This window comes from Callospermophilus lateralis, chromosome 1 (assembly GCF_048772815.1).
Source record: "Callospermophilus lateralis isolate mCalLat2 chromosome 1, mCalLat2.hap1, whole genome shotgun sequence".
NCBI lineage: Eukaryota > Metazoa > Chordata > Mammalia > Rodentia > Sciuridae > Callospermophilus > Callospermophilus lateralis.
Genome location: NC_135305.1, coordinates 200,685,359 through 200,954,966, shown reverse-complemented (window position 1 = coordinate 200,954,966; position 269,608 = coordinate 200,685,359). Strand labels below are relative to the sequence as shown.

At 40.8% G+C, this 269,608-nt stretch overlaps 5 protein-coding genes and 1 pseudogene across 7 annotated transcripts; 3 read left to right on the top strand and 3 right to left on the bottom strand.

Annotated features, from left to right (window-relative positions):
* Positions 1 to 10,158: 10,158 nt before the first annotated feature.
* Positions 10,159 to 50,403, bottom strand: Xylb (xylulokinase). The gene is made up of 19 exons (XM_076869102.2): positions 50,300 to 50,403; positions 49,113 to 49,195; positions 47,216 to 47,285; positions 45,188 to 45,268; positions 42,607 to 42,693; positions 41,896 to 42,024; positions 40,150 to 40,215; positions 38,026 to 38,098; positions 36,673 to 36,791; positions 33,747 to 33,828; positions 32,325 to 32,365; positions 31,622 to 31,737; positions 30,737 to 30,852; positions 29,974 to 30,047; positions 27,672 to 27,768; positions 19,094 to 19,152; positions 16,797 to 16,884; positions 13,605 to 13,690; positions 10,159 to 11,783 (listed from the first exon to the last, which is right to left on the bottom strand). Exons 1-19 carry the CDS (start codon positions 50,354 to 50,356, stop codon positions 11,706 to 11,708), a joined length of 1,602 nt encoding a protein of 533 aa, XP_076725217.1. The 5' UTR covers positions 50,357 to 50,403; the 3' UTR covers positions 10,159 to 11,705.
* Positions 50,404 to 66,194: 15,791 nt separating this feature from the next.
* Positions 66,195 to 81,120, bottom strand: LOC143399648 (3-ketoacyl-CoA thiolase, peroxisomal-like; annotated as a pseudogene).
* A 14,406-nt stretch (positions 81,121 to 95,526) lies between these two features.
* LOC143409121 (3-ketoacyl-CoA thiolase B, peroxisomal) lies at positions 95,527 to 105,224 on the bottom strand. Of its 2 annotated transcripts, XM_076869099.2 has the most exons (12): positions 105,017 to 105,224; positions 104,752 to 104,845; positions 103,756 to 103,813; positions 101,797 to 101,876; positions 101,449 to 101,491; positions 99,122 to 99,220; positions 98,486 to 98,566; positions 97,149 to 97,339; positions 96,798 to 96,977; positions 96,459 to 96,514; positions 96,201 to 96,346; positions 95,527 to 95,852 (listed from the first exon to the last, which is right to left on the bottom strand). In XM_076869099.2, the coding sequence occupies exons 1-12, from the start codon at positions 105,185 to 105,187 to the stop codon at positions 95,777 to 95,779; spliced, it is 1,275 nt and encodes a 424-aa protein (XP_076725214.2). In that variant the 5' UTR covers positions 105,188 to 105,224; the 3' UTR covers positions 95,527 to 95,776. The 2 variants fall into 2 exon arrangements, with proteins under 2 accessions (XP_076725214.2, XP_076725216.2); XM_076869101.2 differs by lacking the exon at positions 96,798 to 96,977.
* A 1,662-nt stretch (positions 105,225 to 106,886) lies between these two features.
* On the top strand, positions 106,887 to 111,035 carry Myd88 (MYD88 innate immune signal transduction adaptor). Its single transcript, XM_076869098.2, has 5 exons — positions 106,887 to 107,301; positions 108,107 to 108,241; positions 108,636 to 108,816; positions 109,010 to 109,101; positions 109,274 to 111,035. Exons 1-5 carry the CDS (start codon positions 106,926 to 106,928, stop codon positions 109,426 to 109,428), a joined length of 939 nt encoding a protein of 312 aa, XP_076725213.1. The 5' UTR covers positions 106,887 to 106,925; the 3' UTR covers positions 109,429 to 111,035.
* A 14,002-nt stretch (positions 111,036 to 125,037) lies between these two features.
* Positions 125,038 to 226,145, top strand: Oxsr1 (oxidative stress responsive kinase 1). Of its 2 annotated transcripts, XM_076843720.2 has the most exons (18): positions 125,038 to 125,424; positions 146,743 to 146,855; positions 153,238 to 153,346; positions 163,357 to 163,498; positions 176,708 to 176,763; positions 181,853 to 181,962; positions 183,731 to 183,832; positions 193,579 to 193,712; positions 199,574 to 199,622; positions 200,209 to 200,274; positions 205,583 to 205,705; positions 213,040 to 213,075; positions 217,572 to 217,718; positions 219,037 to 219,101; positions 220,846 to 220,898; positions 222,361 to 222,429; positions 223,250 to 223,314; positions 223,721 to 226,145. In XM_076843720.2, exons 1-18 carry the CDS (start codon positions 125,355 to 125,357, stop codon positions 223,793 to 223,795), a joined length of 1,584 nt encoding a protein of 527 aa, XP_076699835.1. In that variant the 5' UTR covers positions 125,038 to 125,354; the 3' UTR covers positions 223,796 to 226,145. The 2 variants fall into 2 exon arrangements, with proteins under 2 accessions (XP_076699835.1, XP_076699843.1); XM_076843728.2 differs by lacking the exons at positions 125,038 to 125,424; positions 146,743 to 146,855; positions 153,238 to 153,346 and adding an exon at positions 155,522 to 155,608.
* Positions 226,146 to 251,711: 25,566 nt separating this feature from the next.
* On the top strand, positions 251,712 to 260,434 carry Slc22a13 (solute carrier family 22 member 13). The gene is made up of 10 exons (XM_076869097.2): positions 251,712 to 252,089; positions 257,249 to 257,352; positions 257,606 to 257,760; positions 257,945 to 258,113; positions 258,308 to 258,428; positions 258,519 to 258,613; positions 258,848 to 259,062; positions 259,262 to 259,370; positions 259,880 to 260,095; positions 260,341 to 260,434. Exons 1-10 carry the CDS (start codon positions 251,712 to 251,714, stop codon positions 260,432 to 260,434), a joined length of 1,656 nt encoding a protein of 551 aa, XP_076725212.2.
* Positions 260,435 to 269,608: the final 9,174 nt, after the last annotated feature.

The window sequence follows — 269,608 nt, the reverse complement described above, 5'->3', positions numbered from 1 at the left end:
AAAGTAGAGTAAATTAAGTAATTAAGCTTTGATATAAAGGGCTAAGAGATGAATCAGGCATGGTGGTATACATCTGTAATCCCAGCTACTCAGGAGGAGCAATATTTTGAGGACACACTCAACAACTGAGACACTGTCTGGAAATACAAACTAAAAAGGGCTGGGCAGGTTGCTCAGTGGTAGAGCGCCGCTGGGTTCAATCCCGGGTACCAAAAACAAACAAACAAATCTGAAATAAATAATAAAGAGTAGGAATCAATAAAGTAGAAAAAGAATATGATCAATAAAATTGATAAACCTCTAGTCTGAGTAAGGAAAAAAAGAAAAGATAGAACTTGCCAATGTCAGAAATGAAAAAAGAGAAGACATCAGTATAGATGATGTAGACATGTAAGGATAATGGAATATTACCATGTGAGATTTCTGTGACAAAATAGCCATGATGACTCAACTTTAAAGGAGCAACAGTTTATCTTGGTTCATGGTCTCAGTCTGGGGTCTCTGGGCCTCAATGCTTTGAGTGTGTGGTGGCACAGAGCATCTTAGGGGGATGCATAACAGAAAAGACTGCTCACCTCATAGCAGCCACAAAACAAAAAGACAGGCTATGTCCCAATATCCTCTTCGACAGCATACCCAGTCATTTAAGGACCTCTCACTAGGTCCCACTTCCCAATGGCTCCATTATTTCCCAATGGCACCATAGGTTAGTAACCAAGCCTCCTTTAATACAAGCTCCAAATCACAGCAATTATGAATAATTTATGCTAATAAACTATATAAGTTAAAAGGGGAGATTCTTGGGGCTGAGGTTGTGACTCAGTGGTAGAGCACTTGCCTGGCATGTGTAAGGCACTGGGTTGGATCCTCACACTACATAAAAATAATATAAAAAATAAAATAAAGGTATTGTGTCCATCTACAAATGAGAAAAAAAATTTATAAAGGGAGATTCTTTGAAAGATGCAAATTATTAAAATGGACACAAAAAAGAATACAGAATAGGAAGGGCCCTATAATTTTAATAAACAATTTGTAACTCTTAACTCCCACAAAGAAAGCATCTAGCTAAAATGGTTTCACTGTCCAATTCTAACAAGCATTTAAGTAATAAAAATAAATAAAAAAGCATTTAAGTAATAAATAAATTCTAACAAGCATTTAAGTAATAAATAAATAAATAAACATTTCAAACTTATTTTAAGGAACAAGTATTCTTTATCTTGTAACAAAACCAGATAAAGATATTTTTTTAAAAACCGTGAAGCCTGGCCCAGTGGCACATACCAGCTACTTGGAGGCTAAGGCAAGAGGATTGCAAATTGGAGTTCAGCCCAGGCAATTTAACAATAGTAAGATAACAAGATCCCTCAAAATATTTTTTTAAACGTTCTTTTTTTTTTTTTTTTTGGTACTGGGGATTGAATCCAGAGGTGCTTTACCACTGAGCTACATTCCCATCCTTTTTCTAAAATACCTTAATTTTATTTACTTATTTTTATGTGGTACTGAGGATCGAACCCAGTGCCTCCATGTGCTAGCCCCTCAAAATATAATTTTTAAAAAGTGCTGAAGACATAGCTCATGGTAAAGCACTTGTCCAGCATGCACAGTGCCCTGGCTTCAATCTTTAATATCACAAAATAACAATAATAACAAAAACCTTGGAAAAATCCTTGAGAACACAGATGAAAATTTCTTAACAAAATAGTATTAAAATAAACCCAGAAATATATAAAAAGTATGACAGCACATAACTAAGTGGAGTTTATTCCTGAAATACAAAGTTGTCTTTAACATCTGAAACCAAATAATGTAATCACCATTTTAACAGCATAAAGGAGAAAAACCATAATCGATGCATATAAAGCATTTGCCAAATGCATGACAAACACACACATTCTCTTCAATGACTCTATCTCTTTTTCTTTTTTCTCAGCAAATTATAAATAGAAGCAAAATTTCTTAATCTAATGAAAGGCATACACATGCATGTATTCACCCCTTGTCACACACACACCCAATATCTAACATGACCCTTAGTGGTTAAAAACAAAACAAAACTGTCCCCTAAGATCCAGAACAGGGCAGGAATTATTGCTTTCTCATTTTTATTCAACATTACACTGGGCATTCTAGCCACTGCAATAAAGCAAGAAAAAGAAAATTCTTACAGATCAGAAAAACAAACAAACAAACAGAAAGTCTGTTTTTTGGTTTGTTTGTTTTACCAAAAATATGTCATAATATGTAGAAATCCTACATTCACTAATACAAATTACTATGGAAGTAATAAGTGAATTTACTAAGGTTGCAAGATACATCAGATAAAAATAAATTTCTATATATTAACAATGAATAATTTTGTACACTGTAGAATATCTCAAGACAATCCTATAGATGACTGAAAATTAAAAAATGAGATATCTTTACAACAGCAGCAAAACAGCAAAATATATACAAATAGCCAATAATAAGCACATGAAAAAATGCTCAACATCAGTAGTCACTAGGGAAACACAAATCAAAACCACAATGAGATTCTACTCATACCTACTAGGATAATGATGATGATGATGATGATGATGTGTGTGTGTGTGTGTGTATAAATAATAAATATTGACAAGGATGTGGAGAATGGAGTCCCTTTTACATTACTGTTAGGAATGTAAGATGGATTTTGAGACATGTAAGGCTTTTCCTAGTCCCAAATTACAAATGAATTCTATCATGTTTTCTTCTAGGATTTGTATTGCTTCACATTTTATATTTAGATCTCTGATCCATTTGAAATTTATTCTGGTATATGACATGAGGCATGATTCTACTACTATATTTTTCCATATGGCTGTCCAATTTCCCTAACATTATGCATCAAAAAATTCCATATTTTCAGTGTTTTAAATCAGCATCTTTTTCATATAGTTCTTGTCCACATGTAATTATGTGTGTTTTTGGACTTACTATTTATTTTGTTCTCTTGAGCTATTTCTAAACCAGCACATTTTTTTTTATAGAAACTTTGTTTCATCATCTAACATGGCTGGTATACCCTCACTGAACTTCTTTTTCAGAATTTTCCTAGCTATTTCTGTTTGTGTGCTTTTCCAAATGAACTTATAATCTCATTGTCTAGATCCAGGCAAACATCCCCTGCCCTACAAAAATTGGTATTTTTATTTGGAACACATAAAATCTTCATGATTCTGAGTAATTCTTTTGCTCAAGTCTATTTTTATACCTTTAAGAAATGTTTGAATATTTTCTTCAAATGTTAGCTCTATTTCTAAGTATCTTAACATTTTGTTGCTATGCAATTGGGCTCTCATCCTTCACAGCATGTAATTTGTATTGACTATATATATCCTACCACTTCACTGAATTTTCTTATTGTTTGCATTAGTTTTAGCATTGATTCTCTTTCATTTTATATCTTCCTTTTCAATTTTTATGTCTTGGTTTTGTCTGCATGCAATGGTTGTTACATTCAAAAAATATTAAGTACTAGTGGAGTAGCTTGTTCCTGATTCTAGCAGGAATGACTCTAGTATTTCCTCCTTAAATACATGCTGACTTTTATTAGCTTTTAAAAATCAGGAATGAGCATTACGTTCTGTCAAAGACCTTTTTGGCAGCTACAATCAAATTGCTTTTCTTCTTAGACCTATTGAAATAAAGAATTACATTCATTGATTTTTCTGATACAGAACCATTTGGTAATAAATTACATTGGTTATGAAACATCATCTTTAATGCCCTAATGGTTTGTTGATATTTTTATTTGAGATTTTTTCACTGATATTAATTTGATAATATTTGACAAATATATCATTTATAAACATAGTTTATACTAATCGATAATTTGATAAAATTATTAATTTTGATATTAATAAGAGATTGATCTAGTTTTATTTTGTATACTATGTATGAGTTTAGGTATTGTCAGTTGTCTATTGTTATAATGCTAACATTCAACAACAAACTCTCAGAGGCCTACAGAGATAAAATATTTATTGTTTATGTGACTGACGATTTTGATATTGGCTGAACTTATATATATGGAATTCAGCTGACTGTTGGCTGGAAGGAACAGCTGGAATAACCAGGTTCTTCTCCACATTTGTCATCCTTCCTTGTCATGTTATCATAGAAATGGTGCTCCTGCAAGAAAGCAAGCTCAACAACACAAGTTGTTTTCAAGCCTCAGCTTGCGTGTTTGCTAACACCCCATTGACTAAACCAAATAGCACCACCAATCTTAAGAGTCGTAACGGAAGGGTACCACCAAGTTATGCAGCAAATTCTGTGGATAAGTTAGGTGTGGCTGTAGTCTGGATCTGGAATGTCCCCTAAAGGCCCATGATTAAAAGCTTGATCTTTAGCCCCTGTTGCTATTGAAAGGTAGTGGAATCCTTAGGAGGTGGGCCCTAGTGGAAGGAAATTAGATCATCAGGGCTATACCCTTGAAGGGGATATTGGAACCCTGGTCCCTCTGGTCTCTTTGCTTCCTGGCCACCATGAGGTGAGGCGTTTCCTCCATACAGGCTTCAGCTAATGAAATACTGCCTCACTGCAGACTCAAAAGCAACGAGGCCAGTCAACCACCAATTGAAACCACTCAAACTGTAAGCCAAAATAAAAGTTTTTCTCTTTTTAAGTTGTTTATCTCAGAGTTTGTTTGTTTGTTGGCTTATTTGTGGAGCTAGAGATTTAATAAGGGCCTCACACATGCTAGGAAAGTGTCCTACACCCCCAATCCTGTTTATCTCAAGTATTTTGCTACTGTAGTGAAAAACTGGCTAACCCAGGTATGAGGCATTTGGGGCCATTTTTGCCAACTGTTTGTCCTCATGACCATTCTTCACATCATTCCTACATATGATATGTGAGCATTCTCATCCCAGCAGCCTCCAAAAATCTCAACTATGACTCAAAATTCAAGATCTCATAATTCCTCCTGTAATGTCTGGAGGTTAATAATCATAATCCAAAGATACACGAATTAGAGGCTGGGGTTGTGGCTCACAGTAGAGCCCTCGCAAGCACATGCGAGGCACCAAATTCAATCCTCAGCACCAGGTTAAAAAAATAAATAAAATAAAATGAAGGTATTGTGTCCAACTACAACTAAAATATATATTTACACACACACACACACAAGATACATGAATTAAAATTAAAATTCAAATTAGGCCAGGCACGGTGGCACACGACTATAATCCCAGAGGATCGGGAGGCTGAAACAAGAGGATCTTGAGTTCAAAACCAGCCTCAGCAAAGCCAAGGTACTAAGCAACTCAGTGAGACCCTGTCTCTAAATAAAATACAAAATAGAACTGGGGATGTGGCTCTGTGGTTGAGTGCCCCTGAATTCAATCCCTGGTACCGCCCCCCCCCAAAAATGGTCAAATTAGTTACCCCCCCCTATGTACCTAACATAAGTCGGTAAAACAAGGACAGGGTAATTACGAAAGCACTTCCATCTGGAAAGCATGAGAATGGAAGGCATCATAACATTCACTTGCTCAAAGCAATTCCAAAATCCCAATGGGAAAGTGATAGCAGGTCTCTGTGCTCTGTAGATGGGCAATGTTTTGCAAATAAGCTCCAGTTCTGTATCCTACATGTATTAGGTATCTATTGCCTGCTAACCACATCAGCATAAAATTAGTGATTTAAAACCACACCCACTTGTAATCTGAGTTTCTGTGGGTCAAAAATTTGAGCATGGTCTAGCTGGGTCCTCTACTTCAGAATCTCTCACAAGACTCCAATTAAGGTGTTAGCCAGGTCTAGGGTCTCATTTGAGGCTTCACTGGGCAAGGATCCTCTTCCAAGCTCATGGGGTTGTTGGCAGGATGCAGCTTCTTGTGGATTACTGGATAAGGGCTGCAGTTATTTGATGGAAATTGGCAAGAAGCTGGCCCCAGTTCCTTGCCATGTGGGTCTCTCTGTAGGGCAGCTTGCTTCATCAAAGCCAGCATGGGAGTCATTACAGCCTGCTAGGAAGATGGAAGTTAAAACCTTACATAACATAATTACAAAAGTGACATTCCATCACCTTTCTCATATCCTAATAGAAGAATATCCCAGATCCCACTTATATTTAAGAGATGGGATTACACAAAGGCATAAATTCCAGGAGGCAAGGATCATTGCAGGCCACAATGGAGTTTGTCTACTCCAATCCATTGCTTTCTTTGGCTCTTGGCTTCACCCTCTTGTACCTTCCACGCTCTATTGTCCTCCTTGGACACTTACGAAGACAACAGTGTAAAATATGCCTTTTCAGCAACTTTCATAGCTTGCTTCCTACCCAGGGGCCCAGAGTCTTTCTATATGTAGTTCCTTTTAGTCTAGGTTAATACCACTTTCATCAGTGTAGCTCTCTAAAGTTTTCTGGGGAAAACTCTGATTGGAGTCCACTCTATGTGCAAAAGGCCACACCCACAATTTATTTGTGAGCTCCCCCCATCAATCTTAATCATTGATACTCTAGGTGTGTCCGATGGCTGTGGAACAATCTTAATCGTTTTTGAAAGCAGCTGGAAGGATCTATTAGATAGTGCCTTGATTCCTTCAGAGGGGTGTATGTAGCTTAATGGGAGGGTGTGTATTTAGCATGCATGAGGACCTGGGTTCAATTCCCAGGATTAAAACCAAAACCAAGCAAAAACCAAAAAAGTCATGGAAAAATATCTCAAAGCCCTTGGTTTAATTTTTTACTTAAAGCCAAGTTTTCATTTCATAATCTTATTCTGGTGTTAAGGGATGGAGATGAGAAAGTTTTTATTCCATTGTAGTACTTTGTAGTCCCTCTAAATTCTTTCTACTTAACATCTGGCTAATTCTTTGGAGTAACAGCAAGCTGACATTTCCAACATTTCACCTAGACATCTCTTTTCCAAGGCTAAATGTTCAGTGGGTACATTTGCTGGCTTCCAAGTCACCTTCAGGCGGTAACACAGGTCACCATTTTTTCTAGTCTCCTTGCATTTTGTTTTTTAGCTTCCTATAATGGTTTTCTCACCATTTTTCCAGTTTCCTTCCGCAGCCTAGTTCCAATGTTAAATATATTAGGTTTTTGTTTTGGCACTAATTTTCATCAGTTATTGCTGTGTAATAAATCAATTTAATCTCAATGCCTTAAAAAATAATTATTTGGCTGGGTAGTCCTGGTCTCCTCTAGGCTCCCTCAAATGTCTGAGATAGTCAACAACCCTAAGGTTGAAACTGAATGGCTTTGGTCAGGTCCATTTAGCTACAGAATTTTCACGACAAAGGCAGAGAGCACAAGTGGGAATAATCCCATTTTGCATCACATTTATAACAATCCCATTGCTAAAGCAAGTCACGTGTATGGCCCAGAATCACACAGGGATGGCACAACAGAATTCCATGGTAGGTTATGAGGTTACAGGGACATGTAAAGATTTGGGCTGTTTTCTGCAACCTACCATATGGGATCAAGTTATGTTTACTTCCTAAAATAATCAGGAGATTTTTTTTTTTTTCTTTTCTTTTCTAGTGTTTTGGTCAGTGAAGATTTGGCAGAATTCCCCATTTAACCTCTTTTTTACAGGGTAAGTTCTTTGATAATTGTTTCTATTTCCTTTATGAAAATGAGTCTATTTAAACTTCTTATCTATTGGAATCACTTTAGTATATTATATTTTTCCTAGATCATTATCCATTTAATTTTGGCGGTCATATTTAATTGTATCCAATTGTGAAAAATAATCTTTAAGATTAAATTTATTTTATTTTTCACTATTTTTTCCATGTATTTCTACATTCTCCCCTTACATAATGGTTTGTCCATGTTTATTATCAAATTTCTATTCATTTATCCTATTTTTTGTTCATTTTCCTAACCTGTGTGTTCTCTTTTTTTAAAAATTTTTATTATTAGTTGTTCAAAACATTACATAGTTCTTGACATACTAACCTGTGTGTCCTCATCCTTATTTTTCCTTTTTCACTTGGTTATTCTTCTTTTCCCTTTTGAGTTGGATATCAATTCATTTCACTTTTCATTTTTATCAGTGTTCCAATATTATAAGCTATATTTCATTTGCTGCTTTAATTACATAACATCAATTTCATTATTAATCATTTTTCTGAGAAGTTCTGAAATTTTGATTTAGCTTCTTCTTTTTCCCCCAAGAACAGTTTAACAGGAAGCTTTTCTCCAGGTAAGATTTTTTTTTAAAAAAAGTGTTCTATTAATTTCTCATTTCGTTGCATTGTAGTTAAAAGTTCTATTACTATTTTGTGCAAGCTACTGGGATTTTCTTTATAATATAATAAATTATCAATTTTGTGAGAATAGATAATATTACCAAGGTGTGAAACTCAATATATATATATTCAGATGATCTACTTTATAGAAACTGTTATTTAGGTCTCTAATATCTTTATGTAGTTCTTGTTGCCTCAACTTCAGTCTTGAATAAGAGTGCTATGTTAAATTTCTCTATTACTTCTAGCTATTTTTCTTTGCAGTTTGTTGTACAAATGTCATATGCTTTGACAAGCCAGAAGCAACACAACTAGAATAATGAAAAACGAAAGGGAAAGAAAAGTACAAAGAACTCTTTGTTACACAGGCAATAGGTGGGAGTTGAAGAATATCATTCAAAGTTCACAAGCCGAGCAGTTCAGACTATAACATTCATAATCAGTGTATCTTTATTTCACATTGATTATCATAATGCTCTTCTTTTCCTGAATTTTACCCTGTTAGAAATGAATTGTATGAGAAATTATATCCCATCTGATTCAAATGGACGATATGTCAAGATCATTGTACTGTCATGTGTACCTAATTAAAACAATTAAAAAAAAAGAAATAAATTGTAAACCTTGCCTTCTGTGGTTTGTTTGTCTGGTATGCTATTGCCTATTCCTTTACGTTTAAGACTTTCTGAATCACTTATTTTAGGTGTGCCTCTTGTAAATAACAGACATGCTGGTTTGTAAGTCAATCTGAAATTCTTTCCAATAGGTGGATGAAGTCCACATACATTTACTGATGGGATTCACATGCTTGGATTTATTATTTACTATGTGAATGATGCTACATTCACTACATTTTCCACTTAGTTATTGTCTCTTTGTATATTGAGGGAGATTTGCATTTTTTATTCTAGTGATGATATTGTTTATATTATACTATTGAAGGTAATAGTATAGTATACTTTAATGCTCTTAATTCCCCTTTTTCCTTACTTAAGCCTCAAACCTTTGGTTTGTCAATTTTAAAAATATGACTCCTACATATTGCTTATGCCATGAAGAACTCTTATACTTTCCTTTTTCCCTCTCCCTTCTTTTCCACTTTTCTAGTTGTCTACCTCTGGACAAAGCATGTATCATTTGAAATTATTCATCCACCCTTATCCCCGCTTGCATTTGGATATCAGATCTACAACTAAAGATGTACTTTTGCTCAAGTTTCCCCAATCATTTCCTACTTGGATGAAGCTTCTCTTTCCGTAGAAGTTATAATATTCTCTGAGCTCTTGCATAATTAAAACTTCCTTCTGTATCTTTGGATTTCAAAGGACAGCTAAACTGGATATAAAAATCCATAGTTCATACTTAAAAAAAAAACTTTTTGAAATTGTTGCTCCATTGCTATTTTGCTTTGTTCAGAAGTCTAACACCAACCTGATCTTCCTCTGTAAGGGACTAGATCTTTGGCCTGGAGAATTTTTCTTTTAGCTTCATAATGTAATAGTTTGCTGCAGTAGGTCTCAGAGTTGATCTTTTGGGGCCAATTTCCACAAGTGACAAGAGTGATTTTTCAAGATCTAGTTTCAGGGGTAGAGATGTAGCTCAGACATGGAGCACTTGCTCAGAGTGTTCAGGAGTTTCTTTGGGGGAATTCTAAATATTAACACCATTTCAATTTCTTTTTCTTTTCTTTTTTCCTTCAGGAGCTCCGATTTACCCATGCTGTCTCTTCTTTGCCTATCTTCTTCTCATTCCTGCCTTCTTTGAGCCTTACCTTACTACAGTGGTTATCTACTTTCATTTGGATGTGTTGGAATTTAGTCTCCATATTGTCATGACTTTATCTTTTTGTTAAAAAATTCTTTCCCACATTAGAAAAGCTTTTTCATTTTGTTTTTGAATTTGTGATCTGTGGTTTTCTTTCACATCCACTAATTTTTAATTGATTTAAAATTTTCTGTTGAAGAGCTGTGTTACAGTTCACTCTGTTTCACGGTCCAAGAGAGCCCTTTTCTATTGATTGATGTAAAATTTCTTTAACAAGCAATATCCAGATGGTGATGAGGGAGTTGTGTTTTCTTCTGTATCTTGGAGTTGCTGTTGTATCTGATAGGCTGTTATCTTTTGATTTTTGCTTCCTTTTCCCCTTTTCACCCACCAACCCCTGAGGGACACCACTCCCTTTCAGGATGGCTTCATCTCTTAACAGAAGTGACGCTCTGGTCCTAGTCCCAGTCTAAGCACCTCCCTTTTGAGCTTCCACCAGTCACTATTCATCCACCAGGCCTCAGACCTGCCTGCAGCATCTTGTCACTCTGGATGAGCCCACAAGTATTTTGGTTTAATTGGAATCAGCAAAGGCCTGTGACAGAAGAAAAATCTGGAGGATTTTAACAGGAGTAAGATCACAAAGGACTTTCTATGGAAGCTTTTGCAAATAACTGATCCAGAAATAGAGAGATATAATGTAAAACAGGAGCAGTGGAGAAGAAGGAAGAAGGAACCCAACATCCATAAAAATATAGGAAGATAACTGAAAGTGAGATCAGTTATTTACCTGATGAAAATACTCCAAATAAGAAAGAAATCAAGAATTTGCAAAATTCTCCCAGAAACATGATAAAATGTCTTCCAAAACTGAACTGCAATGAGAAAGAGAAGAGAGCCCTAAAATCCACCACCTGGGAGATGGCCCAACCAGACCCAGAGTCTAGCAGACTCTGGGCAGAACTGAGGGAAGGCACGGGAAGTGTGTCCACCAGGACTATTAGTTCTTTTCAGGTGGGAAATGGTGAATTATACCAGGTAGGTGTGGGGAGAAACTGGGTGACCCATAAGGGAGGGACAAGTGATGTATGCAGAGAAGGGTGAGCGCATGAAGGAAGGAAGGTGTGAGACAGGAGAGTCCTGGGAAGGCACCTGGGAGGGTGAAATGAACAAGGCAGAAACAGCTGGGAGGGCCAGGGTATAGGAGAGAAGTGTCTGTGGGCTCTGGGTGATGGGAGATGATGGACAGCAGGGTCAAGGTATGGGGTGGGGCATCTGTGCTTGGTGAGCGTAGTCAGGGCTGGGGTAGGTGAGGGAGAAGGCATTATTTCTCTCATTCTGCTGATTAAGGTCCCAAGATCAGCTTTCATTCTGCCTTTGAAAATAGAAAGGTCACAATTTTTAGTGGATATATTCCATAGTCGGTGTTATCCTGCATCCTTGAATGAAAGACAGGAAAGGAGAGATGCTCTCCCGACCTAGGGCGTAGGGCACAGGCAGCCCAAATATCTTCAGGAAGATGTGCTGAAGTCAGCTTCAGGATGATCCTGGATGGGCAGGAGCCCTCTGAGGAGTCAACATGAGCAGGAAGAGCGGCTCAGAACAGGGAAGACAGTCCCTGTTGTTCAGGGCTGTGTCTCCAAGTGGGATCAGTGAATCTGGGCAGGCAGGGGTGGCAGGGGTGCCTGGGCCTGCAGAATTCATTCCAGAGGCCTTTGGGTCCGGAACAAGACTCTCTGTTCAAGTTTAGCATACCGGGAGAGAAGGGCCTCGTAGACCTACAAGGGCAGAAAGAGCAATTTAGGACAGGAGGGGAGGGTGCTCTGACATCTGGTTGCAACTTGCAATTTAAAAATTTTAAATCCTATTAGCTTGCAATTTAGCTTTTTTCCTACACAAAGGAAAGGAAGCATCAATTCATAAAAGAGGAAATGCTAGTCAGTAGGAGCATGGTAGTATGCCTATAATCACAGTGTCTTGGGACCCAGAGTTAGGAGGACCACAAGTTTAAGGCCAGCCTAAGGCAACCTAGGGAGACCCTGTCTCCAAAAAAAAAAAAAAAAAAAAAAAAAAAAAAAAAAAATTTACAAAAAGGGATGGGGATATGGTTCAGAGGTAGAGCACTTTCCTATCATGTGCAAAGCCCTGGGTTCAATTTCCAATACTGAAGAAAATAAAAAGAACTGCTATTAGTTCTCAAACTTGTATTTTAAGACTTTTTAAAAACTGTACATTATGATAAGAAACCAATTTTTGTTATCAAATCTACAAAAGTTAAAAAATTTCTGGTGAAGGTAGTTGGGAATGATTGTCTCACTGTATATCTGGTGAAAATTGATGGGACAACCCTTATGGAAATCAACTTGACTTGATATCTGTATTAAGGGATCCATAGTCTGGGACCTGGTTGTTATACTTCTGTGAAACTCTAGTAAGGAAATAATTCTACATGTAGGGTCTTCAGCCCAGTAGAGGTCCTCTTAGATACCACTAAACATTCAGACTCATATGACTGCCATGGGCCACGTCTTGGCTCTCAGAAGGGTATAGACTAGAGATTCCTTGGCCAGCATTCCTCTTCAATGGGGACCACAATGTGGTCCATCCAGCATTTCCCACAGTGGTCCAGGAGAGGGTCTTTTTACCTGCCCACCTTTCTCCCTTTTGCCTTCCACATACAGTTCAGGTACATTCCAATACCTGCCTCTGAACACAGCTGCATGAGAGCATGATGTTTGAAGCAGCTCTGATATCCTGAGACCACATGGGGCACATCCAGAGCTGCACTATCCAGGAGAGCAGCCACAAGCCACGTGTGCCTTTGCATACCTGAAGCCTGCCTAGAACTTTAAGAGCAAAATACATATCAAATTTCAAAAGCTTCGTACACATACAAAAAAGAATAAAATATCATATTAGTAAATTTTTTCCTTTTTTTTTTTGGTATGGTACTGAGGATTGAACAACAAGGTGCTCTATCATCGAGCTACATTCCCTGTCCTTTTTATTGTATTATTTTGAGATTGGGTCTCACTAAGTTGTCCAGGCTAGTCTCGAATTTACGGTCCTCCTGCTTCAGCTTCCCAAAGAGCTGGGAATACAGCAACTTGTGTGCACAAGTTGGTTACATTAGTAATTCTTCTAACTGGTCACATGTTATTATATTAAATACATATAATATTTTGGATATATTGGATCAAATAAAATATATTATTGATATTAATTTTACTTATTTATTTTTAGTTTTGAAAAATGAGACTATTGGGAAATTTTAAATGACACAGGTGGCTCACATTAGGTTCCCTTTGTCTATTGCTGATCTGGGGAATTGCAAGAAACATTACTCAGGCCTCTGATGTTGAACCACCAAACCAAGACTATCTTCAGAATTCCCATCAGTGTCAGCAATATCTGTGCATTCTAGCTGACAATCTGGCTTCTTTTGTCCCATTTTCTTGATAATTTCAAAACAGGATTTCCTCTTCAGTTGAACACATTAAATTTAATGTATATGATAAAAAAAAAAACTAACCTTTTTGGGAAAAAAATTGGTCTGCTTTCACAGTGCAAATACATGACAAAGTATGATGGTGTCTCACCTGAGAAGCTCCTGGGCTTGGAGTAGCAGCTAGTCTTGGATTTGGGGCTAACTTCACAACCTCTGTAAAGGGCACATCTTTTCCACCTGTAGTTCAAGAAGGGAAAGACCATTTCCTGTTTGGGCATGTTGCAAAGGATCACATTGGGGTGACAAAATGTCCTAAAACTAGGGGTTTGGTTCTAAGTCAAGATCATGTTTAGCATGTTCAAGGCCCTGGGTTTGATCCCCAGCATCAAGACAAAATCAAAACATTCTAAAACTGGATTATGGTGATGGTTGCACAAATCAGCAAATTTACTAAAAATATCACTGAGTTGTACACTTAAAATAGGTAACTTTTGTGTCACATACTGTACCTCAATAAATTTGTTTCTTTTTAATATTTATTTTTTAGTTATAGGCAGACAAAATATCTTTATTTGATTTTTTTTATGTGGTGCTGAGGATTGAACCCAGTGCCTCACATAGGCTAGATGGGCACTCTACCTCTGAGCTACAACCTCAGCCCCTCAATAAATTTGTTTTTAAAAAAAGAAAAAAAATTTCAAGTCAGACTGCTCTTCAGCAGGGGCTTAGTCTGTCTTGCTTGCTGTAGAGTGGCCTTTCATGGCGTGGCCAAGCCAACCCTCAGATAAGACAGAAACAGACAACCTGCCTGTCTTCCCTTGTACTGCTTCACTCTCCCATTGCTCACCATGTTCTGACCACCCTGGTCTTCTTTCCACATGTTTTGCCTTAGAATGTTCTTTCCCTCTTCATGTACCCATTTCCTTCTTAGATAATTTGCTCCTAAGAAGCTCACTAGTTCAGGAGGCCTCCCCCAGCCTCCAGCCCTGAGCACCATCTACTTTTCCTCAGGGCACTTTTTGTAATTTGTTAGGTGATTCTTTGTTTTGTATGGCAATTGAACCCAGGGCCTTGCACTTGTCAGGAAGGCACACTACCAATAAGCCACATTGCCCTGGGTGATCCTTTGTTTAAAGTCCCTCCTTTGCCAAGCTACAATTCCAAGAGGCCAGAGACTGGATCTCTCTGAGTCACCACCGTACCCAAGGAGCCTAGCACATGGTCTGGCACATAGGAGGCACTCAATCATAGCTCATCAAGCAAATTCATAGCAGAGCTGGAAAGAAGGGAAGGCTGCTATGGGTGGGCAAGAAGCAGTATGGAAATCCTAGGCATTTTAAGCAGGGGTGTTAGATGGCCAGAGTAATGCATCAGCACCCTGAGCGAAGGAGGGTCCCCTGAAGATGTAAGAACCAGTTTTCCCAACTAGGTGCTAGAAAATCTCATGCCAGAGGGGTATGGATGAGGGAGTGGGATGGGTGGTGGGTGGCCAGCTGAGAAACAAATCAAAGACTCTGTTCCTGGCTCCACTCACATTCACAACCCTGCTGCAGGAGAGGTTCATTCCCAGACCAGCAAGGGAGAAGAAGGCTCCAAATAAAGCAGCTAACAGGCCTTGAGGTTGAGCTAGGATTCAGATCAGGCTTTGGTTTTGGAGGGCAGAGCAGGGCAACAGACCCAGTACCCTTCAGCAACTAAAGGAGCACAGAAAGGGAAAATAAAATCAAAACAGAGGATAACACAGCAGTGCAGTCCCTAAAGGGTAACTCCTTCCCATTTCTGCAGTAGGAGGAGTATCATATGGACTCTAGACTTCTCCCTGGCAATGCTGAAGGCCAGATTAGGCAACAGCATTATCAAGGTTCTTGGGAAGAGTATTCTGAACTCAGATTCCTTTACCCAGCATTCTTTGGGACAATGAAACCAAAACCTTGCTGGACATGTCAGGCCTCAAAATTATCATTGGCTGGATGCTATCTTAAAATATTCATTTAGAGGATTGGGTGTGTAACTCAGTAGCAGAGTACTTGTCTGGCATGCATGAGGCCTTGGGTTTGATCCCCAGTCAATCAATCAATCAATTCATTTCGTTTGTCAATAAAACTAGCATAGAAATAGAGATGGATATTGAACCTAGGACCTCACACATTCTAGGCAAGTGCCTCTACCAGTGGCTATACCCAGCCTTTAGCATGATTTTAACCCATTACATCCTATCATTCCATATATAGGACACCTATAAAAACACTTCAGTAGGGCAACAGTTATACCACCTATGATCACTTTGAACATTTTCCTAGCATGTTCAAATCCCTGGGTTTGATCCCCAGTGCCAAAACACACACACACACACACACACACACACACACACACACTATTAAACAAACAAACAAAATTAGTAGAGACAAAAGAAAATACAGAGAGTTGAAAGAAAGGAAGAAAGACTCATAGTTAAGTGCAAATAAGAGCTAATATGATGTAAAATATAATTAAAAATACAACAATCTGGAAATAAAACCCCCAGTGATCTTGATATAAGAGGTGGGTTGAGGAAGATGAGGCAAAGGGAGAGGAATAAAGAAGGTTAATTGTTGAGGAAATATCTGTGATTTATTCTCAACATTAAAAGAAAAGTATAAGTCTGAATAAGTATGTTGAAGAGTTGTGAGCAAGCATGCAAAAGACTGGAAGCACTAGAGAGGGAAGGGACAAAGCCCTGGAGGTACACGGCAGCCAGAAGTTCCCTCAGCAGGCAGGAAACAGGGCAAACTGGTCCAAATTGAGGAAGACTGCCCTTGCAGGCAAGAGCTGCTTCCTCCAGAACTTTCCTGGATGAGGATGCTAGCTGGAGGTTTTGCAAAGCCTCAATCAGAGCATACATGGAGCTGTCCAGGGTGCTGGAATGCTTGGTTCTGAAGCCTCCACTATTGTCTCAACATCCTGCTCTTGATGAACGTAGGGCTCAGCTTTATATACCTCTCCTGCCCACCATCTGTCCAGACCCAGGCCATGTCCACTCAAGCATGTCTTGTGCCCTATTCCAGTGTCCCTCTGCAGAGCCAGATTATTACAGAGGACTCATTCAGAGGTGTCCCAGAGCACCCCATGGGACAAAGCTAAAGCAGACTCCAGCCCAGATCTCTGCATCCCTGTCTCGATTTTAAGTAGAGAATAAAGGAATGAAGGGCACAGGTTGGTCCTTGTTTGCTGGGAGAGATAAAGATGAAGCTAAAGTCCCCCAGTTCCCCAAAGTGGGAACACCTTACTTTCCCTTCCCACCCTCCTCAGCCCAGACAGTGCCAGAATGCTTCCAGAGACACCTATCCCTCATTCATCAACCTACCATGAAAAGCTCGGTATGCAGAGCCCACACAGGCTGAGTTGGCAGTGTCTATGACATACACCGGGGCACCAAATACATCTGCAAGCACCTGGGAAGGACACAGAGTTTTTATGGTGGTGAGTCATTCCTCAGAGGACACAGGGACATTTTGGAATAAATTTCCAGACTCTCCTTCCTCATGTCCTCTGATCCCTTCCACTCCACCTCTGCTGCCCTTCAAAGAAGTACACTTGGGCCAAGTGTGGTGGTGCATGCCTGGGATCCCAGCTCCTGAGGCTGGGGCAGGAGGATTACAAGTTCAAGTCAACCTCAGCAACTTAGGGAGATCCTAAGCAACTTAGCAAGACCCTATCTCAAAATAAAAATATAAAAAGGGCTGGGGATGTGACTCAGTAGCTAAGCACCCCTGGGTTCAACCCCAAGTACCAAAAGAAGAAGAAATACACATAGCCACGCCGCCCCAGGGATAACAGAAGAAGGGTGACCTAGGGGAAGTCCCTAGTGGAGGGCAACAGCTCTCTAGGTTATCCCTATACTTTTATTTATTTATTTTTTAATATTTATTTATTTTTTTAGTTATCAGTAGACACAACATCTTTGTTGGTATGTGATTCTGAGGATCGAACCCGGGCCACACGTATGCCAGACAAGCGCGCTACCGCTTGAGCCACATCCCCAGCCCTATCCCTGTACTTTTTTTTTTTTAAAGAGTGAGAGAGAGTGAGGAAAGAGGGAGAGAGAGAGAGAATTTTAATATTTATTTTTTAGTATTTGGCGGACACAACATCTTTGTCTGTATGTGGTGCTGAGGATCGAACCCGGGCCGCACGCATGCCAGGCGAGCGCGCTACCGCTTGAGCCACATCCCCAGCCCTCCCTGTACTTTTAAACCATTTTAACAAGACAAGGCAGGAGATTTAGGAGGCATGATTACTAAATACCACTGTCAGCTGGGAAACAGACTAATGTTAACAAACACAAACTAACAAGGGAACTTTATTTATTTACTTATTTTTGGTACAGGGGATTGGACCCGGGAATACTTTACCACTAAGCTACATATTCAGTCCTTTTTATTTTTCATTTTGAGACAGTTTCTGAGGGTCTAAGTTGCCAAGGCTGGCCTCAAACTTGTGATCTTCCTACCTCAGTAGTACAAGGATTATACTGGGATTATAGGCATGCAGCCAAGGTCACATTTTATAGGGATCATGATGAACCTCTTCATTTAGGTACAAAAATTAAATTGCATAAATTTAGAATGGAGGAACTGTATTAAGACGATTTCACATGGAAAAGACTGGAGGAAGGTCTTATAATTGCCCAGAGGTATTGTAGTAGATGCCACTGGCACCCCATCAGGATTCATTCACTGGACCATGTGTATCCCCCACCCAGCTGCTGAGTATTGGAAGCTAATGGCTCACAGTACTTCCTCCTCATGAGAACAAATTACAGAGGCTACCTCTCAACTCAGCCCTCTCCAAGACAATTAGTTGGCCCCACTGCCCAAGGCAGAACTAGCTCAGGAGTTAATTCATGCTCCAGAGCACCCCAGAGGACAAAGCTAAAGCAGACTCCAGGTCATATCCTTGCTTATTCTTTTTCCCCAACCCTGTCCTGAGTTCTGTACTCCCTTCCTATTGGGAGTACTGTCCACAAACAACTTATAGAAGAAACCTCACTTCAGGCTCTGCTCCTAGATAATCTTACCTAAGACAGGTATGCCAGAGCGAAGCAGTTGAGGTCATTACTCAAATAGCTAAGGCAACCACAGGCTAAACCTCAAAATGTACAGTGTCCCCTTAAGAGGAGCTAATGGCTGTACAATGTGATAGCCTGAGTGTCAGACATGTGTAGATTGATTCTACTTTGGGTCATATATTTCTAGCATAATGGAGGACCAGAGGGATAGAGACAAAGCCTGGAAACTGTGTTACAAGAGGAATAGTTGAAAAGTCAGAGAGTTAAATTGGAAGGGAGAAACATTAAGGAACAAGAACACTGTCTTAGATGTCAGAAGGCTCACACAGGGGAAGGACAGGCACTTCCCATGGGCTTCCAGAGGCCACTGCTGCTATCAGAGAGTGGACTATAAAAGACCAAAGAATTCACCTGGATGTAAGATGGAACCCACTCACAGTGGGAGCTATAAGGCCAAAGAGCTAGCTCCTGAGAGTGTGAATATGGGCTCCCCATTCCTGCAGGTGTGGAAACAGAGGCAGCCCTTCCTGTTGGCTCTTAGACATAACAGACATGGAAGGGGCCATGGCATGGGGTCCACTACCAGCACCTACCTGTAAGATGTCTCTATTGTGAGATGCCCCTCCTGTGGCCAGAATCTTTGTCTTGGGCACTGCAAGGGAAAAAAAAAAAAGTGTAATGGCTGTGACAATTCCCCCACGGCAGAGAGGGCTGTTTTCCAGAGTTCTTCAGTCACTGAGTGATTGTGAGGGAGCAACGCCTCTTGTAATATCCATGACCAGGAAGAGAACCAAAGCTGACTCTGTCCACGTAGGCCTGTCACATGTAATTTGTTAGGGAGACTGCTGTCCATCCACCTTTATTGTCTTACATTTTCATTATTTTTTTAAATCTCTCAAAAAAAAAACAAGAATAGAAAGAAATTTCCTTAGATGATTAAAGGACTGTACAAGACAGAAGAATTCACCAAAATTTACAACAAACACCCTTCTTAATATAAAGGTTAAGAAGTATTATCTTTAAGACTGATATGCCAGCCAGACTCCAAAATGACCTCCAAATGATCCATGCCTCCCAATATCCATGTTCTCATGTAACCTCCTCACACGTTCAACAGGGCTAACTCATGTAACCAACAGGACTTGTGTGCGTGACAGGGTAGGTATGAACTCCAAGACTAGGTCATAAAAGATATTGCAGCTTCCATCTTGCTCTGATGTAGATCATTCTCTCTTAGATTACTCAATTCAAGAGAAGCTAACTGCCATGTCATGAAGATACTCAAGCAGCCCTATGGAGAAGTCTCCATGGTAAGAAACCAAGGTCTTCTGCCAACAGCCATGTGAATATACCATCTTAGAAGCAGATCCTCTAGCTTTCATGGAGTCCTCAGAAGACTTGAGCCCTGGAAGATGGCTCAACTGCAAACTCAAGACAAGACTCTCAGTAAGAACCACCAGGCAGAGCCTGGCTCAGTGGTATGCACCTGTAGTCCCAGCTACCTGGGATACTCTGTTGTGTGCCTAGAGTCCCAGCTACTTGGGATGCTGAAACAGGAGGATCCCTTGAGCCCAGGATTTAGAGGTTATCCTGAGCAACATAAGAAGACACCTTTACAAAAAATGCACAAAAAGAACCACTTGGTTATGCTGACTCAAATTCTTGAACCAAGGGAATTGTGTAAGATAATAAAGGCTGATTATGGTTTTAAGGGACTAAATTTTGAGTTAATTTGTTAAACAGCAATAGATAAATAACAGAATTCAGAAAAGAGCAAAGATACATAGTATGTAGTATTTAACATAGTAAGTGGCATACTCATCAATGCCATAAGATAAACAAAAAAGGTAAAAGGATCAAAGAAAACTATCACTATTTGCAGACAAATAGTGATCTATAGGTCATCTACTTAGAAAAATAAAACAAAAAAGTGAACTAATATTAATAAGGTTAGCAGATACGTTGCATATAACATAATAATCAGTGGCATTTTTAATAATAATAGATAACAAATGCAGTAGAAAATAAATTACCATTCACAAAGGCAACTAGTAATGTAATGTAGCCAGTTAGTTCCTTTGCAAAGAATTCAAAAGTTTCTATGAAGAAAAAATGAAATGCTATTAAAGGACAAAAAATAATATCTAGATAAAGTAAAAGATATTCCACAATCTTGGTTGGGCTTAATTAATATTATGAACATGCTATTTTTTCAAGTGAAAGTATAAATTCAGTGTAACCTAAATAAAAATTAATTTATAACCTAAATAAAAATTCCAATTGGATTTTTGTTTTAGGAACTGAGCCAAATTGTTATAAGATATTAATGGAAAAATAAAGTCCTATAAACAAGAAGAAAAACCAGGAGGAGAATTGATACATTAGGTTTTAAGACATGAGGAATGAGAAGTTATGCTCCATTTGTGTACAATGTATCAAAATGCATTCTACCTTCATGTATAACTAATCAGAACAAATAAAAAATAAACACAAGACATTATTATGGGCTAAATTGCATCTCCCTCCCGAATTCATATGGTAAAGTCCTAGCTGCCAGTATCTCAGAATATAATTATATTTGAAGACAAAGAGCAAGATAAATATCTCTTTTAAAAAGTAATTTAGAGGGCTGGGGTTGTGGCTCAGTGGTAGAGCACTCGCCTAGCACATGAGAGGCCCTGGGTTCGATCCTCAGCACCACATAAAAATAAAGAAAGATATTGTGTCCAACTAAAAAAATAAATATTAAAAAAAAAAGTAATTTAGACCTGGCACAGTGGTACACGCCTATAATCCCAAAGACTCAGGAAGGCAAAACAGAAGGATTATAAGCTTGAGGCCATCCTCAATACCCTTGCCTCTTTGCCTCAAAATACAAAATAAAACTGGTTGCAGTGACCATACCTATAATCCCAGTGTAGAGGGAGACTGAGGCAGGAAGATCACAAGTTCAAAGCTAGACTCAGCAACTTATCGAGACCCAAAATATGAAAAGGGTTAGGGATGTGGCTCAGTGGTTAAGAGCCCCTGGGTTCAATCCCTAGTACAAAAATAAATAAATTAATTAATTAAATACAAAATAAAAAGGTCTGGGGATATAGCTCAGTGGCAAACTGCCCCTGAGTTCAATCCCCTATACCTGCCAAAGGAAAAAAAAAAAAAAAAGAAGGTAATTTAGTTAAAAGAAGTCGTTAAGGTGAGCCCTAATCCAATATGACTGATGTCATTTAAGAAGAGGAAATTAAAATGTAGAGGCACACAGAAGGAGACAAAGAGAGAAGACGGTCATCTACAAGCCAAGGAGAGAGGCCTCAGAAGGAACCAACCCTGCCACCAAATTAATCTCAGATTTTCAGCCTCCAGAATTGTAAGAAAATAAATTTCTGTAGTTTGAGCCACCCAGTCTGATGTTATAGAAGCCCTAGAAGACTAATGCAGACATGCTACAAAGTCATAATAATACAGTTTGTCCCAAGAACAGTCAAACAAACCAATGGAGTAGAAAAGGAAAGGCTGAGAGAGGTCCATGTATATGTAGGAATTTAAAACATGATAAAGAGGCACTAAAAGTAATGGGGAAAAACAGACCAATTAATAGACAGTATTTGGAAAATTAGATCAACTTGTAGAAAAAATTAAATCAGATTCCAATTTATACCATACACAGACTCCTGATGGATAAAAGTTGAAAATAGGGAAGGTAAAATTATAACATTCACAGAATGCAAAACAGCATTTCTGGGACACTGGCATAGGGGAACCCTCTTAATATTGCAAACTCATAAAATATAAGATGAACATGTGATGGCTTTAGTTTGGTGAAAATTCTTTTCCAGTGCCGACACTATAAGATTAACAGAGGTTTGCAACACAAAAAAATGACAAGGACTTAATCTTCAACATATACCAAGAATTTCTGCAAATCAATTTTTAAAAAGTCAATTCAACAGAAAAATGGGAAAGGATAGAAATAAATCAGTTCACAGAGGAAGAAACTAAAGTTACTCAAAGCTGTTCAAACTCATTAATGAAAGAAACATTGATTATACTAACACTGAGATATCTGTTTAGACCCACCCATCAGATGGGCAGCAAATTTAAAGGTGGTTAATGCTAAGTGTTGGTGGTAATATATATATATATATATATATATATATATATATATATATATATATATATATAAAGAAGAAGAAGAAGAAGAAGAAGAAGAAGAAGAAGAAGAACCTTTAAGCACTGCTCCTGGAGTAAACTATCAACTTCCCCAAAGCAGGAATCTGAAAACCCTTGTCTCCATTCCCTGTCCCTGGTCTGACCTCAGGTGAAAAGTGAAGTCTTTAGGGTGCAGTGGACAGAGAAGTAGAACCTGAAGGAACACCAAACTCCTATGGCAGACGGACAGATAGACGTAGACAGATAGACGTGGCTGCACTTATTTACTAGAAAAAGAAGCTGAGCTCATCTTTTAACCAGAATAATATCCTGCTCATTTGAAGACATTGTAGGGAAGACTCCATCTTGACAGCATTTACAGGGATCAAAGGCATCAAGTTAAATCTATCTTTTCACTGTTGTGTGGAAATGAAATGTCCCCCAAGCTCTGGTGTTGAAGGCTCAGTTCCCAATGCAGGAGTGTTCAGAAGTGGGGCCTCTGGTGGGGTGATAGGATCACGAGGTTCTAACCTCATCAATGAACTAATCTACTGACAGATTCACAGCTTAATGGGCTACTGGGAGGTGGTGGGAACCTTAGGAGGTAGGGCCTATTGGAGGAAGTAGGTCACTGGGGTATCCCCTTCAAGGGTAGATTTTGTTCCCAGCCTCTTTCTTTATGATCTCAGCCACCATGAGGTGAATAGCTTTGCTCCACACGGACTCCTTGCTATGACGTTCTGCTTTATTACAGGCCCAGAAACAACAGAGCCAAGTGAACATGAACTGAATGAAATCTCTGAGACTGTGAACCAGTATAAACCTTTCTTCCTTTCAAATTGTTTCTGTCGGGTATTTTGCCACAGTGACAGAAAGTTAACACATTCACCCCAATACATAGCCTGTCTAGGCATCTCTTGTATTTGGGCAGGGAGGAAAGTCCACTAGGAGAAGAGACCTTGCTCCTGAAAAGGAAACCTAAGCTTGTTGTTTCCACTAAGAGATGTGATTCATTTAGTGCCAAGAACCCCCAGTCACTCTGTTCTTGAAAAAGAAAAAACAACCACAACAATAGCAAGAAAGAGAAGGATCGATGTGAACAAATAGAATACCCAAGAAATAAGGTGATAACTCAAGGAATTTAAAAAGCCAATTTGAAATAAATCCTAATATGAATCTTCAGAAATATTTGAAGGAATATAACGTTCCAAAAACAAGGATATAACACTATAAGAAAGAACCAGGAGACAAGAAAGAGTCCTAGAAATTAAAAAATAATGCATGGTTACAAAAATAAAAAACTAAATGGAAAGGCTAAATAGTAAACATGGCAAAGTCAAATTTAATAACCTGAAGGATACAAATCAGGGAATTTCTTAAAACTAGAGTGGTAAACAGAAAAAAATTAGAGAAGACATAGCGCAGAAAATGTGGCAGGTTCAACTTGTTTTATCCTTATATCAGCCCCTATAACCTTCATGAATCCAAGGATCCCTGGCTCCTTGGGTGGAGAAAGGTGTTTAAATTCGTTCTCTGGATGTTCTTTGCTACTGGGATTATGTTGCTCCCAGCCTCTTTCAGTGAGCTGAGCTAAGAAATATAGGGTGCAGACACACTTTCTCTCTCATCCTGCCCCTACAAACTAAAGAAATGGGGAATATATCAAGAGAACAAAGGGCTAGTTTAAAAGAACATTCATTAGAACAGAAAAAGATGAAAATTACTCTTTCTAGAAATGAAAAAAAAAAAGAAAAAAGAAATGCAAAACTGAACACACAACATATTATGGATTTTTTTTTTTTTTTTTTGTACCAGGAAGTGAACCTAGGGGCATTTAACCAGTGAGCCACATCCTTAGTCCTTTAAAAAAATATTTTATTTAGAGACAGGGTCTTGTTAAGTTGCTTAGGGCCTCACTAAGTTGCTGAGAATGGCTTTGACCTGGAACTCCTCCTGCCGCAACCTCCCAAGCCACTGGGATTACAGGCATGCCACCACCAGGCCCAGTGAACATCTAGCCTTTTGAAATGCATTAATCAAAAGACAATACAAAATAGGAATAAATATATTAAAATATAGAAAAGGAAAAGGACTCAAATGACATAGAAGGAAGGAATATAAAAAGATAAAAGTTGAAAAAAAAAAAAAAAGATAAAAGTTGGGCTGGGTCTCCCCAGTCAGAATGCCTATCATCCATCGAGAATACAAATAACATGTTGAGGTGGTGCACCCCTGTAATTCAAGGTACTCAGGAGGCTAAGCAGGAAGAAGGCAAGGTCAAAACAGCTCAAGGCCCTTGTCAAAATAGAAAATAAAAAGGGCTGGAGAGGTACATCAGCAGTAAAGCACCCTGGGTTCAATCCCCAATACTGGAGAAAAAAAAAAAGAATACAAGTAACAATAAATGCTGCAAGCACCTTTTAAACATTGTTGGTGGGAACATAAATTAGCATAGCCATCATGGGAATTGGCTTCTTAAAAAGTTAAAAATAGAACTACTACATATTCAGCTATACCACTCCTGGGTATATAGCTTAAGGAATTAAAGTCAATATACTAGCTGGGCACAGTAGCACACACCTGTAATCTGCTTAGGAGAGTAAGGCAAGAGGATTGCAAGTTTGAGGCCAGCCTCGGCAACTTAGTGAGATCCTGTGTCAAAGTTTTTTTTTTTTTTTTTTTTTTTAATTAAATTTTAAAAAGAGCTGTGGGGGCTAGAATTGTGGCTCAGTGGTAGAGCACTTGCCTAGCATGTGTGAGGCACTGGGTTTGAGCCTCAGCATCACATAAAAAAATAAACAAACAAAATAAAGATATTGTGTTCACTTACAACTAAAAAAGAAATCTTTAAAGAAAATTGTAGCTTAGTAGTAGAATGCCCCTGGTTCAGTCTCCAGTACCACACATAAACAAAAAAGTCAGTATGCTATAAAGATTCCCACATACCCATGTTTATTATAATTCACCATAGGCAAGTTATGGAATCAGCCTAGGTGTCCATTAACATATGAATGGATTTAAAAAATGTGATATATGTACATAATAGAGTATTATTAACCTATAAAGAATAAAATCCTGTCATTTTCAGGAAAGTAAATGAAGTTAGAGAATATGTTAAGTGAAATAAGTCAGACTTAGACAAGTATTTCATGTTTTCTCTCATATGTGAAATCTAGGGGGGAAAAGATGATATAAAATTAGAAGAAAGAATATTTAAAAAAGGAAAAGGATAGAGGAGATAAGGAGGGTTTGGTGATGGGGAGTGGAAATAATCAAAATGTTATACACATATTATACACATGTATAAATATGCCACAGTGAAACTCATTATTCTATGTATTTAATATGCTCTAATAAAAAAGAATTGAGCTGAGTGTAGCTCCATGGTAGAGTGCTTGCCTAGCATGTGCGAGGTCCTGGGCTTGATCAAAAAGATAAAAGAGTGACAGAGAGAGAGAGAGAGAGAGAGAGAGAGAGAGAGAGAGAGAGATATCTTATTTGAGACCCAGCTAAGCTGGAAAGAGGTCTGATTTTGAGTTTGCTAAGGGGATAAATTTCTCTATGCTGTTTTGTACAAGAAATGTCCTGTGTGTGTATGTGTGTGTGTGTGTGTGTGTGTGTGTGTGTGTGTGTGTTACTGGGGTTTGAACTCAGGAGTGCTCTACCACTGAACTACATCCCCAGCCCTTTTTATTTTATTTTGAGTCAGGGTCTTGCTAAGTTGCTGAGTCTGGCCTTGCACTTGTGATCCTCCTGCCTCAGCCTCCCCAGGTGCTGGGATCACAGATAGGTACCACCAAGCCTGGCTTCATTCTCTTTTCTGAAAGGTAACTACTAATTACCCTGACTTCCAACAACAGCAAATAGTTTTGTCAGTCTTGAGTCAGATGTACACAGAATGCTGCCATTTATACTCCAGTGTCTGGCGTCTTCTACTCAGTGCTATTTTTGTGAGATTTACCCATTTAGTTGCAGGTAGCTGAAGCTGGTTCATTTACATTTCTGCTTAGCATCCTGTTGCATGAATAGGCCATAATGCATTCATCCTGTCTACTGTGGATGGGCACTGGACTGCTTCTACCATGGGGCTATTAAGCACATCATGATAAAGGTTCTCATGAACCTCTAAAGAACATGTGTATACATTTCTATTGTGCATTTACATAGAAGTAAGATTGCTGGGAAAGTGGATATCCAGCTTTAGCAGATGCTGTCTAACGGGTTTTCCAAGAGGTTTATCCAGTGCTTATTTTTATAGCATCCTTTTACAGGGTTGGTTCAAAGACATAATAAAGCATATCCTACACAGAACATGAACTGCCCATAAAAGGCTCCTAAGGGAGCCCTCAAGCAAAGTGGCTTCAGAGGTTTTTGACCTTCTCCAGTGACAACAGTTGTTTCTCAGAGGGACAAATACATCTCAGAAACCTGAATTCTATGGTCATCAAGTCTCGTTTCCTCTCAGAACCTCAGGCCATTTCAATACCATCAGTTATGGGAACCCATTGATCTTCTGGAGTCACCTACCCCACAGTTCAAGTTCTCATGAATCCCTTTCTCTTCCTGGTTGCCTCCCTTTGAGCCCTGGGTCACGCCAGTCCTCTGAGTTTTGATGGTGGTACTGAATCCCCACTTGTCCTGGCCCAAGCAGAAAGTCCCAGTCATGGCCCAGAGTAGAGCCTGCCACTTGCACTGCCCATGTCCCTGGGATCCAGAGCTCAGGATGCCTGGTCTGTGGCTAGGCACTCGGGATCCTTTTTGAGTCCTGTGGTTCCTGGCTAAGAAAGCAGGCTCCTGGGGAAGCAGCTGAGAAGCAGGCTAACCGTCTCCTCTTCCACACCTGCCCACGGAGGCAGGCAGACTCATTTTATCACCACCCCCCACCAGGGTCAGGCTCCACCACCCTCCTGTGTGAGGCCCCCTGTAACAGACTTAGACACTGTCCTGCCTGCCCTGGGCCTGAGGTGTGACCTGGGCCCTGGGCCCCTACTCCAGCACACATCCTGCCAGCAGTTCACTTACTGACTCGGTAGCCCAGGCCTTCTGCATGAATCCTCTTGGCCATGAATTGTCCTTCGATCAGTGCTCGAATTTCCACATCTCTGGGGAATGCTGGGACCTGATTCCATGAGAAGGTAGGCACACAGTGAGGAACTCCCAACGCCTACTGGTGTGCAGGTGTGCGTGTGTGTGTATGTGTGTGTGAGAGAGAGAGAGATCTTTTTCAACAACACACCAGAATTAGAGTAGCTGGTCTCTTCAACCACTAATTTCACCTGTCACATGCACAAACAAAAAGAAACACAGAGAGAGAGAGAGAGAGAGAGAGAGAGAGAGAGACTCGCATCTCATGTGTGTAACACTTTAGGGAGTCAGAGGCCTCACAGAGCTCAGTGTCAGGCAGCCAAGGGTTAAAGTCTGACCCCACCAGTCAGTTCTGTGATCTTGATTTGTTTCCATCTTGCTGAGCGTCATTCTCTTTCTTAACAAGACTGAGGTAAGAGGGGCACCTGTTTCTTAGGCTTGTTATAATGATCGTATCAAATGACAGCCTGATAGATGTAGTTAATACTTGATAGGTGAGAGCCATGACTTATGGAGCTGAGGGGCATTGGGCAAGCTGACACTGATGGGTGTCTCCCCCAAGCTCTACCCTGTCTCCCTAGGACCTGAGACCAAGAATAGAACCTGCCGCCTCCCTCCCTCACCAACTACTATGCTCTAGCCTTCCCTCCCTGGAAGCTTACTCCAGCCCACAGTGAGAGCCTCCCCATCCTTCAGGTCTTAGCCTAAGGGCCCTTTTTCAGAGAGGGCCACTCGGATCACACCACATGGGCAAGCCCCAGCCCACCTCCTGCTCTCTCCTGCATCACCCCTGGAGTGGTGTATGTTTTCCTTTACCTGCTTACTGTCCATCTCCTTTCTAGACTGTGGACTCCACAGAGCCAGGACCACCTGTGTCTTGCCCTCCTTTGTGTCCCTGGTGCCTGACACCAATCAGACATGTCTGCTACCTTCTCCTTGCCAAAGCTGGGACTGACATGCCTAAGAGAGCAGACATATCTTCTGTCTCTCTCTCTCTCTTTCAGAGGATCAAGAGGAAGTCCCTTCATTTCATATAAAGTCACTATGGTTTGGGTCATAAAGGTCATGTGCTAGCTAACAGCTTGGTCCCCAGCTGACGGCACTGTTGGAAGGTGGTAGAAACTTTAGGAAATGAGGCCTAGTTAGTGGAAGTAGGTGGTGGTAGAGAAATGCCTTTGAAGGTTTTATTTTGTCCTCACCCCACCCCCTGCTTCTGGGTCACCACAAGGTAAGCAGCTTTACTATATCATGCCTTCCCTGCCAGGATGTTCTGCCTCATCACAGGCCACAGTCAACCAAGCCAAGTAACCATGCGCCAAAACCTCTGAAACAGTGAGCCAAAATAAATTTTTCCTTTTTTAAATAATTTTTCTCAGGTATTTTGTTATAGTGGTGGAAAGTTCATTAATTCGAAAGCTTTCCATTTAAACCAAATATGTTATGCCACTGTCAGCTATCCATTCCAACGCCAACCTGTTACAATGATTATAAATAGAGTGTCTTAAAGAGGTTCATCCACATTTAACGGGATCACAGCAACTCTTAGGTCCAACCCAAAAATGGGATGATGACTCTTGGGTAACTATCAGAAAAGTTAATTCCAAACCCACCGACTAAATCCCTCCTGGGAGAGGCCATGTGGTGAAGGAGAAAGAGAACAGTGGCTTCTGAGGCAGAGAGAATTGGGTCTGTCCCTCCTGCATTCACTGTCACTTTGTGACTTTGGGCAGGTTAAGCCTAAGCCTCAATTTCTCCATCTGTAAAGAGGAATGATCATGCCTACCTCCTGGGATTGCTTTTAAGAAGTAAATGAATGTTGCAGAAAACCACAAACACAGTGCCTGGAACCAAATAGTGCTCAATAAACGTAGTATCTCCCATCCCATAGGCTTTTCTTCTACAAGGAAGCAATTTTTGACTTTAAAATCTATGAGCCATTGGTAGGTGTAGGGTAAGGCTCAACAAAGAAACAAGCTCCGTGACACTCAGTGGCAGCAAGGGAGCGAGTGTTAGCTCAGAGAGCACTCAGGTTTCCCATGCTCCTCCTTGGGAGAAAGGGTGGTGTCTGTCTTAGACCCTGCTACCTCTCCGGCCTCTAGAAGGTGGGCTACACACGCAAAAATTTCTGTTTCACCAGTGGATGGGGGGAAATGAAGTCCCCAAAAGTAGCACAAATTGACAGGCAACTGTTCAATTTAACACTCAGAACTGGAATCAATGCAGCTAGTAACATACCTACCTCATGGTTTTCTGCATTAAACCTATGACGCCCAATAATTTCAGGGGTGATCTCCATTACATCAAAATAAAAACCTGAAACAAAACCAGGAAGAGATCAGCTGTCAGGCATCAAAAACAAAGATTATCTTCTCAACAGTCTTAGAAAAGGGCAAGGCGAAATGACCCATATCCATGTCCACAGATGAGCCTTGGGAATATTTTCAGTTCCTTCTTTCCATCAGAACAAAAGGAGACCCAGAAAGGCCCAAGATAGGTTTTCCTAGAAGTGACTTCCCCTGCCTCCTGGCAGCCCATTTAAAGAAATGTCTACCTAACCCTCCTGAAATACCAACACAGGTTTCACCAAGGGAGGCACATCCTCTCCCTGCTCAGAGGCCTGCCCAGGTGCTGGGTACCTTTCCTAACAGAACCTTGTGTCCACGCAGAAAGCTGTGTATAGGGAAGTACCAGGGTAGGGGAGATATTATGTATGACATTTCTGATGCTGTCACCAGAGGCTTCAAGGAGGTCAGAAGAGGCAGCTATGGCCTGACCTCCACCCAGTACACTGGGCAGTGGCCAACAGCTGTCTCAGGACTCTCACTAGAACATGAGATAACACAGCAGCTTTTGAGGTCTACGGACTAGAAGTATGGACAAACAGGACTCCCCTGGACTTCTCCATGGGCCTCCTCTCCCCCAACTCCTGGGGCTCCAGACCCTACCCCTCCAGCAAACAGCTACTGCCCATTTGTAGGCCCAGGCATCACTAAACAGCCTACCCAGGTTTCCGCCGTTCCCCATCTCTGTGGACTGCAGTGCCTTAGAGAACTCACTCCAGGAACAGGAAGCACATTCATTGCGGATCTTCTCTCTCATGAGGGAGCCATTTTTAAAGCTGCAGAAGTGTACACAACTCTGAGCACTGGACCCATGGGTTTTGGAAGAGTCTCAGGCAGAGAGGCTGTGGGTGAGGCTGGAGCACAGCCTACAGGCAGAACATAGCAGGGAACCAGAACCTCCAATGTCTGAGGCTTTGATCCAAGTTCCAGGATCCTGGCACATCCCTAAGAGGAGCTGGAATCACTTGTCTCAGGCTGTTTACACAGGAGGCTACCATAAAGGAGCCCAGGCAGAGTCAGGGAGCTGGAGTATCTATACAACAGGATGGGGTTGATAGGCTGACTAACCTACAAATCCTCCATAGATCTTGGGGCTTAGCTTCTTAAGGTTTCCAAAGGCTTATGGTCAGATCACAGAGCCCAGGCCTACTACTGTGAGAACGGTCAGGAAGCAGTATGTCCCTCTCACTATTTGATGAGGGTCTACCATGAGCTAGGCACACCACAACACTATCAAGTCAACAATCTTAGTCTCTCCATTTTATGAGGAAGGTATGGCTGAGATATGCCATGGGGTTTGCCCAGCACCACACAGGATATAGAAGTGGTAGGGTCAGAATTTGAACTTAGGTTTGGAGGATCCCAGGTTTTAGGCTCTTCCCCACCCAACTCAGATGTTGGCAAGAGCAGATAGGTCCCGGGGGTCTCAGTTGCCCATCTGAGCCTGCTTAGTGGAATGACTTGAGGTGCCCAAGATGTGCCAGATCTCCCCATCCCTCCTTGACCCCACCCCAGGGAATGGTAACAACCCACACCCAGGCTTACCACAAGAGTGCCATGTAGTGCTGAGGGTCAACTGGATTGCAGAAGATGTGGCCTTCTAGGGCAGGTGAGGGCTCCTGGAGCCAGAGAAAGAGGGTGTCGCTGGTGCCCAGACTGACCTGGGGCAAGAAGGGCAGAGGTGAGAGGGCTTGGGGCTTTGCTTGCAAATGCTTCTTTTCTGCCAGTGATGTACTCTGCACTTCTCCCATCTTGACTGCATCGCTTCACTCCTCATATTGCAGGCCTCACTTGAGATGAAATGCTACTTCCTCAGACACCTCGTCTGACCCTCCCATACCAGATGAGTCAAAAGTCAGCTCCCCAGATGCAGGCTCTGGTGGACCTCCTTTACTAACTTTCTAGAACTTACCATAGCTGCATCAAAATAATGGTGTAGGTGGTGACTTTTCCCAAATGACTTCTCTGCTAGATGCAGGAAGGCATGAGTTACGTCCTCCTCTTCACCTGGGGAGCTCTCAGCCCTCATGTCTGACCCTTGGCCACTTTGCCCACCAGACTGGTCACCACTGAGCAGGCAGGGTTTTGCCTACTCATGAAAGAGTGATGACCTTCTAAGGAAGGAGATGTAGGTCCCCCCATACCCTTTAGGGAACAGAAGACCCTCTGATAGATAGTAAAGATGCGAAGACCCAGCACCCTGGTCCCCAGGGCAGAAAGAGCCTGTGGGAATGAGAAGTCACCTTACCGCAATGTCACCTTCCTCCAGCCTCATGCCTGCCAGTGATGCTGAGAATAGGAGGGGAACCTCTGGTTAGCTGGAGGCCACACAGGAACCACGAAGCAAACCACAGTGCCCCCCCAGACAACAGCACAGACCCCTATCTCCCACTCCAACACAGGAGCAGGGCAAGCTGATGGCTCAGAGGCCCAAGAGAAGGTTGCTGGCGTCAAAGGGTAGAGTCTCTGTGGTCATGAACTCTGATCTGGGCTAGGAAGTCTCTTCCCTAAAGGGGTTCAAACTCCACACCACTGTCAGGCACTCTACAGAGTGCTGAGAAACAAAGGGGCCAGGACGAGACACCAAGAATACACATGGCAGAGAAAGATGAAAGCAAGGCAGAGTGTGGGCAGGAAGGGACCAAGGTTGTGCAGATTGGACCTTAGACGGGAGGACCACAATAACAATCCTCATCTGCATGTTTGCTGGTGTACCCCAGTACTAAAAGAAGACCTGATATATAAGCAGGTGCTCACTACATGCTCAGTGAAGGGACAAACAACTGAACAAGAAGTGGGGGGAAGAACAGGCACACTCAAGCTCTGCCGGTGAGATGCAGTCGGCAGTGGCTGCCAGAAGCCTTGGACCCAGGCCACCTCTGAGACCTGACTCTGTAGTGACAAAGGGACAGGGCAGAACGTGCATCTCAGGCTGTCTGCACTGCCTAAGCACTGGAAGAACACCAACTGCCCATCCACAGGGGATCAATGAAATAAATTCTGGGACAGCTGAACCTTGGACCACCAATAAAATGAGGTTGCCCAAGTTGATGAGAAAAAACAAAACAAAACAAAACAAAAAAAAAACACCGCTGCTTATTTATAAGCATAGGAAGAAACTGGAAGGAGAGGCATCATAATCTTAACCCTAATTTGGTATTTGGTGGCACTTCAGGAAGGGGCTGCTTTACCGAGGGTGGGGCTGAAGGCCAGTGGTCAGGGTGCTACTCAGTGTGGCTCACCTGGTCTTTATCCAGGAACCTCAGAAGCCCCTTTGAGGAAAAGTAGAGAGGCCATGGAAGGAGACAAAGTGTCCAGGTGAGGCAATGAGTCATTTAGAGATCGAATGACCTGGCAGAAACTCAAAACCTGGTCCTAGAGGAGGGGAAGGGGGAGCTGAGGCATTAGCTTGGAATGAAAAGAGGCTGGGGGTGAGGCGGGCACAATGACCTTCTTTCATCACCCCTCACCTGGACGGAGTAGACGGACTGGCAAAGCAGTTCTTGAGGGTAGTCAGGACGCAAATGGGGCAGGGACAAGGAGGCAGATTTTGAAAATCAAAAGGGACAGCACAGAAGGGCTTTTACCAAGAGACTGGACTGGAATTCTCAGAAGCCTAGCACGGACCCTACAGGTCCAGTTGGAGAGGGAAATCCTCCAAAGCACTCACCTGGATTGTCACCAGTGAAGGCCACTACTTTGCATCCTGGAGAAAATCCATAGCGCTGGACATAGTAGGAAGAAATGACTCCCTGAGGAGAAAAAGCACATGTGCTCTGTTGAGATAAATCCCGCCTACTCAGCACAGCTGTCCACACCTCAGGCCATGAGAGTGTTCCGGGGCTCTGGGTCGCTGGAGCTGAAGGAATCTTCTGCAAAGCCTGGGGGTGTATCACTCCCTGTCACAAACCAGGCATGTCCTTCCTATTCACAAATCACTGGAGGAGCCCAATGCAGGTTTGAAATCACAAGCATCAGGACCCACAGAAGACCATTTATTGGATTTTGAGACTCAGGGCAGTTAGAAAAAAAACAGTCCCCAACTTGTACTTGCTTTGTAAGCTCCAAAGTCTAGATACAGCATACAAAAAAAAGTAATACAGCACCAGTTAAAAAAAAAAAAAAAAAAACAACTCATGGAAGTTGATAGTACCTTACACACTTACTTATGATCCCAGCCACTGGATTAACAATAATCAGATATGCTAGTGCAGAGAACAATGTTCTAAAGAAAATAAACCAAAAAATGGCAGTGGTGGGGGAGGGGACCCATCCAGGAACCACAAGACACTATGGGATAAGAGCATAGGATAACCCCCAACAGACGAATATGCTAGAGAAGGCAGTTATAAAATACAGAATATGTTCTCCATTCTTTGACTATATTGTAGCTTCAAAAGTCTAAAATAAATGAAGATTTCCTGGTGTCTGGGAAGAAAATTTTGCTCCAGCCAGAAAAATTTTAGATGCCCATCAGAACAAGCTAATACCTGGGAAAACTGATATCTCTATTTAGACTGCCTCCGAAACCAGAGCCTGAGACAGGGGTTGCATGCAGGTGGTTTGTTTGGGGATGTGATCCCAGGAGGCAGGAGTGGGGACTAGGAAAGACAAACAGGGAAGGAGGGCAAGTTGGCCCAAGGATCATCACTGTGGGCAACTGAGGCTCAGACCACAGAGGAACCTCCAAGAGCTGGAAATGGACAGAGGAATGGCCTCCTGGGGACAGAGAGGGAGGAGTGGTTACCCATCCACAGGCTCCCTCACCTCACCGATGACAGGGGTCCTGTGGGGTGTTAACATCTTGCACCTCCAAGTTCCCAGAACACAAACACAATCAGAGAAGCCCCAGAATGGAAAGCGAGGAGATATAGATCAGCCAGGGGGCAGCAGGGGACACCTGTATGAAGCCACAGTGGCTTCCCCCATTGTGTGATATGTGACAAATGACAATGCACCTTTTCAGAATCAGTTCTCACTGCTTATCTCTGTACAGGCTCCTTCTTGGAGTCACTCATTCCTGGTACACAGCCAACAAAGCCTGTTTCCCTGGACAAAATGTTGCTCTCAATTTCACCTTAAACTTGAAGCCATGCATGGGATGGATGCCAACCCCGGGGATGAGGCTGCTTTGTCCTTCTGACATGCATGACCTGTCTAGCTGGGTCTTGCACCATTGGCTCCTCTGGGGTGAGCTGGTTCTTCCTTCAGTCCTGGGCACTGGCCTCCATGGCACACTTTGTGTTATAGGGGTTTAGCTGTGACATTCTGCCCCATAATGGTAAAGGTGATTTTCAGAATGTCAGTGAGAATCCTCCAAGAAAAGTGCTTCTGTGGTTGAAAGTCCCAGTGGAGAATACTTCCCCAAACTCCATCTTCCTGGTGGCCTGTCCCTCTAAGCTCCATGATTCTCTGCAGGCTTCAGGGCCACTTCTCCTCCCTTCACATCCAACACTCTCACATGGAGTTCTTCCTGCTCATTCTGGCCATGTGGCATGTGCACCCCATCACAGGAGCTCCATAAGAAAAACAGCATTCTTCCCATTGTTCCAGATGAGGGAACTAAGGCACAGATTAAACAGAAGCAGTTCGTGGTAGATCTAGAACTCAGTCCAAGCAGTCTATGCACATCCGGGTTCCCTGGTATATCTATTTCCCCCAAGCCTGCCTGCTTCAAGCCTCAATAGTAGTCCCTAGCCCTAGAATTCCAGCAGTCTGCATTTTTTCCTCAGGTATGCAATCACCCAGAAACTCACCCCTGCTATGAGCCAGCAATCTATACATGCCCCCGAGTCCTGCTATGTGCAAGGTGCTGATCCAGATACTTTACTTTGACGTACATCAAATTCTTGTCTTAGACTAAACTGAAAGCCCCATGTGTCCACGCCTGTGAGTAAAATGATGAATGAGTGTGCCTGCACAGATGTCAGTGCTTCCCTGTAGCTGCCAGCTCTTTCAGGAGCCCCGATGAATAGGTAGGTTAGTCAGATAGTAAGCTACAAGCAGTTATAGCAACAGGCCCCCAAAAGATTTCTCTAAGTAAATGCAAAGTGCGCACTACTGCGTATAAACGGATGGCTCTGTCAAAACATTCCAAGCCTTATTATCACCCCAAATCCTTTGACTCAAGAGAAGTAGGAAAGGGGAAGGTGGGACAGTTTGAAATAGATAATTTCAAACTCAAGGGTTAAAAGAGAACACATCATCAGAATGTCACAGGTCTGACCCATGAACAAGTCACCTTCCAGATACCTAATTATCATAAAAGGACCAATAGGTTTGGCATTCTTTTGGTACCTGATTAGCATAAATATCTGAGCAACATCCCTACCCAGCAGTTATATAAGCCCCTAGATTGGTACACTTTGGTGGCAATCCTCTATTAGGATCTGTCTCACTCAGCGAGAGCTGTCCCCTTGGTCCCTCCTTTGTCCGTGAATTTCATTCTTCCAAGTTTGTGAGAAAAGCACCTGAGAAGGAGTCGCTGATGGCTTGCTATTAACTATAACACTATAGAGCTAAAGAAAAAAGAACACAAATGGGGATTGTAATGGCAGAAAATCCAGTTTAACTGTAGTTAGAAAGGGGGCACCTACCACAACTGAGCATGATGGTACCGGTACGCCGAGCTTCTCCTCTAAATGAGGGGCACAGGCACCAAGGCAAATCTGGGACCAGACTTTGTCTTGGATTTGTAACAAATTCATTCCAGAACCTGAAAAAGGAAGGAAACAGACAAACAAACAACAACAACAACAAAATAGAAACCTGTGAGAAAAGAACCTTTGGTGAAAATTGGCGAAAAGCAGATAATTGTCTTACAGCCAATGGTACCTGGGCCTCTTAATTCATAGAACGTCTGCAACATACCACACTGTTCTTGAACCAGAGAACCAGAGGACAGCAGGATCCCTGGAGCACATGGGGCATCCCTTTCTCCAAATGTCCTCACAGATCAAACACCACAGGCAGCCTGCAAATCTGTTGCTCCACATATTTCTTGGGTTTCTTTTTATTTTAATATTTATTTTTTATTTGGACACAATATCATCTTTATTTTATTTATTGATTGATTTTATGTGGTGCTGAGGATTGAACCCAGGGCCTCGAACATGCCAGGTGAGTACTCTGCCACTGAGTCACAACCTCAGCCCTATTTCTTGGGTTTCAAGGTGCCCCCTCAAAGGCAGCCCCAGAGCTGATATGGATCTGCCCACATGGATTTCACAAGTTCATGAACTGTTTTTTTTTTTTTTGGTACTGGGGATTGAACTCAGGGGCACTCAACCACTGATCCACATCCCCAGCCCTATTTTGTATTTTATTTAGAGACAGGGTCTCACTGAGTTGCTCGATACCTTGCTTTTTGCTGGCTTTGAGGGGGCACCTCATTCTACTGGGATTGCTCAATGTGAACAGCAAAATGAGGCAAAAGCAATAGCTTGTTGCTTCCAAAATTTCCAAGTAAAAGACTATGCAGCTTCTGCCTGACCTCCTCTCTTGCTTCCTTTCTTTCTCTTCCTCTCTAATGTCACTAATAGTCCTACAGAGGAGACACATTGTGAGGAACTATGGCCCCCTGTCAACAGTCCTGTGCAGGATCCTGGAAGGCTCAATCCTGTAGTTAAGCTTTCAAATGACTACCTCCCTGGCTGCCAGTTTGCCTGACACCTTGAGAGAGATCCTGAGCCAGAACCATCCAGCTAAGCCACTCCCACATTCCTGACCCTCAGGCACCGTGTGAGAAAATAAATACTTAAGGTCTTCAGCTACTAAGTGTCAGGGTCCTTTGTTACACAGCAAAGAAAACTAATACACTCCCTTCTTGCCCAATGATGAGACCTGCAAGATTAGCATCCACCCAGGGTGGATGGGGCTCTTACTGCCTGCATACCCACATGCCCACATGCACCCGGAACAAGCACCCAGTCAGCACTCCAGAGGCTTACCATCACTATAGTCAATGGGGGAGTAAGAACCAAGGAATAGGGAGGCAGCAAAGCTACTGACCAAAGAAATTCTCTGAAAAAGAAACAGTAAAAGGTTACTCGCTTCCACATACCTTAAGTTACTGAATACTTCTGACACAACAAGAAGAGAGTTTTAAATTGGGGAGGGAAGTGGAAACTTTGAGCAAAATCCAAGCAAACAGTGGAGACTGAGTATCCCAGATAAGAGCAGCTGGAATTCCAAGAACTGACTCTTGGGGAGAACACTCACCCTCTGCAATTTCTGACAGGCCATGGAACTGTCAAGGTCAATGAAAATACAAACCAAAAGCCCGTGAAAAATCTGTGCATAGAGAAGCTGATTTTCCATATAGAATCCATGGGCTGGGAAACATGTGCCCTGACTTCCTCCTCCACGGGGAAGAGGATGCGACCCCAGGACTCAGAATGAACCAAGACACTCCTGGAGATCTGGGATATAAGCTGGTCCCTAAGAACCCAGACCTTAAAATCATGTGACAGATGGAATCACTGACTGAACTTAAAGTGTCAGCCTGAGGAATCCACACAAGCATCATGGGCTCCAGAACTAGTGGACAGAGTGCTGCCACCTCCTGTCCCCATCAGGCCACCTTTATTCCACACACAGAGCTTGGGGCGGCAATCCCCCATGGCTAATGCAACAGAGTAATCTGGACCTTCAAATCATTAAATAATAGACTGTGTGTGAATTTCCAAGATTAAAAGGGTACTTTGAGTTTATTGTGAGATGGTCATCTTCTTATTACAAGGTAAAAAAAAATCAACAGCCAGGGTGCGGAGCTGCTTCTTGGGTAGCATTAAGTGCTGGCTTTTGGCAACTGGGCTGCCAGGAAGAATCTGGGTTCCTGTGATCCAGGTTGAAGGACCACAGCTGGAGATACAAAGCTCCAGTCCCACCTGTCTACGGAGAAGACCCTGACCCATGCCAATCAAGTGCCCAGCAGCCATGCCATCCTGCATCAACCATACAGGAAAGTGAATGGACAGAGAGCTCCAAGGCACCCAGATCTCCTCCTCAGGTGGTCTCAGAAAGACCCACATTCCCACCACTTCTTCCCTGCCCCTGCTCCGGACTCCTTCTGGTCATGAGAGCCCCTGACTTCTCCTTCTCACAAGGCTGTTGTTTTGGGCAACAGTCTGACAATGAGGGGAAAAAAGCAAGTTGAATACAGTCATGCACTGCTTAATAACAGGGATATGGTTTAAGAAATACGTCATTAGGCAATTTTATCATTGTGCGAACACCATGCAGGATATTTACACAAACCAAGCATACTACATACCCAGGATAGATGGTGGAGCCTACTGCTTGCTTCTAGGCTACAAATCTATACAGCATGTCACCATACTGAATACTGTAGGCAATAGTAACACAATGGTAAATATTTGTGTATCTAAATGTATCTTCTTTTTTGGGTACTGGGGATTGGACCTAGAGGCACTTTATTACTGAGCCATATCCCAGCCCTTTTGACAGGGTCTTATTAAGTTGCTCAGGGCTTCACTAAGTTGTTGAGGCTGGCAATACTCCTAAGTTGAGATCCTCCTGCCTCAGCCTCCTTAGTTGTTGGGACTATAGGTATATGCTACCACATCTGACTTCTAAACATATCTTAACATAGAAAAGGTACAAATATATTTTTTTTGCCTTTATGTTTTTATATAAGCATAGTTTTGGTATCTTCAGAATAACCAATACCAGAAACTCAAAAAATAAAAATAAAAAAAAACACTTTTAAGAGACTGGAAGTATAGCAGTTTTATTTACAGCATCATTGTCACAAACACATGAGAATGCTCTGCAAAGTTAAGACAGCTATAATGTCACTAGACAATAGGAGGTGTTCAGCTCACTGTAATCTTTCTTTTTTTTTTTTTCCCCACAGTACTAGGGAATGAACCCAGGGCCTTGCACATGCTATGCAAGCACTCCACCACTGAACTAGATCCCCAGCCTTATTTATTTTTTACTTTGAGACAGAGTCTTGCTAAGTTGCCTCGGCTGGCCTCAAGTTTGCCACCCTCCTGCCTCAGCCTTCTGAGTATCTGTGACTTTCAATCAAACATGAACATTGAACCAACCTCTGTGCGTGAGTAGGCCTCAGGGTTCTGCTGGTATGTCTTTGCAATCTGGTTTCCTGTAAAACGCTGAAAAAAGAGTGCAAATTCTTAGAAACCAAAATCCTACACAGAATAAATAACTCCGTAAAGAGAGTTTAACATAGCATGCACTGAATATTTGGTGGTAAAATAAAAACTTCTAAAAGGCCCCTAATCTGGAAATGCTTAGTTTCTGCTGAACAATCACACTGTGTATTTTAGTCTTTGGATCCTTAAAATGTTCTAGGTAATCAAATACTCTGGCAATAAACAATCCCCCTGTACCCAAAGGACACAGAAGTAACTTCTGGGCCTTCTGGGAGGGCCTCTCATTTGTCAGGACTGGACAAGCCTTCATGAACTGAGGCACTTTTATGCAGATATTCTCTCCATCCGACTTCCTCTTGTTTCAGGTGGCCTAAGATGGATTGATCCCCTAAACCTTGATTCCAGTGAGGTCACATGATCTATGGTGGCCAATCACTTGATCCCTGGGGCTGGGGCTGAAGTCAGCCAGGCACTGCACGGTCTTATATTCTCTGACTCCTTTCAGCTACAAAAATACCTACAGTGGTGTGCTCAGGTTGTAGCTCAGTGGTAGAACATTTGCCTAGCGTGTGTGAGGCACTGGTTTTAATCCCCAGCACCACATAAAATAAATAAATAAAATAAAGATATTGTGTCCATCTACCACCAAAAAAAAAAAAAAACCATAAAAATAAAAAATACCAACCAACAATGGAAGTGCTATTGCTATGTCCAGGTTTCAGAGAATGAGACTGAGGTTGCCATGATCATACCCATGTACAGTAGTAGCTTGATGTGAGTGAAAAACCAGCCTCTACCTCAGAGCAAAGCCTGTCCAAGGAAGGGACATGACCTTTGTCCTTGGAAAAACCCACAGAGCACTCCTGGGCACATTCCCACCCTGCTAAGTTGTTTATCTACAGGAGAGATCTGCTGCGCCAGGTGTCCCTGACTCAGTCAGGCTAGGTGGGGATCCATAGCAGCCACCAATCAGCATGAGACAGGGAAATACCTAGGATGCCAGATGACCCTCCCAGTGGTTTATGGTGTTGGGAAACCATGTAGTTCAGCATGTACACCCCTCTTGGCTTAAACCAATCAGTTCAAATGAATACCCCTTTTGTACTGACCAATCACCCCTACCCAACTTGTTCCCGCCAGTGAATGTGCTAATCATGTTTTAGAGTTGTTATTTGATTTTCCCGCGGTGTGTGATGATTTGCTATGATGTATGTGAAGTCCCATGTGAAGTCCCTGCCCTCTCCAAAAAAATGTATAAAACTGCTGCAAACCCTGGGCTCGGGGCCTCTCAGGGTCACCAGTTGCTGTGTGTGTGTGCGCGGAGGACCGAGCTAGCTCGCAATCAACACCTTTTTGCTGCTTACATAGATCTTGGGTCTCTGGTGGTCTTTGGGGGTCCCGAATTCGAGCATAACAGTGAGTAGCTTAGCTCGGTTCACATCCCAGCCTGACCTGGGAACTCATGGGAAGAGGCTGCCCTGGCCTGGTACGTGCACAGGGAAGCAGGACAACCTGGATCAGGAGGCCGGGACACCATGTCCCATTCTGGCTCCCTTGGGTAGCACCAGGACCATTTCACATGACTCCCACAGAAGCTGGTTGCCCACTCCACCCTCCTAGACACCCATTTTTAGAGAAAAGATCTGCCCTACTCCCCAGCCCATTGTGGGTGCTGCCCACCTCATAGGCGCGGGACCCTGTGAGGCAGCTGAGAGACTGGGCCCCACCCACGGCGGCCTCCAGCTGGCGGCACTGGGCTGTGGTGCTGGAGTCCATCCACACTGGGCTGTCGCTGATGGAGAAGCAAGTCTGGAAGGAAGCACAAAGGTGTAGACTTGAGCTCCACGGTAGACTCAAAGAGCAGGTATAGCACTTCTTCCCAGGGTGCCCTTGGGAGACCCATCAATGGCAACCCTTTGGCCTGGCCCAGGGGGGTCTCTCCCTGAAGGCCTAAAGGCAAAGGCTCTTCCAGGGAGGGCACCTGAGCACAGCAGACAACACTAGAGACTAGCAGGGAAGAGCTACAGCTCTAGTCAGGTGCAGGTTTTTCAGGGACTTCTGGAACTCAGGAGAAAGGGGGAAGGCAGAGCCCCTGACTTCACAGCATGCACCAAGGGGAGATTCCCAAGGGGCATGCAGAGAATGGCTCAAAGTCATTTTGGGAGGAAGGAACTTATGTGATGCAGGTCATTAGCATCTGACCCCTTGCCCAGACAGTGGGGAAACTCCACCTGGGGAGGCAGGACAGACCACCCACAGAACTACTGCTGAAGCCCACTCCTTATACTCTCAACAATGCATAAAGCCCCAGACTTCCAGGCCCACAGGAGTTGGGGCCCTTCTGCCCTCTCTGTTGAAGTTTCTCAGACTCACAGACATGGTGACAGTTACCTTCAGCTGCTGGTGTAATGGGAGGTCTGGTGACAGTGCCGTCAGTGTCAAGCTGGCCCCAGTCTTCCAGTATATGCTTCCGTGTTGCTGTTGAAGGGAAACCCAAGCACATGCTCATGTGATCACACACTGGTATCACAGCCTCCTGGAGACACAGAAAGTCCCAGACCACACACCAAAGAACTGGGCTCCAAGCCTGTCTCTGCAAAGTCTTAGTTAAAGATCTCATCACCTTTATGAGATTTGGTTTTCATTTCAATAAAATGGGAAAGAACTCTGCCCTGTCACACAAAAACTTATAGTAAGGTTCTAAGAAAGAATTACTCTTCTGTATCTTGGTGCCTGTTGTAAAACTGTATTTAAATGTACTGATTGCAACATTACCTAAAATTCACTCATCCTACTCATTCAATCAATTGAGCCCCTAGATCACACTAGACATGGGACAGATGAAAAGGAGATTATTGACTGTATTTCTCAGGATATTGGAGTTAAGTCAGGGGAAAAGATACAAATGTATAATCACAAAACCCTGTGGAGCTGCAGCAACAGGGCTCTGAGAACACACAGAACCCAACCAGGTTGGAGTATAGATAAGTCAAGTGGGTGCTGAGTGTTAGGACAGAGTTAGGTACATGGGTGCTCCACAGAGAAAGCATGCACAGGTGAGAGCCAGCCTGGCAGGTCTGGTGAACGGTGGCATTCTAAGCAATGGGCCTTTTGCTAGAGCAGGACCTAGGCAATGGGATGGAAGGACAGGAGGCGGCCTGAGCACCCAGGATCTTGAAAACCAGGCTCAGGAGACTGGGATCATCTTGAAGGTGGTAGGAGCCATGGGTCTAGAGGGGAGTGCTGTGGCCAGGGCTGAGAGTATAAAAGGGATCATGGGAGTCAGGGAAAAGTAGGAAGGAGGCAGAGGAGCTGCAGCAGAGGCCTAGAGGGAAGTAATGGATACCTGGCCTGGGACAACAGAGACGGTGCTGGCAGAGACATGGTAGATTCAAGAGTTTCTTACAACTTGGATGTGGAGTGGGAAGATGGAGTAGTAAGGATGACACATGACTTGTACTTGGACAAGGAGTACAAGAGGACAATGAGAATTCCCTGAGAAAGGGAATCTGAAGAGAAGGAAGTATGGGGTGAAGACAGAGTACTCATTCTAGGACATTCTATTTGAGGCACTTGTAGGGTACCTAGTCATGGGGACTGGAGACATTATGGTTTAGAGACAATGCAAGAATTTCCAGAGGTGAAATGATTATGAGCAGTGTGACCTAACAGTGACTTAATCCACAGATAGGGATTAATTGGGCAGTAACTATAGGTAGGCAGGCTGTGGCTGGAGGAGGCAGGTCACTGAGGGTTTATATTTTGTCCCTGGAGAGCAGAGCTCTCTGCTTCCTGCCTGCCGTGTCCTGAACTGATTTCTTCTGTCATGCTCTTCCGCCATGATATTCTGCATCACTTGGGCCCAGAGCTAGGGGACTGAGACCCCTGAAACCGTGAGCCCCAAATAAACTTTCCCTTCTCTATGTTGTTCTTGTCAGGTCTTTTAATCACACTGATAAAAAAGTTGACTAAAACAGATGTCTAGGAAGGCAACAGGTGTCCAGGCCTGGGGTCCAGGTGAGAGGAAATGGATTACCAAGTAATCCTTTTAGTTTAATGAGAAGAAGAACAATAAATTCCTGTTAAGTCAGGTGTGGAGCAAAAGGCCTCTTTAGAAGTCCATCTAGTGAGAAGGTAAAAATCTAGTGACCCAGTGAGAAGTGAAGGGACTCCAGCACAGCACAGGGACTAGAGGATGAGACTGAAGGTGGTACTGACTTCTCTTTCTAACAGCTACATGAGCTTGGGCAGGTGACATCATTTCTGTGTGCCTCAATGTCCTTAGGTAAATGTCAATAATAATAAAAACCATAGATAACATTAAATAAGGTTTATTATGTCCCAGTATTCTCTATAAAATAATGTTCACATAACTCTATGACAGATGAGAATCTGGAGGCACTTAGAAGGCCTGTGACATTCTCCAGGTCACAGCTTGTAAATGACAAAGTTGGGCATGCCCAGAGCTCTTACACTGATCAACATAACCAGTACCCTCATAGAATTGCTACAGGGTCTAAGATAATAGACATGAACTCCTCAGTGCAATCCCTGGCCATACTAAAGGTTCAGTCAGCATTCTTTGATATTATTATGACTATGACTCCTACTACAAAAATTATTGCCATCATTAGTATCGTTTCTTATCTGGCTTTTACTTCCAGGAAACAGAAAAGCAATTTCAGTGCCCCCAAATAGTCATAATGAATTCATGTTGAAAGTTCCATCCTCTTTAGAGGACCTCTATTTGGTTCGCTCACCAAACTGTCCTATTTTACATGCTGCTTCATCATAAGAACTGTCCCAGATCCTTGTTCGATAAAGTAAGTCATACAGTCTCTAAGGTGAAATAGCTGGAGGCACTTTCACTAACGACAAAATGTGTGTCCCCAAAGGAGTCATCATCTTCTCACCCAGGCCATTGTCTCCAATAGCCACCCTCAGAGGACCGACATGACTATTGCACACAAACCTGGCCTGCCCCAGACAAGGCTAGGACTTGAGAGAAGTCAAAACCCGAAGCCTTCATCTTCTCCAAAATGATGTCCAGAGCCTGAGAAGAAGAACAGAATCCACCGTGACTACACTGAACTACTGAATCGGGTAAGCCACAGCCTCAAAATGGAAATGCAGTGCTTGCCATTACAGCAAGGGCTCTGGGCAGAGGAAGAAGGTCCTAAAGACAGGATCTGTAAGCACTAGAATATGTTAATTAAACAAGTAGGCATCAATCAAATAAAAAGGTCAACTATGCTAAAAACGTTTAAAATAAATGGAATCACAAACCACAAACCTTTAAGGTTTGTTCTTCAATTTGGGACTTCCAAGCACTCAGGAGAAGCAAAAACAAATCAGCTCAAATTTAGTTTTTTTTTTTAACCCACCATATTAATGATCTGACTTAACAGAGAAGTGATAAGCAAAGCAGGGGGAGAGCTCTTCCATTAAAGGAGGGCTCCAGGCCCAGACTCCTTGTGTCCAGGAGCCCAAAGTTGAGGATGTGGGTAGAGATGGTGGCCATTTGTCACAAGTCCCCGATCCACCCTCCAATATCTGGTTGCAATTATCTTTACAGCAAGACACCGAAGACATGGGTGGGGTAAATGGTGCGACCAACAGACCTTGACACTACCCCTAAGATTTCACAGCAGGAAGCACAGATTCACCTCAGCCTGTGTCTTCCCTGAGGACAGAGAAATCACTCCAGCTTTTGCTTGATCCTACTGTCCCTGCATCATGCTGGGAGGGCTCCCTCCAGCCCTGACTATGTTGCCAGCTGCGTCCCTGCTTGTCAAACCTTAGGCAGGGTCTAACAAATTAGGAACAGTTCCAGAAATCACCCTGACCCCCAACTGAAGCCTGGATCTTTCTTCTGTGCTTGCCTCCCCAATGAAGGCCTTTGTATATCAGATGCCCTTAATGTCATTTGTGCGACCTCTTAACAGTAAAGCTTGCCTCTAACTCCCTGAACCCCCACTTTGGCTCAGCTCTCTGAAGTACATTCCAGCTCTTCTATTAGATTAAAATCTATCCTTTATCCAATCCTCCAGTATATAAGTCATGGTCAGATGGATAAAAAAGAACTTATACTAGTTACTTTTATCAGGAAGAATTTAATACAGGAATTGGTTAACAGGTATCGGAGGACTCAAAAAAGCTTTTGGCAGATACATCAAATGCTGCCTGTTTGGCCTCTAGTTTCAGAGACTCTGGCCTCCCATGGGAAGTGAGGCAGTCCAAGCCCTATCATGCCTATCTGTGCTGTCTACATCCCTGGTCCTGGAGCCCCATGGGTCACTAGATCCAGCCACAGGCATCTTCCTTTCTTGTTAGTCCTAAGCAGGCAGGCTGATCTGAGCATGATTGGTCAGGCTCTAAGACACTAGTGTGAATGCCCACACCCTAAAGCTGAAGGGTCCAGAGAGAAAAGCATAACATTCCAAGGGCTGTTTGGAATTTAAGGTAGAAGACAGACCACAGCACCTGACTGATATTTCCAATTATCTTGGAAGGCTTTCTCTGTGGTATTTTAAAGATGGCACTGGTGAGCTCAGAGTGGTGGCATAAGCCTACTATTCCAGCTTCTCAGAAGGCTGAAGCAAGAAAAATCACAAGTTCCAGGGCGGCTTGGGAATAATGAGATCCTGTCTCAAATTAAATTTTGAAAAAAGTCTGGGGGTTTAACTCAGGATAGAGTTCTTGTCTAGCATGAATGAGGCCATGGGTTCTATCACCAGTACCAAAAGCAAAAACAAACAAATAAATATGGTACTAGCAGAACTTGGCAGCTGTGTGACTCTGGTACCTGGAAGTCCTTTGTGAGTCCTCTCACAAAGGCTAAGGCTGAACCTGCCCTAGGAACCAAACAGACTCCCTTAAACCATGAGGACCTGGTCTCAATAGATGCTCTCATGAGCTTCCACCTTGGGGCTTCCTAGTAAATCACTAAGACTGTCAGTGAGACAGGCTAGGGACAGAAGGAAAGGATGCCTGTGCTTACCTGGATCCACATCAGGACTGGAGAGGTGACTGTCAGCCTGTCCTTGTGCACATGAACACCACCCTGAGTCCTGCAGGGAGAACAGGAGAGAATGTTGGGGGAGCCTCAGAGCAGAATGACCAAAGTGAAGGGTGGCAGATGCTAGAAACTGGCTGATGAACAACACCCCCCCCCCCAGCTTTAAGTGGAACTCTGAGAGGGAAAGATGGAGAGAGAAGGCATGGAATCACCCAAGGTGGCCCAGAGGTGGCAATTCTTAGAAAGGATCTTCTAGGCATGAGGGTCTGGCCAGGGGAGGCATGGTGCAGAGGCCAGGAAGGAACTGGGAGAATGTGGGGATGAACTAAAAGCCCTCTGAAACCCCATGAGTTTGGAGAAGTCAGGGACAGCTTTACACAGAGATGCTACATATCTGCAGGAAGTTCTCACCTATCACAGCAGCCCCGGAGTGGTGGAGGGGTAGGTATGTGTGTGCACGCACAGTACTGGGGTTTGAACCTGAGGATGCTCTACTGCTGTGCTACATCTCTAGTCCTTTTTTATTTTTTGAGACAAGATCTTGCTAAATTGCTAAAGCTATCCTTGAACTTTGGATCCTCCTGTCTCAGCCTCCCAAATAGCTGGGATTACAGGTGAGTGCCACTGTGCTCCCTTACCAGGGATTCCTTGAACTGGAAGCCCTGGAAGTTTCCTGGAACCTTCTCCTCATCTTCACCCTTATCTCACCCCTAAAGGACCTTCCTGCAAAGAGCTGGTTTAATAAAATCCAACACTTACAATTATAAATTAATATTTTAAAATAGGTTCATAATCCACACCATCTATTAGACATCTTGTGATCTAACCATTCTATCCCTAATAGCTAAGAGAAAGGAAAGTATAAGTCCACAGAACTATTCACACAAGGCCAGGTGTGGTAATGCATGCCTATAATCCAAGCTCTGTCTTCTGGAGACAGGAAGAGTACAAGTTTGATGCCAAAAAAGGGAGAGAGGGAATGTAATGGCTTGAAAGCACTAAGCTCACTTAGCTTACAATTCTGTTGGTCAGACATTGGGCTGGGCTCAGCTGGGCTCACTGGTGCATCTGTGGTCAGCTAACAGTAGCTAGAGGGCTCTGCTGCTAGCTGGTTGGCTCTTGGCTGAGGAAGAGGGCAAGGAGGTGACATGTCTCTTATTCTCCAGCAGGCTAGCCTGATCTTGTTCAGGTGACACTGAGCAGGATTCTAAGAATAAAAGCAGAAGTTTGCAAGGCCTCTAGAAGCTTAGGCTGAGAACAGGGACAGTGTCACCAGCTGAGGAAGTAACTCCCTCTCTCAAGTACTTAGCATGTACAAGATCCTAAATTTGATCCTCAGCACCAAAAGGAAAAAAGAGAGAGAGAGAGAGAGAGGGAGAGAGAGGGAGAAAGTTCCAACACAAATACACAGGCATACTTTTTATCTCTCACATGATATTCTGTGCCACCTCAGGACTCTGAAAACAAGAAGGATGTCACCAGATGTGGCCCTTAGATTTCTGCCAGAACCATAAGCCAAAATAAACTTTTTATCTTTATAACTTACTCAGTCTGTGGCATTATGTCATCAGCAACAGAAAATGGACTGATAACAACCAGCACAGGGTCTGTTACAAAGCAGATTTCAAATGACACTTAAGACATGTAGGAATGAATGAGCAAATGGATGAATAGCATTGGGAAGAAATGGAGAAGAAAGTATTCCAGGTATAGAGAAAAAAGATACTCAGAGATCTGTCAAGATCACCATTCCTAAAATTTTATAAAACCATAACACCGTGGTTCATGAATGTAAATTTTGGAAGAAACCCAAAGCCACCGGCCCCCAACACACACACACACACACACACACACACGCACACACACACCAGGTACATACCCAAATTCTGGAAGGTCTTTGTCAAAATGCACACTGTCCTCATAAAAGACATTCAGCTCTGCATCAATAGCAACAACTTTCACCTGGAAGGCATTAAAAAAAAAAATAGCATAGAGTTTTCCTCAGCTTCTATACTGGCCCAGGAGTTACTAACATCACTAGGCAAGGTTCAGCCTAAACACCCCCTGGGAGGGTCGCTCCCCAAACAGCCAAAAGCCAAGACCCTCTAAAGGTAACCAGTACAGATGAGCTGGTTCCAGTGCCTGGCAAGGAATGGAGACAAAGGGGCAGGTGTCACTCATATCTGCAGAAGTCTGAGATACCAGGCAAGGCCCATGGGCTAGTCTCAACAACCATGATCACGATTTAGACACATTTAATGTCCTGATGACGCATATTTCCAAGCTCGGGAATTTAGTTCCTTTCCTGGACAGATGGGGAAACTGAAGCCTAGCAAGGCAACTGGAGTCCCCTGGACATTCCGCTTAGAGCTATTTGAGGCCTGTTCCCTTGGCCCATTTAAAGACGGGGGTTTTGACTGTATTTATCCCCCAGTACTTATAAAGAGGAGTCCCATGGCACATCCCATGCTCAGTTTGATGGCACATTTTAATTCTGCTCGCCTGTCTGCAGGACCTGAAAGTAGCACAGACCTCCTCTGGCCAGTAGTCCTGGGTCCACAGACCCAAGCACACTGGTGCACCCAAGGGCTGCCAAAGGAAGAAGCAAAGTCCATTTGTACATTGTGCCCATTTCGAAAAAGAAAAAAGAATGGGGGTAGGCGTTTGGAAGGGTGATCCATTTCAGGTCACGGGTTATACACGTAGCACGCACGTCTACCAGACTGTTGGCCTCACTGATTTGAATGTCTTCGAATCCCTACTACTCAGTGCCCAGGTCAGCAGGCGAACCGCCCCTCTCTGGACACGTCCCTGCTACGTGTCAGTTGGGTCCCGCCGGGGGGCGCCCGCCGTTTCCGGAAAGGCTGGAGTCTAGAGCGCACCTCTCAGGCAGGGCATCGCCCCGCAGCCACGCACCAGGAAGGGGCGCTTGAGCCCCGGGAAGCTCCAAAGTGCGGCGCACCCGCTGCTCGGCCCAGGGATCCCAGAGCTCGGTGCCAGCAAGCCCGCGCCGCGTAGCGGAGGCGATGGCCCCGCCCCGCAGGCAGTGGGGTCCTGCGACCGTACCTGCTGCGTGCTGAAGTCCCAGCCTAGGCAGCAGCTACGAGTGACGTGCTCCCCCATGTCCCTGAAAGGTCCGGCTGAGCGATCGTCCGTGAGTCCGTCTCGCGGCGTGACTGTGACCGCGCTCCAACGCCCAGGCTGCCGGGCCCGCCCCTCGCCCCGCCCGGCGGGACTGTGGACCGGAGTCACGAGGCGGGCTTGCGCTCTGGCGCCGCCTGCGGGGGCACAAGAGCTGGGACCGCGTCTGGCCTGGGCCTCTGGCTTCGCACCTGTGCAATAGACCGTCGTGTAGCCTGAGCAGCCCACTTCCCTCCCAGGTTCATGGGGATGCCATCCTCATCTGCTGTCAACACCAGCCTGCCCTAACGCGCCCGGCTTGCCCCGAGAACTCCTGACCCAGAGGTTTCACCTTTAACCTAATTTGTCCCTGCCTGGCCCTCTGGTGGCCCAGGTTCTGAGAATCCTCCAGAGCTGTCTCTTGGGTACTGGAGTAGCTGTTCAATCATGGTGGTGACTCAGGGGTCTCAAGGAAAAGTGCCCTGGAGTTGGAGGTTCTGTGTCCTGGAGGCTCTGTCCAGACTCAGCTCATCAGAGTGTTTCCCCATTGTGTCACATCTCATTCTCTATTTAAAATCAGAGCTGATGAGGCCACCACGGATGGGGCTCATTCATTCCTGTTGCTAGCTGGTATTGATGGTCCAATGTGTGCCTATGGAGAGAGACAAGAACCAAAATCAGACCCACTGCCTTCAGAGAGCTAAAGTACCTTCTTGTTCCAAGGACCAACTTCTTTCTAGAAGCCCTACAAAACACCCACCTGTTTGAAACCTTTCCCGGGCCTCCAGAGCAATGGTCTGTTCGCTGTCTCTCTTACTGGCTGAACTTGAACTGCTTAGCACCCAAATGGAATCCTCCTCCTTGAAGGAACAGGAAGGTACCAAAGTACCTGACCTCCAAGATGTTCACTGCTTGTTGGGGGCACAGGCCCTCCAGTGGTCACCACTTGCTATGACAATAGCCAAATACTGGATACTGGTCAGGAGCAATGATGTGACCTGCTAAGCACATTTCATCCTCACAGTGATGCTAGGAGTTAACTCCATTTTTTTTTTTAGTTTTTAAAAATTTAAATTTATTTTATTTATTTTATATTTATACATGACAGCAGAATGCATTACAATTCTTACTACACATATAGAACACAATTTTTCATGTCTCTAGTTGTATACAAAGTATATTCACACCAATTCATCTTTTCATACCTGTACTTTGGATAATAATGATCATCACATCCCACCATCATTAGTAACCCCAGGCTGCCTCCCTTCCCCTCGCACCCCTCTGCCTATCTAGAGTTCATCTATTCCTCCTATGTTGTCTCTCCCTATCCCACTATGAATCAGCCTCTTTATATATATATAAAAAAAAATCAGCATTTGGTTTTTTGGGATTGGCTAACTTCACTCAGCATTATATTATCTAACTCCATCTATTTACCTGCAAATGCCATGATTTTATTCTCTTTTATTGCTGAGAAATATTCCATTGTGTATATATGCCACATTTTTTTATCCATTCATCTACTAAAGGGTATCTAAATTGGTTCCACAATTTAGCTATTGTGATTTGTGCTGCTATAAACAATGATGTGGTTTTGTCCCTGTAGAATGCTGTTTTTAAGTCCTTTGGGTATAGATCGAGGAGAGGGATAGCTGGGTCAAGTGGTGGTTCCATTCCCAATTTTCCAAGAAATCTCCACACTGCTTTCCATATTGGCTGCACCAATTTGTAGTACCACAGCAGTGTATGGCATTAACTCCATTTTTTAAACTTTCTAATTAAAGTATAAAATAGAGTAAAGGCTATAAAGTACACTAATCTTGACTCTTAAAAATCTATTATAGGTAGATGCAGTGGCACATGCCTGTAGTCTCAACAACTCAAGAGGTTGAAGCAGGAGGGTCACTGAGTCCAGGATTTCAAGGCCACCTGGAAAACAAAGGGAGAACCTGTCTTAAAAAAATTAAATTAAATTAAAAATAGGGCTGGGGATAGAGCTCTGTGGTAGATCTTGCCTATGTGCAAGATCCCTGGGTTTGATCCACAGCACTGCAATCAATCAATCAATTGATAAAAATAAAATATGTATACACCCAAATAAATAGCACCAAGATCAAGGCATAGAAAATGTCCAGCATTCCAGAAGTTTCCTTCATGACCTTTCCCAATCAATAACCCTCAAGATAATTGCTATTCTGGTATCTACCAACACATATTCAGTGTGAACTCCAAATAAATTATGACCCTCATTTTATACAGAATGAGAAACTGAGGCATAGACAAGTTTATTGACTTGGCCCAGATCCCAAGATCAATGGCGGATCTGGGCCTGAAGCTGTGAAACCTGCCTCTAGAATCCCCGTTTGACAACTAAATAATAATTATGCTGCAGCCATTTAGTAGGCAGCCTTATGAGAAGACTCAGCAATCTATGAATGTTTCTGAAATGCCAAGGCTACTGGCTTTCCCCAGCTGCCTCACAGAAAGACCTTGTCTTGTTCAGGGGTGCTTTTCTCTATGGACTGTGGCACCTATCCGTTTCTGGTGACTCATCCCCTCTTTTGATAACAGCCCTTTTACTGTAGTCTTAGGGGAAATGAGGTCATAGAGCTTGTTTGCCAAATTAGGGAGAATGCTGATTTGATCCCTTATCAAGGAAGGAAGACAGATATCTTTGTTCCAAGTTGTCAATGCCTCTCAAGTTGTACTCCCTGTTGATCCATGAAAAGGCAACCTAGTAGGTGAGAAGTTTGGAAAACCCTCAGCATTCTGGCTGGAATCCCCACAGCCTGAGGCTGGTGTTTTGCTTACCATTCTTCAGGCCTAAACTTGGCTTATACCCTGAGCCGGAACCTACCTCCCTACCCAGGACCTGTTAAGAACCCCTGCACTAAATTAGTGACAAAGTAGATATTGGGTGGTATTGAGAAACTGATGTGACTTCATTTTTAAGAAACCAGCCTCTACCTCAGAGCAAAGCCTGTCCAAGGAAGGGGGCGTGACCCTTGTCCTTGGAAAAACCCACAGAGCACTCCTAGGCACATACGCACCCTGCTGAGTTGTTTGTCTGCTGCTGAGTTGTTTGTCTGCAAATAACAGGAGAGATCTGCAGCGCCAGGTATCCCTGACTCAACTAGGCTAGGTGAGGACTCATAGCAACCCCCTAGCAACCACCAATAAGCATGAGACAGGGAAAATACCTGGGATGCCAGATGACCCCCCAGTATTTTTTGGTGGTTGATAACATGTTGGGAAACCATGTAGTTTAGCATGTACCCCCCTCACGGATTAAACCAATCAGTTAAAATGAATCTCCCTCTTGTATTAACCAATCTCCTCTACCCAACTTGTTCCTGCCAGTGAATGTGCTAATCAATGTTAAGAGTTGTTGCTTGACTTTTCCGCGGTGTGAAATGATTTGCTGTGTGATGTAGTGACACATAGAGTATCCCCCAAAACCTATAAAATCTCACTGAACAAAGGACCGGGGCTCGCTCCTCGGGACCGCTGTGTCGGAAACAGTTGTGAGTGCAGGCTCAAGGTTGCAATAAAGACTCTTGTGTGATTGCATCGGATTCAGCTCCTGGAGGTCTACTGGGATCCCACGAATCTGGCATTACAGTATCAAAGTGACCAGGGTTGCCTACCTTCCCCAGCAAGGTGCCTTCTCTTATCTAGTCACTGCCTGACAACCTGAGGGTGAAGTAGATGCACATAATAGGATTCCTAGATCTGCACATTAGGAAGTTTGCTCAGGATGCTATGTGCAGAATGGGGGCAACGAGAAAGAAGAGGAAATCCTTAGAACATAATCACAGGAGGCCTCAACTGGAGCACAAGTGCGGAGGATGGAGAGAATTAAATGGATTTGGAAGATCCTTAGGAAGCTCTGAGGACGCTGTGAAGTAGGAAAGGGAGGGATCAAAGGTAATGCCCAGGTTTCTGGTTTAGGTAATCTATTGTGTTTCCAGAGTACTAGGTCAGAGGCCTGACTCTGGGGGTCCCAACAAATCAGGTCTGGCCACTCACCTCAAAACCAAACAGAAAAAGTAATGGTGAAAAGCAGGAAAGCAACTTTAATCAATATGGCCATGTTGGGAAGACAAGAGAGATCAAGTGGCTCATTCCCATCTTCGGAGGGACTGGTGTGAGCTTTAGGTTTAAACAGAGGAAGAAGTGGGTGAGAGGTATGCATATTTAAACAGTCTTGGTCAAACTGTGGTCTGGTTAATCATTCTCTCAGCTCCAGTCACACGGTTTTATGGGTCTCAGGGAAATTGCTGAAGCCTAGGGGGAAATCTCCACTTGCTTCTACAGGATGTTTTTCAGACTTGGATTGGAGGAATTCAGTTACCATGAGTGGATTGCTTCTGCTGCGGGGGGGGGTGGGGGGTGGGGGGTGGGGGGGGTGGGGGGGTGTAGGTGGGGGGTCCATTTCATCATGAGTGGTCTGCCTACAAGGCTTCACTGTTCCTAGAAAGTACCCAGCGATGACTGGAGGCTTCTTGGTACTGCTCCAGGGCATCTGGAATGGATGCTGTAAAAAGCTGGTAGGTGAATGTCCCTGCAAATCTCAAAAAATACTTTCATTACTCTATTGTGGTATTCTCATTCTTGAAGGGGGACAAGATAGGTTAGGTAGGTTTAGGGCTGGTCAGCCTTGTATTAGCATGACTGTGTGCAGAAACAAGCAGGAATCTGACTCAAAACTTTACGGTAATAAAGGAGTCAGATACAAAATGAAGGCAGAAGTTGGACACTTCAGTGCACACCTTTAATCCCAGAGGCTTAGGTGTCTGAGACAGGAAGATTGCAAGTTCAAAGCCAGCCTCAGCAATTTAACAAGGTCCTAAGCAACTTAGCAAGATCCTGTCTCAAAATAAAAAAATCAAAAGGGGATTCATGGTAACTGAATTCCTCCAATCAAGTCTGATAAACATCCTGTAGAAGCAAGTGGAGATTCCCCCCTAGGCTTCAGCAATTTCCATGAGACCCATAAGACTGTGTGATTGGAGCTGAGAGAATAATTAACCAGACCACAGTTTGACCAAGACTGGGGGATGTTGCTCAAGCAGTAGCGCTCGCTGGGGGCACTAGGTTCCATCCTCAGCACCATATAAAAATAAAATAAAGATGTTGTGTCCACTAAAAAATAAATATTAAAAAAAATTTTTTAAAAATCAAAAGGGCTAGACATGTGGCTTAGTGGTTGAGCCCCCCTGGGTTTAATCCCCAGTATAAAAAAAAAAAAAAAAAAAAAAGGCAAAGATGCCAAGTTTTATTCTGCTTTTAGTTACCCACTAGGCATCTGCAGACCTAAGTGAAGAGTTAGTGCTTTTTAGCAAAAGCAACCTAAGACCTTGGAACACCTGGTTAACTACTGACACATAACAAACATCCCTGAACTCAGTAGCCAAAAACAATAACTTTATATTTTTATATACACATACATATGCATATGTATATATATTAGACATGCACCACTATGCCTAACTAAAACAATTATCTTTTGTTTTCACTCATATGTCAGCAGGTCAGGGAGGTCAGCAGTCAGCACATCAAGGCAGGCTCAGTAGGGGGCATTCTGCTTCATGTGTCTATCATCCTCCTCCTAGAACCTGCAAGGTATCCTGGGCATGCTTGTCTCCTGAGAGCAAGAGAGCAGCATAGGACATGGGCAACCGTGTAAGGTTTGTGAAAGTTCGACTTAGAACTGGCGTACTGCACTTCTAACTCCACGGAGCTGGCCAAAGTAAGTCAAGTGGTGGGGTAAGGCCATACCAAGGGTGTGGATGCAAGGAAGGCTCAGGAATTGGAGTAAAAAATATAATCTACCACAGGCCACTACCAGGACAAGGTTCCATTCTCTTAAAAGGAGACATTGAAGGAGGTCTGAGAAAGGAAGGTAGATGGTGTTTAGTCAGGAGATGATAGGCTTGAGGCCTGTGGTGTGTCTGAGAGGAGATGTTGAGCAGGCCAGTCCATTGGATACAGTTCAGAAAAGAGGTCTGGGCTGAAAACAATTATTTGGGAGTTACCAGCTCACAATGGGCATAAGTTAGAAGTCAGAAAGGGCTCAGAGTAGGACAGATGGAGACTCCCAGGAAGAACAAGTCCAAAGCACAGGAAGATACCTTGAAAGGCATGTGGTAGAAGTCACTAGAAGAACTTCCTGGGAGGTAAAGATTTTGACAGGTTTACATACTACCTAGAAACCAGTCTCTCATGCTTAGCAATGAAGAGAGAGAGATCATCGAAACCTCAGTAAAAGCAGACTCAGCAGAGCCCACAGACCTTACTCAAGTGTCTTAGTCAGCGTGTGCTGCTATAACAAAATATCACGGGCTCCTGGCCTAAACAGCACATAACTATTTCTCAAGCCAGGAAAATCTAAGGCCAGAGTGCTGGCAGATTCAGCTCTTGGTAAGGGCTCTTTTCCTGGCTTGTTGACAGATACCTTCTCTCTGTGTGCTCTCATGGCCTTTCCTTCCTGTGTGTGTGCAGAAAGGGAAAACTCTCATATGCCTTCCACTTGAGAGGGCACTAATTCCATTCATGGGGGTTCCACTTCATCTCCCAAAGCCCCCACCTCCTAAGACCATAACAGTGGGAATTAGGGCTTTAATGAATTTTGCAAGGACAGGAACATCCAGCCCACAACAGTTTAAGAACCCACCCCCACATACATACACAGTGTGTGTACACACTGGAGATTGAACCTAGGGGTGTTTTACCTTTTTATTTTTGTTTTTATCTATTTTATTTTATTTATTTTGGTACTGGGGCTTGAACCCAGGGGCACTTTATCACTGAGCCACATCCCCAGCCCTTTTATTTTTATTTTGAGACAGGGTCTCCTTAAGTTGCTTGGGGCCTTATTAAATTACTTAGGCTGGCCTGGAACTTCTGCCTCAGTGTCTGGGATTATAAGCGATCACCATTGCACCTGGCTACAATGAGATTAAAATGACATGCTAAAGATCTAAAGCAATTCTCAGTCACTGTGGCCTGCACTGACCAGTCCTAATTGGAATTTGTTTTCAGATTTTATAGTCAGTGAGCTTTGCCTTTAATTATCCTGTTTCCCTGAGTCTTGGAATCATTGGTTTGTGTAAAGGTCACAAAGGTTCCCTTTTCATCCCTTTTGAACAAGGGTCAGGGTAACTTGTGTTCTTTTTATCAGTGGAAGAGTTTTTGGACATGCATTCCTCAGCCCTCAGAATAACCCTGAGGATAACAGGTTGTTTGTCAAGAAACGTAATATATCCTACTGACTTAAGCCAGAGTCAGAATGGCCTTGAGTAAATAGCTTCTTAAAAGAAAATGCGTAGAGCCCAAACATAGGTTCAGTCTATATAATTGTTCCCTTAACTCTCTGTCCTTGCCACTCATGTCTATCTACTGCATATCAATAGGGGAGACAGAAACAGAGGTGTTGTGTATGCAGATAAAACCTCCCTGGTAATTTCGAGAGCTGCTTCTAAGAGAAGAATCCACTCACTCCTGGTAAATTTTTCCTAGTTATTTGATATGTAGAAAATTAAAAATAAAATTTGAAATTCCTAGGGAGGGAGTTTAAGACAATTGCATTTCTTTTGGAAGAAGTTTTCTCAGTCAGATAAGGAAACTTCAAAAAGAGAGAGAGTCACTCTGAATCTGAGGGAGAAAAAAGGGAAGGTCAGAGAGACCTGGATTCTAAGACTGTTCCTTCAGCTCAGCATGCCAAATGCCACACTTTGGGTGATATTTTTTTTCTGAGACCCCCAAATACTTAACATGCCAGGTACCACGTGAGCAATTAACTTGAAATGTGGTTGAGTTCTAGGACTATCTATCTTCCTTTTCATAGTACATCTTTGAGAAGCTGTATTTTCAGCAATTACTTACCCACCCCCTGAAAACATGACTCTCTCTCACTCTTTGAAGTTCCCTTATCTGACTGAGAAAACTTCTTCCAAAAGAAATGCAATTGTCTCAAAATAAAAAGGGCTGGGGATGTAGTTCAGTGGTAGAGGACCCCTGAATTTAATCCCAGGTAACAAAACAAAAACAACAAATAAAAAACAACCAAAACTAATGACTAAGGCTAGGTGTTGCCAAAGTCACCAGAGGGAGTCTGGGCTCTGTAAACTTAAAGAAAGATTTAGCAGTTAACATCTTAACCATTTAGGGGGCCTCTCTAGAATTTAGAATGCTGGACAAATGGGAAGATACCTAAAAGTATTAGGGAGGGGGAAGCAAAGGACAACTCAAAAGGAGTGGCTTGTTATAGTATTGTTATTGGGACATAAAAATGTATTAAGCTCTTTGGACCTAACTACTTAGAAGAGAACACCAAGATTAACCAAAACTCTTACTTCTTTTGACCAAGGAGCACCTAAAAAAATTGTTGAGACTTTAAGGGTGCCATGCAGGGAAAACATGTGGGAACCCCTGATCTAGTTGATCATATTTGATAGCCAGCTGACCCCACATTTTGTTGCCCAGGACCAGTCCGCATGGGTGAACTCTAGTTCAATGCAAAGAGCACCGCAGGGGGCTGGGGATGTGGCTCAAGCGGTAGCATGCTCGCCTGGCATGCGTGCAGCCAGGGTTCGATCCTCAGCACCACATACAAAGATGTTGTGTCCGCCAAAAACTAAAAAATAAATATATAAAAAAAAATTCTCTCTCTCTCTCTCTTTAAAAAAAAAAAAAAAAAAAAAAAAAAAGAGCACCACAGGGAATGTGCTCCTCCATGGTTATGGACCTGTGTGAAAGAATGTGTCTAGGTTTTACATATGAGATTAGGGTTTATATAATGTTTGCATAACTGATATAACCAAGAGGTTCTGGATTGCCTTTTGAGGTTGGCTGTGCCATGCCAGCAGACACTCCCACCTGGAATGTACAAGGCCCACATCCTACACTTAATATTTAGTATTTCCAGCCTGATAATTTCTTAATATTGCTTTAATTTATAGTTCTCTCATTATTGATTCATTTGGAGATATATATATATATATATATATATATATATATATATATATATATTCCTTAGCCACTTGGGATTTCCCATTTAGTGAATTCCCTGCTTCTGTCCTTTGCCCACACTTTTTTTTTTTTTTTTCTTTTTTGGTACCAGAGGTTGAACTCAGGGGTACTTAAACTGAGCCACATTCTCCAGCCCCTTTTTAATTTTTTAATTTTGAGACAGGTTCTCACTAAATTGCTTAGGGCCTTGCTATGATGCTTAGGGCCTTGCTAAGTTGCAAGGCTGACTTTGAACTTGCCATCCACCTGCCTCAGCCTCCCAAGCAGCTAAAATTATAGGAGTGTGCCACTGCACCTGGTCCTTTGCCCACTTTTTAAATTGAGTATATTTTTCCTTGTGGATTTTCAAAAGTTTCTTAAATCTCAAGATGTAAATTTCCTGTAGGTGTTATATGTTGCAATTCTCTTCTCCCGATTTGCCATTTATCTGTTAGCTTTGTCCATTTTCTCTCTATTGACTAGAAATCTTTAATTTGAATACAATTAAAATCCATATTTTTTTGCCCTGTTTTCCAGGTTATTCCGTCTTGTTTATGAAGTGCTTTACCCACCCTAAGGCCACAAAGATTTGATATTACATATTCTACAAAGACATTAGCCTAAATTTTCTTCTCTTTGCAAAGTCTTTGATTTTGAATTATTGCATTTTCTTCGAATCTGTTGTTTTTCAGCTGAATAAATTACATCAGAACAGAAATCAGTGAGAACTAATTCATCTTGGAGTAAGCACTAGATATAAGCTTTTTGGAGACAGAAAAAGCTTTGTGTTATATATATAATACAAAACTCATTGTAAAATAAGAAAACAGAGATAAACATAAATTCAATTCTTGTTGTCTGGTCTCCAATGAAAACACTAGGATATTCTTCTTTCTTTGAAGATTTTGCAGTCGCATCCAATGGGTTTTACATAAAATGTTTTCTTTGCAAAATTCTTAGGAAAGTGTGCTTTTTTCATAAAGATGCATTTTATATATAATAATAATAAGCTCTGAAGAGAAAAGTGCTTATTTTCCTATTGTGAATATACCTGCAGTTTCTGTGTTTGTACTCACATTAGAGAAAAATTTGGTTTATGAAAATTAAATGTTGTGAATATGTTGAGTTTTTATTTTTCCCTGGGTTTGATCCCCTGGCCTCACTTTCCCCTTTAAATTCCTAATCTTGTATATATATTTATATATACATATATATGTTGTAAATTGACACAGTACCTTTATTTTATTTTATTTTTTTTTAATGTGGTGCCAGGGATCAAACCCAGTGCCTCATGCATACTATGCAAAGCACTCTACCACTGAGCCACAACCCCAGCCCAAGGATGCATTGTTTTATCATTTATTTACTTATTTATTTTTCAACCAGGTTTCTCCTACCTTGCCCAGGCTGGCCTTAAATTCCCAGGTCAAACAATCCTTCTGCCTCAGTCTCCTGACATGCCTTACTATTAATTTTACTATTAATAGAAAAATAGCAGACTAGTTGATGTTTTTACCCTACATATCCCTAAATCTGTGTTAGTATCCATAAATATTGAAACCATCCAGAGTTACATATTTTTTTAATGAATAAGTAGTTCTTAAAGTGAAAAGTTGGGCATATGTTAGTAGTTTTGGTTCCTATCCATTCTACTTCCAAGATAAAGTTACTGAATTAAAATAAGCAGAAATTAGGAAAAGAAATAGATAAATCACTTATAATTCAGATTCATTAATTTATTATATGTATCTGCAATTTTACAACATATGTATATACAGAGGACTTTATCCTGGGATATGTTAGCAATTAAATGTTTCTTCTGTCTGTTCTATCTTAAAGGCAGTAAAATTATCTTTAAAATCAATGGGAAGCTGTTATGAGTGAAAATAAATATTTTGGACTATAGCCCCCAGCAGGGCAAACATCACAGATTTGTTTGTTCAAGTTTGAGGATGGGGGTGTGCCTACCTCTAGTTAAATAAGTAACTCATGCAGCTGAGGATAAGATCTTTAAAAAGCTGATTTTGCATTTATATCTGGAGGAAAGTTGGGTGGACTTTGATGTTTAAACAAACACTCTAAAAGAGCTCTGAAGAGAAAAGTGCTTATTTTACCAGTGCGAATATACCTGCAGTTTGTGTGTTTGTACTCACATTAGAGGCAAATTTGGTTTATGAAAATTAAATGTTGTGAATATGTTGCAGTTTCATTTTTCCCTTAGGATCAACTCTTCCCCCACACCCCAGCACTTAAGGCAGCTAATTAAAGTCAGTAATTCTATATACAGGAAGGAAAGGTTCAAAAAGATAACAATTATCTGTTAGAGCAAGATTTAGAAACCAGTGTCTAGAGAATGTTTGCATTTTAAATTCACTCTGAATTGTTGAATTTTTAACTTTTGGACTAAAAATAAGGAAAAGAAGATAATCACTGAGGGGATGTTGAACTGCTTAGAACTTTTAAGTAACTCTCCTAAATAATGAGTGGGTTGGAGAAGGAAATAAAAATACAGCACACTATTTAGAAAGCAGGAAAATAGCTGGACACTATAGGATTCACCTGCAATCCCAGCTACTCAGGAGGCTGAGCCAGGAGGATCTCAAGGTCAAGGCCTACCTGGGCAATTTAGCAAGACCCTGTCTCAAAAGAAGAATTGAAAAGGGTTGGGGGAGGTTCAGGGCGGGGGGAAGTTGGGGTTGTGGCTCAGTGGTAGAGTGCTCTAACCCGGGTTCTATCCTCAGCACCACACAAAAAAAATACCAATAATAAAATAATAAAGGTATTAAAAAATACTTGAAAAAAGAAAGAAAAAAAGAAAGAAAAGGACTAAGGATGTTGCTCAGTAGTAGATTGCCTGTGGGTTCAATCCCTACTACAGAAAGCAAGAAAATGAAAACATCCTATTAGAACATTTAGAAAATACTACGAGGTAAATGTATATTTTCAATAAAGAGTGAAAGTAAAGGAACTATTGCCATGTAGTGGATAGAATTATGTACCCCCAAAAGATATGTTCGAGTTCTAACTCCTGGTACTATGACTGTCATCTTATTTGGAAATGGAGTCTTCACAGATGAGATCATACTGGATTAGGTTGGGCTCCAATCCAGTGACCAGTGTTCTCATAAGAAGAGAAACACCTGGGGGCTGGGAAGGTAGCCTAGTGGTAGAGCACTCCCCTAGAATGTTTGAGGACCTGGCCTCACTCTCCCTTTCTCATTCCTAATCTTGTTTACTTGTACCTTCACTTATTTTTCTTTAAAAGAACTGAAATTGGGGCTGGGGTGGTGGCTCAGTGGTAGAGTGCTCGCCTAGCATGCATGAGGCACTGGGTTCCATCCTCAGCACCACCTAAAAAAAAACCAAACAAACTAATGTATCCACCTAAAACTAAAAATACGTAAATAAATATTTTTTTTTAAAAAAAGAAATGAAATTGCTAGGTGCAGTGTTACACACACAGTCCCAGCTAGTAAGAGGACTGACGTGAGAGGAAGATCCCAAGAGTTCGAGACCAGCCTAGGCAACAAAATGAGACCCTATCTCATAAAACAAACAAATAAACAAACAAAAAAGAATTGGAATTAGCAGATGTTTTTGTACTTGCCCATATAATTAATCTTTTCAAATAACCAATTTTAGGTCTTTTTTATCTTTGTTTTTTATTTCACTAATCTCTCTCTCTTTGGGTGGGAGGTGGTGCTGGGGATTGAACCCATGGTAAGCACGCACTCTGCACCCCCAAACCCCTGCTCTTATCTACATTATTCCACTTTTGACGTGTTTGAGGAGCAAATTTAGTTATTCTACTCTAACTTCTTAAGTTGAAATCTAGTTGATCATATTTGATAGCGAGCTGATTAATTTTTGGCCTTTCTTCTTTATTAATAAAAGCAAAAAAGACTCTATTTCCTCTTACTATTGTTTTAGCTGTGATCCACAATCTTTTTTTGGTTATCATTTTTTGTTATCATTTATATAATTTCTGTAGTGTTTTATTTTTCTTAAACCTAGAATTGTTTAGAAAAGTTTAAAAATTCCAAATAAATAAAGGTGCTACAATTTATCTTTTTGTTACTGAACTCTAAATAACTTAGTGACTCTCAACCTTGAGCATTTATCAGAATCACCTTGTTAAAATACAGATTTCTGGGGCCCACTTCAGACACTAGTAACAAATGGCCACTTTAAATAAGTTTAAAAATGCAATTTCTCTGTCATATTGTCCGCATTTAAAGTCCTTATAGCCACATGCAGCTATTGGTCACTGAATTGGATAACACGGGTATAAAAACATTGCAGCAGCTTACATGAAATTGTATTGGTGTAGTTGAAAAGGCTTAGGAGATACAATCAAATATTTCCAACGTTTTGTTTTTATTTTTTATGGTTCTAGGGATAGAACCCAGGGCCTTGTGCATGTGAGTCAAGCACTCTACCAACTGAGCCATATCCCCAACCCTCTAAGGTCTTAATAAAGGGTCTTACTGACTTCCTGTTGACCCCTGGGGTCTAGGAATCTATATTGCCAATAGGTGCCTTGGGGAAATCTGTTGAGCTAGGTCCATAGACTTGTCTTTGGGAGCCAGGAGCTCATGCCTCATCCTGTAGGTCTATTTGATCTTGGCCACTTGATTGATTTCCTCAATTCTCTCATATTCCTTCTGCCCACCTCCCAATAGCAGCCAGACCTTATGGAAGGCAATGAAGACTTGGACACTTCAAACCCCTGCTTCAAACCCATCACAGGCCCCTCACTGGTCTCAGGATAAAAACAAAGTCTTTCCTCAGCCTACAGGTGGCCAGAACCCAGCCCCGGTCATTCTGGGCTGCAAAGGGTGGTTTGCTTATTGTCCCTTTCCTCTAGCCTTTGACTCCTGAGGGCAAGCAGTACTGTCTTTGCATCACAAAGGTTCTGGGCACAGACAAGAGGTGGGGCAGCATTGTAGAATGAATGTCCACGTGGTGGCGCTGCGGGGCTGATCATCAGTCAGCCTGGACTTGTCTGGGTCCCAGCAGGCTGAGCTGGTCCAGGGGCTGAGCCAGACTTTGCTGGGCCTACAGGGAGCAAAGAAGGGAAGCAGAACTCAGCTCCAAATGTGAAAGTATCACCTGCTTTTAACAACCTGAGAAGATGCCTTGGCTCTTTAGGAAGGAGGAGGGAGGAGAAAAAGAGAGGAGAAGGAAACCTTATGGCTGACTGATCTATCAACGTAGAGAAGAGCACAAAGTTCTCTGGCAGTGAAGTTGGAAGGGACAGCAGTGGGAGCATATGGTGCCATCCTGGCCTCTTCCCAAGCATAATCATAATTGCCCCTGGCTTTTGATGATGATGTGGACCCTCTGCTACTAGCTATGCTGCTGCCCCGTGCAAGTATGGGTACTTGCAAACAGCAAGGTTTCCTGTGTCCCAGTGACTCGAGCTCAGAGCCTACCAGCAGTGCTCCATTTCCTGCCAAGTCAAAGGCTTTGTCCCCCAGGTGGTGGCCCCGTCAGTCATTGTGGCTGTGCCTAAGCTGTAGCTCTTCAACAGCTAGGTAGACATAAGAACTGTTTTGTGAACCAGCAGAGTCCAGGAAGTCTACCTGATGAATCTCAGCAGCTGAGGACCTACTAGGTCATACTGACGGCCAACTTGCTCATGCTTCTTGTGGAGTTGAGATCAAATCAATTTCTAAAACCATGTGCCCAATCTGTAAAGGCTGGCCCACTAGGGCTACTGCCACCCAGTTGCCTTGCCCGGTGGTGTTGGTAAGACCAAAGGTGACTCCTGAGAGGAGGGCTGACCTGGAGCAAGGGAAGGCTACCAGCATAACAGATGAAGCTGCCTGTGCCCATGTGTGTCTTCCCTTCCTATTGACGCAGGATAGCAGAGTGCCACCCAGAAGGCTGAGGCCTTTGGGGTCCCCCCAAGCAAGTGGGTTTCTGGAGGCATGACCTAACAATGTGACTCCAATATCCATCACCCTGCAAATATTCTTCACTCCTAGGTACAGCTCCTTCCCCCTTCCTTGGCACTGTCACAGAGCTGGGGGCCCCTGCCCATATCTCTAAAAACATCAGCCCCACCCCTCCCACAGGAGCAATGAGCTGTTTGAGTCCACCCTGGTAGTCAAAGATATGCTGGGTGGGGGATTGTGCACCCTAAGGTGCAGAATCCAGGGCCAGGTTCTTACGATGAAAGGTTCCTGGAACTTCACCAGCATTGAGGCTCATCCTACCCCCAACCCCAGACCCAGCCGAGTGAACAAAATGGCACAAGCTGAGGAGCAGGTGTGCTGGGCAGGGACATGGACTGGGGGATACTGAGCAGCTCCTGGGATAAAGGAGCCCCCTCAGGGAAATCATGGATTAGGCCCTGCATCGTAAGTCCCTAGGGCTAACACAAAGGATAGGCCACACCAATGTGGAGACTATGGCAGTTCAGATTCTCTACTCAGATGGAGCACACAGAAGTCCAACAAGGAAAACACCCACCCTTGGAAAAATCCACAGCCACCAAGAGGAGATAACACATGTTTATTATGTCCATTGTACCCTCATTCATGAGGCCACACTTCCCTAGGATTTACATGGGGGCCTTGTGGCCTGGTGACTCACACTGACTTTGTCTGGCCCAGTTAGAGGAGGTCTGGTAGTATGGCCCAACACCCCACATACTCCTGTAGTGTGTCATCTGTGTACACAGTTTCTAAATTAGTTAAAGTGCCTTGATTTGTCCCCATCACCACCACCAGTGCCTAATTTCCCACGTGGATTCGCTTCCCAAGAGTCACTCTCTGGCTGCCAGAGCAGGGCTGTCTGGGTAGTGCCTTGAGCCAGGGACTCAGTTCCCAGGGTATTTGAAGACAGCAGTGGCTCCCATCCCAGTGCCAACGCACATGGACACCACTCCACATGCCCTGGGAAAGGGAACTACTGTGGCTGGGCACAGGCACTCTGTGGGCAGAGGCCCAACAAACAAACCCCCTGACCAAGGCCCTCCTAAACAGAGGATGCAAAACCAGAAGACCAGATCTGTGGGAAATCTGTCTCTTGACTGCCCATCTAGGCACACACTCACTGTAGCAGATGCCCTCAGTAAGCCAGAGGCCCTTTTGAGGCTGACCCTCAGGGACAACAGGGATCATGTCCCTATATGCTCAGTTCAAAGTGCATGTTGAACTCCCAAACCCCCACCCTTTGAAGCCCCAGCTCAACATTCCCCATGACACCCCACAACACCCCATGGGGAGCAGCCTCACCTCTTTCCACAGTACTTCAGCTCGTTGAGCAGTGTGATGACCTGTCGTGCCCCAGTGCGGCCCAGGGCCACTGCTCCTCCTAGAGGGTTCATCTTCTAGGGGGGATTCCTAGCTTCTCCACACAGTAGACAGCCTGGAAGGAGCCAGAGCAGTGCCTGGACATGCTGGCCCTCTCCCCTGCATGGCTTGTCCACTGGCTCCCACTGGGTGCCCAGGGCCCAGTCTATGATTGAATCTAAGACTCACCTGGCTTGCAATGGCCTCATTGATCTCAAAGATGTCCACGTCACTCACTGTCAGCCCTGCAGACGAGGTTCAGACCTGAGCTGACAGAGATGCCTGGGTGGGGAGGCATCCGGGTATTCCCAGACCTCTACCCATACACAGGCCCACAATTGCTTAGTGTGTCTGTTATTTCAGACAGGTGAGTGGGTCACAGCTATGGGTCAGGAAGACCTTGGGTATGGAGTTCTAGCCCCACCTTCACTCTGCAGCACCCTCAGGACCATTCCTAGTACCTCAAGCTGGTCTTGAGGGGACCCAGGTCTAGGGTCTGAAGGAGCCACCTGACCTGCTTTCTCCAAGGCTTCAGGGATGGCATATGCAGGTCCAATGCCCATGACATCAGGTGGGACTCCAACCACTGCACAGGACCTCAGGACCCCCAGGATGGGGAGGGCCAACTCTTTTGCCTTGGACCTCCGGGTCAGCAGGACAGCACCTGCCCCATTGCTAGTGTTTGCTAGGGAGGAAGTATTGGAGGTGAGGAGCAACAGGGCAGAGCAGAGGAGAACCTGCCCTGCCATGGGCTCCTGCCGAGGACGCAGTTGGCTCTTGGATCCCAGAGCAGAAGAGCCAGGTGGTGGCAGTCACTGGTGATAGCTATGTTTCAGTCCTGGTTCCAGACCTGCTCTGGCTCATGCTCACCAGCCGTGGTGGACCCGCAATCTTTGAAAACAGACTTCAGTTTGGCCAGGCCCTCCATGGTGGTGTTGGGGCGGATTCCCTCATCCTGGGACACAGTGATGCTCCTCTTGGTGCCCTTGTCATCATGGATGGTGGTGGTCACAACACTTAGGGGCATTTCAATGGGAGGAACCCAGAGCTTCCAGCAAAGCCCACAGCACAATCTCAGCACGGAAACAACCCATTCTCTGAGCTCTTGCTGCCCTGCCTGCAGCAGACAGACAGGCTCAGGCTCCCCTGGAGCTCCCTTCCTCCTGTCCCCACTCTGGCCCATTGTGGCAGACATGCAACCTCAGCCTGCTAAATTTGGGGACATGTCTGGACCTAGGGGACATTGGAGGGATCAGCTGGAGGTCCTGAGGAAACTCTGTCCTTGGGAAGGGGAACTTTGTTGGGGCTATCCAGAGCCTCCTTTGCTATCAACCCAGGGTGTCCACATCATGGCTAATTCCAAGCTAAATGGGGAAAATGGAGTTTGCAGGTGGTTTTTGCTTCTTAGAGCTTTTTGTCCAAGAACTGAACCTGCAGGTTTCCTCTGCTCCACTGAGGCTGGAGTCCCAGGAACATTTGTAATGACTTCTGCTAGCTTTCCGGGGTGACCCCAACATCTGAATTTCACCCCTTCCTGAGGTTCCCCAAATCTAAAATGAACATTCCAAACTCCTTGATGTCTTTTCCAATTCAGAGTTGAACCCAAGGTATTTTAGGGTTATCCTTACAGCGTAATGCAAACTACAACACTTAGGGGCATTTCAATGGGAGGAACCCAGAGCTTCCAGTAAAGCCCACAAGGCGACCTGACTCAAGAGGCTAATAGTCCCTGCCTTGGAGAAGCCCACCTGGCCCTGGTACCACTCCCTGTCTTTGCTGTCCTTCCTCAGCCTGGTAGGGTTAGCCAACCCTGACTCCTGTTTCCCACAGGCTGAACCCAGGCCTGCTCCAGAAGCTAACATAACAGGCCCACAGCATCATTGGCCCCACACCTCAGGTCCTTAGGAAGCCTCTGGCTACCACGTTAAGTCCCCAAGCCACAGTCAGGTTGGAGTGGTGGCCTTCATTATCCTTCAAATAACAGGCAAAACTGAGGCCCAGGTAAGGAGAAGGCATTCAGAACTCAACATCAACAACAATCAAGTAGGGGACAGTGAAGTACCCCTAGTTCAGAATGGTACTGCCCTCTTTCTGTTCCCCAACTGGGAGGTATAAGGCTTGCAAAACCCTAGTACATAGCTGTAGCCTTGGGACAAGTCCACCTCAAACCTCAGATCACTCAGGATGGTCTTACAGTCTCACCTTCCAGCTCTTTCAAGGTCCCACCCCAGCAACACTCACTTCTGCTGGGAGGCCAGCGCAAAGGTGTCTTGCTTATCAGTTGAAATACCAAACTGCTCAGCCATGTTCTCCAAGGTTATCCTAGGACACAAACAGCACACTGGTTCAGCACTGGTCTGGGAGCCTGGGGGCCAAGGCCAGGCTGTAACACTGTGTTTGTACACTGGGCCCATGGGACTAAAGGCGGGGAGGGCTGGTCAGTGCCACAGAGACAATAGTGAGCACTCTAGAGGTGGCACGCCTTTCCCCAGCCTGGGCATGGAATAGATAGGGAGTCACCATGCTGGTCAGACTCTCTTCCAAGTGGGAGGGTAGGCTGCATGCAGGGCAGAGCAGAAGAGTGTGTTCCCTGGTGAGTTGCCTCAGCTGAAGAAGAGAGTCAAGGGGTTTGTTGGGGGCCCTAATGGCTCCCTATGGCCAGCTTCTAAGGTCTCCAGGTTGTCCTTGGAGGTACTATATATGGTCAATTCCAAGACACAATCCAAGCCTCAACCTCCTCATACATCCATGGGAACCAGGCCTCCCTGCCCACAGGTTCTGCAGATGGCCCCAGCTCAATGGCACTGGCTGCTGACCAAGGTGCTGGGCTGATGCAGCACACATCACAGGTTGCATGTGACAGGCCCCAAGGTCCCTCACCAGCATGTTCAGGGATCAGAAGCTCCCCGCAGTCAACATTCTAGGATCCCATGGTTTCAGGAGATGGCTGTCATTGTCCTCCTCACGATTAAGCACTCAAGGGGGTATGACAAAATGGGCTATATGTGGAAACTCAGAGAAGACTCAGGAGCCTCAGGGACAGGAAATTTATGGCAACATTGAATTCCATGCTCAGAGTCCCTGCAGAGCAGATGTCATTCAAAGGAGAGAGGAAGAGGGTTGGCATTGCCAGAGCTGAGGAGGAGCTGAGGATGGGCACCTACCGCATGGGGATCAGGCAGTCTCTGGCCTTCTGAAAATGGACCTCCAGGCTATCTGGACATGTTTCCTATACTGTGGGGGATACTAGAATGTTTTCTGGTTCCCCTCCACACGGGAAGTAATGTTTTCCAGGGTTCAACTTCCAACCCATAGACATAGACTCCACCCTAGAAGGAGGAAACTGAGGTGAGTCAAACCAGCTAGAGTTCCAGTAGCAATGACTGGACACTGGGCAAGAGATGGAAAAAAACAGGGAGCCTTTAGGAAGTGCAGTGTCTTGGAAGCACCTGGCCAGCAAAGTAGAGCTGGGGCTGGGGCATTGCCAAGCCCTGTCTCTCCTCCACCCCAGGATAGAGCACTGATTCCCAGGGGCCCGGACAGGCTTCTCTATACTTCTGCCAATTGGCTGAACCCGCCAATTGGCAGCTCCTGAGGAAAGCATTCTAGTATCCCCCACAGTACAGGAAACACATCCAGTAAGCCCAGGCCCTGCCCTCAGGGCCCACAAACTCAGAGGAGGAAAGACAAGAAATTTTAAAGTCAGTACAAAGCTCACGTTGAAAGCCAACCTGAGCTGTACAGGCAGGGAGGTGTAACAGGCTGAGAAGGAGGGGAGATGGCCAGTGTGGAGAGGTGTCTCCTCTGTGAGGAGAAGGGAGGCAAAGGCCTCAAAAAGGACAACAGGTGATCTCCATCCAGTGTCCAAGCACTAGGCTGAACTCAAGCAAGAGGGCACTTCAAAAAGGATCAGTCACATGATAAACACCTGCTGGTTTTAGCTTGTTAAAGACTCCATTTAATCCTGTTATGAATCAAGACACAGCTGAGCTACAGATACCCTTTTATAGAGGAGGACACTGAGGTCCTGAGTGGATGGTAACCCAACCTGAATCCCAATTTAGGCAGTCTTGCATCAGAGCTCATTCCCTATTAGAAAGTGCCAGGAAACAGTCCATAGAGTCTAGTAGATGGTCGGTTTGTGATGTGGAAATCCTCCCAGCCCCAAACCTTGGTACCCCAGCAACACAGCTTAAGCTGCTGGGGAATCAGATGCCCACTAGGAAACTCATGAAGTCTCAGTGGTTCAAATTACCTACACCCACGCTTCCCCAGTAAGACAGGAACACCAGGGACACCAAGGGGCCATCTGGGCTATGGCCCTTGCCCTGCCTCTGTTTGTGGTCTTTGGATACCCCCCACCTAAGACATAGGTCAGGCCAAACAAGGGTCAGCCAGGACCTGGCCTGAGACCAGTGATCCTTCCTATCAATAAACATTCTACAAGAGGATCTAAAAGGCAAGCAGAAGCATGCAATTACCCATGCTGGTCACCTTTAAGGCTGCTACAACCTCCCTTACCCTGCTTGACCAGGCCCAGCAGCTGTGCCCAAATTTGTAGACACTGCCCAAAACAACTTCAGAGCTCCATTTTTTCAAGCAAAGATGAAGCCATGGTATGGATAGAGGTGATAGTGGGCAAATCACTAAGATATGAAAATGCCCCTCAGAAACTGGTAGGCATCCAGATATTTCCATCTGAGGACCAAGGTAGGAACAAAGACACAGATACCCCAGGAAAACAAACAGTAATATATAGTAGGAAACTATTCCTGACTTTAGGGAACCAAAGCTGCAAATTATCAGAATCATCAAGAATCAAGTAAAGCCAAGCAAGAAAGTTCAATTGCTATATATTTCCAACCTGCTTCCCAGTTTCCAGCCTCACAGATTTCAAAGAGAGAATGCTAAGAGGTCACCTGCCCTCACCTGCAAGTGCTCAGATGTGAGCTTTTCCTGAGCAGCCAGAGTTGGCTCCAAAAGTCATGTCTCTGCATCTAGAGGGACCCACACCAAGCCAGCTGCCTAAGGAGCAGGGGACAATCCTGAAATCATGGCCTCTGAGAAATGAGGAGAGGGAAAGTAGTTTGATTGTCACCATTGGTTAAGGAGCTCTGGCAGAAAGAAATTCTTACCCACAGGCCATGCCAATGTCATAAGACCCATTTCTGATGACACCTGCAACAAAAGCATTTCATAACTATCCTCGACCAAGGTCTGACTGTCCTGGGAGCAGCAGAGCCCCTGTCCCACCTGCTCTCTAGGTGACACTCAGCCCAGCCCCAGCAATGAAAACACAGGAGTGTCCTGAGAGGCTTGGAGCAGTGGCGAAGGAGAGCTCCTGCCCTCTTTCTGTGCTCTGAGTCCTCTCAGAAATGCTTACTGCTGGTCCAGGAGACTGCAACATCGCAGATCTAATCCTCAGGGACAGGATAAGTCCCTGTCCTGGCAGAGGGCATGACATGGTCCCAACTTACCAACTATGTTGGCCACTGCTTGCATCCCTGATGTGCATTGTCCATTGACAATGGACAGATGCCAGTGAAACAGAAGGTGAGGGGCCTAGTCAATCCCCTGTCCTACAGGCTCTCATGGACCACAGTCTATAGTCCAGGGCCATGTGACTGTTCCTATCAAGGATTATAAAGATCTCGGAGACATCCTGGTAACTGTGAGCCCATGTCAGGTCTGATGCATGTGGCTGGGTGGGAGCTACTCAGCAGTCCTCCTCTCTATTGGTGCATGCTCCCCAGGGCATATGATAAGCATAGGATATTCCATCCTGGGTTTCTCCTTAACCCAAGGCAGAGAAGTCTGTCTGGGCCATGAGAATCCTTTTTTCCCCCCCCTCTGAAGATTCAAGAATGAAAACCAGATATCTCTGTTTCCCCCAGAAAACAGCAGTGGGTTCGTTCTTGGGACAGGCCACCAGAGCAAAAGTCATGTCTCGAATATGAGGCCAGCAACCAACCCCACCCTTCCTAGTAATCACATGGTTATCACATTCTGTTTTCTCTCCAGGAAGGATCAGATGATCAGGGCTCCTCCTGGGCTCCCCCTGACCCAGAGTCCTCCCCATCTCCCAGCCTGTACTAATAATGGGATGGGCCTCTAGTTCCCAGCTTGCTCAATTAGCAAAGAAAGCAAAGTCACCATTCAGGGTGTTCATGTGGTCATCTACCTGACAAAGGAATATAAGAGTCTAAAAGGTAAAGCAAAAGTCAATTTTGGCTACAATTAGTCCATAAAGAACCTTTGCTCCACTCCCCAAACTCTATGTGTCTTGGCTCTCAGCCAAGTAACACCCCCGCATCCCTAATGGAGGGGAAAGGTTGGGTCCAAAGAGCAGGATCCCAAGCACTCTGGTTGCCCTGACATCTTTTGATATTTGGTGTCCTACCTTACCTCCATTAGCCACAGGCTAAGTTCCCTGGGGCCAGGACCCACTCAAGAATCACAATGGGCCAACCCAGAGCTAGAGGCAGAAAAGATTACCTCAGAAACTGGGCAATCCGGGCCATGATGGCTCCACCTCCAGGCTGAAGCACATTTCCTGCGTGGGGCTGGTGGGGAGCCTTTATCCAGTGTCAACATTTGAGTATCAAAGGGGAGACATTCCAGATCTTTCTTCAGAATCATTAGCCCTTGGCAGGCTCCCTTGAGGCTCTGGAATTTCAGGGTCTGCAGCAGGGGGAGCCAGACACAAAACACCTTGTCCAGATCAAGTATGAACCCCTGTGCTGGAAGGTCCCAAGCTCACTTGCCCATGCACCCTACTCTTCGAAAATAGCTCAGACTGGGCAGGAGACCTGCCCTTCCACATAACATGGAAGACATGAGGGAAAGAACATCACAATGCAAAACTTGAAGTCCAATAGTGTTGGCCCTTAGGCAAAGGAAATGAGATTCTGAAAATGTACACTTCCCTGAGTGTCCTCTCTCTGGGCCCTGCTGTCACTACAGAAGAAAAATAGTGAGTTCCAACCTAAGTGAGGCACACAGTGTCCTGTATTATCTTTTATTACATTTCAAGGGAAGAGGTGTAGGAGTGGGAAACTGGATTGGAGCACAGGTTGAGGCCCCATGTTCAATTTCTAACTCTGTTGCAAATGCACAGCCCCCACTCTCTCCATTTGTAAACTGGTGCTGAACTACGTTTTTTAAAAAAATTTAATTTGTTTTAATTAGTTACACATGACAGTAGAATGCATTCGTGCACTTTGATATAGCATACATGGAGGGGATATAATTTCTCATTTTTCCAAGTATTCCTGTTGCAGAATCATATTGGTCATGCAGTCACACATATACACACAGTAATAAAGTCGATTTCATTCTACTATCTTTCCTATCCCCACATCCCCCTCCCCTCCCTTCACTTCCCTCTACCTAATCTAAGGTAGTGCTATTCTTCCCTAGTGCCCGCCCCCCCTTATTGTGAATTAGCATCCACTTATTAGAGAAAACATTCAGTCTTTGGTTTTGTGGGATTGGCTTATTCCTCTTCGCATGATATTCTCCAATCCCAACCATTTACTGGCAAATGCCATAATTTTACTCTTCTTTAAAACGGAGTAATATTTCACTGAATATATGTACCACATTTTGTTTATCCATTTATCTATTGAGGGACACATAGGCTAGCTATTGTGGATTGAGTTGCTATAAACATTGATGTGGCTGCATCACTATATAGTAGCTGATTTTAAGTCCTTTGAGTATAAACCAAGGAGTGGGATAGCTGGATCAAACCTTGGTTCCATTTCCAAGTTTCTGAAGAATCTTCACATTGCTTTCCATAGTGGTTACAGCAATTTGCAGTCACACTAGCAATGTATGAGTGTATCTTTTCCCCCACATCCTCACCAACATTTATTGTTGCCTGTATTCTTTAAGATTGCCATTCTGATAGGAGTGAGATGAAATGACAGGAGTAGTTTTGATTTGCATTTCTCTAATTGCTAGAGATATTGAACACATATATTTGTTGATCAATTGTAATACTTCTATGAAGTGTCTGTTCAGTTTTTTAGCCCATTTATTAAGTTATTTGTTTTTTTTTTTTTTTTGGTGTTAAGTTTTTTGAGTTCTTTATATATCCTAGAGATTAATGCCTTATTGGAGGTGCATGTGGTAAAGATTTTCTCACAATATATAGGTTCCCTCCTCATGTTATTGTTTCCTTTGCTCAGAAGAAGCTTTTTAATTTGAACCCATTCCATTTATTGATTCTTGATTTTACTTCTTGCCCTTTAGGAATCTTATTAAGGATGTCAAATCCTAAGCTGACATGGTGAAGATTTGGGCCTATTTTTTCTTCTATTAGGTGCAGGGTCTCTGTTCTAGTGTCTAAGTCTTTGATCCACTTTGAGTTGATTTTTGTGCAAGATGAGAGAGATAGGTTTAATTTTATTTTGCTACATATGGATTTCCAGTTTTTCCAGCACCATTTGTTGAATAGGCTACCTTTTCTCCAGTGAATGTTTTTGGCACCCTTGTCTAGTAGGATATAACTGTATTTATGTGGGTTTATCTCTGTGTCCTCTATTCTGTACCATTGGTCTATAAGTCTCTTTTGGTGACAATACCATGCTGTTTTTGTTACTATAGCTCTGTAGTACAGTTTAAGGTGTGGTGTTGTGATGCCTCCTGTTTCACTTTTCTTCCTAAGGATTGCTTCAGTTATTCTGGGTCTCTTATTTTTCCAAATAAATTTCATAATTGCTTTTTCTATATCTATGAAGAATGTCATTGGGATTTTAATAGGAATTGCATTAAATCTGTATAACATTTTTGGTATTATGGCCATTTTGACAATATTAATTTTGCCTATCGAGGAGCATCAGAGATCTTTCTATCATCTGAGGTTTTCTTCAATTTCATTTTTTAGTGTTCTGTAGTTTTCATTGTAGAGGTCTTTCACCTCTTTTGTTAGATTGATTCTCAGTTTTTTTTTGTTTTTTTTTTTGAGGCTATTGTGAATGGAGTAGTTTTCCTAATTTCTCTTTTAGAGGATTTATAGGAATATTTTTGATTTATGTATTGATTTTATATCCTACTATTTTGCTGAATTCATTTTTTAGTAGTAGAAGTTTTCTGGCGGAATTTTTTGGATATTCTCGATATAGAATCATGTCATCAGCAAATAGTGATAGTTTGAGTTCTTCTTTACCTATTTGTATTCCCTTAAATTCTTTCTTTTGTTTAATTGCTCTGGCTAGAGTTTCAAGGATGAGGTTGAATAGAAATGGTAAAAGAGGACATTCTTGTCTTGTTCCAGTTTTTAGCTGGAATGGTTTCAATTTTTCTCCATTTAGAATCAATTTGAGATATTTTCCTACTATGCCTAGTTTTTCTAGTGTTCTGAACATGAAGTTGTGCTGTATTTTGTCAAATGCTTTTTCTGCATCTATTGAGATGATCATATGATTCTTGTTTGTAAGTCTATTAATATGATGAATTACATTTACTGATTTCTGTATGTTGAACCAATCCTGTATCCCTTGAATGCATCCCACTTGATCATGGTGCACTATCTTTTTAATCTGTTTTTGTATGCAGTTTGCCAGAATTTTATTGAGAATTTTTGCATCTATGTTCATCACGGATATTAGTCTGAAGTTTTCTTTCCTTGATGTGTCTTTGTTTGGTTTTGGTATCAGGGTGATGCTAGCCTCATAGGATGAGTTTAGAAGGGTTCCCTCCTTTTCTATTTCATGGAATACTTTGAGGAGTATTGGTGTTAATTCTTCTTTCAACGTCTTGTAGAACTCTGCTGAGAATCCCTCTGGTCCTGGACTTTTCTTGGTTGTTAGGCTTTTGATGTTGTTTTCTATTTCATTACTTGAAATTGATGTTTAAAGCATGTATGACCTCCTCAGTCAGTTTGGGTAGGTCATAGGTCTCTAGAAATTTATCAATATCTTTGATATTTACTATTTTATTAGAGTATAAATTTTCAAAATAGTTTCTAATTATCTTCTGAATTTCAGATGTGTCCATTGTGATATTTCCTTCTTCCTTTTGTATTTTAGTAATTTGAGTTTTCTCTCTTTTTCCTCTTTGTTAGCATGGCCAGGGGTTTATTTATTTTATTTAATTTTTCAAAGAACCAACTTTTGTTTTGTCAAATTTTTTCAATTGTTTCCTTTTTTTCAATTTCATTAATTTTAGCTCTGATTTTAATTATTTCCTGTCTTCTACTGCTTTTGGTGTTGATTTGTTCTTCTTTTTCTAGAGCTTTGAGATATAGTTTTAGGTCATTTATTTGTTGACTTTTTATTCTTTTAATGATTGCACTTAACGCAATAAACTTTCTTCTTAGTACTGCCTTCATAGTGTCCCAGAGATTTTGATATGTGGTGTCAATGTTCTCATTTACCTCTAAGAATTTTTTTATTTCATCCTTGATTTCTTCTACTATGTATTCATCATTTAATTGTGTACTATTTAATCTCCATTTGTTACAGTAGCTTCTATTTTTTATTTTACCATTGATTTCTAATTTCATTCCATTGTGGTCTGATAGAATGCAGAGCATTATCTGTTTTTTTTGTTTTGTTTTGTTTTGTTTGTTTGTTTGTATTTACCAAGAGTTTCTTTGTGGCATAACATATAGTCTATTTTAGAGAAGGAGCCATGTGCTGCTGAGAAGTATATTTGCTCGTTAATTGATGAAATATTCTATACATGTCTGTTTAGTCTAAATTATTGATTGTATTATTTAGTTCTATAGTTTCCTTATTTAGTTTTTGTTTGGAAGATCTGTCCAGTAGTGAGAGAGGTGTGTTAAAGTCACCTAGTATTATTGTATTGTGGTCTATTTGACTCTTGAAATTCAGAAGGGCTTGTTTGATGTACGTAGATGCTCCATTGTTTATATTTGTTATATCCTGCTTATATATACTTCCCTTATTTATAATTGTTATGTCCTGCTTATATACTCTTCCCTCACTTATAATTGTTATGTCCTGCTTCTATATACTTCCCTTAAGAAGTAAGGAATGTCCTTTTTTGTCTTTTCTAATTAACTTTGGTTTGAAGTCTATCTAAGATGAGAATGGAAACCCCTGCTTGTGTATGCAATCCATATGAGTGATAAGTTTTTTTCTCAACCTTTCACCTCCAGCCTGTGGATGTCTTCTTTGTCCATGAGGTGAGTCTCTTGAAGACAGCATATTGTTGGGTCTTGCTTTTTAATCTGATCTGCCAATCTATGTCTTTTGATTGATGAGTTAAGGCCATTAACATTCAAGGTTATTATTGAGATATAATTTGTATTCCTTGTCATTTTTATTTATTTCTGCTTTTTGATTTGTCTTAGTTTCTCATCTGGTTGAATGTCCCTTTAGTGTAGATCCTCCCTTTGCTGGTTTTCACTTTTTTTTTCACTTCATCCTCATGGAATATTTTGTAGAGAATGCTCCATATTATAGGCTTTCTAGTTGCGAATTCTTTTAATTTTTTATCATGGAATATTTTAATTTCATCTTCAAATCTGAAACTTAATTTTGCTGGATATAATATTCTTGGTTGGCATCCATTTTCTTTCAGAGCTTGAAATATATTATTTCAGGACCTCTTAGCTTTGAGGGGCTGGGCTGAGTAGTCAGTTGAGATCCGAATTGGTTTCCCCCTATACATAATTTGATTTTTTTCTCTCACATCCTTTAAGATTTTATCTTTTTCTCTGTGTTAGTCATTGTCATTATAATGTGTCTTGGTGGGGGTCTGCTGTAATTTTAAACATTTGGGGGTCCTGAAAGCCTCTTTGTATTTGATTTTCCATTCCATTCTCTAGGCTTGGGAAATCTTCTCCTATTATATCATTGAAAAGATTGTGCATTTCTTTGGTTTATATCTCTGCTCCTTCATCTATTCTGATAACTCTTAAATTTGGTCTTTTCATGTTATCCCATAATTCTTGGATGTTGTACTCATGGTTTCTTACCCTCTCTCCACATGTTCAGCTCTACTTTCAAGATTATATATTTTGTCTTCATTGTCTGAAGCTCTGTCTTCCAAGTAGTCTAATCTGTTGATAATGCTTTCTATTGAATTTATAATTTGGTTTACTGATTCCTTCATTTTGAGGATTTCTGCTTGTTTGTTTTTTCATGATCTCTAACTCTTTATTGAAGTGGTCTTTCACTTCCTATATTTTTTCTTTGATTTCACTCCTTATACTATCTTTTACTTCACATATCAATTTAACTATACACAATCTAAACTCCTTCTTGGGCATTTCTTCTACTGTGTTATCAGTGGCTTCTGTTATTGAAGCATCTTGGTTTGTTTGGGGTGCTTTATTCCCTTGTTTTTTCATGTTCTTAGTGTGTTTTCCCATCTAAAAGTATGGCTCTGAGGCAGGATAAATTCTACCCTGTAGACCTATAGTGTTCCTGAAGGTTTCCAGCACTTGGCCTTTACTGATGAGACCAATATCAACAGCACCCACTATACACAATATATAGCCTTAAACTAAGGCAACTACTGCTTTCTTGCATTAAACCAAATGATGAGTTCAATAACTATCTACAGTACAAACGGAATATTTGTTAAAATGATTTACAATTTCAAATGGTGGATGAGAGAACTGAGGTAGTGTAGTATGCAATATTCACAAGGGAGGAAGAGAGAAGCTAGAAGTAAAAATTCACAGGAAGAGTGGAAGAGGAGCCAACAGAGATTGGCTGTTGGTTGAAGAAAAGTTGGAAAGAAAATAGGCAAGAGAGAGGAAGAAGACAAAGAGAAAAAATTAAACACATAAGAATATAACAAAAATGCAAAACCCCATTCATATATCATTGACCTCCATACATTGATGCATAAAAATCATCCTGTTCCAAATATGCTAGAGAAATTAGTGAATCAAAAAATAATAAAATAAAATAAATCTTGCTGGAAAGTGGAACTGTCTCTGTCAGTGTTCAACAGTTTCTCAGTCCTGTCTCTGACATCTCTTGGGATCACCAAATCCAGATCAGCCCTTGCAAACCGAGTCTATCCCACCGATCTGGGCTTCAGATACATCAGGATCTGCCAGACTGCAGTCCCAAGATCTCAGTGCTGCTCCTACTTGCAGAGAGACCACCAGGGATACACGCATGCAAAGAGCAACCCTGAAATGCAGCAGCAAGACAAGGTCCACCAGCACTCTCAGCAGGAAGCCCCCAGGCTCCTCCAAACTCACAGGCACCCCCACACTGGACCTGCAGGTCCCAGCTGGAGTCACAGACAGAGGGTCTTGTGGTGGTAAACCTGCTAGTACTCTGGCCCCAGGCCCTGGCTGGTGTCCCCAAAGGGGTGCAGCCACGTGCAACCAAACCTGGAATCTCTCCCAAGCAGTACTCTAGGCTGTGGTAGCAGCGGTAGTGGCAGTGGTTTTTGGCAGCTGCAACTTCAGCTGTGGGGGCAGAGTCACCAGGCGACTTCCAGGGGTCAGCAGCAGTGTGGCTTCAGTTGCATTCAGGGCAAGGTTGGTTCCTGCGACAGCAACACCCCGAAAGAAGACCTCCAGGTGATCTCAGGCTGGGAGCAGGAGAATCAGAGGCAGCAGAAATGGCTGTAGGGGTGCAGGAGGCGGTTGATTTATAGGACACTTCCGTTTCAGCTGCAGCGACCACCGAGATAGCAAGGTAGTGTCGGAGGAATTCGCTTCTGAGGTGACCTCAGTGGTGCACAGAGAAGAGACCTCCCTGAACTACATAGTTATTGATGTTCCCTCATCTCCGTCCTGGAATAGACAGGATCTAGGGTGCATAGAGAGCCCTAGTCTCAGGCCTCCTGTCCTGGGACCCTTAGGTGCTAGAATTTCTGCACTTGGGATACCTACTTTCCTCATACTCATTAAGCAGAATGCACGTGAAGGAGGTGCAAAGTGTCTAGGGTTGGAACAGAGACTGGCTCTCGGGAGGAGATCACATTGAAGTCAGTGGACTCCATAGTTCCCTTCAGTGACAACTCAGGAACTGGAGGCATGGAAGCAGGACTTTGGAGGGAAGGGAAGACCAGGAGGCTCCAGCGCAAGGTCTGGGTGGTGCACTCACCCTCAGAGATGTCCCCCAGCTGCTCAGGCCTCAGTTTTACATCCCGGAGGACTGCGGTCAAGACAGCAGACAGAAGCTCATCTGGGGTAGTATCCTGCAGCGGGACTTGCACCTGTGGTGAGCTTGGCTTATGATACCCACAGCAGTAAGTGACTACAGCTTGCGTGCTGCCTCTGGCCCCAGGCCACGGAGCAGATGATGGACCCAGCTCCCATCTGGTCTTACCGCAGGCGCAAACCCTCAGGGGCCTCATCTGCGGCCCTGCAGGGCAGTGCACCCTCCATGCAACAGCACCACATCTGCGGCCTTGCAGGAAGCTACCAAAGCAAGGCACGGTCTGCAGCACGAGAGCTGACTCAGGCAGGCTGGTGAGGTGGCCCCGAAGAACCTGCAGCTTCAACATCAAGCCGCTGGGACCAACTGAGCAGTCTGGGATCTGTGCGCAGATGCGAATCCCACACAGAAACAGAACCTGGGTTCAAACTTAGAAGCCTGGACACTGCCCTCCAAGGGTTCCGCCCACCCCGTCTCAGCCAACCAGAAGGAGCATAACTTGAGGACGCCCACTACGGCCACTGGGTCCCCAGGGCCCAAAATCACCGCGGGGCTGTTCTTTCCATCAAAGTCCTGCCTACCGTGGGTTACCCAGGCCAATCAAGAGGCGGTTCTTTCTGGAGTCCCGCCCACAAACTCAGTTTGGAAATCATTCTACCTATCCAAATTCGGAAGCCCAAACTGAGGCTGGTCCCCAAAGTCTGTACATAAACTGGGCCTCAACCAGAAGACCCTTCCTCCAAAGTTCTGCACCCTGCCTGCTGCAAGACAGAAAGACTCCCATCCTTTGCCTTTTTTTGGTAGGAGTTCGGGACTCTTTAATTCCTGTTCCCCCATCCTAATCTGTTCTGCTCTGTCCCGTGTCCTGTCACCCAATCTGGAGAATCTACATACTTTTCATACTCCCAGCCCAACTCTGAAGGAGTCAGGTTCTCCCAGGAAGTCTTTCTGGAAGAACCAAGCAATTTAATTTCCAGTAGTCGTGGAGAGCAGATTTACAAAGCTGAGGAAGTGTAGCAAGCTCTTTAATTGGACAGAGAACATGCCACACTTCTTAGAACAATTTTACATCTGTTTGGGATGATCCAATTGGTTGTCACTTTCCCCATTAGGAGAGGGCCAAATACTGTTCTATGCCATAGGCAGACATGTGGGCCACAGCCACAGGAAAGTGTGGTGTGCAGAGCATGCATGTTGGAAACGATGGGCTGTGGGTCCTTGGGCAAGCCACTTAACCCTTCTGAACCTTGGTTTCCCCCCCAAATAATAGGGCTACTACTAGTCCTGTCATTATGATGCTCAGAGACTCTCATGAAATGTGTGTGGGTGAAGGCTAACCCAGGGCTAGGCCCTCAGAGACCTCATCTTTCGTCTCCTAAGAAGGGCACTTAGTCTAATCGTGACATCTAGGGATGGGTGTGGAGCCCAGGACCAAGGTTGCCTGGGCAATGAACTCCTGGCTTCTTCACAGCTTCTGTGGTGCACTGACCATCACCTGTGCTCTACTCCCAGGGAAAGTGCAGAGATTTTTTTTTTTTTTTTGGTAGATTCCTTTTTTCGAGGAGGGATTGAATTCTTTTTTCCCCACCCATTTTTTCCTAATATCTTTATTTTATTTTTATATGGTGCTGAGGATCAAACCTAGTGCCTCACACATGCTAGGTGAGCACTCTATCTCTGAGCCACAACCCCAGCTCCTCACACCCGTTTTTTATTGGTACATTATAGTTGTACAACGATGGGATTTATTGTTACATATTCATGCATGCACATGATACAACAATATAATTTGGCCAATATCATTTCCCTGTACTTTCCCCCTCCCTCCCCACTTTCTACATCTTGGTCCCTTTCCTCTACTGATCTCCCTTTTGATTTTCATGAGATCCGCCCCCACCTTTCTTTTCTCTTCCTCTCCGGCTTCCACATAGGAGAGGAAATGTAAGACCCTTCTCCTTTGGAGTTCAACTTATTTTTTCTTAACAGGATGGTCTCTAGTTCTATCCATTTTCCTGCAAATGACATAATTTTATTTTTCTTTATGGCTGAAGAAAACTCCATTGTGTATATATATATATATACCACATTTTCTTTATCCATTCATCCATTGGTGGATGCTGAGACTGGTTCCATAGTTTAGCTATTCTGGATTGTCCTGCTACAATCACAGGTACGTGTGTATCACCACAGAGTGATAACTTTAATTTTTCAGGTATAGTTGGTTGCCGCAGTCTCTCGGCTGGGCACAAATCACGAGTCTCCACACAGCTTGTAGATTCAAACAGCAATTCTTTATTCCCGAACTCACACCGGCTGTCTACAAACACGTTCTGGGGGAATCCACGTTCTCTTTCCAAATCCACACTCTGCCCTAATCCACTCTCTCCCAAATCCACTCTGCATGGGCTTCTGTCTCCCAAAATATACTGTCTGACCCTAAGCACTCAAGAGGAACTCAGCAGCAGGATACGCCCTATTCCAAAAGAGGAACACCCTAATCTCCTATTACTAAACCGCCCTATTCTAAAGGGGAAACACCCTACTCTCCTATTATGCTAAACTGCCCTATTCTAAAGGGGGAACACCCTAAACACGGATCCTGCCCTGGTCCTTGAGCAAGGTCACCTTTCAGAAGTCCTTCCACTAGACAGCATGGGAGTAAGCTGGCAAGGAATTTGTCATACCTACTTGGCTGATGGCTCCCAGCATCTCCCCCCTTCTGATTAATTAAACAACAAGTAATGTGGCTTAAGGACCGTGCCTGGTAGGTTGTCCAGTTCAACATATGGCTCTTACCCGTCATCGGAAAACTGACCTTTAGGTAACTGACCTTTAGGTGTCAGCCTCCTGTCTTAGGTTGATACCATTGCAATTGGATCATACCCGTCACTGACTGCCGGTCCAGCATATAGCCATTGGCCCCCAAATTTAGACCATCACTAGCAGAAGGGAGGAGGATACAGAAATGCCACGACACCAAGCCAATTGACAGTTCCTTTGGAAAAATTGCATCATTGGTGACACCATCAGCAAAGATCACTGGTGACACCATCAGCAAAGATATGCCAGCATTACCACAATTTGCTGCACTAAACGTAGTTACATAGTCCAGGCAAGTTCTGTAAGCAGTTCAAAGGGGAGGAATCTATCAATCTGTCCGTCTCCTCCCAAAGTCCGTTTCCTCCCAAAGTAAGTTGACTCCTTGATTGAGCATACTTGTTGAGTTATATTCATTGGGATGAAGATAGGAATTCTGGCAATGATGCTAAAAAGACATTAACCTGAAAAGAATTATTAAATATAATGAAAAGGAAAGGTGAAAGTAAACAAACAGATCTGTTAACCTACTTAAAAAACAATCCTTAACAGCTGTTTACCTGATTTAAATTAGTAAACAAGCAGATCTGTTAACCACCTTTAAAAAGAATCCTTAACAGCTGTTTACTTAATTTAAATTAAGCCATTTAAATCACGTGAATAAAAAAAAATAATAATAATTTGGATCCATTTTCTCATGAGCGCTCATCATATATGAAATACGCACACACAGACATACAACACAAAACACAAATGTGCAAACAAACGTACAACACATAAGATAATAATAAAGGCCTTGTAGCTTTACCTAGGTGAAATCTCCATTGCAATGTTTAAAAACTCCACAGTCAAAAAATAAAACTGATCAGAAAAACATTAACCTAGGTTTGTATGAGCTCAAAAAATAAAAATAGAACCTTATGATGTGGGAAAAATGCAATAATAAAATAGATATTGAAAAAAGCATCCTTGTTAATCACTGTTGCAGATGTAAGAATGGCCAAGCTGGAGTTCTGGATATCAGCTGTTATGGATTTGAGTCAAATCATCTTCTTTTTGATCTGTAGAAATCGTTTTAGTTAGTCTTTCTGGAATCCAAATCGGCTGCTGTTCTCCCTGTGGAAACACACAAACAGAGCCCCGACTCCAGACAATCACTGGGTCTGGACCTTTCCATTGTCCTGTTAGAATATCTTTCCAAAGAACTTTAGGCTTATGCACATTTTTTGGATACATATGCCTTTCCGCAGCACTAAGTCCTGATGAATCCAAATTTAAAAAGTTTAGAGTAAAAAAGTGTTATTTTAAGTTTATCTTTGGGGGATATATACCCCTTTCCAATTCCCTCTTTTTGTTTTAGTAAGTACGTTTTAATAGTTTGATGAGCTCTTTCAACTATGCCTTGTCCCTGTGGATTGTATGGAATTCCTGTTATATGAGTAATACCAAATGATGAGCAAAATTGTTTAAAAGAGGTAGAGGTATAGCCAGGACCGTTATCAGTTTTTAACTGTTTAGGAACGCCCACAGTGGCAAAATTTTGTAAGCAATGAGCTATAACATCTTTAGTTTTTTCTCCGGCATGAAGGGAGCCCATCAAAAATCCGGAAGAAGTATCAATTGTAACATGTAAATATTTTAATTTTCCAAATTCTGGCAAGTGTGTGACGTCCATCTGCCAAATATGGTTAGGTATCAGTCCTCTAGGATTGACTCCAAGATTAACTTGTGGTAAAAAGGTCACACAATTTTGACATTGTTTTATTATATGTCTGGCTTGTTCCTTAGTTATTTTAAAACGCTTTTGTAAAGTATTAGCATTAACATGGAATTTTTTATGAAAATTCGTAGCTTCTTCTAGTGTAGAGAAAATATGTATGTCATGTGTAGTTTTATCTGCTAAATCATTGCCCAAACTAAGGGCTCCAGGCAATCCTGTATGTGCTCTAATATGTCCTATAAAGAATGGATCTTTTCTGTCCCAGATTAGACTTTGTATAGTGGAAAACAAAGAGAAAACAGTAGAAGAAGGGGAAATCCTACCAGCATCTTCAAGAGATACTATAGCATTAACTACATACTGACTATCAGAAAATAAATTAAATACAGAATCTTTAAACATTAAAAAGGCTTGTAATACTGCATTAAGCTCTACCTTTTGAGCTGATTGTTTGGGTACTAAAAATGTAAAAGTTTGATCAGGGGTAACTACTGCTGCTGTACCATTATTTGACCCATCAGTGAATATATTTGGAGCATTCATGATAGGGGTTTTTCTTGTCATTTTTGGAAAAACTACAGGATGCTTAGACCAAAAAGACAACAAAGGATTAGATGGTAAGTGATTATCAAATGAAACATTAGATTTACACATGATTATTGCCCAAGTATTTAACTCATTAGCTAACTCATCAATTTGATCCATAGTATATGGAGTAATAATTCTATTGGGAGAAATTCCAAACACTCCCTTCGCTGCTTTTATTCCTTTGAGTATTAATTGTCCTACAGCCTCAGGATACCTAGTAAGAATAGTGTTAGGAGAATAAGATAAATGTATCCACAATAATGGACCTTCTTGCCAAAATACTCCTGTAGGAATATTTTTTGTTGGTAGTACAATAAATAATAAAGGCAAACTTATATCAATTCTATCCAAATGTATATTTTCCATATATGTTTCAATAATTTTCAATGCCTTTCTTGCTTCAGGAGTTAACATGCGGGGTGAGTTTGGATCTGATGGACCTTTTAGAATATCAAATAAAGGTCCCAACTCTCCTGTTGGTATGCCTAGATAAGGCCTTATCCAATTTATGTCTCCCAATAACTTTTGAAAGTCGTTAAGTGACTTGAGTTGATCTACTCGTATTTGAATTTTTGGTGGACGGACCATGGTTGAGGATAATAGAACTCCTAAATAATTAATTGGAAAATTTAATTGTACTTTATCTATTGCTATCTCTAGATTATAATTTTTTAATAAGTTTGTAAGTGTGGCATAACATTCCAGCAATATGTTTTTATCTTTATGTGCCAATAATACATCATCCATATAGTGAAATATTTGTAGTTCAGGATTTTGATTTCTAAGTGGCTGGATTGCTTTATTAACATATATTTGACACATAGTTGGACTGTTAGCCATCCCTTGAGGGAGTACTTTCCATTCATATCTCTGATCAGGACCTTCATGATTTAATGCAGGGATAGTAAATGCAAAACGTGGACTATCCTCGGGATGAATTGGAATTGAAAAAAAACAATCTTTAATATCTATGGCTAAAACATGCCAGGTTTTTGGCAAAGCAGACAATTGAGGAATCCCTGATTGAGCAAGTCCCATAATAACCATCTCATTATTAATGGCTCTTAAATCTTGCAATAATCTCCATTTACCAGATTTCTTTTTAATGACAAAAATGGGAGTATTATGGGGAGATATGGAAGGTTGTATATGTCCTTCCGCTAATTGTTGTTTGACCAGATCATGGGCTACTTGTATCTTTTCTTTAGTCAGGGGCCACTGAGGAACCCACACTGGTCTTTCTGATTTCCAAGTAATTTTGATTGTCTCAGTGGCCCTTTCTGAAAATCCAACCCATGTCTGTCTGTTCCTTGATCTATTTGAATTGGTGCTGCTATACCTTGTCCTTGTTTTCCTAATCTTTTTTCTTTCCTAAAACCTTGTCTAGCCCTAGTAGTGGGCGCATTAGGATTGATGTTATTTGTTAATGTCAAACCTAATTGATCTAGGACATCTCGTCCCCATAAATTTATAGGAAGATGATCCAATACATAGGGCTGTATAGTTCCCTCACAACCTTCAGGATCCTTCCAATCTAATATCATTGCACTTCTATGGGGATTAGTCGCCACTCCTAGGCCTCGAAGCGTTTGAGTGGCTTGTTGTAATGGCCAATGTTTTGGCCATTCCTTACTAGATATGATGCTAAGGTCTGCACCTGTGTCCAGTAGCCCATTAAAGTCGTGTCCTTGAATATTTAGTTTTAACATTGGGCGAGAATCTAAATTTAAAGACAACATAGCCCAATCTACACCTGTGGAGCCTAATCCCCTGGAACCTCTTTTTACACTATGACTAGGAAATTTATTATGTAGGCTGGGTATTATTAACAACTGTGCTATTCTGTCTCCAGGTGAAATTACTGATATACCTCTTGGAGAACTAGCTATAATTTTTATTTCACCTACATAATCGGGATCAATTACCCCGGGACTTATCATAAGTCCTTTTAATGTAGATGAACTACGTCCCAATAATAAGCCTACTGTCCCTTGGGGAAGAGGTCCTTTTATTCCTGTGGGAATGATTTGAACTCCCATCTCTGGAGTTAGTACTGCTCTGGCAGAGGCGCATATGTCCAACCCTGCGCTCCCTCGGGTTTGTCTGATGAGGGATTTAATGGACAATGTGTCCTGGGCACTACTCTGATGGTGTTGCTGGGTTCCTCCACTGCCCCGTATATTTGTGGTTGTGGGCCCCGGAGCATTGGGCCCGGCTGTCCGTTTTTTGGCAACGGAGCCTGATGCCTTTCTCCACGGTATCGTGGGTAAATACCTGGTCCTTTTCCGTTTTTTGGTAAGGGAGTACCCTCTATGGTAGTTTGAGAACGGCATTCATTAGCCCAATGTCTCCCTCTACGGCATCGTGGGCAAATACCCGGTATTCTATTTCTTTGATACCTAGTTTTGTTAAATCCTCCTCCTATGGGGCAACTCCTTTTAAAATGTCCTGTTTGTTCACAATCATAGCATGTTTTTGGCCTGGTATCTAAAGCCTGTTGTACTGCAGCTGCCAAGACTTGCCCTTGTTCATTAATATCTCTACATAATTTAATATATGTGTTTAAATCTTCATGTCTCCATGGTCTAATAACCTCTCTGCAGCAACGATTAGCTTGGTCATAAGCCAGTTGTTTTATTAATGGCATTGCTTGTTCCGTATCCCCAAAAATTTTGGCAGCCGTTTGAATTAGCCTATCTACAAAGTCAGCGTAAGGTTCATTAGCTCTCTGTATTACCTTAGATAGCTGACCTTGTAAATCTCCATGTCCTTGTAAAGTCTTCCATGCCCTAACTGCGTCTGCAGCAATTTGTGCATATATAGCAGGATCATATTCAATTTGTTGCCGCTGACCCTCATAAGGTCCTTTTCCTAGCAACATTTCTAAATTTCTTTGAGGGTAACCGGCTGCTGCATTTCTCCTAGCTGTCTCTGCACAAAATTCCTCATTGGCAACCTTCCATAACAAATATTGTCCTCCATTTAGCACAGATTTACACATGCTAGCCCAATCTGCTGGCGTCATGTCCAAGTTAGTAATGGACTCGACCATGCTCACCGTGAAGGGAGCTTGGGGACCATAGGTTGTTACAGCCTCTTTTAACTGCTTCACTGTTTTAAAATCTAAAGCACGGTGAATTCGCTGCCCTCCTGCCTGTTCAAGTACAGGACATGCTAATCTTTGAGGTCCTGTCTCAGGATCCCATTTATCAACTACGGGGTTTGAGGGCCACTCAGCTGTCTCTATCGGTGGGGCTGTTGGTTGAATTAAACCCTCTTGTGATAAAACGGAGTTAGTAACAGCCTCCTGTTGTGGCCTTTTTCCTAACAACCCCTTTTCCTTTAAATTTTCTTCCTCTGTCTGACTAGCTGGAGAGACCTTCTCTTTTGCTTGATCTAAAATGTCTTTCACCATGTTCTGAACCTCTAACAATTTACTTAACATCTTTTCAGTTTGTTTTAATCTACTATAAAGATAACGCAACCCAATAAGATAACACAAAACAAAACCGAAACTGAATGAAGCAAAAACAGAATAAAAAATCGTTGTATCAATTTTCTCTTCCTCAGGGCCGACAAACTTCAAACCTTTAGTCAACCATTTTTTCCAGTTTGCCTGAGAAATTTCTAGGGATAGGCAGCTTGAAAGAAAAACAAAATAAATCAAAAGAAGAACACATTGTTTTCTGAAATGGTCACCCATTCTCTCGCCTTCCCTCAGGTGCGAGCAATTTCACTTACCTCCAAGTTTCAGACGTTCCGCGTAGGAGCCACCAGATGCCACAGTCTCTCGGCTGGGCACAAATCACGAGTCTCCACACAGCTTGTAGATTCAAACAGCAATTCTTTATTCCCGAACTCACACCGGCTGTCTACAAACACGTTCTGGGGGAATCCACGTTCTCTTTCCAAATCCACACTCTGCCCTAATCCACTCTCTCCCAAATCCACTCCGCATGGGCTTCTGTCTCCCAAAATATACTGTCTGACCCTAAGCACTCAAGAGGAACTCAGCAGCAGGATACGCCCTATTCCAAAAGAGGAACACCCTAATCTCCTATTACTAAACCGCCCTATTCTAAAGGGGAAACACCCTACTCTCCTATTATGCTAAACTGCCCTATTCTAAAGGGGGAACACCCTAAACACGGATCCTGCCCTGGTCCTTGAGCAAGGTCACCTTTCAGAAGTCCTTCCACTAGACAGCATGGGAGTAAGCTGGCAAGGAATTTGTCATACCTACTTGGCTGATGGCTCCCAGCAGTTGGTTCATATGTTGGTTCCATGCCTAACATTTTGAGGAACCTCCAGACACACAACAGCTTGCCCAGTTCATATACCAACCCCAATGCTGGAGGGTCCCAAGCTCATTTGCCCAGTCACCTTCCTCTTCCAAATAAGCACAGACTGAGCAGTTGTCCTGCCTTCCAGGTAACATGGAACATAATGCAAAATTATGTTAACATAATTTCTCTTCCAGGGAAAAGAGGAACATAATGCAAAAGGCCAACAATTTGGGCAAGGGAAATGAGAAAACGGAAGTGCACACATCCCCTCAGGTTCTCCTCCAGGCCCTGCTGTCACTGTAGATTCCTAACCTAAATGAGGCACACTCTGATGAAGCAGTGTTTTGTATGATTTTGTTACATTTCAAGAGTAGAGGTGTAGGGTGGGTGTAGAGTTGGAATTAAGGTGAGGTGCTGGGTCCTGATCTAGCTCTAGAGCAAATTCAGCAGCCTCATTCTCAGCCTGTAAATGGTGGGCTGGACCAGGTGTTTTTTGATATTCTGGCCTGACATAGACATAGACAGGACAACAAGGGGCACAGACAACTGTGGGTCTCCTGCCTCAGGGAGTTTCCGGAGGCCTCTGAGGCATGGAGTATCTGCCAGTAGGCATTTCTGCTTTCTATCCTCCGTCATATGCAGAATGTGCCTGGAGGGGGTACAAAGCCTCTGGGGATGGGGGCTCTCTGACTCTCAGGAGGCAATTATGGTGAACTCAGCAGAGTCCACTGTTACTCCCCTCAGTGACAACTTGGGGCCTGAAGGCATGGAAGAAGGACACCAGAGGGATAAGAAGATGGGGAGTTCCCAGAACAGGGTCTGGGGGGTACACTCACCCACAGAGATGTCTCCCAGCTGCTCAAGCCTCAGCTTCCTGTCCTATAGACCCACAGTCAAGACAGCAAACAGAAGCTCATCAGGGTCATCTGCTTGGATTCTTCCTATACCAGAGGTGGCAGTGTATCTAAGCTGTGGTCCCTTGATCTCCTGAACTACAGGACACCACTGTGGATAAGCTTGGGACCCTTCAGCATGGAGAATGGTATATGACCTGGATGGGATCTTGTGTATCTGGCTGCACCTCTCTAGACCTTGAAATTTCAGAATATTAGTGAACTTGCCAAGGACATATAATGAAGAATGATCTGGAATGTCTTCTCTTTGGTACTCACGGCTGTACCTTAGTTCCCAGGATACCAGTTCCAGATACCTGGAACTGAATAATAGCTTTTGTCAATAGAAAATGAGCTCCAGCCTGGAGCTGTGGCCACTGTGGCCTGGATTGCTCAGTTTCTGAGGTAACCTCTTCTACTTCTACCTTTGGGTTAGCTACTGTGAATTTTGAGTGAGTCATAGCCCCTTAAAATTCAGCCCGTTGGAAGCAGGGATCAGGATGGACATCAGATGTCAAAAGATGTCAGGGCAACCAGAGTGCTTGAGATCCTGCTTTTGGACCCAACCTTTCACCTGCTTTTGGAATGGGAAAATGTGTTATCCAGACCAGAGCAAGACATACAGGTCTGTGGGACTGGGGCAAAGGTTTTCTGTGGCCTGATTTTTATTCCAAACAATCTGTTGCTTACTTTTGGAAGTGTGGACTCTCCTCCTCTATCAGGTAAATGACCCATGAAAACCTTGAATCGTTTCTACATGTAGGCTCAGAACCAATTGTCTTTGTCCTTTGAGCTTCATGAAGTCAAAATAATAGGGACATTAGCCACTGAGAGAACAGCAAAGGAAATCAAATCTCTAGGAACTGGCAGAGGCTCAGACTGCTGAACCTGCATTTCAGGGTCTCCCACTCCCTGTCTCCAGAACAACCCTTTAGCCTCATCTCCTGACTTCTCACTCATAACTTTTCTCCTTTCAGTTAAACTATCTGCCTCCTTCTGTCCTCCCTACTGTGACCATTCTGTCCCCATGGAGTGCTGCTCCTACCTGCTCTCTCTGCCCTAGCTAAATCCTGCCCCAAATACAGTCTCACCACTTGCACATGGCTTCCCCAAGCTCTCAGGCTTACAGTGAGAGATCTTCCTCTCCAGTAGGTAGCCTGTGCTTCCCTGTGATGCGACTGTGACACCTGGCCCTGCTATTCATCTCCTGTAGGATACACTCTCTCAAGTATGTTGGTCAGACCTCCTCTAGGGTACAGTACTGTAGCTCCTCAGCATGAAACCAGTGGAGCCCTATGCTCAGAAGGGATTTTGGGAAAACTTAGTGGAACTGGTGAAGGGTGGTAGCCAGTGTTTTGGGATTAGGGCAGCGGGTCTGGGTTGCACAGGCCTAGGGAGCCATCCACCTGGGAGGCCCTCTGCGGAGTCTGGCCTGGGCACTAGCTCAGGGGTTCCCAAGCCTGGCTGCAGCCCAGAACCACCCGGTGCATTCACTCCCTAAGGTTCTAGATATGTATGAGGATGACCTGGAAATGTCCCCAGGTACTGTTGGCCTAAGCAGTTTCCACTGAGAAAGTCAGCCTTCCTAACTGCAAGCTGAGCCCAGTGTGACAGTATGTGAGCCCTAGAGCAAGGGATAGTAGAACAATGGTGCCAAGCAGAGCTTTTTATCCAGGTGGGAGCAAACCCACGGGGAGAGAATGGAATGTGAGAAAAAGACTTCCAGGTTACTAGTAAGGCTGCGGAGGGTGGGGATGGGTGCTGGCCTCATATTTGAGACTTGGCTTTTACTCTGGTGGCCTGTCCCAGGAAAAGCTCACAGTTCTGTTCTCCAGGGGAAACAGAGAGGTCTAGTTGTCTTTGTTCAGTCACCAAAAGGAGAAAAAGAAGGACCTCTATGGCCCCATCAGGCTTCCCCACCTCAGTTGAAGAGAATCATAAGATAGAAGAACATGTGCTTGTAGGGTCCTGGGGAGCATGCACCTGTCCCATGGATCTGGTCTGGCATGGGCACTGGGCTACCAGATTGTTCCAGATCCTTGCACCCTTTGATGAGAGCAGTCACATGGCCCAGGAGCACAGGGCTGCTATCCAAGGGAGCCTGGAAGAACCAGGGATTGACTGTGCCTCTCACCTTCTGTTTCAGTGGCATCCCAGAGACTGTGTCTCTATATACTGTCAACAGACAGTGCTCAGGGCTGCAGTGCTCCAATCGTTTCATGCTGAAGCCAACATAGCTGGTAAGTTGGGACTGGATGGTGCCGTTGGCCAGGGCCTGGGCTTAGTCTTGCCCCTGAGGGTTAGGATCAGTGATGTTGCTGTCTCCTGAGCCAGTAGTAAATATCTGAGAGGTCTCTGAATACAGAAAGAGTACAGGAGCTGCCCTTGCCACTGCCCCACATCTCCAGGACACCCCTGGGTATTTGTCTCTGGGCCTGGGCTGTGTGGTATCTAGAGAGAGAACAGGTGGGACAGGGGCTCTGCTGCTCCCCGGACAGGCAGACCTTGGTCAAGGATGGTTATGAAATGCTTTTGTTGCAGGTGGCATCAGAAATGGGTCTTATGACATTGGTATGGCCTGTGGGTAAGAATTTCTTTCTGCCAGAGCTCCTTAACCAATGGTGACAATCAAACTACTTTCCCTCTGCTCAGTTCTCAGGGGCCATGATTTGAGGATCATTCCCTGGTTCCTATAGGTAGCTGGCTTGGTGTGGGTCCCTCTTGATGCAGCCTAGGAGTGGTCCCTAAATCTGGCTACTCAGGAAAAAACCCTGCCTGAGCACTTGCAGATGAGGACAGATAGCCTCTAAGGTTCTTCTCACAATTTTTTTTTCCTTTTTTTCCTGCTTTGGATAGTGAATGCCAAAGGGTGTGACTACATTCTAGATCTTTTTCGTTTTTGAGGGAAGATCTTGCTAAGATCTTGCTAAGTTCCCCTCACTGATCTGAAACTTGCAAACCTCATCCTTCTTTGGTAGCTGAATTACAGATATGTGCCATCACATCTGGCTCTCTTGAAAACTTTTCAGGCTTGAAAAAGTCTCTGTTCTTTGGAAAAATAAAGCTGAGGAGGCTTTGGCTGCCTCAGGAGATAAGTCACACTGGTTCTGACCTTTTGGGCTGCCTTGGGATCTTCTCTGGATGTTTCTGGACAGAAAGCATCACTGGTCCTTGACCAGGGCTGAGATGACCTCCATTTGGTTACCTGGCCCGTGTCTTAGTTGGAAGAGATCCAAAGTCCACAAACAGGGACTCTGGCAGGGCAAAGGTCACTGCATCCCCTGCCATTTAGTGTCTCTCACCTTCCCTGGTCTCACTGTGCAACAGATGCGAGTGACGTAAGAAGCATGACTGGAGCCTCGTAAGTGCCTCTGGAGGCATTTGATCACCAAGCAGGTTAAGAACTGTGATTCTGAGAAACCTTGGATCTTAGTGTCTGAGGGGCAGGGACAATACCACTGGCACTGGCACATGCTGACCATTGCCAAGAGTTGGAGGGTGAAGTATTGCTCAGGCCATTCTAGCTGGGAACAAGCTCTTGGGCCAGAATGCCTTAATTAGAGTCCAGAATGGGTGACCGTGACAAATTACCCACCATTCAGAACCTCAGAATTCTCCTCTATAAAAGGGGATGCCTACCTCAGTTCTACCAAGGTTTTTAAGAGAATTAAATGGAATGATGGAACACTATGTGGCTCACACTGTAGCACTACTAACACATGAAAATAATTCAAATTAGCATTATAGGCATGGGAACACTATCAGGGCCACCAGTTGTCATTCTATAGGCCATATGCCTCCTCAACTCACAGACCATTTTGAGGACAGTATAGCTGTCTACACTGGCCACTGTGCTTTCCTGTCAATGCCATCACACCTCCTTTTCTGTGCAGTTCAGGTCCCTCTTGGATGTGATTATTGTACTGACTTCAAACACATTTGCAGTCCACATCTGGTGGACTCTGAGGCAGGCAAGGGCTGAAAGGATGTGATCCCCACACTGTAGCCGACACTAGAAGCCTTTCTGTGAGAACTCACAATTTACTGTTTCAGCAGAATTATATAGAACATCATCCTGCCCCTGGGAGTGTGGAGAGTGCAGTGATCAGAACAGACCCAGCTGAGGGAAGGGGATGGCACAAGCTGAGGAGCAGATCAGCGGGGCAGGGACATGGACCCGGAGGTTCTGAACAGCTCCTGGGATGGAGGAGCCCCCTCCAGGGCAATGGTCTTGGCCTAGGCCCTGCACTGTAATTCCCAGAGCTAACACAAAGGATAGGCCACACTACCATGAAAACTATAGCAGTTCAGACTCTCTACTCAGATGAAGCACACAGAAGTCCAACAAGGAAAAGAAACACCCTTGGAAAAATCCACAGCCACCAAGATGAGACAACACATGTTTATTACGTCCATTGTACCCTCATTCATAGGGCCAAAGTTCCCTCGGAATTACATGGGGGCTTTGTGGGCTGGGTGACCCACACTGGCCCAGCTAGAGGGGGCCTGGTGGTAAGACCCAACATCCCGCCCACTCATGTAGTGTGTCATCAGTGTTCACAGTTTCCAAATTAGTTAAAGTGCCTTGATTTGTCCCCATCACCACCACCAGTGCTGAATGTCCCACGTGGATTCGCTTCCTCAGAGTCATTTTCTGGCTGCCAGAGCAGGGCCTTCTGGGTAGCGCCTTGAGCCAGGGACTCAGTTCCCAGGGTATTCGAAGACAGCAGCAGCTCCCATCCCAGTGCCAACGCACATGGACACCACTCCATATGCCCTGGGAAAGGGAACTAGGTTGGCTGGGCACAAGCACTCTGGGCAGAGGCCCAAACCCCCGACCAGAGACCCAACTCCCTGACCAAGGCCCTCCTAAACAGAGGATGCAAAACCAGAAAACCAGATCTGTGGGAAATCTGTCCCCTGACTGCCCACCTAGGCACACACTGAGTGGCAGATGCCCTCTGTAGGCCAGAAGCCTTTTGAGGCTGACCCTCAGGGTCAACAGGGATCATGTCCCTATATGCCCAGTTCAAAGTGCATGTTGAACTCCCAAACCCCCACTCTTCCATGCCCCAGCTCAGCATCCCTCATGACACCCCACAACACCCGAAGGGAACAGCCTCACCTCTTCCCACGGCGCTTCAGCTCGTTGAGCAGTGTGATGACCTGTCGTGCTCCAGTGCAGCCCAGGGGGTGGCCCAGGGCCACCGCTCCTCCCAGAGGGTTCACCTTCTCAGGAGGGATTCCTAGCTTTTCCACACAGTAGACAGCCTGGAAGGAGCCAGAGCAGCACCTGGACGTGCTGACCCCCTCCCCTGCATGGCTTGTCCACTGGCTCCTACTGGGTGCCCAGGGCCCAGGCAATAGGGAGACTAAGACTCACCTGGCTTGCAAAGGCCTCATTGATCTCAAAAATGTCCACATCATTCACTGTCAGTCCTGCAAGCAAGATTTAGACCTGAGATGATAGAGGCCCCCAAGCACAAACCTGGGTCTCCCCAGACCTCCAGCCATGCACAGACCCACAATGCCTAGTAGTATGTCTGTCACTTCTGACAAGTGAATGGGAATCAGCTCTGGGTCATGAAGGCCTTGGGTATGGAGTGCTAGCCTGCCCAACCTCCACTCTGCAGTACCCACAGGGACACCCTAGTAGTCACCCCCAGCCCCAGCAGCAGGGCATGAGGGGACCCAGGTCTAGGGTCTGAAGGAGCCACCTGACCTGCTTTCTCCAAGGCTACAGGGATGGCATATGCAGGTCCGATGCCCATGACATCAGGTGGGACTCCAACCACTGCATAGGACCTCAGGACCCCGAGGATGGGAAGGCCCAACTCTTCTGCCTTGGACCTCCGGGCCAGCAGGACTGCAGCTGCCCCATCGCTCACCTGGCTAGAGTTTCCTAGGGAGGAAGTATTGGGGTAAGGAGGCATCAGGGCAGAGCAGAGGAGATCCAGTTCTCCCACGGGCCCCTTCCAAGGGATCTGGTCTGCCCCAGACTCTATAGCATAAGAGCCAGCCTGGTGACAGTCCCTGGTGGCAGCCCTACTCCAACATCCTGGCCTGAACTCACCAGCCGTGGTGGAGCCGCCATCCTTGAAAGCAGGCTTCAGTTTGGCCAGGCCCTCCATGGTGGTGTTGGGGCGGATTCCCTCATCCTGGGACACAGTGATGCTCTTCTTGGTGCCCTTGTCATCGTGGATGGTGGTGGTCACAGGCACAATCTCAGTGCGGAAACAGCCCCTGCTCTGGGCTCTTGCTGCCCTGCCAGCAGCAGACAGACAGGCTCAGGCTCCCCTGGAGCTCCCTTCCTCCTGTCCCCACTCTGGCCCACTGTGGCAGACATGCAACCTCAGCCTGCTAAATTCAGGGACATGTCTGGTCCTAGGGGACATCAGAGGGATCAGCTGGAGATCCTGAGGAAACCCTGTTGTTGGGAGGGGGAGGCTTGTCTAGGGCCATCCAGAGCATCATTTGCTATCAACTCCAGATGTCCACATCATGGCCCATTTCAAATTCAAGAGGGGAGAAAGGAGCTTGCGGGTGGTGTTTACTTCTTAAAGCCCTTCATCCAAGAGCTGAGCTGTCAGTTTCTTCTGCTCCACTGAGGCTGGAGTCCCAGGAACATTTGTGATGACTTCTGCCAGCTTTCCTGGGTGACCCCACATCTGAATTTCCTCTGTTTCCCAGGTTCCTCAAATCTGAAGTGAAATATCCTAAACTCTCTGATGTCTTTTCCAATTCAAACAGAGTTGAACCCCAAGGCATTTTAGAGTTACCTTTACAACTTTATGCAAACTACAACACTTAGGGGCATTGCAATGGGAGGAACCCAGAGCTTCCTGGAAAGCCCACATGCCACCTGACCCAAGAGGCTAACAGTCCCTGCCTTGGAGAAGCCCACCTGGCTTTTCTGACCTTCCTCAGCTTGGTCAGGGTTGGCCAAACCTGTCTGCTGATGCCCTGAGGCTGAGCCCCAGGTTTTCTGCCCTAGGCTCAGGATGTTTGCCCTGACACAGGCCTGCTCCAGAAACTAGGGTGGCTGGTCCAGAGCATCGTTGACCCCACACTCTAGGTCCCCAGGAAGCCTCTGGCTGCCCCATTCAGTTCCTGAGCAGCAGCTAGACATGATCTGGTCCTCATTATGCCCCAAAGAACAGAGGGTAAACTGAAGCCTAGGTAGGGAGAAGGTACTCAGCCTGGACAGTCAGCAGGGGATCAGGGAAGAGCCACCAGCTCAGAATGGCACTGCCCCCTTTCCATTCCCCAGCTGGGAGGCAGGAGTCTTGTAAACCCCTAGTACATAGCTGTACTCTTGGGACACATCCACCTCAGACCTCAGACCACCCAGGATGGCCTCACAACCTCACCGTCCAGTCTTTTCAAGGTTCCACCCCAAGCAGCACTCACTTCTGCTGGGAGGCCAGCGCAAAGGTATCCTGCTTCTCTCGTGAAATGCCAAACTTCTCAGCCACGTTCTCTGAGGTTATCCTAGGACAAAAGCAGTACCCAGTTGGGCATAAGGATGGCAGCATGGGGACCAGGGCCATTCATGCCACAGAGACAGTACTGAGGAATCAGGCAGTGGCACTCCACCCCCAGCATTGGAATGGAGCAGACAGGGAGTCGCCAATGCTGGCCAAAAGCTCAGAGTTCATACACCAAAGACAACTCCTCACAAAAGAGGGAGGGCAGCCTGCATTGGCAGCAGAGCAGAAGAGAGTGTGTTCTCTGGGTGAGCTGCCTCAGCACAGAGGAGAGCGGAAGGAGAGTTTATCGGGGGGGACCTACTTGTGAATGAACACCTCAGAGGGGGCATGTCAGAGCAGGATATGTTTAGAAACTCAGGCTCAGAGAAGACTTGAGGACCTCAGAAACAGGAAGTACTGAGTGCCATGCTGAGTCTCTGAAGAACAGATGCTACACACAGGAAGCAGGCCAAGTCTTAGCATTGGCAGGCACAGATGAGAAAGTTCCTCAGCCCCGGCTCCTGAAGAGACAGAGCTGAGGGGGCACAGGCACACAGAGCTATGGACAGCCACTCACCCCATGGGGATCAAGCAGTCTCTGGCCTTCTCATTCTCCAGCAAGCGTGAAGTGATATTTCCAGGGTTCCCTCTGTTAGCCAGGGACATGGACTCCACCCTGAGGAGAAGGAGGAGAAGGAGGGAGTTGAGTCCTAACAGGAACACATCCAAGGATAGGGGACATGTGGCAAGTGTTGGGAAACAGCCAGGGAGCCCCTTGGGAACTGCAGTGCCCTGTCTGGGAGGCACAGACAAGCGAGGCAGAGCTGGGGCTGGGGGGCTGCTGAGCCTCGTCTCTATCGCCACCCCAGGACAGTGTACACTGCACAGTCTGCACTCCTGGGTGCAGGGGCATGCTTCCTTATACATCTGCTGAACCAGCCAATTACAAGTTCCTGAGGAAAGCTTTCTAGTATATACCACATTGCTACAAACATATCCAACATGCTCAGGCCCTGTCCCCGCCAGGGCCCACAAATTCAGAGGGGAGAAGACCCAAAAAGCTCATATCAAAGAGCAACCTGACCTGCACAGACAAGGAAGTGCAATGTTCTGAGAGGAAAGTGAGGTGGCTAGTGCAGAAGGATCAAGAAGGACTGGGGAAGGGGAAACCCTAAAAAATGGTAACAGATGACCTTGACTAGTACTTTGTATTCCCAGCATTACTTTGAACTCTTTTCAGGCTTCAAATAGTACCCATGATATGTACCCTATAGTGTTAGCTTGGTTATGATTCCACTTTCTTCATCCTCCTTCTCCTTTTCTTCCTCCCCCCTTCCCCTCCCCCTCCCCCCCTTTTTTTTGGCATTGGGGATTGAATCCAGGAGTGCTTTTAGCACTGAGCTCCATTTCTAGATCTATTTTTTTTTTTTTAAATTTTGAGACAGGGCCTCACTGAGTTGCTGAGGGTCTTGCTGTGTTGTTGAAGCTGGTCTCCAACTTGTGATATTCCTGCCTCAGTCCCCTAAATTGCCGGGATTACAGGTGTGTACCACTGTGCTTAGCCCCAGCCCTCTTTATTTTTTACTTTGAGACAGGGTCTAACTATGTACCTGAAGCTGGCCTCAAACTTACAATCCTCCTCCCTCGGCCTCCAAAGTCACTGGGAGTCTTTGGGATTATAGGCATATGCCACCATACCTGACCTCATTTAATATTCTTATAAGCATTGGCCAAGCTCAGATAGTACCCCCTTTTATAGCTGAGGACACTGAGGTCCAGAGAAATAAGTAATTTGCCCACGGTCATTCAGCCTGGACCCAAATTTATACAGCTTATCCCAGGAACTCCCTTCTACCTAGGATGCCCTAGGCAACACTGAATGTTCAAGCCCTTGGGGACTGTCAGATTATGATATGGGTGTTGTGCAAGCACGAGAATCCTTAGCTTAAGAATCAGAAGCCCCCTATAGAACTCATTAAGGCTTCGGGCCTTTTCCTACTTAAATTTCCAAACTTGCTCTCTTCCCAGTAAGAGTATAACAAGAAACACATCAAAAGGCAGGCTGGGCAGTGACCTGTTTCATAATAAAGTCCCTATTTGTAGTCTTTGCTCTCTTTGAGATATAAATTGGGGCAACCCAGTGCAGGTCAGCTAGGACCCAGTTAGGGACCAGCAATACTTTTCATCAAAAAACATTCTAGAGAGGATTTGAAAGACAGTGGAAAGACATCAGAACCAGGGCTGGTCACCACCTCAGCCTGCCAGTGTCTTCACCAGCCTGCCTACCCAGCATCAGAAGTCCCCAGCCAGGGACATAGCACCCTACCCTTCCTTGGAGGCTCTACCCAAAATTTCTAGCGCTCCATGTGGTACAGGTAAAGATAGAGTCACAGTCTAGGTAAAGGTGACAGTGACCAGATCACCTGAGATCTGACTATGTCCCTGAAAATGTGGTGGGCAATTAGAAGCTTCCATCTTGGTATCAGGGGAGAGATAAAGACATGGTAGGAAAAGGAACAGACATACAGTAGGAACTGTCCCTAGGTTTAGAGAATTGAAACTGCCACTTCTCTTTCAGTAGCAGTGAGAATCAACAAAAGTCACCGACGGCAGTCTCAGTGGTGTATTTTTCCAACATGATGCCCACAGTTTCCAGCCTGACAGATTTTCAAGAGAGAAAGCTTAGAGGCCACCTGCCCTCTCCTGCTAGTGCTCAGTTGTGAACTCTTCTTGATCACCCAGAGTTGGGGGCCACTCCTAGGTTTCATCTAGAGGAACCTACACCAAGCTAGCTGCCTAAAGGAGCCAGGGGATGATACCGAAATCGTGGATTCTGAGAACTGAGGAGAAGGAAATTAATTTATCCCCATTGGTTAAGGAGCTCTGGCAGAAAGAAATTCTTACCCACAGGCCATGCCAATGTCATATGACCCATTTCTGATGCCACCTGCAACAAAAGCATTTCATAATCATCCTCGGCCAAAGTTTGTCTGTCCTGGGAGCAGCAGAGCCCCTGTCCCACCTGCTCTCAGCCTAGGTGCCATTCAGTCCAGTCCCAGAGATAAAGACCCAGGAGTGTTCTGAAGAGGAGTGGGGCAGTGCCAAGGGGAGCTCCTGAACTCTTTCTGTGCTCAGAGTCCTCTCAGAAATGCTTACTGCTGGTCCAGGAGACAGTGACATCACTGACTGTAACCCTCAGGGACAGGACTAAGCCCAGGCCCTGGCCCAGGGCACCACCCAGTCCCAACTTACCAGCTATGTTGGCCAATGCCTGCAGCCCTGATGAGCACTGTCTGTTGACAGTGGACAGAGGCACAGTCTCTGGGATGCCACTGAAACAGAGGGTCAGAGGCATAGTCAATCCCTTGTCCTGCAGGCTCTCATGGAAAGCAGGTCTGTACTCCAGGGCCCTGTGACTGTCCCCATCAGAGGGTGCAAAGATCAGGAGAACAACCTGATAACCCAGTGACCATGCCAGGATAGATCCATTGGATAGGGGTGGGCAGCTCCTGAGCAAACTGTGCCTCTGTATGTACTTGTTCCCCAGGCCCTACAAGAGCATGCCCTTCCATCCTATGAATTTCCTCAATCTAGAAAGAGGGAAGACTGTTTGGGTCACAGGAATCCTTCTTTCTGTCCCTCTGAAAAATTCAACAGTAAAAACTAGTCATCTATTTCCCCAAAATAGAAAGGAGAGGGCATTTTGCTTGGATAAGCTACCAGAGTATGAGGCCAGCAACCATCTCTACCTTCCAGCATATTAGTACCCACATGGCTGGGTATTATGTTTCTATTCTCTCCCCCCAAAGCCTGTTCCCACCAGGAAGAAAAGCTCTGCTAGGCACCATTGTTCTAACATCCCATCCACTGGGAGCTCCCAAGGGTCTCACCATGGGCTTAGCCCTGGAAGGTAGGACAGAGTTGGTCCTTCCAATGAAACCTGCCTTGGCAAACAGTATAAAGCTCTAGTGATATTTTCAGGCCATACTTCAACCCACTTAAAACTTCAGGGAGTTCCCTGAGCATCCTGGTGATTCTAATGGGCAGCCAGGCTTGGTAATCCTGGAGGTACTGACTGGGCCAAACTCTGTAGGGACCCTTAGAAGTACACAGCTTCCTAGGCCTGTTGAACCTTTCCCAGATGTCCTAATTCCATTACACCTGATTCTTACCTCTTTACCCGATCCATTAAGTTTTCACCAAATACCTATTGAGTAAAAGTTCTTAGATGCTTATAGAACTCCTAGAGGATGCCTGACCAACACACAGAAAAGGAATCCACAAGAGGAGAGTGAAGTAGCAGGACCAGATGGCAAGACCACATCAAAGAGTAGCATGAGACTCTTATTCAAGAGGAAGGTCTCTCATTTTCAGCCTGAGAACTTGGAGAAGCAGTGTCTAAGCAATAAGATTGTTTAGGCAGGGTTTAGCTAGGGAAGAGAGAGGGACAACACTCCCCAGGCACAGAATGAAGAGAATAGGGAGGACAGTAGGCAGAGAAGCCAAAAAGAGAAGGAGGAGGGAAAAGAAAGAGGAAAAATCAAGGTGAGTAACCAATTGAGAGATGAGGCTGAAAGATTAGCCTGGAGATAGTGGGAGACACTGAACTGCAGACAAAGCAGTCTGAGGCTTTCCCAGTTCCTAGAAGTTTTCCTGTTCTGTCACTGGCTAATGTCCCTACTATTTCTACTCAATGCAAATAAAAGGACAAAGACAAGTGTGTCTTAAATCTACAAGTGAAAATAACAGAATCACTCCTTGCCCATAGTGGGAGGCAAAGTGCTAAAAGGCAAGATGACCAGGGTGTCTCCGGGGTTCCTCACTGCCCCAGGGTTCTGACTTGGAGTTCCCAGCTTGCTCAACTAGCAAAGGAAGCAAAATCACTCTTCAGCATGTTTATGTGGTTATTTACCTGATAGATGAGGACAGAGTCCACTTTTTCAAAACACAAGCAACAAGTTAGCTTTGGCTACAATCATGCCACAGATAACCACTACCAAAGCCCTGTAGGTCTTGGCTCATAGTCAGTAACATACCAACCTCAAAGTGGGAGAAAGGTTGGGTCCACAAGAGCAGCATTCAGGTTTCCCTGACATCTTTTGACATAGTATCCAATTTTATTCTCCACCACCCACAGAATGAGTTCCCTGGATCCAGGACCCACTCATTAGTCACAGTGGCCAACTCAGAGCTAGTGGTAGAAAAGATTACCTCAGAAACTGGGCGATCCGGGCCATGATAGCCCCAGCCCCAGGCTGAAGAACATTGCCTATGGACAGAAAAGCCTTTATTCAGTGCCAGTTGGTGTCTCAGCAAAAAGGTACAGCTTCAAGTACCCCAGAGGAAACATTCCATATCTTTCTTCAGGAAATGAGTTTATGGCAGGCCCACTTGATGCTCTGGAATTTCAGGGTATAGAGTAAGGACAGCTAGACATATGACAGTGTGTCCAGGTCATATACCAGTCCCCATGCTGGAGGGTTCCAAAATGACTTGCCCATGCACCCTGCTCTTCCAAATCAGCACAGACTTGGCAGGTGTCCTACCCTTCCAAGTAATATGGAAGACTGAAGGGAAAGAGAAACACAAAGCAAAGCCTGAAGGCCAACAGCATTGGTACTTGGGCAAGGGAAATGAGATTCTGAAAATATACATCCCCTTAGTGTCCTCCTCCAGGCCCTGCTGTCACTGCAGAGAGAAGAAACAATGATTCCTGACCTAGTGGTGGCACCTGATGGATGAAACAGTATTACATACTATGTTGTTATATTTCAAGGGAAGAGGTCTGTGGGTAGGAATCAAGTTTGGCCTGAAGGTCCAGACTCTGGGTTCATGTTCTAGCTCTGGAGCAAATACACTGGGCCTCGGTCTCTCCATCTGTAAAGAATGGGTTTTGACATTCTCTTTTGTCCTGGCACAGACAGGATATCAGGACACATTCAGAACACCCATCTGCCTCCCAGAATGACCTGGAACCCCTAGACTGTCTGTGTTTGGGATGTCTGCTTTTTCTCTAACAAGCAGAAGACACGAGGAAGAAGAGCAAAGTGTCGAGGTCTACTATCAGGAGGACAGCACATCGAAGTCAGTGTTCATAGTCCATAGTTCTCCTTAGTGACAACTCTGGGATTGGAGGCGTGGGAGCAGGACTTTGGAGGGATGGGAAGACCAAGAGACTCCACAGCAGGGCCTGGGTGGTGCACTCACCCACGGAAATGTCCCCCAGCTGCTCAGGCCTCAGCTTTACATCCTGTAGAACTGCGGTCAAGACCGCTGACAGAAGCTCGTCGGGGGTGGTGTCCTGCAATGGGACGCGCAGCTGTGGTGACTGGCAGGATATAGCCACCGCAGGGAGACACAGCGACTGCAGTTCGAGTTCTCATTGCCTGCGGCATCCTTGGGTCCACCTAGCAGATGACAGCTCCCCGCCCGCCACCGTGTTACTCCAGGAGCCAGCGCCGGGGGACCTCACCTTGAAGCCCCCGCGCCCCGCTTTGCCGATCGCAGTGCGCCGTCCGTGCACCACCACCACGTCCGCGGCCGAGGCTTGCGGGAAGCTACTGAAGCACGGCGCGGCCTGCAGCGCCGGGCCGGACTCGGGCCGGCCAGTGAGATGACCCAGAACAACCTGCAGCCTCCACATCACGCCGCTGGGACAAGTACACCAACTTTGGGACACACGACCGACCATCGGAAATAAAAAGTCACTCGCGCAAGCGCGGAACCGCCCCTCTCTCCCGGCCCTCCCAAGCCGGACCCAGAGGCACAACCATTCAAAGTCCCGCCTACTTGGCCAATCAGGGTACGGTTCTTTCTGAGGCCACGCCCAGAAATGCCGCCTGGAAACTTACCCCCTTTGGTAGACTTTAGTATCCAAATCCCAGGCGGGACTCTAGAGCTTTGTAAATTTCTTGAAATAACCGGGCCCTCGAACAGGAGCCCCTTCCTCCCACGGCCCGCTCGCTGCCCGCCGCCAGACAGAAGGCTGAACCACCTGGAGCCCGCCTCTTGCTTTGGTTGGAGGAGGTCGGGGCTCTAATTCCAGTTCCCAGGTCCTAGTCTGCTCTGTTCCCCAGCATCCAATCCCAAGGACCTAAATACTTCTGATGCTCCCAATCCTACTCCGAAGGGGTCGGACTCTCCCGGGAAGTCTTTCCAGAACTAGGCAATTTGAGATTCTTGGCCGGTGCTGAGAACGGATTTTCAAATATACGAAAGTGTGACAAGCTCTATAGCTAGAGAGAGAACATCTCACAATTCTGATACCAATTTTACATTGCTTGGAATATCTAATTAGTATCCATCCTCCCCTCTAGAACATCCACACCAAGGTAGAGAGAACCCTATGTTAGAGCGCCTGCAATGTATTTGACACATAGTAAATGATAAATAAATACTTGTTGAATTAATGAAACCAATCAAGGGTCCCTAGATCTGTACTGTGTCCCTAATACTAAAGAGTAAAACCAAATACTCCTTGACGGACAATGGCAAGACCATGCATTTACTAGAGACCTGTGCGAGTAGTCCTGTGTTTTATCCAGATACCAAAGGACCAGGCGCCTTGTAAATCACAACCCTCTGCCTTTTGAGCGCCGAGCCATAGCCTGTCTGAAACTTCAGGCAGTATGTCCTTTTCCACTGCCACTTCGGGATGCAAAACTGGTCTCTTCCCATTCTCCTTCGGACAAGATTGTGTGTTCCCCAGAGAATAGGGAGAACAGTCCTGGTGACCCACTCCCCGCTTTCTCTTCCACCACCCTCAAGGGCAGCACCATCTGAACCTCTTAGATCCCCAGTGAAATGGATGTGACACCGTCAGATCCCATAGAGCTAGGCCGGTTTCCTACAATTCCCGAAATAGGGCCATTCTCTCTGGTCTCTCACTCACCACCACTACCTGACCCCTTGAGGACAAGTCAGACGACCTATCCAAATCTCAAAGGGAAGATTCTTCTGGGTACGGAGGCATATGCCTGTAATCCCTGATATTCCAGAGTTTGAGCTAGAATGATCATAAATTCCAGGCCAGCACACTCAAATTAGCAAGACCCTGACTCAAAATTAAAAGGGGACAAGTTTAATTTTGGTAGAGCGCTTTCCTAGCATAGGAGAGGCTCTGGTTTGGACCCTCAGTATTGAAAGAGAGAGAGAGAGAGAGAGAGAGAGAGAGAGAGAGAGAGAGAGGGAAAGAGAGAAACTCAAAGGGCAGGTTCTGGATTCCTATATTCACCGCCCTTAAGTCTCCAAGTGAGGGGTGGGGCGCTCCAACTTGGCACCCTTGCGTGGGCCTTCAGATTCTACCGCAGGGCGGCGCTTCTCAAAAAGCGAAAGCAGCTGGGGCGACGAGGGGAGGGAGCCGTAGAAGGAGGAAGTGGGACATGCAACGCGACCCTACAAAGCCAAGGATCCTCCAGGACGACCCTGTCATGTCTTCAGGAGTCCCCAGTGATGAGTCTGCACCCCCGGCCATTTCTACATTCTCCCTGCCCCTGGCTGCGCTCAACGTGCGAGTGCGGCGCCGCCTGTCGCTTTTCTTGAACGCACGGACACAGGTGGCCGCCGACTGGACCGTGCTGGCTGAGGAGATGGGTTTCGAGTATTTGGAGATCCGGCAGTTTGAGGCGCGCCCAGACCCAACCGGCAGCCTGCTGGATGCCTGGCAGGGCCGCCCTGGCGCTTCCGTAGGGCGGCTGTTGGAGCTGCTCTCCACGCTGGGCCGTGAAGACGTGCTGGTGGAGCTGCGGCCCAGCATCGGTGAGGCCTTGGATCCAGGGTGTGGGAGGCTGACTTTCTCAGGCCTCAGCAGCCTGTGGGATGGCTCCAGGCGCTGGAAAAGTTAGCAGAGGGAGATGATCTGGTCCCTTGTCAGTATCTTTGACAAGATAAGGATAGAGCAAATGCGGCAAAGGCCCTGGGAGGCAGAGAAGATGGGGGCAAAACTTAGCAGAGGCTCTCAGGTTGGGCCAGATGTTAGTCTGCACTGGAGCCTCTGAGCTGTGTCAGGTAGGGCAACAGGACAACCGAGGGACTGGAAGCTGATGTCTAGAAACTTCAGGTGCCTGGGAAAAGAACCCCTCTGCCACTCACTGGCACTCTTGTAATGTATTGCACAGGAGGTCCAGCTGCCCAGACAGGCACACATTGCTGGGTTGGGGTCACTGCCATCACTGCACCATAACCCTGGGTTCTCAGCCCTCCTCACATGCTCTCATCCCCCTTTCTCACATCTGCCCTGGATCCTGAAAAAAGACCTTCATTCCAATCTCAGGAGCCCTAGAAGCGGGTCAAGGACAAGGGACAGGGGATGCTGCTGGCTTCCCACAAGGCCAGAGCTCCACAATATCCTTTTGGGAGAGTCAAAGCTCTGGTGGTGTGTGGTGGTGGGGGGGGGGGTGGCGAGTACATGTGTGCATGCTCAGCTTGTCAGAGCTGTGGAGCTGCCCATGGCACCAGCAGCTGGAGGCCTAGACTCCAAAGAGCCAAAAGAGGTGAGACAGGCTAGATCCTGTCTGTGGGTGGAGGGCTGGAAAACCTGACATACCCTGTCTCTCTCCTACAGAGGAGGATTGCAAGAAGTACATTTTCAAGCAGCAAGAGCAGGAATCTGAGAAGCCCTTACAGGTGGCCAGAGTAGACAGCAGTGTACCACGGACAGAGGAACTGTCAGGCATCACCACACTTGATGACCCCATGGGTAAGGGCCCAATACTGTTCCTGTAGCACAGGCAGACAGGTGGGCGACAGCCACAGGACAGTGTAATATGCAGAGCATGGATGTTGGAAGCAGATGGGCTGTGAGTCCTTGGGCAAGCCTTGGTTTCTGAGACTTGGTTTTCCCCCTGAAAAAATGGGGCTACTACTAGTTCTACCACTATGTTGCTCAGAGACTCTCATGAAATGATGGTTAACCCAGGGCTTGGCCCCTAGGGCCCCACCTGTCCTCTCCTGAGAAGGGCACTTTCTCTGAGTCATGTCATCTTGGGATGGGTGTAGAGTCCAGGACTAGGTTGCCTGGGCAATGAACTCTTGGCTGGTTTCCTTCACAGCTTCTTTGTTGCTCTGACCATCACCTTGTGCTCTGCTCCCAGGGAAAGTACCTGAACGTTTTGATGCCTTCATCTGTTACTGCCCCAGCGATATCCAGTTTGTGCAGGAGATGATCCGGCAACTAGAACAGACAGAATATCGGCTGAAGTTGTGTGTGTCTGATCGTGATGTCCTGCCAGGCACCTGTGTCTGGTCCATCGCTAGTGAACTCATCGAAAAGAGGTTGACTAGGGCCCAATAGTGGGTGGATGGGTGGGTGGGTGAATGACGACTTGCTCAAAGGTCCAGATGCTGGGCTTTTCCTGCCAGCTGGCCCTGTTTACCCTGGTCACAATGGCCCTCCTCTGAGGCTGCCCCCTGGGAATATGCTCAAGTAAGTTACCATAGTATGTGCAGCCTGCCTTCTCTCCCCTAGGTGTCGCCGGATGGTGGTGGTTGTGTCAGATGATTACTTGCAGAGCAAGGAATGTGACTTCCAGACCAAGTTTGCACTCAGCCTCTCCCCAGGTAAGCTTAGTTCTGCCCTGGCCAGATGCAGATCTCTGCACACCTGAGCTTGTGTGCATCCCTGTGCCTTTGTGTGAGTAAATAGGTGTTTTGTATTTAACTGGGGGTGGTCTGATGTTATCCCTTGACTAGGCCAAGGGCCTGGTGAAATTGCTGTAACACTTGCTTACAGGTGCCCATCAGAAGCGCCTGATCCCCATCAAGTACAAGGCAATGAAGAAGGAGTTCCCCAGCATCCTGCGGTTCATCACTGTCTGTGACTACACCAACCCCTGCACCCAGTCCTGGTTCTGGACACGCCTTGCCAGGGCCTTGTCCCTGCCCTGAAGATGACTCTAGGATCCCTGGGGTGCCTCCATCTGTCTCCCTGTCCATGTGCTTCTGCTGGTGCCTCTTCCTGGGATTGTGGGAGGAATCTGTGCTCCACTTGCCTCTCTGTTCCTAGAGGTGCCAACTCCACAGATACATCTGCACTAATCAGACCTCATGTGGACACCACCTCTCTGTCCTGATGGAACCACCACTAGGATTGGTACCTTCACTTGCTGAGTTATCAGCCAGGACAGTGGAAACCAAGGTCAGCTTGATGAGTAGAAATGAAAAGCAGCACCAGCTGCTCAGGAGTAAGTAAGAAGAGGAGCAGCCAAGTCACCTCTGAGCCATTCACACATCTTCCACCTCACTTTCTCTACCTGAGCAGTACAATGTGGAGTTTTGGTGGGAGCTGTGTTCAAACCACTGCAGGAAAAGGTTGAGTATTGCTCTGGCTCTCTTGGAGGAGATGATCTTGGCTGAGAAAGAGCTGACTGCTGCTAGACCACATGCTGGCCACCATGTGCCTGCTGGGGCAGCTGCTTCCACTGTGATGTCTATTCACCGCCTCACCACCCGCTTCCTCCTCTCTGTAGGGGAGTTGAGGAAGCTGGCTACTCCTTCTAACAGATCCCGCCTTGAGCCTGCTTCTAATGGGTCTTCTCTCAGCTACATCTTTGACTCCCCCAAGCCTCTGCTCCAAAAGACCATCCTGAACAGCTGGTGCTGCTTTTCACTTCTACTCATCCAGATGCCTGTCAGCTCTCCTCAGTTCTTCTTGACCTGGGTTGGCATCCTGGCCTCTGACATATCATCAGATAGGCCTCTGGGGTTGAGTCACCAGGGTCATGTCAACAGAGAACCTTCCTTCCTGGGTCACCCACAGAGAGCTTTCCCACTATCTTTCTATATTTCCATTGCTTTGTTTGCCAACAAACAGAAGCCACATAAGAACAACCTTCCCCAAAATTTGTGGGCACACAGCCACCCATAATCTTCCCCACATGAGCACATACAAGTTGACTCATACACTCTCACCCACAGAGGTACCTACATGTACATGTTTCTTTGGTGCAGCTCCCAGGGACAGCTGCATGGGAAAGAAAGTTCCACCTTCAAGGGGGTCTGACCATCTCCCCGGACAAGAATGGGTGCTCTTGATTCCTTTTTTCTCTTTAAAACCAAAGTCTGGAGAGGGTCCAAGGTGCCAGCGTTTCAATGAAGGGCTGACAGAGTAGGAGGGCTCCTTGGACTGGCATAGCAGGCACGGACATTTTCTTCCTCCCAAGGTGGTTTGTACCTTCTCCTCAAATTCTCTATGAGGGAGAAAATGTCATGGTCCCAGTTCTCTGTGCTCAAGGACAGACCCCAAGGCCCTAAAATAATAGAAAATCACTTCTCTGCTCCACCTTGGCCAGGCTGGGGCAAGGTGCCTTCCCACAGGATTCCAAGAATCCTGTCCTCCCATTGATATTGGGAATTTTACAGCAATTTCAAGAAAGCATTATCCACCCCTTTTTCATATGATTTGTGAGAATTTCAAAGAGATCTGAGAAATGCCTGTGTTTGTCATTTATCTTTCTCTATTTTGGGTTTATAATAAAAATATTCTATTTTGGGAAGGTGTGTATGTGTGGGTATGTGTGTGCACACACACACTCAGGAAAGGAGTTTGGAAGCAGTAAGCTGGGTAGCATTCTCACCAGTAAGAGAGGCTGGCTGGTTGGGTGGGTTCCAGAGGGCTTGGCAGGGGCTCCCTCCTCCTCTTGGGCTCAAATCTCAACAGGGCAGAATGCAGAACCAGGAGCACCCAACCTGAACAAAAAGGCTGGAAAATAATTAACAGAGTCTCAGGAATTTATGAGACTGTGTACAAAAAAGAACTAGTTTGTATGCCACCCAAATCTGAAAGGAGAGGAAAAGAAATTTGAGCTAAAAAAAGTATTCAAGGGTCTGGGGTTGTGGCTCAGTGGTAGAGCGCTTGCCTAGCATGTGTGAGGCACTGGTTTCGATTCTCAGCAGTACATATAAATAAATAAAGGCCCATCAGCAACTAATAAAAAAAGTATTCAAGGAGATATGGTTGAAACTACAAAAATGACAAAAAGCATAAATCAAGAAACTGAGCAAACTCCATCCATGATGAAGCCAAAGAAATCCACACTAAGACATATCAGAGTCCAGCTTTGAAGACCAAAGACAAAGAAAACAATATCTTGAAAGCAGTCAGGACAAATGGGATCTTAGAAATATTTGAACAACCTCAGTTTCCATTCAGCAGCTGCAGGGGTGAGAAAGCAGGGGTTTAACAAGTGCTGGGAAGAAAGAACTGTCACTCAAAATCCTTCACCCCTCTCCAAAAAAAAAAAAAAAAAAAAAAAAAAAATCCTTCATCCAGTGAAAACAGTCTTCAGAAGAGGAAATCAAGACATTCTCAGATCGAAATCTGCAAGATTTCCTAAGAGAAGGGCTATCAGAATTTCTTGGAAAAGATAAGAGGAGGAATCTTAAAACATCAAGAAAGAAGAACTAAAGAAATAATAAAAAATAGGGGCAAGTCCAAAGCCCTTTGCTTTCCTAGATGTTTGGAAGATCTACTTGTTAATTCTTTTCAGTCTATTTTCTGTCTACTTTTCAGTTTGGGGCTGTATACTGTTCAATCCAAAAGACTAGTTAGCAGTTGAGTGCAAGATAGATTGAGAAACAGGAGAAGTGCAGTGAAAATTTCTGCCTTGGGCAACTTCATTAATGAAAAAGGCAAAGGAAATGACTGATTGTGGGGTTCCCAGAACGTCCTCCTTCTTCAAAAGATCAAACTCTACCAGGTCCCCTGTCTTAAGCACTGTGCATTGTGATGTGCCTTCAAATCGTGTAGGGAAAATATTTAAGATGGTTACATGATAAGTGGGGAGAGTCAAGTAGCCCAAAGGGAGCACAGGCCTTCTTATCCCAGTGAACTGTTCTACTGTCAACACAGGTAGAACTGTGACACATTAGCTACAGGGAATGTTCTGCCCAGAGCTATGAAATCCTATACACAGAGACACTCTTACAACACTGCAAATAAACCCAAATTACAGAGATGGAGAAGTAATCAGAAGTGCCAGGGCCTAGAGTTCATCAAGGAGGGGAGGGTGGAATGAATAGATGCCCCAGGCAGAGCTATACAGTTGTAATTGTTAGGGAGTTTGTGGTGTGACAGAATCTACCCATGTGATAAGATGGCCCAGAGCTACACATGCATATTCTACCAATATCACCTTCCTGGTCTTGATATTGTTCTACAGTTACATTCGTTCACTGGGGAAATTGTGAGAAGGATATAGGATCTTCTTCTGGAATAGCTTTGCAATTTCTTTCAAATCTATAAGTATCTAAAAATAAAGTGTTTTTTTTCAATTGTTAATATAGAAAGTAAAAACCAAAGCCACTGGGTCCCTAAGAAATGATTAAAACTTAGTTTTCCATCATGTTTTTTTTTTTTTAAGAACACATCATTATAAAAGTAATCACTGATAATACACATTTATAAAAGTATTGTTTCCCAATACCATTTCATTTCACAAGCTCATTTTTGGAGGAGCTGCTTATTGTATTGGTCTAAACCAAGGCAGAATAGGAAGGAAAACCAAGCATGGTTTTGTCCTCAAGGAAATTAAGACTCAATGGGAGAATCAAGATACAAAGCAAGAACCTAAGTGACTCAAAATCAGACAGCAGAGCCCCCAGCAGCAAGTTTTACAAGTCCCAAGGACAGGCATCTGTGGGCCAAATGCCTTGATAGGGCCTCTGGAGGCAGATGGCCCTGAGGTGGGCTCTAAAAGATGGTGTAATGGGCAGGGTGAACCAAAAGCAGGAGAAGGAGATGCAAGCAGAAAAGGAATAATTTAAGTGAATGGGAAAAACAAGAGGCACATCCGGAAAGGAGAACAAATTAGTGAGACAAGACCCTTGAGGTTTTTTCAGGGATGACCAGGGTCCCAGGAATTTAGGCTTCAACAGGGCTCTGGACTGAGGCTGGCAGCGCAGGGTTGTTGAACCTCAGCACAGAGAGGTTAGCTGGGTGGCTGCATGCAAGGAGGATTAAGGAAGTGGAAAAGCATGGTGGCACTTTCTGCTTCAGGCAATTGTGCAAACAAAAATGAGCAAGGAAGTGACACTGGCTAGCTTGAGGGACTCTGTGGTTTCTGAATTTCCTCTTTCCCTGAGCAAACCCCACTGGGTCCATCCCAGATGCCCTTGCCCAAGGACACCCGTATCAATACCACTTGCCATGACCTGCCCCTGAGGGCCTGAGGGAAAGTGGAGTCCGAGGACCCATGAGGGAAGTCTCCTGTGCTCTCTGGTGTAGATAGGCTGCTCTAGTTCTCACCCTAAGTGGAAATGAAGTGTGGTCAGAGTGTCAGCCTCATTGACTTCAAGAATTACCTCTTTTTAGTGGAGCTCTAGTCAACAGACATGGCATCTGAGCCACATATATGATTTTAAATTTCCTAATAGCCACATTAAAAAGGCAAAAGGAAGCAGATAAAATGAATAATTTATTTAATTCATTATATCTAAAGTAACATATCAACATGTAAACCATATGAAAACAATTGATGAGATTTTACATTTATTTTCCTTATCAAGTCTTAATAATCTGGTTTATATTTTATGCTTTCAGTATATTTCAATCTGAAGTAGCCTTATTCTAAGGGTTCAATCCCTACTGTGGCTAGTAACCACTCTAGGGACAGGACTGAGTGACTAAGGAACTCTACTACCCAGAGTGTAGTCCCTGGGCCAGTAGCATTGACAACCCCTATTAGAAATGAGGACTGGGGGGAGGGGGGTTGTGGCTCAGTGCCTTGCACATGTGAGGCGCTGGGTTCGATTTTCAGCACCACATAAAAATGAATAAACAAAATAAAGATATTGCATTTGTCTATAACTAAAAAATATTTAAAAAAGAAAAGAAAAAAAGAAATGAGGACTCTCAGCTGGGCATGGCAGTGCATGCCTGTAATCTCAGTGGCTCAGGAGGCTGAGTCAGGAGGATCTCAAGTTCAAAACCAGCCTCAGTGATAGTGAGGCCCTAAGCAGCTCAGTGAAACCGTCTAAATAAAATATTTTAAAAAGGGCTGAGGATGTGGCTCAGTGGTTAAGTGCTCCTGGGTTCAATCGCTGATACCAAAAAAAAAAAAAAAAAAAAAAAAAGTAAAAGGTACTCTTTGGTTCTACTCCAGACCTAACTGATCAGATTCTGCACTTTAGTAGGGTCCCCCAGTGTTTCATAGGTGCAGAAAGGTTGAGAAGCTCCATCACATCCATGTGGGGAGGGAGCTGTAGGGTGGTGGCGTTTGGTACCAGTCATCAGTATTCCTCTTCCTCCTTGGAGTTTCCCACCATAATTTTCCTCAGCCCCAGCTTCAGACACAGACCTACATCAAGCAGCACCTCTCCTTCTTCTGAGCTCTCTGATGGGTTCAAGCATGTCATGAAACCCAGCCAGAGTCAATAAGATACACTGCAGCCCTTGACAGATCCCATTGTACTTGAAAAAAAAAGGTTAAGTTCTGTAGCCACTTTGGAACATGATGGGACAACACTGTGTAGGGAACTGCAAAGAGAAACAAGCCAGATACTGATGATGAAGTAGCAGGGCCAAAGAGCAAATGTCCTGGGTCTTAGCTCATAACCTGACAGCCATTTAAAAGGTCTCACCTCAACCTTCAGTTTGTCAGATAGGAAATGTTCTTCATTGCTCCATCCTCAAACAGGACTAGGTGCACCATTAGAGCCAGGGTCCTTTCATTTTCCTCATCAGGGCAAGTCTTACACTTCACCCTTGCGAGCAGCCAATACAATAACACTAGCTTCTTTTGTTGTTGCAGTGGGCCAGGCAGATACCTTCTTGTCCCAGCTGTTTCTTCTCCCAAGAAGAGGTCCCAATAAAATCTTTGCCTGACTTGATTTTATTTCTCTTCTTGTTGAGTCAAAGTTCCCAGGGTCTGGCACCAATGACACCATGTGAACCCCTACTTCTAGTCTTACTGCTGGGATTTTCAGGTAGGTGAGACAGCAAATTCCCTGTTTGTTTAAACTAGATGGGCTCATGTGCTAATATTAATATTGTCTTTCTTCTCCTCCACAACTCCTCCCCTTGCTCTCCAGCAGGCTCTGTGCTCCCCATGGGCTCTGGTTTGCTATTGGGTTTGGGCCTTGGGTGGAACCAGCTGGAGATCAGAGAGCAGGAAGTGAATGAGGTCAGTGTATTTATCCTCTTGTTTTCTCTACCAAAGATGCAGCTGCTTTCAGGTAGCCTCTCTTTCCCTTTCCCCTACTGGCTCCTGTAGTCCTCTGTTCATTGCTCCCTCAGGGTTCTGTGTGGTCATGGCTCCCCAAGGTCACTAGCCCTGGAGTATAGTATTTGTCCTTTAGGTTTCCCTCCACCTTGCCCTTGACTTTACAAATAGTTTCTTTATGAAACTGATCTCAGATTATCCATTTTGACTTTACAGTTAATTTCCTGTTGACTCCTGACTGGCACAATGATTGATACGAGAAGTGGCCTTAAAATAGGATTTTGGAATTGAGTTGCTCATGTGTTGAGGAAGGCAGGGATAGCCTCCTTACTGGCATCCTGGAAATTCATGGTGTTCACATCATTGCAAATAAGCGGATGATTACTGGTGGTACACAGGTAGAGGACAAGGCTTGGGGATAGCTGGTCAATCCAAAAAGCACCTGTTCTGACCTGGGTGTTACCTGGTGCACTGGTCCATCAGACTGCCCCTCAGTCTCTATGAAATGCATTGTATAAACACTTATGAATTATTCTTCATGTGCACAATTGTGACAAACTAGCCTAAAAAGGAGATCATGTTCCATCATCCAGAACTGGGGCTGCTTTACTGGTACAGAGCAATGGACCCTGACAGAGTGGGGGCTCCCCAGGACCTTAGAGTGGAATTTAAGCTCTGACCTCCCCATTCAGTAGGGTATAATAGGCAAGTTTAAGATTACCCTTCCTACCCAGCTAAACAGAGGCTCATGGGAAACAGATTTTAGGAAGCTAAGAAGCCAAAAGGACAGCTGCAAATCAAATGACCTCAGCTTCTACCTTAAGAAACAGGTCAAGAGGCAGGGGAAGCAGAGAGAATTGATTCAAAATAAGCAAAAGAAATAATAATGAGACCTGTGCTTTCTTTTTCTTCATTATGTGATCAGGTCTGTTCCCTTTGGGGCACAAGTAGAAGGCTGGAGGAGACATAGGCAAGCAGTGGGGTTGCATGTGAGAAGAGGTCACTGTGCCTTTGCACCTACTCAGTGTATACCATATCTCCATTGCACAAGAGTGGGTTGAGGTGCCTGTCCAACCTGATAGACCAGTGCACCAGGTAAAACTGTTTCTTGGTGTCCTAAGATTTCCAACTCAATAGTCAGATAGGCAGAGGAGTCTGATATTTATAGCTCCACAACCTTAATTCAATCATTCATGTTGGGTGCTAAGGGCAAACAAGGCTTCCAATCCACTAGGAATCAAGGAGAAAGTCTTGATTTCCTTAATCAGATTTTGCAATGAGAAATTAAGCAAGCAGTGATACAGCAGCAACTGGTGTGACATCCTGCAGATGGTGGCTGAAACCTGTTTTTCCTCAGTAAGAAGACCTGAGTCAAACCATGTAGCACTGTTGTTCAAACTCTGTCTCCATAATGCTCTTACTCTATTCCCACCAGTTGATTAGTAGCAATTATATTTACAGAGCACTCAAAATAAGACAGGAGCTATGCTCAGCATTTCCAGGAATTTCTGAAGGCAAGTTTTTTTTTAACCTTTCTAAGTTTATTTCCTCACCTATAAAACCTCACAAGGCTATTTTACAGAATAGAAGTATTTATACTGCACATTGCCTGACAGTTTAATTGTTGCCAAGAGGTTTTACTGGGCTTTTTCTCTGAATTTATATTATGAAACTAGGCATGATATTTTATGCTGTCTGACTTTATTCAGTTCCTGAGTTCAGAGATTGGGGGATATCAAGTTATTAGAAGTTAAATGAATATTTAGTTCCTAGTTTAGCTATTGATGGATATCTGTATTTTGGAATTTTTTTTTTTTGTAAATTATGCTCCCTCCCCCTGGATATTCTAATATTCTTGAGGTTCAAACTGGTATATAATATTTTGTCAATTTTTCTAAAAAAAGGAGAGAAAAACAGCTCTTTATAAATTTCCACACTGCCCTTGTGCTGGCATGGCACAGGTGGGCAAAACCCCACAAATGTCATAAAAATTCTTTACTTCTTATCTTAAAATATCCTCACTCCCCACAGGCCACCCACAACCTAATTTGAAATACAGACTATTTACACACACAAAAAGACTATGGGCACAGGGCAGCACAGGCTAAGTGCCCAAAAATGGTCTGAAAGAGGAAGTCAGCACTCAAGATTGTCCTCAGGGCTGGAACAATTTCAGAAAAAGCATTCCTGTGGGCCGGTGGGGTAGGAGGGAGGGTGGAAGAGAAAGTAAGACCCAGATAGGTGGGGCTGAAGTGAAGCGTATTCCTGGAAGGAGGCGTGGCCTGAGTGACAGGCTAAGGCAGGCACCTTGAGACCTCACTGGAGAGTGCTGGCTGAAGTTCCCTAGGTCTGAAAGAGGGGAAGGGCTGAAGCATGGGTGCCATAAACATTGCTACTCCCTGAGATGTGAGAAACCAAACCTTACAAATTGTGAAACTCACCTAAAAAGAGCATATTAATATATATGAATACTTGTGGATTTGAGAAATGAAACATTTGTATCTAGTAAGTCCTCCGTGTGCTCTATTGTGGCTGTACAGCCTTCCTTCCCCCATGGCTAATCAACAAACTGAATTTTGTTCTCTTGCTCTTCTCAAGTATACAATCTAAAAAAATTCATTCAATTGTACCCGCTTTTTATTTATTTATTTTTTTTGTGAATGGACTTGTACCCTATATAGTTTTTTTGTTATTTTTTGAGGTGGGGGATTGAACGCATTGGTTCTACCAATGAACTTCACCCCCATCCTGCTACTTCATTTCTATCAGCATTGTTTTCAGATTTATCCAATTTATTTTGCATAGGGGTCATACATTTCTGCTGGTGTATAGTATTTTTTTTTTTTAAAGAGAGAGAGAGAGAGAGAGAGAGAGAGAGAGAGAATTTTAATATTTATTTTTTAGTTTTCGGCGGACACAACATCTTTGTTTGTACGTGGTGCTGAGGATTGAACCCGGGCCGCACGCATGCCAGGCGAGCGCGCTACCGCTTGAGCCACATCCCCAGCCCTTGGTGTATAGTATTCATCATACGAATATTTTAATATTTTATTCCCCTGGTTTCCTTAGTCATTACAAAACATGCCTGATGATGGTATTCTTGTATGTTACTTAGAATACACATGTACAAGAGTTTATTTTAGGTAAATATTTAGGAGTAGGATTGTTGGGATGTAGGGGCAGCATAGGTAATATCACATTGTTTTCCAAAGACCTTGCATCAATTTACATTCCAAATAGCAGAAGATGGCAGATTCTGTTGTTCTTTATCTTGGCCAACACTTAATATTATGTGGCTTTAATTTTTTTGCCCATCTGGAGGGTTGAAATTTTCTCATTTTAGTTTTAATTTGTACTTTTTTGATTATTAAGGTAGCCAAGGTTTATGTTTATGAGCTCCCAAGATATTTTTGTGGAATTATCTTTTTTGGAAATGGGGTCTCATTATGTTGCCTCCAACTTGTGACCCTCCTGCCTCAGCCTTCCAAGTAGCTGGAATTATAGGCACATACCACCATGCCTGGCTCTCTTCCATTTTTTGGACAATTGATCTTCATATTGTTTGTCAGCCTATATTTAACTAAGAAAAATATATTATTTATGTGATTACTTTTCAAATTAACAAAAAAAGTCATAAAAATGGATCTTTTAATAGGCAATACTTGGACATACAACTTCAAAATGTACAAAAGTCTTTCTACTTTTATCCTCAACAAGCCCTTAACCTGTGCACCACCAAAGTTAGGAGGTGTAGCAAATTGGTTAGCTGCTCACCAGTACCATCAGTTTCTTCTTCCTGAGCACATGGGAAACCATTTCCCAGTTTCCTTGACTTGGGATTTCCTCACAAGTAATGGATACACACACACACACACACACGGATAAAAGTAATGGTCACAGCATCTACTGTTGGCCCATGTTTGTAAGTGTTCTTTGAATTGATGGGCTGGCTAAATGTGGAGGATCTAGTAGAAGATTCCAAAGAGGCCTTATAAGATTGTGGTGTCCACAAAAGCTAAACTATTGAACCAATCAATCAACAGATGAATGGATAAAGAAAATCTGGTACATATATACAATGGAATATTACTCAGCCTTAAAGAAGAATGAAATTATGGCATCTGCAGATAAATGGATGGAAGTAGAAAATATCATGCTAAATGAAATAAGCCAATCCCCCAAAACAAAGGCCAAATGTTTTCTTTAACAAGTGGTTGTTGATCCCTAGTGAGGGGGTGTGTAGGGAAGAATGAAGGAACTTTGGATTGTGCAGAGGGGAGGACTGGGGTGGTGGAGATGGGAAGGATGATAGAATGAGATAGACATTATTACCGTGTGTGTGTGTGTGTGTGTGTGTGTGTATGAAAACCAAGATTTTTAGATTGATTTTTAGGTTGTTACTTCAGCTAGAGTTAAATTACACTCACAAACTTCTTATGCATCCTAAGATATTCCACATAATATATATAATTACCAGTTCTCTTTCAATGGACTCACAGGTTGTTTCTAATTTTCCCCCTTTATAATAATGCTACAATAAATATCTTAATGAAGTAGATTTTTAATCATATTACACTTTTGTGTGTATGTGTATGTTACTGGGGATGAAACCCATGGCCTTACATATGGTAGGCAAGTTCTCTACCATTGAGTCATACTTCAGACCTTTTTCTAAAAATAAAAAAAAAAACATTAATTTTGAGATGAGGTCTACTAAGTTACTCAGGTTAGCCTTGAACTTGTAATCTTCCTGTCTCAGCCTCCCAAGTAGCTGGGATTACAGACATGTACCCCTACCAATGCTGGCACAGACACATGAAACCTTTAAGAGATACTGTTTGAAACATTGATGGCACTTAGGAACCAGCTTTACCTCAGTCAGGTATTTCCTGCCTTCTGCTCAATTCAGCTGAAGCTCATCAAGCTGGCATGTTGTCAGCTTGGGAGACTCTGAAGCTCCTCTCTTGCTCCAAGTCTAGCAATGATAAGATTCCTTGTATTGACTGATTCCCTACTACCCACCTAAAATAATCTATATACCTACCTATCTTATAGGACCTGAGTGCCTGTCACCTTGGACATTCGTTTCTGAATTTATCAAGATGTCAGTTTCTTATGGGCTTCAGATTCTAAGCTTGGATATGTCTTTATACTCTTTAATCAACACTATGACTGAATGTGTGCCTTTACATGGCACTGTTCCAGACACTAAGCAGAGAGTACACTATGCAAGGTTATTGTCCCTTTTCATAACAAGGGATGACATCACACTACAGTTGGCATATGATAGAGGGATTGATGGTAGGAAACATATTTGAAGAGTCTACTGTCAGTGCAGACACTGATAGGGAACTGAGAAAGTCAGTTCATCCCAGAAACATAAAATTGTGATTTTCTTAGTTTCTCACATTTCTATATTAATGTTCAGACTTCAGTTTCTTTCATAAAGGGTCTATAAAGCCAGGCATATAGTAAAACATGTCTGTAATGTAAACATGTCTGTAATTTAGGAGGCTGAGGCAGGATGACTGCAAGTTCAAGGCCAGCCTGGGCAACTCAGTGACTGTTTCAAAAAAAGAAAAAAGAAAAACAGGGATGGGGATAAGGTATAGTGATTTATGTGTGAGGTCCTGGGTTTAATCTCCAGTACCACACACATACACACACAAAGCACCTATAAAACTTGAATTATTATAGCTCTATAATTACTAGTGATTACTAAGGATGTCCCTAGTCTTTTCTTCTCTGTCCTGAAGGTGTAAAAGCAAAATACAAGGCTGATAAGTTGCTTAGGGATGACAGTAAGAAGGCAAAGCATGAATACATTTTCACTCTTGGTTTCTCAATCCAGAGTGATTATCATGTTTTAGGTTTACACAAAATGATAGATGCTGTCTACACCCTGCTCATAGTCTTTGGGCCTGCAGCAAAGATTGCTTTCAGTGTCCTAATACATGAGAACGAGCACCTATGATAGTCTGTATGCTTTTTCTGGTCTTAGAAATGTATTCTTCAGGGGCTGAGGATGTGGCTCAAGTGGTAGCGCGCTCGCCTGGTATGCGTGCGGCCCGGGTTCGAGCCTTAGCACCACATACATAACAAAGATGTTGTGTCTGCCGATAACTAAAAAATAAATATTAAAATTCTCTCTCTCTCTCTCTCTCTTTAAAAAAAAAAAAAAAAAGAAAGAAATGTATTCTTCAAAGTACTGAGCTTCTTTTTTGGTGGTACTGGGGATTAACCCAGGGCCTACTTGCATGCTAGGCAAGCACTACCATTGAGCTACATCTCCAGGCCAAGTGTTAACTTATTAAAGAAGAAAAGGAGTTTGTGGTTTAACAACTCACCTTCTTTGTCAAGTGGGACCATTCTAAGATGTTTTAGTTCTCAGGTGTCTCCTGACATGACTGAGCCATACAGTAACCCCTTGTTAATGTACCCTTTAACAACCATCCTTCCCTTCCTGTCTCACTGCTCCATTCCTACAGAGCACCTCCTGGGGTTACCTCCTGGACAAACTATTTGCACCTAAATCCTGGTCAGTCTCAGAGTCTGATTTTAAGGGAAACTGAACCTAAGTCAGGAACTCTTTTGACAATGAGGGGAAAAACAAGGTGCTTCTCACCAGGAAAATTTGTCATATATTCAAGAATCCTGGGTAAGATCTGAGGAAATTGTGATATAAGGGACAGGGTTCCAGAATTACCCTACTTTCCCTTTCTCTCTTTCCTAAAATAATTACTGAGGGAGCCATATGCAAAAACCAGCAACACAATTGTTTTTTTTTTTTTGAGAGGGGTAATCAGGGAATGAACTCAGGGGCACTCAACCACTGAATCACATCCCCACCCCTATTTTGTATTTTATTTAGAGGCAGGGTCTTAGTTGCTTGGCGCCTCACTGTTGCTGAGGCTGGCTTTCAACTTGTGATCCTCCTGTCTCAGCCTCCTGAGCTGCTGGGATTACAGCACACCTGGCCCAGCAACACAACTGGAATACCAAGTATTATTAATAGCTTCAAATGTGGCTAAATCCCCCTGAATCCTGTTTTTTAAAAACACTCTTAACTGAGTGCGGTGGCACATGTCTATAATCCCAGAGGCTCAGGAGGCTGAGGCAGGAGGACTGAAAATTCAAAGTCAGGCTTAGCAATTTATGGAGGCTCCAAGCAACTTAGTGATAGCTTAGCAAGAGACCCTGTCTCACAATGAAAAGGACTGGGGACGTGGCTCAGTGGCTCTGGGTTCAATCTCTGGTCCAAAACCACCACCACCAGCCACTCTTTGCCTGGCTGGTTTCCTAATTATTCTCTATCACAGTATAACTACCTTTTCCTGCATGTTAATTTGTAACTTAAAATTACTTATCTGTTTGTTGTTTATTCTTCTCTATGAAAACCATTTTCTCTACAAAAAAAGGAACTAAGGCTGTCTTGGTCACCACTGTATTCCGTTTATGACAGCATTCTCACATGGGAAGATACTCCACAGGCTGAGAAAGGGGTTGAGGTTTGGACTTCTGGCCTAGAACAGTCACCAGGTCTTTGTTCATTAAAAATCCTAGTAACCTCTATCAAGCCACAGAGAAAATAAAATGACCAGATCTGCAGAGGAGGTTCTAGTTTGAATAATGCATCAACCCATGTGTGTTCAGGAGGTAGACGACATATATTGACTGCCAACAATGTGGGCCAAATAACATCTTTAATTTTCACCATTGGATTAGTAAGCAGTTCCTTTTCTCGGGGGAGGAAGGAAGGTTTTTCAAATCTTTCCCTGAAGTCTTTACTATTATTCATACGATATCATGGATGTGGAAAAAAAAATCTGGTCTGTTCATGGTCCACACAGCCTAACAATCCCAAGTTAATCTTTGGTTTGGGGGTCTTTCTACTGGCACAAACCTTGAGATTTCTAACTTTTACCATCAGATGTAGCTCCTCTTCTCCCCGCAAAAAGAAAAAAGGTAGCACGTGCAGTAACAAAAGTGTCAGTATTAATGGCTGAAACCGATTTCTATAGTAAGGGCTGTGCCATGCCTTCTGGAAGTCTGGCACCTTTGCTATGATTGCAATGGTCTCTCAAGTTTCCATCTGTTGAAATCATGTTAGCTTTGCACGGTCTGGCTCAAACTCTATTGCATCCATGAAACGTTCTTCAATCCCATCAACCAGGAGGAGACTTGCTACCCTTCAGGGTCAGTAGACTTCCTACCGGAGGGCTCAGCACGGGGTTTCCAATGCGCGGCTCGGTGAAGGTCTGAAGAGACCTTTGTTGGTTGTGTTTGGACTGAGGTGTTCAGTTGAGAAGTTTCGCACCTAGTCCTATCAGCCGAGGCTTGTTTTCTTTTTGGCCATGCTACCAAAGCGTTGTTTAGTAGCTCCATCTAGTAAACCTGAGAAAAGTGAGGTTCAGTGAGGGTGCACAAAATTCAAGGCCTTTGAAACGACCCCAAGCTGCGTGAGCCGGATCTCACTTTAACTGGCCCAGCCGCGTCACGGGGAAAAAATAGATGATCTCGAGGACTGCAAGGAAGGTGCTCGTTTGAGCTCCAGTCCTAAAGCTGAGAACCCACAGAACTCGTTCAATTCAAGAAGACGCTGGAGGGCGCGCCGCGTCGGACGCTGCAGAGAACTTCCGCCTTGAAAAAAAAATGCCGTCACGGGGCAAACTTCCGGTTCCACTCTGGCTGGCAGCTCAAGGCCTTTAATCCTAGTTGGCAGTTATCCACACTCAAAAGGGACCCCACCCAGCCGCTCCCTTGGGTTTCTCCACACCCTCAGGAGCAATTTACACGTCTCCAGAGTGTGACGGTTACGTCGTGACGTCACTGCAGATAAAGGGGTTAGGAGAGCAAAGTACAGAACATCTTGAAGGACTGGAATCCTACCGCCAAGACACTAGCTGAGAGCCTGGAGGCGGGACTAAACTTGTGACTGGCATCCACACACCCCGGTTGCCCTTTTCATTCCTTCTCAAACCAACCAATGAATGTGACGACGGAGACGGCAACGTGCCCCGGCCTCTAGAAGTGGCTCCTCCCTCCTTACTTGGCTTCTCTGGTCGCCATGCTTAGTGTGGCTACCCACTATCTCTGTAGTATTTTTGTCTCTTCTTTGGATTTTTGATGCCCTTGAAGAACTCCTTCCTTCACATTTCTTTCCTTTTACCCTCAACTTACAACTTCTTGGAGTTTTTACTTGCTTGCTAAGTAACCAGCCACACTTGAGATGGCAGCTGGAGGCGGGGCCGAGGCGGGGCGTGACCGGCGCGGTGACGTCAGCGCGCTGCGTGTCGGCAGGTGGAGGGAGAAGGGAAAGTTTGGCCCGTGCGTGGGGCTCGGGTGGAGGGCGGGACAGAGGGGTTGGGCCCAGGAGAACCCTCTGTTGCGGCTGCTGCGGAGGCCGAGGCTGGGACGTGGACCCGGACGAAGAGTGCTGGACGCGGAGGACCAGGAGGCGAGATACGTTGCAGCTGTGAACCCTTGTCGCTTTGCCGTGCAGTGACCTCGCACCCAGGCGCTGTCCGACCGGCGGCTGTTCCCTAGGCAGTTGGTGGGGGCGCGGCGGCGGCGGTTGGGGGCGGGGAGCCGCGCGGCGAGGAGACGAGAGAGGTCAGCGAGTTTGAGGGAGGACCGAGAGCTGCTGCCGCCGTCATGACTGAGGACTCCAGCGCCCTGCCCTGGTCCATCAACAGGGACGATTATGAGCTGCAGGAGGTGATCGGTGAGAGCAGGCGCCGCTGACGGGGGAGGCGTCGCGCTGGGCGGCGGGTGACACGCGGGAACGTGGGGAGCTGCGGGAACTCGAGGATTGCAGCATTCACGGGAATTGGAGGGGCGCTCGTGGGGCCCGAGGTTTGTTAGGCGCGTGTATGAAGCTTGGGGTCGGTAGAGCGCGTGTGAGGCGGGGTGGGGTGGGGCTTGAGGGGCTCGTGGAAGATTTGTGTACATTTGACAGATGCTTGCACGCGAGCGACAGATTGCATTGAAGAGCAAGAAAAGTGCTGGTGTGGGAGAGGCCTTTTGGGGGTCGTGTGAGAAGTGGGATATTGGAGTTGCGGGTTGAGCCCCTTATTTCTGGGATTGTAAGGTAGATTCATTCCTGCATCCTTTAGAGAACCCCGCCAGGAAGTGCCAGATGTTGCTGGGGAAGCTGCAGGTACTGCGCTGAGGAATGTAGACCCAACTTCTGTTTCCTTCCAACGGACTTGCTGGTCAGGGAGGTATACATTACCTAAGTAGTCAAAAAAAAAAAAAAAAAAAAAAGAATTAAAAAGAACAGGTTTTGGCAGGTGATGGGAAGGAAATAAGATGTTCTGATAGAGAATAACCTGGAGACCAAGTTAGGGTGATTTCAGGGAAAATTCTTTTTCTGAAGCAGTGATATTTAAATTGAGCTCTGAAGGATGAGAAGTGAGTCTTAAAGAGCCTAGGGAAGACTTGTTTTTCCCCCTTAACTGAAGGATGAAGAAATGCAAAGGCCCTGGAGAGGGAAAGAGCTTGATATGTTTTAGGACCCGAAGGAAGGCTGGCATAGATAGAGATAAGGGGGAGCCAGATCTTAGGGACCTGTTCAGCCATGTAAGGATTTTGAAATTTTATTTTAAGTGTCACTGGAGGTCTTCAACCAAGGATATGACACGATCTGATAGATCTGACTGCTGTGCTGGAGTGAATTTGAAGGGGGTCCAGGAATACTAGTTGGCAGAGACCAAAACTTTCACAAAGGTGGATTGTAATTTTCAGAGAGGCTTAGTGATAAGGAGGAGGTTGGGGATTGTGGATGAGGGTACTGTTTGTTGGACAGCAATAACTCAAGTGACCTTAGAAATCAAAAGGGGGTGGGTTTAGCTAAACAGAGGCTCAATCCAGCTGACATGAGCAGACCCCTGTGTATTGGAGGAAGAATTGTCTACTTTGCCAGCATGCTGTGCTAAAATTAGTTTTATAACAAAGACTAACTGAAGACTCTTGAGCTGTCTTGGGGGGTGTCAATGTTATCAGCATTGTGTCTGTGTTTTAAAGAAATGTCAAATTTTTTCTTTTTTTTTTTCCCCCACTTTTCTTGCCTCTTGGTTGTTTTGTTTGTTTTGGTACTGGGGATTGAACTCAGTGGCACTTAAACACTGAGCTGCACCCCTAGCCCTTTTTATTTTTTATTTTGAGACAGACAGGGCCTTACTAAGTTGCCGAGGCTGGCTTTGAGCTTGGCAATCCTTCTGCCTCAGCCTCCTGAGCTGCTGGGATTACAGGCATGTGCCACTATGCCTGGCTTTGCCTCTGGTTTTAAAACAGCCTAAGCTAAGTTTTATCTAAAAGATACCATATCTTTTCTTTAAGTCACTTCTTGGGTCTATGTCCTTGCTACATGTTAGGTCTTTGACATGTATTGATTGAGCTAGTTAGATCTTTTTGGGGAGAAGTGCTGGGGATTGAACCTTGGGAGTCTTTAACATTAAGTTACATCCTTAGCCTTTAAAATTTTTTTTTTTTTTTTTAAATTTTGAGACAGGGTCTCCACTAAGTTGCCAGGCTGTCCCCAGATTTGCTATCCTCTTGCTCAGCCTTCTGAGTAGCTGGGATTACAGGCCTGTGCCACCCACTCAACGAGATCTCTGTTTTGATTGATTACTTCTGGGTCCCTTAATCAGGGTTTCATATTGAAGTAAGGGATTAAATGGGAGATTCCAAAATGATAACAGAAAAATAAAGAAAGGGCTCTCTACAGTTACTTTAGAAGAGGAGTTTTGCTTTATTTTCTGGTAGGGATACTTCTTTCTAAGGTGGAAAGGGTGGCTGTAGTCATTCTTAGTATGTTTGTTGTTGAGATGACATGGAATTTCAGAGTTGCAAAGGCTCTAGAGAGTTAGTGATATTATTAATTTGGTGTCTTCAGAACTGTAAATTGTCTGTAAATGGGCAATAGAGAGTGACATCGAGTCCTCCAGGATAGGGTTACTTCTTATCCCATTAACCACAGAGTAGTCCAAGGCTCATCAAAGGTTAAGAACTCTACTGTGATTTGATTAGGTTATTTTTTAAAACAACTTTACAGAGTTATTTTATTTTTTAAAACAACTTTTACACTTAAATACTATAAAATGTTCTTATTTTATTTATAAAATGTAACAGTGTTTTAGTAAATTTGCTGTATAATTGTTGCCATCACCCCATTTTAGGATATTTCTATCAGCCCAATGAGATTCCCTTGTGACTTTTCATAGTTAATCTCTCTTCCCTTCCCCAGTCTCAGGAAACCACAAATCTATTTTTTTCCTCTATAGATTGTGTTTTTTGAACTTTTCACATAAATGGAATCCATATAACATGATTTTTTTAAAAGTCTGCCTGATTAAAGGTAAATTTACAGAGTTGGTCAGTCATCACCAAAGGCAGTTTTAAAATATTTCCTTCATGCCAAAAAGATGTCTCATGTCCATTTGTAGTAACTCCCTATACCCACCCTTAGCCCCAGGCAACCACAAATCCACTTTCTGTCTTTATAGATTTGCTCTGGAGATGTTTAATATAAATGCAATCATATAATATGTAGTCTTTTTTATTTGTATTTTTTTGCATAATTTTTTTGAGGTTCATTGTAGCATGTTGCAGTACATGGTTCCTTTTTTTTGGACATCGGTTCATGGACATTGGATTGTTTCTGCATTTGGCTATTTGGAATAAGGCTGCTATCAGAATTCACATTAAATCTTCATGTGAATGTGTTTCATTTTCCTTGAGTATATCCCAGGAGTGGAATGGCTCGGTCATATGATAAATTTGGTAATTTTTAAAGATACTGCCAGTCTTTTTTCAAAGTAGTTATACCATTTCATATTCTTCTAACTAATGTATGAGAATTCCCATTTGTCAATATTCTGGTCAGCTTTGTTGTCTGTGTGCTATCTTGTATACATTTATGTGGTACTAGGGATTCAACCTGGGACTTCACATGTATTCTACCACTGAGCTATATCCCCAGCCCTGTCTTTTTTTTTTTTTTTAAATATTTTTTTAGTTGTCAATGGGCCTTTATTTTCCTTATTGATACATGGTGCTAAGAATTGAAACCAGTGCCTCACACCTGCTAGGCAAGTGCTCTGCCCCTGAGCTACAACCCCAGCCCTGTCCTGTCTTTTGGATTATGGCCATCCTAGTGGGTATGAAGTGGTATTTCACTGTAGTTTTGATTTCTATTTCTCTAATGACTGATAACAGTATCTTTTGCCTATCTGGATTATCCATTGCTATGTTTTGTTTTCTTACTGATTTATAGGAGAGGGAAAGAGAGTGGTATATGTGTATTCATTCTTCATATAAATCTTTTATCTGGTGTATGATTTCAGTACAAGTATTTTTATTTGTCTTCCTTTTTGTGTGTGTGTGTGTGTGTGGGGGGTGCTGGGAATTGAACCCAGGGTCTCACACATACTAGGCAAGTGCTGTCCCACTGAGCCAACTCAGTCTTGTCTTCATTTTCTTAGTGGTGTCTTTCTTTTTTTAAAAAAATATATACATTTTTTTAGTTGTCAATGGATCTTTTATTTAATTTAATTTATTTATTTATATGTGGTGCTGAGAATTGAACCCAGGGCCTCACACATGTCAGACAAGCATTTTACTACTGAGCACTACTGCAGCCCCCTTAGTGTGGTGTTCTTTTAAAATACAGAAGTTTTGATGAAGTTTGATTTGTCGCTTTTTTATTTTATTTATTTTATTTTTGGACAGTATTGGGATTGAACCTAGGGATTTGTAGCCTCTAAGCAAAGGCTCTACCACTGAGCTACAATCCCTAGTCCATAAACACAGTATTTCATAATTAACTATAATCTTCAAGTGAATCTTTTTTTAAAAAATATTTATTTGTTTTTTAGTTGTAGTTGGACACAATACCTTGATTTCACTTATTTATTTTTATGTGGTGCTGAAGTTGAACCCAGGTTCTCACATGTTCGAGGCAAGCGCTCCACTGCTGAGCCACAACCCTAGCCCTTCAAGTGAATCTTCACAATTCCTTTATATTTCATCAATTTTTTTTTTCAGGAGAAAAATGATTGGAATCTAGAAAAAAAAAGGATTTGAGAAATCATTTAGATTTAATTTTCAAAGGATTATGTTCCAGGGAAATTAGTGTGATTATTTCAAAACCTGTATATTTATTTGGCTTGTAATATTTTTCACATGTGCTACTTAGCACTGTGATATTTAATTATTCTCTCATTCTGTTTTTTTTTTCACCTGTAGGATTTTACCAACATTTTTAGTTGCTTATCCAACATAAATTTCCTCTTCTTTAATAAGAGAACCCCAATCTATTTTGTTTTAAGTAAAAACATATTACTCAGCTAAAAAGCTTCATTTACCAACTTCCCTTGCCCCCTTCCCCTCCCCAAAATATGGAAAAATCCTACAGGCGAAAAAAAATCTCTCCCTAGGAACATATTAAAAGTGTACCAATTGGGAATTCAAAGGACTTGCTTGTAAGAATTGTATCATCCTAAGCATGTTTTTGTAAGATTTTAAAAGTTATCTATGTATAATTATTTGTTTAAAAAAAAAAGGTATGTGCTCTTCTTATAATTAATTATCTTTTTACTATTTGTGAGCTCATTTCTAGCCTGTAGTTTTGTATTGGGATTTTTGAGCCTTTTATACTGTATTTGACATGTATTGAAGTAGTTGTGAAAGTGTGGGCTTTTATTATAAAGGTGTGGACTGACTTGAATTCAAATCTTGGCTCTTACTAGCTTTATTATCTTGGGGGTAAATTATATAACTGGTTTTACTGTTAGCTTTTGTCTAAAATGGTGATAATAGTACCCGTGTCATTGGGGCTTTTACATGGATTGATCATATTAAATGTCCAAAAAGTGGTTGTTATTATATCAGACGTTTTTCCTCCTTTCTTTTTTTGTATTTACAATTTTCAAATTTTGGTATTGACAAAATATAAAATACTATGTGATTTGTAATCTTGTAACACTGTAACACTTCAATATTTTGAATCTATTCTTGTGTATTGGAACATTCCTTCATCTTCCATTTTTTTTCCTTCTTTCTCAGTTCCAGGTCTTATTCAAATTAGATGGATTTAGGGATTCATGTTAGACATGGTAGTATACCTTGTGTAAGTCCTGCCACCATGGTATTGCCAACAGTGCAGTATGATGGCAAAGATGAAAACCAGTCTGCACCATGTGGCTTTTATTGTCATGTCTTGAAAAGTCTCAATAAATATTTAGTATATACCTAAGACTAGGTTTAGAAAATAGAAAATTTCAGACTAGGTTTAAGATTTTTTCTTCTTCTTTAAGATGGGCATGATTCACTTGGCTTTGGTGAAGGCAACCCACAAGCTTTATTCTCTACTCCCCCCGCTTTTTTTTTTGTTTTAGTTTTTAATTAGCTACACATATTGATGTTTAAGTAGTAGTTTCCAAATACAGATTTCAGAACTTCACCTCAAATCCCTTCATAAATGTGAGGATCTTTGTGCTCTTATCAATAGAGTGATGCGTAATGGTATATTTTCCCCTTGATTGGGAGACTCTGCTGAGGTAACATTTTCAGTGAGGGCAACAAGAGTTTCATAGGGTTCTATAAAATAGGGATTATGTTTGTCTGCATGTAATGCAAATGAGGCATAGCAATGGCTTAATAAATACTTTTCCCCTTATGTGACAAGAGAACTGGAGGTGGCAGCCAGTCCAGACTGTCAGGTACCAATGATCCTGGTTTTTCATATCATTACTTTTAGCTCTCATTCTCATGGCTGCAAGATAGTTGTTCCATCTCTAGCTTCATGCTTGCATGTGGGCCAGAAGAAGAATGTGGCAAAAGGACAAAGACACATGACAGCTAAATTGGCTCCTGTTCAAAGGGCTTCGTTTCTTGGGTGCCTTACTCAGTGATTTCCACTTCTATTTATTGGTTTGAACTGTGTAATTTTTATTTTATTTTTTTGGCAAGGGAAGTTGGTAAATGAAGCTTTTTAGCTGAGTAATATGTTTTTACTTCAAACAAAATAGGTTGGAGTTCTCTTATTAAAGAAGAGGAAATTGTATGTTGGATAAGCAACTAAAAATGTTGGCCTTGGGTTTTGTTTTTTAAGTTAAAATATTTAAAAAAGACATTGCAAGCAAATAATTAACCTGACACATAGTAATCATATGTAAGTTACCTTTAATCTAAAGAGGTGACTGGGTGTGGTGGTGCACACCTGTATTCCCAGCAACTCTGGAGGAAAAGTCAGGAGGATTGCAAGCTCGAGGCCAGTCTCAGCAACATAGTGAGCCCTGTGTCAAAAAATCAAATAAGATAAAAAGAACCGGGGTGGGGGGCTGGGGTTGTGGCTCAGTGGTAGAGTGCTTGCCTAGCATGCGTGAGACACTGGGTTCCATCTCCAGCTCCACATAAAAAAGAAAATAAAGGTACTGTGTTCATCTACAACAACAACAAAAATATTTTAAAAAATTTTTAAAAAATCAAAAAGAATTGGGTATAAGTGATATAAGTGCTCCAGGCTGAATCCCCAGTACCAATGGGGGGGGTGTGGTGGTGGAAATTAAAGAGGTAATTGCCTACCAATTAAAAATATAATATTGAAACATCATGTAGTTTGGATTTGTAGGCCCTGTATTGCTTCTTATTAATTCTATGACTTAAGTCTTACCTTTGCTTATATTGTTTGTAAAATCAGTAATACCTAACTCATGGGATTTATTTTAATAGCTAGATGAAAAAAAGGGATACAAGTAAAGAAAGTGCTCAGTATAGTTCTTGGTGTACAGAATAAGTATACAATAAATGTTATCATTCATGATGGTAACAGTGTGGACGTGCTGAAGATGACTGGGTTATTTTGTGTTTGTTCTGACCCAAGCAAGTAGGTATTTTTTCTCCTTGAAAATATATTCTATACTTGATTGATAAATTCATTAAACAAATATTTCTTGAACTGCTGTTATAAGCCAGGCACTGTTCTGAATACTGGAGATAAAGTAGTAAAGCAAATAGATAAAATTCCCACTTTCATGGGGTTCGTAATCTAGTGGTGGTAGTGAAGGAGAAAAATAGAGCAGTGATAGGGACTGGGGACTACTAGGGATGGAGGTGGGGTATGGTTTTAAATAGGTCAGGGAAAGCCATACTGAGAAGGTGACATTTGAATTAAGACCTGAAGTAGGTGAGAAGTGCTTATCTATAGGAACCTTATTCCAATTAGAGGGAACAATGAACACAAAGGCTCTGAAGTAGAAGCATGCTGATGTGAATAAGGAATTGGAAGGAGGTGAGGGAGGCCAGAGCTGGGGGAGACAGGGTGAAGTGACAGGTGAAGAGGTCAGAAAGGTAAGTGGTACAGATGCATGGTCCTTATCAGATAAGTCATTGTCAGAATTTGGTTTTTGCTTTGAGTAAGATTGAAAATCATTGCAGGTTATTGAGCAGAGGTAAAATAGTTGTGAGAATAGTTTTTGTAAGGATGATAGGAGAGGTTATCAAGGGGAGGGGGAAGTGTAGTAATGGAGGTGGTATCCATTAGACTCTGGATATGATATATTTTGAAGTTAAAAGAGAATTTGCTGTTGGATTAGATATGAGAGAAAGGGGAGATAAAATGATTCCAAGCTTTTTGGCTGGAGTGTCAGGAAGATTGGCATTACTGTCCCTTGAGCTGGGAGATCACCAGAATGAGGAGGAGGGTGAGGGATGATTCACTGCAGGACCATCATGCTGTTTGAATAATTACTCAACACATATGGCAATGTATCTTTATTTTCATCTTGTATGAAGAGAAATAGCCTGATTTTTATGATGATGCCTGTTTTTTTTTTGTGTGTGTGTGTGTGTGTGTGCGCCAATTCTAGGAGCCTTAATTTTCAGCGTGACTCTGACCAGATTCTTATTTAGAAAAGGGCTTACTCCACAGTTCAGGTGACGATACCTTGTTTGCCTTTTAGAATGAACAGTCTGGGTTGGTTCATTCCTTTAATAAATGTAAAACCTTACTAAGGATTACTTTAAATAGTTTTTGGAATTTACCTGTTAGAGCTGTGACCAAAATTTTGGGGAAAATATCTTCAATTGATCTGACTTATTTGACTTATATTTTCCTCACAGGTAGGAGTAATATCCATTTTTACCTTCCCTCAATTTCTGGGTCTGGTAAGTTGGAGAGAGACTCAGAACTTTTTTATTTTTAGTTTCCCTCATGTGTGGGTAACTCCTTTTCTTACTCTCCATTTTGAAAGGTTTTAGGAGAAAGCTGCACCTCTATTTTTGCACACAAGTCCATTCTGGTGTGTACACTGACAATGCAGTGAAAGAACTAACTAGGAGAGAACAGAAGTTAGAATACAAACCAGTGCAAAATAATGAAAGTCTGACTTTGGGTGTTGGAAATTGCTTTAAAATTTTCATTATATCAGGTCAGTGCTTAGTGGAGGGCACATCAGGGAGATAGCTTTTCACACTTTGAAATCATTCCTGAGTAGTACTTCTTACCCATATGTATGTGTATTCATACTGAAATGACAGTTTTTACAAAGTAACATTTATGTTTGCTGCCTACAGTGCTTACCCATTCTGTTCATACTAAGAAAAATGATGGTAAGCCCAGTGTAAATAGACTTCTAGTTTAAAAAAACTGCATTCAGAAGCCTGCTTTAAAGAGGAGATAAAGCATTTAAAAATTTTGTTCTGCAATCCTTTTATTACTAGATTTTTGAAAAATATTGGAGATAATAGTTTATTAGAACAGCACAATTCACAATAGCTAAACTGTGGAACCAACCTAGATGCCCTTCAGAAGATGAATGGATAAAGAAAATGTAGTATATGCACACAATGGAATATTATTCAGCAATAAAAGAGAATAAAATTATGTCATTTGCAGGTAAATGGATGGAATTGGAGAATACAATGCCAAATGAAGTTAGCCAATCCCCAAAAACCAAATGCCGAATGTTTTCTCTGATATAAGGAGGCTGATTCATAATGGGATTGGGAGGGGGAACATGGGAGGATTAGATGAACTATAGATAGGGCAAAGGAGTGGGAGGGGAAGAGAGGGGGAATGGGGGTAAAAAAGATGGTGGAATGAGATGGGTATCATTATCCTAAGTACATGTATGAAGACATGAATGATGTGAATATACTTTGTATACAACCAGAGATACGAAAAATCATGCTCCATATGTGTAGTAAGAATTGTAATGCATTCTGCTGTCATATATAATAAATTAGAATAAAAAAAGTTCACTTAAAATAATTATGAATAAAATTTTTTTAGGTATTCTTTTACCCTCCTATTTACATTATTAATTACTATTTTCTTTTTTTAAAAAGAAATATTTGTTTAGTTATACATGGGCACAATATCTTTATTTTGTTTATTTATTTTTATGTGGTGCTGAGGATGGAATCCAGGGTCTCACACATATGAGGCGATCGGTCTACCGCTGAGCCACAACCCCAGCCCACTATTTTCTTTTTGATACTGGAGATTGAACCCAGAGGTGCTTAACCACTGAGCTACTTCCACATCTGTTTTTATTTTTTGAGAGAGGATCTCACTAAGTTGCTTGGGGCCTCACTAAATTGCTGAGGCTGTCTTTGAACTTGTAATCCTCCTTCTTTAGCCTTCCATCTCTGGGATTTCAGATGTGCACCACTATGCCCAGTAAATTACTGTTTTCTATAAAGTAAATTTTTTCTGATGAAAGAACATGGTTGACTATTTCTAATTAATGGTATTGAAAGTATTGAGTTTTTATTGGATTACTGTACTTCTCTATTTTAGAATCTTAAAATATTTTGTTTTTGTTTTGGAAAAAATCATATGATATGATGGATGAAAATGATTGTTGGATAGAACTGGAGCTTGCAAGTCTCTTTTTAATACTGGGTTTGGTGAAACCTTTACAATTTGTCTTTGGTCATTGGTTAAATCACACCAGAACTTAGGAAGATTTATTCATTAAGTGAGTGAATCTTTGAAATAAAGATACTTTAATAGATGAACAATTATGATTGATAATACTTAGGTTTGATGTTTCATTGTTGGTGTAACTAAATTTATTCCTTTATCTGTGCAGTATCTTCCCTTATCTATGGTTTTTTTCCTGCAGTTTCAGTTACTTGCAGTCAACTGAGGTCTGAAAATTTTAAATGGAAAGTTCCAGAAAAAAATAATTCACAAGTTTTGAATTGTGTACTGTTCTGAGTAGCATGATGAAGTATCACATCACCCGTCTCCAGTTTAAACCTGTATGAATCATTCCCTTGACCAGTGTTTCCAAGTGGTATTTGCTACCTGTCCTCTTGCCTGTTTAAATAGCCATCTTGGTTATCATATTTAATGTCATGGTATTGTAGTGCTGATGTTAAAGTAATCTACTCAGTAAACGTGCAAAATGTGGGCAATTTGAATATTCCAAAGAGAAGACACAAAGTGCTTTCTTTATGCAAAAGGGTAAAGATTCCTAATAAGAAAAAAATTGTTACTAAGATATATGATAAGAATGAGTCTTCTGTCTGGGAAACTGTTAAGAACTGGAAAGTATGTTATTAAAATGTTCTTTTATTATTGTTTTACCTATTACTGTGCCTACTTTTAAAAATAAATCTTATCATAAGTATATGCATATAATAAAAATATATATAGGGATTTGTGCTGTGCATGGTTACAAGCATTCTCTAGGGGCCTTGGAAGATGTCCCCTGTAGATAAGGGGAGAGTACTGTATTTTTAACCTTGGCATGGTTTGGGTTTACATATGTATAACATTAATATGTTTAAGGCTGGTATTTCAGGTTTTGTGTATGTAAAATAGTCAATATGGGGTTACCCAGGGGTAGATGTGAAGAATTAACACTGGTTAAAAAGACTAACACCATTTTGTACATTTTTGAAAATTAATAATCAGTGAACACATCTATATATTAGAAGATGTCTGTTATATAGGGTCAAAGGTATCATTAGAGACCACATTGTGTCTTCTGTGATTTGAGAATGCTTCTGCTCCATGATTCGCTTCCTTCTATTCTGTAGTGTTTCCAAGTGTCAAGCAGTGGCTACTTGCTGAAGACAAGAAGAGTCTAGATTTTTTTAGGGCTTCCTCGAAGTGATGTGAGAGGAAGGGAGCTTAATTGCAAGCACTACCATTCTGCTCAACTCTACCTGTATTCATGTGCAATAGAGGATATTCAACCAAGAAGCAGACAAACTAAACAATTTCAGTAGTAGCCTGTTAGATCATTTTTATTAAAGGATTTTAGTGTTCCTAAACAGTTGTGAAAATTGTTCAGTTACAATATTGGATGATGTTATTGAATGTAAATGTGTTCTTAAATATTGGATCTCAATCTAAATTTTGCATTATTTGAGTTTTGTGCAGTTTTTGTTATCATTGGGATTTGGGTTTATCCATGTCAGTATTGACTGTGGTTATGTGTGTGTGGCTTTAGACAAGGATTTTTCAAATGGATTTAAATTTAACACATGTATACTGTTGAATTAGATAGTTGTATATGTGTATCATTTGCAATTTTTAATGTTTGAAACACATTAATTTAGAAATTTGACACACTTGAAGGATTTTAAATAATAGCATTATTGAGATGTAATTTACATACCATAAAATTCAGCCTTTACAAATGTACAATTCAGTATATTTGCAGAGGTGTGTAACCATTACCACTAATTCCAGAACATTTTCATGATTCCAAAAAGAAACTCCATTCCTGTTGACAGTACTTTCCATTTCTCTCTCCCTATAGTCTCTGGAAACGGCTAATTTACTTTCTGCTCCTAATGGATTTGCCTATTCTGGATATTTTATACAATGGAATCATACTATATATGGCCTTTGTGTCTGGTTTCACTTTGTGTGTTCAAAGTTCTTCTGTGGCCTGGGGTTGTGGCTCTGCAGTAGAGCACTTGCCTAGCACGTGCGAGGCCCTGGGTTCAATCCTCAGCACCACATGAAAATAAAGAAATAAATTAAAGGTATTGTGTCCAACTACAACTAAAAGATAAATTTTAAAAAATTCTGTGTTGTAGGATGTATTAGTACTTTATTCCTCTTATTGCCAAATAATTCATTGTATAGCTGTACATTTTACAGTCCTACCAGCAAAGTAGGAGGGTTCCAGTGTTTTTACATCTTTATCAGCACTTATTATTGTCTGTCTTTTTGATTTAGCCATTTAGTGAGTGTAATTTGTAGCTTACAGTTCTGTGAAGGGATTTTTAAAATTGAAAACTCTATTAGGAAGTTTTATATACATATGCATTATATATTAATTATTATTTTGAATGAATAGGAATAATAAAAATAATGAAATGATAGTAACATTGAAAAAAGTAAAATTTTAAATAGTATATTCAATTACTGTATTTGAGTCTAACCCTTTAAGATCTTTACTGTTAGATCATATAAACAAGGTCTCTGCCATGTTTTCATGTTTATCTAAGTTGGCTTGTAATTTAGAAATTATTATAAAAATTATCAAGTTTCTTCTGTTACTGCAATATGGGTTCTTTGCTAGAAATCTAGAATGCTTCTAGAAGATTTGAGTATTTCAATAATATAAATATTTTCTTCTTGTAGTATAAATAAAAATATGGCTTATTAATTGGAAAAAAAAACTTATTTTTTTAAAAAACTTTTTTTTGGTACCATTTATTTATTTGTTTATAATAAGTCAATGCTGAGGATTGAACCCAGAGCTTGCACATGCTAGGTGAGCGCTCTACCGCTGAGCCAAAACCCCAGCCCCAAGAACTTCTTTTTAAATTATGTTTCTGTGCATTAACATTTACAGACAGTACTTTCTTGTCTTTTTGTTTTTGGTGCCAGGGATTGAACCCAGGGCTGTTTAACTACTGAGCCACATCCTCACCATTTTTTATTGAGACAGGGTCTGATAAGTTCCTGAGGTTGACTTCGAATTTGTGATCTTCCTGCCTTAGTGGATAGTACTGTTTTTTAATCTGGTGTTTTGCTGATGAAGAGGTACTCCTTGCCTACTCCTGTTAAACAACTTTAATAGTTTCTTGTATTTCCTTTTAGAAAACTTAAACATGTGTATCCTTTTATGTAGAAGGGGCTTGAGGTGTAGCTCAGTGATAGAGTGCTTGCTTAGCATATGCCAAATCTTGAGTTCAATCCCCAACACTACAACAACAACAACAACAACACTGGCTTCTAACATACTGCTTTGCTTTTTGCTTTTTATCCCTTAGATATTTGAGTTTTAAAGCATATACTTTCTTTTAGATTATGTAATTGTTTTGTTTTTTTAGGCTGGTATAAAAAATCTTCTGAGATAATTTTTTTCTTTTTTCTCTCTCTTCTTCCTCCTCTTCTTCCTCTTCCTGTTCTTCATAATGGTGATTCAACTGAGAGCACTTTGCCACTGAGCTACATCCTTATTAGCACTTTTTATTTTTTTATTGTAGCACAGGGTCTGGCTGTGCTGCTTAGGGCCTCGATAAATTGTTGAGGCTGATTTCAAAATAGCCATCCTTTTGCCTAAGACTCTCAAATCCATGGGATTAAAGGTGTGTGTCACTGTGCCCAGCTAAGGTTCTACCTTTAAAGGAAACAACCACAGATTGCCATGGAAACACTTTGAGGTGATCCTTGGGATTATTAACAATTGGCCCAGAGTTTTGGGCTGAAAATATAACCTCAGATTATTGAAGAGATGCACTATAGATGATCTGCATTAGCTTTACTTGATACGTGAACAGTAGAATCAGAAAGTGATCTGATATAAATACTACCCCCCCCCTTTTTTCTTTTTTTAAATGGTACTGGGGATTGAACCCAGGGGTGCTTTATTCCTGAGATACATCTGAAGCTTTTTATTTTTTATTTTTAAAATTTTTTATTTTTTAAAATTAGTTACACTTATTTTTTATTTTTTTGAAACAGGGTCTTGCTAAGTCATCAGGACTGACTTAGAGCTTGTGATATTGGTATTGGTATTGGATAAACAAGTGAAAAATAAATGCAGCCATTTATTGAGCATTGCTATATCCAGGCACATAGTTCAGGAATTGGAAATTTGCTAATAGTAGTAGAGCTGGAGTTTCAATTTAAGTCTACTTCCCATGGAGTTTCTTGAAGATAGAAAGCAGGGTGAATGCCTTGCACAGAGTCATGGAGGTGGAGATAAAATAAATTGTATTTAGGGTATGGAAAATAAGTTAACTTGTTCAGTTATCAAGTATAATGTCAAGTAGCTGCTATGGTTTAGGGATCTTGAGGTGTGCCATTGTGCAAATGGTGAAGATTATTTCATTAATGGTAGTGGATGAATTGAGACCTAGGCAAAAAAAAAAAAAAAAAAAAAAAGCCATAGGACTTAGATTTTTCTAGTATTTGGTATTGTACGGTAACTCTGCACACATTGTGCACAGATGACCTCAATTGTATGCATTTGTGTATAGTTATATGCACTTTTATTACATGAGTAGTTTCATGTAATTACCATTAAAGTGAAGATAATAGAATTGCATCTCACTGCAGGGCTCTCTTGGGCTATCCCTTTGGAGTCCTATCTGCCCCCACCCCCAACTCTTGACAACCACTGATCTGTTCTCTATTTCTATTGTTTTGTTATTTAAAGAGTAGAATCATAAAATAAAATATGTAACTTTTTGAGAGTACTGTTTTTAACTCAGTAGAACTCACTAGAGGTTCATCCAAGTTATCGTGTGTGCCAGTATTTATACCTTTTTATTGCTGAATTGTATTCCATGGTGTGGCTGTACCATATTTGTTTAACCAGTTACCTGTTGAAGCATATCTGGATAAGTTCCAATTTGAGTTATTTAAAATAAAACTGATGTCAACATTCATATGCAGATTTCCATGTGAATATAAGTTTTCATTTCTCTGGGTTACATGTCTAGGATTACAAATGCTAAGTCATATGAAAAGTCCATCTTTTGTTTTAATAGAAATGGCCAAACTATTTTCCAGAGTGACTGTACCATTTTTTACAATCCTACCAGCAGTATATAAGTGATAATCTAGTTTGACTTCATCCTAATCAGCATTTGGTACTGTTATTATTTTTTAAAGCCGTTTTTGATATTGGGTGGTGATATCTCATTGTAGTTTTAATTTGCATTTCCCTAACGGCTAGGGTGTTGAATGTCTTTTTCTTGTGTTTATTTGTCATCTGTATATCCTCTGATTAAATGTCACATTTCTTTGGCTCATTTCTTTTTTTGTGTATGTGGTATGGAGAATTGAACCAGAGGTGCTTTACCACTGAGAAACATCCCCAGATCTTTTTATTTTATTTTTTTAACACAGGGTCTAACTAAATTGTTAAGGTCGGCTTTGAATTAGTGATCCTCCTGCCTTAGCTAAGATTACAGACATGTACCACTGTTTCAGGCTTTGGGCCCATTTCTTTCTTTTTTCTTTTCTTTTTTTTTAGAGAGAGAGAATTTTAATATTTATTTTTTTTTAGTTTTTTGGCGGACATAACATCTTTGTTTGTATGTGGTGCTGAGGATCGAACCCGGGCCGCGCACACACATGCCAGGCGAGCGCGCTACCGCTTGAGCCACATCCCCAGCCCTGGGCTCATTTCTTAATAGGAATTTTTTTTTTAATAATGACTTTTGAGAATTCTTTCTTTAAAATTTGTATTTAATTATTTTGATTTTGTGGTACTGGGGATTGAATTTGGGGCTTGGTACATGCTAGGTTAGTACTCTGCCACTGAGCTACATCTACAGCCCTTGGGAATTCTTTATACATTCTACATAGAAGTCGTTTGTCAAGTACATTCATATTTTTTACAGGGTCTTTGCAGAGCAAGGGTTTTTAATTAAAAAAAAAATTATTTTTAAGTACTGGGAATTGAACCCAGGAGTGCTTAACCATTGAGCAACATCTTCAATCCTTTTTTTTTTTTTTAATTTTGATACAGGGTCTCACTAATTTGCTTAAGGCCTCATTAAGTTGCTGAGGCTTCTCAAACTTGTGATCCTCCTCCTGTCTCAGCTTCCTTGGTTTTTTTTTTTTTTTTTGTAGATGGACACAACACAATGCCTTTATTTTTATGTGGTGCTGAGAATCGAACCCGGGTCCCTCACACGCTAGGCGAGCGCTCTACTGCTGAGCCACAATCCCATCCCGGTTTTTAATTTTGATAGTTAAATTTATCAGGGTTTCTTTTTATGAATTATGCTTTTGATTTTATGCCTAAGAATTCTGCCTAGTCCTTAGGTTCCAAAGATTTTCTTCTGTGTTCCTTTCTTTAATTTTTATAGTCTTCTGTTTTATATTTAAGTTTGTGATCTATTTTGAGTTGTTTTATTTAAATAAAAGGTTTAGGTTGAAGTTCATTTTTTTTGTCTTTGGATGTCTATCTGCTCCTGTACCATTTATTGACAAGGCTATCTAATTCCATCAAAATAAATGCTTTTGTACCTTTGCTAAAAATGGGGCACATTTATGTGAATCTGTTTGTGGTTTCTATATGTTTTGTGTATCTATCCCTCTGCCAATACCAAACTGTCTTGATTATTGTAACTGTGTAGGTCTTGAAATTGGGTAGTGAATCTTTTTGTTTTTTTTGGTGGTACTAGGAATTAAATCTAAGGCCTCATGCATGCTAGGTGCAACCAATGAGCCACTTCCCCAGACCAGTCTTTCAGCTTCATTAGTGCATTGGCTATTGTGTTAGCTTTTCATTGCAGTGATTAAATATCTGATAAGAACTACTTAGGAGGAAAGGTTAATTTTGGCCCACGGTTTCAGAGGTTCAGTCCATATTCTGCGTATTCCAAGGCAGGAACATCATGGTGGAAGGGTGTTGCGGAGGAAAGCTATCTAGCTGTTGGTGGGTGGAGGTAGGACAGAACGGGCCAGGGACAAAATATATTCTTTCAGGGAACACTGCCAATGATCTGCTTTTCCATCTAAGTCCCATTTCCCAATAATCCATTCCACTATCAATGGATTAATTCACTGATGAGATCAGAGCCCTCATGATCCAGACATTGTCTAAACAGTTTTCCCTCTATGAACCTTGCTGCATTGAGGTCCATACTGTCAACATGTGAGCATTTGGGGAACATTCCAGATCCAAATCATAGCAGTTATTTTAGGGTCTTTCCTTTTCCATATAAACTTTAGAATAAACCTGTCTACAAAATACTTTGGAATTGGATTTAATGCAATTTCTATCCTATCTATCAGTTTGGGGAATATTGATATTTTTACTGTAATGAGCCTTCTAATCCACAAACACAGTTAAATGTCACTAGCTTTTCATCCTGAAAGATTTTTAAGATGAAAGTTTTTCATCAGTATTTTGTAATTTTCAGCATACATGAGATTCTGTACATGTTTTATTAGACTTATACCTAACTATTAAATTTTGGAGGGAGCAATTATAAATGGTATTAACATTTTAAAATTTGCTTTTACTCATTTATTGTTAGTGTATAATGAAATTGATTTTTGTGCATTGATCTTGTATGTTTTAGCCTTGCCAAACTTGCTTACTAATTATATGAACCTTTCTTATAGCTCTGTCATCTGCAAATAGGAATTGTTTTTTTTTTTTTTTTTCCTTTTCTGATATGGGTGACTTTTATTTCTTTCTCTTGATTTATTGTAGTAGATAGGACTTTCAATACTTTGTCAAGTAAGAGTTAAGAATGGATATTCCTGTTGTATTCCTCATCTTAGAGGGAAAATAGTCTTTCATTATTAAATAGGATATAAATTGTAAGTTATTTATTTTTTAGATATTCTTAATGAAGTTGGCCAGAAGTTCTCTATTCCTGGCAAAGGCTTTTTATCATGTTGATGAATTTTTCAAATGCTTTTTCTATTCCAGTTGATGTGATCATGTAATTTTTCTTCTGTAATGTGTTGCTATAGTGTATTACATCGATTTTTAAATATTTTACTAGCTATGCATATCTGGAATCATTTGACTTGGTTGTGATGTATTCTGTGTTGCTGATTCAGTTAGCAAATATTTTATTAAAGATTTTGCATCTTATTTTAAAATACATTTTTTAGTTGTAGATGGATAACAGTATCTTATTTATTTTTATGTGGTACAGGAGGATCACATGTGTGAGGTACTGGGTTTGAGCCACAACCCCAGCCTCAAGATTTTACATCGTGGGGCTGGGGATGTGGCTCAAGCGGTAGCGCGCTCGCCTGGCATGCGTGCGGCCCGGGTTCGATCCTCAGCACCACGTACAAACAAAGATGTTGTGTCCGCCGATAACTAAAAAATAAATATTAAAAAAAAAAAATTCTCTCTCTCTCTCTCTCTCTCCTCTCTCACTCTCTCTTAAAAAAAATTAAAAAAAAAAGATTTTACATCTTAAATTCATAACAGATACTGGTGTGTGGTTTTCTTATCTTTATCTGGGTTTAGTATTCGTAAAATGGCCTCTTAAAATGAATTTGGAAGTGCTTTTGCTTCCTGTTTCTAGAAAACATGTGTAAAATGGCTATTAATTCTTTTAAGGCAAAACCATCTGCCTGCAGATTTTGGGGGAACTTTAGAATTACAAATTTAATTTTCAAAGTAGTTATGTTATTGTATTAGCCATATCTTGGCTGAATTTCAGTTGTTTTTGAAGAATTGGTCCATGTTTTCTAATTCATTGAATTACAAGCTAAGTTGTTTGTAGTATTCCCTTATCCTTTTTTTTTCTTAAATTGAGGTAAGATTTTACTATTTTAAAGTACACTTCATTTATTTTTAGTGTATTAAAATCTAATTCCAGAGCATTTCCAGAAAAAGCCCATGTTCATTAAGTAGTAGTTCACCTCCCTCTTTTCCCAGTCCATGACAACCACTGATCTACTTTTTCTTTGGATTTGCCTATTGTGAACATTTCATATAAATGGAATCAAATAGTATGTGATCAAATAGTATGTGAGTGTTTGTGCTTCTCTTACTAATTAAGCATGGTGTTTTCAGGGTTTCTCCACGTTTAGTAGCATGTATTAGTATTTATTCCTTGGCTCATGGCTACATCACTCCAACCTTTGTTTCCATTATTTTATCTCTTTGTCTGACTTTGACCCTCTTGCTCCCTTCTTTCACATTAGGACTCCTGTGAGTACTGTGCCTGCACAGATAATCCAAGGTAATCGCATCTCAAGATCTTTAATTTAATAACATCTGAAAAATCCCTTTGCCATAAGTAACATACTGTCAAGTTTCAAGGATTAGAACACATACATGTTGGGGTGGGAGGCATTATTTTTATATACTACATGGATTTTAGATCTTTTCATCATTATTTCACTGTTCCCTAAGGCTCTGTTCTTTTTTTTGTCTGTTATCTTTGTTGTTTAGATTGAGTAAACTATTTATCTTGTTCCTAAAGTGACTGAATTTATCCTCTGTAATCTCTACTCTCTTATTGAGCCCTTTCAGGAAAGGTTTTATCTCAGTAATTATATAAGTTTTAGTTGTATAATTTCCATTTGATACTTTTAAGAATAAATCTTCTGGGGCTGAGGTATAGCTTAGTACTAGAGCATGTGCATAGTGTGTGTGAGACCCTGGGTGTAATCCCCCAGAAACCCCTCTGCTCAAATTCCATTTCTTTGCTGAGATTTTCTATTTTTTTGTTTCAGTAGAATTCACAATTGTTTATTGAATTATTTTTATGATGACTGCCTTAAAAAAATTTTTTTTTGGGGGGGAGAGAAGTACCAGGGGTTGAACAAGGGGTACTTAACAGTGAACCACCTCCCAGCCCTTAAATTTTTTTTTTTTTTTTTTTTTTTTTTGAGACAGGGTCTTGCTAAGTTGCTTAGGGCCTCAGTAAGTTGCTGGGGCTGGCTTTGAACTTACCATCTTCCTACCTCAATCTCTTGAGCTGCTGGGATTTCACATTGTCACACCCAGTGTACTTTGAAATTTTTGTCATAACATTCCAACATCTGATTGATCTTGGTATTGATGTCAGTATGATGTTTTTTCTTGTTCGGATGTGTTTTTCCTGGTTTTTCATGGACATGTCAATTTTTGATTGTATCCTGGACATTCAGAATATTATGTTAGAACACTCTTGAGTCTATTTTAATCTTCTAATTTAGCAGTTCCCTGTTTAGGTTTAGCGTAGCTTCTGTCCTACTTTTGTGAGCTGTAATTCCTATGGTAATTTAGTTTTCAGAGCTCTTGCAGTTCTATTCTCTTCTAGTTTATTCTCTTGACACCACTGTTCCTTCTTTTTAGATGCTGCCTTGGCTGTCTCGTGGCAGTAGGTCCCTGGCTTTGTTACTGCTAAGGGCAATTTGGCTTGGCATTGCCGCAGGTGTAGGGCAGGGATGCAGCTGCCCTGCAGTGTATCTGGCCTACCACTGTTTTAGGTGTGGGATGGAGGGCCCTGCTGATGCTGTGGGGAAGCTATTGCATCACTGTTTTTCATGAGGACTAGGAAATGTTTCTCTCCATTGGGTCTCTGTTGAGCTGTCCCTTTCATAGTCCTTTGGCCAGAGAGCAGAATTTTCTCATTTGTCTGTCTGTGCATCCACCCGTCCACCCACCTCCCTCACTATTGTTGGTACCTGGTTACAGGCCTCTCTGGTGTGTAGTCTGGGATATGTGGAAGATAGAAGGAAACCCCAGTGAACTCACAGTAGTGCTTTCCTCAAGTCCTGAGTTCCCTAGCTAATCTTCTGCCTCCTTTCTAACTTTCAGGGTCCTTATATAATTGTATGCTGTGTTGTTTTTAGGGTATTCAGTTGTATGATAGAAGAGCAGGGAAATGTGGGCCTGTGCCATCATATTCTAGAACTAGTACCCTAGAAATTTTGAATTTTTGCACTGGTATTTATTTTCAGTAAATATGAAGTGGTTGATGCTTTTATTCACTTTGCTCTTTTAGAGTGTTTCTTTGCATCTGTTGTTTACTCTAGGAATAATATATGACTCTTGTTTAAATAGTATAGGAATTAGAAGTGTCATGTCTCTCTATGTGTACATTTATTTATTTACTCATTTTATGTATTTATTTTTAGGGAGTGGAGCAACTGCTGTGGTCCAAGCAGCTTATTGTACCCCTAAAAAGGAGAAAGTGGCAATCAAACGGATAAATCTTGAAAAATGTCAAACTAGCATGGATGAACTCCTGGTATGCACATCTGATTTCTTAAATGGAGGGGCATACATCTATATATTTATGTGAGAGTGGGAAATAATATGAAGTTTTTGGTTTGTTTCTTAAAAAAAAAGTTTATATTTATTTATTCACTTATTTTGTGGTACTGGGTATTGAACCTAGAGCCTTGTGCATGCTAGACAAGTGTTCTGTCTCTAAACTACATCCTCAGCCCTTTTTATTTTTTTAGTTTTAGACATGGTCTTACTAAGTTGTCTAGGCTGGCCTTGAACTTGCAATCCTCCTGCCTGACCTCTCTAAGTAGCTAGGATTATAGGTGTGCTCCACCATGCTTGGGTGGGACTTACTATTTCTTCATTATTAAATAATGTTTATTGTAAAATGTATAAAACCCAGATAAGTAGAAAAAAATCAGTTATAATCCTCTCACTCCGAGATTAACACTTGCTATGTAATCTTTCAAATTGTGAACATTTAAATCTATTCCAGGCTAGAGATAATAGCTCAGTGGTAAAGCACTTGCCTAGCATGAGCAGGTCCTGGGGTTGATTCTTAGCACCACCAATAAACAAACAAAATACATCTTTTTTTTTAGTGGCAAGATAATTATATATTTATTTTTTTTATTGAAAAATTTATTATTCAACTCATATTCTGTGTCTATAAACGTGGATTTAATGTTGTTTTTTTGTTGTTGTTGATAGATGACTATTTAACTTGTTCTTTGGTACTGGATGATTACCATGTTTCTTCTTTTCTTCTTGGTATAAATAATGCTTGCTTATTTCTCTGTTCCCTTAAATATTATGGTATTGTGATTCCTGGATCAATGGAATATTCCAAAAAGACATAGATTTTCTAAATTTTAGATTCTTAAATACCAATTTGTATTAAGACCATTGATGCAAATTGAGAAAATACCCACTCCCACCCTCCCCCAGACAGCATTGTCTTCTCCGAAGGCTAGGGAAAGGAAGAAGTAATGTGAGTCTCAAAGATTAATAACTGTAAGAGATTAAAATGTCATCATACAATAATTGTTTTATACTTCTTTGTGCACAGTGATGCTTAGAATAGTTTTAAATACGTAATAAGGGTTCAGCAAGGAAAATATGTCAATTATCATTTAATGTTTTGAATCCTCTTTCTTTGGCATTAAATGGAAATAATAATACCTGTTTTGGGTACCTCATGAGGTTTTTCTTGAAACCCACTATAAACTTTAATTTCTTTTATTTAGCTATAAAGCTATACACAGTATTTAAAACCATATAAAATGAACTGGTAATTTTTCTAAGACCATATAAAGCTAGTAAGAGAAAAGGAAGGGCTTAGGACTAGGATGACCTGCCTATCCAAAGTTTTCCACTGACTCAAATTGTTTCTCTTCTTTCTTTTCTTTTTAAAGTTTTTTTTTTTCCTTCTTTTTTTCCTGATGCTGGAGATGATGGAGCCCAGGGCCTCTCATGCTAGGCAAGTGCTCTACCACTGAGCTATATACCTATAGCCTTCCACTGTCCCAAGTCGGATTTAATTTCTGATCTTGTCTGTACAGAGTTTTAGTATTACATAATAATTGAAATGAAAAAGTATGACACATGTATTTCTTCTGGAATTGGTAACACATGCACAGAAGCTGGAGTGAGTTGCTGGAATGATCTTGTCCCATCTTTGGTGAGAGAACATGCACTTGAAATGTGAGGCTGAGTGTAATCCTGTTTGAAGATCTAGATTTACAGTTGCCAGCAATATCATTCAGCAACATTTGAACTGCAGTGATGATAAGGGAAGCCTGCAAATTGTGAACTGTCAAAGCAAAACAAAATTCTAACCTACATATTAATACTAGAGTTTGAGAAGCCCAATTTGAATACTCATTATTTACTATTTATTGTACATTGTGTATAATGATAGAGACAAGAGACAAGGTAAATAAAAAGCCTTATTATTTACTACTTAAGGACTAAAGAAACTGAGGTTCGAAGCCTAAATAACTTGGCTAAGTTCACATGGTGATAATAGCAAACATCTTTCAGTACATTAGCCTCAAACATGTCTGAGATAGGTAGTAGCATTATTTCTTAGATGAGGGAAACAAATCATAGAAGAGGTGGAGTCAGTTTTTCTGACTCAAGTTTATTCTATTTTGTGTAGTATGTTGCTTTTAATCTTAGTTCACAAGTAGAACATCTCTTCTTAAATATCGTAAAACATTCTGGACAGTATTTTTGTTTTTATGTCAAGGCCTTACTTTTAGAGGAATACAAATTGATTTATCAAAAGAAATAAAATTGGTTAGAGATCTCTAAATTTTATCCAGAAGTATATATTTTGGCACCAGGGATTGAACTCAGAAGTGCTTAACCGCTAGACCACATCCCCAGACCTCTTTATTTTTTATTTTGAGATAGGGTCTTGCTAAATTGCTTAGGGCCTTACTAAGCTGCTGAGGCTGGCTTTGAACTGGTGAGGCTCCTGCCTCAGCCTTCTGAGCTGTTGGGATTAACATGTGCCACCATGCTGGCTATCTAAATATTTTAATAAAGTTTTAAATGATAAGTATAGTACATATGTACTATAAGCAAATATGAAAAAGAGCAAAAGTGACTTTTAATAGAACAAGTTAAAAATAATTGCCTTTTGGGGGAGTTGGGGAAATAAGAAAATTCCACTGGACTTGAAGAAATTTCAGGAATATATGGAATGCTGGAATCAGCTAATACTCTAATTTTATAATGAATCATATTTTCTCTGTAGAAATATATATATATATGTATATATATATATCTGTCCATTTCTATTAGATATAATGTTAATGTAATTGAAATAACATTCTTATGGAATAATTCTTGATTGTGTGGAACATACTCTCATTTTCTGTTATTATATTTTTAAATGCAACTTTCTTAATTGATTTTTGTGACCCATAAATAGGTTATAACTCATAATTTGAGGTGTGCTGAGAGGTATTGAGACTGTACATTCAGGTTGTAACAATTGTAAAGGAAAGGAAGACACAGGTTTCTTAGATGCAAAATTTGTTTATAGTCCCAAATAAACTGTCCATGAGGGCAGAGGCTTTATTTATTCTATGTGAATAAAAGAATACAGTAACATTACTTGGGGGACTGGCTGAATTGTGTGAAATGGAGGAAAACTGCCTACTTTTGAGTAATTAGAAAACTGGAGTGTAAATGCTAGAAATCAAGATGAGTTTCACAAAGGAATGAAAAGTCACTATTAAAGGAAGAAGAAAGCTTAGGTGGAGAACTAAGTAGTCTTAACAGAAAGCCTTACATAACAGATTAATAAATGACTTTTAAGAAAGCAGTTTCATTAGTAGGGGTAGAATTTACCCCTACTAATGGTTGTTGAGAAAACTGCTGAGAACTTTGAGTCAGAATGAATATACTACTTCTGGAAAACATTTATATATTTATTTTTCCTTTTGAAAGGAAGAGGGAAAAAATAATTTTAGTGGGAGTTAGGGTTTAAAGGAATAGAGGGGAAGAAAAGAAATATTTAAGTCCCTTTTCATGTTTGAATTTTGTGGGTTTTTTTTTCTAGTTTCCTATTGGAAAACCCTTTGTAGTAAGCCCTTTTCAAGTTAAAGCTCAAAATCCTTAGCTTTATGTTTAAGACCTTCCATAATTTGACCCCAAGTCTTTGCACTATTGTCACCCTCCTGTGTAATTCTTTTTCCCCTTACCTCTCTGTTACTAAGTCACTAAGACCTCTTGTATCTCTTTATTACTACCTCTTGACTCTTCTTCTTCTTCTTCTCTTTTTTTTTTTAATATTTTTTAGTTGTCAATTGACCTTTATTTTATTGATAAATATTCAGTGCTGAGAATTGAATCCAGTGCCTCACACATGCTAGGCAAGCGCTCTACCACTGATCCACCACCCCAGCCCCTCCTTTTTTTTTTTTTTTTTTTTTTTTAAACAGTGCAAGGGATAGAGTACGGCTTATGTGTGTTAGATAAACGCTCCACCACTGGGCTGCACCCTAGCCACTTAAATTTTTAAACCCTTTTATTTATTTATTTATTTTATTTGTTTATTTTTATGAGGTGCTGAGGATTGGACCAGTGCCTCACACGGTCAAGGCAAGTGCTCTGCCACTGAGCCCCAGCCCCAGCCCTTAAACCTTTTATTTTGAGAAAACTTTTAACAGAAAAGTTGTAGAAGTAGTACAAAGAGTTCCCACTTGCTTTTCATCCAACTTCCTCTAATGTTAACATAACTGTAGTACAATTAACAGAATTGAGAAATTTATCATTCCTCCATCATCTCTCACCCAGATGGTGGCAATAGCTTGAAAAGTCTTTGCCTCTAGTCTTGGCTTCATTTACTTCCTATGTTGTAGCAAGAGTGATTTATGAAAAATATATATATGGTTAAATTTTTTATGCCTTCCTATAGCTGTTAAGATGAAGACTAACTTTTTTGACATACTTACAAGGTCATTTATGTTCTGGTTGTAGGTAATTAAACAATCAAAACCTTAAAATCAAAAACCTACTTATCTTTCCTGTTTCAGTGTCAGTGCAGTAAAACTTAAAAGACTTCACTGATTATGACTCCTATGTTTTCTCAATATGTTTCTTCTCTGAATTTATATAATATCTAGTACTTTTCTCTCAAAATTATATTTACTATTCTTGTTGTAACAGTATAACTAGCAAGGTAACTGGCACACAGTTGGTATAGTAGGCACATAAAAAATATCTGTAGAAAACATGAATTGTTTACCGTAGGCAGATTTATTTATTGTGTCTTAAATGTATCTGACATATTTCATCTTATTTAAAAATCACTTTACCTTGCACCTTATACTGTTATCCTTTTTTTCACATCCTATAGAACTAAACCTGGTTCCCACCTCCTTTGTAAAGAATTCTTTGGTCACATTTGCCTGCCTTAACTATTCTTTCCTATGATTTTTGTAACATTTAATATATTTATTACTCACTTAGCACATATGCGCTGTCCTGTCAGTTAGCTCTTTTATGTACATATCTTATTTCTTCAACTCTGTATGTCAGTAGGCAAGTGCTTACTTCAGTTCCTTCTTCCTTTTCTTAGCTTTTAGTGCAGAAGACCATGCAGGTGAATTTGGAGTTTACAAAATACATATGACAAGGTCCTTGACATAAGTGAATTTATATTCAAGTAGAAGTTGAGAAAAAAGAAAACTGGCTTTTGTGTGAACACTTCTTATGAATCAGAAATTATGAGCAACTCACACACTGTGTATCTTATTGAATAGATACCAAGGACCTTGTGCAAGGGCATGAGTAAATGAAAAGCTACATAAAGTGCTGTTGGATTTCATTTACTCAGCAAATATTTATTGAAGGTGTTCTGTGTGCTGGGTGCAATGATGAGTTCCAAGAATAGTCTTAGTTTTCACTGAACTTACAGTTTTGCGGGGGATGCAGAAAATAAATAGGCAATTATAGTATGGTATGGTCAATTCCACAGGGGTTGGGAATCGACTGTTAAGTACTTGCCTTCATGTAGCTCTTAATCTAGGAGTGAGAGATGAATAAGCATACAGTGTAGTATCCTGTACATTATATGAGGTGATGGAATGAAAGACATGGTACTTGGAAGATAAGAGACAGGGAACCTAACAGACTTGGGAGGAAATTTTATCTAGAGTGAGATCAGAAGGAAGAAGCAAATGTCCAGAGTTAGAAGAAGCATGGCAAATTTCAAGTTTTCTGTGGCTGGATCATAGGACTAGGTCAGAGTAGTTAGGAATGAAACCAGAGTGTTAAACAGGGCCCTGATCATACCCAGGGCTTTCTAAGGCATTTTATCATACCAAATCTAATTTAAACTCATAATCTATGGTAGAGTAAACTTGGATATCTGGTTCAGGTTTATACTCTGTTTTAGTATATAACCTTGTCCTATTTCAGTATGTTTTTCTTTAGGGTGAGAATTGTTAATCATTTCTCAAAAATGGGAGTAAAACAATATTTTTTTTTTAAAAAGTATCCCACATAAACAAAAACCCTTATTCTCTGCTTATTAGTAATTACTTTCTGTGGCTATTAAACCATATTTCCCAAGATGGTTCTTTCAGGACACCTTGAAATAAAAATGTTGTCCCAGTGGAGGACTCTTGTGGTATTGTACCAGAGTGTGGTATATAGTGTGTGTTTCAAGTTTCAAAGATGACTACTGAAGTGAATTAAAGGGGTAGGTTGGGGATGTATTGTGGGAAGGCAAGTGGCTTTTTGGCTTAATTATTCTTGAAGAGATCAGGGCTGTGGAGTTTCCAAAAGGTTGTGACAGTATTGGGATCCCTGTCTGTATTTGCTAACTTGCAGTGTATGTGTTAAGCTTGCATATAATGAATTATCATATTTTCTGTTTGTAGAAAGAAATTCAAGCCATGAGTCAGTGCCATCATCCTAATATTGTGTCTTACTACACATCTTTTGTGGTAAAAGATGAGCTGTGGCTAGTCATGAAGCTGCTAAGTGGAGGTGAGTGATGTGCAGTAAAATGTTCTGTTCCACAGGTTGAAAAGTTAAAAATTTCCTTCTTTTTATCCTGATTTGATTTCATGGATATTTGTATTTGGGGAGATACCAAAAATGTATTATCTGTTAAAGAGGCTAGTGTATAAGCTGAGGCAGATTTCACACATTGCATTGGGTTGTTATGCCTCTTAAATCTTTCTTAATTTAGGATGATTCCCTTCCCCTTCCTTCCTTCCATGCCATAAGCTTATTGAAGAGTCTTGATTCAGTTATTTTGTAGAAGGTTCCACATTCTGGATTTATTTGATTTTTCTTCTTGTTGATGTTTAATTTGATCCAGATTTCTCTATTTTTTGAAAATTAGCTGTAAATACTTTATTAAATTCAAGTTAAATATTTTTGGGCAGAATACTTTGTAGGTGATGCTGGACGCTTCGTATTACATCAGGACAGAAAGTGTTTGCTGTCTGGTTGTATCTTTAATAGTGATTTTAATTTTGTTTGCTTAAGATTATGACAGCCAGACCTCTCCATGGGAAAGTTAACTTTTTCTCCCTTTGTATCCAGCAAGTAATCTCTGAAATGATACTCTGGCACTGTGTGAATATCTAGCCCCCATGTCTTTTAAAATGACTTTACCATCCATTAATAATCCTTGTTTGCATTAGTTAGTTCATCAAGGATTTTAAAATGTGATTTTTCTTATTGTATCATTTCTTTTGCATTTATAATTTGTCATTCTTTTGTGAAGAGGAACTTTGCCTTACCAACTGATGCCCTGTACTTAATCTGTACTGTAGTTTAACTGAAAAGGGCAGGTTTTATAAACCAATTTTCAGAGTAAAAAGTTGCTCAAAAATTACCTCCAACAGTAGCAAAGAGAGGGTTTTTTTTCCCTCCTTCTTTTTTCTAGTTGTGTTGGGCCTTCACTTTTTTGCATATCATTATGACTCAAGTTTTTTTATATGTTGGCAGTGTATCAGTCAGTTGTACTGGTTCTCTTTGCTGCTTGGGTTGTCCAGATTTTGTTAGTGAAAATCCGTTAAGATCCCTCTTGTATTCTTTTGACATGAGCCCACTGATCTTTGAGTACATCCTTTCTTTTTAAGTGAACGTTTCTTAGGTTGACATTTATATTCTTTTTTTCCAGACCCAGAATCATTTAATATTCTAAGCAGCTCTGTTATTTTTTTCTGGGGAATGATATTTAGAAAGCATAACTTAGGTACTTGGTATGCTCATTGCTACTGCCCTGTTGGTGCTCCTAAAATTTGGAAATATAATATACATTAAAATAATAATTTGACATTCATATTTCTAATTCAAAGTTTAATATTGTAGACATACAAACTTCTGTAATACTATGCTCGAATCTCTTTCCTCTTACAAAAAGATCTTGGTCCACAATATTAGCATAATTACATGTGTGCTGTATCCTGCAGACAGACACACACATACAACACACACACACGCTATTATTTCTACTTTATTCTTACAATAAAATATAAATATTGCTAATTGCAAAGAAAGGACTTGGGCATGAATAGATTGAAAATTTTGTTTGTTACCTGAAGGTCCATGCCACATGATAAATTAGTCTTTTTGTGGCAACATTGGTAGGACTCAGGAATGCTGACCCTGGAGCCACTCCAGGCTTCTCATTTCTGCCTGTTGGTTTTGTTTGCCTATGTATTTTGTGAGGGAATATGATTTTTCATTTTAGAATGCAGAGTTACAGAAAAAAGAATCCATATTTGTTTAGTTTGTAATTTTAATACTGTCCCTCACTGAACATTGTACTTCTCCAGAGAAGCTCCAAAGGTAAAAAGATAGGCTTTAGAATAAGTTCCGCCTTTCCAGCTTAGCGATTGTAATGTCATTGGGAAAACTGTTTCAACCTTTTGAACCTTTTTTGTATTTTTTAACATGGCTGTTAAATGAGGATACCTTCCTGCAATTCAGTGTATTGGTGAGGAGTAAATAAGATGATAAATGTAAAGCATCTACTATTGTGCTGACGTGTAAGAGTTGCACAAGAAATTTTTATTCATAAGTAGTAATGTTCCCTTGCTATATTTTGATGCTTTTCAGTGTAGCCAGAATCACCTTTTTGTTTCAATCCCATTAGTGACACACTGGAGAAACTGGATTGCTTTGTTAAAGGCCCTGTTCATATGATGGTTGGAAGCCTTGCTAACACCAACCACCTTTCAAGATGGTGGTCAAGCATGGTTCTTTCTGTATGGACAGATATGGGAACATTAGGTAATACTGTATCTTTCCTTATTGATCACCTATGGTATAATTTATTTGTAATTTACAAAAATGTATAATACAGAGTTTTTAATGTTTTGCAGAAAAATTCTCTGCTATAGGAATAAATTGTATACATAATTCTGTCTTCTGTATGCTAGCCCATCTTTTCTGCTACTTCTAAGCAGAAAGACTCTTCTTCTTCTTCTTCTTCTTCTTCTTCTTCTTTTTTTTTTAAAGATTCCTATTCCGGGCTAGGGTTGTGGCTCAGCGGTAGAGCGCTCGCCTTGCACGTGCGGGGCCCTGGGTTTGATCCTCAGCACCACATAAAAATAAATAAGTAAAATAAAGGTATTATGGCCAACTATAACTAAAAAAAAAAAAAAAAAAAAGATTCCTATTCTTTTGTTAATGAGTATATGTTCTGATTACAAAAGGGGTGGACATGTAGATGGGTGAAATGCCTTTTAAAAATAGCTCCTTGTCCCTTCTGGTCTTTGATTTCCTTGGGTAGTGTCTAGTTTTTCCATCCTTATACTCAGAAATTTCCTGAAGTATAATTTTCAATCATGTCCCAGTCATAACTCATAATAATTACTTACATGTTTAAGAACCAACATAATCTTTACATCTAAACTTCTTAAATATTAAAATTTTTGCATTTTTTTTGAAAATGAAATCTTTTGTTAGTATTAAGTGAATAAACATTTAAACAGAAGAGATATCTTAAGCAATATTTAGGGAAACAAAAAGATAGAACTAAGTATATCTTAAAATTTTTTTAAGTAGAGAAAATTACATGAGGGTTTATAGTGCAACTAATACACTATTCATTTCCGCTGTCATATATTTGAAAAATAAAACCAATTAAAAAAAACACTATTTATCAATACTTACTGAACACCACTACTTTGGTAAATACAATAGATAGTTCCTTGCTCTCCATGGGCCTCATAACTGATAATAAATAATAACTAAGTAATTACAAGTGTGTAGAGTGCCATGAAGAAGTACCAAGTGCCATGGGAATATGTTACAGGAAAGCCTAACCTTATTGAGGGGTAATGTATGCACTAGGATTAACAGAGACTTCCCTTAAGAGGTGACATCCAGTTGAGACTTAAAAGAATAAGCAATAATTAGCCAGGTGAAATGAGGGATGGAGGTAGTATAAGGGGAAGGATGAGAGAAGCGATCCAGATAGAGGACATTCTACAAAAGAGGGATGGAATAAAGATGGAGGAGTGTGGAATGTCTCAAGAATCTGGGTATCTGGGTGCCACAGCCACAGGAAGATTTGGGAAGACCTATGGGGGAGGCTATGACAATCTCTTTGAATAATTTAAAAAATATAAATTACCATAAAATGCAAATATGAATATAATATCTTCTTTTATATCAGCTTCTTTAGCCACAGTATTTAAAACAAAAGTATATTTTTGATTTAGCCACATTGTACTAATGTAGAATTTAGTAAACTAAATCGTAAAAATAAATAGTAACTGACACTCTTAAATCATCATCTGGATGAACATCATGGTTAAATAAATTAGCTGGATGTGGTGGCACATTGCCTGTAATCTTAGTTACTTGGGAGGATGAGGCAGGAGATTCATAAGTTTGAGTCCTAACTTGGCAACTTAGTCAACCGTCAAAATGAAATATAAAAGGGCGATGTAGCTTCAGTGGTAGAATACCCCTGGATTCAATTCACAGTAGCACAAAAACAAAACAAAAAGTTTCATTAAATGTCAGTACTGCAATTATTTCATAATGCTTTCTTATAACAGTAATATTCTTATATTTTGCTAGTTAAAACCCTGATGTTGAATGTTGGGATTTGTTAATACTCTAATGAATCTTTAGAAATTAGAAGCATGTTTTGTCTAAATATCTGTTTATACAGTTTATAAGTACCAAACTGTCATGTGAGATTTTTTTTAGAAACACAGATAATTAAGAAAACTTATGAGAGGAAGAGAAAGAAGTACCTGTAGTATATAGAGATGAAGAAATCTAATTTAAATGAACTGCCCTAGAGAGTGAGGTATTTTGTTATTTAGGAGTCCCCCAACTTTGTCATTTTCTAAGGGATAAAAAGTGTGAGTACTTCCTTGATCTACACAAAACCCAGGTACGGTACCAGATATTTATAGATTAGTTCTGAAGGTTCAGTCAATAGTGGAGGGTTTTAAACTTTTGGACCTTCTAGGGGCCTGAAATGGAATAATTAACCAAGCCAATTTTGGCCCCTTTGAAACCTAGCCTAAAGATTGATTAAAACTTCATAGTAGAGACACTTTTAACTAAATCAAATGAGTTGATTTAAAAAAAAAATTTTTTTTTGTAGGTGTAGATGAAAAGAATGCCTTTATTTGTTTATTTTTACATGGTGCTAAGGATGGAACCCAGTGCCTCACACATGCTGGGCAAGCACTCTGCCACTGAGCTACAGCCTCAGTCCAAATTAGTTAATTTTGTATTCGAAGAATGTCTTTTTTTTTTTTTTTTTTTTTAAAAACTTCCCTTTACTAGGTAATGAAACTGGGGTACTCCTTCCCAGCCATTTTAGTTTTTTGAATTTTGAAACAAGGTCTTGCTAAGTTTCCCAGGCTGCCCTTAAAACTTGCAGTCTTCTTCCCCCAGACTCCCAGTCAGCTGGGATTACAGGCTTGTGCCTGTTTGCCTGGCAGAGTGCCTTTTCATAAAAGTAAATGAGGAAATTAATGTGTTGACTGAGTAATTAATTTGAGTTGTAATTGTCAGTTTAACAGGAATCTTAAGCCAGTCAGTACTTCACTACTTTGTCAATATTATTTTATCATAATGATTTTTTTGGACAGTTAAAGCTTTTGCAGTTTTTTTTTGGGTGGAGGTGCGGGTAGAGTGTTGGGAATTGAACCTAGGGGTCCTTTACCACTCATCCACATCCCCAACTCTTTTTGTTTTTTGAGACAGGATCTAGCCTCTGTAGTCACTGAGATCACAAGTGTATGCCACCACACCCAGCATCACATTGTTTTTTAAATGTTCTGTGCCACAGGCTGTGAAGACATAGAATATAATTTTGGAGGGGGGGGATAGATCTGTGTTTTAACTTTTTGCTTTATGTAATAGAATTTTTACTAAATCCCCTTAGTTTTCCATGTGATTTATTTGCCTTTATTTTGAAAAATGCTTAAATTTTAGTGGTGGACAGCTTTTATCAAAGTAGCATAGGTTGTTAAAATGTCTGAAAAAGCACTTTTTGGGCTCAGATATCTTGAATGACAGTCTTTAGGGTCTGCATCTTTTACTTACTTGCCAAGTAATTCCTTTATGTGTTAAGAGTTCAAGATCTGATTATCCTAGCAGAGTATTTGTTTTTCCAGATTGTGCTTGAGAACACAATACTGTCTACACTATTATAACTTTCCCAGTTGTTTCTACTTTTTTTTTAAAAAAAGATATTAATAAAGTCACCAGTGATAATCTGTAGTTTTCTTTTGCTTTAGCATGCTTTACCTTCAACTTTCTCTTAGTTAACATTTAAATTGTATGATTTTGATATTTGAGGAGCAAGTATTGCAAGCATCGTCATTGAGTTTTGGTGCTTTGTAGCATCTTGTGATGCCAGGAAAATCAAACAGATAAGAAGGGTTGGGGGGACTCTAGAAATAATACCTTTCAATTAAGGATGAAGATTTGCCACTTATAAAAATTATTGTTGGAAGGAGACTAAAATGGAAAAGAAATAGTTATACCAAGGAAGGGAGAGTTTTGTCTATGCCTTGTTCAGATGCCTGATTTGGATACTGGGATGTACATTACTCTTAATTTTGATTGTTGGATGATGTGAAATTAATTTGAAAATTTAAAATTTTGAAAAGGAGCTCTTCCTTCACACTCTTCCAAAATATAGAACTAATAATTTTTTTTACACATTTAAAACAGTGTTTATTGAATATCTCAATTTTTAAACAAATATTTATTTATTTACTTTTAGTTATAGGTGGACACAGTATCTTTATTTTACTTTTATGTAGTGCTGAGGATCGAACCTAGAGCCTCATGCATGCTAGGCGAGTGTTCTACCTCTGAGCCACAACCCTAGCCCCTGAATATCTCATTTTTCATTTGGGAGATGTTAGAAGGGCCTGAGGCCCTTCAGCCAGGCTTATTCTGGAGGCAGAAAAAAAGTGGGGCCCAAACCTGGACCCAGAAAGTTCTCTTAAATATATGTTCTTGGCCTAGGCCAAGAACAAGATACTGCTGATTCCTTTTAGAAGTATGTGAGGCTTCAAATCTGCTCAATTAAGATACAGTTTCTGCTTCACTTCTCACTAGTGTCAACATGGTCAGGTCAGGCCTTACTTTTCATTTTCAGTATCCATGTCATACTACACAGGTGCCACATACTAGCCTAGTAGCCACAGAAGGGATTTCAGCTCTGGCATCCTGGGATCACTGCTGCTGAAACACCAAGGAACAGCAGATAGCCTTCTGCTACATGCTGGGCCAGGGACACAGGAAGTGATAGTTGTCAGGAACTGGAAAGTCTAAGATGTTCTTCCTTGCAGCTAACAAGGTAGCCTGCCAGTTTTATGATGCCAATAGAAAACATAAAAACTCCCAGGACATCTTCCTGAAGAGCTGCTGTGGCTGTAAGCCCTTCTCCCACTTTGTGGGATCAGTCATCTGATCATGACTCCTGCCTTTTGAAGCGGTCACAGGTCCCAACCCAGGGGTGGGCTTGAAGGTCATAGGACCCATCTCTAGTGGGGTCCCTAGAGGTCGCAGGTTCCATCCCACTTATCGGTGCCCTCTAGATCACACAGAAGAAATCCTGTTTCTCTTCTGAGCGAGACCCGCAGAAGAAAGGCACAAGTCACCCCACAGCACAGGAGTCTCCTGGCCCTTGCGTCGACCAGCCCTTGTAGGGAGGGCCTGGCCTCCTACCGCTGAACAGCAACCCCAAGACTCTTAACCCGGCCTCATTAAAGAGCGCAAGCTGCCTGGAGTCTTCGATGGCAGCGGATACTGAAGGGACCCAGGAAGGGATCTCAGAGACCAAGAAACTGCATCACCAGCCACAGATACTGCCATGCACGCCCAGAACTAATAATTTTGATGTGCTCTAATATCTTTGTGGCTTCCTTTCTTTGAGCTATCAGTATGGAAATTCCCCAAAAGTACATAGTCATGTCATATATCTCTTGTCATACTCTGTGGCACCCAGTACTAGATCTTGAATATAATAGGGCTTAATTGTTAAGTAAATACACTCTTAATTTTTCTTTTCTTTCTTTCTTTCTATTTTTTTTTTTTTTTTTTTGGTACCAGAGATTGAACCCAAGGACACTTTTCCACTAAGCCAGAGTCTTCCTGAAAAGTTGCTTAGGGTCTCGCTAAGTTGCTGAGGATGGCTTTGAACTTGCGAGCATCCTGCCTTACTCTCCCCAGCTGCTAGAATTACAGGTGTTTACCTCTACTCCTGGCTGTTGTTTAATTTTTTAAAAAACTGTTAATTTTAAGTTCCTAGTAGCAACTTTTTCCTTGGCATTCCTTAATTTAGATATACTTAAAGTTACAAACATGCAGCTTGCTCAGTGATTATATAAGTGTCTTCTTGCTAAGCAGTAAATACTGCTTTTATGTGGGTTGAAATTCTCAGAAGAATGAAACATGGCCCATTTGGTGTAATCATTTTGCTTTAGGGATCAATGTGTGATTGATTAAACTAAACTGAACCAAGTTTCTCCCTTAGGCCTCCCTGCTTCCATATCACAAACATGTGAATCCCAGCAATAAGAGGGGAAAGAACTAGTTTGATAATATGCTAGGAAGTGCTGTCTGAGCTGGTGCAACAGTGCACATCTGTAATCCCAGTGACTCAGGGGACTGAGGCAGGAGGGATTGCAAGTTCGAGGTCAGCTTCAGCAATTTAGGGAGACTCTAAGTAACTTAGTGAGACCCTGTCTCAAAAGAACAATAAAAAGGACTGGGGATATGGCTCAGTGGTAAAGTGCCTCTGAGTTCAATCCCTGGTACCAATAAAACAAGAAAGGGAAACACTGTCTAGAATTTGGAGCCTCTCATCTTGAGAAAATAAACTAACTGAGGCTTTCATAGGAGAGAAAAGATATAAGAATCTTACTCTTTTTCATCTGAATTTTCAACCAGTTTTAGGACTCAGGATATAGCTCAGTGGTATAGTGCTTGCCTAGCACATTCGAGGCTCTGGGTTTGATACCCAGTACTGTGAAGAAAACCAAAGATAAAAATAGTTTTCTCGTTTTCAGTCCTCTCCTTCACTGCCCTCTCACTTCTTATGTGGTATTTGTGTATCATTCTGGCCTTTTTGGAGCCAGAACTCCAGAAGGATCACTTTTTCTTAAATGTATACCTCCTCTGCAGGCATTGAAAGTAAAATTTTTTCACTTTGTTTAGTCAGTTACTTTTTATATTTCTGCTTGCTTTCTTCTATAATATTGTTGCCATTTCCCCCCCTCCTGCCACACAACCTTATTAAAAAATCTCTTTCCTATTCTCTTTGTTCATCCTGGATTTATGCCCCCTCCTTTTAAAAATAAACTTCATCAAGTTATTGTATTTTAAGTGGGAGCTAGAGTGAATTTAAATTCAGTCCTTCATGAGTTCTGGGAATTGCGCTCAGGGTGTCCTACCACTGAGTTATACCCCCAGCCCCAATCCTTTGTGTTTTTGAGGATCTTACCTAGACCACTTCTTTCCATGTATTTGGAATTAGTATTGTTTTTTTTTAAGTGAATGAAATAAAACCATCCAATACGGTATGTTTTCAGCAGGGTTGAGTAAGTGATTTTTAGTCTTGATCATTGAGGTTTTGTACCAAAAAATGGATATTGAATCTTTCTAGTATAGTCTGTCTTCTGTTTCAGACTTCTTGACGTAGTTTCTAATAGTGAGGATTGTTTTGTTTTGGTTCTATGATCTTTATAGGTCAGTATATTCCAGACACCTTAGGAACCAAATCTCTGGCATGCCTTTTTAAAAATAATTATTATTATCAATTTTTGTAGTCAGCATTCTGTGATTTTAATTACTTTCTTTTCCTCTCTCTCCTCTCGTTCTTTAATAGAAGCATTATTTCCTATCCTGGGAAGAATAGGATTGATAAGACATCTGGGGTATTATTTAAAGAGAACTTCATTGTTATTCATGTTTGTCTTTACCTATTTTATTTCTATAATTTATTAACCAGAAAACTTAAGTGTTTAAGTTACTTTGTATACAAATCTGATCTTCATTTTCTAACTTCCCTGTTTTAACTCTATTTCAGTTGTGTTTTTACCTCTCCTTTTTCTCTGTCTCTGTTTCTTGCAGTGTTGGAGATCAATATCTTTAGTCATACAACACTGCTTACTCTTATCTGGTATTGGAGGTCTATATTAGTTTGTGATATCTTACATTTGAATAGTACTGATGGGCATGGTTCACTTACGAAATATACAGATGTGGTTAAAACTCTTTCCCTGCTTCTTCCAAATTCTCATTAGAGGTCTAAAGGAGATGCTGGTCTAACATACTGTTTGGATGATAGCAATTTACTTTGTGTTTTAGATTGGAATTGGGAATAAATGATTACTTTTAAATGTCTCTGTTTCCTCATGTTCACTCTTTTTTCCTTTCTTACATAATTAATTTTATGAAAAGGTTTAAATGTGTTTTGATTCCAAAATGGATCTGAATTATACTGAACAAGTTAAAAATTTTTCATGAACTGTGTTTTCTGTTTTCAGGTTCTGTTTTGGATATTATTAAGCACATCGTGGCAAAGGGGGAACACAAAAGTGGAGTCCTGGATGAACCTACCATTGCTACGATCCTTCGAGAAGTATTAGAAGGGTTGGAATACCTGCATAAAAATGGGCAGATTCACAGGTATATAAAAGATGATATTTTTATCTTTTGGATAGATAGCAGTGCTGTATCATGTTATTGAGGCCAGTCTCATTCTTCTACAGAATTACTCATAGCTGTAATTGTTGTCAAGGCTCTTTGTATCAATAGTTTCAGTACATTGTGGTTAGACCTTTAATTATACATCTGGTGAGTATTAAAAAAATTATAAGTACTTCAATAAAATCAGAAAACATAAAATTAGCAATTTTTTACTGAGAGGCAGTTACTAATAACATTTGGAACATTGTTTTCTATTTTCTTTTATGTGCTTTAAAAGTATCTAAGATAATGATGTGTATATAATTTTGTCTGTTACTTGTTTTCTATTTCCAGTATTTTCCCAAATTATGAAAAGTTCTTTGTAAAATAGCATTGTTTTTATTAAAACTTTTTTTCCCTTTTTTTTCAAATAGATAACATAACCTGGTTCTGGTACTGCTAAATGAATAGTGATAGCTAAGTGAATAATGATAGATTCTGGGTACAGAGTCTTTGAGCACTTTCCCAGGCCCATTATGTGGATTACCATATTTGTGCAGGTGGAGTTCTCATTTAGTCCTATGGAAATTGGAAGTCTTTTTTCTTAGGCCACTTTTTGGTGCTCTTTAGAGTGTTTGGACACTCTGGGCCTACTGTTGTCCTTTCCTATTTGACAAAAGGCTGATAGATACTAGGCCTGGTTTGCCCTCTGCTCTTGAATTGGAGGGCTGTGAGATGGACTGTGCCTACTGATGGTGGTATGGGCCTACCTGCTGCCCTTGGGATGGGGCAGGGTGTAAAGTTTTCTGAGTTGGTCTTCATTGGTGACTCTGGTTCTGGAATAGTGGGCTCTCTTGCAACTGTGGAGTCCAGGGTGAGGCCTCCTGTTAGTACTTTGCCAGGCTGCCCCTTCACTGCTTCTCTGATCAGAGAAAGTATGCATGGGCCTTTTTTTGACCTATGCTTGTAGTTCTCAGTTTCAGGGCCCTCAAGTGCCCAGTCTAGGATATAGAAGATTAAAAGGAAGCTTAGGAAACTTAATGGCCTGTTGCTTTTCATGTCCCAAGGCCCTTAAACACTCTGCTCTTCTCTTTTCACTTTTCAGAGTTCTTTTGTGATTGTTGAATTATGTCTGGGAATTTTAGTTGTATTTAAAGAGAAGGAGCATGGGAAAGTAAATTTATATAATTAAAAATTTTTTTTATTTGCCTGAATTAATTACACTTGACACCAGAATGCACTACAGTTCATTGTACATAAATGGAGCACAGTTTTTCATTTTTCTGGTTATACACGAAGTAGAGTCACACATTAGTGTAGTCATACATGTACCTGGGGTAATGATGTCCCATCTCATTCCACCATCGTTTCTATCCTCATGCCTCCTCCCTACCCCTCTGCCCAATCCAGAATTCCTCCATTCATCCCATGCTCCTCCCCGCATTATGCATCCTCATCCACTTACCAGAGAAAACATTGGGCCTTTGGTTTTTTGGGATTGGTTTACTTCCCTTAGTATGATATTCTCCAACTCCATTCTTTTACCTGCAAATGCCATAATTTTATTCTTTCTTAATGTTGAGTAATATTCTGTTGTGTAAAATTTATATAATTTTTCTGGGGATTGGAACAAATCTCTAGATTTGGGATGGCACTATGATTTGTTTTTAATCTATTTCATTCCTGAGTTAAGATTCTGAGTGTAATATGACAGGTTTTTACATGTTATATGGGCCCATTCTCTGAATATTTTCTATTTATATCGTTATCAACATTGTAATAAACGTCTTCCTCTGTGGTTTTTAATTTTTTTTAAATCTAGCTTTCTATAAAGAGTCAAGGAGTCAAAGGGAAAACATTTTATAAAAAAAAATTGACATATCTTTTCAGAAATGTACAGATTTATGCCCCCGTTAGCAGGTTATGTAAACGGTAGAATTCATTGGACCCGGGCTAGCCTTGCCCATTAAAATTTCAATTTGCTAATTTTGATGAAGGAAGAATGGAATAATTTTAATGTTCTGGATTATTAGTGAGTTTAAATATCGATTTGTATGGAGTAATTGGTATTTCCTCTTGTGAAATGTTTGCTTCTGACTTTTGCCTGTTTTTCTTTGGGATTTCACTGCTACTTTGATTATTCTGAATTTTTTATGTGTTCAGAATGGGCTTTTTTCAGTTTTTGTCTTAGTTTGGCTAAAGGACGTGCTGTTTGGGTCATGGTCAACTTGTAGAATAGAGGGGCAAGAGGGAATGAGGTTGTCAGATTGTGATTAAAATCTGGAAAATAGGATGGGTTGATGGAAAGTCAAGATAGGTTGGCTGATTGGAGATGTACTTACTTCCATACATACACATCATTGAAGTCAAAGAATAGTCATAGTGGAGTGATTGAATGGTTACCTAGAAAAATAGGAGGTTATGGTTAGAGAGTAGTAATTTTGTACTTGACTGCATTTTGATGAAAACAAGATAAAAAACTGAGGAAGGAGATGCCTAAGGGGTGGTGGAAGAGGAGGATGTCTGTAGAGGTGGCATTAGTGAACTGAGAAGGAATGCATTGCATGATCATCTCTGTGATGGTTGAAGTTTCTTAGAATAATGGCAAGATCAATTTGGGCTCAAATAAACAACTGGGAAACTGAATGATGGCAGCAATAAAGACGGTGGATGGCAATGCCCGAAGGGAATTTTTCTTTTTTGTTTTTTTAAAAAATTATGTTTAGTTGTAGAGGGACACAATACCTTTATTTTATTTATTTATTTTTATGTGGTGCTGAAGATTTCAACCTGGCCTTACACCTGCCAGGCAAGGGCTCTACCACTGAGCCACCACCCCAGTCTGGGAATTTTTCTTTTAACTGAATGTTTAATACATTTGTGCTATTCAAATGAATAGAGAAAGGATTAGAATTCTATAATATATATTAGACATTTATGTAAAAGATATTGCCTTTTTTTTCCCCGAGAAGTTTTCCCCTATTTCCCTATCATTCTGTCTTCCTCAGAGCAAAGAATAGTAATTACTACTTTCATGGATAAGCTGCTCCATTGTGTTGGACAGTAATTATATCTTTATGTTTCACATCATCATTTGTACTAATTCACAGTGAAATTGAACTCCACTCAAAGTAGAGCCTAAAGAAATTAGAACAAATAGTAGTCAAATTCATATGAATGAATGCTAAAGGCCTAAGGATTTTTATTTAATTAATTAATTAATTAATTTATTTTTAAAGAGAGAGTGGGAGAGAGAGAGTGGGGGAGGGAGAAAGAGAGAGAGAGAGAATTTTTTAATATTTATTTTTTAGTTCTCGGCGGACACAACATCTTTGTTTGTATGTGGTGCTGAGGATCGAACCCGGGCCACACGCATGCCAGGCGAGCGCGCTACCGCTTGAGCCACATCCCCAGCCCCGCCTAAGGATTTTTAAGTGCTGATTTAGTAATAAAATATCTGCTGGCACAAACCTTATATTTACTCATATTATTAAAACTACAACAATAGAAATGATAGCCATTTTAAGGAAAAAAGAACTCTGGGACAAGGTCATTAAGTAAAATACATTTTAAATATAAATACCATGTATTTCCTGATTAGTGTCAAGTAAATATCTTAATTATCCTGAGTTTATGTCTCAGAGGAAAAAAATCAGAAACAATTACGAAGAAAGTGCTTTGCTTTATATTATCAGATTCATTTTCAAAATAATTGAGATCCAAAAAAAATAATAATAATTGAGATCCATTGGGAAAATTGTTTTAGTTTTTCTTTTTATCAAAGATGTATTGGTCGTTTTTTTGGTAATCCATTTATGTCTGCATTCTTTGTCTACTTTGCCTTCATTTTTATGATTGGATTCTTTTTAAAAAATATTAATTTTTTAGTTATAGTTGGACACAATATCTTTATTTATTTATTTTTATGTAGTGTTGGGGAACGAACCCAGGGCCTTGCCAGTGCTAGTCGAATTCTCTACCACTGAGCCACAACCCCAGCCCCGATTGGATTCTTTTTTAAAAAATCTTTTTAAAATTGTGAATGGACCTTTATTTTATTTATTAATTTATTTATAGGTGGTGCTGAGAATTGAAACCAGTGCCTCAAACATGCTAGGCAAGCACTCTACCGCTGAGCTCAGCTACCTACAAACCTAGCCCTATGGTTGGATTTTCTAGTCTGTATATGACTAACAAAGGGGAAATTGGAGGGTATATGTATGGCTCCACTAAATTTTTATAGATCTAGAACAGAATGGGAGTGATGATATAGAGTATACACTATTATCTCAGGCTTGAACTTCTAAACTGGAAAGTGAGGCTGGCTACAAAGCATGGAGGAAGCCAGAAAAGCAAACCGTGCATGGCTAGGTCTCCATGACCATGAATTTGTGGGACCCTGCTGAACAATGGGAAAGTGCTGTGGTAGCAGCACCTATCTCTACCTTGAACACCCAGTCTGCTGCCTGCCTGGGGCTACTGAAGCTCTGCCCACCCACATCCAGAGTCCAAATGGCAATCTGATTGATATTATATATATATAAAATAGAAGTATATATAAAATAAGAGCAAGGAAAAGCAAATTGAGGCTCTAATCTTTTTCCTCTCTATCTCTTGGATTGATAATTCTATTTTTAGGCTTAATGAGGTTTAATGATTCTTCTGCCATCTTGAACCTGCTGTTAATCTCTGCTGGTAGATTTTTCATTTCAGAAATCATACTCTTTTTTTGATACTGGGGATTGAACTCAGGGGCATTTAACCACTGAGTCACATCCCCAGCTCTATTTTGTTTAGAGTCAGGGTCTCCCTGAGTTGCTTAGTGCTTCTATTTTGCTGAAGCTGACTTTGAACACATGATCCTCCTAGCTTGGCCTCATGAGCTGCTGGGATTATAGGTGTGTGCACCATACCTGGCTCAGTAATCATACTTTTTAATTCCAGAATTTCCTTTGGGCCTTTTTTTATTGGTTACTGGGGATTGAACTCAGGCGCACTCAACCACTGAGCCACATCCCTAGCCCTATTTTGTATTTTATTTAGAAACAGGGTCTCACGGAGTTCCTTAGTGCCTCACTGTTGCTGAGGCTGGCTTTGAACTCACTATCCTCCTGTCTCAGCCTCCAGTGCCGCTGGGATTGCAGGTGTGCGCCACCATGCCCAGCTCCTTTTGGTTCTATTTAAAATGTTTTTATATCAGCATTAAGAATCTTTGTTGCTTCTTTTTCTTTATATATTTTTTATAATTGTAGATGGACCTTTATTTTGTTTGTTTTTATGTAGTGCTGAGGATTGAACCCAGTGCTTCACACATGCCAGCCAAGCACTTTACCACTGAGCCACAACTCCAGCCCCCTTTGTTGCTTCTTTATCTTATACTTTACTTCTTTAAATGTGGTTTCCTTTGATTCTTTGAACATAATTTATTTATAGTAAATGATTTCAAATCTTTCCTAAATCAATATCTGGGAACACTCAGATAATTTCTATTGATCACTTTTTTTTTTCCAGAATATGGGCTACACTTTTCATTTATCTTTGCAAATCTCTTGTTTTTCTGTTGGAGAGCCCTAAATTTTAGATGTAATTTTGTAGAAACTCTGGATTCTGATTTTTTTTCTCTGAACACTAGTATTCTAATTTTTTTTAACCCCCCTTAATTAACTTGCCTGGGACAAATCTGTGGTAGGTAGTCATTGATGTGATTTCTCTGCTTAGTTTTTTTTTTGTGTGTGTGGTTGTTTAAATTCTTTTTATTTTAAAGTCTGGTTTCCTAGGAATTACCCTATGTCCCTCTGAGTACTCAGCCAGTGAATAACTAGTGATTATGCTTATATATCAGGAGCCACTAAGGCTTTGCTTTACCAGAATCCTTCTATGAATTTTAAAATGAGCATTTTCAAAGTTCTGTTTTCCAATTTACCTAGATTTCAGTTTGAACCAAGCATTTTTTTGTTGGGGGGTAGGGGGGGGTTGAATCAGGGATTGAACTCAGGGGCACTTGACCACTGAGCCACATCCCTAGCCCTGTTTTGTTTTTTATTTAGAGACAAGGTCTTACTGAGTTGCTTAGCATCTCACTTTTGCTGAGCTGGCTTTGAACTTGCGATTCTCCCATCCCAGCCTCCTGAACCACTGGGATTACAGGTGTGTGCCACCATGCCCAACCCTGAACCAGGCCTCTTAAAGTCTTCTGTATTCTTGTGTGTATTCTCAAGGTTGGCCAGAAGTGTTTGACTAGCAAAGGCCTCTTTGTCTCTGTTGTGCATGTGTGTATCTTCAGCCAGGATATTTTTATCTCAATCTGGACTGAAATTACAGGCTACAGAGGCACTCTTGATCCTTTCTTGTTGGCTAGTCTTGAAAAAGTCATTTCCACTCACAGTGTCACTGGGTGTAAGTGTTGTCCACCATTTGTAATCAAGAGAGCACTTCAACTCTGACAGAAGAGCTGCCAGTCATTAAGTTGTGTCTACCTTAAAGGTACTACCTCCATGCAGACTAAGCTGGGCCTGATACCAGACCAGAACACCATGGAATCACACTGTTCTTATCTGTGATGCAGTAGTGTTTTCAAGCATAAATGTTTCTCAGGTTAATTTCCAGAGTACTGAAATGGTTGTTTTGTCCAATTTGTTCAGCTTTAAGGTTGATTTTTAGGGGGGATGTCTATTAATTTCCTCATTGAATTGTATCTAGAAGATCCACCCTTCCACATGTATTTTCTTGTCTTGACATTGACTTAAGAATAAATACATTTTGCAAGTAAATGTATGGATCTGGAGATTCTCGTGCTAAGTGAAATAAGCCAGTCCCTAAAAGCCAAAGGTCAAATGTTTTCACTGATATGTGGAAGCTAATCCATAATAAGGGAGAAGAGGGGAAGAATAGATATTCAGTAGATTAGACAAAAGGGAATGAAGGGAAAGACGGGGGGGGGGTAGGAAAAGGAAAGACAATGGAATGAATCTGAAGTAATTTTCTTAGGTACATATATGAATACACCATAATGAATCCCACCATCCTGTACGTCCGTTAAAATGGGGTTCTAATTAGAATACGATATATTCTAGACTTGTGTAATTATATAAAAGTGAATTCTATGATATATAATTAAAAAGAATCAGTAAAATTTAAAAGGCGGGGCCTGGGGATATAGCTCAGTTGATAGAGTGCTTGCCTTGCATGCACAAGGCGCTGAATTTGATCCCTAGCAACACACACACACACACACACACACATACACACACACACGAGCAAAAATAAAAAATACATTTTCCTTCTATAAAGAAGCCCCTAAATAAAATCTCTAAAGAAAAAAGGTTTTATGGTTATATTTTGTATTCTTAAAACTAATTTCTAAATAAGAAAATTTACATATTGCCACATGCATAGATAATATGTTGCTATTATTAATCTCACTTTGCAAGTGAAGAAAATAAGCCTTGTTAAGTTAGGGGATTTGCTTAAGCTTACAAAACGGGTCTATAAAGAAGTTTTCAGTGGCTTATAAACTAATTTTGAGGACCATTCTGAGTGGGAATTTCAAAGATATTTTTGGCTGTGATTTTATGTCAAAGGTAATACTCTTTAAATGGCAGCCTCTTAGGTAATTGTTAAAAGGGGTAATGCTTAATTAGCTAATCGAGAACTGACACACTGAACAAAATAGATGTTACAGTCATACAAAGTAAAGCTGACTGAACTTCTTTTAACATTTCTTGCAACACAGATATTGAGTTCCTTAATTAAGAGTTTCTTAATTCTTGTCTAAGAAAGTCTTTATTTTACTTTTGAAAGGTAATATCACCGGATATAAATTGGAGGTTGGTGGGGTTTTCTCTCAATACTTTAAATATTTCACTTCCTCTGTCTTCTTGCATGCATGTTTTCTTAAAGAGAAGTTGGATGTAATTCGTTTTTGCTCTCCTACAATGAAGTGTTTTGTTTGGCTTATTTCAAGATTTTTGTCCCTCTTTAGAAGTCTTTGGGTTTCCCCAGAGACTTCTTAAATAAGGTCCAAGACATGAATATCTTTCACTTGCAATCCCTTAAAATTTCACAGAACTATTTGGACAGATTCATAATGCTCAGTTCATCTGGCAGTTGAGGAAAACTTCAGTTTTCACCGTTAACTACCCAAAAGAAGACCTAGCACCCTGTTGAACCCATTAGGTATTAGAGACAGAAAGTACCTCACTTGGGCACTCTACTGGTCCTTCATTTCAGCTAATCTGCAAATTAGCATCCTTTGATGGTGGTCAAAACTATCAGGCTGGGCTGGGGTTGTAGCTCAGTTGTAGAGCGCTTGCCTACCACACATAAGGCACTGCGTTTGATCCCCAGCACTACATAAAAAAACTAAACAAACACAATAAAGGTATTGTGTCCAACCACAACTAAAAATGTTAAAAACACAAAAGTAACAGGCTGTATGTTGGAAGCTATCTAGCAAGCTGTGATAGTTTCTAGTGGGGGCCCTGTAGTTCTAATGATCCCTTTGAATTACAATTCTTTGTGATTGGAGGTATGTAACTGGAACATACATATTCAGGATTGTTATTTTCCTGATGAATGTTTTCTTTTGTTATTACGTAATGATCCCTTTTACTTCTAAAAATGTGCTTATGTTAAAGACAATCATGTTTTATTTTAACATAGCTAAACTAGCTTGCTTTTGTTAAGTATATTTCATGGTGATCAGTCTTCCCTGTGTTCTGGCTTTATTAAAGGTCACACTTAAAAGAGTACCTAGCCTTAAATTAGCCCAGTACTATGTTTAGGTGTAAATTTAAAAATGAGCCCCCTACCCATTTGGGCATTGTCTTGGTTCTATTTCTCAAGATTTACTATTCTGCCTCTTAAATGTCTCTTTCATTTCTTCTTACCATGAGGACTTCTTCTTTGTTTCATGTTCATCTACTTGGTAATTTTTGTTTTCTACTTATTCAGGATTTTTTTGTTTTTAGCAGTGAAGGGTATGTTTTGGGGCAGGAGCCTGGGACTTAGTAATGACAGTCTTTGTTTTCCATGCAGTTGTGCTATATTGTTTGGGATGGGAATTTTCTGTCTCATACCCCACCCCTGCACCTCTACCCACCCACCCACCATGGCTATTGAACCTAGGAGAGCTCTACCATGAGCTCTATCACCAACCCTATTCATTTTTTTTTTTTTTTTTTTTTGAGACAGTGTCTACAAAACAGCAGGGTCTTTTTGCTACTGTGTCCAGGCTGGCTTTGAATTTGTAATCCTCCTGCCACAGCCTCCTGAGTTGCTAGGATTACAGCTGTACACCACCAAGCCCAGCTTCTCACACTTTAAATCAGAGATTCAATCTTTCATATTCAGTGAAATCATCTGGAAAGCTTTAAAAAGTATCGCTGCTTGTCCACTGCCAGAAATTCATTTAATTGGCCTGGAATAAAGCCATGGCACTGAAGCTTTTAAAAACTCCCATGGTAATTCTAACATGCAGCCACGGTAGAGAACTACTACTTAGACTTTAGCAGTGAGCAGTGTGAAATATACAGAGACTTACACAGAGATGGATATTTTTAGTAGGTTTTGCTACTTCTCATATGTTTAAGGTCCAGTTGTTACTGTAGGTGGATTTGTGTGTTAGCCTGCTGAATCAGGTCACATAATTTTCTTCCATTTCTATTGTGTTTTCCCCTGACCCTTTAGCTTTAGAGATTTTTATTAGGATAAACATGTCTCTAAATTAGATTTTTCTTTCTGTGTCTACCTACCCAAATATTTTTCCCATTAAGAAGATTAGCTGTAACAGAAATGTTGGATATTTTAAGATGCTTAAATGTGGTATATTTCCAGCTCTGGTTTTGATTCATTGCTTCTCTTGACCTCTTTTCAATTTTTCCATAAACTGTGCCTATTGATGAGTAATAAAAATGTTATGAGTACAAACTTGTATTATGTACTTATGAGAAGGCCAAGCATTCTTTGATATTCTTTTTAATTTTAGGAGGAATGTGTAACTTTTGGGCAGTGGTGACATGTAAGAAATGACAGTAAGCAGTGAAAAACAAAACTCACTATTCTTGCTAAATAACAGTAGGTGGATGATGGGGCTTCTGAGTTGCTTAGTAATTGTTTATGACAAAGTAAAAAACGTTCTTTAACCTGAAGCCTTAGATTGGTTTTCAGATACATAGTTACAGATCTTTTTCTTTGAAAGGTCCATTGTCCTGTTGTGTGTGAGGACAGACTATGGTGTATTTGATTATTCACTGGATCATGATTTTCCTCTGCTTTTACTCCTGGAGACTGTTCTGCAGATTGCACTTTGGGTTCAAAAGAGAAACATAATTGATTATCAGGAAAAATAAGCAAAAAGTGCAGCTCTACTGAAAATCGGATTGATATGTTTTCATTTATGAAAGACAGAAACTTAAAAAACATTTGTATAGGTAATCCCTATACATGGCTTAAAGCATTCCACCAACACAAGATAGTGTATGATAAAAAGCTTCATCTGTGCTGACTTATGTTGATACCATATACCTTGAGGTGATGTGATAAAAATGACACTCATGAGTTTCCTTTCAAACCCAACACCAGTCTAACAATGAGAAAAATGTCATATAAATTCTTTAGAAGAATGTTTGACAAAATACTTGACTAATGCTTCTCAGAACTGCCAAGAACATCAAAAACAAGGAAAGGATAAAACACAGGTATTCATTCGTTATACATAGTATTTCATGGTATGAATGAGATGTGCCACAGCTTAATTGGTTTCTTACTGATGCAGTGGTTAGGTTTCTCATATTCTTTGACTGAAGTGTATTAGTTTATAACTCTGACATCTGGAACGAAGTAGGAGGTCAAGGATAGGGGTTGGAGTATCAGGGAGGGTACAATCTAGGTTTTTTTTTTTTATGTTGTTGTTGTTTAGTTGAAATTTTTATTTACTTTGTTGATAATCCACTTCTTTACAGAAGAGGATTTGGAGTCAGGTAGTGTCCTGCATAGTTTAGTTGATGGGTATCTGGGACATGCTAAATAAGATATAGATCTAGATGTAATTCAGGATAAAATGGGGAGGCCGACCTGGAAATACAGTCATACAGTAACACACTGTGGTAACATTGTAATACAACCTGCTGTAAAAACAGATGAGGGAGTGGCTAATCTCTACTCCCCACTACTCCCCACAGCTTTTGATGAGCTCAGAAAAGGGAGTTGGAAGTTAGTGGTTGACTCAGTTGAATGGCTTTTGTCACTAAGGGAAGGGAATGTCCTGAATTCTTTCCTATTTGTAGTATCTAAAGTCAAGAGACTCTAGGTTCATGGAGCAAAAGCAAGTCAGCCTCTTCCACTCTATTGAATCAGCCTCTGGGAAAACACTCATAACTTGCTTGGGTTTCTGAGCAATATACAACCTCACGAACACAATTTCCTTATGCTTCAGTATATATCAAGGAAACGCATTATATGCTGTGGTATGATGCTGCTGCCAACAGTTGTGAAACTGTTTGTTTGCCAGCGAATGGTTATGTTTAAAAATGGAGGAAAAAGGGACATGGACAGGAAGGAATGACGTGTGTTTCTCTGACTCGTTTTCCTGACAGACAAAGCTTTCCTCCATGAGCTGGCCTTGCTTTTTTTCTTATCTAGCCTTAAGTACTGCCTTTCTTTTTCTTTTTTTTTAAATATATATATATATATATAAGTTGTAAATGGACTTTTATTTATATGCAGTACTGAGACTCAAACCCAGGGCCTCACACATGCTAGGCAAGTGCTCTACCACTGAGCCACAATCCCAGCCCCTAAGGTACTGCCTTTCTTTTGTTTATTTAGTTATATTTGTTTTAATTGCAAAATGACTACATGAGTACATTCTTAGAAGATATTTGAGCACTGTTCCCCTTGACTTCAGCCCCACTCATCACTATGGAAACCATTAAAGGATGTGTGTGTGTAAGTGTATGTGTGTGTGTGTTTGTGTGTAAATGTAAGTAAAACAGTCATAAAATGCACTCTTATTTGACTTGTTCATTTAAAATGTGTGTTAGAAGGCATTTCGTTTCACAATCTGTTGATGGACATTCTGTTTCATGGATGTAGCAGAATTAATTTAACCTTTCCACTATAGCTGGCTGTCTAGATCATTGCCTTATTTGTTGTTATTGTGCTAGTTATTACAAACAGTGCTGCAGTGGAATCTCTGTATATGTGTATGTGTGTATACACACACACACATACATATATATATATATATATATATATATATATATATATATATAAATTTTTTAGTTGTAGATGGACATAATACCTTTATTTTATTTATTTTTATGTGTTGCTGAGGATTGAACCCAGTGTGTCACATGTGCTAGGTGAGCACTCTACCACTGAGCCACAACCCCAGCCCCCACTGTGAGGCTTTTTCTAGGTTATCAAGAAATGTATTTGCTGTTCTTAGGACTTAGAGGTTTTTAGTATACCAAAGAAAACATGTTGTAGACTTAAATGGATAGTATAATATCATTTATACTGGGGGAAATGTCCAGGTAAGCCATAGGTAATATATTTGTTAATTGGACTAATAACATTTAACAACTTTGGAGATAATACTAGACTTGAGAATGATGGTCAAAGGACTTTGATCTTCTTAGTGATGTGTAAAAAAAATTTTTTTGTAACAAGAATATATTCCTGTATTACTTGCGTTGTTATAAATATCAATAAAAGTATAGTTAGATTGGAATAATTTATATCTGTCTTTATGCTATAAGCTCAGAATAGTCTCTACTTTCAAGTGCATACTGATTATTTTAACAAAATTGATCAGTTAGGAGTTGGTGGGTGGGTATTTGAGGTTCCAGAGAGAGAATGATCTAGTATTTGTAAAAAGTGTTTAGTAGAAAAGTTAGTATTAGGTGAGGGTAGATGCAGGTCATGTTCTTTGGCCAGTCTGATCTCAGTTGAGAATATTTAGTCACCTTAAGTTTTCTCTAGATATTGTAAGAAGAACCTATACCTTATTGTGGTTTTCTGTTCAATGTTTAGATTCTGGTAAAGTGACTAAAATTTTAAAAAGCTTATTGTTGGCCTTAATACCCTTTAATACAAAATAAAACATTTAAATGTTGCTTGTGTTGTGTAAATACAGTAAACAATTGCTTAAATCATATTACTCCAAAGAATATATGTTTTTTGAGATGTGACTTTTTTTCCTTAAAGAGATGTGAAAGCTGGAAATATTCTTCTTGGAGAAGATGGCTCAGTACAGATTGCAGGTAAGGATAAGTGTTCCTTTTTATTCTGATTTAATGGTCAGTAGAACCTCATTACATATCTTTTATGTTAGTCAGTATTTTCTCCTGTTCTCTGGGCCATCTCTATTCAAGCATCCTGTGTTGGTACATCCCTGCTGACTCTCAAGATATCTTCTACCACTCATCCCTCATTTCTGATCTTGGACATTTTTCTGACCATTACTCATTACTTTCCAGTTGTCCACTCCTCATCCTGATGACGGTCTTCTGCTTTGGATTCTCATTGCATTCTGTACTTTGCTTTAAAGGATAAATAGTCAAGAATCCTCACTATGTTTAAGAGTAAATATGCTGTAGAGAGATAATATAGAACTGCTTTTGTCCTAGGAGAAAGTATTTGTTAATTATCAGGAGGAATCTGAGAAGTGGAAGTGTACTTTTGGCAGCTTCATAACTATGGGATAATAAGAGCTGGAGGCCAAGGCCTGCCAAAGGTGGCTATCCTGATGAAACACCGCCTCCTTCAGCTTGGTCCCAAGCTGCTAAAATAGTCAAATATTTGGCAGGGAAAAGGTGGTTACCCAGACCTTAAATTATTTCTTTCACCTTTAGAAGATAATTTAGGCAAACATCTTCATGTCCTTGAGGTTAACCAAGCCACATAATGCTCTAACATAAATTTGAGTCCTTTAAAAATAACAATTCTGGGGCTGGGGATGTGGCTCAAGCGGTAGCATGCTCCCCTGGCATGCGTGCGGCCTGGGTTCGATCCTCAGCACCACATACAAACAAAGATATTGTGTCCGCCGAAAAACTAAAAAAAATAAATATTAAAAATTCTCTCTCTCTCTCTCTTTAAAAAAAAATAGCAATTCTGTTTATCAGAAGAGGAACAAGCAGTTTTATGACTATGGTAAAAAGGCAAGCCATAGAGTAGATGTTTGCAACACGAATAATTAACAGAGATCAAATTTTGAACATATAAATAACTCACTAAGGTAAAAAGAAATAATAAAGTGGGCAAAAAGATTGGCATAGGCACTTCCCAAATGAAGAAATCCAAACATAAATATAAAATCTTATTAAATGAAAAGTACAATCACATTGGAATAATATTCTCAATTGACTGACTTTGTAGAAATACCTGGCAGTACCAGTTATTGGTGATATATTCACTAATGATGGAGTATAAATTAGTTAGAACCATTTATTAAAATTGAAGAGGTGTATATTGTAAGACTATGATTACTGCATATATAGCCCAGAAAAACTCACCTCTATGTTTACCACAGTAATCTTAATCATTATGAGTTTGAAAAAATTCATCACTTCATTAGTAGAGCATATAAATAAATTATGACTAATTTATATATCAGAATACTATATATAGTGAGGGAAATGAACAGATCTACAGCGACATACAAAAACATTAAAAATAAAATTACAATGTAGGATGATAGACTAGATGTGATATCCTTGTCTAGTGTAAATGGCACCAAACAGGAATTCAGGAACAACTTTGTTGCCTGTCTTTCATCTGTGTCCAATCTATCTCCAGGTAGATACTGCCTCCTTAGATAACTTTAAATATTTTTTCATTTTTATATATTTATTTGTTTTTGTATGTATGATGCTAAGTATTGCGCCCACAGCCTAACAAATGCTAGGCAGGTGGGTCCTCTACCATTGAACTACACCTCCAGCCCTATTTGTATTTTTTTTAAATTGTGATAAAATATAACATAAATTTTGCTATTTTAACCATTCTTAAGTATATGGTTCTGTGGCATTAAGTATGTTCATGTTGTGTAGCTGTCACAACCATCCATCTCTGGAACTTTTTCATCTTCTTCCACTAAAACTCTGTACTTATTAAAAAGTAATTTCCCAATACATGTTACCCTGATTCTGAACAACTATGATTTTTACTTTCTGTCTCTATGAATTTAACTACTCTAAGTACATCATAACTAGTCATACAACATTTCTTCTTTTGTGATTGGCTCATTTTATTTAGCATAATATCTTTGAGGTTAATCCATATTATAGCACATTGTGGATTTTCATTACTTTTAAAGACTGAATAATAATTCCATTGTATGCCTATACTATATTCATCCATTTATCCATCAAGGATAATAAAAGCTTGTTTCATCTACCTTTTATCTATTGTGAATAATGCTGCTATGAACACATGTATATGAACATCTGAGTCCCTGTTTTTCATTTCTTTTGAGTATATACTCATAAGTAGAATTATTGGATAATTCTGTGTGTGTGTGTGTGTGTGTGTGATGTTTTTTTTTTTTTTTTTTTTTTTTTGAGGAACTGCCTCAAAAACATGGCAACTGCTGTTTTCCTTTTTTTTTTTTTTTTTGTAGTGGGAGTTGAATCTAGGGTTACTCTACCACTGAGCTATATCCCCAGTCTTTCTTTCCTATTTACTTTTTTTTTTTTTGTGGTGCTGGGGATCAAACCCAGGGGCTTGAACATGCTAAGCAAATGTTCTGCCACTGAGCTATATCCCCATTCCCTATTTTTTTTACTTTGTGATGGGTTTCCCTAAGTTCTCTAGGCTGGCCTCAAACTTGCTAACCTCCTGCCTCAGCCTCCTGGTTGCTGGGATTACAAGCATATGCCATGTGCCCTACTTTTTTTTTTTTTTTTAAATTAATAGTTATAGCTTTTCTAATTGGTGTGAGTTGGTATCTATCTCATTGTGGTTTTGATTCGTATTTGCCTAGCAATTAGAAATATTGAACATCTTTTCATGTATTTATTGACCATTTGCCTTCTTTGATGAAATGTCTACTCAAGTCCTTTGCCATTTTAAAATTGGATTTTTAAAAATTGTTGAAGTGTGAAGTTCTTTATTCTGGATATCAATCCCTTATGAAATTTTTGGTTTACAAATATTTTCTCCCAATTCTTGGGTTACGTTTTGCACTCTGTGAGAGTGACATTTTAAGAAAATTTGATGAAATAAATTTTGGTGAAGTCCAATTTATCTGCGTTTTCTGTTTCCCAGGATTTGGTGTCATATTCAACAAGTTGTCAAATCCAGTATTATAAAGTATTTCCCCTGTGTTTTTTGAATAGTTATTGGGCTTACAGTTATTTTTTTATACTATATAGAATTTAGCATAGTGTATTCTAATTACTTGATTCTACCTTCTATAATGAGAAGTTGCATAAAAGTAGGGAACATGTCTCCCTTGACCTTTACTTTTGGTCCTGTCATTTAGTAGGCACCAAATTCCATTTTGTACTTTATTGAAATTGTTTACAGAGGAGTTAAAATGGTTTATTTCAAATTTTAGTTACTCTTTGTCTTTAGTTGGCAGTTTAAATTGAGGCAAGTAGGGTATTTGCTGCTTGATTTCTTTATAGTTGGAGTAACAGTGGACATTTTAGTAAAGTGGATGCTCTCATTTACATGCCTTAGCTGACTGCTTTAACTCAAGTCTTCAGGGTTGGTAAGTCTTAGGGATAAGAGAATTGTATAAAAGGAAAATCTGAAGATTTTGAATCATTAAATTCTGGATTTAGAATTCTGGATATTTTAAAGATACTAGGTTTTGAGTAAGTTTTAAAAAAATCAGAAGTCTCATAATTGAACCTGAAGATATAGTGTACATAACCTGATTGGTTAGTCTTTTATATTTAAGAATTTTAAGGCATAGGTTTGTTCTATTAGTAAAAATGCCCATACTTAATCAGGTGCTTAGTATTTTACAGGGAATTTTTAATTTACTCCTTAACAACAACCATTTAAAGTTGGCGCTATTATTTACCACTTTTTACAGATGAAGAAACTGTAGAACAAAGATAAAAAAAATTCAGCTAGCAAGTGGCAGAACTGAATGCCTTGAAGTTTTTTTTTTCTTCTTGAATGTACTTTAAATTTTTTTTTATTGATACATATGGACTAACATTTAAAATACCTAGATATTCACCAGTTTAGGAGCATTAAGAATTAAGATAAATTTTTTAAAAACTTGTTTTGTATGGTTGTGCTGTTTTACATAGAGATAAGCCAATAATCACTTCAAGATGAATGAACTAACAGATTTCTAAATCTGGAATTTTAAAGTTTACAGTGCTAGAATTAATCTTTCTCACACTGGGTTTGTCTATAATTTATTCTATTTTCAAGTATAGACCCATTTTACATACCACAGGGTGTTCTGAAATAGCAAGAAGGGAATTGGATAAGCTGTTTACTAAAGTATATAAAACTCTTCACTATATTAGATATTGTTCTTTGGTTGCATCAGAAATTATCATTGGCTAATTTAACAAAGCAGGAATTTTTTGAATATGCTGGGATTGAGTACACAGGAAGAATCAACCAACAACTAAACCTCAGGATGAACAAGAACCCAGTTGTGCTAGTGAACAAGATTCTTCTGTTGACATGACTCGACTCCAGTGACCCCCATTTTTCTTGTTTTTCCATTCAAGCTTCAGGCAAGAGCTATGATTGATCAAGCTTGGATTAAGGTGTCTAAACCTGGCTCAAATCAGCTATGCCCTGGTGTCAACATCACAGAACACAGTTACATGACCAGAACTACTATAAAAGGAGGAATATTGGAGAAACAGGCAGTCCTCCTCATCAGTGACTTTGTTTTCAATATTTTGGAATAAAATCTTTGTGGAGAAAATCCTGAGGCTTGGATAAACTTCAGTTTACCAATGATATACATCTATTAAGAAGTCAAGATGGGATATTAAATTAGAATTACTCTAATTTATTTGCAACCATCTTCTTGTGAACTTTTTGAACCTGTAGGAGTTTTTGAGCTGAAAGAGCCAGATGTTAGAAAAGGAAACGAAAAGAGAGGAAGGAAGGAAGGAAAGATGGATCCCATCCTAGTATGTAGAATGGATTTGAACAAGGAGCAGATTAAGATGATAATTTGTGAGAGTGGAGAGGAATGGAATGAAGGCTCTGTTAAGCTATACCTTAATTTAGCCACAAAGTTCAGCAAATTGGTCTCTCTCTATATGTCTTATATATAGGATGATGACTAACAACATATTAGTTTCCTATTGGTTTATGATTATTACTGACTTTATAATTCTGTGCTGTTGTATTCTATTTCAGACTTTGGGGTTAGTGCTTTTCTAGCAACAGGTGGTGATATTACCCGAAATAAAGTAAGGAAGACCTTTGTTGGCACCCCTTGCTGGATGGCACCTGAAGTTATGGAACAGGTACTATGATTTTTGTCTTTTAAAAAAGTGGCTTAGGTTTTTGTGATGAAACTGAGTAAACTAAATGTTTGCTTTTGTTTAATACATATACCAGGTTATTAAGAAATGTATATTTCTCCTCCTTGGTTAAAACTTAGTCTACTCTTTTTTGTGTGTATATGGTGCAGGGGATTGAACCCAGGGCCTCATGTGTGCTAGGCAAGCACTGTACCGCTGAGTTACATCCCCATCCCCTTTTATTTTTATTTTGAGACAGGGTCTCACTGAGTTTTCCAGATTGGCCTTGAACTTATGATTCTCTTGCCTCAGCCTCCTGAGTACATGATATGATAGGTGTGTACCATAGCTGTAAAATCCCCCAAAAGAATCTAAACAAAAAAGCCAAAGCATAACTCAGAACATAATACAATAACAATTTTAAAAAATTTTTTTCTTAATACAAAATAAATGACCTAGTAGTTTTACATGTTTTCTTTAAAAAATTTATTTTTAGTTGCTGATAGATCTTTATTTTATTTATTCATATGTGGTGCTGAAAATCGAACCCAGTGCCTCACACTATCAGGCAAGTGCGCTACCGCTGAGCCCCAGCCCCAGCCCTAGCCCTAGCCCTAGCCCTAGCCCTAGCCCTAGCCCTAGCCCTTACATTGGTTTTGTTGGTGTTTCTTGAAGGTCTAAGTGATCTCCACATCCCATTTTTTATTTGCATTTCACATATCTACAACCTGTTGTTACTTATTCCATCACTTAAAGAAAACTCCGCTGATTCTCAAATCTAGTGCTTATTTCTTATTCCTTATTTTATTTTTCTCTTTGGTGGCATTTGAAATTGGTAGCATTCCAACTTTCAATACCAGCCTCAGCACCTTAGCAAGGTACTAAGCAACTCAGCGAAACCCTGTTTCTAAATAAAATAAATGCAAAAATAAATACAAAAAAATACATACAAAAATAAATACAAAAAATAATACAAAAAAGGGCTGGGGATGGGGCTCAGTGGCTGAGTGCCCTTGAGTTCAATCCCCAGTACCCCCCCGAAAAAAAAAGAGAGAGAGAGAGATGATGTATCTCTTGTTACTGTTGTCAAACTTTTGACAATTCATATTATTTTTTCTCTTCATAAATGTTTTATCACAAATGGTTTTTCTGTTTTCATGTAGAATTAATAAGCATTGCTTTTAATTGATTATGTAATATTTTTATAAGTTACTATACCATAGTTAACAATTTCTCTTTTTGTGAACATTCAGGTTGCCTCTTTCCCCATTACCAAGTATATTTAGTTTTTGTTTACTTTAGATTATTTTATTCTTTAATGCTTATGAATACTTTTCATTGTTCTTGATGATAATATAGTAGAAACTACCTTTTTTTAAAAAAATTATTTTTTAGTTATAGTTGGACACAATATCTTTATTTATTTATTTTTATGTGGCACTGAGGATGAACCCAGGGCTTCGTGTGTGCTAGGAGAGCGCTCTACTGATGAGCCACAACCCCAGCCCCAATAGAGACTACCTTTTTAAAAGAGCTTTTAGCAAAGAAGAAAAAAAAAATTTAAATATTTATTTTTTTAGTTGTAGTTGGACACAATATCTTTATTTCTTTTATTTATTTTTATGTGGTACTTAGGATTGAACCCAGGGCCCTACGCATGCTAGGTGAGTGCTCTACCGCTGAGCCACAATCCCAGCCCCAAGAAAAAAATTTTTAAAAAGTGCTTTTAAATTGGTTAAAATAATCATGTACATCTTTCTGTTCTTTGCAGGTCCGAGGTTATGATTTCAAAGCTGATATCTGGAGTTTTGGAATCACAGCAATTGAACTGGCTACAGGGGCAGCTCCTTATCATAAGTATCCACCAATGAAGGTGAAGCTCAGATTCAAAATACTATACTCAAGTTCAAGTCCCAGTTTCTTTTCAGAGCTTTTCTTCATTTTCTGGTCTTACCCTGGTTTTCCAGTTTTTTTTTTTTTTTTTGGTGGCAAAATATCTGTAACATTTACCATAAAATTTTCATCTTAACCATTTGTGAGTATACAGTTAAGTGATGTTAAATATATTCATAATGTGAAATATCTTACTGTCAATATCTAAGTGTTTTCTTAAAAATTTTTTTTTTGGTGATACTAGGGGTGTTAGTTATTACATTTAGGTCTTTCCATTTTGAGTTGATTTTTTTTTTTCCCCGCTCAGAGGAAGTACTGGAAATTGAATTTTTTTTTTTTTTTTTTTAAATATGATGAGAGGGTTCTGGTTTTATTCTGCATATGAATGTCCAGTTTTCCCAGCACCTGCATTTTGAAGAAGATGTCCTTTTCCTAATGTGTACTTTTTGCATCTTTGTTGAAAATAAGTTGTAGATGGGTGGGTTTATTTCAGACTTCTCTGTTTTGTTTGATTGGTCTGTATGTGTGTTTTTATGCCAGTACCATTTTATGGTTACTATAGCTTTGTAGTGTGTTGTGAAGTCAGGTATCATGACACCTCCAACTTTATTGAAGTTGCTTTGGCCATTCAGGGTCTTTTTTGATTCTATATGAATTTTAGGATTTTTTTTTCTGTGAAGAATGCCTTTGTTATTTTTTTTATTATTATTAGTTGTTCAAAACATTACAAAGGGGCTGGGGATGTGGCTCAAGCGGTAGCGCGCTCGCCTGGCATGCGTGTGGCCCGGGTTCGATCTTAGCACCACATACAAACAAAGGTGTTGTGTCTGCCAAAAACTAAAAAATAAATATTAAAAAATTCTCTCTCTGTCTCAAAATAAATAAATAAATAAATAAATAAAAGATCCATTGTTTAAAAACAAAACATTACAAAGCTCTTGACATATCATATTTCATACATTTGATTCAAGTGGGTTATGAACTCCCATTTTTACCCCGTATACAGATTGCAGAATCACATCAGTTACACATCCACGTTTTTACATACTGCCATACTAGTGTCTATTGTATTCTGCTGCCTTTCCTATCCTCTACTATCCCCTCTCCCCTCCCCTCCCCTCCCCTCCCATCTTCTCTCTCTACCCCATCTACTGTAATTCATTTCTCTCTCTTGTTTTTTTTTTTTCCCTTTCCCCTCACTTTCTCTTATATGTAATTTTGTATAACAATGAGGGTCTCCTTCCATTTCCATGCAGTTTCCCTTCTCTCTCCCTTTCCCTCCTACCTCTCATCCCTGTTTAATGGTAATCTTCTTCTCATGCTCTTCCTCCCTGCTCTGTTCTTAGTTGCCCTCCTTATATCAAAGAAGACATTTGGCATTTGTTTTTTAGGGATTGGCTAGCTTCATTTAGCATAATCTGCTCTAATGCCATCTATTTCCCTGCAAATGCCATGATTTTGTCATTTTTTAGTGCTGAGTTATACTCCATTGTGTATAAATGCCACATTTTTTTTTTATCCATTCATCTATTGAAGGGCATTTAGGTTGGTTCCACAGTCTAGCTATTGTGAATTGTGCTGCTATGAACATTGATGTAGCTGTATCCCTATAGTACGCTCTTTTAAGGTCTTTGGGGAATAGTCGCCTTTGTTATTTTGGTAGGGATTACATTGAATCTGTAAATTGTTTCATGTGGAATTTACGTGTTAACAGTATTAATTTTTCCAATCCATGATCATGGGATGTTTATCCATTTTTTGCATGTTGTCTTTTATTTTCTACATCAATGTTTTATAATTTTAATTGAAGAGGTAATTCATTTCCTTGGTTAAATTATTCTTAGGTAATTTGTAACTAGTATGAATTGGCTCCCTTCCTCCCTTCCTCCCTTCCTTCCCTCCTCCCCTCCTCCCTCCCTTCCTCCCTCCTCCCTTCCTCTGAGTATTGAACCCAGAGGCCTTCTATCACTGAGGTATACCCCTGGCCCTTTTAAAAAAAATTTATTTTGAGACAGGGTCTCACTTAGTTGCTGAGGCCGGCCTTGAAGTTGTGTATCTCCTGCCTCAGTTTCCCATTTTACAGAGATAATAGGCATGCACCATTGCACCCAACTCTTGATTTCTTTTGCTGCAGGTTTATATTGGTGTATAGAAATGATACTGTCCTGGGTTCAATCCCCAGTACTGCAAAACCCCAACAATAATAGCACCTGCTATGATTTTTGTATCCTCTAGGCTTATTGAATTTAGTAATTCTAACAGTTTTTTTTTTTTTTTTTTTTGGTGAGGTCTTCACATTTTTCCATATATAAGATCATGTCATTTACAGACAGTGTGCTATAGTTCAGATGTTGAATATTATCCAAAAGTATGTGTGCTAAAAGTCTTGTTTCCCAGATTGGTGCTATTAGGAGATGGAGAGACTATTCTTCACAAGATTGGCCTTCATAGGCAGCCTCAAGTTACTGTGCTCTCAAAAGGGATGGTGGGACTCTGATCTGTTCCTCTTCATTTGCTTCCTGGCTCATGAGTTGATTGATTTTCTCTGCCATATGCTCCCATTATAATGTGCCATCCTTTCCAGAGGCCTTAAAGCAAATGAATTGCCTAATCTTTGGTGGGTATCTCTAGAACTGTGAGCCAAAATAGCCTTTTCTCTCTAAGTTAACTAATTTAGGTATTTTTTTAGAGTAATTTGAAGCTGTTGAACACACAGGGATAATTCCTCCTTCCTATTTTGATGTCCTTTATTTCTCTTGCCTAATTGCTCTGGTCAAGATTTCCAATATTATGTTGAAAAAGAGTGGTAAAAGTGGACATCTCTGTCTTCTTTCTGATTTCAGAGAAAATAATTAATCATTTCCATATTCAGTATGATGTTATTATGTTGAGGTATGTTTTTTATGTACCTTGCTGAGTTTTTATCTGGAAGGGATGTTATATTTTATTGAATGATTTTCCTACACCTATTTAGATGATGGTTTTTGTTCTTCATTCAGTCATGTGATATGTTGTTTAATGGTTTGTTGAATTACCCTTGCATCCTTGAGATGAATACCACTTGATCATGGTGCACAATCTTTTTGATGTGCTATTGGATTTGGTTTGCAGGTATTTTATTGAAAAATTTTCTACCTATGTTCTCTAGAGATATTTCTCTACAGTTCTCTTTTGTTGTTGTGTACTGTCTGGTTTTGATATCAGGGTAATAATACTTACTTGCCATGTAGAATGAGTTTGAAAGGGTTTCCTCCCTTTCAGGTTTTTAGAATACTTTGAGAAGAGTTGGAGTTAGTTCTTTTGTAAAAGTTGGTAACATTCAGAAATAAAGACATTGAGTTCTTTGTTGGGAAGTAGTACTGTTGAGTGTTGTTACTTGTTATTGATCTGTGCTATCTTTTCTAGGTCCTCATGGTTCAATTCTGGTAGGGTAAATATTTCTAGAAATTTATTTCTTTCAGGTTTTCCAATTTTTGGTGTATAGTTTGTCATAATAGTCCCTAATGATCTTTCATGGTATCAGTAATGTGTCCTCTTTCATTTTCAATTTTATTTACTTGGATCTTTTCCTTTTTTCTTCATTAGCCTAAATAAAGGTTGATTGATTTTTGTTTATCTTTCAAAAAAATCAACTCTGTTGTTCTTTTGTATCATTTTTTAGCTCCCTTTTATTTATTTCTGATCTGGTCTTTATTATTTCCTTCTACTAATTTTGGGTTTGACTTAATTTTTTTTTCTGGTTTCCTGAGTTGCATCAGTAGTATGTTTATTTGGGATGTTTATGGTTTTTTTAATATATTTTTTTAGTTATAGGTGGACACAATACCTTTATTTTATTTATTTATTTTTATGTATTGCTGAGGATCAAACCCAGTGTCTCACTCATGCTAGGTGAGTGCTCTACCACTGAGCCATAACCCCAGCCCTGCCCTTTTTTGGATGTAGCTACTTTTTGCTATAAATTTTTCTCTTTAGTATTGCTGTTGCTATATTCCATAGGTTTTGATATGTTGTGTTTCCATTTTCATTTGTTTCAAGAAATTTTGTTAATTTCTCTCTTGATTTCTTTTGACCCATTGATTATTCCAGAGCATGTTGTTTAGAAATTATAGCTCCTCTTGTTGGTTTCTAGTCTTATTCCATTTTGTTCAGAGAAGATATGTGATATGATTTCAGGTTTTGAATTTGCTGAGACTCGTTTTGTAGATTAACATGGTTTAATCTGAAGAATATTCCAGTGTGCTGATGAGAAAAAAGTATATTCTCTAGCTATTGAATGAAATGTTATGTAAATATCTGTTAGGTTCATTTAGTCTAATGTAACTTCCATGTTTCTTTTGGTGATTTTTTTTCATTAACGAAAGTAGGTGTTGAATATCTTAATTATTTTTGTATTGTAATCTCTTGCTTTACATCAAATAGTATTAGCTTTCTATAATTTATTGCTTCAGCATTGGGTGCCTATATATTTACAATTATTATAATATCCTATTGTTGAAATAGTCTCTATATCATTATATAGTAACCATCTTTGTCCCTTTTTCCAATTTTTGACTTAAAGTTTGTTTTATCTGTATAGCTGCTCATGTTTGCTTTTGGTTTTTGTTTTTGTGGAATGTTTTTTCTATCTCTTCACTTGTGGTCTGTTTCTTTACTGGAGAGGTGGGTTTATTGTAGGCAGTGTATGATTGGGATTTGTTTTCTAAAATTCATCATCCCAAATCTTTTAACTCTGGGGATTTAATCTATTTACATTCAAGGATTATTATTGACAGGTAAAGACTTATTCCTGTCATTTGATAAATTTTTTTCTGTTGTATAGTACATCCTTTGTTCCTTTCTTTTCTCCTGTTGTTTACCTTTGCAGTGAGGTGGTGATACAGTTTGATACTTTCCTCTTTCGAATATCTGTTCTTCTAGAGGTCATGCTTTCATAATGGCATTTGATCTTTTCAAAAACCAACTTTGATTTCATTGATTTTTCCTTCCTGTTTTTCTGTTCTCTGGTTTCTTCATCTCAGCTGTAACCTTTTATAATTTCCTTTCTTTGGCCAGCTTTGCATTTATTTTTTTCTAGTTCCTTCAGTTGCAAACTTAGGTTGTTGATTTAACATCTTTCTTGTGCTTCTTAAATTTTATTTTTCTAAATCATTTTTTAAAAATATCTTTATTTTTATGTGGTGCTGCTATTGTCTTTTTTGTTTAGTTTTTTTTGTTGTTGTTGTTAGAAACTAATATTTCTTTCTACTTCTTGGTGTGTGTTGTCAAACAGGCATTTTCTTTTTGGTTACCATGAGGATTATATGTAACATCCCAAAACTGTAGCACTCTAATTTGAATTTATCCTAGTTTAATACATACAAAAATGCTGCTCCTTTTCAGCTCTGCCCCTACCACTTTCAATTGTTGATGTCACAAGATTACATCTTTATACATTATACCCCTAATTAATTAAAAACCTGATATTACTTTGAATGCACTAGTCTCTTAAATTAAGTAGAAAACAAATTATAAATCAAGTTACAATAATATTAGCTTCTAGACTAATAATTTAATGTGTTAGTCTCTTGAATCATGTAGAAAAGAAAAATAGAGTAACAAATCATTATTACACTAATGCTATTTTATAATTACCCATTTACATTATTGATACCTTCATTTATTCATAGGACTTCAAAATATTGCCTAGAATCCTTTCTTTTCACCTTGTAGGACTTGTTTAATCATTTCTTCCTGGACAGATGCAGTGGTAATGACATCTGGGAATGTCTTAACTTCTCTCTCACTTATAAGGCACTGTTTTGCTGATTATAAGATTCTTGGTTGATAGTTGATAGATTTTTTTCATTTAGCATTTTGAATATTTTGGCCCTCTGCTTCTGGCCTTCATAGTTCTTAATAAAAATATAAGGACAATCTGCCGATATTTTGTTTATTTGTACCAGGGATTGGACCCAGAGTTTTGTGACTGCTCGATGAGTGTTCTACCACTGAGCTACATCCCCAGCCCATGTGCTGATGTTCTTATTGAGGATCCCTGTATATGAGAAGTCTTGCTGCTTTCAAGATCTTTCTCTTTGGAAAGTTTGATTATGATTTATCTTGGCTTGAATCTCCTTATATTCATCTTACTTGGAATTTATTGATCTTCTTGATTGTTTACATTTATTTCTTTAATAAAATTTGAAAATATTTTAACAGTATTACTTCTGTACTTTTCTCTGGGATCTTTGATATTTCAAATGTCTCTTAGGCTCTGTTTTTTTTTAAATCCTTTTTCTTTCTGTTTCTTAGAAATTTCCATTCAGAGTAATTGATTGTTCCTTTTGCTTACTCAAATCTGCCTTTGAATCATTTAGTGTTGTGGGTTTTTTTTTTTTTTTTTTTTGTGTGTGTGTGTGTGTATGTGTGTTTTAGTTGTACTCAGGTCAGAAAGCTTTTTGGTTTCTTTTGAGTTTTTTAAAAATTTCATCATTGACATTTCTGTTTTGTTCAAGCATTGTTTTCTGATTTTCTTCATATCTTTCTTTAGTTCTTTGAGCATCTTTAAGACAGTTGTTTTTTCTTGAGTTTGGATGATCTCTTTTTAATAATCTCTCTATATGTAGTTTTTTCCTGGTCTTTAATATTTGGCTCTCAAAAAAGAGAAAAAGAAAAATGAAAGGCGGGGATTGACTCTTTCAATCTCCTGGAAGTCACTTTAGCTGGAGAGGAAAGGACTTGTACCACCATTGGCTGCTGACTCTTTATATGCATCTTTGTGATCAAAAGTAATCAGCAGTGAGAGCACCAATCTCCATTAGTTAGAAGACATAGTCTTTTGTTCTTCACTCTGGATCTTCATACTGTGTGTGTTTTAGTCAGCTTTTTCACTGTTTTGACTAAAAGATGTGACAAGCAATTTTAAGGAGGAAAAGTTTATTTTGAGGGCTCCCGGTTTTAGAGGCATCAGTCCATAGACAGCCAGCTCCATTCGTTGGGGGCTCAAGGTGAGGCAGAACATCATGGCAGAGGGAAGTGACTCACATAATCAGGAAGCAGAGAGAGAGAGACTCTACTCATCAGATACAAAATATATACCCCAAAGGCATGCCCCCAGTGACCCACCTTCTCCAGCCACACCCTACCTGCTGTCAGTGACCACTGAAGTAATCAGGGGAGTAATTAACTGATTGAGTTAAGGCTCTTATAATCGATAATTTCTTCTATAAACCTTCTTGCATTGTCTCACACATGAGCTTTGGAGGGACACCTAATATCTAACCATAACAGTGCAGTTGTTCTAGGAATATGTAATAGCTTCCTACCCTAGAGTTGGAAGTTAGGGTGGGTAGCTCTTTCTTTCCTAATAGCTGAAATAACCAAAACTTAACTTACTGTCTAAGCCTTTCTTGGAATTTGTAATCTTTAGTAGAATCCAGAGTTCCAAAATCATTAGTTTAGATTATCCAGTGTAGTTATCTAGGAGTGTGGAAAGAGATTCCTGATACTTCCTATCCCACCATCTTCTCCCTCATAGTGTTCTGGGCTGTATTCCTTCAAACCCCTGTAATGGTTACAATATGAATTAAACATTAAAATACAACCTAGGTGCTTGGCATCGGATGGCTTTATATTATAGTTGACTTTTTTATGTTATGCCTTTCCATCTTTTGAGTCTTAGTTTGATAAAATTATAGACCAACATCTCTCAGTTTCCCATAGTCACCTTTACAGAGCAGCCTCAAAGGGGATGATGATCATTTCTACTTCATAAGGTTGTGAGGAAAATTACATATTTGTGTAAATATAGCTAGCATGTTTTACATGATTTTCTGTGTCAGGCACTGTTTTAATTGCTTTTCAAATAATAAATAATCCATGCATAGTGTTCATATGCCAGATATGCTAATTATTTTCATTATCTTTTGCTTTTCAAATAATGAATAATCCATGCATAGTGTTCATATGCCCGATATGCTAATTATTTTCATTATCTATTGGATAGAAATTAATATAAATTTTTCTTCATGATAGAACACTGTGCACCTTTTATTAACTGGCCTGTCATTGTGTACTGATCTAGAAGTTACCGGAAATGTGGTTATTTCAACATTAGTGACACAATGAGTTTTTGCGTTACAGTATGGTTCTGTCAGGAATGCTCATAACCATATTTATCTGTGTGGCTGTTCTCTGGTTATAATATGTACATGAATTCTGTTTTTCTGTTCATAACTGGTGGTTGTGGTTCTGCTTTTTCACTGCAAAAGATGCCCTGTGGATGGATGACCACCATTGTGAATTGTCATATAGGTATCACAACTGTATCATAGAACCTAAAGAAAAGATATTATTCTGTCCCTACAATACTGTAAATTATAAAGAGGAATAAAACCAGTAAAAGAATGTTGTGAAAACCCTCTATATATCTATTTTTTAAAAGGATATGTTTTTACAGTTGCAAGGTGGGAGGCATTTTTTAGGCCAGATGGCTTACTTTTAAAAAGATGATGGTGAGTGAGGTCTACTTATCCATTGTAGATTATTATTCCTGCAGTTCTAGCTTGACATATGTGTTAACTTATTTGCTAAAAAAAAAAAAAAAAAAAAAAAAAAAAAATTGCCAGCCTTACTGATTCCAATTATGTAAGTATAAATTGAATCGGAAGAGCAAGTAATAACACTGATTCAGGCCTCTTTTTTTGTGTGTGTTGATTTTATATTTTAAAAAATGTTGCATGCTTTTATACAAAAAGTTAAGCAATATAGAAAAACACAAATAACTTGAATCCTTCCATATAAATATGACCTTCATTCCTTATATCTCTATGCATCAAGCTAGTATATTGCCATGAAATCCGAAGCAGGAAGGAATGTATGATGGACAGAATAATCAAAATTGTCAGTTGTTGCAGGGGAGGCAGAAAGAATGTGAACTGAGAACTTACATAGCTTTGTTAATTTGGACATCATTGGTTATATATATATATATATAAATTTTTTTTTTTTAATTGATTGATTGTTGTGGTGCTGGGAATTGAACCCAGGGCCTTGTGCATGCAAGGCAAGTACTCTACCAACTGAGCTATATCCCCAGCCCATTATTGGCGATTTCTGTGGTGGAAGCTCTAGAAAGGGAAGGTCATGGTACAAGGAGTCAAGGTAAAGCAGGCCCATGAATATGTAAAATTAGTGAGGTCACACTCTTAAGTTTGCTGTGGTTTTAATGTTTTTTTTTAAAGGTAATTTGGCAGTATAAGAATTAGGACTGAGGGACATCAGGAAACAAAGGATTCTAACTAAAGAACATCAATGTTGACACAGTAGGCCCTTGTGAGAAAACTATTGGGAGAGCCAGCTGTATACTTTTTATTACTGTGGAAGTCACAAATAAAAATGGGTTCTAGGGCTAGGGGTGTAGCAGTGGTAGCACCACATAAAAACAACTAAATAAAATAAAGACTAATTAAGAAAAAAAAATAACAAATAACTCTGGGTTTTAAACAACTGGCCTAATGTGAACTTTTGTTTGTTTATTTACATATTTAGCAGTGCTGGAAATCAAACCCCAGGCTTTGTGCATGCTAGGCAAGTACTCTACCACTGAGCCCCAGCCCCAGCTCCCTAATTTGTTTTTATTTTGTAGGAAGGAAAGTATGTCTGTATTGAAAAATCTGGACCATAGTTGTTAATTAAATTTCATTGAGTCTTCAGAAGTTTACAGTGTATTGAAAATTTTTACAGGTTTTAATGCTGACACTGCAGAATGATCCTCCTTCTTTGGAAACTGGTGTTCAAGATAAAGAAATGCTGAAAAAATATGGCAAATCATTTAGAAAAATGATTTCATTGTGCCTTCAAAAGGATCCAGAAAAAAGGTAAAATATGAAAGAAACCGTACTTTTCTGTCCATTGATATGTAAACCATTGTGGGTAATCTGAGATTCGTATCTAAAGGGCTAACTATAAAGTTTTAAAAAGTATACAGAGACTATTTTACAAGACAGTTTCACATTGATGGTCTTGATTTCTGTCTTCTTTTTAGTATATAGTGTACCCTAAATAGTTTTAACTATTTCTTAGTGTTCTGGAGCTATAAAATTATATATTGTGAATGCTGTATTAGTAAAAAGCCAGGTTAATGTGAGATGTTTGTATTTACTTTACTCTTAAAATTTTTAAGTAAACAAATATCATTTATAATTTAATAACAAAAGGAATATACATAACAAGTTTATATTTAGTGTCAAATAATAGTACTTCTTTCCATGTTAGAAAGCTTTTAGTAACTGGACCAGAATTTTAAGTTGCTTCTTTGTCAGTTCTAGACAGATTGAATGGCAAGTGAACAAATAAATAAAAATATTCAATGTATATATTTTTGTCTATTAAACAGCATTGTAGAATGTTGGAGATCATTGAGTACAAGCTTTTCTCTGTGGTCACCCAGATGCCTAGTCATAGATGTGGGAACTTGAATTCAAAAGTCTTGAATCATAATTTAGGTCTCTGTTTTATACCTTATTTTTCTGTTTCATATATGTATATCAGTTCTGCATAGAGACAGGTTTTACATTCACAGGTTCAGCCAACCATGGATCAAAAGTATTCTGGAAAAAAAGTAAAACTGTACTGAACACAGACTTTTTCTTGTAATTATTCCATAAGCAGTATAGTATAAAAACTATTTACATAGCACTTACATTTTATTGAATATTATAAGTAATCTGGAGATGGTTTAAAGTACATGGGAGGATTGTATATAGGTTATGTGCAAATACTGTTCATTTTTTATAAGGGACTTTAATATCTACAGATTTTTGATAGTGGTGAGGCGTTCTGGAACCAGTTCTCCTGAGATACCAAGGGACAACTGTGTATTATACTGAGTTTCTTAGCACTAAAAGTTCTTTAATTTTGTTTTCTCTAAAGGTCGACAAAAGTAAGACTTTAACATCCTTGATCATTTCTCTAGTACATATAATGGGGCTTCAGAATTTACTGTTGGAATTATTGGAAAGGGTAAGAAAAATAGGCAGCAAAGTTCATACCTAAAAGTAGGAAATACTTGCTTCTCCCAAGTTAGTGAACAAAAAGAATAAATTCTCTTGTTACAGATAATTAGAAATGCCAGAGAAAAGCTATCAAACTTAAAAATCCCTGGATACCAGAAATAATGAGGTAACCATAGATTAGGGAAGAAGTATTAGGAATTAATCCAGTAACTGCCTTCAGTGGGACTGTTCATTCTAGTAACCTGCTAGGTTTTGGATTTCTAACTCCCTTGTTATGACTAGAATTGAGATCTTGGGCTCCCCACCACAGAGGGGATTTTGCACTGACATGCTGCTTAAGCTAAGATCTTCAGAAGTCTTCATACTCAGTAAAACGGTAGACTAGAATAAAACTGTCCATCATATCATCATCATTAAGAGAAAACAGAGATCTTTCCCAATTAATGTCAAACCCTCAACCTTGATGTTCCACAAGTTGACAGTCTAAATTCATACCCAGGAACCCACATATTAGAAAGTAAAAACAAAATTGTTGCAAAGCCAGTTTTACTCTTGGCTGAAGGAATCTCAGAGAAATGCACTAGAAGCACATTTCCAAATTTCGGGTCCCATGATTCCTGCATATAATGTCCCATTGAAGATAGGATCACAGTCTAAAATTATAATATACTATGAACTGGAGGTGGCAGGTATAAGTAGAAACATTATTTGTTCAAGATATTAAGATAATTCAATGATATAATTAAAATCATAAAAGAAATCAGAACCCACAAGAGTTTGAGCATTACGAAAATGTAAGTAGCACTATTAGAAATGAAAAAATATAGCAATTAAAATTACTTAATGGATTCCCTTGAGTGTGGGTTGGATTGTGATTTGTTTCAGATTAAAGTATGAAAAAGAAAAAATGACAATTTTACAGAGAAGAAATCTGATCATAACTCCATCAAGTGATAAAGGTTAATCACCACCATTAATACAACGAAATGATACTATGTAATTGATTTGATGCAATTAGAAGGGCACATCACCTATGAAGTATTCTTTCTTTGAATTTATAATTTTAGTTAATAACTAGAAAACAGACATCCAAATTGAGGAGTATACTACAAAATACCTGGCCAGTACTTTTTAAAAGTGTCAAGGAAAGGAGAGACTAAGAAGATACTATCACTGACAGGGGGAGATGATGGAGACTGTCAACTCAGTGCAACAAGGTGTCCTGCATTAGATGCTACAGTAGAAAAATGAAAGTAATGAGGGGCTGGGATATAGCTCAGTTGGTAGACTGCTTGCCTCACATGCACAAGACCCTGGGTTCACTCCCCAGCACCACACCAAAAAAAAAAAAAAGAAAGAAAAGAGAGAGAGAGAGAGAGAGAGAAATGAAAGTAATGGAAAAATTGGAGAATCTGAGTAAAGCCTGTAGTTTAGTTAATAGTACTATACCAATGTGAATGTTTTAGTTAATGGCTTAGTAATTAGACCATGGTTATGTAAAATGCTAACATTAATGGAACCTGATGAAAGGTAAGTGGGAACTTTGTACTACCTTTGCAACTCAAATCTATAAGTTTGATATTGTCATAAAGTGGTTTTTTAAAAAGAAAAAAAAACCTTGAGAAGTATTAAAAAATCTAATTTCTGTTATTTAAACCAAAATCAAACTTTGTTTAGGGCATTTCTAATATATATGGCATTTCTAGGATAAAACGAAAGAACCCTAAATGAATGGTTAAATATCTACCTTTTCCTGTGTTGCAAAACATCTCACATTCAGCCTCAGGGAACAGATTACTTACTAAGGAATAGCAGGTAGACTGGAAACCACTTCCCCTTAAAGAGCCTGTAGAAAAGACTATTAACTATTAACTATTGGCTCAGCAAGTACCAGGCACTTTTATAAACATTTAGTGTATGTCATCTCGTTTAATTCTCATGCCATCCATGACGATGGCACTCTTATTTTCTTTGTTTTACCAATAAAAAACCCTGAATCATAGGTTAAGTAACCTTGCCTAAAGTCACACATCTAATAAATGGTGGAGTTAGGATTTTGACCTATGCAATCTGACTTCAGATTGCCTGTTTTCAATCTCATTACACTTTATTGAGGAAATTGTTCAACATATAGCATAGAAAATGAGTGGTATAAATATGAAAGAAAGATAAACATTCCAAGGGTGAGAAAATTCAGAGAGTGAGGGTGTGCTTATGCACATCTGTGTTCAGATTGAATGTCTCTTGTCTGAAATACCTGGGACCAGAGAGTTTTTGGCTTTCAGAGTGTTTTTTTTTTTTTTTAATTTTGTAATATTTGCATTTTTCATAATGAGATATCTTAGAAATGGGATCCAAGTCTAAACACAAAATTGTTTTTATTTCTTGTATAACATATACATAGCCTAAAGATTGTTTCATGCACAAAATGCAATATTGTTGATTTTGTGCATGAAACAGTTTCATGGCATGGAATTTTCTACTTGTGGCATTATGTTAGCACTCAAATTTTGGATTTTGGAGCATTTCAGATTTTAGATTTTTGAATTAGGGATGATTAACCTATATAAATAAACACAAATATTTACATATACACATATATGAACTAGCCAGTAAAGACTAGAGAGAATGTAGGGGAAGCAATAGTCAAAGAAATAATGGCTGAACATTTTTTTATTATTAAACACTATAACCTCAGATTAAAGAACCATTTTCCCCAGGTTCCAGGCATTGTCTACCTTTTTCAGTGTTGCAAAACTTCTTATATTCAGCCTCAGAGAACACATTACCTACTGAGGAATAGCAGGTAGACTGAAAACCACTTCTCTGTAACAATAATTGAGGCCAGCATATAGTTAAATAATGCTGAGAGAAGTTAACTGTTAGCCCAGAATTCACCATCTAGTCTAACTAGTATTAAAGAGTGAGCATGAAGTGAAGATATTTTTCACACAAACATTGTTTTCCAATCACATCCTTTCACTTAACCCTTCAAAAGCTGTACTTTTTGGGCAGGGTGCGATGGTGCACACCTGCAATCCCAGACACAAAGGAGGATTATAAGTTTGGGATGACCCCGGGCAATTTAGCAACATCTTGTCTCAAGATTAAAAATGAAAAGGGCTGGGGATGCAACTCAATGGCAGAGTTCCCCTGGATTCAAACCCCAATACTGGGGAAAAAACTTTAAAAAGAAGGAAATGAACCTAGAAGAAAGAATAGTAAGGAGCCATCTTGGGCAAATTGTTGAAGCAATGAACTCTTTTTTTTTTTTTTTTTTTAATATTTATTTTTTAGGTGTAGATGGACACAACACAATACCTTTATTTTCTTTTTTTATGTGGTGCTCGCGATCGAATTGCGAGCACTCTACCGCTGAGCCACAATCCCAGCCCCAAAACAATGAACTCTTGACTAATTTCACATTTAACTGCTTTCTTAAACGCCCTCTCCCATTAAATCCATGGCCTCAGTCTTTCTAGGCAAGCTTTCTACTACTGAGCTACACTCCTAGCCTTGCTAGTCCTCCAGGGATTGGTTCTTAAGCTTGAATGCACATTTAAATGACCTGGACAGTTAAAAAAAAAAAAAAAAAAAAAAACCCACAAAAACAAAAAACTGCTGATACTAGGTTTTGTTCCAATACATTCTGCTTTCATTGTTCGTTAGGATTTTTAAGCACCTCAGATACTCTAACACACAGCAGTGATTAAGAACTGCTGCTCAGGCTGGGGATGGTGCTTGCCTAGTGTGTGCTGAGGCCCTGTGTTTGATCTGCAGCATGCAAAAACAAAGAAACAACAACCCCCACCCCCACCCCTTAGAGGCTTGACTAGGTAATATTGAACCTTAGGTGAATTGTGATTTTTGTAGAATTACATGTTATGTGTGTGGCATAATCAGGTGTGGGTTTTTTTAAGTGTAAAATTCTTTATTCTGAAATAATGTATTTTTAAAGGTTTTTTAAATTAATGATGAATTTAGTCAAAACTGTAAAAATATCGCTCACAGTTGAATTAAAAATTGACTTTGGTTAAATCTGGGAAATATACTTTTTGGAATTTTCCGGTCTTCCTTCCCCTTCCGTCCCCTTTCTTCCCTCCTCTTTCCTCTTTCTTTCTCATACTGAGATTGAAGTCAGGACCTGGACATGCTAGGCAAGTGCTTTGCTAACTACTGAGCTTCATCCCTGGCCCAAATCTTCAGATTTTTAAGGGAAATTGTGAAATCTGGTTTTTAGAATCTAGTTGCCTTAAGTTGAACTTGTCAGGCAGCCTTGTGACAAGAAGCAGAGTTTTTCCTTTCAATAGGAAACCAATGCCTCGAGGACTAGCAAGGCTAGGAGTGTAACTCGCTTTCCTCTTTGTGATCTTAAATATGTTTTTATGCTTTACTAAAAAATCAGAGTATATAATTTCTCTTGGGAAATAATAATATTAAATAGTAAATATGTTGGAAGTGTTCTTCCAGAAACAGCAGTTCACTAATGAAATTTTCAAAGGATGTCTTAATTATTATCAAAACATTTCTATTTGACTGTTTTATTCTGCTTGATGTCTTATATCCAGGTTATCCTACATTTGTTTTTTAGCAGGTTAAGGAAAGTGGAGCCTACTCAGTTTTTATTTTGCTGCTCAAAAAATAATTTTCTCATTTTTGAAGATATAAACTCACATTGCACTTGAATTAATGCAAAAACTTTTTTTTTTTTCCCCTGCTTTTAGACCAACAGCAGCAGAACTATTAAGGCACAAATTTTTCCAGAAAGCTAAGGTAGGATATTTTATCTTTTAATTTTATATGTGTTTATATGATACTACCATATTATGTTCAGTGTTCATAAGTTGTATTTCTTAAGATGATTCTGTGTGGAAGAATGATAGAAGATAAAATAATAATTACTGAGGGTATTATGAATATAATTTTTGGTATATAAGACACTTGCTTTGGAATTAAATCAATATCTTTTTATGGTATAAATTAAATGTCAAGTTAAACTTATCATAGCAATATTTAATATTAATTTTTTGCCATTATAATTTGTAAAAAATATTGAACTCTCATTTCAAGGTTTACTACTTAATTTGTGAATAATTTATTTCCCAGAGATAGTGGTATGTTATTATAGTTGGAAATTCAGGATCAACAAAGTTTGCCATATAATAAAGCAAACTTTCCATAATGGTTTATTCAACATATTGAAGCTCTGTCTCAGTTTCTAAAACCATGGCAATAATGTACTATAGTAGTTTCATACTACTTCATAAGACATATTAATTGTGAAGAACATTTCTTTGTCAATTTTATTGGTTCAACAAAAAATTTTTATAAAAAGAAAATACTTATTTTTCCCCTCCAGAATAAAGAATTTCTTCAAGAGAAAATATTGCAGAGAGCACCTACCATTTCTGAAAGAGCTAAAAAGGTAAATGGAGGATCTAATAAGTTTTCTTAGGAAATTTCTTAGAGTTGATTTATTTTTGATTTTGAAAGTGTTAATTAATATTTTGTTAACTGAAGCAGGATTATTCATTTTCTCCCAACCTTTTCTAAAGCATTCTTTGGTATATTCATCCAACAAATATCATATGCTAGGGCATTACTCTGCTATCTACTGGAATACAAAGGTATGCTGGACAGTAATCTGTGAGTTAATTCTGACCCCTGTTTAATCATGCTTTCCAGCTTCTTGAGTGAGTTGTGATTTTATGTAGCATTTATAGCTGCAGTACCTGCTAGCTGCAAACTTTTTGTTGCTTTGACTGAAAGACCAAAAGAACCTTGATTCATAAGTCATTTCTAAGAACTTTGGTCAGAATGTGAACATAGAAATGCATGAAGATCTCAGTTTGAGCAAAATTAAGATCTCAATTTTCCCTCCTTTCAGTAGGGAAAAACCCTTTCTTCCCTTTTCCTTCTTTTCCTCAACACAGACTTATCCAGTCTAAAGGAAATGAGGCCAGCTGGCTTCTGCTGATGTTAGACTTGAGGGAGAAGGTAAAGAAAGATATTGTACCTCATGGAGCATGGTGGTAGGATTGTCTGGGAAGTTCGAGTAAATCTAATAAGTGACTTATTCACTTCCATAGGTTTCAGTACTTGGGAATTCTGATATTATTTAGAAAGTTTTTATTGATAAAGAATCAGAAAAGTAGATTTAACACTTTGAAATGATATTCGTAGCACTGGTAGCACAATTAACTCGTCTCTACTTCATAGAGATACATCTTCTGCAGACTTAGATACTTAAATCTTGTTATTAAGGGTCCTTCCTGCTGGGTGTGATGGCACACACCTGTAATTCCAGCAGCTCCAGAGGCTGAGGCAGGAGGATCATGAGTTCAGAGCCAGCCTCAGCAATTGAGTGAGGCCCTAAGTAATTTAGCAAGACCCTGTCTCTAAATAAAATATAAAAAGTGTTGGTGATACGGCTGAGTGGTTAAGTGATCTTGGATTCAATTCCTGGTACCAAGCAACCAATCAACCAACAAATAGACAACCACTCAGGGTCCTTCTTTTCTTTACAAGGAGTTCTTGAGAAGTACCAGGTTACTATTTTCTAACTTTTAAACCTACATTTAAAGAGTAATACTACCTCCCTTCTGGAAAAATTTCCCCTCTTGCCTTAGGATCTTATGACTTGCTATACTCTCCCTGCCCCCCTTTTCAGTGGTTATATCCATTGTTACACATCAGAATTACCTTGAGACTTAAAAAAAACAAAACAAGCATCATAAGTAGTGTAATGCCAAGCCAATTAAGTCATCTCTAGGAAATGGAATCTTGAAGATTACTCTTCTTGGATAGTCACTTGGTCAGACACTCATATGGCTCATTCTTCCATTTCATTCAGGTCTCTACTCAAGCTTCATTTCCTCAAAATAGTTTTTTCTGATTATCTTAAAATAGTCCCCTCCTATCACTTTCTGTTCTTTTATCCTACTTTATATATATATATTTTTAAAGGACTTAATCACCATCTGACATTTACTATCTTTCATTAGAACAAAAGCTTAATGAGATCAAAGACTTTTGTTTGTAGCTGTATCTTCAATAGGCCTAGATCAGTTCCTGACACTCTGTAGATATCCAGTAAATAACTTGAATGCATATTAAAATCTTTATGCTTATAAATCTTTATTGTTTGCAATAAATCCCAATTGAGAGAGATGTTTAATATCTTCAATGTAATTTATTTAGGAAGACGGACCCTCAAAAAGAAAGCACAGTGAATATCTACATTTATTCCCACTCTCTACTTAATAAAAGATATGTTAAGAAAATTAAAAGAAAATCCATAAACCCCAAACTGACAAAATATGAGAGAAATGAAGGCTGCAACCAAGTTTTCAAAATTATGATGTCAATAAGCTAGTGGTAAGGGACTTGGCAAGTCAGAGGACTCCAGTTGCTAAATCATTATTAAAGTTTTAGAACCTGCCTTACACAGCAAAACCCCTAAACCTAGGTGCGGTAGCAATACCAGGTACCTTTAGAGTATAAGTAGGGCCAAAAGCCAGAAGATTGGTTGACAGTTCCTGTCCCTCACTCCATGCTCTACATTAGGCGTTGTATTGAAGTTTATTCTGCAGAAAGATAAAAGAAATGGTATTTATACTAAAGGACACCAAGCATAGTTGAAGATAGAAATAACTTACTGAAAATGGATATTTCATTGAATGTGTACATACTAAATGTTAAAACTCTTCAGTCATATTACTTTATTCAGTTACTTCAACATAAGCATTAAAGCTTATTGTCCTTCAGACAGAATATTGGAAGATCTAATCAAGATCAATCCAACTAGCCCCAGAGGAAAGATTTAAAAGGTACTGATGTTTAGGGTTCTCCTGTGAAATGCCTACCCAGATCTTTTTGCAGCAAAACTCATAGTCAGCAAATTTTACTCCCTTAAAAGCTTAGTGCTTCAAATTGATTTTTTAGTTTCTGGATCTTAATAGTGCAATAGTGCAGGCATCTAGGATCAAAGGGTATATGAGGAAAATTCTTCAAATAAAATCATAACTCTTCAGAGGTAAGAATTTGCCTTCATAAAACAAGAACATGATTATTAAAAAAGAAGCATTTGTGCCAAGATAATTCAATGAGTAAAGAACAATCTTCAACAGATGGTGCTGGGACAACTGGGAGAATGAGGTTGGGTCCTTTCCTCCCACCATGCAAAAAAATTAGCTTAGATTAGATTGTAGACTTAAATGTAAGAGCTAAAGCTTTAACTCTTGAAAGAAAATACAATAGTCCTCTCACCTGCAGTTTTCTTTTCCTTAGCTTTGGTTACCTATGATAAACAGAGTGAAAATATTAAATGGAAAGTTCCAGAAATAATTCATAAGTTGAAAATTCTGCACAATGAAATCTTGCTTTGTCCTGCTCTGTCCCAGGTGTGAACCATCTCTTTGTTCAGCATATCCATGCTGTGTATGCTACAACCCATTAGTCACTTAGTAGCCATCTCAGTTATCAGATTGAACTATCATGGTATTGCAGTTCTTGTGTTTAAGTAACCATTATTTTATTCAATAATAGACCTAAAGCAAAAGAGTAATAATGCTGGCAATTTTATTGAGGAATGTTGTTATAATTATTCCATATTAGTATTAGTTATTATTAATCTAGTAATACAAAATTTTATAAATTAAACTGTCATAGGTATCTTTATAGGAAAAAACAGTATATATAGGATTAGGTACTATCTTTGGTTTCAAGAATCCACTGGGGGTATTGGATTGTATTTACTAGGGAAGGAGAGACTTGTTCATAGGAATAAATCTTTGGGACCTTCCTTGAATTGGGCAAAGCTTTCTAAGCTATGATACCAAAAATACAATAAAAGAAAATAATTGATAAGTTGACTTCATCAGAATGAAAAACTTTTGTGCTTCAGTAGATACCATCAAGAAAGTGAAAAGAAACTTACCAAGTGGGAGAAAATATTTCTAAACCATAATGTGAAATGGGACTTGTATCAGAACTTTATAGAGAACTCCTTCAATTCAATAATGAAAAGACAACTCAGTTGAAAAAAAATGGGCAAAGGATTTGGGTAGAAACCTCTTCAAAGAAGATATACAAATGGCTGATAAACACGTTAAAAGATGCTCAGTATCATTTGCCATCAGAGAAGTGCAAATTAAAGTAACAATAATATACTTTACACCAACTAATAATGGCTATCGTTAAAAAAAAAGTAACAACTGTGGGTAAAGAAGTGAAGAAACTGGAATCCTTATACATTGCTGATGGGCATGTAAAATGAGCAGCAGTTTTGAAAATAGCCTCGGGGTTCCTGAAATGGCCAGAGTTGTTATATAACGCAGCACTTATACTCCTAGGCATACCCAAGAGATTGAAAACATGTACACACAAAAATGTGCATAAGTGCTCATAGCAACATTATTTATAGTAACTGAAAAGTGGACACAAATGTCTGTCAACTGATGAATGAATACATAAAATATGGTATGTCCATACAATGGGATATTATTCAGGAATAAAAATAATGAAGTACAGATGGTGTTCAATTTAGGATTTTTTTCAATTTTGTGATTGTGCTTAAGTAATAAGCACAATGGTTTTCAGTAGAAACCATACGTGATTTTGAAATTTGATCTTTTTCTGCACTAACAATATTTGTATAGTACTCTCTTAAGATGCTGGGAACGGGGTGGTGGGGGTCGTGGGGAGGGTGGGGGTGGTGGGGAGGGTGGGGGGGTGGGGGATATGTCACAAGAAAGATCAGGAGTCACAATAACCTCAGTAAGCCAGAGTGTAGTAGAACAGTTCAAAATCTGGGGGCAGAAAATATTTCTAACTCAGATTCCTTTTCTTTACCAAATCGTGAATGAAATGTGGGAATACAGACAGGATATGTTTAGAAATGCCTGACTTTAATAAATGTGGAGGAAGTACTTAAACTAAAAAGAGGGCAGTTGTATGACCCAGGAAGCACAATCCTCTGCCTTGTGGTAGAGCACCATCTGAATTAGCCCTGATTTGAAACTAGGCTGGCTGGAACAGATGGAGGGAGAGGAGATTTACCCAGCTGAAAGAGGAGATTTTAACTTCAAGGAAAACAAGATACACATCAAAGAGAGCTAATCGTAATTTATAGTAAGGCTCAAAAGTGATATCATGTATGTATAATCATGTGATGTAAATACTAAGTATTGATCTAACAAAGATTACAGCATAACTTGAAAAAAGAGTATGGAGTTGATAATATAGTGAAAATTGTCATCTTCCATAGTGCGACATTCCATAGATAATTCCTAAAACCAAAAAAGTAGTAATGTGATACATTATTTTAAAATAATAAGCTAAAATGAGTTGAAAGTAAACTATTTTCAAGTGTAATTTTGATTTAAGAAATTGAAAAATAAAAGAATACTCTTTATCTTGGTTTTATTTTTGAGATCCAAAACCTTTTATTTCTTAACTGACTCAGGATATTAACACATTAGTCAGATTCGAAGAGGCATAGAAAATGTTTTTATGTTGTTTGGGCTCAGTATAGAAGGTTGTGACTAAAGACTGATAAGTGGAGATTGTGAATAGAGAGCAAGTAAGGTTTGGAGGGTATGAACTTACAAGGGAATACTTACTCATGAGGAAAATAATGATTCATTTAGCAGGTTGAAATGATAGAGGCCGAGTATGGTTGTGTTTTCTGCTTAGTAAATGTTAAACAATCCACATCTGTTTCTAATGAGCAGGTTCGGAGAGTACCAGGTTCCAGTGGCCGTCTTCACAAAACAGAGGATGGAGGCTGGGAATGGAGTGATGATGAATTTGATGAAGAAAGCGAAGAAGGAAAAGCGGCAATTTCACAACTCAGGGCAAGTTTTGTATTTAACTGTATGTGGTTCTTGTTCAGCCTAACCAGCTAAAATGTAGAGTACGAGTGTTAACTGAACGAGTTTCTTTGAAAAACTTAGCAGGTGTCTAATTCATTCTGCATGGAAAATTGGACTTGGTGCATCTGTTTAAGTATGATAATATTCAGGCTATTTAAACATGACCCAAATTTAATCTGGACATAGTGGTGCACACCTGTGATCCCAGTGACCAGAGCTAACCTCAGCAATTTAAAACAAACAAAACAACAACAACAAAAACCAAACCCAAATTTAGAGATGAAAACTATGTTTGAGATGAAAAAATACAGTAGGTAGGATTAATGGCTAATTAGACATTGCAGAAGAGAATAGTGAACTTGAAGGCCTACCAATTTAAAAAAAAAAAAAAAAAAAAAAAAAAAAAAAAAAAACTTTGTCCCTGAAATCTGTGTCCTTCTGCCTGAAGAAGAACAGTGTACTATTCTTTAGTTGGTGTCTTGGATTATCTTTCTGGGGTGTGTGTGTGTGTGTGTTAGTTTTTGTTAGAAGCATCAAAGACAAGGGTCTTCCTTTTAGTTTGTTTCATAATTCTTACTTAAAGTTAGTTAATGCCTCAAGTTGATTGTGGGGACTCATTCCCAAGAACAGAAGCTTGTGTAAAGGTAAGTGTCATACCCTTGCCTGCTCGATCTTTTTTGTGAGATGAATATTGGAATAGTGGTAATACTGCTTACTTTCAGGATCTACTCTACTGTGAATACTTACAACTCTGTTATCAACCTTCAATATTTGTTGAACTTGTTTATCAATTGAAGTCTTGGAGTCTGGTCCTTTTGCTGAGTTATTTGTTAAGACTTTGCCAATGAAAATTGGCAAAACTTTATTACGCTCTAAGCTTGGAAAAGCTCTGTAAAAGATAAGAATTGTAAACATTAGTTAAATGTAATTTAATTTATTATTTAACAAATGTGAGATCATGGCATCCTTTTTTTCCTTATCTTTTCATGTGACTCCTCTCTGGTCACATTGATGCTCTTGTGTAATGTTACATTAAAGCTTCTAATAGAACCTAGAGCTACATGAATATTGTAGTTCTTCCTCCTTGTGAAAGAGATGATGATATTATTTTCCCTCTAACAAATATTTAGAAAGATAAATTGTAGCTTTTCACTCTCTGTTTATTACCTGCTATCTATCAGAAAGAGAAATTTAGTACTTCTAAATTAGTTATACTAGCATTTTCATAACCTAACACACTAGTGTCTAAATATCATAGAAAATTATGGGCTTATCTATTGAATAAGAAAATTTATGTTCAACATTTCTTATATTATATTTATAGATGTTTTTGAGACCATGAATTCTAAGAAAATGAATCTTTTAAAACTAAGTTGAAGTACATTAAGAAAACAATATACCATGATAGAAGCTGAAAGTGTAGCTGAGTGGTAGAGTTTTTAACCTAGCATGAATGAGGCCCTGGGTTCAATCCCTAGCAGGGAGGGGGAAAAAAAAGAATATACTATGATCTGATGGGGACAATGATGGTTCGGTGTTAAGAAACTTATAATATTAACAGGTCTAAGAAGGCAAAAAGTCATATTGTTATTTTCGTAAATTTTTATTTTGTCGAAGCCATTGACAAAGTTCACGTTCAGAATAAGGATTCATATAGATCTAGATTTCCACTTATTACTTTCCTTATTCCCAGAGGACTTCCCTTAATGTGTGTGTGCATATGTATGTGGGGGTCGGGGTGGCGGGGTGGATCTGCTGGTGAGGATTTTTTTAAGGTTTTGTGACTGAAAACATCTCTCATTTACCTTTATTTTTTTTTAAAAAAAAAGTGGGTTTGCAGATTGTAGAATTCTTGATTGACAGCTTTTTCTTCCAGTATTTTTTCAATCAACAAATATTTACTATACCATACATCAGATCCTCTTACAGGTTATTTATTGTTATACCATGTGTCAGATACTCTTACAAGTTTTTGAGTATCAAATATAGTCTTAATTCTTGCTATCAATGTCCTCCTAGTTGACTGAGGAAACAAGTATAGGAAAAGATAAATGTCTTTATAGAGTGTTTGTTCCTTTTCTATTTAATTTTGTATTTGTTATGTGGCAATTTTTTAATGTTTATTGTATTGTGTTGTGAAAATTTATAACTAGAAACTTTAAAATATATTTATTTTGCCTCTGATCTCACTATAAACTATGTTTCTAATTTTATTGTGACTTAAAAATATGTATTTTATTGAGACATAATTATACCTCTTATGGAGTATAGTACAGTATGTGTACAGTGTGTAATGGTTAAATAAGAATACAGGCACTTCCATCTCCTCAAATATTAATCATTTTTATGTATTGGTTTCTTCTAGTTATTTTAAAATACATCATTTGTATTCTGTATTCAGTATTTTAAAGATGTTTTTCCACTATTTTTTATATCTTCCCTGTTTCCACTAAGAAATTTGGCTACATTCTTTCTCTTTCTCTCTCTCTCTCTCTTTTTTTTTTTTTTTTTTTTATATTTTATTAGTCATTGATGTGGTGCTGAGAATCGAACCCAGTGCCTCACACATGCCAGGCAAGCACTCTACCACTGAGCCACAAACCCCAACCCCTCTTTTTTTTTTTTTTTAATAATTTATCTTTTTTTTTTTTTTTTCAGGCTGCTTTGAAGATTTTTTTTCTTTTAAATGGCTTTGAGCAATTTGATTACAATATGCTACATGTATTTTTCTTCATGTTTCTTGTGCTTGGGGTTTGTTGAGTTTCTTGGATCTGTGGATTTATAAGTTTTTGTCAGGTTTGGAAAATTTTCAGCCATTATATATTCAAATAATTTTTCTTTCTTCTAATAACATGTTTATTAAGCTGGTCAAAGTGGTGTCAGAGCTCATTGTCTTTATTTTTTAAAGATTCTTCGTTTGACTGGGGTTGTGGTTCAGTGGTAGAGTGCTTGCCTGGCACATGTGAGGCCTTGGTTTCAATCCTTAGCACCACATAAAAATAAAGATATTATATCCATCTACAACTAAATTTGTTTTTAAATTTTTCTTTTAATTTTTTATAGTTTCTGTGCTATCCTTCAAGTTCATGTATATTTTCTTCTGTAATTTCTAATCTGCTACTTATTCAGTCTATATTGCAGGTGTTCTAATAGTCTAGAAGTTTATTTTTTTTATCTTATATCTTCTACATTTCTACCTTTTAAAGATATGTAATACATTTATAATAACTATTTTAACGGGTTTTTCCTGCTAATTCTAACATCCATATCAGTTCTGGATTGATTTTACTTGTTTTATAACTCTCTTCATATTGGTACAGTGTTTTCCTACATCTTCATACCTGGTGATTTTTGACTGGCTGCCAAACATTGTGAATTTTATCTTGTCACATGGCACTCATTTTGTATTCTGGTAGATCTTCTTGAGCTATATTCTGGATTATATAGAAAAGTAAGTTGAAAATATGTTTTTCCCAGTCTCAGGTTGTTTTCTCACATATATGCATTGATAAGTGTTCTGCTAAATATTCAAAAGGAATCCTCTGCAGATCTCTAGGGTTCCCTCATTATGTAGCTCTTTCTTCCCTAGTACTCTGTCTTATTATCTTTTCTGTCTTGACCTCCTTGGATTTGTAGCTCTGTTTCTTCTATTCATGCAGTTAATTGGATTCCACCTAGGTTCCCCTTCCCTGTGCCACAGCATCCAAAAAACTCTCAAGGTGGTTCCTGTGTTTCAGGAATCACACTCTTTCTTTGTTTTTCAGTATCTTGAAAACATTTATTATTTCTCTTTGCTTTGCTCTACTTTGTTTCCTTTCTCTCTCTCTCTCTCTTTTTTTTTTTTTTTTTTTGGTTATTGTTTCAGACAGAAGGGTAAATCTAGCCCCTTGTTACCTATTGTTGACAGAGGTGGAGCCTACAATTGTATTTTAAGGGAATATGAAACTACTGAATAGGTACAAAAACAACTAATCCAGCTAATTTAGGGACATGGTAATTGACTATCTTCTTTCAGTCATAGAGTTGGTAGAGGAGAGGGAAAACTTCAGATAAATCATAAACTCCTTTTATTATGATTTTTTTTCATATTTCTATATGCAAAGCAGTTTTGAAACTCTTTTGTATAATGAGGTTAAGCAAATGAGTAAATGTCTTAATGTTCTTGGGAGCCAAGATTCTAACCATAAAAGAAGAAGAGACGTACAAATTTGAAATAGGCAAAGTGAGAAAAGGAATCTGTGGAGGTGAATTTGAATTGTAGGCATTGGTGTGGATTCAGGCTTCTGAAGTGTGTGGGATCTGAATATATATGTGCACATGTATGTATGTAAGTATGTATATGCTTGAATGTATTTTCAAGCTTTGTCTACTGAAAGGCCTAGAAACAAAGATACCACAATAACAATGAGCACACCTTATGCCCAGATAATTTTCTCTAATATCATTCCCTACTAAAAGAACTGGGCTTTTTGAAAAATGAGTGGTTCCAGGACAGGGAAAATATTAGATGAATCATGAAGATGTTTTTATACCAGTTTAAAAAAAAAAAAAAAGTCTGAGGGAATAAATGATGCAGAAATCAGCTTGAAGCAGTGTGGTACAATTTAACCATTCAAATAATTTCTTTAAAAATAGGAATCTTTGAGTCTGTACCAATTATAAATAGATAGATAAACGAATGAGGAGAAAGATGTTTTTTCATTACACTGAACTGCCAAGTGCTGTCTGGTAAATGTGGAGATGAGAATTGGAGGTAGAAGAATTATTATTTTATAGCCATTGTCATTGGATCAGGGAAGAATCATCAAATACAGGGGGGAAGTTTTGAGGAGCAGGATATTTTTAAGATTACCTTTTAGTTGCTAGATAAAGAAAAAAAAATAGTAACTATCTACTGGAGAATTTAGAAAACTCTTTGGCCAGGTGATTAAATTAATCTTCACTGGTGGGGGCAGATGAAGATTTCATACCCTATGAAAGACACATCACTATGCAGATATCCAACTGGAAGTTCATGTAAGTCTAATCATGAAGAGACAGTAGACAAATCCCAAGTAAATAATATTCTGTTAAAGTAGTGGTATGGTAGTGCGTACTATATTCTTTAAAAATGTTAATATTCCAGATTTTAAAAATCTAAAGAAACGGTGACAATGTAATTAATACATGATCCTAGACTTCATCCTCAACTGGAAGAAAATCACAAGATTATAAGGAGCATAAGGGTCTGCTGGTGTTTGGATTGTGGATAATAAATTAGATAAAAGTATGGTATCTTTGTTGAATTTACTGAAGCTAAAAAACTGTACTGTGAAACTTTTTAAGAAAATGTCTCTGTTCTTAGGAAACACACATTCTCTTAAGTGGTAAACCATGGTATATGCAGCTTATTCTCACATGGTACAGGAAAAGTGATTTAAATATTTATTATGCACCCAAACTTTACATGGTGGGGAAAAAAAGCATCTTTTGTATTGTTATTATTGTAGCATCTTTTCTGTAAAAGATAGAGAAATAAAACTTGGAATTATTTCCTAATACAGAATCCCCTGCCCCAGTAGTATTGAGGATTGAACCCAGGGCTTGGTTCACATTAAGCAAACACTCTGTCACTAGGGTATACCCTGTTCCCCGTTGTCCCCAGAGTCCTCAAATAGAGAAGTGTTTTAAAAAGGGTTTTGGTTGGCCACTTACTTGCTGTGATAACTTTAGCTATTATCTGAACCTTGATTTTACTTAATACAAGGGGGATGAAAATTATAAAACCTAAATTGGCCTTTCAAGTAGCCTGGCTAAATCCATAGTTAGTAGGATTTGCCATACATTAATATTTGTGTAGAGGTAAGTTCTTTTTGAAATGACAATGTCTGGATCCCAGAATCATTTCCAGCTGTTATGATTTACTAAATAAACAGCTCAGGTTTTCATGTGACAGATTGTAATTGATTATTTTCAAATAAATATTAATCTATACCAGGTACCTGACATCTCACCTTAATTTGTATGAAGATATTAATTTTTTTCTTCTAGCCATTTTTATTTTCAGACAACCCACATTTATTTATGTACCAGATCTCTAAATATCTAGCACTAAGAATAAGGGGTAGTAGGAGGCATCCCCTCCTCCTTACTTTCTCTCTCTCTCCCTGCCCCCTCCCACCTCTCTTTTTTTAATAGTACTGGTGATGGAACCCAGAGCAGCTCTCCCAAGTTCTTTCTCTTTTTTTTTTTTTTTTTTTTTTTTGGAGACAGGTCCTCACTAAATTGCCTAGGCTGGCCCCAAACTTGCTATCCTTCTGCCTCAATCTCCTGCATTGCTGGGATTACAGGATTGTGCCACCATGACCAGCCTCTCCTTACTTTTTAAAAATTATTATTGTAATTGACAAAATTATGGGATACAGTATGATAATTAGATCTATGTGTTTCGAGTATAATGATCAAATCATTAACATTTCATTTCCTTAAGCATTTCTTTTTCAAATTTTTGATTAACACATACTACTTGTATGTATTTATAGGGTGCAGTACAGTATTTCAATACATGTGTATTACATATATTGACTAAATCAGGATGGTTAATGTTTCTGTCTCCTTATCGGTCCTTTGTGTTTCGAGCTTTCAAGCTCTTCTAGTATTATTGCTTATTGTGAACCTTAGCCACTCTACTGTTTTGTGTAACACTAGACTTTAATACCTCTCTTTACTTGTGTTTGGGTAACTTGATCCAGTATCCCTCTATCTGCTGCCTCCATACTACCACAACTTTCCTAATTTCTAGTCATTACTATTATATATATCCCAGTCGAATTTTTTTGTAGGTAGTAGATTCTTGAAAAGTAACTTTCAGGTTATTGTTCTGTAATTTTGTTTTAAGACTTTTCTCCATTAAAGTCCACAATCACTTGTTTCAAATCTCTGCTTTGAGAGTGTGTTGGATAGTTGGCCTGAGGTTTATTTGGTCTAGAATTTTAGGCACATAGTATTTTCATAGTTACTTTGAATGTGACCTCCCTACTGCCTGACAACTAATGACAGTCCCCACCATCTCTTCACTTATATAGCTGAAACTGTAAAAAATTTTAAATACAGTAAGTATATTGATACATTTATTATAGACTAATTAGACGAAGAATACAATTGTATCATAGCAGTTTTCTTTTTTCAGAAGACTCACTGTAGTAACTTATAAGTTAATTTATGAATCAGAATGAAGTAAAGTTGGCTTGCATTCAACATTACTTGAAGTTACCTGGAACTGACTATAAGTAACCTAAGTCTGAGTTAACAAGCATCCTTTTCTGTATTTCTTCTAGTCTCCTCGAGTGAAAGAATCATTAACAAATTCTGAGGTAAGTAATTGCAATTATTAAATCCTTGTTGTTTTATACATGCTTCTATTTTGTTTTAGTTTTAATTTTAAAAGTCTTTATATGTGTGCCTAAGTGGGAATGAGCCTTTATACCAGTTACATTTTAAACGTTGGTTTAAGAGCCTGGAATGTTGGTCCTTGCTTGCTTAACTTCAGAATTTGCTTTTTTGGTTTGCGCTGCTTGAAGTGGGAAGCAATCTTTATGCATTATTCTGCCCTGGAATTTGTTATACATTTTTGAATTTTTTTTCAGCTTTTTCTCTTGTCAGGTAAATTGTATTTTCTGTAATTTGTTTCAGTGTTATAGGAAATATTACTAAACAGAATCCATTTAAGTTGGCTTTCCTTCTTTTCACTACCTGAGAAAAATAATTTCATGGATCCATTCTGTACATATTCTTCCTCTGGCAGCATCTTCCATTCTGAGCTCAGTATTTGGTTTAAAGGCAAGTGTGTCTCTTAAACAATTTTCCCACTTCATTTGTGTACATACCACACAATTTGTATATACAATTATATACATGATTCATGTACATAGAACTTTATAGTTTAGAAATGAGCCAGTGCAATAGCACATACCTCTACTCCCAGCTACTTGGGAGGCTGAGGCAGAAGCATAACCAGTTAAAAGCCAGCCGGAATGTAGCTCAGTGGTAAAGCATCCTGGATTCAAGCCCTAGTACAAAGAAAATAAATTCTGTACCTTAATATATGTATTTTGGTTATATTTCAGTTTCTTATTAGAGCATTATAGTTGGGCTCATCTTGACAAATTTGTACATGCATGATCTTCCTATTGATCTTCTTTCACCCATCTATTTTTGATTGGTATATAAAAGTGAAATTTCCTGTGGTATATGTGTATATGCACATAGTTCAATTAAAAAAAAATCATTCTGCATTTCCTCTCCTTTCCCATCCCTCCTCTCTGCCACTTGATCTTGTTCTTCTGCTCTACTGATCTTCCCTGTGACTTTATGAAATCCTGTCCTCTCCTCCTTCTTTCCATTATTTTGCTCTAGCTTGCACATGGGAGAGAAAACATTTGACCTTGATTTTCTGAGACTGTCTTATTTGACTTAGCATAATCTTCTCCATTTCCATCCAGTTATCAGCAAATGCCATGATTTCATTCTTTTTATGACTCAGTAAAACTACATTGTGTTTGTGTGTGTGTGTGTGTGTGTGTGTGTGTGTGTGTATACGCGTATACACCACATTTCCTCCCTTCGTCTATTGATAGGCATCTGGGTTATTTACATAATTTGGCTATTGTGAATTGTGCTGCTATATTGCTATTGCATGCTGATTTTAGTTCTTTTGGACAAATATCAAGGAATGGAATTGCTGGGTCATTATGGTGGTTTCATTCCTGGTTTTTTGAGGAATCTCCATACTGCTTTCTATAGTGCAGTAGTATGCAGTTCCATCAGCAGTGTACAAGTCTGTACCTCAGGTACATTAGTAGAATTGTATGTCCTTGACCCTTGAAATTATGCATGGTCATGTCAGTTCTTTTGACCAATGTAAAGTTAGCAGAAGAGTCACTCTGTGATTCTGTGTTTCCTTAATCCTGCTGCCATAATCTGCATCCTTGACTGAATGAAGGGATGAACTCATGCTGGTCAGAGATATACTTGAAGTATGCGTAAGAAATAATAAAAAATAAAGTTAAAAATAACGTTGTTTTAATCTGCTGATGTTTTAGAATTATTTGTTACTTCTGATTAAGCCAAACTTGATAATTTCTCAGAAATTGAATGAAAAGGTATTTTATAGATTATTATAGTTTTTCTTTTTAGTGTTCTTCTTGTGCTTTTGCTAAATAACTTCTCCATGTGAATTCTCAGTCATATTCTTATACTCATTACATTGTTTTTTAACTTAATTATGACAAATTTATTTAACATAAAGTTTACTGTCTTAATCATTTTTAGTTTGGTAGCATTAAATATAGTCATCTGGAATACAACCATCACTACCATCTAAAGAACTTTTTAATCTTCCCAAACTAAAATTCTACCCATTGAATAGTAATTCTCCATTTTCTTCCATATTTGTCCTGGCAGCCACCCTTCTACTTCCCGTCTCTGTAAATTTAACTACTCTGGTATTTCATATGAGTGGATTCATACAGTATTTGTCTTTTTCTGACTGGTTTATTTCACTTAGCACAGTGTCCTCTGGGTTCATCCATGTTGTAACGTATGTCAGAATGTCTTTCCATATTAAGGCCAAATATTACTGCATTGTATATATATACTGTTTTGTTTATTCATCTTTTAGTGAACACTTGAACCTCTCTGTCTTTTGGCTGTTGTGCATAATGGTGCTATGAACATGGGTATACAAATATCTGTTCAAAACTTTGCTTTTAATTCTTTTGGGTATACATCTAGAAATAGAATTGCTGGATCATGAGGTAATTCTATGTTTTAGTTTTTTAAGGAACAACCATACTATTTTTCATTAGAACTTCCACCATTTCACATTTCCACTAACAGTGCACTAGGATCCCAGTTTCTGTACATCTTCTTATTGCTTTGTTTTATGTATCCTTTTTTATTATAGATAAACATACATGTACATGCACTTTGGAAGCTAACCTTTTGAAATAGTACATTTTCAAAAGTAATCTTTTTAACTATAATTATCAACTTATTAATTTTATAAATTAATGGGCTTCACTGTAATTTTTACATACATGCATAATTGTGCTTTGATCATACCTAACTTCCCCTCTGTCGTCCTTGCCTTTCTTTCCACTCTACCTCCCTTGCACCTCTACTTCCCCTTCCCTTCCCTGAAAATCCCCCTTCCCTTTGAGGCCAACTAATATTAATGTACTATATTTCTGTCAAACTCTGAAACCAATGAAGAACTTTTTACTTCCTCTTATGTATGAAATTAAATGATATAAAATTTTACTTCTGGTCTCGTTTATTTTACTTTTATCAGCTACTAGACCTCTGTTGTTGCCTTTTGAAAGTTTTTACTCTTTCACTTCTAAATTTTGGCCATTGCCATTGGTATTTTTCCCTAACTTGTAATTTTTAATTTTGTTTTATTCAACAACAGTTTTTTCCCAAAATTGCATAATCAAAATTTTTGAAATAATTCAAAATGCAAGATAATTTATATCATGTCTGTTTGTTATAAAGCTTCACACCCATTTTTGAAATATATTTTTAGATATGTTAAGGAATCATTGGTTGATTATCTTTCTTTATATGTAATAAAAGTCCCCAGGTCATAACCCATTTTATTTTGCTGTAACAAAATACCTAAAGCTGGATAATTTGTAAAGAAAAGAGATTTAATTAGCTCATGATTTCAGAGGCTGAAAGTTAAAGATGATGTGGCCCCCTTTGGTGGGCCTCTAGTGAGGGCTTTCTGGCTGCATTGTAGCATGGCAGATGGCATTAATGGTAGAAACATGGAGTATATATGAGAGATCACATGGCAAGAGATCTGGAGGGGTCATGCTGTCTCTTTTATAATAGCCCACTCTGAACGAAGCTAACCCACTCCAACAAGACCAGCATCAATCCCTTCACAAGGGCAGACATGATTCAGTTACCTCCCACCAGGCCTCTCCTCCTAAAGGTTCCACCCCTTTTCATACCACTGTATTGGGGAATTCAGGGAATTCAGTTAAATCAAAGCACCATGTGTAAAAAAATATAGCTTCAATAATTTCTTACAGAAACACTGTACATACTTTATAAATACTTTACCTACTTAACTTTTTATTTTGGAGAAGCTGTTTTGCTGTGTGAAGGGGATGGAGTAAATGTGGTTAAAAATAAATATGATGGAGACTGGGATTGTAGCTCAGCAGTGAAGTGCTCACCTAGCACGTTCGAGGCCCTGGGTTTGATCATCAGCACCAAATAAAAATAAATAAATCAAATAAAGGCATTGTGACCAACTACACCTAGAAAATAACTTTTTACTTTATAACTATTTCAAACTATTTTGAAAAAATAAAAAAATAAATATGATACAAAGTGAAAAAAGCTACACAAAACACTGTTTGTTAGATGCTCCATTTACACAAAATGCCCAAAAAAGGCAAATTTACAGAGACTGAAAGTAGATTAGTGGTTGTGTAGGGCTGGATATGGAAGCAAGAATTTACTAAAAGGGTTTGTGAACCTTTTGGGGTGATAAAGGGTTCCAAAACTGCATTTGGTGATGGTTGTATAGTTCTTTAATGTGCAAATACCCTTGAATTATACACTTAAAATGGATGAAGCTAAAAGCACATAAATTGTATCGAAAGTCGGTAAAAAACTAAAATGCCTAGATTATTTGACTTCTGTTTGATATGTATATTTGGAGAAATGTTGTCAAGCCAGTACATCATAAAAACTGCTTTGAAAATGTCACCCTGTAAGGCTCTGTTTGACTGTCAGTAAACCTGCTTCTCTTTCCAATCAAGTTAACAGCACTGTATGCATGGTTTCATTATAGCTTTTTTCAACAACTGATCCCATGGGTACTTTGCTCCAAGTTCCAGAACAGATTTCTGCTCATCTACCTCAGCCAGCTGGACAGATGTCTACCCAGCCAACTCAAGTCTCTCTCCCACCACCTGCAGAGCCAGCAAAAACAGCTCAGGTAAAGCAGGGATGTCTTCTAATGGCCACCTAGATTAGAAAAGCAGATATTTATGTGAAATAGCCATGTGCTCAGGTTGTTGTCCTAGTAGATTTTGGACGATGTTAGAAATTATGTCTTCATAGTTTTGAATATTCACCTGAAGGTAAGAGAGTTCATAAGGATCTTAAGCAACAATAAATTAAGTTTGAAAACTGTTGAAACATCAGAATTCTTTGGCTAATTTCTTATTGGCTCTGTGTTAGATCATTATTAACTTAAGATTGCAAATGATGGCATTCATGGTGGGGCTAGGTTATCATCTGCTTTACTGTTTTCTTTTGCTCATTTTTGCTTGTATCATTTATTAGTATTTTTACAGCCCATGGTTTTTCTAAATTACTCTTTTTAAAATACTAATTTTGTGAGAGTTGATTTTATTAAAACTAAGTGATGTATAAACTCAAATAAAATACACACAAACTTCATTAAATTGTATTTATCTGAAAGCAGCTGAATGAGGTCCTCCCTGTGAATCCCAGTATGCTGTGTAACTCCTATGCTCCCTTCAGGAAACTTCTGATAGTACATATGTGACCTTATGCTATATTGCTAAAGTAAGGGTTTTGTGCCGATTTATTAATTGTTAAAAGTTGTCCCCTACCCCCAATAGTTTAGGTGAAAAAGAAATGAAAGTTGTGATTTTTCCTTTTGTAGCGCCATGTATCATGTGTTCTGGCTTTGAAGACCAGTGTACTGGGCATGTCTAGTTAATCATGGAGATAACTTCTTTTAACCTTTTATCCTTCCAGCTTTCCATTTCTGCCATCATAGGGGGAAAAAAGTTCTAATGATTAGAATTATTTTATAAGTAACTTAAAGTTTATGTCTGCCATTAAACAGGAGATAGCTAAACAGTTTTCAGAGAGATTAGTTTAACTATAGAAAGACCTGGGACCTTTGGTTGAATGATCCCTGAGGGGCAGCTGATTTAGGCCCTACTTGTGTGTTGCCAAATGATACAGGCACAGATTTTTTAAAAAGTGATAAACCTAATTTTTCACCTTTGTATAGGGGAACAGGGGCAAGAAAAATATAAAATATGTGGAATTTCATCTGGGTTTGAAAATTATTTAATTATGTTTGATACAGGTTGATATTTAGCTTTTGTTGCTGCTGTGGAGTGCCTGTCCTGCCACAGCAGGGAATGAATGTCTTAGGGAGCAGGATGACCTCAGCTGGAGAGGAAGAGAATTGCTGCCAGTGGATGATTCCTCTGCAGTTACCTCCATGCTTAACATTCACAGGCAATGACTTTATACTTTTCAATGTATTTTAGGCTTTGTCTTCAGGAGCAGGTTCACAAGAAACCAAGGTCCCAATCAGTCTAGTACTAAGATTAAGGTAAGAGGACATTTTCTGTTTTGTGAGTTCCCTGTAGGTGTTGAATAATCTGTGCTGAGAATAGTTAAAGCCATGATTGTGTCCCCCCAGCATCAGTAGGTGTTAATTTACTTGTGTATTATTTTCTTAGAAGTAAATGCAAAGTGTGAGGACCTGGCAGTTAGCAGTTGCTGTGACTAACTGATGCACATACCCTCCTAGTTTGTCCATTAATAGTGACAAATGTGTACATTTGCAGCATAGTTTGAATTAGAAAGTATAGTCTGTAGTTGAGAATGTTTTAGGGGAGCAGCACTCACTGGCTTATCTGAAGTTTAGTGACTATATAAGCATTATGGACTCTGGGATTGACTAACTCAGAAGGGGAGTGCTTTGTGATTGGTAGATCAAATAAAGATGAAAAGGAAAAACTCTAAGTATATTCCTAGTTTTTTTCTCTGTTATATGGCAAATGTTGGTAGTTCTGATGGGGATGTACAGAGTGGTCCTAGCAGACTGCTCAGCAGTAAGCGCCCTGGGTAGCAATCTGTTCATTTTAAACACCCCTCAACCCCTAACCCCTCAACTTCTGCCAGGGGATTAAGAACTCTGGATTAGGATTCCAAAGTTTTCATGTCAAAGTAGTTATTACTGTTATATTGTTCCTGTTAGGTCTCTTTCTACTCATAAATGTATTTGAAAAAAAATTAGTATTGAAAAAATGTCATGTGAGACAGCCCAAACCCTCTTTAAGTATTAATAACATTTTAAAAAAGAGTCCCACTGATTTACTATTGACTAACCCCACTTCTGCCTCTGAATTCTTAGTTGTCTTCCCAATAGGATCATAATAGAGATAGAAGCAGATAGAATTCTTTAGAGGACTTTTAATGACTAATGTTCCAGACTGGCTTTGGAAGTTAAATATCATGTTGTTTGTGCTTACTGTGCCAGTTAAATCAGTAAACTGGTGCTGAACATTTCTATCTTAATTTATTCAGCTGCCAGAAAGAATAGACTAAGGAATTATGTATTAAGAACAGACTATGTTGGGCCCTGTTGGCACACACCCGCAATCCCAGCAGCTTGGGAGGCTGCAGCAAGAAGATCTCTGAGAGCCTCACATTTGATGAAGGCCTTGGTGCTATTTCATCCCATGGTGGAAGAACAAGATAGCAAGTGGCAGCCAAACTCACTTTTATGACAGATTTACTCATGATAATGAACCCACTCCTGCTTTAACAACATTAATCAATCTCATGAGGGCAGTGATTCAGGAGGCCAAGGCAAGAGGATCACAAGTTCAAGGCCAGTCTTATCAATTTATCGAGGCCCTAAGCAACTTAGTGAGACCATGTCTTAAAACCCCAATACCAAGAACTGAAAAAGAAAAAGGGAAAAAAACAAAAAAACCCAGTGCATTGGTAATTAAGTTTTCAGCATGTGAACTTTGTGGGACTTATTCAAACCATAACATCATCTTAGAAGAAATACGGTAGGAGTGGACATATAAGAATCTACCCCAAAGTATGAGATTTTTATGTTCTTCAATGGGAGACGTAAATTCAAAGGCTTAGGACAATTAGAGTATAGTTCTGAATTGTTGGCTCTGAGCCCTGAAGTGTCAGCACACCAGGACAAATCATATAACTTGTGGGAACAGACTAATCTTTCCAAGGCACAGCTTTCCTGATATATATTGGCAGACTCTTATGCATAAATTCACAAATTCTTATTTTATTTAATTCTGTTTTTTTCCCCACAGGAATTCCAAAAAAGAACTAAATGATATTCGATTTGAATTTACTCCTGGGAGAGGTGAGGCATCAAAACCATTAAAAACAGATTAATTTCTAATGTGTTGTTTAATCAAGTGTGAAATTTCTGTCTTTTAGATATATTTTGCTTTTTTAAGAGGATAAAAATTTCTTGGTTTAGGTTTTGGGGGTCAAATGAATAGAATGAAATAAAATGTAGTTTACTTACTACTAAACTCATTTAGAAAATCTAATGTAATAATACAAACAGTAAATGACTGTAGCTCTTTTTTACTGCTTACAATGGGTCAAGTATTTTGCTATACATTACATTAGCTCATTAAATTCTTACAACAGCCTTCTAATGAAAAATTATTATCCCCATTTACTAGATGATGATGTCAAGGATTAGAGAGAGGCAGGGTAACTTGTTCAAGGTCACACAGCTGCAGAAAGGTAGCTAAAGTTCAAACAAGAAATGAGTTCATAGTTCATGTTCTTATCTCACTGTACATGCTCATTCTTTGTGGTTTTAAAGAAGAAGCCACCTCCATTTTCCCTTCTCCTCAGGCAGAACTGAACCTTGGCATGTACTGTTTCTGATTGTGAACTTCACCCTAGAGCAAGGGTTGGTTGGTTTGGTTTGGTTTGGTTTTGCTTTGCTGTTGTTATTCAGTGTTCTGATTTGAGGAGTGGCCAGAAGCTAGCAGTTACCTTTCCTTACATCCCATAGTTGCTGTCTCAGTATTAATATCTGGCCATTAAAGAGAACAGATGTAAATGTACTAAGGTGTATCTGTTTGACTTTTTTAAAGCAATGCAAAACTCACATTTTTAGGAATTAATTGAAACTTCTGGTCATCATGTAAAAGTATATGCACCCCTTCCCATTGGCTCTACTACTCCCACTCAGGGCTTAGTGTCCAGCCCTCAGGAACCAGCACCACTGAGTCAATTGAAAATGAAATAAATTAGGGTAGTCCATCTTCTTCTTTTTTACTTTCTCTTTATACCCATTGCTCAGATTATACCACCTGGGATGACTAGGTAAGGAGAAAATCCACAAGATAAATAAGAAAATGATTTTAACAAAAACTTAAAACATAATACCAAAAAAGAAGAGATTATAATTTGTTCTCTCAAGTTTTAAGAAAGTTTTACTAGCACTTGAGATGTTCTACATTCCACATCATATCTCAGAGCCTGGGTCTAGGATTGTGCTCTGTAGAGTCACTGTTGAAGGTTCTTCTGACATGGGCCTTAACCCTCTATATTCCACCACCATTTTAAAAGTTATCTGTACAATGAGCTGATACTTGACACCTGGTTCATACCAATTCTGCCTTCTAGCCAGACCTAAGAGAATTTCTCAGTTGAGATCATTGCCAGTGGAACAGGACCCTGGTTTTGTGGACTTAGTAGCTCATTTGGGTCCAAGCAATGCTGTCACATATGCTGGCTTTGAGTGTTAGCAATGATGTATGTGCACAAGAAATGGAATGCCTTCTTGTTTGTCCTTTCAGATACAGCAGAAGGTGTCTCTCAGGAACTCATTTCTGCTGGCCTGGTCGACGGAAGGGATTTAGTAATAGGTAACTATACTGTGCTGTGCCTTGTGCCCCATGTCTCTGTCTGTATATTTAGTGCCTAGAAAATCAGGGTCGTGTTCCACTGAATAGATCTGATGATTCTTGAAATGATTCTTGCCTTGGCTGAAACTACAGGTACTGAGGACATTTCCCTTACCAAACAGAAATATCCCACTTTCAAGTTTGCTTTGTGACTTCCAGTGAAATGATGAAAACACACCCAGGTCTCTGGGATACTTTGGTAAAAGTGGTAGTAAAAGTCACAAAACGGGAGCTTGGTCATTTTTCATCTGTTTGGTTTATCTAGTCTGTGGAGCACAGAGGTGAGCAAATATTAGCGATTTAGAAAAGCAAGAAGGAAGGGAAAAGGCACAAGCACAAGCTATAGGTACATTACTGATGGGAAAGACTATCAGGTTGAGAAGGTGAATAGTTTCCCTTCAAAAAGCCAGACAGTGGATCATTTAAGCTTTGTGGGCCACATGTCATCTGTCATTTTAAATCATTCTTAGTTTGCAGACAGAACAAAACCAGACCATAGGTCATACTTTGTTGACTTCCATTCTGGGAATTTCTGGTCCATTAATGGACAAAACATACCTGTCCTTCCCAGGTTAGTTGATAAATTTTAAATGAAGTTAATTTGCCAGTGATTCAAGATTCATTGTGTAGTTTGGGGTTGAATTTAAAAGATGCTTTCATTTGAGGAATGATTGATCTTTCTGCTTCCATTTTGATTGTACAAAGCTTAACCACCATTTAGCCTTTTTGATAGTGGGTTTATGTAACTTCTTATTGCTTTTCTCTGTTTGTATGATTACAGTGGCAGCTAATTTGCAGAAAATTGTGGAAGAACCTCAGTCAAATCGATCTGTCACTTTCAAGCTGGTATTCATCCCTTTCTCTTTATTAAACCATCTTACCATTTACACATCAACAGCCTCTGCAGACCAGATTTTTATATTCCCTGAATAATGAGAATATTAAAATATGGCAGTGTTCTCTCTTTAACTGTCTCTCCCCCACGTCCTCCCACCCCAGTTTTTTTTTTTTTTTCTGCTTTCCAGAACCCTCTAACCCCAAGCCCTTAACTGTTCTCAAGTGAAATTATAAGCCAGTCTGACTTCAGCTGTGTATCCTGTCTTCAGGAAAAAAACACCTTCATCAATCTCCCATTTGTGTCCCAGAGACTCTTCACCCACTGCCTGCCTTCCCATAGTCCCATGTCAATTTTAATTGCTACTGCAGTTTTGTTTATAAATAGCCACAGCTTGTCATTTTGTTTGGTCCTCAGGCATCTGGTGTTGAAGGCTCGGATATTCCTGATGATGGCAAACTAATAGGATTTGCCCAGCTCAGCATCAGCTAAAACACAGCCCCAGAAGAGGCGGCCTAAGGAGATTCCACACATGCGTATCTCTGTTGCTTCTGTTGGCCTAAACCCACTACTGCCAAAGAACCCAGCAACAAACCTCCCGGCTAGGAGCTTTAGAATTCTTTCTTTATGTTCTTCCTGCCATCATTCCCCTTTTTCCCACAGGAAAAGTAAAGTTGGATCACCAGTGGCCAGCATCCCCTCAAAGAGTTCCGTTAGTAAATGTGCTGCACATGTCCCCTTTCTTCTGCCATCTGAGAAGTGGCCCGTGTGCCTCAAGGCTCAGGAGGGAGATCGCTCAGCTCATTCTTGCCTTACTCCAGTAATGGCCCAGGTGGAAAGTAGCAGCTACATTGGGCAACCTCGTCCTGCCTGTTCTCCCACACCTGCCCAGAGGTGGGCATCTTGGGATATCTCTACCACTGAAGTAGCAATTAAAAGTTGATTGTTTAGCTGGAGCCCAGAGAATTTAATTAGTGTTTTTTTCTTTGTATCTGATGTGAATTCTAGCAACCTTTGTTAGGAAAAAAGCACAGCCTCGGAGGAGGCAGCCTAAACTGTGTTCTTGTTTTGTTCATGGTGTCTCTAAGTGTTTTGCTAAAGCTGCTCTCAGGCACCCCCTTCATTGCTCCCTCCAGAAAGGGTTGCTAGCCTTAACTTCAGCTGGTGCAAAACATTTGACTGTAGTCAAACTTCAGCCATCAGATCCTTCAAAGTGGAACTTTGGACTGTTTTTGCAGAAAACATCAAGTAATAGCTTGTAAAAGTAAATTTTGCCAGAGGTGGTTTTTGAACAGGAAAAATAATCATAACTCATATCACTAGGGAAGTATTTATTTTCAAATTTTAAGAAATAAAATTGAAGAAAAACTGCTCCTCGATCCTCCAATGAAAATCAGTGCGCCTGGCCTCTGAGTCATGAGGAAGTGGGTATAAAAGGCTGCGATTACTACAGCAATAACAGAGACTCACACTGGGCTAGAGGCCTGGCTTCAATCCCTCTCCTGCACTGACTCTGTGGAGGGGGACCCTGTGCGCTGAAACTGACTCAAGATGGAAAGTGAAACCACATGTGCCGTGACCTTTAGGTTTTATGAGTAGACAGTGTTCATTTGATTTTCTACAGAAGTTATATAAATTATTCTTTAGGTTTAAAAAAGAGCACTCATAATGCAATATGTGAATAATCAGTGGGTTTGAGTTTTCTTTTTTCCTATTTCATTGTCAAACTTGTCTAATTGCTAATAACCCTGCCAAGTTACCAAGTTTTACAACGATGGGCTGTGGCCCCACGGAGAAGGGAGAGTTGACTTTCACAGAATCTCTTGAGCCCTTTCCAATGTTGTTGGTCTGAACAAGATTACCTGGTTTTCTCTTGGAACACACCTGAAAGTTTTCCCCATAACTGACTTGATATTCCTTTATTTCATTCGTTCTGAATCTGTAGTTTTAGTCATGGGCTTTCTTTACCTGCTCCGGGTGTAAAGGCATGTTGGTAAAGGGGTGGATGTTGGGGAGTGTGAGAGGAGTTGGATTTGGGATGGGGATTGGAAGGAAAGATTAGAAGATTAGATACCAAAGTTCAAGGTCCCAGCATGATTGGTAAAAGAAGGGAGTTTGCTGAATCAGCAGAGAGAAAAGAGATTGACCAGCTTGCTGGAAAAATATTTAGCTTTTCCTTTTCCTTTTTTCGGGGGAGGTGGTGGTCGTCGTGGTAGTCAGCGATGGAGAAGCAAGGATAGGGAGTTGGTAATGAGGTGTGGAAAAGATACAGTGTCCTCTTTGACAACAGGCTAGTTGCTTGCCATAGAGTCCTTTTTTATTTCAAACAAGCCCATTATAATTTAATTATTTATGAACCCATGGTGGGGGTGACATCAATGTTTTAGCTTTTCATTTGGAAGTGGTATGGCCCAGGCTGGGAGTGAGTGGCCTTGTTCACTTTCTCTAGCCCACCAGTAGCTTTGAACTGCAGTGGGATAGGCATGACAATAGAAGGTGGGGGCTGGGGCTTATCTTTTTTTGTTGTTGTTCAGTTCATTGGTTGCCTTGCTGGGAAATAGGAGACAAACACCAAGTCCCATGACAGTGTTATTTCTTCTTCTGCATGTTGTGTAGTGAATTCCCTCTGCCAGCTTGTGCAGTGAAGCTGAGAAAACAGGTGAACAGAAACTGCCCAGGTGCGATAGCATGTGACCTAGGGAGCCTCCTCACTCCTTTCCAGTAGTAGTGGTTCAGGGTGCATCTCTGTTACTAGGTCCCCAGAATACCCCTGTCCCTGGAGTTAGGGACTAACTATAGCACAAGGTAATATGTGCCAATGCTATTTGTGAAAAGTATCGTCTTTCTAAATTACTAATGGATTTGTTTGGGGTTTTTGCTTAAGTTTTAAACCAAATCTTAGAGCCAGCTGATACTGTTTAATAATCTGGAGGATAGAATAATGGTGTATCAATAAGTGGAGGTTCCTCCTTATGACATATGCTAGATTATGGAAGATGTAAAATATTCAACTTTCTCCCCCTTTTTTTGACTTTGTATTTTACTGCATGTTTTCTTCATTTTTAATCAATAAAGAATAAATTGTCCCTTGTGTTGTATGGATCCTTTACTTCAGTGGCTGTTGGTTGAGAGTTGTGGGGACTAGGTCATGGAGTTATTACTGACTTCAATTTTTCATGAAATAAACAGATGCCAAATTGCATATAAGCTATAAAATGTATCTATTGGCCTATAGATTATCTAGAATTGCTTAAAACCATTGACAGTTGAGGAAACTGAAACCCCAAAAGGAAAGGATGAAGTCTGTCCAAGGAAATCTGAGAAGCTGGGATATGGAACTTCTTGTATTATGTTTTGATCTTTTCTGAGTCACTGGGTTTTTTTTGTTCATGCTTCGGGGCAGTGGAAAGATGCCAGGGTCAATCCCTTGGAAATCCCTTTCAGGAAGTATTGAGCAGGACTAAACCTGCCCCTGCTCAGTTTTGATACCAAATGGTTGAGTTCCATGTAAGATTCTAGGCTCCTTTGTATTCGTGTCCTCTAAGGACTAGATGAATCTTCCTGATCGTAATTCTTCCCAAGAGAAGTGGCCAAAATTCATGGTAGGCCTGCTTAAGGGTCCCAGTATTTCAGAGCAGAAGGCTATGGATTGTGGCATTATAGCCCCATATCACCTGCAGCTGATGTGTTTGCTTTCAAGTGAGTTATAAAAATGAACTCAGTATTGTTCGTTACAATTCATATTATACATATAGAGCTCAATTTTTCATATCTCTGGTTGTACACACCATTCATGTCTTCATACATGTACTTAGGGTATAAAATCATGGCATTTGCAGGTAAATGGATGGAGTTGGAGAATATAATGCTAAGTGAAGTTAGCCAATCCCCAAAAAACCAAATGCCAAATGTTTTCTCTGATATAGGGATGCTGATTTATAATGAGATTGGAGGCGGGGGGCGCATGGGAGGATTAGACAAACTCTAGATCAAAGGGGAGAGAGGGGGAAGGGGAGGAGAGGGCATGGGGGTAGGGAAGAGGGTGGATTGAGATGGACATCATTACCCTAATGGGACAGGGAAAAGGTATAAGAAGCTGGGGGAAAAGTAAATTGGACCTCTCCACTTACCCATTCTTTCAAACAGGCTTAGAGCAGCTTACTAGGTTTTACTTCTTGCATGGTTGCTCAATGCAACAGTTCAAGGTTCCTCCTTTGGGGGTCAGATCATTTACCCCATTTGCTTTTATGATAGACTATATTTTTTTAGAACAGTTTTGGTTTCATAGTAAAATTGAATGGAGTCACACTATTCATGTCTTCATACATGTACTTAGGGTAACGATGTCCATCTCATTCCACCCTCTTCCCTACCCCCATGCCCCCTCCTTCCCTTCCCCCTTCTCCCCTTTGCTCTATCTAGAGTTGTCTAATCCTCCCATGCCCCCCCCCCCCGCCCGAATCAGCATCCTTGTATCCGGGAAAACATTTGGCATTTGGTTTTTTGGAGATTGGCTAACTTCACTTAGCATTATAGTCTCCAACTCCATCCATTTGCCTGCAAATGCCACGATTTTATACCCTAAGTACATGTATGAAGACATGAATGGTGTGACTCTAATTTGTGTACAACCAAAGATAAGAAAAATTGAGCTCTATAATGTATAATATGAATTATACTACATTCTGCTGTCATATATAACAGAATAAAAAAAGGCTTGCAATCTAAACTGATATCTTTGACAGCTGAATTAGAAGTAGAATTGGAAAAAAAAAAATTGGATGGAAAGTATAGAGAGTTTCAAATTACCCTCAGATTTCACATACAAACAGCCTTAGCTGCTATCAACATCCCACACCAGAGTGCTACCTTTGGTACAGTTGAGAAACTATATTGACCCATCATTATCACCCAAGGTCAATAGTTTACATTAGGGTTCACTCAATGTAGTTTAGTCTGTGGGTTTTGACAAATATGTAATAACATGTAGCCACCATTCTAATACACAAGAATGATTTCAGAGCCGTCCTCTGTGATATTTTTGTTCATCTCCCTTCCCTGGTTCGCCCCTGGAAACTACTACTGATCCTTTTACTATCCTTGCCTTATCTTATAGTTAGCATCACACTGTATGCAGCCTTTTTAGATTGGCTCCTTTTACTTAGTAATATGCATCCAAAGTTCATGTCTTTTCATAGCTTGCTTACTCTTTTTAGCACTGGATTCCATTGTCTGTACCACAATTTATCTACTGAAGGACATCACAATTGCTTTAAGTTTTAGCAATTATAAATAAATCTGAAAATATCCATGTGCAGGTTTTTGTGTAGTCTTCAACTAATTTGGGTAAATTACCAAAAAGCAGGACTACAGGATCATATTATAATGGTATGTTTAATTTTGTAAGAAACCACCAAATTGACTGTAATTTTGTGTTCCCACCTGCAATGAGTGAGAGTTCCTGATGCTTCATATCCTTGACAGTATTCAGTGTTATCATTATTTTGGATTTGACCATAGTAGTAGGTGCAAATTGGTATATCATTTTAATTTCTTTTTTTATTTTTTCTTTTTCTTTTTTTTTAATATTTATTTTTTAGTTTTCAGCTGACACAACATCTTTGTTTGTATGTGGTGCTGAGGATCGAACCCGGGCCGCACGCATGTCAGGCAAGCGCGCTACTGCTTGAGCCACATCCCCAGCCCATATCATTTTAATTTCTAATTCATAATGTTGTTGAGATCTTTTTGTATGCTCATTTTGCTACCTATATATCTTTGGTGAAGTATGTATTCAGTGAGCTTTTCTCAAATTGTACCTTTTTAAGTATTCTCAGAAAAAACTAATACAAAAACAGTACAAAGAATATTCCTATACCCATCCTCCAGCTTCTCCAAATGTAAACATCTTATATAACAACACACAGTTTTCAAAGTCAGGACATTGACACTGATATGATACCATCTGACTAATCTACAGACCCAATGCTAGTTTTCAGTTGCTCCACTACTGCTCTTTTTTCTGGTCCAAGTTTCAGTCCAGGATCCCATATTGTATTTGGCTGTCATAGTTCTTCAGTCTTCCCATCCATGAACATTTATTTAGCTCTTTGGTGTCTTTCATTAGAGTTTTGTATTTTTTAATACAGAAATTTTCATATTTTGTAGATTTATGCCCATGCATTTCATTTTGTTGGGTGTCAGTGTAAGTGGTTTTGTTAGTTTATTTTTGTGGTGCTGGGGAGCAAACCCAGGGCCACATGCATACTGAGCATAATGTGCTCTACCACTGAGCTTCATCCTTGATGGTATTATGCTTTTAATTTCAAATTGCATTTTCTCTTTGCTGGTATATCGAAGCAATCAACTTTTGTATATTAATCCTGTATTCTGAAACCTTGTTATAGTCTACTCCTTCCAAGAAGTTTTAATTACCATTATTCTTGTGAGTTTTCTATATAAACAATAGTGTCCTCTGTAGTCAAGAAAGGTTTTATTTTTCCTTCCCAATCTGCTCTGGTTTGTGTATAATTTGAGTGTCCTCAAAGGTACATAATCAAGAATTGGCCCTTGGGGTGACTGTGCTATAGGACTTTAGGATGGGGCCTCGTGGGAGGTCCTTAGGTTGGGACTTACCCTTTTAGGGAATAAGGGGAACCCATTCTCTCCTTCTCTGCTTCCTCACTTAAGATGGGACTACTTGCTCTGCCATACACTATTGTCATTGCTATTTGCTTTCCTCACCAGCATTCCAAAGCAGTGGGGGTACCTGATCTTGAACCTCCAAAACTTGAGCTAAATAAACTTTTCTTCACAAGTAACCTTTCTCACATATTTTGTTGTAGTAACACAAAGATGACTACTATACAACTTCTATACATTTTGCTGTATTTTATTACTGCATTACGTAGGACTCAAGTACAATGTGGAAAAGAGTGGTGAGAGTGGACCTTCTTGTGTTATTCCTGACCTTAAAGGAAAGACTTTAGTTTTTCACCATTAAGTATGATGTTAACTGAAGGGTTTTGTTCTTCAACAAATTGACAAAGTTCTCCTCTGTTCCTAGTTTGCCAAATTTTTTATCATGAGTGCATGTTAGATTTTGTCAAATGATTTTTCTCCATCTATTGACATGATCATGTGGTTTTCCTTCTTAAGCCTGTTAGTGGGATGGATCACATTGATTTTCAAGTGTATATACCTGTAAGTCCCACTTGATTGTGATGTATAGTTTTTTTCTATACATTATTGGACTTAATTTGCCAGTATTTCATTGAGGATTTTCCCTTCATGTTCGCGAGAGAGACTGCTCCATATAGTTTTTATCTGATGTCTTTGGTATTGGTATTACAGTAATGCTGGCCACATAAAATGTATTAAGAAGTACTTCCTCTGCTTCTGTCTACTGGAAGAAATTGTAGAGAACTACTATGATTTCTTTCAGTGTTTGGTGGAATTCACTAGTGGAACCATCTGGGCCTGGTGCTTTCTGTTTTGGATGTTATTACTGATTTAATTTCTTTAATAGAAATGGAAATAGAAATAGATATGGGCTTATTCTAATTTTCTATTATTTTGAATATTATTAAGAGACAGGATTTCAAATGTTGCCAATGCTGACCCTGAACTTCTGGACTCAAGCAATCCTCCTGCCTCAATCTTCTAAGTAGCTGGGAATACAGGCATGTACCACTGTGCCTAGCTTAAATTGTCCATTCTTGTATGGGTCTTAACAGATAGTATTTTTTCAAGGGATTAGTCTCTTTTATCTAGGTTATCAAATTTGTGGACATAGAGTTGCTCATGGTATTTCTTTATTATCTCTCTCATGTTTGTGGGATCTATAGAGATGTCCACTTTCTTATTTTTGATGTTAGCAATTTCTGACTTTTTTTTCCTCAATTAGACTGTAGATGCTTACCAATTTGTTGATCTTTCCAAAGAACTAGCTTTTGATCTCTGATTTTCCTGTTTTCAATTTCATTGATTTATTTTTTATTATTTCATTTTTTCTGTTTACTTTAGATATAATTTGCTCTTCCTTTTCTAGTTTCCTAAGGTTGGGAGTTTAGATGGTCGATTAATTTAGGTCTTTTTTTTTTTTTCTATTTTACACATACATGTATTCCGTGCTATATTTCTCTGTAAGCACTATTTTCTCTGTATCCCAAGAATTTTGACGTGTTCTTTTTAAATATTTTTTTGGTTGTCCATGGACCTTTATTTTATTTATTTATTTATATGTGGTGCTGAAAATTGAACCCAGTGCCTCACACATGCTAGGCAAGCACTCTACCACTGAACCACAATACCAGCCCTTGATGTTTTTTAAATTTTGTTCAAATATTATAAAAAAATTTCTCTTTTGAGTTTTTTTAAAAATTGTACCCATGTGTTACTTAGAAGGGTGTATTTGTATTATGGTATTTTCCAGCTATCTTCCTATTTTGATTTCTAGTTTAATTCCATTGTGATCTGAGAACAGACATTGTATGATTTTTAATCTTTTCTATTTGTTCAGATATGTTATATGGTCCATATGTGGCCCAAATTTGGGGAATGTTGCATGTGAACTAAAGAAGTATATGTACTTTATAATTGTTGATTGAAATAATCTACAGATGTCTGTTACGACCAGTTGATCAATGGTTACTTTATAATTGTTGATTGAAATAATCTACAGATGTCTGTTATATCCAATTGATCAATGGTGGTATTGAGTTCCACTGTGCTTCTACTGATTTTTCTGACTATTGAATCTTTCCGTTTCAATAGAAGGTTGATCGAAGTCTCCAAATATAATAGCAGATTCATCTATTTCTACTTGCACTTCGGTCAGTTTTATCTGTATTTTGATAGGCACATACAATTAAGGATTGTAATAGCTTCTTAGAGTATTGATCCTTTTATCATTATGTAATACCTCCTCTTTTTCCTTGATGACTTTCCTTGGTCTGAAATCTTCTCTGCCTGAAATGAATTCAACTGCTTCCACTATGTGTGTGAGAGTGTATGCACATGTGTGCATGTATAGGGTTTGAGCCCAGAGTCTTGCACATGCTAGGCAAGCACTGTACCACTGAGCCCTCTTTAAGATTTTTATTTTGAGACAGAGCCTTATAAAGTTGCCCAGGCTGGCACCAAACATATGATCCTCCTGCCTCAGCATCCTGAGCAGGTGAGATTACAGGTGTGTGCCACCACAGCCAGCCCCAATTCCCCACTCTATTTCTATTTATTTGTTTGTTTATTTATTTACTTAACTTGTAGATGGACACAATGCCTTTTTTTAATGTGATGCTGAGAATTGAACCCAGTGCCTCACATGTTCTAGGCAAGCACACCACCACTGAGTACAACCCCAGCCGCCCCCCACTTTCTTTTAATAGTGTTAAAATGGTTTATCTTTTTCATCCCTTTTAATCTCTATGTGTCTTTATATTAAAAGTGGGTTTCTTGTAGAAAACACTTGGTTGGGTCTTAGTGTTTATTTTGTTTGATCCGGTCTGATAATCTCTTTGTTATTTAATTAATGTATTCAGACTACTACCATTAAGGTAACTATTGATGTAGTTAATATCTACTTTATTTTTACTATTTTTTTTTTGCCCATGTTTTTGTACTTTGTACTTTGCCTTCAACTTTTTCTGCCTTTTGTGGTTTTAATTGAGATTTTCATATGACTTCATTTTCTCTCTTAAGGATGTAATCATCCGACTATACTACTTTTAAAAAGCCTTTATTAGTGGTTGCACTATGGTTTGCAATATATATTTGTAACTAATCCAAGTACCTCCCTTTTTTAATGTTTTTTAGTTGCAGTTGGACACAATACCTTTATTTCACTTATTTATTTTTATGTGGAGCTGAAGATCAAACCCAGGGTCCCGCGTGTGCGAGGCGAATGTTCTGCCACTCAGCCCCAGCCCCAGCCCCAAGTAGCCTTTTATTTTTATTTATTTATCTGGGGTGGGGGGTTGGGGATTAAACTCGGGGGCACCTGACTACTGAGCCACATCCCCAGCCTATTTTTGTATTTTATTTAGAGACAGGGTCTCACTTAGTTGTTTAGCACCTCACTTTTGTGGGGGCTGTCTTTGAACTTGTTATCCTCCTGCCCCAGCCTCCTGAGCTGCTGGGACTACAGGCGTGTGCCACTATGCTCGGCCCAAGTACACTTTTAAATAGCTCTTTTGCTTCACAGAAAATGCCAGTTTAAAATGATCCTATTTCTTTACTCCCAACCTTTGTATCATTGCTGTCATTCATCTCAAGTATACATAACCCCCTCCTTTTCCCCACAACACACATATTATTTGTTGCTATTATCACAGCTAAAAAAAATGTTTTTTGTTTTGCCTTTAATTTATTTTACAGTGTTTTTCCTTTCTTTATGTAGTTCTGAGTTTTTTACCTATATCATTTTTCTTCTCTCTAAAGACCTTCTTTTAACAGTTCTTAAAAAGCAGGTCTACTTACAACAAACTCCCTCAATTTTTGTTCTCCTCAGTCTTAATTTCTCCTATCTTTGGAGGATAAATTTATAGGATATAGGATTCTAAGTTGGTGGCTTTTCCTTCTCAGCACCTTAAATATTTTATTCTACTCTTCTTCTTTTAAAAAAAAAAATATTTTCTTAGTTGTAGATGGATGCAATACTTTTATTTGTTTGTTTATTTTTATGTGGTGCTGAGGATTGAACCCAGTGCCTCACACATAGGAGTCAAGCACTCTACCACTGAGCCACAACCCCAGCCCTATTCTACTCTTGCATAATTTTTGAGGAAAAGTCAGATATAATTCTTAATCTTCATTCTTATATAATTAAGGTGTGGTTTTTCCTCTGACATCTCTCTGAATTTATCTTTGATTTTCTGTAATTTGAAAATGATATGCTTAGAAGTAGGATTTTTTTAATTTGTTTTGTTTTTGACATTTATTTTACGTGGTATTCTCTGAGCTCCTTGGTTTTGTGATTTGGTGTCTTGACATTAATATGGGGAAATTCTAAGTTACTGTTGTTTCAAGTATTACTTCTTTCACTCATTACACATATTTACACCTTTAGTAGTTGTCCCACAGTTCTTGGATAGTCTGTTCTGGTTTGGGTTTTGGCTCCTCACCATCCCATCTCCTGTCACCCCCCACACTTAATTTTTCAATTTGGAAAATTTCTATTAATGATATCCTCAATCTCAGAGATTCTTTCTCAGCCATGTTTAGTCTATCATTAAGTCAATTAGAGGCATTTTTCAGGCCCCATGTGGGGCCATATGCTATAATCCCAGCTGCTTCAAGCTGATGCCAGCCTGGGCAATTTAGCAAGCTCCTGTCTCAAAAAAGCATTTTTCATTTGTTACAATGTTTTTTTGTTTGTTTGTTTTTGTTGTTGTTGTTTATGTCTAGAATTTGGTTCCTTGTTAGAATTTCCAACTCTGCTTATGTTGCCCCTCTGTTCTTTTTATGCTATTTTATCAACTGGATTCTTTAACATCTCAATCAGGGTTTTAAATTCCCAATCTGGAGGAAGGGGCAAGATGGCAGAATGCAGTTAGGTAACAAATCTCTACTCCTCTGCAGTCCAGAATTGAAATAGTGAGAGAATAGCTGGTCAGAGAGGTGGGACAGAGTCTGGCTACTGGAACAGAAAATAGAACAGAATTCATTAAATCCAAACCCTTCTAAGGGTAGGCCATGGGAGAGGGGTAACAAAAAAAGGAGGAGAGGCAGAGAAGATAAGCTTACCTTGGCAACAATAGAAAAGAAAGAAAGAGTTAAACCAGGACAGGAACTACAAAGCCACTTGGCAAAAGTGCACAGCTTATCTCATTGCTAGAAAACTCTGCTGGGCAACCATTTTGTTGAGACAACACGTAAATATACACAACTGCATCTTATCTATACACAGCAGGAAATCCTATCACAGGGAACAACTTTGATATGGGCTGTCGAGTAACCTGCATGGAGAGATAACTTAGTTAAAACTGAAGGAGTGTGGGGTGGAGTAGAACTGGAAAGCAAATCACTTATCAGAGAGTGTGATACCTGGGTAATAGCAAGTGCCTCAGCTGCTGGCCACAGCTGTGTGTTCACAACAGCCAACAGAAGTCCTGCCTACACACACACACACACACACACACAACACCTTAGCAGCTTTGTAAACCCCACAGAAGCAACCCATAAATGCATGCTTCACAGATGCCAGCCTATGCAAAGCATGGGCCCAGCACAGGCAGAATCTGTACAACCCACAGTGGCTGCACAAGCCCCTAACAGCTGGCAGAGCCTGCACCCAGCAACCTTGTATGTTCCACAGAGGTGGATCACCGACAGGCATCCCAGACACCAGCCCTACCAAGTTCCAGATGTTGGCCCATGGCCCACATGTACTCCAACTGGGGGCAGTTGTCATGCACTTCTAACCAGCCACACTGTTGGCCACCCTGTGCCACTATCACAGGAGTGCCATGCCCCTGCTATAGGCCGTTGCACTCCAGGAAATCTGAAACCTAGATAAGCTAGCTTACACTTGTTTGGAGAGCTCCAGGTACATAAACTGTTTCTATAGGTGAGCACATAACCAAAAATAATTACAGGCTGACCCTTCAGAAAGCTAGTATGTGCCTGGAAAAACCGAAGAGCAGATGGATCCTCCTAGATTTACATCGGATGTGGACTGGTGAAATTGCTACCTCTACTCCCAGAGAAAGTTGGAGGCAAAGCCAAGGAGAAGTGGGCATTTACTAAGCCTCCCCAAACCTGATAAAATCCTAATCAGGAAGGCCCACTGAGAAGTCTTTCCATCTCAGATAGCCCAGTATGGAGTAACATAAAACTCTCTAACGTCAGTTTTTTATTTCACAGATGCTATTTTCTATGTTGGTATGATAGATTGTCCCTTATTATTTGATATTACATTCCTTAATCCAATTTTATGTATTTCTTTTTAATGTTTTGAAGTGTTAGTTAGAATTACTCTTTTTTCTCCTTATGTTTCTACTCACTCCTCTGTCTCTCTGTTCTTGCATTATCTGATCCTACTTTACCACTCCTCATTTTTCTTTTTTCCTTTTCATTTCCTATATAGTTGAATAGTAATTTTACTTTTTTAATGCTCAGTTTCTCAGCCTATTTTAGAACATTACTTTCATTTTCCACTTGGATAAATGGAGTTTTAGAGAATGTTTTCAATAAAATTTTAAGGTTTGTTAATACATGGCTTTGTTCTAAAGCGTTTGCAGTTACTAGGATTATTATTTCTTAATCAAAACAGTGTTAGAGACTGAACATAACACAGTGAGTGGGAGTCTTGACACAGATCTACACCCAGCCTGGGGCACATACAACAGAAGAGAGAGAGAATCATTCTAGTAGATGTGCAAAAAATCAACACAGAAATACAGGTAACATAAAAAAATGAGGTAAGAAGACGCCACCAAAAGTTCATAACACTCCAGCAACTGATCACATAGTCAATTAAAGTGAATAAAGGATTTAAAAAGTTGACTGTGAAAATATGAGGCATGAATTAAGGGAGAAAATTCAGGATATGAAAGCATTTCAATAAGGGGATAGACATTCTGAAAAAGAACCAAGCAGAAATCCTGGAAATGAAAAACCCAAATAAAAAGTTGGAAGTCTCATCAATATATTAGGTCACAGAGAAGATGAAACTTCAGACCTTGAAGACAAGGTATGTGAATTTGAACACTCAGAAAGAAAAGAACCATGATTAGAATATACAAGAACTCTGGGACAACATTAAAAGACCAAATTTAAGAATCACTGGTATGGAGGAAGTAGAGATACAGGTTAGTGGCATTGATAATCTATTCAGTTAAATAATAGCAGGAATTTTTTTCAAACCTGGAGAATAATATTGGTGGACATTCAAATACAGGATGCATTGAGAACCCAAATAGTCAAGACCAAAAAAAAAAAAAAAAAACAGTACATGCAAGGCAAGCACTCTACCAATTGAGCTATATTGTTAGCCAACCTAACCAAAAAAAAAGAATATCCAAATTAATAAAATTAAAAGATGAAAAAGAACATATCTTCTACAGGCATTGCTGAAATTCAGAGGATCATTAGGGGCTATTTTGGAAACTGCCGTAGTCTGGCTGGACACAAATCACGAGCCACTGAAGAAGGAACAAACTTTATTTCTGAACTCCACCAGCACGCTTCACACACGCTCCCGGGAACTCCTCCTGAATGCCATGCAGCTCGTCCAGGAACCCGCAGCCGGAAAATCCTCTGGAAATCCCTCCTCCTGCACTTCCCCAACCAATGGGAACTCTCTGGGAATCCCCACGAGAACTCCAATGTAGCGTGAGAACTGCAAAATAGCAGCCAAGGCAGATAGAAATGCCTTGCCTATCAATCAATACTATTGGCAAAATGCCAGGGGCCATTCCGACTCAGCTATGGCTCTCAGCATCTCCCCGCTTCTGTTTAATTAAACAACAAGCAATGTGGCTTAGGGACTGTGCCTGTTAGGTTGTCCAATACAACATATGGTCCTTACCCGTCATCGGATGAGCTGACCTCTAGGCGTCAGCTTCCTGTCTTAGGTTAGTACCACTGCAATTGGATCATACCTGTCACTGACTACCAGTCCAGCATACAGCCATACTTGTGGATAGGCCTTTGCACCAGTGTGTGGGGGGTGAGGTTCTTTGCCTCACCTCTGTTGGCCCCCAAATTTGGCCTTGGTGCCAGTGGAGGGGTGAGGTTCTTTGCCTCACCTCTGTTGGCCCCCAAATTTTAGACCATCACTAGCAGAAGGGAGGAGGATACAGAAATGCCACGACACTAAGCCAATTGATAACTCCTTTAAAAAATTGTACCACCGGTGACACCATCAGCAAAGATACTCTAGCATTACCACAATTTGCTGCACCAACAGATAGTTCACAATATATACAAGTGATACATAGTCCAGGCAAGTTCTGCAAGCAGTTCAAAGCGGAGGAATCTATCAATATGTCCATTTCCTCCCAAAGTAAATCGACTCCTTGATTGAGCATTACTTGTTGAGTTATTAGTCATTGATGCATCAGTTTATAGAGTTTACTGTGATAGCTATCAAAGAAGCTGTAGTTTGGCTTTTTCTTTGTCTTCACCAGCACTAGGATGAAGATAGGAATTCTGGCAATGATGGCTAAAAAAAAAAAAAATTATGTAACATTCTAACAGGCACTAAGAAAACAATTTTCTGAAAAATTTACATTATCCTGAACAGAATTATTAAATATAATGAAAAGGAAAGGTGAAAGTAAACAAACAGATCTGTAAACCTCCTTATTTGTTCACATATTAAAACAATCCTCAACAGCTGTTTACCCCATTTAAATTATGTGAATAAAAAAAATTCGGATCCATTTTTTCATGAGCGCTCCTCATATATGAATATATGAACATATGCACATACAGACATACAACACAAAACAGAAGTGTGCACATGTAACATAATATATATAACACATAACATAATAGTAAAGGCCTTGTAGTTTTTCACAGGTGAAATCTCCATTGCAATGTTTAAAAACTCCACAGTCAAAAAATAAAACTCATCAGAAAAACATTAACCTAGGTCTGTATGAGCTCAAGAAATAAAATAGAACTTTATGATGTGGGAAAAGGCAATAATAAAATAGATATTGACAAAAGCATCCTGGTTAATCACTGTCGCAGATGTAAGAATAGCCAAGCTGGAGCTCTGGATATCAGCTGTTACGGATTTGAGTCAAATCATCTTCTTTTTGGTCTTTAGAAATCGCTTTGGTTAGTCTCTCTGGAATCCAAATCAGCTGCTTTTCTCCCTGTGGAAATGCACAAACAGAACCCCGACTCCAGACAGTCACTGGGTCAGGACCTTTCCATTGTCCTGTTAGAATATCCTTCCAAAGTACCTTAGGCTTATGTACGTTTTTTTGATACATATGCCTTTCCGCAGCACTAAGCCCTGATGAATCCAAATTTTAAAAGTTTAGAGTAAAAAGGGTTATTTTAAGTTTATCTTTTGGGGGATATATACCCCTTTCCAATTCCCTCTTTTTGCTTTAATAAGTACATTTTAATAGTTTGATGAGCTCTTTCAACTATGCCTTGTCCCTGTGGATTGTATGGAATTCCTGTTATGTGAGTAATGCCAAATGATGAGCAAAATTGTTTAAAAGAGGTAGAGGTATAGCCAGGACCATTATCTGTTTTTAACTGTTTTGGAACACCCACAGTGGCAAAATTTTGTAAGCAATGAGCTATAATATCTTTAGTTTTTTCTCTGGCATGAAGAGAGCCCATCAAAAATCCGGAAGAAGTATCAACTGTAACATGCAAATATTTTAACTTTCCAAATTCTGGCAAGTGTGTGACGTCCATCTGCCAAATATGGTTAGGTATCAGTCCTCTAGGATTGACTCCAAGATTAACTTGTGGTAAAAAGGTCACACAATTTTGACATTGTTTTATTATTTGTCTAGCTTGTTCCTTAGTTATTTTAAAACGCTTTTGCAAAGTATTAGCATTGGCATGGAACCTTTTATGAAAATTTGTAGCTGCTTCTAGTGTAGAGAAAATATGTATGTCATGTGTAGTTTTATCTGCTAAATTGTTGCCCAAACTAAGGGCTCCAGGAAATCCTGTATGTGCTCTGATATGTCCTATAAATAACGGATCTTTTCTGTCCCAGATTAGACTTTGTATTAGTGGAAAACAAAGAGAAAACAGTAGAGGAAGGGGAAATCCTACCAGCATCTTCAAGGCATCTATAGCAATAACTATATACTGACTATCAGAAAATAAATTAAATACAGAATCTTTAAACATCACAAAAGCTTGTAAAACTGCATTAAGCTCTACCTTTTGAGCTGATTGTTTGGGTACTAAAAATGTAAAAGTTTGATCAGGGGTAACTACTGCTGCTGTACCATTATTTGACCCATCAGTAAATACATTTGGAGCATTCACGATAGGGGTTTTTCTTGTCATTTTTGGAAAATTACAGGATGCGAAGAGCAAAAAGACAACAAAGGATTAGATGGTAAGTGATTATCAAATGAAACATTAGATTTACACATGATTATCGCCCAAGTATATAACTCATTAGCTACTCATCAATTTGATCCATAGTATATGGAGTAATAATTTTATTGGGAGAAATTCCAAACACTCCCTTTGCTGCTTTTATTCCTTTGAGTATTAATTGTCCTACAGCCTCAGGATACCTAGTAAGAATAGTGTTAGGAGAATAAGATAAATGTATCCACAATAATGGACCTTATTGCCAAAATACTCCTGTAGGAATATTTTTTGTTGATATTACAATAAATAATAAAGGCAAACTTATATCAATAGTATCCAAATGCATATTTTCCATATATGTTTCAATAATTTTTAATGCCTTTCTTGCTTTAGGAGTCAACATGCGAGGTGAATTTGGATCTGATGGACCTTTAAGGATATCAAATAAAGGTCCCAACTCTCCTGTTGGTATGCCTAGATAAGGCCTTATCCAATTTATGTCTCCTAATAACTTTTGAAAGTCATTAAGTGATTTGAGTTGATCTACTTGTATTTGAATTTTTGGTGGACAGACCATGGTTGAGGATAATAGAACTCCTAAATAATTAATTGGAAAATTTAATTGTACTTTATCTATTGCTATCTCTAGATTATAATTTTTTAATAAATTTGTAAGTGTGGCATAACATTCTAGCAATGTGTTTTTACCTTTGTGTGCTAACAATACATCATCCATATAGTGAAATATTTGTAGTTCAGGATTTTGATTTCTAAGTGGCTGGATTGCTTTCTTAACATAAATTTGACACATAGTTGGGCTGTTAGCCATCCCTTGAGGGAGTACTTTCCATTCATATCTCTGATCAGGACCTTCATGATTCAGTGCAGGGATAGTAAATGCAAAACGTGGACTATCCTCAGGATGAATTGGAATTGAAAAAAAAAAACAATCTTTAATATCTATAGCTAAAATGTACCAGGTTTTTGGCAAAGCAGACAATTGAGGAATCCCTGATTGAGCAGGTTCCATAATAACCATCTCATTATTAATGGCTCTTAAATCTTACAATAATCTCCATTTACCAGATTTCTTTTTAATGACAAAAATGGGAGTATTATAGGGAGATATGGAAGGTTGTATATGTCCCTCCACTAATTGTTGTTTGACCAGGTCATGGGCTGCTTGTATCTTTTCTTTAGTCAGGGGCCACTGAGGAACCCATACTGGTATTTCTGATTTCCAAGTAATTTTTATTGCCTCAGTGACCCCTTCTGAAAACCCAATCCATGTCTATTTATTCCTTGATCTATTTGAATTGGTGCTGCTATACCTTATTCTTGTTCTCCTAATCTTTTTTCTTTCCTGAAACCTTGTCTATCCCTAATAGTGGGCGCATTTGGATTGATGTTATTTGTTAATGTCAAACCTAATTGATCTAGGACATCTCGTCCTCATAAATTTATAGGAAGATGATTCAATACATATGGCTGTATAGTTCCTTCACATCCTTCAGGATCCTTCCAATTTAATACCATTGCACTTCTATGGGGATTAGTTGCCACTCCTAGGCCTCAAAGCATTTGAGTGGCTTGTTGTAATGGCCAATGTTTTGGCCATTCTTGACGAGATATGATTCTAAGGTCTGCACCTGTATCCAGTAGCCCATTAAATTCATGTCCTTGAATATTTAGTTTTAGCATTGAGCAAGAATCTAAATTTAAAGACAGCATAGCCCAATCCACACCTGTGGAGCCTAATCCCCTGGAACCTCTTTCTATACTACTACTGGAAAATTTATCATGTAGGCTGGGTATTATTAATAACTGTGCTATTCTATCTCCTGGTGAAATTACTGATATACCCTTTGGAGAACTAGCTATAATTTTTATTTCACCTTCATAATAGGATCAATTACCCCAGGACTTATCATAAGTCCTTTTAGAGTAGAAGAACTGCGTCCTAACAATAAGCCTACTGTTCTTTGGGGAAGAGGTCCTTTTACTCCTGTGGGAATGATTTGAACTCCCATCTCTGGAGTTAGTACTGCTCTGGCAGAGGCGCAGATGTCCAACCCTGTGCTCCCTCTGGTTCGTCTGATGAGAGATCTGATGGATAATGTGTCCTGGGCACTACCCTGATGGTGTTGCTGGGTTCCTCCATGGTGTTTCTGGGTTCCTCTAGTGCCCCGTATATTTGTGGTCATGGGCCCTGGAGCATTGGGCCCCCCTGTCCGTTTTTTGGCAATGGAGCCCGATGCCTTTCTCCACGATATCGTGGGTAAACACCTGGTCCTTGTCCGTTTTTTGATAAGGGAGTACCCTCTATGGTGGTTTGAGAACGGCATTCATTAGCCCAATGTCTCCCTCTATGGCATCGTGGGCAAATACCCGGTATTCTACTCCTTTGATACCTAGCTTTGTTAAACCCTCCCCCTAGGGGGCAATTCCTTTTAAAATGTCCTGTTTGTTCACAATTGTAGCATGTTTTTGGCCTGGCCAAAACATGTGCTGCGGCTGTCAAGACTTGCCCTTGTTCATTAATGTTTCTACATAATTTAATATATGTGTTTAAATCTCCATGTTTCCATGGTCTAATGACCTCTCTGCACCAACGATTTGCTTGGTCATAAGTCAATTGTTTAATTAATGGCATTGCTTGTTCTGTATCCCCAAAAACTCTGGTAGCTGTTTGAATAAGCCTATCTACAAATTCAGCGTAAGGTTCATTAGCTCCCTGTATTACCTTAGATAATTGACCTTGTAAATCTCCATGTCCTTGTAAAGTCTTCCATGCCCTAACTGTGTCTGCAGCAATTTGTGAATATATAGCAGGATCATATTCAATTTGTTGCCATTGACCCTCATAAGGTCCTTTTCCTAACAATATATCTAGATTTCTTTGAGGGTAACCGCTGCTGCATTTCGCCTAGCCATCTCCATGCAAAATTCCTCATTGGCAACCTTCAATAACAAATATTGTCCTCCATTTAGCACAGATTTACACATGCTAGCCCAATCTGCTGGCATCATGTCCAAGTTGGTAATGGATTCGACCATGCTTACAGTGAAGGGTGCTTGAGGACCATAGGTTGTTACAGCCTCCTTTAACTGCTTCACTGTTTTGAAATCTAAAGCACGGTGAATTCGCTGCCTTCCTGCCTGCTCAAGTACAGGGCATGCTAATCTTTGAGGTCCTATCTCAGGATCCCATCTATCAACTACGGGGGTTGAGGGCCACTCACTGTCTCTATAGGTAGAGCTGTTGGTTGAATTATGCCCTCTGGTGATAGAACGGTGTTAGTAGCAGCCTCCTGTTGTAGCTTTTTCCCTAATAGCTGTTTCTCCTCTAAGCTTTCTTCCTTTAAATTTTCTTCCTCTATCTGACTAGCTCGAAAGACCTTCTCTTTTACTTGATCTAAAATGTCTTTCTCCATGGTCTGAACCTCTAACAATTTACTTAACACTCTTTTGGTTTGTTTTTTACTAATTTCTAATCTACTATAAAGATAACACAACCAATTAGATAACACAAAACAAAACCGAAACAGAATGAAACAAAAACGGAACAAAAAATCGTTGTATCAATTTTCCTATTTTCTTGACATGTTCATTTGTGGTCTATTTCTATCTCTTCCTCAGGGGCGAACAACTTCAAACCTTGAGCCAACCATTTTTCCCAGTTTGCCTGAGAAAGTTCTAGGGATAGGCAGCTTGAAACAAAAACAAAACAAATCAAAACAAGAACACATTGTTTTTTGAAATGGTCACCCATTCTCTCACCTTCCCTTAGGGGCGAGCAATTTCACTTACCCCCGAGCTTCAGGGTTCCCCGCATGGGCTGCCAAATGCCGCAGTCTGGCTGGGCACAAATCACGAGCCACTGAAGCAGGAACAAACTTTATTTCTGAACTCCACCAGCACGCTCCACACATGCTCCCGGGAACTCCTCCTGAATGCCACGCGGCTCATCCAAGAACCCGCAGCCAGAAAATCCTCCGGAAATCCCTCCTCCTGCACTTCCCCAACCAATGGGAACTCTCCGGGAATCCCCGGGAATCACCACGAGAACTCCAAAGTAGCATGAGAACTGCAAAGTAGCGGCCGAGGCGGATAGTAATGCCTCGCCTGTCAATCAATACTATTGGCAAAATGCCAGGGGCCATTCCGACTCAGCTATGGCTCTCAGCAATTAGGGGCTATTTTGGAAACTTATATACCAAGACAAGGGAAAATGTGGAAGAAATGGACAAGTTTCTAGACACTCATGGCCAACCAAAATTGAACCAAGAAGATATAGAAAACCTAAACAGACCAAGAACAAGCAATGAGATTGAATCAGTAATAAAAAGCCTTCCAGCCAGGATGGTGGCACATGCCTGTAATCCCAGTGTCCTGAGAGGATGAGGAAGGAGAATTGTAAGTTTGAGGAAAGCCCCAGCAACTTAGCAAAGCCTAAGCAACTTAGTGAGGCCCTGTCTCAAAAAGTAAAAAACCCTGACTCACTGATAAAGCACCACTGGGTTCTATCCTCAGTATCCTCCCCCCAACAAAAAACAATCCTTCCAACAAAGAAAAGGCCAGGACCAGAAGGATTCTCATCTGAATTCTATCATCTCTTTAAAGAAATAATGCAAATACTTCTCTTAAATTATTCCATCAAGTAGAAATGGAATGGGGGACCCTTCCAAACTTACTCTATGAAACCAATATCACCTAGATACCCAAACCAGTTAAGGACATATCACAGAAAGAAATCTATAGAACCATATCCTTGATGAATGCAGATTGAAAAATCCTTAACAAAATATTAACAAACCATATTCAATAACATGTTAAGATTGTACATCATGATCAAGTTGGTTTCATTCCAGGGAGGCAAGGATGACTCAACATATGCAATTCAATAAATGTGACTCACCACTTTATAGAATCAAGGATAAAAATCACATCATCACCTGAATAGTTGCAAAAAAAAAAAAAAAGTCTTGGACAAAATTGAGTACTAGCTGTTCATGATAAAAACACAGAAGGAATCTGGAAATAAGAACTTTCCTTAACAAATAATATATGACAAACCCAAAGCCAACATCATACCAAATGGGGAAAGGCATTCCTCTAAAATGAGAACAGGACAAAGGTGTTCACTCACCACTCCTATTAAATATAGTACTTAAAATTTTGGCCAGAGAATTCTTTAAGAGAAGGAAATAAAAGGGATACCAATAAGTAAATGAGTTGAATTATCACTGTTTGCTCTCCAGGGACAAAGTATAAAACCCAAAGGCCTGGCTCCAGTGACCTACTTCTTCTAGCCATACCCTACCTGCCTACAGTTACCAACAAATATATGAAAAAATGTTGAACATCTTTATCATTCAGGGAAAAGCAAAACAAAATTACATTAAGATTCCATCTCTTTCTGGTTAGAATGACAATCATCAAGAATACAAATAATAACAAATGCTGGCAAGAATGTGGATTAAAAAAACAATTATAATCTGTTTGTGGGACTGTAAACTAGTACAATCACTATGGAAGCCAGTATGGAGGTTCCTCAAAAGACTAGGAATGGAACTACCACATGGCCCCAGCTATACCACTCCTTGGTATTTATCCTAAAAAATTAGAAGTCATCATGGTACAGTGATACGTGAGTACCCATGTTTATAGCTATGGAATTCACTGTAGTCAAGTTATGGAACCAGCCCCAGTATTGTCAACAGACAAATGGATAAAGAAAATGTCACACACACACACACACACACACACACACACACACACGCAATGGAGTCTTATTCAAAGAATGAATTTATGTTATGCAGGAAAATGGATAGAACTAGAGAGCATCATGTTAAGTAAAATAAGCTAGTCTCAGAAAGTCAAGAGTCATATGTTTCTTTCATATGTAGAAGGTAGAAAGAAAAAAGTTAAAAAAAAAAAAAAAAACACCACAAGGAGCTGGGTGTGGTAGTGCATGCCTGTAATCCCAGCAGCTTGGGAGGCTGAGGCAGGAGGATCACGAGTTCAAAGCCAGCTCCAGCAAAAGTGAGGCATTAAGCAACTCAGTGAGACCCTGTTTCTAAATAAAATACAAAATAGGGCTGGGGATGTGGCTCAGTGGTTGAGTGACCTTGAGTTCAATCTCCACCACAAAAAGTCCACCACATTTAAAAATAGAAGAAAGACAAGTAGATCAAAGGAGATCAGAGGAAGTGGCTCAGGAAGAGGGAGGAGGAAAGGGAAAGAGGAGATACATACTGGGGGACTAAATTAACCAAACTGTGTTATGTGAGCAGATGAATATATCATAGTGAATCCACTATTATGTATAATCATAATGCGCCAATAAAAACTTCCCAATCTGATAAATCCCAATATGATATCTATGTCTGGGTTTGTTTCTGATGCTTGTTCTTTCTTCAAACTGTTCTTTCACCTGTTAAAATGACTGGTAAAAATCTTTTATTGAAACTCAACATGATGTTCTGTGTATAAGAAAAATTCCAGTAAATTGTTCTTTAATGATATGGTAAGGTGTGGGGAGCGGGAAGTGTTCTGTAGCCCTGGAATTAGGTCTCAGTCATTTAATGGGCTGTAGCCTTCACTAACTAGTGCCTGTCAGTCTTCCACTCCACCCCCTTAGTTGGGACAGGATGTCTAGACCAGGCATGAGTTAAACGTTTCTCTTCACCCAGATTAGTTAGGGCCTGATAAAACCTCAATCAATTCGGCTCTATTAAAGTAACTTCTCTTGAGGGTAGGCCTTGTTAAGAAAAACAGAAGGCTCTAACTCATTTCAAGTGGTTACTTTCCTCTTCCCCTGCTAGAAACATAAGGAATCCCCCCCAAACACCCTGTTATTTACTGTGAACCCAGGAGAGCCTCTGGAGTAAAATTCGCAGAACTATGGGGGCCCTTCCTTGGACTCTCTGTGTTGTCCATATTGAACCGCCAGTAATTTTTTCATTGACAGTCCAGGTTTCCTTATCCATCCCCTGTTTCCCATGGAGGTTTCTTCTTGTGGATTTTTGCTCAGGTAATTGTCTGTGTCACCTACCTCTCTCCGGTTGGAGGCAGTGACTTCATGTGACTCCACTTTCTCTCCAGATTTAATGTGGTTTTCAGTTTGTTCATATTTTTACCTGTTACAGTTGTATGGTAGGTAGCTCCTTCCATGCCAGACCAGAAACCAAAAGTCCTGCCCCAAGATTTTATTTGCTAAATTTATTCTCAAATTTGGAAGAGTTTGGAGATGCCATTAAGTCCATTGCCACAAGAAATTGTTAAATTTGACCCGAAGTTGCCTCTGTAGGTAGTGAATTTAATATGTAACCAAACCTCAGCCCATCACAGCAGTTGAGCTTTTAGCCCATTGCCAAAACATGTCTAAGTAAAGCAAATGCCTGGCTGTAGCCAATCAGGCTATTTCTGTGGGTGTCTTCCTTTTGTTTGTCTACCCTGCCCACATCATTGGGTGGATCTCTCTGAACTTTTATTGATTCAGGATATGGTCCAATTCATTGTCTTTTTTCCTCCAATACTGTTAAGTTTAATTTGTCTTCTGTTTTTTGCTTTTAATAAGATGTTTGACAACCTCCCTCTGCCTCTACCCCCCACACAAACATCTCCCTCCATTCCATGGAAAGATGATTCCTGGAGAGCTTACTGACTCTTCCTATACAGAAAAGTATTCATTCTACTTAAAAGTGTTACTCCCCTTTTTGGTTTTAGTTGTGCACTAAAGTAGAGACAGCTTCACAAGGAGAAAAGGAGCCATACAAGTTGTTGGCTCTCCCTGAAGGGCCAGAGGCAACCGCACTCCGGTCCCACTGGCAAGAAGGACAACTAGATTGCATGGGGAAGTCAGAGACCTCCAAGCACACTGGGGTTGGGCTCCATCTCTCAGGTTCATGTAGTAGAGAAAGATCCCTGGACAGAGAGTTGAGTGTGATCTCAGAAAGGCTTCCTTCAAGAGGAAACCTGTTCTGGACCTTGAAGCATCATGAGGAGTCTTTGGCGATCTCACTGGGATTGGGAATTGGGGAGGGCAAGGTTAACAGGAGAAAGAAGTAAACAACAACAGCAACAACAAAAAATAGAATTTGAAAACTATTAGAGGCAAAGTGAGACCAGTGATATCCATTGTTATGGTTTGGAGCTCACATGTGAGACAACGCAAAAAGGTTCAGAGGAGAAATGATTAGGTTGTAAGAGCCTTAATCCAATCAGTGGATTAATCCCCTGATAGGGATTAATTGAGTAGTAACGAAGTGATAGGCTGTGGCTGGAGGAAGTGTGTATTGGGGCATGGCTTTGGGGGATGTGTTTGTATTTGGCAAGTGGAATCTCTCTCTCTCTCTCTCTCTCTCTCTCTCTCTCTCTCTCTCTCTCTCTCTGTTTCTGGATCATCATGTGAGCTGTTTCCTTCTGCCACATTCTTCCACCATGATGTCCTGCCTCACCTTAAGCCCTGAAAAATGGAGTCTACAGCCTATTGATTGAGACCTCTGAAATCATGAGCCCCTAAATAAATTTTTCCTCCCCTAAAATTATTCTGGTTCAGTTTGTTAGTCACGGTGGTGAGAATGCTGATAAAACATCCATTGTCTCAGCACCAAGATTTGGGGATCCTACTTCCAACTGGAGATGAGCTCTAGGAAGGTCTTTAGTCATGTCTTGCTTTTCTTTTGGAAGTTTTCTAATCTTTCTTTTTCTGTATCCAAGAAGTGGAAGAATCCTTGGAGATCATCGAGTCCAAACTTTTCCTTTAATTCAGATAGGGAAATTGAGGCTCGGAGGTGGGAAGGGGCAGATTCAGGATGAATCAATAGCAGAACCCAAGCTTCCTACCTCCTAGCAACCATTTTCTTGGCAAGTCAATAGAGGTGATGCAGAGAATGAGAGCACTCAAGCAGGCTAGGAAGAGAAAAAGATAGAGCTGGGGACAGTGATGAGCCTGATCAGGGAGTTTGGGATGAGCCAAGAGGAAAGTGCTCTCCTTTGGCAGCCTATCCCTCACAGTCTACCCTACCTTCAACAGCTGTGCCAGCTAGGTGACCAGTATAGGCACACAGTATCCAGAACTGCCCTGCGCAATCTTTCTTCCTTGTGTTTTTTCCACTAGTGTTCCTCTGCCCATCTTTGTTTTCTTTCTTTCTTTCTTTTGGAGGTGCTGGGGGGACTCTACCAACTGGGCTGTATCCCCAGCCCATCTTTTAAGATGGTTCAAATTCATAGCAGGAAGAACTTTTCCCATACACAAGCAGATTGTGTGTTCATGTGCTATGGTATACATGGGTGCATGTGCCTGGTGTGTGGTGGAGGGAGACTTTGTCCTGTTTTCCTGTTATCACTGAGATTGTTTGAGAACTCTCTTCTCAGCACTAACCTCAGGTAGCTGCATTTATTGTTTTCTTGGAGATGATAATGGTTTCTTCACTGATTAGAGTAGTACTCAAAATGCAACTCATGGTTTTTGCATGTAACTACTTTGCACTCTTGGATTGTGTTTGGTGCTAAACACAACTGTGTGCCTGACACACCTAGCAGTGCCTCCTGGGCTTGGCTTGTGTTGCATACTACCACACACCAGGCATCCATAGGAGAAGAGGAAGTCCATCAGGGTTAAGAGGCTGGGTTAGGTTCTTGGCAGAGTTAATATGCAGGCTGTTTTTGTTTGTTTTTTTCTTTGTTTTGACTAATCACAAGATGTTTATTGACCAGACCTGTTGTTCCTGGAGAGCAAGATGACTCAGAACAAAGGAGACAGATGCCAAATGAAGGCAGAGATGCAGGAAAAACTGAACAGTGGAAGTCCTTCTTACAGGAGTACTTGGCAATGGAGTACCAGGTTATGAATGGGAAATAAATAAGTAAATAGTTATGTCCCATGTGAATGCTTTCCAAAGGGGGACCTCAAGAGAGGAAGCCTTCAATAGTCAAGTGTGCAGGACAACCTGCTTCGCAGTGGCTAACAGTCAGCCTCTCTCCCTAGCAACCTGCGTCACCACCCAAGGAGCTCATCAACAAAGTGGCCATGGTGATAGGGATGGAGGTTATGCATGGGCTCAGCAACATGGATCTCCTCTCACTAAGGCCAACCTGGCCACAGCCGCTGCTGAGGGCCCCATCTGCCAGCAGTGGAGAATGGCACTGAGCCTCCCTGGGACATCATTTCTCAGGTGATCAGCCAGCCACCTGGGGGACAGGTGGATTACATTAGACCACTTCCCTCATGGAAGTGGCAGCATGTTGTTCTTCCTGGAATAGATACTTTGGATTGAGATTTGTCTTGCCTGAATGCACTGCTTCCGCCAAAACCACCATCCATGGATTCATGGATAGCTGTATCCATCATTGTGGTGTTCCGCATAGCACCACTTCTGATGCAGAAACTGGCTTCACAGGAAACAAAGTGCACCGAGGGCACATAGTCATGGCATTCATGGGTCTTTCTGTGTTGGGGATATTATCTCACTGCTTGTACTTCTCTTGCACATTCAGTACTTAATTTGGAGCTCATCATCAGTGCAGACAGGTTTCCCTGAGCTGCCTATAATGCCTCTCTGTACAGATATGCCTCACTGTGTATTCAGGTCTTGGTTCTGGAATCAAGTTCTCACCAATCTTTCACTTTCACTAGAACAATGAATGTCCTTGAACGTCATTCTTTGGAGCACACATGGGAGTGCCCCTAGGCTCCAAGGAGTGGGAGAAATTCATTTCCATTTCCATCTTCCTCATTACAGGTAAAGTGCATTGCTGCTTCTATTACTAAAAGACATGCATAATTCAAGTAAAGCTTTACAGACCCATTGGATGTCTAATGTAGAAGTCACTCTTTGTCCCAACATAACATGGCACCCACCACCACTATTTCTGTGATCCCCAGGAGATGGAGTCTGCAGGCTGGTTTTTCTTGCTGTCCTCCTGACTTACCCTACACTGTCTAATGTGGGCTGGTCTCTAGAGCAGCCTCTTGTTTCTCGGAGACACTTGTCTCAGAATTTGGATTCTCCAGCAAATGGAAATGTTTGAGCTGGTGTGAATTGTTTAGGATGTTGCAATTGGAGGTGGGGCGGGTATGGCTACTGTAAGCTGTATTAATGTTTGGCTAAAGCTCAGGGCCCAAAAAACTGCTCTTAATTCCCCTTGTGAGGCCTGCTCACAGTAAATAAAATAGCCTCAGATGCTACAAGCTAGATGGGATGATTTTTTTTCATTATATTCTGCTCTTCTCAGGTCACAACTAGGAAGCTGTGTGACAGGTGTTTCTAGGCAAGGCTGGATTAAACATTAATGCAGTTGTCACTGCTGTCCAAAGGAACAAGTGCACCAGAGCTAATCTCCAGAGTTACCTGAGGAGTGGTGAACAGCAGTCATGGCTCAATTTGCCCAGGTTCTAGCTGAAATAGGTGACTTTGGTCGCTTCCAGGTACAGTTGACGATCCTGATGAGTATCCCCAACTTCCTGTCCCCCTTCTATATGTTTAGCCAGGTCTTCATGGTCCTGGATGAGGCCCACTACTGTTCAGTGGCCTGGGTCAAGAACCACACTCTCAACCTGAGTGCTGCTGAGCAACTGACACTGAGCGTGCCTCTGGATGCTGAGGGCAGACCTGAGTCCTGCCTCATGTTCGGGCCACCCCCCAATAACGCCAGCCTGGAGGACATCCTCAGCCACCGCTTCAATGAGACACAGCCTTGTGAGACCAGCTGGCACTATCCTGAGAACAAGCCCCGATCGCTGTTGAACGAGGTATGGCTGGCCTTGTGCCTATCTGTCCACTTGTCTTGGTCCCTCTGCCTGACCCTGTACTGACTGTTGCTATCTCTGTAACTCTTCCTGTGTGGTTGACCATTTGTATGCCTGTTTTACTTTTTGCGGTCACCTTTTTTCTCTTTGTCCTCTGCCTGTTGGTCCATCTAGTCTTTATTTTCTCTGTATAGTCTGCCTGCCCAGCTCTCTGTTCAGTTTTGCCTGTCCTTTGTCTCCAGGCTTGTCCTTCTGTCTGTCTGCCCAGGCACCTGCCTTTATGCCTATGCCCTGTTTTCCTGTTCTGATGCTGCCTCTCTCTACCCCGTGTTCCTAGCTGTCTATTTCCCCTTGTCTTTCGGCTCACTCTTGCACGTCGGCCTGATTACCTGTCCTGTGCTTTTCTAACTCATAGGTTGTTGCTTTCTCTGTCCACTTGTTTTCCATCCTGCTTGCTTGACTTGGCTTCCTACTTTCTGGCTTCTCTTGTAGGTCCCTGCCTCTGGGATGCTGGAGAACACTCTCGACTCTTAAGACTCGTCCTGTGGATAATTAAGCACTTGCTCCTACTAACTTCATTCTCTTAGGAGAGACTTGGGTACATTTACAGAAAAATGCTCTCTCTAGCCACTTCGGAGTAAGAGGGGCCCTCAGAAACATCTACCTCCTTGCTGTTGTGGCTTCCTGGGTGGTAAGGGTTAGACACAGAGTCCCTCTCCAAGGACCCCTGGTGGTCAGGGAAGATCTGGATCCCTTGTACTGGAGTAAAGGGCTAGGTGGCCTCTGAGGCCCAGAATTTGCTTTCTCCTGAAGACAACTTTCTAAATGAAGTGGTAATGTGAGCTGGGTAACAAGATGCTCAAAAATGTTGACAGAGAAGAGGTTTTTTTTTGCAGAAAGAGTATCAAAAGAAAGGCCTGGCAGCCAGAAACAGGTGGTTTTCAAGGAGTAGATAACTTGGTGTGCCTGGAATAGGGGTGGCACATGTAAACTAGGACTTGTAGGGGATATTTTCAAGGATCTGGCACCTGTTTTGCTGTTGCTGTTTGTTAAAAAGTAACTTCCCCTTTAAAAAACCAGCAAATTACAAAAAAAATTTTCTTGATTGCTACCTGAGTTTCATCAAGCACTGGATCTACTCAAGGGGGAAAAGAAAAGGCACCTGTCAAGGAATGTTATAGTTTGGATCTCAAATGTTCCCCAAAGCTCATGCTTTGAAGACCTGGCCCCCAGTGCAGTTCAGAGGTATAACTTTGGGGAAGTGATTGGGTTATGAGGGTTCTAAACTCATTAATGTTCTAAACTCATCAATGTTCATTGATGGATTCCTAGCTAAATGGACTCCTATGGAATGGTACAAACTGTAGGAAGTGGGACCTAGTAGAAGGGAGTGAGTGGGTCCTTGGGGGCATGCCTTAGGGATCATGAAATAAATGAGTTTGCTCCACAACATGACCCTTATCAGGACATTCTGCCTCACTACAAGCCCATAGCCATGAGTCCAAATGACTGAAACCATGAGCCACAATAAATGTTTCCTCCTTCAAGTTGATTTCCTCAGGTATTTTGTCATAGCAGATGGAAAATTGACTAACATGAGGAATATATTAATGAATGACAGCACACACCTGAAGCCCTTCTTTAGCTATAAGAGGCTCCAGGGCAACTAATATTACTGTGTCTAACACATTGATTAGGCCTTTCCATGTGAGTGAGAATACCCCATTTGACAGCCCTTTGGTCAAGGACAGCTTTTCTGAAGTCTTCTGTTTGCTCTTGGCAAATTTCTCAATAGGAGAGGGGTCATCTCTGAGATCAATCTGTGTCTCAACAAGCAAGATGGTAGATGCATTATCTCAGGCGCCCCATTATCTTTTATTTCTAGTGAGGTCAGAGGCCCCTGAAAAACAGAAAAGAAACACATTCATTTGTGGATGTTCAACTGCCATAATCTCTCATAATTGGCTTGTCCTACAGTGTCAAAAAGGTCAAGAGTCTGTGGCTCTCCACCAATCCTGTAACTGCATACTTTTCAAAAACAGCACATACTCAGGTGGAGATTTGTTTGTTGTGTTGGAGTCAAGTGTTCCCAATGGCACCACGGCTCCCAGCAACACACTCAGTGGTCTGCCTCACTGAAATTGTTTTGTATCCACTTGATCCGACGTGCACAGACCTGAAACTGACTTCAGCTTCTTCAACAACCTGTGGGCAGCACTCAGAGGCCTCAATTCAGCCTCAGTCAGCAGCCTAGTCCATGCTGGCTGGGTTGGGCCTTGGACCTCTTACCCTTCCACTTCCAACCCTTCCAAGAACTGTGACTCTCAAGGGAATGTACAACATTGGGACTTTGTGACCTGTGCCACAGGACAATCTAAGCTTGGTTCTAGAGCAGAGCTCCTTTGGAATGAGATCTTATGCTTCTGCTTTTTTTTTTTTTTTAAATCTATGAAAAAGAGCTCTGCACACCGATGCAGAAGGTCCTCTCTAAGTGGACACCCCAGTGTCCTTAGTATAACCTGGGCTTCATATTCAAACCAAAATAAAAACCACACTAATCTGAAAAGAAAGAACATGTTTCCTTAAGGCTACATGCCCTTGAAGGTCATAGTACCTGTCTATTTCTTACCTTATCAGTGTAATATTTCCTGGCTCTGTCCATATAGAACTCTGAAGGGGAGGGAAACAGACTGTCAACGAATAGCAGAAACAGCAGCACTTTTCCTGGGATTGTGGACAACGTTGGAATGGCAAAGAATGAGAATCAGAAAAAAACAGTCATTTTTAGGGTCTGGAGGTATAAAAATGTCTGGCATCTTTGAGAAATACTCAAAAAAAGAAGTTTGGAAATTCTTGTAGTGTTACAGGTACAGTGCTGAAGAATATGGGATTTCTGCTAGAGATCCAAGAGGGCCTTGAAGGTTTTAGAATAAGGAAGACATGCTCTAGAAATGAGGGTGGAATTCTGCAAGCCACTCTGGCTGTCCCTGAACAGAACCAAACACTATGGGTGTTAGGGCTGGGGAGGTGGATAAATGGCATCCCAAGTGCAGCCCTAATCATCTCTGCGCCATTTGCAACATGATGACACTATGTGAGTTTGGGTGCACTTTGGCACCTCTCCAAGACACAGTCTCTGCTGCTGCTGAACAATGGACTAAGCGTGAGAATTTAATGATATAAGGGCTATAAACTATAGAGAGGTAGTAGAATTGTGACTGGTGACCAGAGGTGCCAGACTTGGAAGACCCCCATAGCTTGGCATTCATGCCTGCAGAACACTATAGCTCTGAGAGCCTGGTAAGCACAGGGCTAGTGCAGCCATCCTACAGAGCTTTACCGAGCGCGGCCTGTGTAACAGCCACCAAGCCAAGTATGTCACATGTGTTAGTTCCTTTAACCCTATCAGATGGTACATACCATATAGCAGGTTTTATCACCAACTTTGTACGCGTTGAAAACCAAGACACAGATGGATAGACTAACAGGCTCAAGGTTACACAAAGTCACTCAGTTCTGACCCTAGAGCTTGGCAGTTGCAAGCCTTTATTTATTTTAAATGGTATGTTACTACAAAGGCAATCCATAGTTACTAGGAAAAAATAAACAGGATGGACCAACAGTTAAGAGCCCTTCCATGTCCTGTGTCATTCTCAGGGATAATCAGTTAATCATTTGACATCTTCTGAAAGTCCTTAAAAATTAACAGTTGTCCTTGAGAACAGAAGTGTGAGCACAGTGGTAACTCCTGGATTGGTTAATTTCTTGCCAAAGATTATTTAACTGATGGTGATTGACTGGTCATCGATGTTCTGGCCTTGGTTCCTTTGCTCATTTTCAGCAAACATTCCCTTAGACTCCACTCAGTTTCATTCCCTGTCTAGAGCAATAGAAATGTGTCAGTTCCACAAGCTGCCATCCAGCTGTGGGATGCAGGATTAGCTGCTAACCTCCCTCGGAGGAAAATAACAATAAGTCAGTGACTGTTGTGACGGTGATCTGAGGTAATACATGTAAAGCGCTTAGCTCCCTGTGCATGGTACAAAACAGGCACTCAAAGGCATTCTCACAGGAGAAAAGCTGGAGGAGGGTTCACATGGCATGTTCCCCTACAAACACTCATGTGTAAGCTGAGTTGTGTGCAAAGGATGCAGAACGCCCATGAGGGAGTCATGTGTACTTTACGTGCACATGTAGCAGACATGTGTGCAGAGCTGTGCGGATCCACGTGTTTTCTCCACTTCATTTCCTAGACTGTGGATTAGGCTGTCTCTAAGTCTCCAGGTGGGTTGGCAGCTTTTGCCCAGATGTATCTCCCACCCCGCCCTCCCACTATGTGTGTATGTTTCTCTGTCCCAATCAGGTGTGTGTGAATGCTCCTTATTGCCTGTGTTTGGTGAGTGTTTCGGGGGATTTTGCAGCCAGATGAGAAAATTTGGAGAGGCCCAAGTGGGTCACAGGGATGCCTGAGCTGAGGGGAAGAGACCCTACTTGTCAGGATGCAACCATCAGTGGAAGGTCATAGGCTCTCAAATTTTATATCCTTAATGTGTCAGGGATTATACATGGTACCTTTAGGCTAAAAGAAATATGGTTCTATGTATTGTTAAGTCCAAAGAATAACACGTGTTTATGTCCTAACAATTTACTAGTGGTTTGAAAGAATAGTACACCTAAATTCAAAGAAAAAACAAATTTTATTTCATTCTTAAAGAAAGGCAACAACTTATTAATGGGATGTATGTGACTCCTGAGCACACATAGCTTCCCAGCCCTTGGATACTGCCAGGTCCATTTTTGGTTCCCTGATGATTTGTACATGGTTTACTTTTTTTTTTTTCCTACAGCTGTTACCCAAAACAGGACTTCACAGAGATACGATGTCATTGACAGAAAAGTAGGGTGATCTCATGTTGAAGTTCAAACTTATCCTGGGCTGGTAGTTTTGTGTGATGTCAGACAGATGTCAAATTTCACTCTATTTATTTCCCTTTGAATATACTCTGCTGTGCCCAGTGAGTTCACTGTGGTACCCTGGGGTACCTTGGAACACAGTTTGGAAACTATAGGCATGATCCCTAAGAGAGCTGTCAAGGGCTAGGTGGTGAAGAACTTGCCCTCAGCACTTCCCCCAGACTCACATCTGCCCGTGTTTGCCTCAGTTCAACCTGGTGTGCCATCGGAAGCACCTGAAGGAGACCTCGCAGTCGGTGTTCATGTCCGGACTCCTTGCTGGGGCCCTCATCTTTGGGCCCCTCTGTGACTGGTATGAACCTTGATCCGCCCTCCCCTGACCTAGCATGTGTTTAGGCTCCTTAGGGCCCAAGTTTCCCCAAGTGCCCCTCATGCCTGCCTCCAGGAAGAGGCCTGGTTCCCACTACCCTCCTCCATGGGGCTCCCAGAGAAGGGCCATGTCTCCTCCCTCAGACAGCCCAGGTGAGGCCTGTGGGGTTTTCCCTGCTTCCTCCCCAGCAGGGCCCCTTCCCTTTACCACACACAGCTCTGCTTCTTTACCTCAGGATTGGCCGCAAAGCCTCTCTCCTGGTGCAGCTGCTCCTGACTGCCTTCGTGGGCCTGGCCACGGCCTTTGTGCCCAGCTTTGAGTTCTACATGGTCCTGCGTTTTGTTGTGGCTACTACTGTCTCTGGATTTATGATAAGCACTGTTACCCTGAGTGAGTATCTGGGCCAGGCCTGTGGGAGCCTTGTCAGGCACATACCTTGCCCATACCTGAGGCAGTCCCAGGGGAGCTTCTCGTGCAGGGACTGAGGTCCCCATGCTGACCTGGCAGCATCTGGAGAGTGGCGGGGAGTGAAGGGGCAGGGTGTGGCCCAGTCTCACCTTTTCTGTCCCCACAGTTTCAGAGTGGGTGAGCCCCTTGTGGAGGACTCGGGCTGTGATCCTGGCCCAGTTCACCTTCGCCTTGGGACAGATGGTGCTGGCGGGACTTGCATATGGTATCCGCAACTGGAGGCTCCTTCAGATTGCTGGCGCTGTTCCTTTTTTGCTGTTCTTCTCGTACATCTGGTGAGGAGCCACTTGCCAGGAGCAAGCCACCCCTAGGCCAGCTTTGTGGGGTGGAACGCAGTGGTCACACTCACCTCCTGGGGCGGTCGGAGGCTGGCCTGGGAGAGGAAGTCTCCAAGTATGGAGGTGCGGAAAGGCTAGGAAGGCTCCACGGGACTTCAGACCCCAAGGTCACAGCTGCTCCTGGCCAACAGGATTCTGCCAGAATCTGCTCGGTGGCTCCTCACCCAGGGGAGGATAGAGGAAGCCAAACAACTAGTTCAGAAGGCAGCCTCAGTCAACAAGCGGAAAATCTCCCCAGAGCTTCTGAACCAGGTACTTCCAGCAAGCCAGGGCTTGTCCCGGCCCCTGATGCTGACCCCCACAGAACCTCTGCATGACCCCTCACCCTGCATCTTCTTTCAGTTGGCCCCAGAGAAGACAGCCTCCTCAGGGAATGCCTTGGATCTTTTCAGACACCCCCATCTCCGGAAGGTGACCCTGATTCTCATCTGTGTCTGGTGAGTTGCCCAGGGCTCATGCCCCTTCCTGAGGACAGTGCCAATACGCTGCCCCTTCCATGGCTACTTTTCCCATGTGTCTACCAAGTGGTGGGATGGTAGCTCTCAGGCTGTGTGCTCTCTCCCTAGCTGTGCCAGTGTCTCCTTTTGTGACACTGACCAAGGCAGGCTCGTCCTCTGGATGTGATGGTGTTGAACACTCAGCAATGACAGGAACCCTTGGGTGCCTTACAGGTTTGTGGACAGTCTTGGGTACTATGGCCTCAGCCTCCAAGTGGGAGACTTTGGCCTGGACATCTACCTGACACAGCTAATATTTGGAGCCTCTGAGGTGCCTGCCCGCCTTCTCAGCATCTTCATGATGGAGAAGTTGGGCCGCAAGTGGAGCCAGATGGGGACTCTGATTCTGGGTGGCCTCATGTGTATTATCATCATCTTTATCCCAGAAGGTATGACTGGATGTTTCCCTCCCTCCCTGAACCCTGCTGCAGGGGCTGGACCAATGGCCATCACTCTCCTGTCGGGAGTAAAGGTTTCCCCAGGGTTTGGGTACAGAAGAGGTGAGGAGTTTGGGTGGACAAGGTGGTGGGCAGGGCTCAAGTGGTGGGCAGCCTACTTTCTGTGTGGTTGACCAGCATCTTCCAGCAGATATGCCCTTGGTGGTCACCGTGCTGGCCGTGGTGGGGAAGTTCGCTACTTCTGCTGGCTTTACCATCTCCTACTTGTACACTATTGAGCTCTTTCCCACCGTCGTCCGGTAAGAGCTACTGATATGCCTCTTGCTCTTCTAGGGCCCTGACTTTGGCCAGTCCTCTGCTACCCTCACCACCAGCCCACAAATAGATAGTGAGGCTGGTTCTGGGGCCCTGACAACCAGAGCTATAGTGCAAGTCCCCAAGTATCTCCAGGCTGGCAGAGGACAGATATGGATGTAGGCCATGGCCTGGCCTTGTCAGGACAGGAATGTGGGGGAAGTTTCAGAATGAATGACCCAGGAGAAGAAACACTCAGATGAGGGAAGGGGTGGTTGGGAGCCATAGCCTTTGACCTTAGATGGGACAGATCAGACAGGGAGCAGGCAGACAGGGAGGCCTGGAGGTGGGAGGTACATGCAGGGGCAGGAGCACTAAATAAGCCAGAGGAGACTGGAGACCTGCTGGCCTTTGGCTGGGGGTGGTGGTGGGTGTTATAATTAGGGGTCTGGGGGTAGGGCTATGGCCCCAGATTGAGGCCAATTCTGCTCAAATTTTACTGGCCTTCCTGCAGGCAAACAGGCATGGGGCTGGTGAGCATCTTTTCAAGAGTAGGTGGCATCCTCACGCCACTTGTGCTCCTGCTGGGCGAGTTCCGCAAGGAGCTCCCTATGCTCATCTATGGCAGCTTCCCCATCGGGGCAGGTATACTCTGTATTCTGCTGCCAGAGACACGTGGCCAGGCCCTGAAGGACACCATCCAGGACCTGGATCAGGGGCCCCACACACGGTGAGCAGCTTGCTAGCTCTGAAGCCCAGGACCTGGGTCCCACATCAGAGGCCCCTCTACCAAAAACCCAGACCTCCTCTTCACCATTAGTCCATCATTGCTTAGAGGCCAATATGGATCCCTGTGGAACCAGGCATCTTACTGACCTTGGGTCAGATTTCCTGTATTTTCAGGAGGGAGATGGTGAAGGGTGATGCCACGGGACCATTTTCTGGACGACAATGACAGCCTTCTTTTCCCTGCAGATCTCCGACGGCAATGCCCCCAGAGAAAGAAATGGAGGCTACGAGAAGAAGTTCTACTCCAGGGGTGACCACTGTGAGCAGCACAGATTTCTGATTGTGGTCTCTAAGAATCAGACCACCAGCAGCAGGAAGCTGCCTACACATCCCTTTGTGTCCCCAAGAGGACACAGATTAGCCTTGTTTATAGAGGCAGCGCACATGACATGGCCCCAGCCCCTGCCACTGCTGAGTCCAATCCTGGAAGCATCTGGGACAGGACTTCCCTCCTTCCTTCACCTCTCTCATTCCCAGAGCCCCACTCCAATGCCCCAAGTTAGGGTCTTGGGTGTGTCATGGGCTTCATTTGTTCTCTGATAGTTTGTGGGGCTATGGCATCCTGGTCCCTCAGTCTGGAGCACCCCCTGCCCCCAAACTCAGTCAAATCCAGAGCAGAGCACTAGATAGGGCCTGTCTGAGTAGTGGGATCAAGTGGAGAGGAAATAAATTTTGAAGTTGTGGACTCTACGCGGCAGGTAGATAAAGGGCTGTCGATGAGGAGAAGGTTGTAGTTTCTTCCAATGGCTGGACCAGGCCCCTCTGGCTAAGGTGCTAGGACCTTCAATCCTGCTAAGAGAAGACTGTCCTACATTAAGTTGCCCCATCCCCTGCCCCACACTTAGCTCTTGCCTAACCTACGTGAGGCTCAGGGATGAGCTCTGCAGAGGGAGACTACATGGCTCTGCCCCTACCCACTGTGCTCTGCTGCTTCTGGCTCTTCTAGGGCCCAGGCAGGGAAGAGAGAAGGGCAGAGGTCTTTATACTTGGCCACTAGTCACTGTTTCCAGGCTTCCACCGATCTTCCAGTGCATTTTGACAGGCTTCTTACCTCTGGCTCTTCCATGGGGCCATATTCATGGGCCTTTCAGAGATCTTCTCTGGGCCACTCACTGTGTTGTTCCTTAATATGAGCAACCTCCTCACAACTGACCTCTTTAGACCCTTCTTCAGTTCCCACCCTAGCGTTGTTCCATATAGTATTACTGCTGGCATCCCCAGACTTTAGAAGACCACCTTGTTGGGTGGGGGACTCCCAGCAAGCTACTTCAAGCCAGGTTACCTTCCCCAGCATCTGTTTGGCCCACAGAACACCATGTATCATTGCTCCACCAAGTGGTGGAAAAAAGAGCTTGCTCATCCATTTTCCCCAATCCTTGCTCCAGCTCACCTCCTGCCAAGCAAAAGATTTTAGTTTTCTTTCTCACAGGCACCCATTAGAAGGGTTTTGTATTAGTCTCTTTTCCATTACTATAATGAGATACCTAAGACTGGGTGATTTGTTTTAAAGAAAAGAACTATATTGAGCTCACAATTCTGGAGGTTCAAGGGCATGGGTGTGGTAAGGACCTCATGGCAGATGGCATTGCAGTGGCAGGAGTGTGGGGGAGAGTGAGAGATCACATCACAAGCCAGAAAGAGCAGAGGGGCCACTGAGCCCCATCTTTGGAAGGTCTTGTCATCTCTCACATTGCCACACTTTGGCCCAACATCCCAAAACATGAACCCTTGGTGCGGATGGCACTGAAACCATTTCCAAACCATGCAGGTTCTTCCAGAAACTTCCTCCCTTGCATTCAACTTTTCTTATATAATGTACAGAGGTGGTCAGAGATGGACCAGTTCTTTGTGCATCCAGCATGGAAGTGTCCAGAGCCTCTCTTTCAAATACATGAATATTTCATACAGTTTTGAAGTGATGGGTAAAAGTTCTATTCAACTTCCTACAGCATACAAACTCATCAAATACCAAGCTAAACTCTCCTTGTAGGGACACACACAGAGTCTTCCTTGATATAATGTGCCACCTAGGTTGAAATTTCCAATATGTGATGGCAAAACAAAACACACCCTGAATAGATTTAGGGAAAGGACCATTTCAGAGTTGCAGGGAGTTTCCTCCCTAAGATTCTGGACACATGTTCCTCAAAGGAGGCAAAGTGCTTGTCATTCCTGGAAGAGCCTTAAAGGGGACCCTTTGTTGATACCAGTGTAAATGCAGAGATTCACCTAATGCTTTTGGGAGTCTTTCGGGATTTTTATTTTTAGGAATTATGGGTGCTTGGAGACAAAAGATCTTTCTCTATGTATTTCTAAGTATCCCCAGGCTTGTTCTGGTTAGTGGGTAAATGTTTGTCTTTTTGCAGTTGCTGATGGGAGGTCACTAGCTGGTACCTGTCGGACGCCTGATCTCGTCTTAGCCCTGAGGAGCACAGCAGGAAGGGGATCTCACTGTGCCAGGCAGTGGCCAGCATGTGCCAAACGGTGGCTGTCCTCCAGAGGGTGTTATTGAATACAGAACAACCCATATTTATGGCATATACTAGCAATGAACCTACCAATATTATGGTTGGTTTTGTAGGGGTTGGTGCAGGACTCAGATCTCAAGCCTAACTGGCAGGAGTACCTCCCATTCTGGGTCTCAGCCTTCTTATTTTAGAATGCTAGCATGTATGAGGCCCTGGGTTCAATCCCTAGCACCCCACCACCCCACAAAAAAGAAAAAGAATGGACGATTTCATAGGTCCCTTTGCACTAATCCTCCAAGATTATAATATTGGGAGCCCTGACTGGGCATGGAGAGCAAAGGAGTCTAGCAATCTGCCCTTGTCAGGGGGACCTCTGAAATTAAAACCACCATTCTTCTCATCTTGTGTTCTCTGCTTCCATTTCCAAAGCCTAAGCTGTCCCCATACTTCCCCAGCCAAACTGCACCTCTACCTTGACACTGTCCCCTATAAACTATCTTCCACCTCACCCAGTTCTATCCACAGGTACAACTTGTGTATATTAGTCAGCTTTGTGTGACAAAATACTTGAGGAAAAAAAAATTACAGGAGGCAAAATTTATTTTGGTTCATGTTTTTAGAGATTTTAGTTCTTAATTGTGGGCGTGTGGTAAGGCAGAGGAAGCATGTGGCAGAATAAAGACACTTACCTGACAGCAGCCAGGAAGCAGAGAGAGAAGAAACAGCTGGGGACAAGCTATCGTCCCCAAAGGCACATCCCAAAGCACTGGCTCTCTTCAACTAGGTCACACCACCGGTAATTCCTTCCTCTCCCGATAATGCCGTCAAGTCACAAATCCAACAATGGATAAATACACTGATGAGGTTAAAGCCCTTGTGATCCAATCTCTTCTCCAAATTTCCACCTCTGAACATTGCTGCACTGGGGACCAGGACTTTGACATAAGTCTTCATATTCAGACCATGATGCTGTATCTCTGGAACTGCCACTCAAAAGCCAGCAGATGTCCCCACATCTTCAGCCCTTCCTGGAAGGTTTTGCATTCCCAGCTTCTTCCTCTGACTCTGAGCTTGCTCACAGCTGGGGAGCTGTGGGAAAGGGCTCTTTACTCTCCACTGCTTCTCCACCATTATGTCCCCCGCCTTTTTGTAAATCCCCTGTTGTGGTGGCCTCTTTCTCTCCCTTGCTCCCACCTCTTGACCTCCAGATCACACAGTCCGATTCATCTAAAACTCCTGCCTGGTTCCGTCACCCCTTCTCCTCCAGTGCTGCCATCCTCATAGGAAAATCCCTCTCCACCTCCAATTCTTAAAGACATTTCTGGCATATAAATGAAAAGATGAATGGCCCTCTAACTCAGACATCTTGCCTTCTGACCACTGCATTCCATCTTGGTCTCTTTGTCTCATTCCCAACTGACCTAGCCATCGAGGGTTGCCACAGCAAAATATCATAGACGTTCCCTTAAAACCAGAAATTTATTTTCTCAAAGTTCTAGATGCTAGAAGTCTAAAATCAGGGTGCAGCATGGTTAGGTTCTGGTGGGGGCCCTCTTCCTGACTTGCAGATGGCCACCTTCTCTCTATGCCCTCACACAGACTTTCCTGGGTGTATGTGCAAGGAAAGAAATTTTTCTCTTTTTTTATGAGGCCACTAATTTCATCTGGAGGGTCCCACTCTTACCTGTGACCTTATCTAAATAACTCCCCATGGTCCCATCTCCAAATACCAGGACATTGGGGGTTAGGGCTTTGAGATGTGAATTTGGAAGCAGGGGAAGATACAAGCATTCTTCCTATAACACTGTCTTTGGTTTCATTGGGCCCTCTGGTCTGCTGACCCTTTGCTTTCTCCCTACCTCCCTCTGTCCTCTCTACTCAGATGAGAGAATGGAGCCAACCTTTTAATTTCTATCGAGAGAGAGCATTTCCATCTCTGGCCCTACACTTTAATTCTTTTACCCTGTGGTTGTGTCCCACTAGCAAAACCACAGCAGCATATGAGCTCAATTATCTGCCTGCTCTTTCTCTGCATCCCCGAACACTGGTCATTGCTAGAGAGTCACATGCTGGGCAAGTCTATTTTCTATGGATTCATGGTCGCCAGCCTCAACCAGATCTGTAAGGGCCCAGGACCCCTAGCTAGCTTACTTTCCATCTCCAGTGGCCATTTCTAATCTCCACTGGGTGTGCTTCCCACCCTCCACTTCCTCACTGAAAGCACCTTCTCCTCCTTTTAGAAATAGGGAGCCACCATGTGGCCATTCCCTAGACTGCCCACCACCTAATCTCTCACCTGCCCCTCACTGTTCCCTGCTGCTGCATGAAGGAACCCTCGTGCACAGAGATGGCAGTGGCACCACTGAGGGCAAGGCCCTTTCCTCTGCTCCCCCCTCCAACCCTCCCACCAAGACCTGGGAGCTGCTGAAGGCAGGGCCTTTTCCTTATCAGCCTCTCTTCTCTATGACCCCCATCTTAGGCAACGGGGTCTGGGCATCAGGCAAGTTTGTGGGGACCTCTGAATTGAATTTGCTTTTGCCCCCAACTTTTCTTTGAGAGATTTCAGCTCCTGAAGTTTCTCCTGATTCCCCTGTCTGATGAGTCACTGGCTCTCAACCACGCCAGGATCACCATTAGCCAGAGATCACCATTAGCCACTTGCCTACAGAGGGGCCTGGGACAGCCCTTGACAGTCATCTGTATTGGGTCTGGGAACAGTCTAGCTTCCAAGTACCCAGGACATGGCCAGGGCCTCCCTAGAGCTGGCCTTTCCACTGCGGGTGGAGGTGGTGGCCTCCCCAGCGCCTGGTTGCCTCGCTCCTCAGAGATTTCGGCAACGGGGACCATCAGTCCTGAGCATTCAGCCCAGGTGAGTAGAAAGACTCTGATATTTACTAACTTTCTCAGTCTCTGATCAAGAAAAAAAAATGACCTCGTGATTTTTAAGTATAGATAATTAACATCTGTTGCTAGTATGAATAAACTCACATGTGTAAGAAATAGTATGTTTCTTTGGATTATGCACCTCTGCCTCACTGAGCTGATGGAACATTCTGTCCAGAGACTGGGCCAAAAGACAGGGGTCTGTTATAACCAGAACAAAGGGGACTCCTCACCCTGGTCATCAGCCTCATGGAAGACTGGTAGGTGCCACCTGCTTGGTCTCTTTGGCCCTAGCAGTGCTGCTAGGGGAATTCAGAGGAGGCTAAGGGGACTAGGACCAGCCGTTCAGGTAACCCACAGACATCAGGGAGGCCTGGTAAAAGAGGGAGGATTGCAGTGCCTGCCCCAACACAGGAAGACTGAAGCCAGAAGTAAATCTCAAAGTCACTGGAGGGAGGTTTCCCCGTGATTAATATTTCAGTGGCTTTCCTCAAATATAGGGAATTCTTCAAAAAGTGTTTTCAATGTACTTTGGTGCCCCAGTTTTGCCAGCATCCAGAGTACATGCTGTGTTTACTGATCAGGGAATCAGGCAGTCCTGGGTTTCAGCCTTCCTTGCTGTTCCTGTCTCTCTGGGCCCTGTGCTGGGCAGTGGGCAGTGGAGAGAGCAGGGCACGTGGGGTCGATGTCCTGCTTGGCTCAGGCTGTTCAGAGATACCAAGGTTCTCTTCTTCAGCAAGGGTTCTTCAATTCCCCTGTAGGGCCTGCCTCCTAATGGGCCCTGTGCTGATTCCCCACCCATACTCCACACCAAGGTTAGAACCATGATCCCACAAACTGGCAGAGGAGGCTTCTGGCTCATGGGGAAATGGTTCAGAGGCAGGTGGCTCTGACCAAGGCTGGTTGGCTGGGGTGTGTCCCAGACAGAACAGAGGTGTTGGGGGCAAGGACAAGCTGTTCCCAGCAGTGGGATCAGGAGGGCTTGAAGGACAGCTGACAACCAAGTGGCATCTCGACAGATGGGAGAATTTCCCTCAGTGGAGGTAGGGCCCTCCTGGGAGGGTGGACGTTGCAGGTACAGGAAATACTTTGCACAAAGTCTCAGAGCTGGTTCATGTGCACAATCTGTCTTGTCCCATTCTGTCCCTAGGGGCTGTGCCAGTTGTGCCCCTGAAGTAGAATGCTCCCCTCACCATTCCCAGCCCACCCTCTCCACCCCATTATGACACCATCCGCTAGCCACCGATGGAACCCAAGGGTTCCGCTTCCAAGGGTCTGGCTGGCCTGGACTGTGGTCAGGTGGGCCCTGGCTTTGGCTGTGGTCCTATCTCCAGGGAGGAGGGCCTGGGAGGGTGTGGAGGGTGTCAATTATGATAACACCCGGCAGTTGCAGGGCCATGTTTTCAGCGCAGATGTGGACAGGAGCTTGCTTGGGCCTGTTCGGCTGTGGGGAGTCTGTGGAAAGAGCAGGCTGCCCTCACGGAAAGCGTGAGTTCTCAGGCATGGCATCTGGCCATTTCCTGTCCTCAGGTGGAGTGTTCCTCCTGGCCATAACTCTTCTAGGCCTCAGCTTCCTTTGTATGTTGAGAGCCAATTGCCTAGGGCCTGCCCACCTGGCAGAGGACTGTTGGGATCAGTTGAGGGAGCGGGGCTCTGGGGCCTTGCAGACTTTCAGCCTCTGTGGGTATTCAGGTGGTGTGAGGGAACACTGAAAGGGACCCTGCAGCAGGAGGCTGGGACAGCTGGGGCTGGTTTAGAAACCAGATCTGTTAGGTTCCCTCCAGGTTTCCCTGGGCAGTCTCCTTCACACACCTCCTCCCCTCTGGTCCCGTCTGCACCCAGTGCCTTGGTTTTCTATGGTCCCTGTAACACACTCTCACACTTGCTAGCTTAAGACAACACACATGGATACCTTATAACACCAGGCTCTAGTCAAGGGGTCAACAGGGCTGTCCTCCTTTCTGGAGGACCTGGGGGAGGCTATTTCCTGACCTTTTGCAGCTTCTCCAGGCTGCTGCCTTCCCTGGCTCATGGCCATCTTCCATCTTCAAAGCCAGCAATGGCCAGTGGAATCTTTTGAATGCTGCCTCTCTCTGATTCTAACCCTCCTGCTGCTTCTTCCACATACATGGGACCCCAAGATTACCTTGGGCCCCCTTGGCTAATCCAGGATAATCTCTTTGTTTTAAAATCAGACCATGAGTAACCTTAATTTCATCTTCAGCTTCAGTCCCCTTAAGTTGACATATTCACAGGTTCTGGGGACTGGGATGTGGACATCTTTGGCATGACCAATCCCCAGCCAATTAACTCCACTCCTATATCCAGACATGTGTGTTCTCTGCTCCTCCTTCTATTCTTATTGATATCAAGGAATTCCAGACTCTGGGGCTGGGAAGGAGATGTAGACAGTGAAAAGGGAAAGAATGATGCCAGGCGCCTCCTATTGGCAGAAATAAGAAATAGCATGACCCATGCGGAAGCAGAGTGGCTCCTCAGTCTGAAGAAGTGGACCCCTGTACAGCTTTACCATGTGGGCATGCCGTCCCATTGGCCAGACTTCACAAAGAAGATGCTGAATTTATGGGAAATCTGTGGGCAGCTAATTCACTCTGTAAGACAGAGAGAGGCATCCATGGGACTAGCCAAAGGACAGGTGTCTGCAGGCTGGATTTGTCCAGTGGGCAACAATCTGGAGACCTCTTGCCTGGATTATGGAATAGCAGAATCATGATCTGGGAGGGAGGCAGCCTTCTAGTGTGGCTGGTAGGAAACTTGGGGGAAAGGGATGTGTCCTTGAGTGTGTGTCCAAGCAGAGAGCGAGCTCCTCTCCATTTCTGTCTACTCTGTCCCAGAGTAGAGTGCAGGGCTTACTGTGGCTCCTGAAAGTGATCCTAGCCGTCGCTGGGATGAGCAGGGTAGCATGGCAACATGCTAGGTGAGGACCACATGAGGGCTGATGACCAGATTGGGCCACTCTTCAAGGACCAGGCTTAAGATTTGGTGTGTGCAGCTTGGTCTTCCTACAGCTTCTCACCCTCTGGCCCCACAACTGTGCAAACCTCAGCCAGGCAAGAGCCATGGTGTCTCAGCAAGACCTTTCTTGAAAGACCTTTCTGGAGAAACCTTCCTGGATGACAGAGAGTCTGCAGGGAGATTGACAGAAATGAGAGAAAGAACTTGGAAGAGATGCCCCAGTTCATCATCTGAACTCTGAATCTGTGTGTCTTATTCAGTACTCAAGAATCAAGTTTCTGCTAAACTAAAGGCCAGAGCACAGGACAAGTGTGAACACATGGAAGGATGTCCCTTCAGAGGACCTGGCCTGATAGTACGGGTATTCAGCCTCCATCAGAATAAAAAGAAATAGCAAGGACAGAGATGGGACAGTGTCCCATCATGTCCATGAAATGACCCCAAATCAATACGAACTATGAAACCCAGGGCTGGTGTAAGGAAACACCATCACAAACAGCTGTGGAATGAAATAGTTTTCTCCTTTTGGGTGATACCCGGACATATAAGGTACAAGAGGCATACGACTAGTCCCAGTTCTTGGACACAAGCCCTGGGGAGAGAGCCCTCTGCTCAGTGATCGGTACAAAAGGGTTACCTGGAATCCCAAGAAGACAATATGGAAACCTGATGCCCAGCAGCATGACAAAGTAAACAATGCCTTAATGAAAACTGCAGCCAGTAATGAGGTCATTGTGAGATGAGTTCAGGCTGTGGAAAATACAGAGAGCAAGGACGGGCAGGCAAAGGCTCACAGGACAAAGCATGCCCTAAATAACAGGTGTCCCTGCCACCTCCATCCATCTCAGAGGGCAAGCGTTCCTGCAGAAAGGATGAGAATGTGAATTTTAGGAAAGGGTCCTTGTGCACCTGCGAACTCAGCACCTAATCAAAGAACCAAAGTATTACCCCAGATCTTCCCTGCTTCCCCCAAGAGGTGATTACCCTGAATTTCATCCTTGCTGTCAAAAAATTTGCAAAGCATACCTAGATCCCACATAGCTTTGCTTGCTTTGGAACTTTATAAAAAGCTCCAACACCCAACTGGTTTTTAGACTCTTCATGTTAATAGAGGGAGCTGAAGTTTA

Bases quoted from the DNA above. Each gene is read 5' to 3' on its own strand.
- Xylb (XM_076869102.2), bottom strand. From the start codon at position 50,356: ATGGGGGAGCACGTCACTCGTAGCTGCTGCCTAGGCTGGGACTTCAGC. The intron at 33,829-36,672 runs GTAGGTGCCCCC...TTTTCTCCTCAG, and splicing joins TACCATCATGCTCAGTTGTG to GGAGTCATTTCTTCCTACTA. The intron at 19,153-27,671 runs GTAAGTGAACTG...TTTCCCTTGCAG, and splicing joins AGGCCTGGGCTACCGAGTCA to TGCCCAAGACAAAGATTCTG.
- Myd88 (XM_076869098.2), top strand. From the start codon at position 106,926: ATGCAACGCGACCCTACAAAGCCAAGGATCCTCCAGGACGACCCTGTC. The intron at 107,302-108,106 runs GTGAGGCCTTGG...TCTCTCCTACAG, and splicing joins GGAGCTGCGGCCCAGCATCG to AGGAGGATTGCAAGAAGTAC. The intron at 109,102-109,273 runs GTAAGCTTAGTT...ACTTGCTTACAG, and splicing joins TGCACTCAGCCTCTCCCCAG to GTGCCCATCAGAAGCGCCTG.
- Oxsr1 (XM_076843720.2), top strand. From the start codon at position 125,355: ATGACTGAGGACTCCAGCGCCCTGCCCTGGTCCATCAACAGGGACGAT. The intron at 219,102-220,845 runs GTAAGAGGACAT...TTTTCCCCACAG, and splicing joins AGTCTAGTACTAAGATTAAG to GAATTCCAAAAAAGAACTAA. The intron at 222,430-223,249 runs GTAACTATACTG...GTATGATTACAG, and splicing joins CGGAAGGGATTTAGTAATAG to TGGCAGCTAATTTGCAGAAA.
- LOC143409121 (XM_076869099.2), bottom strand. From the start codon at position 105,187: ATGTGGAGGCTGCAGGTTGTTCTGGGTCATCTCACTGGCCGGCCCGAG. The intron at 103,814-104,751 runs GTGAGTGCACCA...TTCTGTCCATAG, and splicing joins GCTGGGGGACATTTCCGTGG to GCAATGTTCTTCAGCCTGGG. The intron at 96,978-97,148 runs GTGAGTTCAGGC...CTTCCTCCCTAG, and splicing joins TGGCGGCTCCACCACGGCTG to GAAACTCTAGCCAGGTGAGC.
- Slc22a13 (XM_076869097.2), top strand. From the start codon at position 251,712: ATGGCTCAATTTGCCCAGGTTCTAGCTGAAATAGGTGACTTTGGTCGC. The intron at 258,114-258,307 runs GTGAGGAGCCAC...CCTGGCCAACAG, and splicing joins CTGTTCTTCTCGTACATCTG to GATTCTGCCAGAATCTGCTC. The intron at 259,371-259,879 runs GTAAGAGCTACT...GCCTTCCTGCAG, and splicing joins CTCTTTCCCACCGTCGTCCG to GCAAACAGGCATGGGGCTGG.